The sequence below is a fragment of the Musa acuminata genome, chromosome BXJ2-1 (genome assembly GCF_036884655.1).
Source record: "Musa acuminata AAA Group cultivar baxijiao chromosome BXJ2-1, Cavendish_Baxijiao_AAA, whole genome shotgun sequence".
Lineage (NCBI taxonomy): Eukaryota > Viridiplantae > Streptophyta > Magnoliopsida > Zingiberales > Musaceae > Musa > Musa acuminata.
In genome coordinates, this window is record NC_088338.1 from 7,805,010 (window position 1) to 8,019,907 (window position 214,898).

Below are 214,898 nucleotides of genomic sequence, written 5' to 3' on the forward strand. Positions count from 1 at the left end.
GTATTTATAGGGAATATAAGATCAATTAACAATCAATGATATTCTCTTATCTATTAATTTATTTATTTCCTAATAAGGGACATGATTTTTAGGATGTAAATAGTTTATATTTTATTTTTGTGTATGAACCATAAGAAATGAATATTATATTTTTATGTGTGAATGTAAAATAAAAATAAATTAAAATTAAAAATAAATTATTACTGACCATCTCATCCTTTCTTATATAAAAGGGGCTCCTCCTCCCTCCTAATCAACTTTGATTCATGTTTTGAAATCTTTGATATTATGATTGTTATAATTTTATGATGCATAATAATATTTTAATTTTAAAATTTTATTATTAATAAATAATTATAATTGATTTGTGATGTTAGAATGATTATTTAACTTATAATGATCTCGCTTCAGTGAATCTCATGATTGATTTAATTATTAAAATTCTTATTTTTGAATTATCATAAAAGTTTTAATTTATTTAATTAGATATATCTATATTTCAAGAATTATGTATGAATTTTTATGATTTAATTAATTTTAAATTTAAGATCATGTATTTAAATTCTTTAATTCATATATTTTAATTACTCTTTAATAATTTAAAATATTAAAATTTAATTTGATATGATTAGTCTAATTGGGGTCTAACTTGAGATATTATATATATATATATATATATATATATATATATATATATATATATATATATATATATATATATATATATATATATATATATATATATATATATATATATATATATTATACAATGGTAGTGAGACGGTTGTACAAAACTTTCTACTGTTCTTTCGATTTGACATTTTCGCTGCAACTAAAAATCTGAACTCTATCTTAACAGAAGAAAGAGAGTTTGAATTCGTGCATTTGTTGCATAAATGTAGCCAAGTGAGTTTTTGTAAGGATAAAAGAGTTTTCAATTCTTTATGTTAGGAGAAAAGTTGCATGCATAGCTGAAGAATCTGCACATATAAGAAAATTAGAGTTAATATCCGTCGATGACATTGAAGGTCAAATTGATGTTCGTAGCGCCTCTAAATAATTGGTGGAAGTAACAGAGAAAATTTGTATTCTTTTTCTTTTCAGGTTCTTAAGTAAGTATGATTAGTATTTAGTAGCATTAACTTAGGATTATTACAAGGATATTAATGTGAGTTATATATATATATATATATATATATATATATATATATATATATATATATATATATATATATATATATATATATATATATATATATATATATATATATATATATATATATATATATCATTGACATCGAGACCCTTGTGTGTAGAAATGTTTGATATGTGTTTGAGATTAAAATATCATGCTCTCGATGTAAAAATACGGTGCTTCTAAGATTGAAATGTTACTTCTAAGGTGTCACCTACGTAAAGACCGAGAGAGATTTTTCGATTCGATCCCTCCAATATTTAAATTAGTAATTTGAGATCTCCAAATGTAGGTTTGAATAGTTTAAAAGAAATCTCTTATATTGGGTTTAAGTTTTTTATACCTTCCTAAAGAAAGGGAGTTTGTGATTGCTTTCTTCATCATAATAGATTAGAAAGAAGCTTATGATTGTCTTTCGGATGAGAAAAAAGCTTATGGTTTCTTTTTTTTATAATAATAGATGAGAAAGAACCTAGTAATTGTCTTCCTTATTATAGTGGACAAGAAAGATGATTTTGTTTCCTTGCTTTGAATGTGAGTGGAGGGTCACTTAGATCTCAAGTGACAACCACTTGTCAGCTGATAATAGATTTCCTATCATTTGTTCTTTCCAAAAACATACTTCGGGGCACTTGCAAGAGAGGCTCGAAACGCGTCGTTTAGTTCATCCGATACAAGAGCGTTCGAAATCTCATCTTGCGAGTTAGGTTTCTGCTGAACGCTCCATGTTTGTAGGTCGGACGCATCAACTTGGATGCACACATCGATAATGTCTTTGATTGAAGCACCATCTTATAGGGGTATATTAGGAAGGATATTATTTAGATAAATAAATTATGATCCTCTCTGTTAATAATATATTATAATAATTCTAAATCATAACATTTATGATAGCATATTATTATAATTGGACTATGATCTCATATCCTATATTACAAAATGATTTAAATAAATATTATATATATTATTAATTTTTTTTAAAAAAATATAATTACTATTTTATAATTTTTCATTGTGTATATTAATTTATATACACTTTTAATAAAAATGCAAGTTAATCATTTTTTTTAAAACAATGACAGGGTTTAGACCCACACGTTCTTGGTCACCGATACCTTCGTCCAACGAAGACGATAGAGATATTGCCGTTTGATTTTGCGATCAGGTGTTCGAACAGGAACGCCTTAACATTAGTCTGTCACTTCCATCGCTCGGTTTTAATTACTTGTCTGTCCCCAATTCGACCTGCTGAAATCAAAATATTAATGACGACGAGTCTACATAGAGAGAGAATAAAAATTGATCCAGTGTTGCCGAAGCGAAGCTACGAACCTTAAACGAGAAGTAGAGACGCCAGATGAGCTCAATCAATTTGGCACGGGCAACACAGCTAAAAGTATATGGCATATGATGAACTAGTTGATATGACAGTCATTGTGTATACAATACTAGTAATTGACATTCTTTTGTACAAAGCAATACGTACTTGAGATAGACGATGAACGGCGATGGAAGTGTATGGGCACACAGATTTAGACGGTGGAGGTGCAGACTGCGGGAGTAAGCATGGCGAGTAGTAGGATGATGCATTAGCAGAGAAGACACGAGTAGAGTATCATTTTGTAATGAAATATTAATGTGTGAGAGATGAAGATTAAAATAGGAATATATTATATCTTTATATTGATAGAAATTGAAAGAGTTGAATTCACCCACAACAATCTAAAAACATCAAACGTTTTGATCGAATTGACACTGTCGAGTCTAACTCAGTTTAAAGGGTTTGCTCGTCGGTGAGATCGATGTTGCCTCATGTTCCGTTGAAGGCCAGCATTCATCTGTTCTGTTTAATGCGAACCATTCCGATCACAGTATGCAGTGATTTCGGATTGGTTGGCTCGTGGGGTCGAGTCAAAATCAGGAAGGACTCGTGAGAGTTTAACACCGATTTCCCATCGTTGACTCCGTCGTAGCATCACATTGCTATTTTGCACATGTGGTCTCGCAGAGCCGCTTGCAAATGAAGCCGTCCTTTGGTTTAGTTCAGTCGACACACTGAGAGCATCATCTCGGTCCAACCCAAATAATCTTATCTGTTCGATCCAACATCTGGATCACAAGGGGTGGTGGCGCAGTTGGTTAGCGCGTAGGTCTCATAGCTTATTTGAGGAATCCTGAGGTCGAGAGTTCGAGCCTCTCTCACCCCAAATCTTTTTTTAATGCCAAGCTGTTATGACTTAATTTTCAAATTGGAAAACATTTGTGACAAATTATTTAGGATTATTCTTTGGAAGTCGATACAATTACGTAAGGCTATATGGCCAAAGTTTTAGGCCTTATCTCGATGCCCTCGACGATGAGACCCTTCTTCCAATGCCCTCCTTTCACTTCCATCCAACTCATCACCACCTCCTCGTCCTCCCCGTCCTCATTGTAGAACTCGCCCATCTCCGCCTCCATCCACCCGTCCTCCCTTGCCCGCCCACCGAGTTCCTCCTCTTCCGCTTCGGGAGCTCCTCCTGGAAAGTTCACCATCCTCAAAGCGTGCCTATCCGTGCCACGGGGCTGCAAGCGGATCGCTCTGGTGGATGATTGCGCTCCAACCGTGACGGATGTTTCGTGGGGTGGATGGCCGAGACCACGCGACGAATCAGCTAGTTTGAAGATAAGATAGGCAGCGTAAGTTGTTCTCGGGGAGAGCATTTTACTCTGGATCCTCCCACGAATCTCCAACCAGCATACGGCCAGCAGTTGGGCGACCTCTGAGAACCTTGCACACAGGAAATCAAAAACACAACCACAAGAGCCAGTTCTTTAAGGTTGTATAGTTTGGAACGCGCTAAAACACAATTCAAAGCATGTAATAGTATCGCATATGCTTCATTTCTCAACACAATCACTGTATATTCATGAGGAGGAGGAGGAAGGAGGAGAAGTAGATACCTGGAATCGGGCAGGGAAACCCACTTCCAGTATTGGGGGGTGTCTCCCCATATGATGGACAGCGCAGAGGCGGAGAGCATGTAGCACTTGACCCCACTGGACCTCTCCAACCAGAAACTCTGCAAAACCAACATAAACATCAACGATCATCGACTACATACGGAATCCCTAAATGCGGTCTACTCGACGGAGGATGATCGGTTCGGTGACGCGAAATCTGCAAGATCACGGTTGTCCTTTCATCTTGGATAAATTCCACACAGAGATCCGAATTCATCAATTAAGGAAGAAAACAGGGGTAAAACCATTAATCGCACAAATACAACCCTAAAGAGAAACAACATATAATCGAGATAGAGAAGTGGAAATAGATCGGTCGATTCGAGGGGGAAGGAGGGTGGTACCATCTTGCCGCCATCGATGAGGACGGAATCGCAGAGGAGGAAGAAGAGGTCGCGCTTGGAGGAGTACTCCACGGGGTGGACGGCGCGGGAGAGGATGGAGTGGCAATCGGAGGGCAGGAATCGTTCCCAGACGGTGTCGGAGGCGGCGGCGGAGCGAAAGGCAGAGGAGACGCCGGAGGAGCGGCAGGCGTCCCGGGGGGCCGTGAGGGAGATGGCTTGGGCGATGCATCCCTCGGGAAGCCTCTCGATACCCGAGTCTGCCATCCGAGATAGATCGGTCGATCGCGATGAATCTGGCATTCCTCTCTGCATGATGCGTAAAAAGTGAGTTAAAAGGAAAGAGAACCGGTTCCGTCTATATATATATGTTTCCAAACGCAAGACGGAAGACGGTGGGCTAAGTTGCTTAGCATCGAAGAATAAAAAGAAAGCGTGGGGGCACGGAGACAATATGAACGCGTCAACAGGTAATTCAGACAAGAAAGACACGTTGAGGCAACAACTAAAACAAAAGGTATACTCTCACGGAAAGCCAAAAGAAAAACAATATATCAACGTTGACCTATTATAAAAAAATACTAAAGTGATAAATACCTCTTTTTCTTATTTAGAAAAGTCATCATAACACGAGAAAGCCATCCAAGATTGGACTATTAACCTTTGGGCTTTCTGCTTCCTTTAGCGAGGTAGAACGGTGGTCAACTCTCTAGGCAGGCTCAACTCTTTGTAGAACTTAAAGCAGTATAGGAAGAAACCAGAATCATACAACTGAATCAGAGTCTGGTAACATAAACTGCACTCAAGCAACTGAGATCTCTTGTAATGGATACGCACGACCAACATAAGAAAATGTACCATCAAATTCACATCTATGTAGGCACAGAAGGTAATATGATGACCAACAACGAGTGAAATGACAGACCACAATCTCACAATATCGGCATCCGGTGTAATTGCTTGGACACAGCACCTCATTGGTGTTTAACCCACAGCAACTCAGATAAAATACCAATGACCTCAAACCTTCAACATAGAGTTCTTCACCATTCAGTACATAGATATCTTTCAGTTAAGTGGCAAAAATTTACCTTGGTTTAAAGTTTTATGATATAAAGCACATACATAGAATCGCATCATCGTCTACATCCAAAGTACCAGCTGCAACTTGGATTTGGCTCGGTCCAGGCTCCCCATCAACACCTTGCTTCCTCCACGCCTCTCCGAAAACCTGCATAAATGTTGGACAGAGAAATGTATAAGACAGTACATTCTTCTTCTCCATCCTATCAAAGACTCTTCGTGCATAGTATGTCACCTGACTTGGCATACATGTCAACGAGAGTTGTTTCTATGACTACAGAATTGTGACCATCTTGAATTCCTGTCCTCAGAGCTTGAGCATGGATCTGCTTGCCAGTGAAAAACGCTGAACCAATCCATCTTCACGGTACAAACTAGCCAGCAAACTCAACCCCTCTTGCGGCAATTCTTGCTGGACATAGTCGGTCATGCCATCGAAGAACCAACGAACTTCTTCTAGTCCATTACAAATGTACCCAATGATCATCGAGTTACAGCAAGCAACATGCCTTTCACGTAAAACCGTCAAGCACAGACCGAGCTTCCATGACAGCTCCAAAGAACAGCATTATCACCGGTACATAAAGAGCCATACTCACCGGTGCCCAGTGCAACGATATGACCATGGACCTGCTTCCCAACTCTGTGCAACCCGAGATGAGCAGACACAGTTAAAATGGAAACCAGGACACTGCTGTCCATAGCAATCATATCCACAAGATCTCCAAGGCACACCGAACAACCAACTCAGGAGCATCAGAATACCTGCCATTGGCAACATAACCTTTAATCATCATGAGTTCAGAACTCAAGCAAGAATTTTCTCTCCCCTCCATAGCTCTCTGCGCGCTCTCAACGTCCCCACACCTAAAGAACATGTTCGCCAAGGCACTCACCACCGCTTGGTCTGTCTCGAATCCTGCCCTCGCAGCATAGCCATGAATCTGAGCACCAGTCCACATATCACTAATCCCCCAGCATGCGGTCAGGCCGCTCGCCACTGTGTACTCAATCAGCGCCCAACTGGAATTCGGAGCATCTCATAAGTCGAAACAGCTCCAGCTCCAGCGCCAAGACGCCCAACCCGGCGTTCGCGTAGCCGGAGATCATAGCATTCCAAGAGACAATGTTTCTGTGAGGCATTGCGTCGAACATCCTACGGGACGAATGCACGTCGCCGCATTTGGCGCAGGAGTCGAGGTTGGCCGCGGCGACGACGACGTGGACGTAGAGACCACAGACAACGGCGACGACGTGGAGGCCGCCGACGAAGTGGTGGTCGTCGGCGGAGGCAGCAGCGCGGGCGGCGGAGGAAAGGGCAAAGGGGCCAACGAGAGGGATTCGGATGCCGCGTCGCGGGGCCGTTGAACGAAGGCCGGCGTACGCCCGGAGAGAGATGGGGTCGGTGGCGGTTAGAGTGCGCCGTTCGAACCTGAGCTTGAGTAGCCGCGTGTAGGAACTCATTCAAGTTTGTCGAGGTTACATGGTCTCCTCTCATTCATGTTCATCCATCGTCCGTTCCTACTTTGGTCCTCTTTTCTTTCTACCGTTACATTTGGACTCCAGACCAAATGGACACGTAGAAAAGGACTTGGCAGGGACGGTTTCTTCGATGCGAAGGTGAGGAAAAGGTTGGGGAACAGAATATGCTGGCCATGATATGAAACCGAATACCGACCGTACAATTCTTGCACTACACTTCCACAAGTAAATATCCAAATATCATTATCGTGAGCCTTAAAAGCACTCACGCCGGCACCCGACACAGAAATATCCCAAAGTCTCACTCACACACTTACTCATCTACCTACTGACTACTAAAAATCTCCATATTTACATACGTTCTAAAGCCCAGAGGGGTCCCAAAAAAAAAAAAAAAAAAAAAAAACCAACTCACCAGCAATAACATTTTCTCGAAAAACAAATATACAGATAAGAAAGAAAAAAAGAAGGGGAAAAGAAGAGAAAGGAATGAACAGAACAAAGAAGAGGAATAGAGACCTATGTTTATTTGTTTTTTCTCCGGAGTCGATCGAGATATCTCTGACGCCTTCGTAGCTCTAACGGCCGCATCGGCGGGATCGAGGGCTCGTGACCGTCTGATACGTCGGTGCGACGCTCGGGTCGTAAACCACCCGCTCCGTTCTATCGTACGCCACCTGCCCCGCTGTTGCTGCTGCGTATGCCTCCAGCCGGGTCATCAGCTTGCCACAGCCTCCCACCAGCTTCGTCGATACCAGACCGGGAGCCGCAGCCTCGCAGAAGGCCTTCGCCGGCACCACTCTTGGCGCTGCAGTGTAGATCGCTGGGTAGCCGGCCGGTGACGCCTGAATTAGGTACACGGTCTGATCGCCGACGGGAGCCGACAAGGCGTACCTTCCGACCGATGCACCTCCGCGCTGCTCCTGCCAGTACACTGCCGTCGAGGGTGGCGGCGCAGCGATGACCTCCGGTGCTCTTACCCTAGGTAGGTTCTCCTCGCTGCTGTTGCACGGGACCACCGGCGGAGGATTATCGGCCATCTTTGGCTTATCAAGATCCGGACTCTGTCGCTGGATCTCCCCCGTAGATACCACGGCGGGAGAAGCGGCGACCGAATCAGCACCTCCCGCGATTGGTTTTCCGCTCTCATCCTTGACCAGATCGGGCTTCGTTGGCGCCTCGAGGGGAAGATTCTCCAGCACCGACGACAGGGACTGAGGATCTGCGGTGACCTTACCCACTGCGGTAGTGAGGTAGTCATAGTCGAGGCCGAAAAGGAAGTCGGGGCTCTGCGAGGCATCCAGCGTGGTGGGCGGCGCAGGCGGCGGGGAGGGTGGGGCTGGCACGGCGTTGAGGGCATCGAGGAACCACTGACGTTCCGAGCGGGCGGCGTCGAGGAGGGCCGCCGAGGGGCGCGGGGGAGGGGGACCGACGGGGAAGAGAAAGAGGCGGAGACGGGGCGAGGGCTTGGTGGAGGAGGTGCGATGGAGGAGGTCGTACTCGGCCATCAAGTGGTCGAGGTCGTCGTCGTCGGTGACGGAGACGAGGGCGTCGAGATCCTCACCGGGGAGCTGGTACTTCAGGCAGAGTGGGCTCACGAAGGCGGTGATGGAGGCAAGTTTGGAGAGAAGGGCAGGGAAGCGGGCGGAGCGGTCAAGGGAGAGGATCTTGGTTTCTCCGCCGACGTAAGAAAGCCTACTGTTGTCGTAGCGACGGGGCTGGATTCGACCACCGTAGCTGACCATGAGCCTGACGCGGCAAGGAGAGGTGGCTTGAGGCGGAGGCGGTGGCGCGTTGTTGAGATGAACGGGGGGCGAGTCCATCCTCTATCTATTCTATTTCTGCGGTTTTCTATTTTGAGCCGCCTCCTTCTCTTTTCTATCGAATCCATCTCTTGGTAAACAGGCTGACGCGAAGGGGAACCGCTTCATGATATTTCAATTTATGTTGGCGCGGTGATGAGACTGAGGAAGAGCGAAATCGTTGCGAACGGAAGATACGAGAGAGAGAGAGAGGCGTGTCGCAGGGTGAGGACCTAATAGGTGTAGTGTCAGTGACGGCGGGAGCGGAGCTCGCCTCTCTCGCGCCTTGTGTGATACAGCTCAGCCAGCGAGCGGGCTTTTTTCTCCCAGTGACACGTGTGCTCCGACCCCACCAACACACAAGGGAAAGGACGTATATGACTCGGTGTTACGCAGATCTCGTCTTCTCGTCGGTGGATTAGATAAATGGTGGGTCCGAAGTATTCTTTTTGCTACGTAGGGCCAGGAGATTTGGCGGGACACAACAAACTCTCTTTCTTATCTTTTGTTCTTCAAATTCTTTTCCTCTAATTATTTATTGTTTTGATTTATTTAAGTTACGATACGGTAAGTGGTGGAAAACTCCTTCTAAATATCAAGAAGTGGGAGTAAATATTAAACTTGGTAAGATGGAAAACATACGTGCGACGTGTTCGTGGGTGGTGAATGCGACAAAAAGCGATAGAGGAGAGGTGTGTTAGTTACCACAGTTAATGCCACCCAGCGGAGTGGTTGAATCAGGTGGTTGGAAAGAGGCACCACGGCATATGTGATACAGTATACCGGCACATGACATGTCCTAACTCTGTACCGGTTGGTCAATTTTCTAATATGGTAATTTCGTTCTTCCCACCGATACGGTGGGTCGCAAGGAAGGACGAGGATGTACTGCCCCCGGGCGTGACTTGGACTGTGTCAGGAAGGACCAAGTAGACCATACGACATGACAAATAAATCGATGTGAAATAGGGAAAAGCTGACGAAGAATCCAAAGAGGGATTCCATGCGTGGCAAAGGCAGCCGACGGACGGAGGAACGGTTTGTTATTTGTTATTGGATTTTGTTAATGAATAATTGTTTTTTACTCGAATCGTTTATTATAACTCAATGGCTATATCGTTTCTAATACTAGTTATTATGATTCGACCTGATGAGATAATTAATTCATTGAACTTAAATTATTTACGCAAAATATTCAACGTAAATTACGGATATAGTATAATCTATATCCGTCAAAATAATTTTATATCCAATTTAACAATGACTAAATGAAAACGTTTGAGAAGGTATGAGATCTCGTACGGTTTGTAATATCATCGGTCCGGTAAGGAATACTAGGCGTCGTCTCCTTCTCCCGTGCTGGTATCATGATGGAGGGATGCCGAACAGCTAAGTCCACACGAGGCAACTGTAATGGCGAACAGCCAGCGAGTCCACATGAGGCAACCGTAAAGGAGCGAGGAACGAGGAGCGAGATGAGCTGCCGGTCGACCCTGGAACGAGCTCCGAAGAAGCAGCTCATACTGCTGACACAGGAAAGCAGAGAGTTGGGAGTCTTCGTCCCACGCAGGAGAGATATGTGGCGGCCTTGAACTTTCTGTGTGGGTGGCGCAATGCTGTGAATTTGGAATCGGATAGAAGTAACGATGTTTACTTCTGTTTCAATGGGTCGGGCCGGCTGCACTTGCTGGATCTGACCTTGAATCCAGGCTCACCCACGTCAACCCACGGTTCAGAGAGAGAGAGAGAGAGTAGCGATTTAAGGTGAAGGACGTTTTGGATCTCCAAATTCTTCGGATAGAGACTTGTCATTTTTATTTCTTTTGGGATACGCCAAAAGAAGAGGAGTACCACTTTGTTATGTTCACCTGGGACCATCAGAACCAATCCAAAGTTGACATGCAAAGTCATACGTGACGATTATACGATACTGAATACGTGGTGGATGACCATTATACGATCAATGACACAAACTTACTTCACCTCGATCCATATTCAATCATTCCAAGGAAAGGTACTGAATCGATCCGATACAAGAATTATTACCAAATCATATAGCCAGAGTCACACTGACAGCTGCTGCCTTCCTTGGATCCCTTCTTCAACAAGACAAGAGAGAGTAACCCAACAGTGGCCAGCTAAAAGTTAAGAGTGCTTATGACACCTCCGATCCGTGGACCTGTTCCCTGGCTCAGAACACTGTCCGAGCAAACATGGAAGATATGGCACTGCAAGCCATACCAGCATCAGGAACCAGCTTTTGTTAGCATTTGCCTCTGCAAGCCATGTTCCTGTGTCCTCGTGACGAGCAGTTAAAAAGGAGTATTTTGATGACTCTACTCGTGAATATTCACGTTGATAATAGGCTACATGGAAACATATGATCACATATTACTGTAAAAGATACCAAGTTGTTTAACAAGAATCTACATATCACAGGAAAAAAGAAAACTTAGTTAGTAATGAATCTTACATAGTTATGTAATATATGCAGAAGAAAACCATAAAAGCTTCGTTGAACATAGCAAGAAAGAAGCTGTGTCGATCATAGATATATACATTTTGCTTGAAGTAAAAAAGTAGAGATCGCTTCATACACACACACACACAAAATCCTCGGTCTTGATCGCCATAATACAAGTGATGGAAAGAGCAACATTGACAATTACAATCATAATAGACAAACGACTGCATTAACGGAGGAGCAAAAGATGCTAACTGTGAAAGTGATGGTGGACGCCGGTGATGGCGATCGCGGAAGCTACCTGTTAGAGACTGGGTTTGGGCCGCTGGGGACTTCGTGCTTGCTTGCTTCGAACTCAGAAGTCGAGTTGTGGCTATTTGGACGTCGCTTCATGGATCGAGACGAGGAAGGTGACAGAAGTCGCCTACTGCTACTGCTGCTGCTGCTACTACTGGTGAACGAGACATTAATGTTGATCTTGAGCTGAATCTGTGGTTGAAGCAAGGAAAGGAGGAGGAGGAGGCAGAAGAGGCAGCAACAGAGGAATGCATTTGATCTGAGACGGCTTTGATCTCTTGCCATGCAGGTTTCAGCGTCAAGACCCGAGCTACACCCCCCAGATTGCCCAAAACAGATCAAAATCCATGTGCCAGTTTAAGTAATAAGAAGGGAGAGGGCTTCTGCAGATGAGAAGATCAAGAAAGAAAAAAAGGCACTTGGAGAAAAGAATCCAGGCGTAGATGAGGTGAAAAGGGCAAAGACTACTTGAAGTTGAATGCAAAATTATATGCTTACCCCTTTCAGGTCACTTTTGCGTGGATTGGATTGTTAAAGAGACACTGAATGAGATGGCATGTGCTCCAATGAGTATGGCAGTGGCGGAGGGCTCGAGTCTAAAGAGCAAACTCTAAAGACCTCTCCTTTCACCACCATGTAATCGACTGAGATCACATTTGCCATCAACCTAAATGATTCCATGTGTAGATTGGTGAAAGATTTGTCTGGTTGCATTGCATAGTCAAGAAATGCAGGAGAGAGTACATAAAGGTAAGATAACAAAGTTAGTACTTGGTAGTTTAAATTTACGTTTTTATTATTGAAATATTAAATCAAATTTTGTGATTAGATAAGATTTTGATTTAGAAGCTTTTTTAGATGACTCATATGATGCTTTAGATATATAACTATGAGAAGAAATAAGGTAGAACCAAAAAAAGACTCGAGTTTTGATAGTTAATATGGGTTTTTAGTTTGGAAGTATCTCCTCCTCTATTGTCACTTCTCTATGAGTTCTTGATGCCTACCATCCATCGTAATGATTTCAAATGAAATAAACATGCACTCAGCACTACCATTGTTAATATGATGATCTTTAATCTTGAAGAGTAAGTTTAGAGAATATGAATACGAGCAACAACGACAAAAGAACCAGATTGGATCCAGCCTACCAAAAGCTGGAATAGCAGCTACAAGTAGCTTGGTGTAATTACTAGATTGAAAACAATCGATGTCACTATTGGGGTGTGCAAAAGGTCACCGACGCAGTAGGGTACTGCTACTGTGCACGGATTGAAACAAGTCTCCATGTTTCGTAAGTGTATCCACATAAACTACAAGAAGCTCAGAAGCAATCGAATTGAATTGCATGTAGTAAATAGACTATGAGGGCATTGTAATGGCATTTCCTTCTGTTTTAGACTCTTTACAAGAGAGAGAGAGAGAGAGAGAGAGAGAGAGAGAGAGAGAGAGAAAATGGTGAGCTAGCTTTTCACAAAGGCACAAGAAAAGCAGGAGGCATCTTATTCTTAAGCGTTGTTCTCTTGCAGCGTGTGGTTGCAGACGCTGTCGTCGAAATGGGATGCATGTGGCCCTAACACCAACCTTGCCTTATTTCCTGTGTAGAAGAAGCAGCAGATCTTAATTACCACACAAGATGGAGCAGTGTCGAGTCAGAGGAGGTTCAGCTATCGCAGCTTTGGCAGAAGAGGAACGGAAAGGAGAAACTAATGGCTCGCGTAGTACCATTTACAGGCTGGTTTGGTGCCCCCAGTATCTATCCCGTGGGACTGCTAAGAAGAAGAAGAATGGTTCGATCAATTTGGTGCTTTGGGCTTTTCTAACTCGATGGATAGCTCGTGTTTGTTTTGCATCATACTGAGGAGAAATTGAGAGGGTAAAAACATGTAACATCTACTCCTTTACTGGAATTGGGAGCATCAAACATAACCCTCAACATCTCTCCAACTTGTCATCCCAACCATGTTGAACTTTTAGTAGCACCAACGCTGTTTAAGGTGGAAACATATACCAATGCTCGATCGATAGCGGAGTCACATCTTCCCCATCCATCCTTCCTTCAAATCCTCCCCATCTAATCCCGTTCTTCGGGCTGCAAGCTTTTACCCTCTAGACAAAGTTATATACGTACATTCCTTTCGGCATTCCCCAAAAACTTATTCGAGATGTTGATACTTCCCAAGTCATATCTTGGAACCTTTAATTTATTCTCTTAGCCCATCGAAAGTGTGATGTGCCCAGAGATCATGGTCAAAGTAGAAGACACGGATCGCAGTAACTTTTCAGAAAAAAAGGTGATGTGGGAGGGATCGTCTCTACGATTAGATTGCAGCTGATAACCAACTTTTGTAGCTTCCTTCGGTCTAGTTTATTACTTACATGCAGCTCGATCGAAGAAGGAATCACGGGTGGGGGAACAAAGCCAAGGGGATTGGGCTCGCCTACACAATACAGGATTCTTGGTGGTGCATCGTAGCAGGTCAAAGCATAAGCAGTGATGCATAACACTGTTGGGAACGCTAGCTGTGGCTTTAATATGTTGCACGATGATGATGAAACACTACGTGCTGCAGTGCTGCCGTCCCCCACGCACTCACGCTTTGATCGTCGAATACGAAAAGACTCTTCTCCTTGATTGATGGGGGGAGGCCACTTTCTCGTTGTTAGGCGAAGGGCATGCATGCGTGCATCGTTTTACTTTACTTCGCCCTCTAATGCTCCATATCTTATGCTATATAGGAGAAGGACGGTCCAAATTTATATCATACAAAGTTGAAAGAGGGCGAATCATTCTTGTTCTATAAACCTTGTTTATTGTAGTGTGTTATGCCTTTCCAATCTCTCTCTCTCTCTCTCTCTCTCTCTCTCAAATTATTTGGAATAGTCTTAATTAGATTTAAATTTTTTTGAAGGATCAATATTATGTTTAGAATTGAAAATTCTATTTGGAAGATAAGTCGTTAATGAAATAAGAATTATACTATCAACTCAAGATTTTTGAAAGAGATATGAAAGAAGACTTTTTCATCACTTGTATTTGGTTTTTTTCCTATAATGAAAAATTTAAACATAGTTAAGGAGTGCCGAGTATATCTTCCGGCGAGTTTTTTTAGATATTATTTGATTATTGATCTATAGAATTTCTTCCTTTGTTTGCTAATATTATTGCTTGGCAGATGATGATGATTATTAAATAAATAAATAATTGTTTTAGTCGATATGTCAACATTGTCACCGAATGAGTTCTATTGTGGGCTGCTGATTTCCCAGTTGGATCTGCCACTCTATATGACAAAACATTAGTACTGTTGCTTGTGTGGCTTTCACCTCTACCGGTTTCTATCAGAGCAAAAGTTGGGCTAATTTCCATAGAGCATTTCTTTGTTTCTTCATGCAAACTTGTGGGGGAGGGGATAAGGGCCGACTACCATTCCTTGAGCTGCTGAACCAGTGGATCTTTTTCCTATGTGTTTAGAGTAGATGGAAGACTACAGCAGATGCCATTTATTTTTCTGGCAACTCAAAATCTAATAGCTTATGATTTGAATGAAATTAAAGGGTTCTCATCTAAACAACAAAGCGTTTTAGAATTGAATTTGAAACAAGACTTGAGTCTGTTGAAAAGTCGAAATATGAAGAGTAGAGTTATACGAAGTTTAAATTTCTATTGAAGGTTTTGTCGATGACTATTGTATCATGGTTGAATGCACTGAGACGATTCGGAAGTACTATGATTTCAATTTCAATGCTAATATAAAATGGGATGTTAATATATGAAATTTTAGCATGGGGGTAGCAAAATGCAAACTTGGACTAAGATCAAGTAGCTTTACCTAACATTATACATATATTATATTCACAGATCAAAGTGGTGTTCTACCCGAACACCATTTTGGATAGTGGCGTTCAATCATACGAACTATTTTTGGCGAATGTTCGATCACTCTTTTGTTAGTGTGGCTTATTAATTTAATGTACTTAGTCTTTGAGCAATATTAATATATATATATATATACTTTTTTTATTTTATGCATGCATGTGCAAAGTTACTTTTTCTTTACTCCACACTTTCTTTTTTCTAATTTTGAAATTATTAATATATTATTATAGTGGATATAATATTACTAACGTATTAGCATCATATATAATATATAGCTGATGTGTCATCATTTTGATGAACGATATAATGTGCTATCCAATAATAATTTTATAATGTATCATTGATTAACATGTGTTAAGGTTAGATTTCTATAAATAGCATAATTAATTGATAAACGATCTAATATTTGTTATGATTAGTTATAACTAATAAGCATAATCATCACTAAGAGATGGTGTAACGACTCCCAAGCTCCACCGTAAAAAGGGCCACCCAAGTATGCTTAGGCATTCTAAAGAAAAACAAACCTATTATATTGGTTTGGCTTGTCTAAAACCAATACCGACTTAGAGAGTTTGAAGAAAATTATCGGGATCACCCCTGACTTAAATTCATAAGGTCAAGAGTCTAGCTTGACAAGTTTTTCTAAAGACCGGTTTGAAAAAAAAATCAAGATAACTTTTAGCTCAAACAACCAAAAATTAACTGTAATAATTTATTACTAAAAAAAAAGTCGATCACTATGTCTCAAGAAAATATCGTAGGATCACCTTGAGCAAACCCCGAAGATCCAAACCGCTCAAACCTCTAATGGAACGACCTTGACAACACCAAATACTCTCGATCCAAATCTCCTACTTTCGATGATCCCTAATCACTGTTAGATATCGGTGTCAGTTAGACAAGTTTGCCTACTTATTCCCGACCCTAACCTTTTCCATCGGAAATAGGACAAATAAAATACATGACAGTCAAGGTGGATTACTTCACTAAATGGGTCGAGGTCAAGCCATTAGCATCGATCACAAAAATGCAAGTCGAAGAGTTTGTCTGAAATAGCATCATCTCCTGGTTTGGAGTATCATGAGTACTAATCACGAACCACATAACATAATTTAATAATATTACGTTTAAAAAGTTCTATGATTCCTTCATAATTTACTTAAGGTTCAATTCAATAGCCCATCATTAGGTTAATGGTCAAGATAAAATAATTAATCAAGCCATATTATATGCCTAAAAAAAGAGAGTCAAGAGCTAAGAGAGCATGTTCTTAAGCATATTATGGGGACATCAAACTATACCAAAGGTTTGCCTCGTAAATCAAAGTAATACTCTTGATAGAGGTGATATTACTGACTATCCGAACCTAGCACTTTACTGAGGAAGAATCAGAGGTTAGGTTTAGAGTAAATTTAGACTTTATTTATGAAGTCAAAGCCTAAGCACATCTAGAAACTCAGCATACAAAAAGACAATTGCTAAAATCTTCAACATCAAAGTTTGTCCTTGTTGGATAAAAGAAGAACTAAAGTTGGCGACCTAGCTCAAGCCATAGTCACGCTTGTATCAACTTGGGAAAGACTACATTAGAATGTTGAGAAAGTTTGACTAGAAACTTACTGAGTCTAGACTCTTGATGAATTAGATATTCCTAAGATTTAATACATTTCAAACCTTGAAAAATATTATCCTTGATGTTGTACTCCATATCATAATTGCAACAGAGTTTGTAACTTTGTACATGATTGTAAAATTTAAAGATGTAATTCTCATAATAAAACTTATTTGAAAATAATTTTTTATTTATAAAAAAACTATTGCACCATAGTTAAGAGTCCTTATATGTCAAAATGGATCTCTTGACATAAAAAAGAGAGAGAGAAATAACAAACAATAAAAATAAAATAAGCGACAATCAACCTAGTCACTTTTCTAGAATCTCTACAATCTTATCAGGGATCGAACTGATGAGAGGAAGATGATTAGTCGACGAGGTAGAAGTACCTTCTCAGCATTTAGAGATGATCCTTCCATAGCTCCTTTTATCATTGAGGCCATCTTCGCCTCATCACCAGCTTCAACTAATCCTCCCTCCATGTAGATTATTATTTCATTTTGATCATCGATACTAGTCGAGCGGAGTCAACTAGAAGATCATTATTATTTCATTATCATGATGATCTTCTCGTTCTTGATACTAGTGGAGTCAACTAGAAGAGGCAAAGGGGGGTGGTTATGCCTAGCTCAAAAGATAGCTAGTTCATAACCATAGGTAAGGGAGCGGTGTCGTAGCCTAGTTAATCCCTTTTTTAATTCTTGAGAGGTTTTGTATTTGACCACCCTGGTCTCCTCCATGCTCTCCAACTGTTAGGATAGCTCCTCATTGCAGCGATGGAGGTTCTTCATCTCCATATTCAAGGTCAACTCTTGAGTCTAAAGCAAGTTAGTGTCAGCTTCAACTTCTAAGGCTCTTTGGTAGGTCTTGTTCCTGTCAATCCTTACCATATTTACCGACTTCTCTAATGAGTTGACCTCCATTAAATTTACCACCACCTCCTCCTTGGCCATCGCCATTGCACCCTCTAGCTCATTGACTCGAGCTCGAAGATGGGCAACCTCCTCTGCTGTTACTATAGCCTAAGTAGACTTGGGTTGGGAGATTATGCTCTTTGTCTATTGTCCTCGACCTCTTTGATAGTTGTATATGAGGATACTCCTTTGAAGATATATAGCATAAGAAAAATCAAGTGTTAGACAATTCATAAGAGTTCTTAAGCAATAACAATTTCAATTTCGTAACCTAAGGAGTTGGGCGCAGGCCTACATTAACGAGTCATTACTCACTCATTTATAGGATGTCGATGGACCTGGATAGGGTTGCAAATGGTCTTTTACTGCCCTACTTCCTTCTTGTGCAATCTCGGAGCAACATTGGAAACCTTCTAGCTAGACCAATTCAAATTGATTGGCCAATCGTATCTTGAAAGAACAAAAGAAAAACTTATCTTCCAAACTTTATAGGAGGTCAAAGCACCCTTAACTTGACAACTAATTTGGGTTGAGAGGAAATATGCTAACTCTCTAAAGTATGGATTATAGTTGGCAAACAAAAGGGTTAACGGGGAGATATGTATTCCTACGCACTCCCCAATAAACGCTATAAGAAAGCATTAGGAATTTGGGGCCATCTAAATGGGTGTAAACTTTTAATAGTTGAAAGCCTCAACAAAAAAAATGGATGAAGAGAGAAGTAAAGTCTCACCTTGAGTGAATCCATGCTAGTGTGTAATATGTGACTACATAAGGTCGGTCACCTAGTCAAGCAAGCACTAACTCAAACTCAACCGAAATGTGATAGACCTCCTAGAGAATATCTAGGTCGGGGGCCTTCATTGTTGAGTATGAGTCAAAGGACTCTGCACCAGGTGGCGAAGCCCCACCACACGATGGATTCGCCTTTGTTTGGGGGGGGGGGAGGGGGGAGAACCTCCATTGGAGTAGCTAACTTGGCTCTTTATAAGGCCAAAGCTTATGTTGCCAACACTGAAGGAGGTGACGGAAATGACATCTTGTCCGAGTCTATGGTGTTGGAGGAGGAAGCTACGGAAGACATCGCAGACCTTTTGGATTGTCGAGATGTTTTGGGAGTTCATTTATAGTCTTTGATTGCAAGTACATGTGAGAAATCCTTGAAGTAACTGATAGGTATTTCTAAGAGGTGAAGATGATGTTCCACCTGGCTAGGCATCCCTTTGACTCCTAAATATAATACAACGACATGGCCTAGGATGTGTGGCACTATTATAAGGCTCTAGAGGTCAAATGAATTGTTATTATGATTTGATCAAATTTGTCATGATTTACATATTGAACACATGTTAACAGGCCATGTTGTCATGACCACTTACTACTATAGATGGGTATAATGGTACAGTTATAACTAGATCCACTTAGATTCTCTCACTCATCAATAGGGTGGTGTGCCTCACACATGCATCGGTTAGACCATCGTACTATCGTACGATAGTAACACTGGTGACACATGCCACAATAGCTGGCCATGTGGCCCCTTCATGCGCCATCGTGCTTAGTCACTTGACCCTATTGTGTCACCACACTCAGCCTTTTGACTCTCTATGCGTTACTATGCCCGGTCACTTAATCTTATCGCACTACCACATCTAATCTTTTGGCTCTTTATGCGCCACTACACCCAACCCCATGGATTGTCGTCCACCCCCACGCTTGTTCACTGGAATCTATCGCATCACTATACCTAGCCTTATGGCCTTTTGTGCACCACTCCACTCGGCCCTGTGGCCCTTTATGCTCATCCAATAATTGTTGAGATTGTGTCATCATAGCTTACTTGATGCACTTCACCATGGCATCACTATTAGTCATACTTGTACACTTCACTACTATCCCCAACGTATTGGATCGACAAAAAACTCCACGAAGGATTGAGTCAGATCGATTGTATTGAGTAGATCAAGTCGAGCAAATTGACTCATACCGACTTTATAAGAATTTCGAGGTCACGTCCCTTATTCTCTTATACCAGCAAACCTTAAATGAACAATACTTCCTGACCCAAATTCACGATGCTCCTCAGCCCACAAAATGGGAGGCATATGTTATAGTGGATATAATGTGGCCAGCACATTAGTATCACATACAACTAACGTGTCACCATTTTGGTCGCCAATATCCTATGCTACCTAACAATAATTTTATCCCCATATGGATGCATCATTGATTGATACGTGAAAAGGTTAGATTTATGTGAATAGTATGATTAACTGTCAAACGATCTAATGTTTGTTATAAATAGTTATAACCAACAGGCGCAACCACCTTGAATATATGGTATAATGATCCCTAGACTCTACTATAAAAGAGGATGCCCAGGTACACTTAGATACACTAAAGAAAAATAGGCCCATAAGATTAGTCCAATATATCTTACTAGTTTGATTTCTCCAAAATCAAAACTAATATGAGCATTGGAGGGGTATTGTTAGGATCGTCCCCCGACTTTGCTTTGTAAGGTCGAGAATATATCATGGTGAGTTTTTCTAGAGATCGATTTGAAAAAAAAAAGGGTTAGACCCGAGTTGACTTCTAGCTGAGACAATCCAAAATAAATAATAATATATTTTGTGCATCTAGATTCGACCATTGCCGCATTGGGTTAAATTATTGAGATCCAGTAGGGCATTTTGTAATAAAATATTTCATCTTTTTTTTTCTCTTTTAATAATTGTAAGCCCATTCTATTGAAATGTACTATATCGTTTATATCTATTTGTTTTGTTTGTCAAACCATCTTTTATATCGATTTGGTAAAGAGAGTTATTAAAAATCAAACAATGACGAGTCTATATATCAGTTAGATGTCGGTTTAAGTTAGAACTTAAAATTTTAGATGGATCAAACCTAATATATATAATCCGACTCTTTCAATCCTTAGTGATATGAGATTGATCTATTTCATCTATTTTTAATCTTACAAATATGAATATTTTTAATATTTTGTTTAATTCATTCAAGTGTACGTTGTTCATCTTTTTATTATTCTTTTAAGACTTTAAATTCAATCAAGGTCTATATCTTTTCTTACTCTTTTGAGTAATTCACCCATCCTCGTCTCCTCGTTAAGGTGCAACTTATATTCATTCAGTCAAACCATAACTTGATGAGCTCAATCTTCGACTTTGATAGCATGCTAGAACTTAAATATTGATGAGTACGAGTCAAATTGATCCTTCAGATATATCATATTAGATACTAATTCAACCCAAAAAACACACTTAAGCTACTAAGTTATATACCAAGCTTAATATATATAATTGAACTTCTGCCAAATATAAGATTATTCTCTCAGTCAATATTTTTCTATGAATAAAGAGAGCTCATGGCTGCTTTGGCGTATCTCTCGGTGTAGCGGAGAAGCGTGAGTTCCCTTCCTTTCCCCATTTACAAATTAGGTCATTATTTTTAGGTATCTCTCAGTGTAGCAGAAGAGTCGCACTTTGCAAAGTGGACCGACTTGTTCCACGTCTCCCATGTACATGCAGCCTTTGAGCTACTCGATGAGACAAAGCCCAACTCGGGTCACGTAGCTTTTGAGCTGTTATCCACTCGATGCCTTAGTTGGCGTATCATCTATTCCGAAGCGCACGAGAGAAGCATGCAAGACAAGCATGCAGAAGACAAACACAGATTTGATCGATCTACAAGAAACGTAGGGTCATGATCATGTGTCATGAATGCCAAATTGTGGCGTCCCTAATATTTCATTTGCCTCATGAACGCCGGTCTTTATCAGATGCTGTTGCTGCGGAGATTGGTCGGTTTCAGAAGAAAGGCGAGAGACTGGTGGAGTCGAGTCCTGCACGTCTACTTCTTAACGCATCCCCACCATGAAATCGCTGCGGTAGTGCGCCTCTATATCTCGAGAACTTTAGGAAGCCACTTGACGGAGCGCTAGTGGTCGTGAATCGTCCTGAGATCGGCGTGTTTCCCACTCGAACAGAAAGAAAGAGGGGAATCAGGTGATGATGTCTTTAATTCCCATGGTGGGAATTCCTTCCAGGCGTTAGGAAAGAATGAAGCCAAGCTGGCTATCAGTTTTGCCCCAAATTGGGGGAAAGAGAAGAGTTCTCTCTGTACTCGAGGAACGAACCAACCATTCCTCCCTCCACACTTTCAAACCTCAGAAGCACGAAGAGCAAACTCGACATGAATGGTACAACAGGAAGCTTCACGATGGGACTGTCGAAGAATGGAAGCGGACAATCATCTCTCTCGTCCACTGAATTATTCTTTTATGGATCAACATTGATGGGAACTAGATAGAATATTAAACCAAGTTTTATGATTTTGATTTAGGAGTCTTAGTTAAGAATTTCTATCATACTTCGAGTCAAAATCTTAAACTTATCATTTATAAGGTAGAGTGAAAAGAAGATAAGAGATTCAAGTTATTATGTTTAATATGAGTTTTTATTTTTATTCTCCTCTATGATTTTTTTGATGTTTTTTAAAGATTTTCCAACATCTGAAGCATGAAAATGATCTCCTAACCATCACACATGAATATTTTTTGTGGTGTGTGTATTTAGCTGACCATATTTTGACTCCGAGGTGATGTGAAATAAGAATTATTCAAGACAATGATGTTCAACCATGGCTACTTTGATGAGCTCGAGTGAGACAGACGGTTTGGCAGGCATGCAGGTTTCTTCCATGTTGCCGATGACAAGTTGACATACGATCGCCAGGAGATGGGTCAGCATCATATGAAATGAACGTCACCTTTCCCATGCAACGTCATCATCTTAGCCAAACACTAGTAGCAAATGGTGGGAATAATTCGAGAGGAAGCCGAGGAGGTCAAACACCCAACAAATGGTCATTTAGCTCTTGTCCATCTCACCTTTCTCACCAACCCAGTCGTGCTGACTTCCGACCACATGCACCTCAGATGCACTCCTCCATTGCTTTCATGAACCATCTGCCATAAAAAGTAAGTCTGTGTATGTACTCAGAAAGAAGCGATAAGGAACACAGAATCGGCAACGGTAGATCTTCTTATTGAAGAGTTCTCTCTCTAATTCGCCAGGAAAAGCTGCATCCACTCTCAGATCGATCTTCGCTAAATTATAGCAGAGCAAGCGATAGATCGCACCATCGTAGCTATGGCGCTCGAAGATAATGTAATCAAATAGGCAAAATGAGCCACAAAACACATTTCTATACGTGTGACAAAAAAAGAAGCTTTATATTTGGTTAGTCGATTTAGATAATGGGAGTCTCGTCGATGTGCATAAACTAGTTTGGCTTTTACCTGATGATTCGTTTCATGATCCATTGTTTGCGACCGCTTGGGCGTGCGAACAACACCAATCACTGAAAGCATTTCAGTCATTTGGACTTACACCAGAGGAGGATGATGAGGTCAGAAACCACAGCCACATTGGATTTGCCTGCTCAGGAAAGAAACGTAAAGAAGTTGAATAGGGAGTTGGTTTAATTCATCTTTTATTTAAATATTGTCACATGATAATATCTATCCGAGGATGAGGAAAAAAGAAAGGTTTAATCATAAAGAAGGATTTAAAAGATATTATGTTCGAATCAATTCAAGAATATTGAGATCATACATTTGATTTATACCATTATAAATTTACATATTTATATTTATATTTTTTGTTCTTCTACTTGAGCATATAAATAGGAATAAGAATCTATGAATTCAGTTCTTTCTGAGCTTGTGTGTGAGTGAGTATACTACGCAACAATTATTTGTCTGGTAGAATGAGTGGAGTTCATTATTGGGCATAGAACGAATCTGATATTTATCCGATTCTTTTTACTATTATCCTTCTTTAATCTCTTTCCATTCTTCTATTTCTGAAAAATTCTCGTGCTACATTTATCTCCTCACATGAAATCATCAACATAATGCTGCATCATTAAGCAATCGGCATCCTGTGGACGACCATCCACTAGTCTGTATTATAATGGCCTCAAAGGAAAAAGAATATGAGGATTCTGTAGTGGAACAATTCATTGACCCATTTGCGAAAAGTAGAGAAATGATGAAGCATTATCAAAAATGCTAAAACCCTACTGTTCTTTAAAGTGGACAGTCATGGGGGGAGCAATATGGGAATTATGGTTGGCGTCACCCGAGATTCAAGAGGAATCGTTGCCCAATGGCTTGCATCTTTGGTGGAATGATCGAAGCAAGCATGATGGACCCGCTACTGCTGTTCTTACTTTGTGTGCGCCCTATGCATATCCTCTAGAAGAAGGTCCCCGGAGCTATCATAGCCAACCGTCAGTAGTTATAAGCTCGCAGATGTCCCCAGCAATCACCACGCCATGGATTCTTTTAAGGAAGGCCCTGTGTAATGGGAGGAGTACAGGACAGCCTGGGAGTGGTGATAGTGGTGGTGCCAAAGCCTTGTTGGCTCCAGCAAAAATACAAACAAAGAAAAGAGAAAACATCAGCAGCAGCAGCTCGATCCCACTAACCCCATTGGTTGTATCGTTGTTATTGCTATCTTTTCTTCTTCTTCTTCTTCCTGTGTGTGCGTATTTTGGTGCCTCATGCTGTGTGTAAATACTGAGGAACAGTGAAGACCGCACTATCTATCTGATGCGGCACAAGAACAAACACGTGAGCAGCCCTATGCATCAACAGGCCCTTTCGGCGTCTCGGGATCCAACCTCTGATGGCAGGGTGGAAAGCTGCGTTTGACAGGAATTAAGAAGTAAGCAGGTGATTAATCCGTGCCGTGCTAAAGTTGTTCGTCGACATGCTTCTGACGAGGCGAGCTAATGCATATCACATATCGGAACGTGCTCGGCTGACTCACAACTCTTATTGTTAGCCATGGAAGCGAGAGAGCAAGACGATACGTTAAGCAATCCGAACTCCAAACCTGTTTGGCCATTAGCAGAAGAGTAATTCGAAGGATGCCTTCCCCCCCACTCATATCCAGATTTGGGTCAAAAGGAGGTGGTAGAAATGACACTGTTTGGGTCACGAAAAGTAGCTGGCTGCTCCAAAAAGAATTCCACAGTCGATGCATTAGCCTCGATGATATGGGGAAAGAGCAGAGTCGAAGAGCATATGCGAGACTTAAGAACGGTCACCACTGATTTAGTTGCCAAGAGATGCCTGATGCTTCCTTTGAGAGGAGAGAGAGAGAGAGAAGGATAATATTTTTATCTGTTGTGCCCATAATGTAGATTTAATTTGATGCAAAAGAGAAAAGTAGATTGAGTTGCGGCATCTATTTCTACAAGCCAATTCAGACGATCATGGGGGGGGCTACAAGTAATGGTGGCCATCGAAAGCACGAAGAAGCTAATAAAGCTTCTACTTTGGGGTTACAAACACATTGCTTATTGTCAAACTTAAGAACACAGGAATATGTCCGTCTTCCATATTCCCAAAGATGAATACTACTGTTATCCACCGGTGAAGGAATTGGTGAGAGATTTGTTCCTCCTGCAGCACCAGAAAGACGAGCTTTCCATTACTGATGCGGGGCCAGATGTGCGGCATTAGAGGGTGAATGCATCAACCATGATGGGAGGAAGGGAGGGAGGGGCATATATTCCCTTTACCTTTTGCATAAGCCTTACCTCACTTGCCAGACAATAGCCTCCATTATCAGTTCTCCAAATAAATTGTATGACAATCCAAATAAATTATATATATATATATATATATATATATATATATTCAAAATTTTAAATTTAAGCATGATAATCGAAGGGAATTTTATTAATTGTGACAGTCATAATTTTTTTTCATTTAACTGTTATAAAAATTATTGAAAGTAGAAGATTTATATGATTTTCTTCTTAAATAATATAAATTTTTGATAAAATATAATATTTTAGTACTAAAAAAGTCATATGGATTTTCCTCTTATAGTTTCAAAAATATAATATTTCTGTTTGGCATAATATTTTAGGACCAGGAAAAACCATATGAATGTTGTTTTGTGAAAAAAATATAATGATAATAAAATTTATTGGAAGTGGAAGAATTCTCATCAAGAACATCCTCATACTGGGCATCTTTCTGGATGTTCATAGGTGAGGAACGTCATCATCCAGTATGATTCTTAAGTTGGGACAAATATTTCTCTGCTGCAATCATATCGTGGTATACTGAAAACCAAATCAATGCAATGCCAACTTTTGAGACAGCCAATCTGGTCAATGGGAATTAAATCTAATTGAATATATGGATGCGATTCAGATTGGATAGTGGCTCACACTGTTCTTCACGCAAATCTATCCTCTACCATTTACATAATCCATCAAATTATCTCTCTCTCTCTCTCTCTCTTTCTTTTGATTACTTTTAAGAGCTCCTATTGCCAAAAGAATGAATTAAGGGGATGCAATTCGATAGTTGGCGAGGAATAGTTTGCTGCTTAAGACTTTTCTCTTTGCTCCACTAAGTGTGAGTGGAAAAGAATGGCATTTCTGCTTCCTTTTTTTGGTAGAGATAAGAATAAATAAAATTGATGATGAAGAAGGTTTGCCTTATTATTACTTTCCCTGTCCGTATCTGTCTATATAATCTCTTCCACTCCTTGCCTCTATTTATACTCCCTCCGTCTCTGGTTATTCCGCGGAGAAGTTACAGAGGAGAAGGGGGGGAGGCGGAAATGGTGAAGTTTTCACGGGAGTTGCAAGCGCAGCTGATCCCCGAATGGAAGGACGCCTTCGTCGACTACCGCCAGCTCAAGAAGCATGTCAAGAAGATCAAGCTCTCCCTCCTCCGTTCTTCCTTCCCTTCTTCTTCCTCCTCAAATGACCACCACAACGGAGGTGGTGGTTTCTCTCTCTTCGACCCGGTTCGCGCATTCGCCGCCCGTTTCTACGCCCCCCGCAGTGATCTTCCTCCGGTAAAGTCTCAAAATCGATCAACACAAGAATTTTGCTGTAGAAGTCGAAATTCTTTACTCTCTTCTCCACTGTCTTTCCCTCGTTTCTTGGTTCCGTTTGCTTTTAAACGAAGGCTCGGATGACAGAAAGGAGGGAGAGAATAGCAAAATTTGGCGCTTTTTTTGCGGTTAAAAGGCGGCAGTCCGTCTGGTCGTCACGCCATCGATCGTTGTGTTCATTTGATGTGTACACTGCAACTTTTCCGAGCCCAAATCTCCCCCTCTGTTCCTCGTGTCGCCTGTAGTGATTTGATCACGGAATCGAATAGATTCATTTTCCTGACGAATGCTCTGCTTCTTTGTTTGTTTGTTCTTAGATTGATGAGGAGAATCTCTTCGAAATGGTTCCCGTCCAATCTAGAGAAGACGAGGTAATTTACTTGTCGCTTTTACGTGTGTGTATATATGCATGCATATTCTGGTTTGATTCTTCTGGGTGAATAACAAAGGGATGGGTGACACTTAAGGTGAAGGAGTTCTTGGAGAAGTTGGAGCAGGAGTTGGAGAAGGTGAATGGTTTCTACACCAACAAAGAGAACGAGTTCTGCGACCGCGGCGAGATCCTCAGCAAGCAGCTCCAGATCCTCGTGGATCTGAAACAGCTCCTCCACGAACACCGCCGCCGCCGCCACCAGCGGAATGCCCCTCCATCCCCTGCTGGCGGCAGCGTGACCTCCCTCCTCAGCAGCGCCTCCTCCTTCTCCGGTGCGTAGGCTCCTGAACCCATCAACCCATCGCTGTAACACACATAATAACAATGGTGGTGACAGTGGAAGGAGAGCCAGAGAGCCCAGCAGCGGGAACAGAGGAGCGGGACAGCCTTAGTGACGAGGTGATAGCGACGCTGGAGAGGAACGGCGTGAGCTTCCTTGGGCTAGGGAAGGCGAAGGCGAAGAAGGCCGGGAAGCTGAGGACGGCCACGTCGCTTAGGATCGACATCCCACCGACGACGCCAGCCCGGGCCATCTCGATGGTCTGGGAGGACCTCGTCAACAGCTCCCGGAAGGAGGGCTCAGTCGGCGGCGATCATGTCAATAGGAAGAAGCTCCTGCGCGCCGAGAAGATGATCAGGGAGGCGTACGTCCAGCTCTACCGAGGGCATGACCTGCTCACAACCTACAGGTGAGTTGGTTTCTGTCCTCCTATGCGCCCATAGCTTAAAGACACCATTCCATGCGGTGAGACGGGCGAGTCTACCTACGTGGGAGGTGGGTGCAATCGCCCATGTACTAACCTGCATGAAAGAGTTGGACGTGGAGACTACTACTATCCTTTTTGGCTATATCAAATGAACTGATGATTAATTTACTTACGTAAGATTGTTCACTTGTGGCAGCTCCTTAAACATGGAAGCCTTCAGGAAAATCCTCAAGAAGTTCCAGAAGGTATTGCACGAATCGATCTGTTCTGTAGATTTCGAACTGAACTGAGATGAGTCGTGCTCCGTTTCTGAAGGTATCGAACCAACGACGAGAATCGGCCACCTTCTTGAAGAAGGTTAAGAGGTCGCACTTTGTCAGCTCGGACAAGGTATTTATTGCATGGGTTGACTTATTATTATTTCCCTTTTCTTGCCATTTTTTTTGGGGTACCTATGGGACGTAATCACATCGATCGTGTCTCTCTACAAGGCTTTATTCGTATCATCTACTTGGCCACATTACATTATATTGTTTATTCCACAAATATACCAAATACGGATTTAGCCTCGCAATGAGGAGAGTTTGGCCATCGGTGGACTCCTGCCTCATCGAAGGAGTGATTGCACCACCTCATCTCGTCACTGTTGAACTAAGATATAGATACCATGATATATCTCTAGAGGGGATTGGTGGACATGTTGTAGTGGCCGGGTGGAGGAACAGCAGTTGGTCTCTTGATCGATTTGATTATGGCAAGTGGATAATAGTAGTAGTATTATTATTATCGCCACTGCCGCAGTCGTCAGTGTTTTCATGGTTTGTTTTGTGTTAAGACCCCTTTCTTCGTCTGCATATATGTGTAGCTAAGCAACACGAGAATAGAGGAATTTTATTTGGGGTGGGTGGGATATATGCAGGTGATAAAGCTGGCGGACGAAGTGGAATCCATATTCACAAAGCACTTTGCCGGCAGCGACAGGAAAAAAGCCATGAAGTTCCTGAGACCTCAGAAGCCCCGGGAATCCCACACCATCACCTTCTTCGTCGGTACGTATCCACCTTCCCTCTCACGCTCTCTCCTCCTGTGGACCAAAGATTAGCATAGAAGTGAGTGTGCATCGAGTCCCGATGCCCACACCTATGGAGCATTTAATGCACTCAGTGTTTGTCATATTGCCATGGCCACGGTAAAGATTTGCACACACGACATCCGTGTACGGTGAAGCTGTAGTCCGACTAAGCTAGCATCTATCGGTGGGGAGAGGATTGTGATAGAGAAGGAAAAAGATGGATAGCTCTGCTGCCATGCGGAGTATCGAAACTAAAAGCTTCCGTTTCGGTCCTCTTAATGCCTCGGTTGTCTTCTTCTTTGTTTGTGTTGCGTGCAGGTCTGTTCACGGGCAGCTTTGTGACTTTGTTCGTTGTGTACGCAATCTTGGCTCATTTGTGTGGCATCTTTTCTTCCTCAAGTAGTGATGAAGCCGGTTATATGGAAACCGTTTACCCCATCTTCAGGTGCTCCTTTCTTTTGCGCCCATCAAACTTTCCACATGACTTCATTCATACACCTCTGTTTCCCACATTCTATATGAAAAGCTTAATTGACATGCATATTTACTTACGAATGGCGAATGCTATAAATTTGCAGAGTGCTTTAGACAGCTACGTGGTCTTTACTATTATTATTATTAATGATTGTGATTCTTCCACTATCATAGATGGCATCATTCATACAGCCACTAGCTGGAAATTTTGCAGAATTTAGCTCCACTTTCCTCGGTGCCCCATCCTCCACTAACCTCATGCACTTCCATTCTATGTCATTTTTCGTACAGTGTCTTCCATTTCCTCCACTTGATCTCTCGTATAGGGAATCAGATCCTTTCTCGAGAGTATTACTGCTTTCTACGAGTAAAAAGATTGTATGTTTTGTGCAAGAATGATTAGGCTACACTTGCTAGTGAACAGCAGTCAATCTACAATATGTGTGCATGCATGTTTTCTGCAGCATGTTTGCGCTCCTTAGCCTGCACATATTCTTGTACGGCTGCAACATATTCGCGTGGAGAGGCACCAGAATAAACCACAACTTCATATTCGAGTTCTCGCCAAACACAGTTCTCAAGCACAGGGATGCCTTCCTCATCAGTGCATCATTGATGACTGCGGTCGTCAGTGCGCTGGTCGTCCACCTCCTGCTTCGATCTGCCGGTGTCTCCCAGCGGCACGTCGATGCCATACCCGGAGCTCTCTTGCTGGTAATTAATCGATTCACTGGCGAGTGCCATGTTCCTCATGGGACAGTTCTATACCATAAAGATATCCCAGCAAATTAAAGCAATTTTCTTGCAGGTATTCACGGCACTACTCCTCTGTCCATTTAACATCTTCTACCGCTCGACACGCTATTGCTTTCTCCGAGTGATGCGCAACATTGCGTTTTCGCCACTGTACAAAGTAAATTAGCACATCGTTTTGTATGTTCTTTCCCTTCTTTTGTATACCGTCCAAGAAAACTACATGGTTGCACGATGCATTGCAGGTGCTGATGGTGGACTTCTTCATGGCTGACCAGCTAACCAGCCAGGTGAGCACACAAATGGTCTACAGAATCTGCATGCAGGATAAGCACATGAGTAATGTCTGATTCATTCTGTACTTTGTCGGCAGATTCCACTGCTAAGGCACATGGAACTCACAACATGTTACTTCATGGCGGCTGGATTCAAAGTGCATCCTTATGAGACATGTACTCGCAGCCACCAGTACAAGATTTTGGCCTACATTATCTCATTTCTTCCCTATTACTGGCGTGCCATGCAGGTAGGATTAACATGTGGTCATATATATGTATGTATGCGAAAAGAATGTCGCTAACATCTGCACCTGCACAATGTATCCAAGTGTGTCAGGCGGTACATCGAGGAGGGGTACGACGTCAACCACCTGGCCAACGCCGGAAAGTATGTATCGGCCATGGTGGCAGCTGCCGCCAAATTGAAGTACGCGGTGGAACCTACGCCCCTGTGGATGGTCATTGTTGTCATCACATCCACAGGAGCTACCATCTATCAGCTCTTCTGGGACTTCGTCAAGGACTGGGGGCTATTGGACCTCAGCTCGAAGAACCTATTTCTGAGAGATGATCTCATTCTGAAGAACAAATGCGTCTACTATGTCTCCATTGTGGGTGTAGCTTCTGTGTTTCTCTTCTTGTGCAACCATGCCCTAAATGTTCAACACTAACAAGATTGAGGTGCGTGCAGGGTTTGAACTTTGTGCTTAGACTGGCATGGATTCAGAGCGTGATGCGGCTTACGATGGGGCAGGCTGAGCACCGGTTGATGGATTTCCTGCTAGCTTCGCTGGAGATTATTCGACGCGGGCATTGGAACTTCTACAGGTCAGTCGTCACTCTCGCAACATGCACCTGCATGCATGCATTGTTAGAATAGCCATCAAGAAGGCTGATGCTGTGACATGGTGCATGTAAAGGTTGGAGAATGAGCACCTGAACAATGTGGGCAAGTTCAGGGCTGTGAAGACGGTGCCGCTACCCTTCTGTGAGTTGGCTTCCGATGATTGAGGAACTGCATGCCTAACAGTTGTACATAGAAGGACGAAGCTGGGGGCTCTTTTGGGAGGATGCTGCAGAGCACATCAGGAGATGGCCTGTGGCGTCAAGCTTGGGACATATATATATATATATATATATATATATATATATATATATATATATATATATATATATATATATATATATATATATATATATATATATATATATATATATATATATATATATAAAACTAACTAACGTGATACTGATTGTTCACGAGGGGAATTCGAGGTTGTCCATTAATAAATCCAAGAGCAGAGGATTGACTTCTCGTCTAAAGCAGTGAGCAGCAGCTCCTCCCATGGAATAAAGCATGATGTAATTGGCGTTCCACAGCTACTACGTAGCTGTGGTGTGAGAAGAATGTCGAACACGCTGACCAATTAAAAGACCAGCTTGGTCTCTAGTACGATGGTGTTAGGTAGAAGAGATAAGGGGGGTACATAAAACTGTCGGCATTTGTTGAGTGCCATGAGAAACTGAACCAGCATAGATGTATGAATCCATTTGAATGCGATATATCTGCATTACATTTTCCACAATTCAATACAAACTCTTATAAGTTAATTTAAATATTTTTATTATAGCCATTAAACCTGTTAGAAAGAGTAAAAAGAAGTTAAAAAAAAATTCAAACTATACCAAAAAAATCGATTCAAAATTAACATGAATCACCACTTTCTACTAATCAGATAACACTAAACTATTTAGATCAATTACAAAATCTTTGAGTTATTCTTACTCAAATACAAATCTATTTATAAACCTCTCACATAAACCCAAGTATCCAAATTATTACTCACATCTTGATCTCCTTTGTCAAAACCTAGAGTTAATATTTATAAAATAACTAAACTCTATTCTTGTCAGTACCAACAAAACTACAAACAACATTTTAATAAATGCCTATGCATTATCATTATAGAAATATCTTTCTATCAACTGGTTTTACTGTATATGATCATATCTAGCTAGATATGATTTTTTTAAATTCTTTTATGGCTTAACAATCGTTTTGTAATGTCGATAACAATAGGCCTACTGAATATTGTCTCACACTGCTATACTGAATAATTAGAAACAAATTTGGATGATCATTTTTTTATATATATATAAAGTGTAAGTAACAAAGATGAGATCAAACCTAGAACCCTACAATAAATTATCAAACTCTCTATTAGCTAAGCTAACGAATATCTTCTGGATAATCATATTTAGCATGATGATGGGTAAACTTTCATTTGTTATCATGGTATATTAAAGAGGTATTGGAAATAAGCAATTAATTAAAAAAATAAAAAAAAAAATTACCATTTGAGAAGCAATTGATTGCAAGCTGTTAGAGCTAGCCTACGTGGTTCGGTCAATTGACTTTGACCTACATCCACGGACGAAAAAGGAGCAAATCACTACTATAAAAAGTGACTATTCAAATGCTTTAGGAAGATGTTCGTAGGTCATAAAACACCCGAAAATACTAAACAAGAAAAAATCTCAACTATAAGCTCAAATTATTTAACTGAGTATGGACTTAAATCCAAAGCAAACACTTAGATTTTTCTTGTGATGCCACTTGTGGTACCTCTTGTGGTGCATCTGACTTCAAAGCCCAGGCCCTTATTTATAGTTTCAATAGGAGATAACAAGCCTGATTTTTTCGATGTGGGACTATGAGACTTGCCAAACTAACACAAGCATATAAGGACATGTTGGGATTTGGGATTAGTATCAGATGTGGTCATTCGAGTTTAGCCCACTTGGTGCACTTATTGACGATCATCATACCACATCACATCTAGATCTCCATAGCAGATATATTACATCTAATGCTCCTGAATATTGGTCATATCATCTTGAGTGCCTTTGCCTGAGATGGATGTCATATATGGGGAGATGTCATGGATCTGAAGACTGCATCAAGTGCGTCGGATGTTTTATCTGATTAAGACACATCAATCGAGAGAGACACCTCGGTTGACAAGATTATGTCACATGCTTTTCTCAATTATGACGTATCGAAGCAAAAGAAAACACTTCGACTACGAAGGTTAGCAATAAATGCATCGCACACTTCTACTCGATTAGGATATACTGAGCATGTGGAGACACTTTCACTGTTAACGTTATATTAGGCATAACAAGCATATCATATGCTTTTGCTTAGTTAAAACACATTAAAGCACAGGCAACTCGAACACAAATCCAAACCTAAGCTCAAAACTTAAGTTCAATCAACTCAAAGTCTCAACTAAAATCAATCTGAATTGGAAAAAAAGTTAAATTTCGATTAAGAGTCTAATCTTCATGAGGAGAATTCTCTTCCATAAAAGAGGGGTGCGGCAAACCTAAATGTAACAAAATAAAAGAAACCAAGAGCCTTAAAAAAAAAAAAGGCAATTGGACCTAAAGAGAAGATGAAAGAGAGAGCTTGAGGCAACAACAAATTAAAACGTCAAAATATCAGAGCATGCATTCGATTTTTGAGAAGTCTAACCTTTATTGCTCTGGAAAGCTTTTCATAATTTCATGTTTAGTACATCTATTTAACAAGAAATCTATATTGAAATCTAAATTATTTTCTTGTGATAATCAAATCCTTCCCCCAAATTTTCAAAAATTCCTAAAAGAAGAATATACGACTGATGTTTGCATAACAACTTATTAACTGGACTAGCTATTGTCTAGAGACATTCAAATAGCCAAAGAGCATAACAACAAAGAAAGAAATCTAAAATCATAGAACTCGGCTCAGGAACTGCATTCAACTATTTACATCAGAAGTTGAGAACAAGATTCTTGCCGAATACAACACTAGATAATACAGAACACTTAGGCTGTACGTGTTTAGACGGGTTCCAGAGCAAATACATTATATCACAATAAATACCTCCAAGAAGCAGGGCGATCTCTTGATATGACGAGAACTCTCGATCCACTATAATCAAAAGTAGGTCGGTATAGATCATCGGGGCCAATAGTTTCCTTCACACCTACTGTGTTCCCCCCATCGAAGCATAAAGCTTGCGATCTTACATCCTGAGAAGCATCGAAGACGAAAAGCCCCATCTCACAAATGCCCATGACGATATCGGTACTTCCCCAGACTTGAGTCAAGCAAGAATGGTGAAAGCGAGTATTAAGTTCCGGCAATTCATATGTTGTGACAAGCTTTCCTTTACGCAAGGAGTAATGTTGCACACGAGATCGTGGACTGCCCTTTATGGGCAATCTTCCTTCAGTGCTTCCAATATATATGGAGTCCCCACGTGAGTAGATGGAGTGCCCGATCCCACCATGCCTTGATATTCTGAGACCAACACCGGCTGGGAGACGGAAGTCAAGAACATTGATGCTTTCTTGCGTGCAGAACGCACCATCATTGCCCTCCACTTCAGATGAGCTCACTCTGCAGATTAACTCAAATATTAGAGGAATTAAACTGAGTAAATATAACAAAAACAAAAAAAAGTTATATGAGTTGATAGTGCATTTTAAATGACATCTTTTGCATTAGTGGTGATACATTGAGTACTGTGGTGACACAACAGGCCGTGATGAAATGATGGCCTTTGTTAAAAGGTATTAGAGATGCATATAATCCCCTGGAAACCAAATTCTTAAGTCAAACAAATGCAAGTTATCTTCCATCTGTTTCCATTCAATTGAAAGATAAAAGTCGAAATTTATATTTAAACTAAAAACTCACCTCTGACGAACACCACCACCCAATTCAGCATCAGTGTTGTTGACATGAAGGGAATAAACCTTCTTACCAGCACAAGCAACAGATAACAAAGGCTGTGGGTTAACAGAATTCACATCCCAAAGGCTAATGGCTTCAGTTCCTACTACAATCACCTTACCCCTACTTCGCCATTGTAAAGGACTTGAGTACTCCATTCCCATCACCGGACTATTGACTTCCCACTTCATTACTAAATCCCCATCACGGATATCATAAGCACTGACAAGTTTTTGTCCATTGCCAGTGCAGATTAACAGTGGTCCACAAGGCTTGTACCACCACTGTTGTTGTCCAACAGTTTGAATTGTGCTCGAAGAACTTCTCAAACCTGTATCGCTTGGGCCGAGAACCATCATGGATGATGACTGTGAAGAAGAACTAGTTGCAGCATCCCCAAGTGAAAAAGCTCTTACATCCCTGGTATAAAAATCCCACGAACAAAAGCCAGATTCTAGAGCATTCCCAGCTGATGCTGCGACAATATATTTTCCAGTGCATCCATCTGTACAGGGTGCACGGATTAACCAGCAGTCACCCCATAAATTACTTGACACTCCTGCTGGTGGCTTGTATTCAGACTTGAACTGTAACAGTAAATGTTACCAGTAAATTAGTAAATGCAAGACAAGTTTTTATTATGTTTCAGTAAGCATCATGTAATTATACAAAACCAATAATCGGTTTATGTTCCCCATTGCCTGCGTAATAGGAATGTCCTACAAAAGAAGTAAATCAGCATCATAGACATATATACTTTTGCATCCATTTCAGAACCTCAAAAATGTTGGCTTCAGGATGCTGTCAACTGAGGGTAGACACAATTGGTGCTGTTGACTGAGGGTATATGGCAGGAAAGTGAACAGAGATGTCTTATGAATGTCTCGCAAACATAGAAATAGTGACTAAGGAAGCACTGGATAGAATAAACCTTAAATTTGGGTAGCTCAATGTAAATGCTCTGTTTCGATCTGTTGCATGCTTAACAAGGCATGTACCTCTTGGTTTCATAGCTCACGTGTATAGCTTAGGCAGTGCCTCTTTCCTCCCAAAAAGAGTAGCATATAAAATTCCAAACGTAGATATGCAAATATGGGCTGCCATATAGCAACGGACTGAAGATAATTATATAATGTTAAGATAAGATGGCAAGAAATAATTCATAAGCGAGCAATATATATATCCATCACTTTCATCAATATCTGGAAGGAGTGCATTCTATCCCACGGGAAAAAGAAAAAGACTTCAAGCAGACTAAAGAGAAATTATTGATGAAAATTTGAAGTTCAATTTTTCACCTCATGATTAGCTATGTCATAGTAGGAACAAGATCCATCATCATGAGCAAGAAGAACAGCTTCTTCTGAAACAAACCATCCACCAGTTGAGGGCTTTTGTCCTATCTCACATAACTGCTTCACGGAGGGGTCTTCATTGTCTACATGCAATATCAGTGCAGGTTTCATCTCCTGGTCATCAAACTCTTCAAGCTTTTCAGTTGCCATGAGTTCGATTTCACCTTTGCAATGCTCATGCACCATCTTCCTTGGAACACATTGTGCAGCTGATGAGCCTCTTTCATCCCTCAACCCTCGTGCTGCCACATGCTCGGATTCCAAAATCGGAGCATGCTTGTTAAGCTCACCTTGTACCAAATCTAGAGAAGCCAAGAATTCCAATGCAATGGGATTTTCATCAACAGGACTCAATGACCCGCCTTCAACATCTGGATTTCCATGAGTATTTGACCTATGTCCTCCAGCCACACTGGATGATCTCCGGTTTCTCAATAACTTATGATGAGGAAAGAACCTTGCTTCTAATTCTTCATGATTCAAACCATTAACTGAATTACCTGGAACACTCGTTTCTTCACACTGACCTGAGATGACAATTTCAGTACCCTGGCAGTCAACTGCAATAATTTTGGATGTATCAAATTGTGATACAGCACCATCAATCGTATGGCCTACAGCTTTCTCAATCCCAGATATCTTACTCTGGATATCAGACAGAATCAGCTTAGAGTCATCTGGGTTATTGCTATCCAACATTTCCTTAGTTCTCTTAATTTCAGAAGCAATTTTTTGGACTTTTCCTTCCAACAATGCCAGCTTCTCATGCAGTTTGCTTGGGTATTTATTAACCACAGGAGCACCATTCAGGTCATCATTTTTGTCAAAGGCTGTAATATATGCAGAGGGCTTCTGTACAGCTTCCACCTTTGGTAGAGAATCAATACAACCTTTGTCACCGGGGCCATTCTTAACGCCGCTGCTGAGTGTTCTTGAGGCCTCAGATTGCAAAACTAAGCAATCTTTCTTCTTGTTTGATGAAACATGAGTCACATCTTTATCGAATCCATCTTGAGTTGTTGAATCAGATGTTGCACAACTTCTGTCCTTCAAATTACTTTGATCGGGAACATGAGATATTGAACTTGAAACGATAAAGAGATTATGTTTATTAGATTCTACAGCTGTGCTTTCAGTCGAACAAATGACTCCTGATTTATCCACCAACAAAAGGGCTTTGTTTTCGTGTTCTGCGGTGCTTCCTTGGTAACCATCAGCATCCTCGGCTAACAATGGCTTTGAGGTAACCGATTCTTTCCGGCTACGTTTCTCAGAGATCGAACTGGTTCCAGTTCTGCCACCAAGTTTCTGTGAGGTGGCATCTGAAATCTTTGCAGCTTTCTTGGCAACTTGCATGGCTATAAATCCGTTAGGCTTAGGGTTCTGCTGCCCTGAAACCCGAGTTCCGGCAGCCAGTCTCTCATCAGTTTTCTTGAGATTCGAGTCTAAAACCTCTTTACCCTGCTGGCACACAGCCGAAGCCCTAATCTCGCCAAAACTCTTCCTCCCAGCGGCCTCTGCTTCTAGATCCCTCCCTAGAGCTCTTCCCGTGCGATCGGACGCGGAAACCCTAGGTAAGCGGCGATCGCTACGGAGATCATTGAAGATCCCCGAAATATCCGAAGGATTGAGAGCCTTACCTCTCGGCAAAGACGAAGTGGACCACCGCACGCCGGCAGCGGCCGCCGGCTTCTCGACGAGCTTGGGCAGCGGGTTAAGACGGGCGCCGGAGACCTTCCTGCCGGAGAGGATTCTGGAATTCTCCTTGCCGGCAGCAATGGGTGTCCTTCTCCGGCCGGCGGCAGGTCCTTTGTCGTTCGGGGTGGAATCGATGGGAAACTTTTGTGGCTTGGACGCCAGAATCTTTACCCCTCCCCCGCCTCTCTCCTTGAGCCGCGATGACATATCTCGTCAGCGAGGAAGGGCTAGCAATAGGGTTTCGCCAAGGATGGGAAGTGACAGGAGACCAACCCAGTTCGAGAAGAAGGAAGAGAAAGAGAACAGATTTTTTTTCCCCCCTTTCTGGGTCTTCTTTTTTTATTTGTTTATGATCGGAAAAGGCAATGTTAAAGAAAGACGAACGCGACGCGGGAACGAGGGTCGATTTGAAATTTAAACGGTTACTGTCGAGCGGGAAGAATCTTCGGAATACAGTGCAGTCATGGAAAATCCAATCGAGTTATGGACTTGGGCTCCAACTCGAATGCCTCTCGATCATAATGGGCTTCTCAGTTCGTTAGAGTTGTTTATCTTAATGACACTATGATCGAACATTTCAGTGCTCATCCAATCTTTAACATTTGTGGACGAATACAAGTGAATGACTCGAGAAGAATCTTAATAGGAAATGGTCTAAGATTTATGCATTATATTTCATAACCCGCATGCATTTATTCTTTAATATATATATATATATATATATATATATATATATATATATATATATATATATATATATATATATATATATATATATAGTTTACCAGTGTGAGTTAACCAAAACTCAGAAAAAAATAGCCGTTACTCCGTGGGGTAGGACGACTTCTCCCTCCCCTCATAACGGCTACATTCCGATCGATTTCGAATCCCCAACAACACCGCTCCCAGCAGCTCTAACAACAACAGCGACGACGAGAGAAAGAACGAGAAGAAGACCAACCTTCCTTCTCTCCAATTCTCGACGCTTCTCACCTCTCGATCAGTTACATTCGTTGCAACCCTTCGGACTCCGATGGCTCCTCCCACACCGTCACCACGAAGCACTCCTACTACTCCTCGTTACCACTCCAAGACCACCAACCTCACCCCTACTCCCCAGCAATCCAAGCACCGCCTCCTTCACTTCCCCAGCCCCAACCCCATCGCGAAGGCCCCCGCTGCAGCCGCTCCCACGCCGCCTCCTCCCCCGGGCGAGCACCCCGTCGAAGTCATCGGCCGGATTCGCAACTACCCCGCCGATCATCGCAAGGACAAGCCGACGTCCTCCGTCCTCGAGATATCTGGCGATGGCCGCTCCCTCCGCGTCCGCACCGACGTCGGCTACCGCGACTTCGCCCTCGACGGCGTCTCCCTATCCGAGCACGAGGACCTCGAGGCCTTCTATCGCCGCTTCGTGGGGTCCAGAGTTGAGGGCGTGCGCCTGGGGGCCAAGTGCACCATCATGATGTACGGTCCCACCGGTTCCGGCAAGAGCCACACCATGTTCGGCTGTCCCAAGCAGCCCGGCATCGTGTACATGGCTCTCAGGGACATCTTGGGAGGAGGAGGAGAAGGCGATGGTCCCGATGGCAGCTCCTCTGACGCAGCCGTCGACGGCGACGATGACGAAGGCGGCGGACTCCTTTCTGGTCTGTTCGTCAAGGTCGCGGTATTGGAGATTTACAACGAAGAGATCTACGATCTTCTCTCGGGGGCTCCCAACGGGGCCGGAGGAGGAGGAGGAGGACCCACCGTCGGTCCTCCCAAAGGCAATAATACGCCCAAGGTTCGATGCGCCTGCTGCTCTACTTTCTCTTTCGTTCTTTGTTTTTTGGCTTATTTTGCCCGATAATTTTCTTGATTCGAATTGTATATATTGCTAATTTTATCTAGGGTTAAAGAAATTGTCTGTTGTGTTCTACCAAAGCCCTAACTGTGGTATCCTCCCGATGATTTCACCTTTGTTCAACCACTTTATTCTTCATTCAGCGTGTCGTCGTTGAACAATGATCCAAAGAAAATTGGAACGATTTGTCTGGCTATGCTAGAAATTGGAAACCAAAATGTTGTTCTTCTTCGTCCGAACTATATTTTGAAGTAGTTGTGTTTCTGCCCTAGTCTTCCTCTTTCGTGTTCTAATTACCCATTGCGCTGGTCCCCTTTGACAGATTCATGGCGATCCTCTGTTATTTGCAAGGATCAGATCATAATTTAAGCTCATAATTATTTTAAATTGTTCGATATCTTTTGCCGCAAGAAACCAGTAGAGGAAAAAAGGAAGAATGAGCTACATATCTCTTTCTAATGCTGCCCTGCTGACTCTGCTGAACAGGTTCGGCTGGAGGTGATGGGTAAAAAGGCTAAAAATGCAAGTTACATATGCGGTAACGAAGCAGGGAAAATTACAAGGGAAGTTGCCAAAGTTGAAAAGCGGCGGATTGTTAAAAGCACTCTCTGCAATGAAAGAAGTTCACGTAGCCACTGCATGGTTTGTTTGTCCTTTTTCCTTCTTCTTTAATGTTTTGTTCTAATGGTTGTTCTTCGGAATCACTACAATCACTTAGTTTTCGAAATTTCTTTTATTTTGTTCTCAACAAACATTCAGATAATTTTAGATGTTCCATCTGTGGGAGGAAGGCTGATGCTGGTTGACATGGCCGGTTCTGAAAACATAGAAGCAGCCGGTCAAATTGGTCTCGAAGCAAAGATGCAGGTATTATATTCCACACAATTTTTCTTGCCTTTTGCGAATCAAGTAACCTTGTCATCCTTTTTGCATTACTTCTTATCTGTTAACAGATAGGTATTTTAGTTATAATTCCATACATGTATGATTTACTGAGATATATTTAATTTTGCTTGTTTTTTATGGTTCCATTGTGTCAAATTGTGAATTATTTTCTTCCCTCTTTTGCATACATTGCTTCTTTACAAATTCGGTTGAATTTTCACTCAGTGGATGTTCGATGATGCTATGTCGATGGATCTATTCAAAAACCATTTATTTTGTTTGCTTTACTGCTCATGTTGACTTGAGTGTTGCCGAACCTTTGGCAGACAGCTAAAATAAACCAAGGGAATGTTGCTCTCAAAAGGGTGGTTGAATCCATTGCAAATGGTGATTCTCATGTTCCGTTCAGGGATAGTAAGCTTACAATGCTTTTACAGGTGATCTCACAGCTTATCATCCTCTTCTTTAACAAATTACTTTTCATGAGCATATGATTCAGAGTGATCGAGAAATTATTGTCCTGCCTGTTCCATTTTTGCAGGATTCCTTTGAAGATGATAGGTCAAAGATTTTGATGATTCTGTGCGCAAGTCCTGATCCCAGGGAAACTCACAAGACTGTTTCTACTCTTGAATATGGAGCTAAAGCAAAATGCATAATCCGTGTTGCTCATATGCCAACTCCAAAGGAGAAGGTGGACGCTGATGAGTCTTCTTTACTCCTAAGGTCAAGAATTGTGGCGATGAACCAGTTCATCTATAAACTACAAATGGAGAATAAGCTTAAAGAGAAAGAGTGCGATGATGCCCACAAAAAGCTATTGCAGAAAGAATCAGAACTTACAGAGCTCAGAGCAAAGGTCCGACTCTTTGAAGAAAGAGAAGCAGAAGTCAAGGAGGAAGAGATCAACTTGAAGGTTGGCCAAAGAACCAAGACTTTACGACTTGAATTGATGAAGATGGAAGATAGAATGTTACAACAGCAAGAGGAGCTTAATATGCTTAGGCAGAGACTTGAGGAAGTGGAACTTGAAAGAGGTAAAATTTCTGGGGATGTGTTGCAGGACATGGATGGAGGAAGTCTTATGAAGCGGCTAGAAACTTTTGCAAGAGAACAAGGAATGGTGAAATCTATGGATTTGGACATGGGAGATCAACAGGATACTTACGAGGTAAAGGAGATAAAGGAGGACTCCAACCAGCTTGAAAGCTACCAGAAACTATCCCAACTTAGTCCTTGTCTTTTGGCTTTCGAAGAGGACACTGGTGCTCATATGCTTAGACTCCCAGACAAGGTGTGCTTGAGCACTGTTTTTGAGGGAGATGAAGAAGGAGAAGACAGAGAAAGCATTGAAGATGAGGTTGACAAGGAAGTAGTAGATGAGAACATGAACCATGCAATTAAGATTAATGGCTTGATTTCTTTGGTAGATTCGGGATTGAACGGAGACAATGATCATGCAGAGTACGGCAGTGATTTAATGCAAAAGCATGTAGGAGCAGAAAGCAACTTTTTTGAGAACACTAGAGATCCTGTCTCTGCTAGAAAAACACGTATCCAGAATATTTTCAGACTTTGCGGCAACTATAGAGAGCTAGCTCAACAGGTAAAAGTTTCCTCTCCTTTGAAGAGTAGACATCAAGATGAAAACAGGCAATCTCCCTTGGCAAATGGCAAGGAGTTTGGATCAAAGTTAGGCTCAAAAGCAGACCAATCACAACTCACACCTAAAAGCAAGTTTCTACCTGAATCACCGGTCATGGAAAGCCCAGATTCTGCAATACTGGTGCCATTTGCATCACTTCAGCTCAGGGATGAGGAAAAATCAACAGATCAGCATTCGAAAAGATGTGTTTCTTCTGAACCATCAAAAGCTTTTAAAGAGAATTACAGCCCTGGACAGGTTGGTACAGACGGATTTGTGGACATATATGTGAAATGGGAGGCCTCCAAGGAATTCTCAGGGAATCTGATCAGGAAGCTTAAGGTGTCCAAGAATTCCAGTCTTGCTGATTTGCGCAAACTTGTCGAGATCAGTCTTGAGGAAGGCAACAATAAATTTACATTTCTCATGCTTGGGGTATGTACAATACTTTATCTTCTGTGTTGCCTGGTTTTGAGTTATTATGATTGGTCCACATTGGAACTATCTCACAGTTTGGTTGGTAATCTGACTTCCACACTTTGAAAAACTATATATGAGCATTTTTGGGGCTGAGAAATCATAATTTAGGAACCAAGTTTTTTGTAAATCTTGAAGCTACTCATCTTGAAGTTCTAAAATTTGCAGTTCTATGTTTTTGAACAGGATCCTTCAGGAGCTCCAGTGGCCAAGGAAAGGGAAGCATGTACTCAAGTCAACAAACTGCCCATTTGCAACAACCAGCTTAATTCTCATCTTGCCTGCTTGCGCCCCATCAAGAAGGGAATCCAAAAGCCAGATCACGTTCCATTTGATTCGATAGAGAATACACTCCCCGTCAAGAAGGGAATCCAAAAGCCAGATCACGTTCCACTTGATTCGATAGAGAATACACTCCCAGTTGGACAAAATTCTCAGTTTTCGGAAGTACTTTCACCCAAGTTCAGTGAGATCAATGCAAACTGTCTCACAGGACTTCAGGTGTAGTCAACGTATGCGATGTAGGCAAGTATATATTATCATCAGATCATTTATACAGCATTCATTATGTGGTTTTAGTGTCTTTTCCACAAGAGACTCAAGGAGATCGTGTTGTTATGTGTATACCTGCCTTGGTACAAATACCTTTCATGCTTTATTGAAAGGCCTATTTCTATTCGCCTAATGAATTTTCTTGGCATATTTGTGTAGGCTTGTAGGTAAACCTATTTCCTGACTGTCAGATGTTGTTCATGATTCTCATTGAGATAGACAGACATTTTGTCATTTTATCTTTAGAAATCATCTTAAAGTATCTTGATTATGTACGGTGTTTATTGGTCCAGTGGTAAAATTCTAATGGATGGACAACTGGAACTCAGTATTTCTCTAGCGAGGAGCAGCCTATATAAGTTCTCCATTTCGTTGTGTGGGTGAGATATGTAGATTTCCTATGATTACGATGAAGTGGTGGATCTACATCAGCTATTTCACGAATTTCACTGCTCATCTCTCGAATTGGCGTAAATAATAAATATAAGCATCTTATATATATATATATATATATATATATATGCGATGCTAACAATTTATTGTTTGTTGAGGATGATAACCTTTGGTGGTCGCTAGTTCAATCGTAAGCAACGACCAACCTGCCTTGGTTGTATATGACTATAGCGATGCATTAGTTGAAAGGATCAGACTAATTGAAAGGATCATAGACATAATTACTAAAAATTATATGAAATAAATAATTGAGATAAATGATCGAAAAAGATATAAAAGACTTAGTTTTATGATAATTATTGATAATATTTAGATTTCATTATAGGCTACAACTAGTGCATTATAATATTTTAAAGATCAATTTAAATTTAATAATAAGTCATCAGTTGAATGAAATAACTAATTGAAATTCTGATATTTGAGGAATTCAATATTATATCTTCGATATGAGTGACAAAACTATAACCTCAAAAACTTTGGTCATAAATATAGTTGAGTCCTTTCTCGTATAATTTGTTCATAATTCTAGTTCTTCTTGATTTGACTCATTTAAGATATAATAAATTAATGATAAATAAAACTAAAATAAGTTAACTAGTATATGTGATTAGAAATAATTAAAATTAAAATATTAAAAACTCAGGGTAGGTAACAATAAAAGAAAGTTGAAACGTAAATCATTTGAATTTATGAATACTATATAAACTCCTAAAAGAAAATTCTTCGTAATAAAATGTTATTTTTGTAACAATAAAAGTTAATGTAAAGATAGACTATAAGGCTTTGTTGGAAAAGAAAAAAAATATAAGTTGGACCTATGTTTCAAATCAAACATTACAAAAGTCTTTTTCTAATATTTAATAGATTGATTAAAACACTTCAACTTATATAACAAGATATTCACTTTAATATAAGAACAAAAAGATTATGAAATATTCATCTTTATAAGGAATCATCTTAAAGTAAAAAAAAAATAATGAATACTTATCGACGCCTAGAAATGATTCATCTAATATATCTTAATAATATTTTTTACATTCTTATAACTTTAGAAATTTGAGTTATTTATCTAGAATTGTTAGGATATTATTTCTCTTTCGGTGATTATAAATTTAATATATTTATGATTTAATAAAAAATAACTTTTAAATTCTACATGATAGTTTATATAGAATTGATGTGAATCTTGAGTTTATAATGATTCTATAATCTAATATCGGTAAGAAATATAATTTCACGAAGTCTTTGAGATTATATATGCTTTAGAGATATTTTATCATATTTATATATTATCTACTAAGATATTACTATCTAAAGTCTTATACTATTGATACTTTTATGATACATAAATAAAGTTAAGAGATAATTAGATAAAAAAGTTAAATATTTTATATCTAACAGGGGTGATAAATTTTATGATAGTATCGATCATAATTATGATTTTTTTATTATATTATTAGAAAAGTAGAATATTTGTGCTCAATATATTTTACAAGATGTGTCAAAATAAGATAAGATTATTGAAAGATAAAATCATATTGTTATAAATATGATTAGTAGCATGATGAATTATTATTTTGTACCCGAATTAATGTGAGGAGAAACTCTAAGGATAATTATATATATCTTAAATATGTTCTCAGTAATTCAATTTCATCAATTTCTTTTGAGTCATGGACTTACAGGAAACCTAATATTTGAGATTATTCTACAAAGAGAAGAATCTTTAAATCATATAAAAAATAATTATATTTAAGAACTATTTCTTGATATTTTATTATTTATCTAAATTTTTTTAAAGAGATATATATTTTATTACTCTGATCATAGCATGAGGATAGTTGAATATGATAATATAATATTTTTAGAAAATAGCGAATCAGTGGGGAGTGAAAATTTTAAAATTTAATCTTGATATCAAGGAGACACAAGTTGATACTTATTTATCATTTTTAAGGAATTGTTGTTCCTCATATCACTGAAAGAATTGATTAAATGAATAATAAAATAAGATTAGTAAACTCGTATATAATATTGATATCGTCGCTAACAATATTATAGAACAAAAATAATTGATAGTTTTGAGAGTATCTCAAATGTAAAGAAAATATCATTTCTTATTATTATGTATTATATCTATAAGAATTAAATCGTGATATAGTATTCAAAAGCATCTCTCATTAATTTCATAAGTTATGAAAAATAATGATTAAAAAAATAATATGATACAATAAAGGAAGAGTTGAAATCAATTTATTAAAATGATGTTTGAGATCTAATTGAATTGTCCAATAATTAAAAAAATATTTGTTATATAAACATGATACACACGGGGTTTCATCCCAACAAGTAGTGTTGTATATATGATCTATCATTATTTAATTTTAAATTTTTAATATTAATTTTTTTTTTATATAATAGTATCATCATGATTTTTATATTTATTGGACTAATATCGAGCGTGTGATCAGATTGATTAAACGCGAAACGCACATAAGGTAGCGAGAGAGGTTGGGATGAACTAAATACTTCATTTTGTGTCCATCACTTCATGTATTTTCTTTTTAACTAACATTGTTAATGAAGTTCGAATATGTAAAAATTATTTAATTTATGTTTTATTAAATTTGGATTTATACGATTTGGTTAGCATGACAACGAAATAGGGAAACTATACGATGGCTGAAGTGTTGGTTAGATATGGCACCACTTAAATATGCATAATCAGCATGATATTCAAAAGGGAATAGGTGTTTTGATGTATATGCTATAGTTTAACCTATTTGAATCAAACTCATTCCTTTCAACTCTTTGGTGAATTAATTATCAAAGAATATATAGTAAATTTTTAAAAAATATTCCAAGTTTCTATTTTTTTTTTCTCCTTCGAGGTCGACACGACAATAGACACTAATATTATAATTGATATAATTAATATAATTAATAATTATGTCTACTAAACACATAACACAATTGATATAATTAATTTTTTTAAAAAAAATATTATATTAAATGACGTTTATAACACATGAACTCTAATAGACAACTATATAATTAACCAATCAGATGTCTCAATAGACATAATTCTTAATGGTCAAGTAATCACCTATGATCATCTTCCCCTTTGAGATTTCAATGCGCACGGGTAGCGAAAACCCATTTGGTATAATGAACCGGCAAAAATTGGACTTGAGCCGAACCCAATCTACCTGCCCATTCCTGCGAGGGCAATCAGGTCAGTCCAAGTCGTATCCCCCCTCCCCATTGACTCGTCCGATTCAGGGGCTGCAACTGCCACCCCTCCATTCCCCAACCGCTCCTTCCCGCCCTTGGCGGTAGGGCCCCCCTCCAAATACTACCACGCGCCACACCCATCCCATGCTTCAGCTAAAATAGCAACCAAAACCGAGCCCCTCCGACCACCGGTTTCTCCCCTCACATCAACCCACGCCTCTCCTCCTCCTCCTCCTCATGCTATTTTCTCTTGTCTTTTCACCCGGCTTGCCTTGCCCGAGAGGACGCAATCCCCATTCACTCTTCCCCCTTCCGACACATGCATGTTCTCCCACCATCGCTTTGGACAAACAACAAGAAAGCAGCAGTAGGTAGAGGCAGACGGAGAGGCGTCGTCCGCCAGGCTTTCTTTTCTTCGGGAGGAGGCGATCAGACGACGACGCAAGGCGTATAAGAACCGATGTAATGCAGGCGGTAGAAGATGCAGGATTCAAGGCAGGAGCGTGATAGATCATAATGCATTTGCTCTGAAAAAGGTAAGCTTAGCAGGATACGATGAACAGGGAGGTACCATTTCATTTGCGGTGGCAGAGCTGTCACTACCACTAATCTTAAAGACGAATTGCAGGGATTGCAGAAAAGAAGCCACTGGTGGTACGTCCCACCCACAAGATATCCATCATCCGCATCCCCCATCCCCCATTCCCCATTCCCCATTCCCATGGGTACCAAAATGAAGGGTCTCCTTAAAGGCCTTCGCTACATCTCCCAAATTTTTGGTGTGCCCACCTTCTCTATCGATCTATCCATCTATTGCTTTATCTCGTTCATCTTTCTCGTTGCTTTTGTTATGTGATGGCGTATGTGCAGACGGCAAGGATCAGGAGATGCAGATCGGACACCCCACCGATGTCAAACACGTGGCGCATGTGGGTTGCGACGGCTCCTCCAATCACTCCCCGAGTTGGGTGAGTATAAATATATATCAATGATGATCTGATCTCCTTGTAACGGACGTCTCTGATGCTCCCCCCCCAACACCAGATGAACGAGTTTCAATCGGAGCCGGGCCCCGAGGATGCGGACGACGCCGATGCTACGGCCGCCGCCCCCCAAGTCAAGCACCACACACCAGGTCGTTCCATCTCTTCACCGTCCCCTTCTTGCTTTTGGATCTCTCGATCAGACGGGCACAGTGGTCTAAACCTGTGTGTGTGTGCAGAACCCCATCAAGGCGGCGGTTCCTCTGCCGAGGCGTCTGCGACGCCGCTGCCCCGTCCCTCGCGGCGCGTAGACACCCTGAATCACGACGACTCTTCCTCCGACCGGCATTCGCGGCGCCACCAGTCGTCCGGCGCCGTCTCCGGCGACAACCCCCGGTTACGGGATACCTCTGAGGAGTCCAAGCACGGGCGGAGGCACCGCAGCTCCGCCGGCATCGTCGGCGCGGAGCAGACGGCTCCCGATCTCCCCACCGTCCCCAAGCAGCCACGCCGCCGCAAGGCAAAGGGCTCATCATCCACCGCCGGTGGCAGTAGCGGGACCACGAAGTCGTCGAGATCAAAGGCGGTGATCCCGTCGGAATCGGGATCCGAAGAGCAGAGATCCGAACCGATCGCCCCGCCAGTCTTAAAGCCAACGATGGAAGAAGAAAAGGAAAACGAAGAGGAAGGGGTAGGGGAAGAAAAGAAGGCCACTGGCGCTCTCCATTCATTCGACGCAGCCTCCATATGAATCCGTCTGTAGAAGAAACAAGAAAGAAACACTAGCTGAAATCTCAAATTTTGTTGCTTGCGTCCGACGCGATGACGTCCACGAACATTTCTCTTCCTTGTGAGGCACACCGTCGTTTTGGTGGCCGCATTGAGTTTGATCACTAAATTAGTTGCTTCGTTTATAAGGAAAAATGAAATGAGAAGGAATTTGTTACTTTGGCCGTTTGCCGTCGATTAAAATATTTAGGGCTTTATAGATCTACGCGTCACGTGCAAGTCACGTGTACCGTCTTTGGCTATAAATTAGCTATAACCGCTCGTCTGGAACTTGGAACCCTAAGTCGGTTGTTCCGTTCCCATCGTCATCGTCATAATATCGCCGCGCGGTACGTCTTTCGCTCTGTGATTGCGAGTTTTCATGATCGATCTTTTGCTTCAATCGTATATGTATTTGGCTGGCCTGGGTGATCTTGGAGCTTTAGATTTTGGCATAAGTTGGTTGGGTTCTTGCTTATGGTGCATGGTTCTCTGTGATGTCTAGGAGTTGCAGGCCACCAAGATGTATCTCCAGTTCTACATCAATGAGAATGGCGACAAGGTCTACACCACGAAGGTACTTGCTTGTTTCGCCTCTCCTCATGTCTGCTATTCGTAGCTTTTGTTTCCGCCATCGTGTAGCAGTAGCAGATATGAAGTTCGTCATTTGGTTCCTTGTAAGAGGAGATGCTGGTGGAGTATCTTAATCTACTAGCTGAGAATAAGAGTTTGGTGGACTATAGCTTATTTCTTTGTTTTTTTAGTGGATATCGAAATTTCAATTTTTTGGGGGGATAGGGAGAGAAGATGGAGATTATACTCCCACAAACATCAATTGAAAATTACATAGAAGGATCGTCCCCAAGAAAAACTTTACCAATTGAGGGAGTCAATATGTAAAATCGGTGTGTTGAACTTATGGAAATATTTTCTACAACTAATAAATAAATGATATGGGATAATGATCTTCATGCAGAAAGAATCACCGCTGGGGATGGCAACACAATCTGCTCATCCAGGTATTTTAGCTATTCATCATACTCTTGTTTCCCTGAACATTTTTTCTTGGTAGTTTGTGAAGCTTCCACAATAGGGTAACAAAGTGCTTTGTTTATGTATTATCGATAACTTGCTCTTGTCGTCACTCTACCCAATCAACAAGATTCGAGCTTAATTGTTTCAGATTTACTATTAACGTAAGCTGATCTTCGAAATATTAGAAATCATGTGATTAGTTGGAAGTTATTGATCACATGAGTACCATGTTGCGTATGGTTACAGAAAATATAACTAGATTCATATGATAAGAACAATGGAGGTACAGAGACAAGTAGGATAGTATGACCTTAAAGAAATGTGAAATGCTTGAAGTAAAAAATGCAAGAAAGTCAGTAACAGTAGGTATCCTGTTCTCTTACTTGGTATTTGAAGAATGTTATGAAGTAATTTGAATAATTTCAATGTATTCAGATTCTTTAAGACACATCTGAGTCGTGGATATGTTTCTGACAAATACACATTTTACACCAACACTGGGGTGAATGTGAGAGTCTAGGTAAGTCTGAGTGTACATTGTGTTAAGGGGTGATAATAGCAATACAAAACCCCACAGGAAGAGAACAGACTTAGTTGACGTCCAAAGTAAAAAAGTTCAATGAATTTTCAAGTTGTGATTCTGTAACTGACATGAGATGGGTATCCAACATTATTAGGTAGAGGTGGATGTGAGTTTCCATGTGGTACTGATATTTTCTTTTCTTCCTTTTGTATAAGTTATCTGAGTTTAAAGCCTAAATATTTGACTTGAATAAGCCAGTGGAAAAATGTTCTGGATCAGTTTCCTCTTCTATCCCTCTCTTCTCTATTAGGCCATCAAACTGTTTCCGAAAAGGATCATTGTGTGTTTTCTACTTGTGCGGATTCGATGATAATGGCTTTGATTCTCAGTTGAACTTTTTTGTACTGGTAAGGTCTTCTAGGAAGCATATGCACATTTGCCATTGAAAACTTAGGATAATCATGACAAATTCTAATTTTTGTGGTAAGGTCTACTAGGTAACCAGCATGATCAGAATTTTAACTACGATGCAAATATATATGCTGGATTTTCTAGCTTGTATGCTAGCAGGCACTCCCAGTCTCCGGTATCTTAGCCTATCCAATTTGGATCAGTCAATTTTAGACATAGATTGCATGCTTTTGGAGCTTGCATGCAGAATTTGATTGTAAAGTTGTTGAATATGAATACTCTGCAGACTTTCATGAATAAATTTGCAACATGCTATAGAACTCTTGATAATTCATGATTGGACATCTTGAAATAAAAATAAAAATTAATTAAATACTAGACCTTCAAATTTACATGCTTGTTCCTACAAAGTACGAGTTCCATATTGATACCTGTAGATTTTGGGCTTTACATAAGATTGGTTCAAGGCATCTAAACATTCCATTTTGAAGCTTAAGGTCAATACCAAGTTTCATAATTGACAATAAATATTACATTCTTTATGTTTGAATAATTTCATATGAAGCAATGGTTGCGGAGTTCCCTGGCAATAGCAGAGCACTACTATCTGGCTTTTTTATATGGAGCATGCTCCCAGATTCCTGATACATCAGAACAAGCACGAGTTTTCAAAGCAATCTGGAAAGTATTTTATGTTTTATGTTCTTTTAGGGAAAAGAATGTGCAGCCCAATTGCTCTCACTTTGCAAATTGCCCTTAGTCTTGGCATCCAATTGATGTCATAATTCTGCCACTAATACAAGTATTTAATTGAAAAATTGCTGTAACACCATTCTGATGGCGGGCCCTACCACATGGTATTCAATGGGAACCCAGTCTTATGTCAACAGAGTAAAAAAAATATACCTATTTTTTCTATCTAGCTTATTTCCCAAGGTTGATTCATTACACTCACTGAAATTTGTTTACATTCTTCATGTTGCAGCTCGTTTCTCTCCAGATGACAAGTATTCTAGACAGCGGGTTCTCTTGAAAAAGCGATTCGGGTTGCTTCCGACCCAGCAACCACCTCCAAAGTACTGAGTTTCTGCGCTTTGCAGTTGCATTATCGCAAAGCAGTATTCGCAGTAAGTGCACATCATACGTTTCAGAATGGTTGTACTTGACAGGATCTTACTTGTTGATGCATAAAACTGTAGATCATGATGGTTATGCACTATTTATTAGTAAACTTCATACATGTCATAAGACTACTAAATCAGCATACTCAGGAGTGCCATATACTTAAAAACATTTTTCTTGAAACTTCTAAGGTAGTGACTTTCTTTCTGCAGTTTGTAATAAACATGAATGTGACTGCGCACAGTCCATTAGGCAAATGAGGTTCTGGCCAGTTTCTGATTCCCTTCAGTTTGCTGTCTTAAGAACTTACTGTTAATTAGCCCCTTAGTTCTACCCAAGGCCTTTCGGTGAACAGATATATTGGATCTGGAAAGCAATATCTTGACCGAACTAAGCCACAGTTTTACGTATGTGTTCTCATTTGAAAGTCTAGTTTATCGAGACGTATAGCAAAGGAAATTATGGATCGGATGAGATATATGGCTAAAATATTGCTGTGTCATCTGTTTGGACATCAATTTGAAAAGGCTGAAGTGTATTCACTCGGCTGGCAGAATCTGCCGACACACACCACTGGTCCTTTTGCTTTAGGAATGAGTTCGTTTGTAGTATCTGGTCCTGTCCCTGTACAATCCTCTTTACTTGCGCGTAGCAAAGCCGCACGGTTCCCGTGCGTCCTCGAGGGAGCACGTGTGGGAAGCAGGTATTGGTCGAACCACAGGTACTAACTCGTGAGAGCTGTTGGATTGAACGCCCAGCCTACGGCCAAAGTACGCTGTCGAACGTTTGGTCATTGGGATGCGAAGATCGACGGCAGCCGCTGCTGTTGCGACAAATTTGACGACAGGTTTCAAACAAAAAACGCAAGACCGGTAGGTTTTCGGTGCATGGTGTGGGTGGAGTGAAAAAAGCCTTGGTTTTTGACACGAGGATAGCAAGTTTCCCCGCTTGTTTATTAAACTGGGAAAACCATCGGTGGAGAATGAACCCTTAAGGAGATAATAAAATTGGATAATTTTGTTTCAATTTTTTTTTCACATAGTATCTTTATTTTTAGTTTATATATTTTATTTTCTAAAAAATAAAATGAGTCTTTATCCTATTAATTGTCGTTCATTATGAGACCCTATTGCCTTACCCATCATCATCATCCTTGTCTAAGGAACAAGAGTGGTATGGGTGGCTCCGAAGATGAGAAAGTTATCATTTAATAAAATGATTAAATGTTGGTATGTTGGGGTGGGAACCCGGGGACGATGATTGATGTGCCATCAATGTTAGACTGGGCGGGAGGTTAGTCTAAGATCGAGAGGTCGGTGTGTCAAATCTTATACTAATGAACATTAAATATCTGGACCCAAGCGATGGGAGATTGCATATGGGTGATTAGCTTCTTCGATGTAGGAGGACGAAGGCACCAACTGTGCAAAAACCAAAAATAATCTCGTTTTTACAATATAATAGATGCTTTGTGAAAAAAAAAAGTGAAAAATATATTTTTGTGTTTTTAGAAGAAATTGCTTTGCCTAATAAAATTTGTGTATAGAGAGTATGCGTGATAGGTGGCGAGTTTATTTCATATGACTGGTTTAAGAGAATAACGTAAATGAAGGGCTGTAGACCCATGTTTTATGGTGGTCTGCACGATATGATCGTCCCGATTATAAAGCATCCGCTTCACTATATCTGAGGCGTTAAGATCCTCTCTGATGGAAAGAGAGATCGTGAAGATATGCGAGCCAAGCAATGTTGTGGCCATCACCGTCGTCCCGTTGCCTCGCATGCGTACTCACTCCTGGGAACAGAAGGGACACTTCCTGTAAGGGTGGGGCCTTTCCGTGGCGGGTGCCAGCCAGCCAGCCAACAGTGAAGTCAAAGAATTGGCACTAGTTGTTAGAAGAAAACAAGTTGTTACGTCCATCACAGTAACAGAACAATAAAGAGCTCCATCTAACTCAATTATGAACCTCCTTGTTGGATTTTTGACGTGGCTTTCGTCTACAATTATTATAATGGGTTCACATTCACAATCACCTTCTCATGTGATGCTTCAAGGTGGGTGGCCACACCAAGCACCTGCTTGTCGACGACAACTCACGAGTCACAATGCTGTCATGCCCCCACACGCACATTCTCCGGCCAAATGTTATGTCTCGGTCTGTACCGTATTGCAAATGGAACGTCGCGTGGTATATAATTAAAAACAAAAATATTAATTTTTAATTAAAAAATAAAAAAACTGGATGTATTTTTGATCAAATTATAATTCATAATTACTTTTTAATATTTTGATTGGTTTAAAACAAAATTCAAACCGCTCATATTCGGTTTGATTCGACTTCAAATCGTCAAATCGCTAAGTCAATTTTGAATCGAGGAACCATCAAATCGACGAACATTTGTCAGTCATTTCTTAATGCTTAGGCCACTAAACCTGCTAATATTTTGATAAATAATAAAGAAATAATAACATGTAAAAGAAAGCATTTGGATGTGATATTTTTGGGCATTAAATTTACGACTCCAATTTTTTATTTTTCAGATTGATATTTTATTTGATTGTAATTGTCCGGATATTGCTAAAATAAAAAAAAAGGATTCTTGGAATGTTCTAGATTTATATATTAACATAAAATCTTGCAGAGACAAACTTCATTTAAATCATATCTTTGCCGTTTAATTATTTATTTTACAGATACCTATATATATATATATATATATATATATATTATAATTTTGTTCGTGTGCAGGGCACAGCCACTTGGAACCCTACATACGAATACGCCAGAATTCGTACTCTCTTATTTATACGTGTCTATCCTCACCGTTCGAGTATAATTACGGTAACGTTTGAACAGGATTAGAAATCGTTCCGTCGCCGTGTCTCCCTCCGCCCACCCACCCAAAGCACACCGAAAAAGCTCTCAGATCTGGTTCTCCTCCACCATCACTCCCGACTATCCCGCTCCCTATCTCCCTCCTCTTTCTCTGTAACAGCAAAAACCCATTTGGATCCGTTCTGCTTTTGGAGATCTCTGTTAGGGCTTGGTTGGGGTGGATTGGCGCCGTCCGATCTCAGATCTCCGGTGAGTGCTCCCGTGACTTGAACGCCTCCACTTGTGGGTTGATTCGGTTTTGTGGTGCGGAAGCGGATATTCTGCTGGGAGCCCGTCGACAAATGCTTGATTTCTTTCGAGGGTCTTTCTGGTTCTCTTTATTGCTTTCCTGCCTCGGTGCTCTGTGTTCTGGGTTTTATTTTGCTCCTTACCGTGTTTTGGATCTCCCTTAGATCTTCTTCGCGGTTGGTGTTTTTGATCCTTTTACCAATTTGAGAACTCAACAGATCTTTCCATATAAAAATTGCCTTGTTCGCTTTTCCATACTTGTCCCGTCGGTGATTTAAGTTCCGGGGAGCTCGGATTCGGGGATCGCTCCCTCTCCGATGCCAATCCCGTTTGCGTGATGTTTTGGATCTCTTACGAACATACCCGAGAATCTTGCCTTGTGCTTGATCTAGAAAATTGTCTCACATTCTGTCCCTTTCTTCGTATCGCCGCTCGCAAACTGTTCGGGAGATCTCGTTAATTCACATGAAGAGCATAAGAATTTCGATTACCTATTTTCTTTTTTTATACTCGACAGAACTTTTTTTTTATGATGAACAACTTAAAATGTTCGATCCGTGCAGGTTTTTCTTTCATCATGATTGAATATTTAAATACAGTATTATCGATATTTTGTCATTTCACTTCAGCTTTTTATTGTTTGGCAGGAAGGAAATGTTCGAGTTGTAGATCACTAAATTCTGAAGGCACTGCACTGCTCGTAGCTTTTTTTTGTGGCGTTTAAATATGATTGATTATGTGGATTGAATGTTGCGGTGATAAGATCTTTTGAGAGTTCCACTAGAACGTCCTCTGCTAGATCTCCATTTCCAAAATGATGAGGGGGAGAGATGGAGGCCAGAAGAAACATTTGGTCCCATCATTGTGTCTCATTGTTCTCTTTCTAGGTTTTATAGTTCTATACTATGGTTCTTTCTTTGGTCCTCGGGGGCAGCATGCAAACTCTGCTTTAGAGTATGGTAGTAGAATCTCAAGATCAATTGGTTGGTCTAATGGTGATAATGGAGAGGTAGGCAAATCAGAAGAGTCCATTTTCGGTCAGGAGGATGGAGAGGACGGTCTCATACCCAAAAGCTTTCCTGTGAGTGCATTTCGAATCACTATTTCTCTTCCAGCTTATCAATGAATATACGAGCTTCTAGTTGATTTGTTCTGCTTTCCTGAAGGTCTGCGATGATCGACATTCGGAGCTCATTCCCTGCCTAGACAGAAATCTTATTTACCAGACAAGACTGAAGCTGGATTTGTCTTTAATGGAGCATTATGAGAGACACTGCCCACAGCCTGAGAGGCGGTACAATTGCTTGATTCCCCCGCCAGCTGGCTACAAGGTTGACAAAGAATTATTGCTAAGGAGGCTCTTAAACATGTATCTTATTGTATTTTCTTAAGCTTCTGACTACTGTTTTGACATACCATCATGCTGCAGGTTCCGATAAAGTGGCCAAAAAGCCGAGATGAAGTTTGGCAAGTAAATATTCCTCACACACACCTTGCACATGAAAAGTCTGATCAGAACTGGATGGTTGTTAAAGGGGACAAGATTGTTTTTCCTGGAGGTGGCACCCATTTCCATTATGGAGCTGATAAATATATTGCACATCTTGCAAATGTAAGTCTGCTTTAAATATGCCGAGAAAAACAAATATGTTATCGATAGATTTAGTTGGCACCTTCATAAAATGGCCAAAGATTTCTGAAATTATCTCTTTCTTTTTCTAATGCACCACTATTTTTGTGCTTTCCTATTATATTTAGTTTGTTGCTTTCAGTAGTTTTGCTTTAATTCAGAAAACTCATCCTTCATTTGAATCAACAGATGCTTAACTTCACGAATAACAATCTAAACAATGAGGGAAGGATCCGGACTGTTTTTGATGTTGGTTGCGGAGTTGCTAGCTTTGGAGGATATCTTTTATCATCTGATATCATAGCAATGTCTTTAGCACCTAATGATGTTCATCAAAATCAGATTCAGTTTGCTCTAGAGAGGGGAATTCCTGCTTACCTTGGTGTTTTAGGAACAAAGAGGCTCCCTTACCCAAGCAGATCTTTTGAATTTGCTCATTGTTCCCGATGTCGAATTGATTGGCTTCAAAGAGATGGGATCCTTCTCCTAGAGTTGGATAGGTTGCTCAGACCCGGAGGCTATTTCGCTTATTCATCCCCTGAAGCATATGCACAAGATGAAGAGGATCTCAAGATATGGAAGGAGATGAGTGCACTAGTTGAGCGGATGTGTTGGAAGATAGCTGCCAAGAAGAACCAAACTGTGATATGGGTCAAACCTTTGACAAATGATTGTTATTTGAATAGAGAGCCAGGAACTCGGCCACCTCTGTGCAGATCTGACAATGATCCAGATGCAGTTTGGGGTGTCCCGATGGAGGCTTGTATTACTCCTTACTCTGAACGTGAGTGCTCTCACTTATTGGGATTATTTCATTTTTTTATCTTCAACATGTTTGGAATTTTTTTTAAAGCTTTCTGTGCTTCATATTAATATAGGTTCTTTTTAGGTGTTTGTTTCTGCTGGACATGCATATAACATGTGCTTCATATTATATGCATGTTGTTCTTTGGTGGCTCTAGCTGATCAAAGTATTCTGCAGGACACTTCTTATCCTACAAACTTGAAAATGCTGATTTAAAAATAATAAGAAACAATGCTTTTGACACCTGGTCTAGAGGATTCAAGTGATCGCATAATGAGATACCAAGCATGGCATGTTCCCTTGGGCCAAAGTTTTAGAAGATATCACTTACTCAGACGGCTTTAGTTCCTTTCTTCTAGAAATGGTTTTAGTTCTTAGACAGATTTGGATAATTGAGGCTTCTGCCTTACGAATTATCTAAGATATGATATGATTTACTCTATACTGTCTGTGAATTTACAATGTGTTACGTTTTTCTCGATTCTAAAACTACTTATAGTGGTGCCCAACAAATTGGTGTGGAAGAGCTGGGAGCTGTAATTGAAAATCTTATTTCTTTTTGCATAATGGATTTAGTATTTGGCATATCGTGGTGCACTTTCAGGATATTGTTAATAATTTACCAAGCGTTTGTAGTGATCATGCTCGCTTTCTGTTCTGTACACTCTTTTAGAATGTTTGAAGTTCATGGAAATCACAAGCCTCATCAAGAATGCAGTATAACATCTACTTGCCACTTTAGACAGTTAATAAGCCAACCTTCTGCTAGTAATAGTATTGCATGGTGCTGTCTCGATGATTAACCAGAATCATACTGAATCAATGAGGCCTTATTATATTGGAAAAGCAATATTGATTTTCTTGAATTTAGATGGTTTAAATCTTCACAGAGACCAGTCGGTTAGCATATACTGAGGGAACAACTTATTAGGAAGTCTATATTATATGGTGGATATCGATACTATTGTGTTTGGCTAGGTTTATCTCTAGTCATATCTCTAAACCTTTGGGCAAAAGCATATGTCGATGCCATCTTTTATCAATGCCAAAGAATATCAAGTGTGGATTTTCTTGAAGTATATTTATGACACAATATTGTCACCACATTGAGCTTGAACAATTTCATGGTGCTTGGTTTGATTTGCCGTGTTTCTTTTTTGAACAAGGTTGTTGGTTTTGTAATTTGTCAACTTTTGGATGTAAACATCCTAGCATTATGAACTGCCCAATCCATCTAATCATTAGTTTGTGTACTGGTAGAGGATTTACCATGAATGGTAAAAGTACAACACACAACTATGTCTCTCACCTTATATGTCATGACCAATCTTGATAGACTAGCTGACTCAATAAGTTGGATACAGCAGGCGTTAAACCCCATGGTTGGATAATGCTAGAATCCAGGATATCTATTGTTTTATCCATCTTGCCCTATGCAGATTGATGTTACATTGTCAGTGCAATGAGAAGTACTTAATTATATTTCAAAATGTGTAATGTAGAAAATGAATTCAGAATCCAAAATTAGAGTTTCACCTATTAGAAGCCCTAAAATTTATAGTACGGAATGGTGAATGCATAAGAAAGCTGATGCTGTCTTCACCCTTGATCTAGCAATTAATTACTTGCTATCCAATAAACATTGGTAGAATAGTTGTACTTGCTGTGGGCATAAATTTCTCTATTGTCATCACTGTTTATTCTTTTTAATGAGATAATGTGTTTAGTATAGCATAGGCAAGATTCTGTGTTGTAGCTATTATTACATAGTCCTGTTACTTTGAAAGTTCCTAATCATTTAGTGATGAGAGTTTTTTCACTTCTGCAGAGAATCAAAGAGACAGGGGTAGTGGGTTGGCTCCTTGGCCGTCTCGCTTAACTACCCCTCCTCCACGCCTTGCTGATTTTGGTATTTCAACGGACATGTTTGAAAAGGACATGGTAAATAATACTGTACATTATCTCACTTGCCATTCTTAATGGTTGTAATTTGATATGATTCTTGTGCAATTTCAATCATTAAATATAGGCATGTAAATGATCCTTTTAGCAATATATTTGTTTTATGATAATACATACAACGCACAGGAAATTTGGCGGCAAAGGGTTGAGAATTATTGGAGCCTTTTGAATGCAAAGATCCGGCCAAATACACTGAGAAACTTGATGGATATGAAGGCAAACATGGGATCATTTGCTGCTGCTCTTAAAGATGAGCCTGTTTGGGTTATGAATGTTGTACCAGAAGATGGACCTAACTTGCTCAAGATAATTTATGACAGAGGCCTAATGGGCACTGTGCATGACTGGTAAGCTTATACTCATTATATGAAACAGGAGATTTGGGCTGTAGGTAGTGCAACTAATTAGTAAAGACCTGCATTCGACTGGTTGCATCATACTTGTGCGCTTGTTTTTGCTAACATTATGATGGTGGTAAAAATGCTTAAAATTTCTACACTTCTTGTTTGCTAGGTTTCTTCTCTTAGTTACTCTGATTATGTTGGGTACATCCTTGACATTATCAAGTTCGTGTATCTGCCGAAACTAGTTTTTAAAACTGATCAGAATATTGCATTTAGATGTTCTTTTGTTATATCCATTCCTCGCTGATGATTATCTAGCAAGCACTGATTCTGGATCATGCAAACCGTCAAATTAATGGATTTGTACTTCTCCCCTCTTAGTACCCATATTTCTGTTACTTTTGAAGACTTGCATTGCCACTTTGTGGAAGCCTTGTGCAGTATCCTTTTTGTAGTTGTCTAGAGTACCATAGTTGTATTACATGTAGATGTTCTGACCAAGGCAGTGAACCACCGATGAAATAGTGTACACCAATTAAGTTGCTTTTTTTGTATAGAAATACTTACATCGTGTTTTATCATCCCTTTTGGGGTTTGTTTCTCACTGAATATCCTCGAATCATGATAGGTGCGAGGCGTTCTCGACATACCCCCGAACTTTTGATCTCCTTCATGCTTGGACTGTCTTCTCTGACATCGAGAAGAAAGGATGCAGTGTGGAGGACTTGCTGATTGAGATGGACCGTATTCTTAGGCCTACCGGTTTCATAATTGTTCGAGACAGGAAGCCAGTGGTGGAGTATATTAAGAAGCACTTGACAGCATTGCACTGGGAATCAGTGGCAACTGTGGATGCTGAACCCAACTCTGATTCAGAAGATGGGGAGTCGATATTCGTGATACAGAAGAAGATGTGGCTCGTAGATGAAAGTGCCAAGGATGTTGCCTAACACGCCGAAGATTTCTGTGTGGAGATAAGCTTAACAAGAGTCACCTTGGCGCACCGGGATCAAATTCTTTAAGGTTTGAGTCACTTAATGACCGACCCTTTTCTTGCTTTCACTGTTGCTAAGTTGTTTGTAGGTTAAAGCAGTTAAAAGTGCTGTTAATTTAGCACGTTCTTGTTTGGTGGTTGGCTTGGCCAAAGACAGGTCCTCGTGGAGAAGAAGCTGCTTCGAACCTTCTTCTTCCTCGGGACCAAATAAAAGACTATCTATTATGTTCGTTCACTCGAATTTTACTAATGTCACTGAAAGTTAAATTTGTGTGGTTGGCTCTCTCGATGTTACTACATGCTTTTTGTTGTGAGTCTCATTTCCTATTTCGGTTTATCCTAATCCTTTAGAGGGATTTCTAATTTGAAATTCTAAATAGATCTTCATTGGATTACCTCATCTGACCGTAGGCACGAGGATGGATGGAGTCGATTAAGTTCTTTTTCTCATTTTGTATCTACATATATGTTATATTTCCCATTTCACATTTGCATATATGCTCTGTTTCCCATTTGGCATCTGCATGTATGTAATGAAGCCAACAAAATAGAAAGAAATGCTGGGGGGTTACTGGGCAATCTTCTCTTTGACGCTCAAATAAGGAGTCTTTTATCAAAACCATCTTCATGGGCTGGGTAGGGAAGGAAAATAGTTTTTAGTAGTTCTCTCTTATGCTACTCTCACCTCTCTAATCTCTATATTATGTTGAAATCGAGAAATATTTTTGAATTTCCCAAATTCGTACCCTAGTAGGATTAGGAGTCGTGAATAATTTGATCATTCTATAAATATCTTATGTATTTTTATATTTTGATGGGGGATAACGAGATTTGATGAGTCCTTTAAGTGTTATTAGGTTTCTATATAGGGTAGTGTCTAGAGTAGATGCTCTATAGAGTAATGTCTAGAAAAAATATGAAAAAATATAAATTCTTCGAGATATTGTGATTATCGAGAATAACTCAAGTTTCTTATAATTGATCTCACATAGTAAAGAATTTGATTTTTTCGTGAACATAGATATAGAGTTGCTTAATTATGTTATATCTCGACTTTTTTGATATAACCTTAACTCTTATTTTTTTTTAGTTTTGAAAGTTTTTTTTACCTCTAAACATGCTTGAGGTATGTTAATGATTAGTGAGAGAGTTACATCCTCCTTGAGGTAAGGAGGATTGTTTCCTAATTAGACACGGATCATCATTTTCATATCATGAGGTGGTATGAGCTATTACTTAACTATCACATTGAGTAGTAATTTTGTTTATTTAATCTTTTACCTTACTCATCCCAAATGATATTATATGACATAGTCAAAGTAATTTATAGGTATCCCAAGTCAAAATGTTAACATAAGATATACATGGGTGTAGGATATATCAAGATATAGAATTAATAGAATTTAGATCTACTGGTGTCATACATATCCACTTATCATTATTTAATTAGAATTAAATATACTTTCCCTTATAAAATTAATTTAAAATTTATTAATAAAAGAAAGATCATTTATATGCTTTTGAATATAATGATCACGACTATTAGAAAATGAATAAGAGGTGATAAAACAACATAGATCAAATAGGGGATCAATTAGTCTGTCTTGGTGCATGGGCGTGCGAGGTATTGTCCGCTTTGGGCGTATGAGTGCCAAAGAGTTTTGTCCTTTCAGAGCCGGAGAGCTCCAAAAAACACCTTTGAGGGTAAGGGAGGCTTGGCTCCCCCACTCCTCAACCGATGAGGGACTAAGTTAGTCCTATCAGACTTCAAATTAAAATATAAAATAAGAAGAAAATGGTCCTAATAAGATTTCTCAACTCATAAACATAATAAAATAAAAAGAGAAAGAAAGCTACCACAACTGCACATGAATTAAGGTGTGGGTCTCAACTATCAAATCATCAATATTTTTTAATAAAAGATAAAGGGTTAAAGTGAGGTTCGAGATCAACACTATATGATATATATATGATATATGGATAAAATCTTTACCAACCTGACTAGCTAGCATTTTCTCAAATCATAATATTGCTATCGAGAAAACAAATAACTCCTGACATGATATTGACTTTTTTAATAATCATGTTAAAGTTATTTAAAAAAGACCTATATATTTATGTAATGAATATGTTGGTTGGGGATGCTAAAAAGACCCTATAGGGGTGGCTACAAATAACAAAGTCTATCTTCGTTTGGAGGTTTCTAAGATCGGAGCACTTATGAAGTTCTATTTTTGGCATCTCTAATGGATCCGAAATAGATTCAATGCAACAAAACCTTTCATTTCATTGAAGAAACTTTAGGGAATATAGAATACAAAATAACTGTTTGTTAATTTCTCAAAGCAGCTTGATGAAGAAGTTGCATCTTCCAATTAATCTCGGATGAGTAGTTTATTGGATGTAGACGATCATATAGTCAAAAGATCCAATTTCCCTTTTTTTTTTAGATAGACAACGTTATAGATTATGGCAGTATGATACGTTTGTGATTCGAAATAGATCCGACATCTAAGATTTGCAAGTACAATAATGAGAGGTATTTGAGGATTTGATACGAAAAATTATAAAAATTAAGTTGACTAGTCGAAGGATTCGAAAAAGTAAAAAGTGTTGTCAACTAAAGTTGCCTCGGAGTAAGATTTAAGGAGTAAAAAGTGTTCAACATGTTAGTAATTCAGAATATATCCGAGTTTGGCATTCAACATTATCGTAAGTCTATTGTTGAGAGAGATCGGAAGGTTTGATTGGAAGTTTAGCAAAAACTATATAAGGCATTGAGAATTAAAATTGCTTAAGAGAGATTTAAAGAGCTCGCTCATGATTCAAAATGCACAAGAGTTTGTTAGTTTGGCAAGTCTCACATCAGGAAAATCAAGCTTGTTATCTCCTATTGCAACTATAAATAAGAGTCTGAGCTTTGAAATCAGAAGCATCGAAAAATTTAATTATTTGCTTTGGGTTTAATTTTTATTAAGTCCATACTTAGTTAAAATAGTTTGAGCTTTTCTTGTTTAGTAGTTTTAGGTGTTTTATGGCTTAGGAATATTTTCCTAAGATATTTGTAATTATCCTTTTTATAGTAGAGTTTTGCTTCTCTTCCGTCCATAAACATAGGTCAATTGATCGAACCATATAAATTTGATGTCATTGTCTCTTTTATTTTTCTATTTTATTATCTTTATTAGGTTGCTAAATTACCTTTTTTAAATTTTATGAGGCCAGCTCTAACAGAATTTGATATTTAAAATTATCATAAGTCTAATATTGAAAGAGATTAAAGAATTTGATAATAAGTTCTATAAAAATTATATCAAAGGCGTGTATATAACATAGACTTCTTTAATGATTAAGTTGGTTAGTTGAAGGATCCGAAAAATAGAAAGTGTTATGAATTAAATTACTTATGACAGATTTAAGGAGCCAAAAAATATCTAATTTCTCTCGGAGAAATTAGTAAAAAGTTATGTGAAAATTATATCATGATGATGTGTGTGATATAGGTTCATCTAATGCTTCAGTTGGTTAATCGAAGGATTTAGAAAGTAGAAATTATCGTAAAGTAAAATTGCTTAAGAGAGATTTATGGAGTGCACCTCCTAATCATTGCAGTTAGTGAGGAGTTAATTTATGACATAATTAAGTAAAATTATCGATCATTATTTAATCATCTCCAACAGTCTGAATATTACAATTACCGTCTGAAACTTATGTCAACGTTAAGAGTTCTTAACTGATGTATAGAATGTTATCGAGTCGACATTAATATGGATAAATCATTTCTTCAACATATCGGGTTGACAATATTATATTAGAAAACGAGGAGTCATTGAATTATGCTTTGCCCTCCTTTGACTGCGCTGCAACACTTGAATGCTCTTGAAATCTTTGCTTGCTTCTCATTCGCGTACATCTGTTTCTTCTCCCGGTGAGTAGGAGTCAGCAAGTCATTATCGCGATGGCTATAACACAGCATCATGGAATTCGAGACTGTGAAACACAGTGGCAGCTGATGCATGCCCGTGCTGTCATCATCAGCAACATGCAACCTACCTCCCTTTCTTCTTCCTCGATTGGTTTCATCTCCGTCTCTCTTGGATTGAATTGGTCCAAATGCTAAATCCCCCCAACATATGTCGGTCTATATGTATGCAAATGTTCCAACGAATCGCTTTTTATCTGTTGTGTTCTTTCTGCCCATTAACTCTTTGGTGATATGATGTGTTCGGGATGGCGGTGGCGTGGTATTGTTTATTTACCTTCTTCCCTCTAATCATTATTGTTGCGGTAGCAAAGCTTCGCATAGCTCTCACGAATCGAGTCGAGTCAGCATCAATCTGCAAAAGCTTGTAGACAACAATTTCCCACCTTCGCAAGCTATCCTCACTCCTCACCGCCAAAACAATACCAATCTTAACTACGACCAAAAGCATCAATTGCAATGGCACAATTGTTGCCACTCCGACCAATCTTTCCGTGTCCAATTCGAAATATATGACAGCATATACATCGATAGTGATAATTTGGTCGGTTGACCATTGGTGTGATCCATAGGCTCACGAGAAATTATCCACTTTAGACGTATCCATACAGTTTTATCTTTTTGGAACATGTGAACTCCAAAAGACATCTCTGGGGGTAAGGAAAGATCTAACGGACTTATGAGATCTTTGTTCCCATATTCTTTGATCACTGTGGGACTAAATGACTTTATCAGATAGATACTAACATTTGGTCTTAACAATTTCTCGCATGATCAGAACTACTACTTGAATTCTAGCAATCATAATATATATCGAATTCAATATCAATTTAACTTGAAAGCTTATGTTCATTAAGTTACGATCGTATCTAATATAAGTAATTTGACTTCTTTAATCTTTAGAGCTACTCTCTTAGTTCTTTTCTTTTTCATGCGACACACAAAAATATTTTTAACATATTATCCATTTACACCCAAAAGATCCAACCACTTCTCCAATCATTTCATGGTCTATTATTGATTCACACGACAAATCTTTATAATCAAAAATAAAAACAGAAGAACAAGAAGATTGGGCATTTTGGCATATAAAAGCTCAGCATTTGTTTTTCAGCTACTTACATTTGGCACTCACGGCCAAATCCCTCACGCTTGACCTCCATGACAGGCCTAACTCATCTGTGATCGAAAGCGATCTTTCTTATTCGTCTCTCACTCAAATATCATCATCGCATTCTTCACAGTTCATGTCCAAATATTGTAGTGATGGAACATATTCTTGCATGCTTCCTTTATTTACTTGCACAGTGGACACATGCATATCCAACAAGATAACGGTGGAAGATTCCCGGCACCTCTACACCCCCGGGGACCGTTTCTTGTTAGATCCTGTGTCCGACAGCCACGTCATTTTCCATGAGGCATTAAATGCTGCATGTTTGCAGTACTGTGACGATAAAGACACGGTTGGCGATAGCTCTTAATTATTATTCCTCAAGTACAGGCTATATAGAATGTGAATTTTCCTCCACCTCAGTACATCGCTGCCGTACCTTATCGATCCATCGGTCGTCGAGCCCGTTCTCCCGACTACAGAGCGAGGAGTTCTACAGTTTGATCGTTGTCAATGACGTATCTTAGCACGGTGATCTAAATGATTATGATTTGGATGGCGAAGCAAACGACAAAATGCAGCAGAGAGGAGATATGTGTCATCATCCACAGATGGGACTACAATTTTTAGTCTGATGAGGAAGGTTGATTGCTAGAAGAAAGAAGAGTGTGGAGGCGTCACTCTTTCCACAAGATCAACCACCTGCAATCTACAAAAGGAGAACCCTAGAATTTCCAATCATAGAGGTGCATTGATTGCCAAAACGTTTTCCCATCCTCATTAACAAATGCACAGTGTGATTTCCAGATTTACTATATGATTCTTGACTTTTAATGGACGTTGATGTGCATGTAGTATCAATTGGCGTCACCGACGAGAAGGACAGCGTCAACTGGTTGCCGTGCTGCGGGATGCATAAGTGCCAGCGATGCTTTGGCAACACCATTGAGATACTTGACATGGCTTTCTGGTGTGGCTTCTCCGTGGCTCACTGTCTGTGTGCTTTAATTCACATCATTATTATTATTATTATTAATCCTCATAAGTTTGAGTTAGGCTCGATATTTAATTTTTATATGACATGAAAAAAAAGAAAAGAATAATTTCACATTGATAAGTTAATCCGATCAATTTGACTCAGAATTATTTTTGGATTGAGAAAATATTTTCTATTTCTGATGCAAATGACACAATAATTTCTTACTATTTGTACTTTTTTTATTTTTGCATGATGACCACGTATGATTCGACAGTGCCACCAAAATAGCACACAGCATGGCTATCTCTCGATCAGGACAACGTTCGCATCTCATTATCCACATATTCCCCTCGTTCTCAAGAAGGGTTTCCATTAATGTGATGGTTTTCCAAGACTGGAAGACAGCAGACTACCTGTCCAGTTGAATTTTAGAGGAGATTAATTCTTAATAATTAATCTTTATTTCCCAAAGTTTCACCTTTTGTTCACTTTTACTACATCCAAAAACAGAAAAGAAATCTGAAGCAAGAAGAACCTTAATGAACCTAAGAACAAAATCGTCAACATCTCGACAAGAACATGACAGAAAGAATAAGAAGAAGAAGAAGAAGAAGAGGTGTGCGATGGTGAGTTGTACCAATAAATTCATGTGAACTACATTCACGTGCATGTCTTCTTCCTACCCTCCGCTATCTTTGGCGGTCAATTCACTGCTTGCTTGTCAGGTCCTCCGAGCTTCCCGAAAACTCTGTTTCGAGTTTTGGATGGACGCACAGGTGGCACAGAAGCTTTCTGTAGAGCATAAGCACAGCCAGCATTGCTCTGCTAGCGACATACACGGCCCATGTTCTTCCTCATTATTTTCCTTGGATCTCCATTTGGATTAATCCTGAGATGACAACCTTAAATTTCCTTATTTACATTACATATGCCAGCTGATCATCGAGTGTTGCTAATGAATCCCACCTCTGTCTTATCCATGGGTTTTCTTGCAGCCGAGGATTTTCTTCTCAAGTTCTCGTTACGCAAGCATCGGGACCTTTGTTCATCCCTGTGGGATCAATCAGGGCAGCGGCGCACGCCATCTCTGTCTCCAGATGATGACGCCGACGGCACTCCCAAACAGTAAAGGCAGTTTGGCGACCTATCCAACTCTATATACATTTTAACTCGTAGCCTCAATTCCCCTCCATTATAAATATGCCTCCGCAGTGTTACAACTGAAAGCATTTAAGCCTTTCCACTCGCTAATTGTTCTCTTTCTCCTTTTTCTGATTCTTGTCTCCCTCGCTGACTCATACGAACGCACAGAGAGAAAGATGGGTCTAAGAGACATCCAATCCACGCTGCCGCCAGGGTTTAGGTTCTGCCCCAGCGACGAGGAGCTGGTTTGCTATTACTTGTACAAGAAAGTGGCTAATGAAAGAGTTTTAGGAGGTACGCTGGTGGAGGTGGATTTGCACACTCGCGAGCCATGGGAACTTCCAGGTGGATGCATGCTTCTTTACCTTTTCGCTCCATTATTTTCTCAGTGCTCTTCTCTCTTTCATCGTTCCCACAGAGCAAACAAGATGAAACTTAGCGTCTCTTAGGAACAAAGTTTGATACAAATACGCACATATACCTTAGTAAGTTATATCTGATGTAGAAAGATCCAAATATGCACATATTAGCCTTTTCTTTGTGTAGAAAGTGGAGAGAACTAAATAGATCGCATTCATAGGCCAGCTTTGCTCCTGCGTGACTTAACATCCTACTATAACCTCACAGAATCACAACTGATTCCAACTGCAGATGAAAATATTCATAAACTATTGCTATAATTTATGGTTGATGTTGTTGTTGTTACAGTATAATCATAATCACTTTGATTCCATTTAGGTTTGGGATAAATACAATGATCCCATGGCATTACTAAACCTTCTAATGGCATTTTAACTCCATTCAGTGCGTGTGTAAATGTAGACAGACAGATATCTTAGCTGGTAAAGACTTTAAGCACAAGTAGATATGAACTGACACTAACTCGAGTTTATTAATAGTTACATTGTGCTTGTAAGGTGTCAACAAGTTTGTCCACTGATCCCTTCGAAAAGAAGTAACATTTTCTTAGTAAATTATGTAGTTTCCTGTTGAGAAAAAGAAAAGCAAACGTAAAGGATGTTACCATCCAGAAAACTGAAAGAACGTTGGTTTGAGTAGAATGACTCCATGAATTTGTCTTGTCTTCTCAATCTAACACAGACCATTCTAGATGTATTTTGCCCACATATTTTGAGGTTTGGTTATGGACACTAATATCCAGCATTGATGTGGTCAGAGGTGGCTAAGCTCAGCACCAACGAATGGTATTTCTTCAGCTTCCGGGACCGGAAATATGCCACTGGTTTACGCATGAATCGAGCAACAAAGTCTGGATATTGGAAGGCCACAGGTAAAGACCGTACTGTCTGTGAACCCACAACCCTCGCCGTCGTAGGGATGAGGAAGACTCTGGTCTTCTACAGCGGAAGAGCTCCAAACGGGGTAAAGAGCAATTGGGTCATGCATGAATTCCGACTGGAAGCACCGTATAGCCCTCCCAAGGTACTGATGGAACTGCTTTCACTAGGCTTCTGTTCTCTTAGACATCACAAACAACTAAGTGCGAATGAAGACGGAGCGAAGAAAAGAAATAGTTCTAGCAATCGATAGGAACCTTCCTCCACATGATGCTGCTTGTAGTTATGTAAGCAGTCCTTTTGATCACTTAACTGTGTGTAATTCTGACAGGAGGACTGGGTATTGTGTCGAGTTTTCCAGAAGAACAAAGGGAAGCCAATGGGCGACAGCTTGGAGAACGAGCATGGATGTTTGGGATCGTCACCTCCTCCTGTGCATGACCACACCATGGGAGATGAGTGCTACGAGACGATGATCACATCGTTTAACATAGTCACACAGGAAAGCCGGGAGGAGGACGACCTTAACTTTGCAGCACCGCGCGGCAACTATGTAGACTTCCCCGGGACGTTGGACAGCAGTATAATGATGGGAGTGGGCAGCGGTTCCAGAGGCGACGAGGAGGATGACTGCGAGTTGCTGCTCGATATGAGCTGCCTACAAGACCACAATCCCGTGGGAGGATGTTTCAGATTTCAAGGTACCAGCACGGATCAGTTCTTCTTCTAGGGATTGATTGAGATAGACGACGACGGACGTGTAAATGGTGGTGTGTTGGTTGTACAAGAAGCTCTACTTGAAGTAGCTAAAACAGTGAGCGATTGCAGTAAAAATACTTTGGCATGCGGAGATCTGTCTTACTGAATGAAAGACAAAAACAAAAAAGTCACTGCAGGAAACATTGATGATGAATACCAAAACAGTTTTCTATCTAATAACCCACGCCAAAGAGGAATCTGCGATAAGGAACGAGCAACGCATCCGTATGACGTGTCCCATCCGAATAATGACGTAATGACTTGCTACTAAAATTGAACAAACGCACGTCCGACTTATCCATAATGTGGATGAGTGGCTGAGAACGTTATATAATATATATATATATATATATATTGTAAAGTATCAAATATTTAATGTTGTTTCGTGGCCCTAATGGATAGGGCATTCTCATTTCTAATTTGAAAGAGAATAATAGGATAAACCTAAAAGAAGCAATGAAATATATGACTAATTACATATTAATTCATATCATGATCCCTATATCATACATTATATATGTATTATCTTTAGTATTTCGATCTTTATATTATATAATAATATATGTATATCGATACAATTAGCGAACGATCCCCATCTCTCATTATCATTTTTTTATTCATAATAATCAAATCTCCAACGATATTATCATCCATATTATCAATTAAAATATTAAAATTTTTATTTTTTATTAATAAAATTAATGATGTTAGAATAAATGGATCTAAATATTTTATTTTTATAATTATAAAAAAAATAATATAATTTTTTTAAATATAGAAAATGGTGTAATTAATCCTGAAATATATGTTATTTTTGATCTGAGAGACAGGATTTAGTGACGGTACTGCTCATTTCGTTCCAGCAGTCTGGAGGCTCGTTGGTTGCAGCTCTCGTTTCGCTGGAGCACTAGTCAAAATAATTGGGTTAACAATCTTGCCCTTTCTTTCTTTCGGTCTGTTAGGGTTGCCCACCCACTCTTCCGCTCTCTCGCCTCAAAATGGAGGTTTCCGTTCGTTTCTTCGGATCGACCGCCGCTCTCCATCGCCAATTCCGGCTGATCACCGTCCCCTCCTTACCTCTCCCCCTCCCAAACTCTAGATTTCCTCCGGTTGGCAGCAGCGGCTGCGGCTCTCCGACGCCGTTCGTCTTCCATCCGTGCTCTCGACTCGCACGACGATCCGCCGCCGGCCTTTGCTCCTCCCCGCCGCGATTGGCCAGTTCCTCCCTCTCTCTCCCACCTCTCCTCTCCCTCTCCCATCTCTTCGCCTCTATGTCTCCCCAAGAGGGAGCCCTCGCCTCCGAATCGGGTCTCAAGGAGGGCTTCGTCAACTGGGGTCGAGATCGGGATGTCCTGGAGGGGGGAGATTTAGGGCTTTACAGCGAGAAGGGAGCGATTTGGAGGGTCGTGATGCTCGGTTGGCTGGGAGCTGAGCCAAAGCATCTCAACAAGTACGCGGGGTTGTATACCTCCAAGGGGATCGAACCGGTGAAGTTCGTCATCCCGGTGAAGGAGCTCTTGGGTTTTGATCTGGGGAGGAGGGTACAGGATAAGATTGCTCGGTTCACTACAGAGCTTGTTTCTTGGTGCTCGCAGACTGAGGAAGATGGCAGAGAGCGTTGTCTGCTCTTTCACACCTTCAGCAATACGGGTTGGCTAACGTAAATAACTGACCTACCTGACCTATTTAATCAAAATTATAGAGATAACTGGAGTAAATTTAGGATCATGAAGTCACGCTATATGCATTGATTCCAGATCATCTTGTGTTGCACCATATAGTTAACGCATGTTATTATCAACATTAAACAAAAAATCTGTAAAAATTACTTTAGTGAGCATATTTCTGTGGAACTCTACAAATTGTAAATAGGCCACATTTCCTGTGAGATGGTAGCAGATTCTTCCTTATTAGCTATTCCTAAATCACTGGGCATCAATGCTGCCTTTCAATAGCCTTGTCGATGTTTTTATCAGAGGAGAAACTATTTGTTGGTTTTGCAGCTATGGAAGCATACTTGAGAACTTGCAAACAAGGCCTGATATAATTGAGAAGATCAAAGGATGTGTTATCGACTCTGGAGCTGACCCTGAGATAAGCCCTCAGGTTTGTGTACCGCTACTCTTGTGGGTTGCATTATATAATCTAATGTGAGCTTATGTTTCTGAATTTATCAAACGAGAGAGGATTGTTTAACTTGCGAGATAAGCATATTTACTTTATTAGACTCGGGTTCCACACCAGCATTCCACATTGTACTCATAACTTATCAACTTCTTTCTTTTGGTGGCACGAATAGTTAATGCTTCATTCTCGAGGTGACGGTATCTGATGATTTCAGAATAAGTTGCAGCATGAATAATATTGCATCTGTGGAAAACAAATACGCATGCAGATTGCATTAGGATTGAATTTTATGGAAGTTATCATAAATTCAAATTTTAAGATATTGCTGATGTCTTGGCATCTTTCCTCAGTCATACTTGTGAGTTTTTTTAAATCAAAATCACTCCAGCATTTCTTGTGATCAGATCTGTTTATTTGTTTTATTGACTATATCTCATGTTTTCTGGTTGCTTACAACTAACATCCCTACTTTCTATCAACTTATTAATTATTTAGAAAATTGGAGCAGTTTATACAATGCAAATTTCCAGGTGTGGGCTGCAGGATTTTCTGCTGCTTTGCTGAAAAAGCGTAGCTCCTTGATAAGCTCTTCTGATGAAAATAATGGAGTAGCCAAACCGGATATGAAAATGAATGGAACGGGCACAAAGGACAATAGTTCCTCTTTTGCTGAAATTTTAACATTATCACTTCTAGAAAAGTTTTTCACATTGGTTCTAATGCTGCCTGACGTAAACCAGTAAGTGCTTCTTTTTCTGCATATTTGTTTTTCTTTTTTCTTTCTATCCTTGATAGGCTTCTATATATGCATTTCCTTTGAGATTGATGCTCTGACAAAAGAATGCTCTCTTTAAATTGATTATATGCTAGAAAAGAATCCTTTTGAAGTTAATTTCAGCAATAGACTAATGCTATTTTTCTATACATAAATCTAGAGATACTGAGACTGACAGAAACGAAGAATGACATCGTTGAACTGGATTGTACTGTGATAAGTTTAATTTTTTTTTCCTGGAACTGTACTATATAACAGTAAGGTATATTCTCACAGGAGGCTGAGGAAGACCATCTCCATACTGTGGAATAAACAGCCGCTCTGTCCTCAGCTCTATCTGTACAGTTCAGCTGACATGGTCATTCCAGTCAACTCAGTAGAAAACTTTATCAAGGAGCAGAAGACCTCAGGAAGAATTGTACATGCTCATGATTTCGGTTCATCCCCACATGTTGACCATCTAAGGAGCTACCCTCATATGTATTCTGCCAAAATTACTGAGTTCATGGAAGAGTGCTGCACTGTGGTAGTCTAAACTAGTGACCCTTTATTATCATTTTTGTTGTGGTTTACTGATGAGGATCTGAAGTAAATAGCAAAATTTATTTTTTTAACAGGTGCCACAGGTGATTTCTTTCCAAAAAAAAGGAAACTTTTATTAAGTTAAATATCTATTACATCCCATACCTTTCCTCCTCAGAGCACAGAATAGAATACAAAAAGTATGGCCAGTTAGATCTCCACACCTGATCAACTTAAAAATCCTTATCTTGTACAGCTAGGGAATGAGAACTCCTGTTACCCTGTCTACAAACATGGTTGATCTTTACAACCCAAAAAATAGTATAAAGAGTTTGTGATCTTTCAGTTACACTTGTTTAGTGTTTTTGGCAGGACACAAGGCTAGAGAGGACACTAAAAGAAAGGAATTGCACATGCTTTGCAGGAGGGCATGGCCAAACTGGAAATTGAAAATGTTCTACAAATCCTCTGGATTCTATCCGTCACTCGAGTTCCTTCCTATTTTTGCTGTCTTTCTGGCCTTTGTGACAATGTTTTACAGATTAGTCATCTGAATTCACTTTCTTTCCTCCAAAAGAAGATAAAAAAGTTTCTTCCTATGGGGAAATTGTGTTCTTCCTTATTTTTCATTTTGTATTCGTTGGCTCTGTTATCTTGTGCATATGACATTACTGTATGCTTATTTGTTAAATATTCTCCCCTTTGGTGGGTTTTTAGCTAGTGTTGCTTCATAAAATGTGAGCTCTGCTCAGCTACTAATAATCGATTTATTTATTTCAGATAACAATGTGAAGAGGAACTGAGGATTGTACCTGAGCACGGTGTAAAATCAACCGGTGCAATTAATTCTACCTGACATTCGAAGTGATCATAGAACTCCTCAGTCTCTCAAACATTATTTGTTTGCGCCGGTTTGGTCATGGCATCATAATAGTCAGATCGCAAGTTCTTTTGACAGCAGTGTAACGACGTGTACGATGAGAAGTTGCATAGAATAATTGGATAAATTATCTAATAGTTAGTTATCTTTAGTATCTCGATCTATACATCTTAAAAAGGTATATTAATATCTCTATAATTATAAAAATAAAATATATAGATTTATTTATCTTAATGGTGTTAATTTTATCGATAAAAATATGAAAATAAAGGGTAAAAAGATAATTTTATGTTCGGTGGTCGTGGATGACAGCATTGTTAGTGTCGACCTGGACATAGTTGCTTGGTCGTTAACGACGACATCGATGAAAATGCAAAGCGACATCGTTCTACATCTGCGTTGGTGTCGACGTAGATGTAGAGCGGCGAAAAGGTTACTCTACGAGTGATGGTATCGAAATTGATGTGATAGCAAGGGTAGCGGTAGCAACTCTAGTGATTCAAGCTTCGAGTCGAGGCTAAATCTGCCCAATGGGTTAACGACGTCATCCATCTCCACGAGGAGCACACCATTGATCTCATTATTGCTTGTCTCGTATCGTTCTAGATCTGTGTCGATACTAACGTAGTTGTCGAACAATAATTATGTCGACATCAACACAGATGATGGTGGTTGTCGCTCGATAATTGCGTTAGCGTCGATGTAGATATAGAGCGATGCAAGGCGGGTGACGATGAAGTCGATGGTGCGCTCTTTGTGGAGGCAAGTGGGGTCATTGACTTGTTGGGTAGATCCCAACCTTGGCTCGAAATTGGGGTCATCGGAGCTCTTGCTGCTCCTTCAACTATCACGTTAGTTTTAGTATCATGTCTCATCGAGCAGTCTTTTCGTCACTCTATATTTGCGTCAGCATCCTAGCAACACCAATGTCTACCAAGCAGTCTTTTCGTCGCTTTATATTTGCGTCAGCATCCTAGCAACACCAATGTCTACCACCATCGACGCTAGCGATGTTATCGACGCTAGCGATGTTATTGACTGCCACCTAACGTTAATTTGTTGTACCTTTTAGTTTTATGTTTTCATTGATAAAACTGATATCATTAGGATAAATTGATCTAGATATTTTATTTTTATAAATATAATAATATTGATATAATTTTTTAAAAATATAAAAATTAAGACGTTAAAGGTATCTAATAACCGGAGACAATATGTAATTGGTTTGTTAATGCTTCCATCCAAACTTACACCGCTAATACAAACCAACACAAACATCATTGATTTTGGAAATAAAAGTCATAAATATTAAACTTCCAACTCTCGCTAGATCATCAGCAAGAAAAGGCAGGAACGCACATCAAATTTGTAGGACTTTCCTCCATGGTCATCTTCATCTCTGTTCAGATACCGGAGGTCACTTGGGAGGAAAGATTTCACAGACTCAAAGGAAACCCCCTGCATCCATTCATGATTCCGGCCCATGATCCGAGGCAGTCGGAGTACCCCATTGGGTGACGTCCACCATCTGGACACCACTGTTCCTGCCAAGCAAGCGCAAGAATTCCGTGTTTGTGTTCCTGTTCTGTCCAAAAGGGTCCTCTATCCTCTGACAAGCCTGCATCAGTACCGCATGGCTTCCATCCATGAACACCTCACGCGTGTTGTCATCTGACGGGAAACCCTGGGTTGCAACCCCGAGACCTATGTCACCCTCGCTCACGAAGACGAAGCTCTGAGAGCTCCCCTGCATGGCTCCGTACTTGGTGCGCATGGGATGAAGACCGCTAGAGAAGCTCCCGAGCTCTGAATCGTACTTGCATTCCGCAAAATTTAGGTTGCCTGGGATCTCAGTCAATGAGGGGAACTGTTGCGGTTGCGCTCCGTTGAAGGAGGATTGTAGATCGGTTGCGCCCGGCAAGGAGAAGGCCGGCTGACGATGTGGTTCGGCTGCCTTCTTGGCTGCCGGGCGCTTGTTCTTTCGGCAGCCGCCGCCGACCGGGACATTGCGGAGAGCTCCGCCTTTAGTCCAATACCTCCTGCACGCCTTGCAGAAGTACCTCGGCTGCGAGAGGCTGTAGTTGTTGTAGTAGCAGAACTTGGTGTGAGTCGAGTCACACCTGGGGCACTTGGCCTGCTCCTGCTGCGGCCTCAACCTTCTGTCACCGACTGGCAGCCTCGAGCATGAAAGCAGCTCCCCGGGTGTCGAGGAGAAGTCCATTCCGCCGTCCTCGCGAACGACGCTCTGCATTAAAGTGCGAGAAAAGAAAGGAAACAGAAGATCGATGAGCACTGACCCGATCGTCATCGTAATGTGTGAGCTGTGGTCCTAAAAACACATTATGCGCACTGGTTTCGGTGCCAGCAGAATAAACAAAGGTTAGAGGTCATGATGTGCACGAAGTCCATCGAGAGCCAAGAGTTACAGGCTCATTTGGTTTAGATGAAGCTCTTTCAGGTCTGACTTGGAAGCATTTGGAAAGACTTCGATGTTCAGGGAATGAGCAGACTTCTCTTATTAGCAGATAACCAAAGAACATCGATAAGATAATATTCATGACTGTAACAAGAAAAGGTGAGGACCGATGAATGCTCAGAGAAGGTTTTGTGCAATTGCTTACACCTTTAGCCAGTCAGATGATTCCATGAAGATCTGCATCGAAGGAGTGGAGATTATAGCCAGCCTCTCGCAAATGAATCAGAGAGGCTAAGATCAAGAACATCCAAGAAAAAGATGAGCTAGTGATGTTGCAGCAGCAGAAGAAGAAGAGGTCTTGAGACTAGGCTGAACGAAGTATTTATATATATAGGAGGGAAGAGAGGGGAGGAAAGGAGACGAGAGATAGTGACAGGAAATGGGAAGGGCAGAGTACCACTTTGGTTGGGTCAGTGAGGTGGGAAGACGAATGTGAATAAGAAGGGGAAAAAGAGTGGCGGAACGGCAACTGAGCTCTCCTTTACTGACTTCCTCGTCGAATCCCCACCTTCACCTTGTCCATCGTGGTGAACAAGCCGAAGCCTACCATCTCACTGACGTCGTCTGGCTTTTATTTGTCTTAGCCCCTCCCTTGTTTGCGTTCTTACTACCCACTCGGCATTAATTAATTCGAAGATCTCACTGATAAAAGTATTTTTATCTTTCATTGAAATAGAAAATATTTTCAGATTTATAGAGAAAGTTTATTTCCTGATGTTGTTAGATTTTTTTTCTCCTTTATATATATATATATATATATATATTCGAATGCTCCTGCCGCCGAGCAAGAATCCAGTCAGCAATGGGCCCGAATTGGGACCCGCCAACTGTCCTTGCGACACGATCTGCCAGCCGTCGGATGGAAGAATCCAGACGTGTCGGCGCCGTCATGTGACGGGTACGTTTGGAATATTTGGGGCTTCGCCAAAGCCGAAAGGCCACTCCACGCGTGGGACCCGTTCCTCTTCGCCACTCTGTAGCAACGGTGTGGTGGAGCCCACCTCGCTCTCTTTTTCTCGTATCTCTTCTTCGTCTCGTATCTTTGGTTTTTCTCTTTCCAGCTTTTTATGTTTCTTCCTAGTTACTTTTCCTCGGTCCTTCGTTCTCCGCCCACAAGCAACGTATCGATTCGCACAGGCCCACGCACATGGGTCCCATAAGGTGACATCGGCGTGACCTCCTGTTCTCCTCTTGGTGGCGGTACATGCAGTGGTAGCGAAGTCGCGGATAGAGGGGTTTTGCCACGTGCAACGTAACTGAGGTGTCGGCAAGACGTTAATGGTCAAATGTAATCTCCCACGCGTGAAGATCTCACGTCGTCGTCGTCGTCGTCCCCATCGCCATTTCCCGTGCTGTCTCTTCCGATCGATCATGTCGCTTTCCAATCGAGATAGCCACTCAGTCAAGAAAGCAAGAACGAAAGATTGTGTCGTGGGGGTTGGTCGTGGTCGGTTGGGACGAGGATAAGTTTGATTCGGTTTACAAAATCTAAAGAACCGAGCTTTCCGCAATCCCAATTTCCCAACCGATTACCAAAGCTGATGCGAATGTGTCGAAGAGAACACTGATTAGGTCCGCAAGCCACAATCACAAACACACCGTTTGGTGTTCTGAAGGGTCATGAAGATGACCACAAGATCATCACGACGTTTGCAAAGCTCCCTTCTCACTATGTTATCCATTCTACACCGCGTTTTTCCTCTCCCATCCATTCAACGTTCATGTTCATCGAATTTGCTTTTATCTTTGTCAAAGTTTATTAAGAAAAAATATCATTTATGTCTTGATCAATCCGATGTAATTTGAACATGTGCATAGAATTATCTGAAATCACTCCGAGATTACTACGATATGCCTCCGAGATAACTCTGAGGTGGCTCCAAGGTAAAAGTGTTGAGCCCTCGAGGTAGATCCTAGACGACTCTAAAGTGAAGGTGTTGAGCTCCCAAGGTGCCACTTGCATGAAGATCAAGGTCGGGGGGATTTCTCGACCCGATCCATCCAATGCTCAAATTAGTAATCCGAAATCCCTAAATATGAGCTCGAGTAGTTTGAGAAATGAAAGAGTCCTCCGTATTTCTCTATTTAGAATGTATTTTTATATCTTGAAGTAGGGAAAGAAAGTTTTTAATGTCGTTTCTTGTTATAAAAAAAGATAAAGGAGTTTAGGATTGTCTTGTAATAAAAGGAGAAAAGAAAGTTTGTGATTGACTTTCTAGCTTGTGTTTATCTACTTTTAATCTTTATACAAATAGGCGAATGGAGGATGACTTGGATGACATATAACAATCACATGTTAACTGACGGTAGATTCTATATCATTACCCCCCTTACACGTCATTTGGTTTTTTTAGCATAGGAGTGTTTGAGATCTCATCCTATAGGTTGGGTTTTTCCAATTTAAGTGTCTGGGGTACGTTAGGCTTATGCCTTCATCGTAACAATTTTTTATTAGTGTCGGTTGAGTTTTCCAACTCAAATGCTTCGGGCACATTTAGCTCATGCCTCTGTTATATTGGATTTATCTCGGCATCGGTCCGGTTTCTCGACTCACACACCTCGGGTACATTTAGCTTGTGCCTCCACCATAGCAGATTTACCTCGACGTCAGTTGGGTTTTCCAACTCACAAGTCTTGGGTACATTTGGTTTGTGCCTCCATCATAGCTGATTTACCTCAACATTAGTCAGGTTTTTCGACTCACACTCCATGGGCGCATTTAGCCTATGCCTTCATCATAGCGGATTTATCTTAGCACGGGTTGGGTTTCCTTGACTTATGTGTATTAAGCGCATTTGGCCTTGTACTTCCATCATAGTGAATTTATCTCAGCGCGGATTTATCTTGGTGTGGGTCGAGTTTTCCTAGCTTATATGTCTTGGATGCATTTGGCCTTATACCTCCATCGAAGTGAATTTATCTTGGCGCATTTCGAGTTTTCCTAACTTATGTGTCTTTGGTGTATTTGGCCTTACGCTTCCATCATAGCTGATTTATCTTGGTGCAAGTTGGGTTTATTTGACTCACGTATCTCGAGCGCATATGGTCTTGTACTTTTGTCATAGCGAATTTATCTTGGTGTGAATCAGGTTTTCTCGACATAGGTGTCTCGAGCGCATTTGACCTTTCTCCTATGTCGTAGCAGATTTATTTTAGCATGGGTGGGTTTTCTTGACTCGCGTCTCGAGCGTATTTTGCCTTATGCTTTTACCATAGCAAATTTAACTTGGCATGGGTCAGGTTTTCTCAACTTATGCATCTTGAGTTCATTTAGCCTTACACCTTCATTATAGCAAATTTATATTGGTGTGGGTCAGGTTTTCTCGACTCATGCGTCTTGAGCGTATTTGACCTTGCTTCTCCACTATAACGGATTTATCTTGGCATAAGTCAAATTTTCTTGACTCACACATCTCGGGTGCATTTGGCCTTGTGCCTTTACCATAGCAAATTTATCTTGGCACAAGTTGGGTTTTTTTTACTCAAGCGTCTCGAGCGAATTTGGCCTTGCGCCTCCATTGTAGTAGATTTCAAATCTATTCTCAATTGTGGCATATCTTGGGTCTTTTTGCTATGGCAAGCTTTAAATCTTCTCTTCGTTATAGTGGATTCATGTCCCTTCTTCGTCGTAGCAGATTTTGGGTCTTCCCGTAATGGAGGGCTTTAAATCTTCTTCCTACTATGATGAATTTCCTATCCCTTCTCTATCTAGCAAATCTTAGGTCTTCCCATCGTGGCGGGCTTCAAATCTTCTTTTTGTTGTGATGAATTTCAAATCCCTTCTTTGTCATAGTGAATATCAAGTCTTCTCGTTATGGCTTGCTTCAAATCTTCCTTCTGCCATGGTAGGTTTTATGTCTCTTCTCTACTATAGTGGATCTCGGGTCTTTCCACGATGGCGGGCTCCAAATATTATTTTTGTCATGGTAGATTTCATGTCCCTTCTCCACTGTAGTGGATCTCAAGTCTTCCCATCATGACATGTTTCAAATCTTCTTTCCACTATGGCGGGTTTCAAATATTCTTTTTGCCGTGATGAGTTTCATGTCCCTTCTCCATCGTAGCGGATCTCGAGTCTTCTCATTGTTGTGGGCTTCAAATCTTCTTTCCATCATGATGGGTTTCATGTCCCTCCTCTACTATAACGAATCTCGGCTCTTCCTGCCATGGCGAGCTTCAAATTTTCTCTCCACTATGGATGATGTCGATTTAGATTGACACATGGCGATGCTCTTCGTTGGAGACGTCACGGTGGATCTCATTGCCTATGATGATCTTGGCAATAGACCGAAGGTCAAGCTGGTCGATGGTTGCTTATACTCGGCTCTTCTTCTTCAAGGCAGACAACGATCACGATAACCAAAACTCCACAGAGAACATGAAGGTCTCTTCCACGGTGAGCATGGGGTATAAGAGGTTGTCATGTATGTCATAAGTGAAGATCAACTCAAGGAGCCAACTCTCAAGTTTCTTGTCATTGAGGATGATGGGACCTGATAAGCTTTCCCACACGATGCGGGTTGCAAGGGCATCGATTAGGGTGGGCTTGCTGGAGCCATTCATCCCTAGCACTGTGAAGATCTCCCCTTCTCCTACCTCATCAAAGATAAAATTCAACAACATCTCGATCTTAGAGATTGCCTTTGGCGGCATAAGGCTAGCGAGGGGGGGGGGCAATGGCAAAGTCATTCTTGGGTAAGAGATAACTTTTGATCCTTCTTCACATTGTATGAGAGATCGATGGAGGCAAGGACAACGGGGACAAAAGCAAAAGGCTAAGTAATCGCCAACGTCACCTCTAGGGCCGAAGTCATGAAGCTTGAGGATGTGGTGCTTCAGGGAGACATAGCCATAGCTCTTAGCGACATCACCATTGTGAGTGTCACTGATGCACTTGAACAGCTTACTATGGGTAGACTTACCGTCATTGTCACCTCTGGAGTCCTAGCTGGTATTAGCTCAAGAGTTGTTGGATGAACAACTAGCGATGGTGATGGACTTGCTGCCACCACCACCTCCAAAGTCCTAGTTGGTATTAGCTTGGGGGTTATGGTAGCCAAGCAGGCCGTCACGATCGATGTCCTTGGCCAGCCACTAAGGTGTATCGTAGATTAAACAAAGATAACTTATCCATGAACCAAGGCATGGTATCGCTTCAGTATCCCTTTCTATCTTGTTGGAGTCTTCTTTTGGGCTACTTGGGGCAAAAGCATAATAACAGTTTGCATCATGCCCATCAGCGTCTGCACCTATAGGGTGAGGTTTAGGAATATCTCAACAGGAACTGTTAGTTTGGCAAGTCCCATAGTCCCAAATCGGAAAAATCAGACTTGTTATCTCCTATTGAATTATAAATAAGGGTCTGAGCTTTGAAGTCAGAGACACCACAAGTGGCACCACAAGAAAAACTTAAGTGTTTGCTTTGGGTTTAAGTCCATACTCAGTTAAATAGTTTGGGCTTATAGTTGAGGTTTTTTCTTGTTTAGTATTTTCGGGTGTTTTATGGCCTAGGAACATCTTCCTAAGGAATTTGTAATAGTCCCTTTTATAGTAGTGATTTGCTCCTCTTTCGTCCGTGAATGTAGGTCAAAGTCAATTGACCGAACCACGTAAATCTGGTGTTCTTGTCGCTTCTTTTATTCTTCTGCTTTATTGTCTTTGTTGGGTTACCAAAATTACCCTTTGGTAAATATCCCGAGGCTAGCTCTAACAAGCTGGTATCAGAGCCTGGTTCTGGGATCTTTTGGCAACAATGACAATAGCAAAGATCATTGTCGAGAAATTCGACAGAAATATCAACTTTGGCATATGGCAACTCAAGATGGAGGCCATTCTGGTTCAAGACAGAGTTGATTTGGCATTATAGGGAGCTGAGAACATTCCAAATGGTACGTCAAAGGAAGATCTTGCAGGAATCTCTCTGACGAGGTTTTACGGGAGGTAGTTACGGAGACTACGGCTAAGAGCATGTGAGACAAGCTTAAACCCTTGTATATAAAGAGGACAGTAGAGAATCGTCTCTACTTAAAGCAGAGTTTGTATATGCTTCGGATGACTGAAGGTACATCTATACTCTCACATCTTGATAAATTTGATTCCTTGGTTATGGATTTGGAGAATATAGATGCAAAAATTGATGATGAGGATAAGACCCTATTACTCTTGTGTTCTCTTCCCCAATCTTTTAATCATTTCCGTGATACTTTGATTTATGGAAAAGAAACAGTTTCGTATCAAGAAATTAAATCTGCACTGAAATCTAAGGAGCAAATAGATAGAGATATCACTGGGGAAAGTAGAGAGAATCAGGCTGAAGGTCTGGTTGTTAGGGATAGAATAGATAAAAGAGAATTTGATAGTGGTAGATCTAAATCTAGATCTAAACCCAGACATAGAAATTTGGAATGCAGATATTGTCATAAAATGGGGCACATTAAGACTGATTGCTTTAAATTGAAAAATAAATTAAAGCAAAAGGGAAAACTTGTTGAGAAAACTACTGAGTCCGCTGAAGCTAGTGTAGCATCTGATGAGAATGTTGAAAATATTTTCTTTGTTACTGATGACAGGACGATGTCTAAAATTGAATGGATTTTAGATTCTAGTTGTTCATATCACATATGTCCCAATAGGGATTTGTTTTCCACATATGAATCTTGTAATGGTAGAATTGTTTTGATGGGCAATAATGTCGCATGTGATGTTGTTGGTAGAGGAACAATCCGAATTAAAATGCATGATGGTATTGTGAGGACGCTCACTAATGTTAGACATGTTCTTGATTTAAAAAAGAATCTCATCTCTTTAGGCACCCTAGAGGCCCTTGGGTGTAAATACACAGCTGAAGGTGGAGTTATGAAAGTTTCTAGAAATGCTTTTATTGTTATGAAAGCTTGTAGGTCTGGTAGCTTGTATATTTTGCAGGGAACTACTATCACAAGCTCAGTTGCAGTCTCGTCATCATCATGGTCTGATTCTTTTCAGTTAAACTCTTCTACTCAAAGAATACCAATAGATGGTCCTGAGTCTACTAACGAAGTTGCTCTAGAGGAAGAGCAATATTCCATAGCCAATGATAGATCATGAAGAGATATTCGACCACCACAAAGATATACAAATTTGGTTGCATATACTTTGTCTGTTGCAGAAGAAACAAGTGAAGTTGGTGAGCCTACTTCCTACTCAGATGCAATTTTTTGTGATAATTCCGCTAAGTGGTTGATCGCGATGAATGAAGAAATTGAATCTCTCCATCGGAAAAGAACTTGGGATCTTGTGAAGCCGCATTCGAGTAAGAAAATTGTTGGATGCAAATGAGATATCATTGCTAAGGGAAAGGTCCTTGTTCAGAAAATTTATACAAAGGACAATCCAACTGATATGCTTACAAAGCCTCTTCCGGTTTACAAGTTCAAGCAGTGCTTGGACTTGGTTGGTGTTCATTATTGGTGATTGCCCGTTGGGGCTTTTATGAAGAAGGTGGAGCAAGTTTTGTTGGGACATGCCAAGGTGGAGATTTGTTAGTTTGGCAACTCCCATAGTCCCATGTCGAGAAAATCAGACTTGTTATCTCCTATTAGAACTATAAATAAGGGTCTGGGCTTTGAAATCAGAGACACCACAAGAAAAACCTAAGTGTTTGCTTTGGGTTTAAGTCCATACTCAGTTAAATAGTTTGGGCTTATAGTTGAGGTTTTTTCTTGTTTAGTATTTTCGGGTGTTTTATGGCCTAGGAACATCTTCCTAATGCATTTGTAATAGTCCCTTTTGTAGTAGTGATTTGCTCCTCTTTCGTCCGTGGATGTAGGTCAAAGTCAATTGACCGAACCACGTAAATCTGGTGTTCTTGTCGCTTCTTTTATTCTTCTGCTTTATTGTCTTTGTTGGGTTACCAAAATTACCCTTTGGTAAATATCTTGAGGCTAGCTCTAACAGGAACGAGTAGGTGGCTTGGGTTGGTCTTGTTTTCTTCGTCAAGGTGACCTTGGAGTTAGAACTAATGGTGGTCGCTCCTACCGTGACCTCTTTCGCATCTTCTCGCACTTGAGATTATTATCTTGACAACTATGTATTGGTTGGCCCTCTAGAGGACCTCAGGTATAGTTATCAACGACCTCTTCACCAATGACCAAAAAAGGAGAGAAGGCCTATGCCCCATCATGAAGGTTTGAATCACGAGTGAGTGATGGATGAGTATCTTGTATGTCTCGAATTTTGTTGGTGAACTAGGCGACGAAATTGGAGAGTGTCTCTTCCTCCCACTGCCTAAATCCGAGCAACATTACTATCGATAACTTCGGGTGTACATTCTCGAGGAAGTAGAATTCAAACTTCTTTAGAAGCTGAACGAATGAGCCGACCAAGAGTGGCTTCAAACGAGAGTGCTACTCTCACGTCAAGGCTCTCAATGTAAGTAAGAACGCATGGCAATCAGAGCGTTCGAGATGCTATAGAGAGACATCTAGATGTGGAAGGCAGCAATGTGTTCAACCGAGTTGATACATCATCAAAGGCTTCCAACAATGAGAGGCAAAAGTTGGTCGAGATTGATTCCTCTTAAATGTTTTGGGTGAATAGAGATTGACTTGAAGTAGGATCGATCGGATTCTCCCACTTGGGATGTTGAAACTCTCATCGCATCTCATCTAGGTATTGGTCAATTTGCCGTAGTTGGACATTTAGGGAGTCATATATTGAATCCATCAATTGGGTCTCAAATTGGGCCAAAGCAGAGTGATGGTGCGGTGGTGCATTAAACTCCATTGTTAGGGAGTGGGGAGTTTCTTTGGCTAGCAATTTCATGGACCTCGAGCGATCCTAAGATGCTAGCATCGCATTGGTTTGGAGATTATGATGGGTGCTAGTGTTAGTGGCAGTTGAGGCATCGTCCATGGCTACAGATGGCGACACCATTTGTTGGGTTAGTTGAGGCAAGAGTAGGGCAACAACTTGCAACATGCTTATAATTGTTTGCACCTGATTGGCAAGGTTCAGGAACATATCGACAAGAATGAGCATGTGGCTCGAGTTTATTCCTAAGGGTGGGGGGTCTAGGTTGTTGAACAAATGCTAGTGCCTCATCGATGTTTGTGCCAAGATGGACATATCGACATATGGGAAGGATGAGTATTGCTCTCTAGAGTAAAAGTGTTATGAGTTAGAGGCGAGGCCTTATCGCTGGAGCATTCGTTGAGAGTGTTGATAGGCAAACATTCCTGCGACATTGACCCTTCTTCTAACGCTAAACTTTAGGAAAAAATGTCACTGATATCTTAGTTAGCTCAATGTGGTCTGGACTCGTATGCGTAGGAACATCCAAAGTGTCTTTGGGTGGGCTTTGAGGTGGAGGTGTCGAGCTCCCAATGTGGCTTTGAGATAGATCCAAGGTGGCTCCAAGGTAGAAGTGTCAAACTCCCAAAATGGATTCAAGATGGAGGTGTCAAGCTGTCGAGGTGGCTCCAAGGTGGAGGTATCAAGTTCCTGAAATGGTTTCGAGGTGGAAGTATTATGCTCCTGAGGTGCCACCTACACAAAGACTAAGGTTAGGACCCGATCCCTCTAACACTTAAGTTAGTAATTCAATATCCCTAAATGTGGGCTAAATAGTTCGAGAAAGAAAAGAGTCCTTCATATTTTCTTATTTAGGATGTATTTTTATATCTTGAAGGAGAGGAAGGAAGTTTGTGATATCCTTTCTTGTTATAAAGGAAGATAAGAGAGTTTAAATTTTTTTTCATTTATCATAAAAGGAGAGAAGTAATTTTGTGATTGCCTTCCTTACCATAATGAAGGAGATGGAAGTTTGTTTTTATGAAGGATGATTTGGATGATATATGACTGTCAGTTGATGATAGATTCCTAAAAGAGAAAATACCAAACACTATCAACTCACCATGACACCCAAGCAATGATGTGGGTAGAAGAACTCCCGCCTTCCCTCTACAATCACTTGCAGGAGAGCGATTCAATGATCCTTGCCCGTCTCGATCCTCGAAAAAGACTAACAAGATCCATTTATTATTTTTTGCCTACTACAAGCAAACTAACACCTCCAGCTTCAACTTTGGGAAGGCCCACACACACGATAACAAAGAGCATTAAAGTCCCGACAATGTGGTTCGACTTCCCCAACTCCTCTTTTTGGACGAATGTCATAGAGGACCATCCTCAACTTATCCCAAACAAGCTCAAAACTCTGATGAACCATGCTACCATGATCGCCCTTCCCTAATGCCACTCATCAGGGGGCATGCTATCAACTACCATCATTAATAAGCCCCCAAGCGACCTAAGGGGCACCCTAACCCATTGCTGGTCTTATGCCACCGGCTACCCAAGTATAAAAGTCATCCCCTGAACTCAGACAAAGGCAAGTGGGCTTCATCTAAACTCTTCAAAGCTCTACTAAACCCTCTTCACTTCTTTACTCACTTAATCATCGAAGGTGTTGAGTCGGGACATCCTCCGACGTTGATCGCTTGTGCAGAGTCCTCCTTGACAAGACCAAGGCGCATCTTGGGACGACACCGAACCCTCTTCAACAAATAAGCCGCACCTCGGGATGACCTTGGACCAGCCACCGTAAACTAGCAACGCCTCGAGAGTCCATATGTCACCTCAGCTTCCCGCTCGGATCATTCCCTTGTGACCCACATGATCTTCTTGGATGGGTCTATGCCTTCAGGATAGAATCAGATTATGCTAACTCTCCGATTAACGATACTCAGGCAATAACAATTCCCTATCGAAGTTAATAACATCGATGAAAGTATGTGACACGTTCAGATTCCCGGATGGGTACCGTGATTGGTTTGTTTTCGGCCCATTAGGCCATGAGATCGTCTCAAAGCCCAATACTTGTTGCGCAGCCCAACGACTTGCACGTGCAAAATCCACTAAGGAAATGTATGCGTTTGTCGTGTAATTTAAGCCCGTTCGCTCTGCTCGTCAACTCCCAAAAACATGGAGCAAATGAGCATTCGCATGCATGATGATGGCTTCAGGCTTTGGTTTATGGTGAAGAGAAGAAGAGAGAGAGGCCCGACCAAGTGTCGGAAATATGAAGGGGAAGAAAGTAACGGTTGCTCAACAATCCGGGTAAAACGCAATGGCTTGCGGGCGACAAAATTCTACAAAATTAGAAAGCCTGGGAGCAATATATAAGAGAAAAATTGGAAGCGTGAATCAATGAGCTCCTGCAACAACAATAGCATCCACAACCTCTTCGTCTCCTGCTAAGTAGCTTGAACAACATACCGAGGGCCAGAATGAGGAAGCCTGACTCCCCAATCCTTCTCTTCCTCCTCCTCCTCGCCTTCCTACTGGCTTCCATCTTTGCTGTTGATGCCCACGACGTCGTCTGCAAGTGCCAGAGAGTTCGCGGCCACCATCGAACCTCCCACTCCGGCCAAAACAGCAAGCAAAAGGGCGGTCAGTCGGACGGCAGAACCAGCAGCGACAATTCCGCTGTCGACTCCCACAACAGTGCTGGAACTGGGAACCAATCCTCCTCTTCTTCCTCATCCTCACAGTCATCGTCGTCCTCATCATCCTCATCCATGTCTCACAACAGTACCGGAGCCGGCAGCCAAACCTCCTCTTCACCGCCGCCATCGTCATCGGCCTCATCATCCTCATCCGATGTCACTGTGTCTCACAACAGTACCGGAGCCGGCAGCCAAACCTCCTCTTCATCGCCGCCGTCGTCATCGTCATCATCCTCATCCGATGTCACTGTATCTCACAACAGTACCGGAGCCGGCAGCCAAACCTCTTCATCGCCGCCGTCGTCGTCGTCCTCGTCATCCTCATCCGATGTCACTGTGTCTCACAACAGTACCGGAGACGGCAGCCAAACCTCCTCTTCATCGCCGCCGTCGTCATCGTCCTCATCCGATGTCACTGTGTCTTACAACAGTACCGGATCCGGCAGCCAAACCTCCTCTTCATCGCCGCCGTCGTCATCATCCTCATCATCCTCATCCGATATCACTGTGTCTAACGACAGTACCGGAGCCGGCAGCCAAACCTCCTCTTCATCGCCGCCGTCGTCATCGTCATCATCCTCATCCGATGTCACTGTGTCTCACAACAGTACCGGAGCCGGCAGCCAAACCTCCTCTTCATCGCCGCCGTCGTCGTCGTCCTCGTCATCCTCATCCGATGTCACTGTGTCTCACAACAGTACCGGAGACGGCAGCCAAACCTCCTCTTCATCGCCGCCGCCGTCATCGTCCTCATCATCCTCATCCGATGTTACTGTGTCTCACAACAGTACCGGAGCCGGCAGCCAAACCTCCTCTTCATCGCTGCCGTCGTCGTCGTCCTCGTCATCCTCATCCGATGTCACTGTGTCTCACAACAGTACCGGAGACGGCAGCCAAACCTCCTCTTCATCGCCGCCGTCGTCATCGTCCTCATCCGATGTCACTGTGTCTTACAACAGTACCGGAGACGGCAGCCAAACCTCCTCTTCATCACCGCCGTCGTCGTCGTCGTCATCATCCTCATCCGATGTCACTGTGTCTAACAACAGTACTGGAGCCAGCAGCCAAACCTCCTCTTCATCGCCGCCGTCGTCATCGTCCTCATCCGATGTCACTGTGTCTCACGACAGTACCGGAGCCGGCAGCCAAACCTCCTCTTCATCACCGCCGTCGTCGTCGTCCTCATCATCCTCATCCGATGTCACTGTGTCCCATGACAGTACCGGAGCCGGCGGCCAAACCTCCTCCTCATCGCCGCCATCATCGTCGGCCTCATCATCCTCATCCGATGTCACTGTGTCACACAACAGTACCGGACCCAGCAGCCAAACCTCCTCTTCATCGCCGCCGTCGTCATCGTCCTCATCATCCCCATCCGATGTAACTGCGTCTCACAACAGTACCGGAGCCGGCAGCCAAACCTCCTCTTCGTCGTCGTCGTCGTCCTCGTCATCCTCATCCGATGTCACTGTGTCTCACAACAGTACCGGAGACGGCAGCCAAACCTCCTCTTCATCGCCGCCGTCGTCATCGTCCTCATCCGATGTCACTGTGTCTCACAACAGTACCGGAGCCGGCAGCGAAACCTCCTCTTCATCGCCGCCGCCGTCGTCGTCCTCATCATCCTCATCCGATGTCACTGTGTCTAACAACAGTACCGGAGACGGCAGCCAAACCTCCTCTTCATCGCCACCGTTGTCATCGTCCTCATCCGATGTCACTGTGTCTCACAACAGTACCGGAGACGGCAGCCAAACCTCCTCTTCATCGCCGCCGCCATCGTCGTCCTCATCATCCTCATCCGATGTCACTGTGTCTCACAACAGTACCGGAGCCGGCAGCCAAACCTCCACTTCATCGTCGCCGTCGTCATCGACCTCATCATCCTCATCCCAATCCCACAACAGTACTGGAGCTGGCAACCAAACCTCCTCCTTGCCATCGCCACCGTCATCGTGGTCGTCCTCATCAAATGTCAGCACGTCCTACAATAGTAGCACATATGGAAACCAGACCTCCTCGTCATCCTCATCGTCGTCGTCCTCCTCCTCCCCCTCCTCCTCCATTGTCGACGGTAGCAGCAATGCGGACCAGCGCTCTTTTGGCGTGAGCTTGGGACATGCCGGCGGCAGTCTCCCCTCCCCCTCCGCCATCGTCCACCTGCTTAAGTCGCATGGCATCTCCAAGGTTCGCCTTTTCGTACCCATCCCCGGTGTCCTCTCGGCTCTGAAGGGCACCGGGATTCAGATCATGGTCGGCGTGCCCAACGAGAAAATCATGCATCTCTCCATGGGTGGTGTTGACGCCGCCCTCGACTGGTTGAAGGCGAACATTCTCAAATTCGTGGACCCCAAGCAGGTGTGCTACCTTGCCGTCGGCAACGAGGTACTCCAAGCGCACCCTTTAATCATCCGGCACCTCGTGCCAGCCATGTACAATCTTCACAAGGCGTTGCAGACGTCGGGACTCGATGCCGCCATCAAGCTATCTTCGCCGTGTGCCTCACACATTCTGGGCGTTCTGATGCCTCCGTCGGCCGGAGCGTTCGCTCCATTCTGCCTCCCCGTGATCCGGCCGATGCTGAAGTTCCTATCAGAGACCGGGGCGCCCTTCATGGTGAACATGTACCCGTTCCTCCGCTTCATCCATGATCCCACGAGCATAGCCTTGAACTTCTGCCTCTTCAGAGGGAACGCGCAGCCGATGCTGGACGGTGGCCGGCACTATACAAACATGTTGGAGGTAATGATCGATGCCCTGGTGACGGCGATGGAGAGGGAGGGGTTCGGGGGGATCCGGGTGATGGTGTCGGGGACAGGATGGCCGACGGCAGGGGACAACGCCGCCACCCCTGCGAACGCAGCAGCTTACGTAGAGGGGCTTATGCAGCGGGCGTCCAATGGAATGACAACGCCGAAGAGGCCGAATCAACCCGTGGAGGTGTTCTTATCTGATATGTTCAAGGAGCACGTACAAGGCGTAAAAGCGTTCCATAGGTTTTTCGGCATCTTCAACATTGATGGCAGCCCGGCTGTCAACATCAGCTCCTTCACGTAGACTCGACATGTGCTCTCTCCGTCGGTCACTGCCTCTCACTATATCCAAGTCTAAACTCACAAGAGACTCACTTGATATGTCTCTTGCACTTTTTTTCTCCCTTTTTTTTTTGTCTTTTGTGTTCTTTTAGAGCCCTTACTCTTTGAGTCCCTCACCGTTCACTCATGGTGACGGAGACTTTAACTTATGATGGTGACAATAAACTGCTATATTAGCAAGCGAATCTTTGGCTTGTATTTTGCACATTACTGCTACCGAGATTGATTTACCCAACAAGACCACTGTCAACTTTCAAGCTTACCATTCAACACCATCAGATACCGTGGTGAACTAGTTAATAATAGTAACAAACAATATCGAGTAGAGAGAACGCACCGTAAGATACGGTGAACTGGAAAATACCATCTATGATGCAGTATTTGCTTGGGATTTATTATGCATGACACCCTAGTACTTGACTTGGAACCACTTCTTGGCATCTTCCTTTGTGACCCAGTGTTGAATCCCAACACGAGACTTGACTTGCAGCGACGCCACTAACCAGCTCGCTCCAACATCACATAGAAGTCCATCCCATATATACCTGTTGAAGGATTATACCTGTCAAAGTCATTGACTGCAAATCATTAGGTGACAAAAGGTTTCAGAATGCAAAATAGCTTCAGGTGGAAGAAGAGTGCACAAAGAATAATACTAGCGCCGGTGAAACCACGAGATTGTCAACACGGTAGGGCTCAACTCATTGCTAAATCTTGTCACAGAAGGGTGCTCAAGAAACCGCTTCTCAAACAAGTGGTATCAGAAGAAAGTTTACTCATCATAGCCCTGCCCACTGCAAACCACTGAAACCGGAGAGCATTCTGATTTACTAAAAAAGGGTTAAAAAGCATTCTGAATTGCACCAAACATAGAATTGATTACACAAGCATCAATCCAACAAGGGTTCAGATATTTGCTACTCTGCTCAAAGAAGGGCCAACTTGAAGTAACCCCTCTCAAACAAGAGGTGTCAGAAAGAAGCAATTCTCATCACAACCCTTGATCACAGTTCTCCAATAATTATGCCTCTGGACAAGGCGCGGCACAAGGATGTATAAGAGCATACAGTTCTTAAGTAAATAGTTGCAACTAACATAATATCTCGAGGAACATGTCCTGATGAAAATATAAAAGTAGGCAACTTAGTGGAAAGAAATAAAATAATAAAATTATTTAACAAAATAAAAATTACTATCTATCGATCCCGAAATGAATATTCAGTGTCATACTTGATTCCAAGATCGATGTGCTCTTGAATTCCAAAGCCAAAGAATCCTGTTTCACTGAAGTTCCTCCTCAATAACTCGTACTCTCACTTTCAAGCCACTCTCTAGGAGTTGCATGGCCTTGTCCCCTCTAACGGTCACATAACAAGCAATCTTTTCATTGCGTCGAATCCCAAAGGACCGAACAGTATACCTGGCTATATAGTACAGAAAATTTTCTCAAGATCTGCAAAGCAACAAGACAACAAAAAATATGAACCTGTTGCAGAATATATATTCAATTGTTCCAACACCTGCTGAGGATACAAAATGATTAGAAAAGAGAGCAGAAGGCAATGAAGAATTGAGCAACACTGAAGAACTATAACAATCGTCATAAGACAATTTTTCCTGCTTGACATAATTAAAATATGAATAACTTTGAACAAGTGTTAATACATTACAGAAAAGATCAATCACATGGAACATGCAACCAACACAACCAAGCAACACTCTCAACCTGATATTTAATCACAGTCCGTTATCGATTTCAACAAACAACATCAGAAAAATCAATAAAAGAAATTATATACCGATCAGTACCGGGCTATATGGTCTGGCACTGGTCCTTTGGTTGGACCACGGGACCAGTACAAACAGGACAGTAAATCGTTCTGGCTGGTACTTGATTCCTTGTAGTCTCGACTGACCATAAGTTCTTATAGTTTAATGGAGCATAAAATGATCAATTTGATGCAGATATTTCCTGCTCCAACTATATATTCATTGTTAAGCTATATTCTGTTTTTGACACCCAAAAAGTATCATGTAACATCATCATTCCAAAAGTTAGATGTTGCAAAAATTAATGGATCAGGCTTCCCACTGAAAAAAAGGCTCAAGAGTCAAAATACCAACATGTCCAAACATGTATGGCTCATCCAAGTTGGACAAAGACTTGCATCAATTGTCATAATAAATAGAAAACCATTATCTTGCAGCTGTAACAAACTCTATAAAATTGGGGGGGAAAATCAAAAGGCACACTAAGCACTTGAACTTAGCAAGACAACTGCATCAGTTGACAGTCATCAAAAGAATTTATAAAAAAGATATAAACAACAGCATAATTCAGCACTAATCCAATGGGCACAAAATAATAAAACTAAAACACCAAACGAGTGCCAGAGATTATGTGATATCAGATGGTGCCTTTTCCCAATAATATGAAATATATCACAAAAATTAACTTAAAATACTAAGCTATAGCCTCTATATTAAGCCGAAAAAGAATATTATCCACAATAACCTCTCTTTTAAGAACTACAAAATGTCAATACAAGTCTAAAGAGATGCAAATCATGCAAAGGTTAACAACTTTGTTCGCAATAAATGAGAGCATTCTTAAAACAAAGAAGAAACTTCTTGCAACACTCTTTATCTGTCAGAAGTAGCAAATACCTTAATCCTACCACAATCAAAGGCAACCAAAGATCCAAGATTCATGCCAGTACCGCATTGATACTACTAATGAATCTCCTAAAAGCAGAAACAAAATCTATGGCCGGAAACTTCCCACAATGGCTTTCTGCGTTCGTTGGATCATATTAACAAATGAATAGTATGAAGGAACTTGTCACCTTCGCCGCACGGGTAAGGCGATCGTCGCTTTCTCCTACAGATATGTTAAGGACCACCTTCTGGACCTTGATCTCCCGCATCGGGTTGGACAATTTCTTCTCCGACGCCTGCAAAGGATGAGAACTGACGATATCAATAAGCAAAGAGAGCAGAAAAGCCAAAAGAATGGAGCGATCAATTCATAGGATGTAACTACCATTGCGCGATCCCTCCCCCGATTTCCCACTTGTGTCACTCCCCAGCGGCGGCGACTAGTGAGGCATAAAACCCTACAAGTCGCCGACCACGACGATATTTATACAAAACCCTACAAGTCACTACCGTTAATTGGCATGAATCAATTAGATTATAGATGAACGGTCGATGATCGAGCCGGAGGCGAAAACGAACCCGATTCAACTCGACTCAGGTCTCAGATCTATAAATGCTCATTTGTGTCCTTCCCCGGTAGACTCGACTGAACTCTGCCGATTGTCGCTGACATCGCTCGATTTGGACGTCAACATGGTGCCCACCGGCGAGCGTCGAGCACCGCCGCCGCCTTGCGGTTGTGATCCTACACGAAGAAGCCCCAGCGGTCCGAGATCAAAAAGAGGAACGACGTTGCCCTGTTGGCCTGGGGTAGTCGCCATTCAACCTAATTAGTAGAATCGACTATTCCTGTGCTTTGTGCTCGGACTATTCGATCGAATGTCCGGCGGATGGGTTGAATTGATGCAGAGATCGCCGTCGATAACTGGAACCATCATGGATCCCTGTGAGAAATCTTGCTCCATTTGCCCTTTTTCTATCGTGATGATGACCTTCTATTTAGTTGTGGTGTTGGGTTTGTTCAATGTTCATGTGCATTTTGTGTGAAATGAAGCTGGCCATTTGAAATGCTCGCAGGCATCAGAGTGCCAGGCTGATCAGGCGAGCGCAACAAGCTAGGAGTGTGCTCTTGCGTGGGATAATTGATTGCTTTTTCCCTAGCATGCTTCGCACTGTGATGCCTTTCGTCGTAAATGGTCTTACCGGGCAATGTTTCATGTCACATTGCTGACAGTAGTAGCAACTTTATAGGGAGATACTGTCGATCGATCATTATCAGATATATATTTTTTCATGTGACGTTCAAGTTAGAAGAGATCAAAGCCATTCCTCACCGGTATGTGCATATGAACACAGATCCCAGATAAATAATTATAGGTTGTCTTCGTCCATATCACTTATGCAAATAAAGGGTCAAAATAAGATTGTTAAAGACTATAAAAATATTTTATAGAATACTTTTAACCTAGAGAAATACGTTTTACTCATCATGCTCATCTTTATAGCATTATTAACTTGAGCAAGAGATTAGGTTTAAAAATATTTTTTGATCTTAATTTTAATATAAGTAGCACCTTAGGAGATTACTATTTTCACCTTGAAGGCATCTTGAACAATCTTATGTATATGAGTCAAATTCATATTAAGCTAATCAGAACGTGAATAACATCTTCCTATAACATTTTTGACGTTAAGCGGATGGTCTGATAATATAGGAATGTCTGCCTATTGATCTCCTCAATGAATGCTCGAATGAAGAGATTTTACCTTCGACCTATAGTACTTTCACTCAAGATACGTAACGACCACCTTTTTTTCGCACATCGGTGCATCTACCTCAGTGCAAACACTGATGACATATTGATACTTATTCAATGACTCGGACTTCTCACTCTTAGGGATGACTCTAAACCACATATTCATCTCCACCGATGTATTTTAAACCTTACTTAGGAAGTGTAGACACTAACAAATATAATATAGGTCATCACTTCGCTTTTGCCCTAGTTGGCTTAATATGTGGTGTCATTAGCTCATATGTAGTCCTCGACTCCATCACCACTAGCACCCATCGAGGTTCCTTGACCCGACTTAATGCCAACATCCCAAGAGTACTTTCAATCCCAGTGTGGAATTCAATGGACCATACCATTCTCAGTCTGCCCTATCTGAATGCGATGAGAACTCCAATAGTCAAAAGGAGAAGCACTAGTCGACCCCATCTCGGGTTGGTGTATATTACAACTTTTCACACTTAAATGTCGCTATATAGTGACTCAGATGTCCTAATATGACATGTCTTCTCAACCACTTTAAGATGCCTATTACGAGAATGATATGCTCGTTGCTTTCCATCTACTCTTTCGCTTAACTAGCCCAAGGCTTGACATCCTTGTCAATGCCCAATATAGCCGAGGGCTCCACGTCGTGACGAGTTGGTCGACTTTGATACTAAATGTCACAACCAATGCCTAATGGGGTAACTGACCTATCAATTTCGTTTGGCCGAAACCAATGACCAAAATATTTAAGCAAATATTTATAGTAATATACTTATTAGACTCTTATATTTCAATCATAGTCCTTCCCACTTCTGATGTAGGTTTAATCAGGGGTGTTACAAACCCTCCTAAAAATAATTAGAACCGAAGTTTTTCTCTAGATAAAAGAGAATGTGCTCTTTTAAAACCCTTACTTAATGTATACCTCATTGACGAAAAGAGACAAGTCCAAGTATTGCTAGCTCCACCAAGATTACAACCATGACATTGAAGATTATCGTGACTTGAAAAAGCATATTGAAGAGCTCATACATCGAGGATATCTTAAGTGGTTCATTTGAAAGCACCAAGAACCCTCACCCTGACCTTAAGATTTGTTAAAAAGATAAATTGATGTCATCATTAGTGGACTTATCTCAAGGGGAGATAACTTGGCTTGTAAGGCTTATGACCGAACTACCACTAAAAGCACCTAAGGATGCAGGATAACCTAAAAATAACTTTCAAGGAGAAAGAAACAAAATACCTCAACCTAAATCATGATGATGCTTTAGTGGTCTCTTTGAGAATGATTAATGCTTGGATGACGAGGATTATAATTGACATAGGTAGCTTTACTGATATCTTTTACTTTGATACTTTTTGAAAACTTAGACTATCAACTAACGGCTTACTCCAATGACTTCTTTACTAATAGGGTTTACCGACAACTTTATCTCTCCTCTTAGGACTATGAATTTATATGTCACAGTCAAAGACAAGTCTTGCTCCAAAATAATTTGACTAAGTTCATGGTAGTGGATATCCCCTCAACATACAACACGATTATAGGTAAAGAGATTGATGGTGGTAGTGTCGACTTAGCACATGATAAAATTCAGGGACACGTCAGAAGGCATGAGGATGTTCGATATACAATGACTACCTCATAAAGTATGAAGAAACCCAACACTACAGGAGGCACAAAGCAAAACATGCTCGTGACATGCAAGTCAGGAAAACCTAACTTACGTAAGAAGAAACCCGCTATAGTGAGAGACATAAGGCAAAATATGCCTTAGATACATGAGATGAAAAAACTTGACTCACGTGATAAGAAACTCACCATGATGAAAGACACAAGATAAAACATGCCTAAGACATATGAATTAGGAAAACTCGACCCTCATGAAAAAAAAACTCATCACAGCGGGAGGTACAATGTAAAATATGCTTGAGGTGCATAAGTCAAGAATTAAAAAACTCATGTGAGAAAAAATCTACGATGATGGGAGGCATAAGACAAAACATGCTCGAGACATATGAGTTGGGAAAACCCAACCCATGTGAGAAAAGACTCATTATGGTGGTAGACACAAGGTAAAATATGCTCGGGGGTGTAAAGACAGAGGTTCCCAAAATATGATAGTTAGAAAAACCTGACCAGTTAAAGAGAGCCCTCAAAGGCATGAGTTAGGTCAAGTCAAAAAAATGGACCCCCTCGAGGCTAACCTGAGGTGGAGAGATTGGGCGTCGACCCCCTCTTTACCTAAGATGGGTAAGGTGGGCATCAACCTTACCCTTTGCTCGAGGTGGAGAGGTCAAGCGTTGGCCACCTCTCTGCTCAAGATGGGTAAGTCGAGCGACCCAACCCCCACATTGCTTGAGGTGAGGAGGGTGAGCTCTTCGACCCTCTTTTTGGCATGCCTAAAATATATTGATCAAGCACTCCTACTCTTAAAAGAGCTTTAGAAGCATACTTTTTAAGGGAACAAATGATAGAGAGAATATCATCGACTAATTATCATTCGATATGTGTCCTTTGCGTAACATCCAAGTTAGAAGGAGACAAAAGCCGTCTCTCATCGGTTTGCCCACGTGGATATGGATCCAAAACAAACAGTTATAGATTTGTTATCTTCACCTTTACATTTATGGATAAAAGACCAAATTGAGATGGTTAAAGATAGTCTCTCCAAGAATATTTCAAAGAATATTTTATCACTTTACAATCAAATATATAATTTTATTTTTAATATAATTACGAGGGATACGTTTTACGGCTCATCGTAATATCTCAAAAGAAGATTATTATTTTCATGTTAGAGGTACATCAGCCAATCCTTTACATACACATTAAAACCATGTTGAATTGAATTGATCGAAATATCAATAACATTTTTTTCATAACAGTGGTACTGTTATTGCATGACAATATTCTTTACTACGTTCTATGTGAAGTTAGTTAATACAATAATATAAGTCTCAATTATTTAAAATATATTAAATAAAGTAAAAAAAAAATAAGAGAAAAAAATTTCTGACTCACCACTAAGGCCAAAAACCATCAACAGTGGAGCAGCCTACTGCCGCCGCCACCGCCGCCGTTAGTTGCCCGAACCACCGAATGGCTCCGGCGCAACTTGGCGAACTCCACGCACTGCCTTACTATCATTAGCACTGTGTAATGTGTCTCGAGGTTGTTCTTGGTAGCCCAAGGGCGTCGGATATTGAGCATGTTACCGGCTGTGTAGTTCTCGATGAGGTATACGCAATCGGTCCGAGCTCTGAAGGCGATCTCCCGCCGTAGCTCCTCCGCTTTCCTCATGCTCTTTATCCGCTTCTTGTGTGTCAATACAACCACAAACTGCAAGCCTGTAAGTGATGAAAACTTGTAGCGTCATTTCTTAAGAATGTTCGCATCTGTCTTGGCTACAGATTCATCAGCAAAACATGAGAGACGGATTCCAAATTGAAGGACCCATTTCAAGTGCGAGGGAATCGGACGACGGAGTGAAGGAAAGGCATTCTACAAGAAGGATACCTCGTTGGCGGATGGCGTTGGTAACGTCAGCCAGTTTTTTTACAGCCGCGTGTCGGTCTTTCGGCGGCCCACCGCAGCGGAGCACCAAGGCCACGCATTCAGGCGGTGGCATCCCGGACAGCGCCTCCTCCACGTCAGCCCTCGTCAGCTGTCCTGGCTCGGGCAGGGCAGGCGCGTCCACCAATGCCACCTCGGCACACGTTGCCTCCTCTTCTTCCTTCTCGTCCTCGCTGCCGCCACCCGCAACCGCCGCCCGGATGACGCAGCGGTCGAAGGTGGCGCTGTGGGTTACCGGCGGGGAGGTCTCCGCCCGGAGGAGCATCGGCCCGGCCTCGGCAGCGAGGGCTCGGCACGCCGTGTTGATGAATGAGCTCTTGCCGTGGGCCCGGAAACCCGTGACGAGGACCGTCGGGGGTTCCCGGAGGAGCAGGACGGCGTCGCGGACGTCTTGGCGAAGCGAAGCAACGGTCTCTTCCCGGCTGAACCGCCGTAGGGCGAGGAAAGCCGCCGCCCCGGTGACGGCGGCGGCCGCAAAACTGAGAAGGAGGGGTACGGTGGAGGGCGACAACATCGGGCCTGGCTGGACCTCTTTAAAGGCGTTAGAATGCAGATAAAAATCAAGGGGACGGGTTGATCGGATCGAATAGTTGTTGTGAGGCCAAAAGAAGAAAAAGTTAATATGGGAATAAAGTTGACACGATATGTTTATAGGGAGAGGGAAGAGAGAAGAGGGAAGCATTGATTCTTTACCTCCCTCGATTGTTTCGAGCGCTGTCATCATCGTGCAAATCTAACATTTTTTGGTTATAAACCACATGATGGAATTTATTACTTTAATATGGGAATATGACTCGTGGAGAATAACCGACCCGTTAGATCTCCACGATCGACACTTATTTGGCTCTCCGACCCCGGTTGGTCGGATTCTATGAGACAGACATTCTCGTGCGAATAGGGAGATAAGTCGACTCCAAGGAGTCGGCCACGTGGCATAAATGGGAAAGTTTGAGTTGATAAGTTATTACTTGGGTTCAATCGATATTAACTACTACGATCTTTATCTAACGGTAACATATCACACTATTAAAAGATCATCATGTACAGTATCATGATTTTCTTGAGTTCTCTTAGACTAATTATTTTATAAGATTAGTACTTTAATCGAATCTCTTGAATCTAAATTGACTTCAAAGAATCAGAAGGATCTTATCGAAAATGCTCCCAACGTAATTCTAGATTGTTCATTCTCTCTATAAAGATGAGACTTAAAAATGGATTAAGTTTAGTTTTGAAACGAGCATGAAGTGATCGAAGTATAAAGCATGAAGTGCCTTACAATGATTATGCAACTGAATTAGTCATGAAGTGTGTAACGACATGCAATGGCATGCAATAGCCACATGGTAATAAATAAGAGATCTAACATGGTGGATAATTTGATGAATGAAACATTATCTCTATAAAGACATGCAATGGCATGATCGAATCAATCGAACATGATTGTTCATGAAGAGCCCAATAATAATGATTGTGACTGAAACGTCTATGAAGTGTTCTATAATAAAAGTATAATTAAATAAATTATGAAACACCTTACGATAACAACATGCTCGGATGGTCACGAGGCAACCAATAAGACATCTAAAATGGTTGACAACATATTCCAAGGGAACATAACACATGGACAATAACTAATAGATTAGCTCCACGTAGCTAATACCTAATTGACATTTCAGATCATCATGTAGGGTTAGAACGATGAGGCAGACAATATAGTGCAAACAAAAAGATTGAGTTGGCTTCAGATTATCAGCCACATTGCATCAATGGGTAGCTGAATTGATAAGTCATTGCTCTATATTCTACGGGTTCGATACTTGACTTCATGATTTTATTTATGGTCAAACAGTATATATAATCATTCTCGATATTAATCATGAACTCAACCCAATAGTCATGTATTACACTATAAAAAGGTTGATGATTACACTATCATAACTCTCTTGAGCTCTCTTAAATAAATTAGATCAAAGTTTCTAAACTTAAACTAACTTAAAAATTAGATAGACATTATTGGTCTGACCTCCATGGAATTATTAAATATTATTAAATATTTTTAAATGGAACCACTAAGCAAATTATTAAATATTTTAAATAAATACTTGATATATGATATATCTTCTCCATATAATTCGATGATCTTATGATACACACACAAAAATAACCAAGATTATTTACTCTCCCAATACTATAACCTAAGATGAATTTTAAAGTGAATCTTAATTGACTCCGAATCTCCCACCACATTGTATAACCAATACATATCTTAATATTATTAAATCCTAGGGAGAAGATATATCGTATATTAATTATATTTTTAATATAATTAATAACTTAGTATGGTATATATCATAACATCATCGAATTCCATGGTGAAGATATATCATATATCAAGTATTTATTTAAAATATTTAATAATTTGCTTAGTGGTTCCATTCGAAAAAAACTGTCCAAAAAGACTCGAAACATCACTGATATTTTTATTTATAGTGACTATTATGTACTTAACAAAGGTTAAATCTCTTTCCAACACACAATGACTTATTTAAGCTTGCCTTTGTGATTTAATTAGTTTTAAATTTAAAATCATAAATTTAAATTCTTTAATTCATGGATTTAAGTTACTTTTTAATAATTTAAAAATAGAATATCCTACTTTTCTTCAAGTATCTTCTTTTTAGAAAATCCTCTCATCAATCCTCCCAATATAGTGAGGAATGAGAGAGGAGATGAGTTCTTCTTGAAAAATAATTAATAATTAATAATTAATAATTAATTTTTATTTTATTTTCACATATAAAAGATAAAAATATAACATTTATGTCTTATGATACACACACAAAAATAGAATATAAACTATTTACTTTTTAAAAATCATATCACTCATTAGAAAATAAATAAATAATTAATTAATTAAATTGATAAATTTTTTTTAACTTATTCATATTATTAAGATAATCAATTTTAACCATTTCCTTACCATACTACACAAATAAAAAAGTCAATAATTAAATAAATAAAAATATATTTTTTTATAATAATTAATTTATGTTAAGAAAAAAATTATGGATGATTACATTAATCATGAACTCAACCCAAGGACCATATATTACACTATAAAAAAGATTGATGATTATACTATCATGACTCTCTCATTTCCTAACGAATTATCTTATAGGCTCGATATTTGATCGAATCTTCTAAATCTAAACTAGCGTAAAGACGCACCTCAACTTGGATTATTTACTCCCCCAGTACCATAACCTAACACAAATTTACTCCTCTCTCATTTGAATAATCAACATGTATCTTATTAATATCATATCCTAAGAAGAAGATATTTTTAATTATAGTGACTATTATGAACTTAACAAGGGTTAAAATCTCTTTCCAACACACAGCGACTCATCGGACCTTACCTTTGTGCTGGGTTGGGTCTGAACCAATGTGCGTGTGAATCCTGGCTGTCTCGACTAATCTCCACAATGGCTTCGAATTCTTGAATTACCAATACTACCCTCATATAAATTATGATTCCTGTAGGTTCACCGCCCTGAGTCCGATAAATCCTGAATCATATCGGGGATAAAAAGGTAATTAGGACAAACCGCCTACGAATTGCGGCGTCGGTTGCCCAATCTTCTTGACCCGAATTGACCATGTCGACATCGCCCAAGTCCACCGACCTAGTCCTCCCTTCTCCTCGCCTCCTGATCCTCCGGCGGAGGCGGCGGGGGGCGCCGTTCCACTGCCGTCCATGAAGGCGATGGGACATACGACGAGGTCCGCGATGCGACGCAGCGAGTGCGGTGGCGGATCGGCAGCGGGATGGCGGCGTTTGCGGCGGCGGCGGTCTCTCCTTGCTGCCCTCTTGACCTCCGCGGCGGCTGCGGTGTTCCTCGCCTTTTCCCGACCCTTCGGCACCTCCATCGGGTTCGCCGACCCTTACGCCGTTCCCTCATCCCGTCGAACGGCCGACCTCTCGCCTTCTCGTCCGCCTCCTTCGCGGGAGGCCTCGCATGCGACGGGATTTGTGTCGAAGCCGAATTCCGCTGCTACTGTTGTTCTGTCTCCACTCGTGGCGCCTTCCCCATCTCCAAATGGGGACTTAGACGATACAGATTCTGATTACAGTAGTCCTGATTTAAAGGCGGCTCCCTTGTGGACGGAGGTGGTATGTCTTCTGTTCAGAATTCTTTAATCTTCTGGTAGTTTCTTGATTTTCTTTTCGCTAATTGCTGTTTTTCTTCTTTGAAGGCAGCAAATTCCACTGATACCGACGTTCCGCCTCTTTTTGTTGAGCCCCTTCCCTCTCCGCTTGGGAATTATGATGCTACCCAAGTGCAATATGTTAGTCCGGAGCCAAAGATGCTTCCTTTACAATCACTGGTATATAGTTTTCTCATTCTTTTTTGGTTTTCCTGATTTAGAGAGAGAAGATTCCTCATAAAGGACCAGGTCTTGATGGTTTTTGAACCCTATAGGTGACTGTTCCTTTGACACTCACCGATCAACAGCTCATGTATGCCAAGGGTGAGATTGATCATGCCCCTTTTGTCTATGATGATCCTGAACTTTATGCTCCTCTGTTCCAGAATGTTTCGGTCTTCAAGAGGTGAGACTCTGAAGTAATTCTTGGTGCCATACTTCTTATTCATTGTGGTTGATCTAGTGTGCATAAGAATTTTGGAATATGAACGAACATCTTGATTCTACTATACTTTTTTCTTTGTAATTCGTGTAGTAGCTTCTTGCAGTGCATAAGATGGTTATTGGAGTGACAGTGTGGTGGATATGCTCATTGTGACCTTGCTTAATTGGATTATGCTTCCTGTGATTTTGGTTAATAGGATTTGAGATTTGTAATTTAGCTTAAGCCCTTTTCTGTAGCATATTAGCTAGCTTCTGAATGAGCCTTGATTCTGATCCAGCACTTAGGAATTTAGTTTCCTTCTAATCTAGAATGGGGAATGGCTATGAGAAGTTCTTAGATAATACAGAACCGGTTATGCATCTTTCAGCGAGATGTGTTATCTCTTGTTTTTGAGATGTTGCGCAATTTTCATTTTGGTGGTTAGCCACTAGTTGGTGGTCCATGAGCTCAGTGCTTGTTACCATGCTCATTTTGCTTCTGATTTAAGACATTTTTGTCTTAAAATTAAAAAGAGTAGTTGGGAAAATGCTTGGAGATCAGTTACTACATTTTGAAAGTTCATGATACCTTAGTATCCTCTGGCTTATCTGAATCTCATATTGGGTCATCAACAATGATCTATTTTTTATCAGACTGATGCTTGTCATACTAATGTTTTGCAAAGCTTTGATCTATCTGTCTGTTTGATCAATGTAATAACTGTTCTTACTGCCGTGACAATGAAATTATCTTTGTAAAGAAATTGAAATCAATTGTGAAATTTTCTTCAGAATCCAGCTTGTGCATTGTGAAGCAAAGGAAAAAAAATTTCAAGATAGTCAGGTGAAATCTGTGTCAAGAAAAAAGAAAGTCAGGCAGGTCATTGATTGTTGACTGACTGAGGTGTTAGTCAAGTAACCATCACCCATGCTGTGTGGCCAACTGCTATTTTAGAGTTCACTTGTCTTGTCTCCCTGCCTAACTGTTTTTTACATGTACATTTTTGTGGAATTAAAAGAGGTATATCTTGATATTACCTCAAGAAGAACCTGTCTGCTGCAGAATTACATGGCACTTGTGCATGTATCTTGTTTCCTAATCTTTAGTGTCATGAATTTTTCATATAAATAGCTTGCTTTTCAGGCCTTGGGATACTTGGACTGAAGTTCAATAAATGTTATTTCTCATCATAGTATTACTCTGATATTTCTTTTCCTTTACTCATATATTTAATCATTAAATATTTCCAGGAGTTATGAACTTATGGAGAGTATCCTTAAGGTTTACATCTACAAGGATGGATCGAGACCCATTTTCCACAGGCCAGAGCTCAAAGGAATATATGCTTCCGAAGGATGGTTTATGAAATTAATGCATGAAAACAAAAATTTTGTTGTGAAGGATCCAAACAAAGCCCATTTGTTTTACCTGCCATACAGTGCACGCAGGCTAGAGCAGGCTCTTTACGTGCTTAACTCACACAATATCCAGCCATTAATGATATTTTTGAGGAATTATGTTAACGAGATTTCTGTCAAGTATCCTTTCTGGAATCGAACAAGAGGAGCAGATCATTTTCTAGTTGCTTGCCATGACTGGGTATGTTCATCATACTCCTGACTGTTCTTTATCTTTCGCTTATTGATGTTGGTCTAGAAGAGATTTTTTTAATGTTAACAGTGTCATTTGTGGGTCTCTAGTTACGAAACAGATGTTCCTGGTATTTCTTATCATTCTCTTTCCTGCAGATGATGAGAATATGGTAAATGATATCTATATGACATTTATTGATTGGTGGGGTCTGGGGAGGGTCAATGTACACAATTTTACTCTTTTTGAGATTCGAACCCTATCTCCTGAATTACAAAGGAGCAATCTTACTATCTTACTAGTGTACTAAGGCCTGTTTTCTTAATAACATTCCTTGGCAAATAGGAATTGTGCATAATGTTGGTTGCAAATAATTTTCTTTTCTTTAGAGCACTTATAACTTCTTCATTCGTTGTAGAGTCTGTAGAAATTAGGTAAAGTGGATTAGAAAAGGAACGAAACTCAATTTTTTAGTCAAGGAGCCATGTCCTTTTTAAAGCTCATATTAGTGTTGCTTCACAATTTCATAGCTGTTCTCTTTCATACGGTTAGCTTAGAGAAGCGTTGTGACTTGATTCTTTTTTTATTTCTGTATTTCAAAGCTCATTTTCAGCCTTGTCAATCTGAAAGCTCCACTCAGTGTTCTCTGTTCTTTCACTAACCCTATTCATGCTTATCCTTTGAACATCAAACGCTCGAGAGTCATCCTAATTTTCAAACCACTGTTTTGCTCATTAATTCTAACCATGCCTTATCAAAAGGTTCAATTGTCTTGAGCGTGTTATTTCTTGATTCTTGCTCTTCACACTCTCCTTGATATTGGAAATGCAGGAATATATTACTCATTAACATCCTAGATAACTTAGAACTTTTTTATCAAAAGGCATCATCATTTTTCTTTCTGATAGAAGTTGTGATATTCAACATGCCTTTCTGATACCAGGATTTCTCAGGTGCAGAGTTGAACAAAATGGCTTTGTGATAAGATCTTATTTAGCATTGAAGGTGCTTACATTACATGAAATAATCAGATTGCCATTCATTATATTATTAAGTCTACATTCTTTCCCTTGAAATCTTTATTTCTTGTCAGCTCTTTGTCAGTAATTCTACTTTTTCACCTGATACCTTTCGTAGTACTTAGCATGTAATAATATCTAGGGGCCTTACACAACAAAATGGCATCAAGAATTGCGCCAGAACACCATCAAAGCTTTATGCAATGCAGATGTTTCTGAAGGTGTATTTATCCGTGGAAAAGATGTCTCTCTTCCAGAGACGAGTATCAGAAATCCCAGAAGGCCGCTGAGAGATATTGGAGGAAAGCCTGCTTCTCAAAGAACTATTCTTGCGTTCTTTGCTGGGCAAATGCATGGTCGTGTCCGACCAATCCTCTTGCAATACTGGAGTGGGAGGGATGAAAACATAAAAATATATGGCCCTCTCCCAAAAGGAGTTGCAAAAAAGATGTCATATGCTGAACACATGAAATCAAGTAAATTCTGTATCTGTCCCATGGGTTATGAAGTAAACAGCCCAAGGATCGTGGAAGCTATCTACTATGAATGTGTTCCGGTTGTAATAGCAGACAATTTTGTTCTGCCATTTGAAGAAGTGCTCGACTGGCATGCCTTTTCAGTTGTTATAGCAGAGAAGGATATAGCTAATTTGAAGGATATACTACTAAGAATTCCACAGAGTGAATATGTCACTATGCAGATGAATGTAAAGAAGTTGCAAAAGCATTTCCTCTGGCATGGAAAACCAGTCAAATATGATATCTTTTACATGATACTTCACTCAATTTGGTTCAATAGACTAAACCAAATCCCGACCGATCAGTAAATATTAGATTTTGCAACTTGTCCTTATAGAGTTTAGCAGATGATCATAACCAGAGTTCCAAATTTTACATCAAAATTTCATCAAATTGGTGTGTAGCATACATCTCTATGGCATTGTCAGATATAGTGAATTGATCTTTCACGACTTCTACTGCATTGCTGATTGATGTTAAGAGCTCTTCTAATGATGGTCAGAGAATATCCTACACAGACGCAAAGTCAAGTTTGTGTTTGTTTTATAGAGGTATGTAATCAACTACTCCAAGGTTCACGTATTGCCTATGATTAAAATTCTTTCCTTTTACTCCATCTTTAATATCTGGATGCTGATAAAAGTCTTACAATGCTTTCCTACTTTTATTTTGCATGATTAACTAACAGTTTTCTTTGAATTAGTGGACAACTTAAAAAGGATAACAGCCTTGCAACTGAGAGAAAATGCTTATATATATGTGCATAGTTATCATATTATAACCTTTGCAACCAGCTGGATTAGTGATTAGAGAAACTTGAGTATGATGTTTAGTGGATTTGTTTAAAAATCATAGGCATTGTTGGAGTTTTAAAAACACTGAAAAATGATAAAAAGAATTATTCATTCTGGTGCCAAGAAAATTAAGTGTGGGAAAGGCTATAACACCAAACTATAACTGCCAAAGATCTTTTTTTTTTCCCCAAAAAAATGCTAAAGCAGATATCTTCATATGATCATTGAATACTTTTGTTCTGAGGGGTATGATTCGTTTATTCAATTATGTAAGACCGATTCTCCTGAACTTGTTCAGATAATATGTTTATCAATCAAGTGCCTGGGTGATGTATGATTCATTTGTGGATCAAACGTGATGCCCTGACTTTGTTTTCGCATAGTTTGTGGCAATTGGCCCCTCCTTAATTCTGCTGAATTAAAATTTCAGGTACCCACGGAAAGCTAAGCAAGGGCAACAGGACATGTTGCTGATATAGCCCGTGAGAGTTCTTGAGATTCACTCCAGCAGAAGAGCCAAGTGGAAGTATCAGCCTTGCTTATGGTCTTGGGGATAGTTAAATTTCGCCTGTAAAAGCTGACTTCCGGTGTTATTTCCTGAATGATAGAGAGAAACGAAAAGAGACATTTCGTTCTTTCCGGTAATTTGCCGTGCGCACTTTCTTCACCCGATCTCAGGTTGACTTCCCCCGTCCGTTTGTGGCTCACTCACCAACCTGACCACCGGTTGCCTTACAAATTTGTGGTAGGTTGCCTTACAAATTTGTGTTGTTGATTATCTATTGTGCTTATACCTTGGTTTTGCTAGTAGTTGACATTCTAATGTTTTCCCAATCAGCCGTCGTCATCCTGACGGAAGCATCCATTGTTACCACCTCCTCTGATGGCCTTTGGTAATCTTAAGATAGCTGTCAGAATGGATCTTGTGAGCCTACTTAAAAAAAGGTCATTTGCGTTTCACGAGTAATAGTTGTCATTTTTTAATGTATTGTGGTTACTATGAGAAATATGTTGAAGAGGGCGCCTTCCCTAAAACGGTTGCACCGACAACATCGAGGTCAACTGTTGCTTCCGTCACTTGTTGTGGTCGCACGCCCCATGTTGTCACCGACACAATAGACGAACAGCTGCCGGTAAAGAATGCATCAGAACGTGGTTACTGTCCGCGTCTCACGGCTTAATTGCCACCGAAGGTAACCCTTTGAGCCAACGCACTGTAGCATGTGGGGGTATGCATCTTCCCCGCGAGTGCATATACCGAACTGTGCGGGATCTGTCGTCTCGCATACACCCACATGCTATTTGAGTTGTACACGTGCCTATCCTTTTCTAACCCCTGCTGAGAGACGTCATAATGTAACGTCGCTGTTGCCAAAACCATGTGACGAGCATGCTCGTTCGTTCGTTCGCCGCCGCTGTCACCAATCCCCCTTCCCTTCTCATCCCTTCGCCATTATTTCTCATTGTTTCTACTATCCAGTTCGATCTTGTCGACCGTCTCTCGACCCACCTGCCGCTCCTGTGCTTTCCATCTCCGGCGTAGGAAGCCAACCCACGTCCACCGCCCATGGCTAATGGGATCCATATCGAGAAGGCGCTGTCCAGCTGGAGCAAGCTGCTTCTCCTCGTTGCCCTCGTGACGTCGGCGGCGGCGCTCTTTGCATCCTTCTCGTCCAACTTCGGCGTCTCCTTCTGGTTCTCGGCCCCTTCCTCCCTCTTAGCCTCCTACAGAGACGTCGTCGCCAATTCCTCCACCGAGGAGCTCGTTCTTCCCTCTCTGCCTCCTCCTCGCGCTTCTTCTCCGCCGCTTGCTCCTCTTCTTCCTCCTGCTTCTTTATCTCAGGACGTGGATACTTTGATAGGATCCCCTGTTCCAACCGCAACCCCTGCTTTCTTTGCTCCTGCTCCTTCTCCGGTCAAAGATGCCGATGACTTTGAGGTATATGCAGGTGAATATGACCCAAAGATGCCGCCTTTAGAGCCTGAGGTAATATAATGTTCGTCACTATTTGCATGGCGGACAGGTTATTGATCTCTTGCTCATACTTTGTAGCCCGCTCTTACTCCAAGCCCCGGTTTTGCCCCTGTTACGACTTCGCTTTCTCCTCCACTGGCACATCCTCCAAGTCCAGTTGTTAATTTCGCCGACACCAAGGTAACTCAGATTTCAGGCTTTTTCTTGGGATCCAACTGAAGTTGGAATGTGTTTAAGATAAGAGTTCGACACTTTGTTTTGATTCTAGCGTCCTCCACCAACTACCAGTGTGCCTTTTCCTTCCCCAATAGAGACTTCTAATGCTGCGGAAGTGAAAGCAAGCAGTGTTTTCTGGAGAGAGGTAAAGTTCCAGCTTGCATCTTCCTTTGCTCTTGATCTGAGAAAAAGATTATTTTTCCCTCTTTTTTTCCTTTAATTTAGTTATTGGAATTGAGCCCCATTTAACTCTCTATGGTTTGCTAATCCAGACGGACCGGCAGCTTATGTACGCTAAGAGGGAGATCGCTAGTGCGCCTACTGGTTTGATCGACCCTGACCTTCACGCTCCGCTGTTCCTGAATGTTTCAATCTTTAAGAGGTGAGAACGGAGAAACTATCTTATTATCTTGTGATGCTCATCACATAATGGAGATTGAACTTTTTTACTAGTTCGTTTTCTTATTACTAGATCAGTTGTAGTCCCTCTCGTTCCTCGGAGTTACGAGCAGTATGCTGGCACGCTAGTTGAATGGCTGTTTACATGTCTAATTCACTTTCTACAGTTCATGATATATGTGTAGAACTTAGAAGAATGAGAGTAGTTCTTGCAACAAAATCCACCTTCCTTTTCCATCATATTAGAAATCTTTGCTCCAGAAGCTGTAACTTTTGGCAAGTTTGTCATGTGCGCTCGTAACCCTGTTGTTTTCAGTCGTCTACCGCGAAAGAGCTGGTTCTACCGGGTGATGACTCGATAAGATGTTTTGGTCCTGCGGTGGACACTATGCTTTAGAAATGTGCTGTATTCATTTTGGCAATTGCATGGCCTTCCGCTCGGTCAGGTTTCGCTAGATAACTACAGAATTCACTTTGTTTTGGACTAAATTGTTTGTTCGGTCGTGAAGTAAGATGCGCGTTGGCTATGGTTCAAACGAGCGAACATTGGTCATTAGGACTTGTTTGGAGAATTGTTCTCTCCAAAAGTTTCTCATAGGTTTACGATACATATTAGTCCTATAACTATACCATTTTTTTTTTTTAATTATGGTTCAACTTGAATGTAATATACTTTCGAAGACAGTGTCGTGATAGGTTTCAGAATCAAATGCTTGCAGGAGCTATGAGATGATGGAAAGAATTTTAAAGGTGTACATCTACAAGGATGGACCGAAACCTCTTTTCCACACACCAGAGCTTGGAGGCATTTATGCTTCCGAAGGATGGTTTATGAGATTAATGGAGCAAAACAAGCAGTTCGTCGTAAAGGATCCAGAAAAGGCTCACTTGTTCTATATGGCTTATAGCTCGAGGCAGCTTAGAGCTCATCTCTATGTTCCTGATTCGCATACTTCAAGACCATTGTCAATATTTCTGAGGGACTACGTGAAGATGATCTCAGCTAAATATCCCTTCTGGAACAGGACAAGAGGAGCAGATCATTTTCTTGTTGGTTGCCATGATTGGGTATGCACTCTGGACTCTGTTATCATTTGATCTCTCTTTTTTGATGGTACAAAAACCGTGCTTCATCGGACGATGAATTCTTGTTATCCGAGATCTTGGCAGGATAGAAATAACTTTGTCTGATGAACTACTTGCAGCCTTTCTAGTCTGTATCTGTTGCTTGGCCTTGATTTACTTCTTTGTGTGTGTAGGCAACTTACACGACCAGGATGCATGATGAACTGCGGAAGAACGCGATCAAAGCTGTATGCAACGCAGATGTTTCCGAAGGCATTTTTATCCGCGGAAAAGATGTGTCTCTTCCGGAGACATACATCAGAGCTCCCAAGAGGCCTCAGAGAGGCATCGGAGGAAAACCTGCTTCGAAGAGGTCTATTCTGGCCTTCTTTGCTGGACACATGCACGGCCGCGTTAGACCCATCCTTCTTCGACACTGGAGAGGGAGAGACCGAGACATGAGGATATACGAAGCCCTGCCTCAGGAGATTGCAAGCAAAATGTCATATGTCGAACATATGAAATCAAGCAAGTTCTGCATCTGCCCCATGGGTTACGAGGTGAACAGCCCGAGGATCGTGGAGGCCATCTATTACGAGTGCGTTCCGGTGGTCATCGCCGACAATTTCGTGCTGCCATTCGAACAAGTGCTCGACTGGAGCGCGTTCTCTGTGGTGGTGGCGGAGAAGGACATACCGAAGTTGAAGGACATTCTACTCGGAATCAGCCTCGGAAAATATACGACGATGCAGATGAATGTAAAGAAGTTGCAGAAGCATTTCCTGTGGAATGTTAAGCCTAGAAAGTACGATCTGTTTCACATGATCTTGCATTCTATTTGGTTTAACAGGCTGAATCAGATTCATGTCCGGTGATAATATTCATTGTAAATCCTTGATTAGATAGATCAAATTTTCTGATGTTGCCAATCAATATATTCGATTGCATGCCACATCAGCTTTGAAAATGGCACAAGAATAAGATTATATAAAGCATCTTTGAAGGTATGTTTTTGTTAGAATCTTACTAATTGAATATTTATGGGTTTTAAACGATATGCTTTCATGATCATTAGAGGGATTTCGTCTTAGACAAGAGATTTTGGATACCAATGGATTTCACATTGAAACAAAAATTAATTCATATACTCAACGATATCTCTCTTCTAAACGTAAACATGATAATAATGCCAACGGGAGAATGATGATTTAAGCTCTCATGAACTATTATCGAATCATGTTACTCTTGTATTGACTTTCTGGTATATTCTTTTATATTCTTTTGACTGTTGATCTTTCCGTATTTTCTTTTTGTCTTAGAATTTTCTTCTCTCTCCCCAATAAAGTGATATTAGAGTCCAAAAAATCCAATGATTAGAGATTCAATAAAGATGCCGTTAGTTGTTTCTACTAGCTTTACAATAGAGAAATTTGATGAAAAACATAGTTTTATCTTATGGTAGAAGAGGATGAAGGATCTTTTGTTCAATAAAACCTACTAAAAATGTTAAAGGGACAGAAAAGCAAACTAGAAAAGATGAGCTACTGAGATTTGGAGGAGCTTAGGTAAAGTGCATAAGTATTATTTGTCTTTGCATTGTGGATAATATTATCAATAATATTATTGATGATGACTCCATCGAAATTATTTGGAATAAGTTAAAAGAAAACTTATTTAGCAAAAATCTTAGCCAACAAATTATATCTAAAGTGAAAATTATAGATGAACGAATGAGAAGACTTTGTTGAGCATCTAAACAAATTCAAAGAAATATTCGATCATCTAAAAAAAGTTAATGTGTAGATTGATAAAGAAGACAAGGCATTGTTGCTTTTTACATCATTCACTCACTCATTATGATAACTCCGTGGAGATGATTACTTACTATAAATAATATAGTAACCTTAGAATAAGTTAAAATATTTTTAATATCTTATGCTAATAAGAAAAAAGATAAATCTGATACGAGTAGATCAATGAGAAGAATATTCTGATAGGAGTAGATCTTAGGTCAATATCAAGAGTTAGGTCTTTGGATGATGTTTAATATTATATATATAAAGAATACAGACATATAAGATAAAATTATCTGAGAAAAAAAAAAGAAAGAAGAGGTCAATGATCTTTATGATGGATGGTGATGAAGATATTCCATAATTTAGATTCTGATTGTGTTGCTTTCAAAAAAAAATTATTTTGAATCATTGAATGATAAGATGACTAGTAAGTTAAGTTTGAACAAGAAAAAAATATTTCTGGTGGTAAGATGGTGAGATGCGAGTCTTTGGGTTTATTAGAATCAGGTGGATGGATCATAAACAAATTCAGTTTATGCTTCATCTTCTAAACGAGGCACAAAGTGAAAAAAATATTCATCAAGAGATTATTGAGGTTAATAAGTATTTTTAAGAGTCATAATTATATTTAAATTAATTGATAAAATCTTAAATAAATCAAAATTCCTTAGTGAATTGAAATTTATTTTTATAAAAATATATTAAGTGTCGAAGTTTTGATTGAAGAAATAGACAAGAAACTGAAATATAAAAAATGAAGAAGGAAAATTATAGTTGAGTGAAAATTTATAATTGATTGAGAATAATTTGATAACCTTATAAATATTAAAAATTTTAATTTTTCATAAAAATAAATAAAAATTTATTAAATCATATTAATTTTATGTCAATTTTTTAATATATCTTTTGATTCACCCTCCCCAACACTTTGGCAAGTTCGAAGAAATTGGACATGCCGATCACCTTGCCGAATCACAGACGGATCACTGGTTCTAAGATAAAACAAAATTGGAGGCTCGCACCCACCACAAATAGAATATATACTATACTGAAAAATCACACGGAACTCATAAGGCCATTGAAGTAGACTTTGTGCGTTACATGATAAAAGCTTGCATTAATGTTGCTTCTAAACTCGTGAGTGGCCTCTCTGTGCTGCGCTCAACACTAGAGGAACACACGGGAGAGTCTGATGAAAAACCACAAAAGGTCCTTTGATTCAGGAGCTAAGAAAAATCGACATCCTAAGTTTATATCCAAAAATAAATAAATAAAAATGTTACTCACGATCAGGTACTCGGTACTCGTTCGACGTTGCAGGACACGACTGGGACGATTATATTTGGAGGAACCTGAGAGACGACCATGTGCACTCCACTCTCAACGTCCCCGAAACTGTCAACACTGCTGCCACCACCAGCGTTCTCACCCCGTACCGGGCGAAGCAGCCCCTGCAGCCGCAGGAGATAACTCTGACCTGCAGGTTGGGATCGCACATACCGAGTGGCTGTTGTCACTTCGCTGGGAGAAGGGCGCTCTGAATCCGCTTGGAGGTTGGAGAGTGCACTCAGGTCAAGGTTGGGAAACACAGAGCACCGGCATCTGGGGCACTTCACATTCAACCGCAACCACTGGTCGATGCACTCGACATGGAAGTTGTGAGCACAAGGCAGGCCTCGGACCTGCATGAATGCAAATTTTCAAACTTTAGGCTAATAAACGAAACTTCCATGCATCCTAGTGATGTTTAATACAAATGCTGCTAAAAAGAACTGTTAACATGGAAACATCGGTGCCCTCATTTCCATTTGTTTTTCAGGTGAAATAAATAATTTGGAGTTTGTCTTTGAGTCATAATCACTAAGGTAAAACAGACATTCGCTTTCAGTTTAATACCATAGACAATGTGATGACAACAATGGTTTCTGTTTTGATCATTTTTACCTCATTTCCAACTCGAAATTCTTCAAGGCAGATAGGACATTCACTGCAGTCAGTTGGGACACCCTTCAACCGAAACTTTGGAAGTTCTTGAATAAGTGCCTCCACTGCTTCTCTCTACAAGAGATTTTGCAGAAGCTTAGAAACACCATGGCAATTAGAAGCACTGTCATAAGTAGCAAAAAAAAAAAACTCCAGAGCACCTGCAGCACATCCAAAATTTTCTTGTTTTTACATCGATATTTGAACAAACATCAGGAATTAAATTATCAATTTGTAGGACCATATCCTTCCACTCTCAATTACTCATTAAAATTACAATTAATAACTATTAATCTTTACCAATTAACAACTCCAATTTCCTATGGTAGACTTCAATAAATTCTACCATAAACATCAAGATAGATACCAGCTATATCTCTCTTTTTTCCTGGAGCATTCTAGTACCTGAATGCTTGCTCTAGTACTTCGTCTAAAAGAGGGCAAGTATACATTATCCAGTTACAGTCTACCATTTGATTCTGGAAAGAGAGATGCCCAATGGGAAGAATGATACTTCTGCAGTATCGAGAGTCCATTATGTTAGATGCAACGCAGTTTTCCAGTCACAAAATAGTATTTAAAAAGTGGTCCATCAACATGGTGAGTCCTTATCTCGACAATTATGAGCTAGAAAGATGACAGTGTTTATGACAATTAAGATGAAAAAGGATATTTCTTTCTTTGCCATTTTGATAAGAGTACCTGGGCTGCTGTCAAATAAAGTCCTGGATGATATGCAGTATCTTGGCCCATTCCTCTCATTTCCTGACCAGCAGCTTCAAATGCCCAATCAGGCACACGTATCATGTCAACCAGAACCTGAACAATTAAAATGTTACAAATGCATGTGTATTTTAGATAAACAGGAAAGAGAAGAAAGACATTAACTTTGAGCAAGTTTGCCACAACATAAGACTCGTTCTTTTAAAACCTACCTTATACTATAAAATATTAGATCCTCCAAATTCTAATGTGAGAGAAAGAGATCTCATAATATCTTCCCCTTAAGACTTGACGTTTTTGTTAAGGCTCAAAACTTGAGATATAGTATGAAATCACATGCCATAATAGATGACATATGAAACTCAATCCAGTCGCAATTCATATCATGATGTTACTAACTTAATTAAGTCTATAATCATACAGAAAAATGCATAAGCTCAAGCCAGTAATGTCGAGTTAGAAGAGTGAGGATGACTATGATTAAAGTCCAAGATACAATTGCTGTGTGATTCTAAGCAAATTCAAAAAGTGTAAGCCAAAATGTGTATTTAATAGATGGTTATATGCAAGAGGGATAAATAAACCCATGTATATTACTAAAACTTTTAATGCAGCAAGAGGTACCTTAGTTTTGATAAACATGTTTCCATAATCATCTATCCATTTACCCTAAGCGCACGCAATCTTTGAGACACCAATGTAAAAAACTTTATTAATAGAGAGTCAGTTGCTAGAGGGATAAATCCATTTATTAAATGATAAAATATAGTCACAGAAATCAACTAAAATGAGATTAATTTACCCTACAATATTACTGACACGTGAAAGTTGCTAATATGGCAATACAATCATTTAATAAAAAAAAGATGTAATGTAGTTTCAAGCGCACAGATTGTTGATATTTGAAGGGGCTGGTCAGAACCAAAAGACTCGTAATCAATAAATAACCTGGCTGACAAAATAACAATACTACATCTGAAGATACTAAAATTGTACACATGTTACTTAAATCACATAATTCACATAACCACATTACGGAAAGCATACTGGATATGACTTGAAAAGGAAACTAGCACCAGAAACTACTTTTCTCATATTTAAATACAGACATCATGGTTTTAAGGGTTCCTAATAATAAATTAATTGTACCTTCTTAAACCACTTATTTCATTTTTAGTGCATAAGGGTTTTACCTCATAGGCTCATGCATCTGTACCAAGTCTTGTTTCACCAGGAAAGTAGTATCATGAAATGGTAAACAGAAGAAACAGAAAGCCCTGAAAAATACCTAAGGTGCTAGGCATGTTACCAGTTATACTTACCCCATATTCTGATATTGGAATTCCTTGTTGTGCACGCAGTAGGTGGGCATGCCTTCGTGTCAGCCACTGCAATAAACATAAAATTTCAGTTATGGATACCGAAGGACCAAACATGAATGCATCAAAACCCATCTTAATCACATCCTGCAGTCAAGACATGAAAAATGAAAGACCAGACAAATGACACAAAAATCAATGCACTATAATCATTCATGAAAACAACATCACATATAAAGGTAATTTATGATTTGGGAAATAGCAGGCATGATCAATCGTAAGAGTAAATTTTTAAAAGGAAACATGAGAAAGGATGTTGCCCAACATAGGAAATTCAAGAGAGAACGTAACAAGTGCTTATCTCCATTCTGTTTGAAGTGATATCATGCTAAAAACAGAAAATAAATACAGGAAATCATCAAGATGTTTTCAAGAGAACAAAACAGATGATTTAAAAAGAACATTACTAGGAATCAAATGTTTCAGAGAGTTAAAATTTGTGTCATGGCTTGCAATGGTATCTGCCTTACGATTATTAATAAGGATACTGTTAGGTGTCATAGCCAAGTTCACCTTTTTCGACAAGCAGATGCCCATCTCCACAGGTTAAAAAAATGAAGCTTATTTGCTGTCAAAGACTAGCCAACTAACAATTAGGCATCAAGCATTTTCTTACCATCAACCTGAAATTGTACCTAAATAAACTAAGAATGACTTCCAAGTAACAATTAATTAAAAAAAACCACACGCATCTGCATACCATTGGTATTTCATCTAACAATAGGTATACTATCAACAGGTAGAACATAATAAAACTATAAACATTGGTCTGATGCACACACAAAAGAAATGAAGTCATCTATTCAGGAAGCCAATTCAGCATGCATAGAAGATCACCAACCTTCCCTGCAGACATACATGCTATGCATACTAGCCCACAATAGCTGAAGAGCAACCAAATAAGAAAGCCCCATTTTTGGCCTTCCTCTGGTAACTGCAGCAATCAGAAAATATAGAGCAGAAATCAGTAGCTGGTGCTCACAATATGTCTTGAACTACCCATATAAGCATTAACATTCAAGGAAAAAACTCACGCAGCTTCTTGAACTAGTGAACCACAATGTGCCAATCACCGTCCAAACCCAGAGAAAAGGATAAAGAAGTAGAATGAGGACTGAAAGGACCACAACCCTCCCACAAAAACGAGCATATCTTTGTTGTGATCCAAGATCTCTGAAAGCACATAATACATGAAGAAGCTATCTGACATAAATATTTTCCAAGCATGAAGATGTTAAATGTATAACCAGTTTCATAATAATTGCATGCTCAGAAGCAACCAGAGTATCTATACTAGACCACATCCTATCATAAATTGAAAATGAACGTCCACTGGGTATTTGAGCCGTATATGAAAAAGTTTCAGTAATTTAGTGTTTTGAACTGCATCCATTGCATATACCCAAGAAAGAGAAACTATGTCTGTCTTGCAGAGAAGTCCTGTTCAATTGAAAGAATAAAGAACATACTATGCTTGGTCATGTGTTTCTACTTGAAGTACCACATACCTACACTTGGAAAGATATAAGTAGTATTATTAAAATCGTTGGCAATCAATAGAAATTGTAGTAATATCATAATTAGGAAACTCAGACGATCATGATGTTCATTCAAAAGAAACAGAAAATATGTTTGACAAACAGTACGGGCTTTGGTGCTTACAAACCCATTCCTGCTGCAAGTCCATTGTCCACAAACATTAGCAGCCGAAATATGAAGACAGTGGTATAGTCAACCTGGAATCAGGCCTCCTTTAAATTCATTTGCAAACGTTACACTGGTCTCTGAAAGATGAAAAATTATAATGTTGTCTAAAACTCACCACAATCCATATGTGCAAGGGATGTGTGCATAGATGGTAGCGCTTCCAGTTGATCGAGACAATTATTCTGACAAAATTCCGTCAAGAAACACAAGTAACTCTACTAATTCAAGAATAAATCACAGCATAAATCGCTCGAACTAGGCACAAGGATACACGCTCGTGGCCAGCATGGACAAGAAGAACCCATCGTACCTGCAGATGATCAAATACGAAGAACAAATCCAATAAAAACAGATGGTACTTCCAGCAAGCAAAAGATCCAACTCACCACTTGAAATCGACCCCCCGCATCGCCATGGCGCGATCGTCTCATCTAAAACCCTAGATCTACTTCAATAAGCGCCTCCATTCCTCCATTGCAAGCCCCAAACGGAAACCAACAAAAATCCTCACGCGTTCCTTCAGAGATCGAGATCCAAAACCCACCAACACTGAAAGAAATCACCAAATCGAAACCAAAACACAAACAAGAGTGATCAAAATTTCGAGATCGAAGTGGAGGGGGGACCGAGAAAGAGAGTGCGGAACCGAAGTGCCTCCGCGCTTTACCTTTCAGAAAAGCAAACCAGGTGGGAGACGTGTGGGAGAATCGATGTGGTCGAGAGGCCAACCCAACATTGTTCCCAAGAGACGCTTTTAAGAGCTCGCCGTGAAGCCAAACCAGCCTATGACATGAGCGCAGCCGTCCCCGAGACGACCACGTGACCACGTCTTACGCTTCACCTCCATTTGGTACGGAGATGAGATGAGCCGGTGACGGTGGGAGTGACAGCAAAATTAGCCATCTATTGCACATTAGACCCACCAAAGTTGGTCTGGAAAGATGGCTGGGACCGAATGGTCCATTCCCTATTGATTGATCCATGTGGGTTCAACGTTGAAGGAGCGCGTGTTCGACCTCCCGCTTGATTGTTCTTCGAGAAGAGGTTATTGATGCGGCGGGGGCATCTGTTTAAGCCGTGGCCTCGGGGCCGTCGCGGCTCGGTTCGAGTGTCCGGATGTCGGGGATCTCGGGCTCCATCCCTCGGTGTCTCCCAAAGGCCAAGCACGGTGGTTCAGGTCGGGAGGTCGGGTCGGGTCGACAGGAAGGTCCGTCGCAGCGCCTGGAAGAGTCGACCCCCTCTGGCACCTGCACAAAGGTCGGGCCGAGCGCCTCCGACGGCCAAGTTAGCGATGTGGAGAGGGTTTTGGAGGAAGAGATGCCTCCATACAAGTGTTGTGTGTGAGTTCGTCCCCCCCTCCCCTTTAGCGTGCGAGGGTATTTATAGGGAAGCTTACTGTGCCTGATGTGCCCCCTTGCAGGGGCAGGTAGCGTCTGACACTGGCGTTAGCGTGACGAGGGAGACCGAGCCTGGGCAGAATGTTTAATGTGCCTCGGTCGATGACCAGGTGCTGAGGCGTGATGCGTCATCTGGGATAGGTGACGTCAGCCTCAGTCTTGTCGCCATTATTTTCCTCATCAGTTATGTCGCCATTATTTCCCTCATCAGTTATGACTGAGCCAGGTTTCGTGGGGGTACGGCTTTCAATCTGGAGTCAATGTTCTTCAGGAAGGATCACTTTCAATCTCTAATCTGTAGGAATACATACATACTGTTTCTTTAATCTCAAGCAACGCGTACAAAATATCCATCATCTTTCGCGAAGAACGAATATTCCAGCACCCGTGTACGACGAACACAGGAAGATCGGAGAACCATCCTCGTTCCGTTGACGGACTGCGACCAAATAATATGCTTGAGAATTAAGCATACAAATATAAGATTAAAAATGAAAATTATGTCACGTCGTGACTAAGAATCCTGTAATAAACAAGCACATCGCATATTGGAGGAAGACAAAACGACCCTCGTCGTGTGAGTGCAGAATTTAAAGAATAGAACAGACAGAGACTTGGTATGCTCGTTCAAATCCTTCTAGGCGTTCAAAATTTAGCCTCCAAGGCTCACCACCGTCAATCTGGATCCTCCCCGTACTGGATCACCGTCCATCAACTCTGCAGGTGTCTGATGGAGTTCGATCTCATATCCGTGGAAGAGAATGATGGTACACTAGAATCAACGGTTTAAACATGTTCTTCTATGGAACCGACGGTGTGGATCAACTAATAGCGGTCTCCGCGTGAACGAGTCGGACGTGATCGATGGGGGAAGCGGACCGCCCCGGTCCGGTCTCCGGTCGCTGGAAATTTCGTGCCACGACGGTTCCTGGTGCGTGAGCCGTGTCTCACGGTCTTGAGTGGCAATTCCGTGAATCCAAGCTCTCGCCTGTGGCGTTTGATGAAGTTTCCTGTTGATAAAGAGAGGGGGACGTTAAAATTGCTCCCCTTCTCTCTCCCCGAAGCCCCCCGTCTCTCTCTTTCACTCGCTTACAAGAAAGCAGAGCTCCGCGCTTGGATTCGTTTCCCTCTCTCTTTTCTTCATCTGGATCTCTAGGGTCTAAAGATCCGATTATTGGTGTGCTTTCCCCGATTCGATCTCGTTGTATGCTTGATTAGAGGTTCTTGTACTTCTCTGATTCGGGCCCAACGCTGGGAGAGGCGTTTCGGGAATTCTGACGCATGAGAGCCTACGGTTTGGACCCTCGGAGGGACGCCTCCGGCGGCCGACGCGACCAGCTGCCGCCGACTCCATGGTTACCTCCCATGGAGAGCGGCGGCGGAGGCGCGGGTGGGGTTGGGAACCTGACGGACCGGTTTTTTAGGTTGGGCTTGGGTGCCGTTCCCAATGGGAACCTGCATCAAGTCATGATGGCGGTGGAAGGCGCGGAGAACACCATCAAGAAACAGGTCTGTTGGCCGTGCTTTCTGATTCCACAAGAATTATTCTATAAATCATGGTTTAATCATACGGTTGAGCGCCTTGGATATTTGTGCTTGTCGAATTCTTAAAATTCTCCATTTTTTTATCCCATAGCATGGAGTATGACAATAGTTTATTTCTGATGTGGGTTTGTCGTTGAGATTATTAAATTAGTCGATATATCGTATGTTATAATCCTCTTGAAGGCTTACTTGAGCAAGCGTGGTAGTCATGTTGAAGTCGTGTGTGGATAGAGTTTATCTGCTTGAAATGGATTTTGTTGAGGTGAAACAAGTTTCATACTGAGATGCTGATGATGCAAGAAGATGATGACCTGCATGAAAATTGTAACGTTTAGAATTTGTTTATGAAAATCAGGATGACGATGTCATGGATTAGAGTAGAGAAGATTCTAATACTGTCCGTTAATCTTATACTGGATATGCTATGTGATGCAGAAATTGTAGTTCATCACCCATATCTCTAAGAATAACAGGCTTAATATTTTTGTGTCGGGGGCAAGACCTATGTAGTATTGAACTCAATTTTGTGTTCGCAATGCCTCATTTTCTGTTAGGCCATTTATTTTAAGTTGTGAAACATTTTGATAATTTTGGTTCTAAGGAACATGAACCATAATCTTTAATGATGTAGGACAACTAGAGGATGACATAAAAGCAATAATCAATATTTCAAACATGTAATTGGGGTTTAAAAGGAAGCAATAACTTCGAAACATCTTGAAAAGGATGCCAAGTGCGGATTATCGGCCTCTAAATGAATGCCTTGCACAACTGGTATGTTTATAGACAGTTGACAGGATTCAAGATATTTTAGGTCAGCCTAAAATCAGGATGACAGAGACAAATGAGGTAATAACTGGCACTTGCTTGCTTGCCTTCTTACCTATAATTGAGGAAGCCTTGTGGAAGTCACCTTGACTTTTGTGCTGTGAAATTATGTAAGTCCCTTCTGAGATCTTAAACCCTTTCCTTGTTTTAGCATTTTTGTTTTTTCATCACTGTTGATGATGCTTTTCTTTGAGATCTTGTTGGACAGTGGCCAAAATCAAATAACTAAGCCTTGAAAAACTAATGATAGAAAACAATGATGAATATTTTTGAGATCAGGCATTTGATAATGGTCGTCAACTCTTCAATTATCGACTGTAAGATCTTCAATTGCATTCCGACGAGTGTAGCAATACAGTGATAAATGGAGCTTTGTACAAGCAGACTTGCGTCATGATTTTTTAATTCAACTTGATCTTGTCCTTGCAAGGATTGAAGGACTGGATCAGTTTCAGCATTAGATTGGATTGATCATACATGCAATTTAAATTGGATTTAATTACTGGATTGGGTTACTGAAATGGAGTTCTAGATAAATACATAAATATCTATCCAAAATCTGGAAAAAAGTAAAAGAAAAAACAAAACAGGAAAACTAAGAAATGTAAGCACGAGTCAAAATTGCATGAGGTTTCTATCTGGCTGATAACACTTTTGTGGTACATGATTTTGTCCAAAACATGATAGTAGAATACAAAATAAATGTACTTGTTAATTGGAAAATCTCAATTCCAAAGCTCATGCTTGTAGTTTCTTATACTTTGGAGATGCTTGATGACTACAAAAATCTACCAACAACAACAAGCCATAATATCTCATCTATTTGGGGTTGACTACATGGATCATTTGTTGCCACTGAGCTTATGACAAAACATTATCTTGACTACAAAAATTTAAGGGGAGTTTATCATTACCCATTTTGGCTGCTAAGGGGAAAATTGCTTGCAGTATGATAGGATGACATTTTGTGCCCTTATCTTGCTTTCCCCAAGATGGATTGGGGTGATCCAGACCAATGTTTGGACCTGATGATTTGTTTAATTGTACTTTGATTAGTCCAGGATCAGTTGAACCAGATTAAGATCAATCAAGCATTTTTAACCTATTTCTTGGTTGTTGATATTAAAGGTTGTCTTTTCATAACCCATCCTGATAGTTGACAAATTTGTGACAACTCTTTGGGATATTCTTACCTAGCTAGTCTCACTGGATCTGGAGGGGTTGTAGACATGATATTCGAGTGTCAGCAAAACTCGAAATTGTTGCAGATACCAGTAACTGAAATATAAGCATAATTCCTTTTCATTGCCACCCAATAAAAATTGGACTAATGTCAGATTTCTACAGAGACGTGACATTTCAAAAGGAGCCAATTAGACACTTTGAATCTTTCTGCAAGGCATATATGTTTTTGCTAACAACTTCATCTTACTTATTTATCAATTGCTTATGATTTTATTCTCATGTGTGCATGTGTGTGTGTGTGTATATTGAAAATATTCCAGAATAATGCTAGGAGTTCATGTTTGAACTCAGCGTTCTTTTATTTTCCTCTTGACACCTATTAGAGAATTTAGCTCTTATTAGATTTTTACTAAAATAACTGCTTATCTCTTGATTATGAGATTCATTTTCAGCAATGCATGCAATCAGAAACTTCATTTTTTTAAGTGGTGCTGTTGTTTTGCAGTTGGAAGAAAACAACCAATTAAAGAATGAGCTCCTACGAAAAACACGAGAATTAGAGAGAGATGTAGGAACTCTGATCCACATTTCTTTTCAGGTTTATCATCCCAAGAGTTTGCTTGTATGTGTGGTCTTTTGAATAAGTTACACATCCCTAGTACCATTTTGTTATGAATTCATGTGTTGACTGCAAAAATTTTAATTCTCAAGGATAGAGTTGGACTCAAATCTGAGATTGGCTACACCAAGCATGGACTTCTTTGCATGAGATTCTGACTTTAAACCATCAATAGTCAATCATAGTAGGTATCAATAAGTTCTTAGATAACCTTTGTGGGTGCTTAACCTTCTTAAAGTGATTTGCTGAAAAGGAACCAGTCTAGCCTTTTCAATGAAAGTTTAGGTTAGTATATGACAAGCATGATATGCTTACGAGGTTGCAAAAAAACCTTTGACCATTTGATATTGCTAGGACTGCAAATATTGACTTTTTTACTAAACCATTTTCAGTATAATAAATTAATAATACTAAATATCTAATATTACTTAGACTTTTTTGTTAATCTTTGCTTGCCACTTTATGATTTATAGTTACTACTTACTAGAGCCACATATGGTCAGAAAAAGAACTTTTATTATTAGCAACAAAATGATAAATGCTCAATGGCAGGTGCACAATATTCATTTCTCATTGTTTTCTTTATCTTAATTGACACAGTATTAAAGCATAATATTTGTTGGTCACAAGGTCCAACATGCAACCATGAATTTCACTAATGGTGACAACTAGTAACCAACGAACTACCTAAATAATAATCTTAATGTTCTGAAGAAGTTCTAATCATAACCACACTGGTTTGCTTGAAGGTTGTCATAGAAACAAGAGTAGGCAGCTCTGGCTGTTGCAGCAAGATGCATATTACTAAGGTTCATTGTATGCTGTTCTCATGTCTATGAACCATTTCTTGTTTAACTGTGTTATCCCTCTTGAGGATTCTGTATAACAGTATAGGAACATATGATATCTGCTTTTAATTCTGTTTGTGCTTATTGTAAGAAACTTCCATAGATTGCATTTTTTTTTAATACAGTCCCATGTCCTATCCAGTGATTTAACATGTTGCTAATATTATCATTCTTGGATATTATTCTTATATGTTGCTTTAGTATACGTGTGAGTCTATCATATGCTTATCAAGTGGATAATTTAAATCTATATGGACATATATGCTGTTACTTTGATTTAGTAGTAAGAAGTTATATGTGATCTATTGTTCATCTAATTGGAATACATGGCCTGGAAAAACCATCAACACTTGATGATTTTATGCCATCTTTCATTCGTCTCTTCCATTAATTGTTGGAAAAGTGATTAAGAAAACACATTCATGCTTGATGCCCTTTGTAGACCTGATTTGTGTAGATATGACCTTTTTTCCTTTTTTGTCAGAGATTGAATGCTACGTCATTAAAGCCTTCTGAGGTTTCAACAAATGATCATGTGGAAGGCTATGAACCCCATCATTCTAATTCTTCATCTGGAAATGAAGCAGAAAGGAACAAATGGATGGATAATCATTCATTGAATTCTCAAGGTATCCTTCTGATCCATCAGAATGGATTTTCTGGGAGGGAGGAACGTTTTGTAGAAACTAGCACAAATAATCAGCAACTTGGGAGCAACAAGGTTAATGGTGATCTTAAAAAAATCCCTCTAGTACGGTTTGGTGTAGAAGGTGCTGGTCCATCTCAGGACTCTACACCATCATCTAGATCCATTTCTCCAAGCAAGTAAGTTTATGTACATCATGTAATTTTATGACATCGGTTATACATGTTGAATCCTTGCACTTAATCTTGAACAAATATATAATGTAAGGTGTAATTTTAACACCCTTGATAGGAATCAAAAAGATGGAGAACATGAAAAAAGGTTCAATTCTTCTGGAAATGGACTATTGCCAGTGTCTGATACCAGCCCAAATATTCTCTGGAAACAGGTACTATCATTTACTCTCAACTCTCAAGTGCAAATATTTATGTGATTCCAAGTACTTATTTATAAACATAAGACCTACTTTTTTAAAGGAACTCATTGTCAAGGTTAGAAAGCATGAGGAAGAGATTGCTCAGTTAAGGAAGCATCTCACTGATTATTTGGTTAAGGTCAGGAAAGCATGTCACAGTAATTGCAATCCTTTCTCTCGGTGGCTGTCTTATCGTTAACCAATATTTTGGTGCACTTTTAATAGGAAACACATATATGCAATGACAAATATGTTCTGGATAAACACATTGCTTATATGCGTACGGTAAGCAAGCTTTTCAATTTCCTACATTTGATAAATAATATTTTTTTAACTTATCATGACTAAAAGTCTAAATATGTCATAATAAATGTTGCAGGCATTTGATCAGCAACAGCAGGACTTGGTTAATGCCGCATCAAAAGCTATTTCTTATAGACAAGATATTATAGAGGAGAATATCCTACTATCCCATGCATTACAAGTATTGTTTCTCACTTCTTTTTGGTTTGTGAAGTTTCTTCACCCATGCGGCACTGGGGACATTTCTTCTCTCCAGTACCAATAAATTACAGTTATTGCTAGAGATATAGGATGGGTTTTTTTTTCCTTATTCTTCTAAATCTTGAATATAATTGGATAGCTGATATCAAGTTGAATGGTCCAATTGAGTTTAATTCCATTTGGAATTTGGCTGAACCTGCTTGAGCTTTGGTTGGAATTGATTGTGATTGACCATTTCATCGACATTTTTCACAATTACTATCTACTCCTTTTGTTTTCCAAATTCTCAAGTCCTAAAAGAAATATATTGTTTACACTTCATGCTCTTGTCCTATATATATTGTATCAAAGCATTTGATTTTGTCAGCATGTCCTATCATTAAAGCTGATTTGTAACTCGAGGCAAGGTTCTATGCAGTGAAAGCATATGATGCTCATTTTATTTTATTCTGTTTTGAATAAGTTTTATTAGTTTATGAGGGTCTTTGCAAATATTATAGATCTTCTATGTATCTGCTTAATTACTTTTAGAGAAGAAAACAAAAGTCAAAACAGAAAAATGCAGATAAATATCAGTCTTAATTATACGGAAAGAAGTTTGGTACTTATCCTTCCATGGTGCACTACCATTGATTGTACATGAGGCACGTGTGCTACGAGGCCTGGATCCCTATATGTGATGCCTAAGAATTGGAGTGAGTTTGGCTTTATCCTACCCTTCTCTTAAAGCTCTTTTATTTTTCATGATCATCGTTCACCATTACTATCTTATCCTTCCTCTCTTTTCTTTTCCACATCTTCAAATCCTAGGGATTGGTTTTTTGTGCTCAGTGCTCTTGTCCTATGTCATTTTGATATCAGAGCATTTGTCTAACATTAAGAAGCTACTAAAATTGGTTAGGATCACTTTGTTTGTTAAATCGTGTCTAACATTCTTTACTACGATATGTTGCCCTTTGTTTAGCTTCTATAACAATTTAAAACTCATGTTTGTCAATTTGAGTGTTGCTTTTATATAGGATGTATCGACTGATTTGCCTTAGTGTAATTTTCAACATTGATTATCAATAGTGAAATTTTGTGTTCATTTCTGTTCTCTATATAGGCAGCACATGCAGAGAGGTCAACTTTTGTATCTTCTTTAGTACCCCTTCTTTCAGAACATGGCCTCCAGCCTTCTATTATTGATGCTCAGTCAATTGTCAGTAATCTTAAGGTTAGTATATTTGGGCTTCTATACATTCATGGTCAGTATTTTTAGCAATAATCTCTGACTACCATTAAGGTTGTATGTTATGTAAAAGATTTTCACTCATTTGTTTACTTAGATTGCAAGTGCTTCTACATGATTTACTTGCTAGAGCTGTTAGGATCTTTCTTTTTAATGATGTAGACTGTGTGTGTTCTTCAGAGTTATGCTTGTTCGCCTTCTGGTTTTCTGTTAAATAATGACACTGTGGTAAAACTTGTGGGTGCTGTTTGTTGTTAGGCATGCACAAACATAGGTATGCATTTTATAACTTTAGACTGAGAAAACATAAATGGTTTTACCCAGTGTAAGATACTTTGGCTTATATGTTGGATGGACTTCTAAATATTCTCAGTCTGGTTTGTCAGTCATTCCAATTTGAGAGGACTAGAGAGATGTTCTGTTATGTTTCTTCTAACTTTTGAGTATATATTGCATTATTATTGATGTAATGGTGGTATGCTTTTGGTCTTATTTGTTCCTGCTGAGTATAAATCTTCTAGGTTCTGCGAGTCCCTTTTTTAATCTAAATCTGCCCTTTTGGAGAACTTGAGGAATATCTCAGAGTCTGTTAGAATCAATCCATATCTTTTTCGGACTTTGAGGAATAGCTTTGTTGTACATTCCAGGTCGTCCTTCCATTGATATTGAATTATTTACAAAGAAATAATTTAAATTATTATATTATTTGTTAAACAACTTAGATTTTAAGATTCAAATGAATCAAGTAATTGATCGATGGATATACCTAGTTCTATCATCAAAAAGAACGATAAGACTCCATGAAGAGTGGATCGGGGTCCTCGATCCTATGTATCTGTATATCAATTTGATATGTTTGTCAGACCCAATCCTAAAATTGATCCCATGACACAGTATACTGAGGCATCATATGTCATTGATATATCAATGTGGTGATGGTCATAGTCTGATCGTCGTGAACCACACGTGTCCGAGGTGGCTCTTGAGGTAAGTATGATTGTGGCATATATGGGTGAGAAGGTTAGAGAACGTCGAAACTTCTACTTTCGCCACTGATCTGATGCTCCATATCATAAGATCGATCACTATACTACTGCTCAAAGAAGAATGAGCAACTATCACCGTATTACTGTTGGTCATATAATTCTCTCCATAATACGATAGTTGTAAATATAACAAGTTCCACTCCATGTTTATGTCGTGTAGACTCTGTCGCATATACTCAAAATTATCAACCATCTTCCCTTTCCCCTTTCGTATATTAACTTGATCAGTATCTCATCAAGCTCCATGATCTGAATCTTGGGTAGCATGCATAAAATACTATTTCTTGGTCCTATTATACCATCACAAACATGTAAATACATGTAAATCACTTTAATATGCATGAAATACAAACATTTGACCTACTAAGTGTTTAATTTTAAAAAAATCAACATTAAACATACTAATCACAACATTAAAGGCATTAATGACTCCCTAATTAATACTATTGTACCATCATAAAGACCTCAAACAACATATTAGACACTGAGAATATAGAATAGGCTTAATCATTTTATAAATCATCAAAAATCGAGAAAAAAATACATACCTTTGATTAGAAAGTTCTTCTTCTAACTTAGGTGTTAATCCTTCCTAATTAGCCTCCCAAGCTTGATCCAATTCATAAGTCGCAGCTTTGTGGATTTTAAGAAAGTGTAGATGAAAGAATGAGAGATATATGTGGGTGAGAAAGTGATTGAGAGAGTAGATGAGCTAGAGAGAGTGAAAGGAGAGAGAATGATGGGGTAGAAAGGGTTTAAAAACCCTTTCCACTGGTTCAAACATTCAAATGGGCAGTTTTAATTAAATCAATCGTAGCCCGCGATTGGTATCTGTCAAAATCCGACCTTTACCGACTGGTACAGGTTGGGAACAAATCGGATTTCGACTGTTCCGATTGGTACAGACCCTGTATAGGGCAAAACGTGGTCATATAACATAGACCACCTAGTACAAGGTGGTCCATGTATCGGTCCCCTGTCGGACCAGTACGTATCACCGTACCGAGCGGTATATCGCAGCACGAGAGACCTTGGGTCAAATAAGCTTCTAAATTAACCCAGTAGTTAAGCTTTTAATTAAACTCTTTTAATCCTTAGTGATATGGGACTATCATAGCCATCCTCTTTTATCTCACATATATGAATACTTCTGGTATCTTCTCCTATTTGTGTGGATTGATTGTCTTCACCTTATTTTGAAAGGTTCAAACTCAGTCAAACCATAGCATGACTTTGGTCACCAGACGCATCTTGACTCAATTCTTTCTTTTTAATTTTTCTCTAATTCAGCTGGCTCTGATACCATGGCAGATATAAAATAATGATGAGTCCAAGTTAAATTGGTCAATGTTAACATACATCAGATTTCACAGTGATTTAATCCAAGAACTTAAGCTTCTAACTTGTTGGTTTGCCAGTAACCAATCTTTTTCAATCCTTAATTATATTGGACTATCCTCTTGGTCCATGTCCTTTCATCTCATATACATAAATATTATTTTCATGCAAGTCTATTTTGTATACTAGCATCATATGTTAAACATACTGTGTTCCTTGACCAACATTGGTGTGGTTTGGTATATATGTAAAACATTGAGTAACATGGTTTGGGTTGGATTTTCTACTTACTGTGTCTACTTCCGGGATTTGCTACTTTCTAATGTCAAATTAAATGATGGTAATAAAAAACAATTTTTCCTATCCTTACACTTCAAGACTTTTTTAGATATGGAAGTCCAAACTATTATACTAATTTTCAATGTGTTACCATGATATCATTAGATAATTTCATGACACTATTTATATAATGACTTTTTCTTATTCTATTTTTTATTCTTGTAGGTTTTGTTCGGACACATGCATGAGAAACTAATCATTTCTAAGGTACCTTCTTTCTATTTATCAAATTATGTAGTCTCTTAGGTAGATGTTAATTGTTGTTGGCCTGAGAAGTTCAGTATTGTGTCTGACATCATTTAAGTGCATCCAGCTTGTTATAGTAGAACGAACATCTTTTGGATGAAATTTTCTTGCACGTCTGAGGTTGCCTGACAGACAAATTTGTTCTCTCTAGGAAAAACTAAAAGAGTCTCAATACCAAATAGCTCCATGGTATGCAGAATCATCACATAATGCAGGCTTTCCTACACAATCACCTTCCCGTCCACTCAGTTCACAAGTTGCTGTTTCTGTATGTCATTTATATGTTTTCCTTTTAGTTTCCTTTTCTGTCTCTAGTATAACAATGTCCTAACTTGTTCTTTTTGTGTCAGAACAAGAATAACTTGGAAATTGTGCCACAGCCAGCAAATCCACATGCTCAAACTCCAATTTCTTCTTCCAATTTCCAAACAAGACTTTATTGGGAGGCAGTTGGAGACCAAAATCAGCAATTTAATCAAAGTAGTGTTCCGACAAAGAGTCTGGACCAGGATACTGCAGAAATATACACTCCTGTGAGGAGGTCAGGATTGATAATTTGACACCACACCTGAGATTCTCTTATCAAACCATGTTTCTGTTTGGCTGATCAAATTAAAGTTTTGCTTTGTTTTTTTGAATTATTCTTCACTGCTCGTATTTTTTCATCACCTGTTTTTTTTAGATTCTAAATTGTCTGAAAAATCATATTTACAACCTTTGCTTCAGTTTATTGTAACAAATCATGATTCCCATCCATTCAGTCAAGAAATACCCTCTAGTGACTAAATTTTCTTATGTTTTTCAAGTCAACTTCCTTTTTTGTGAGACATTGTTCTACCAGATTAACTGTTGTTCCTAACAGGATTTATATAATGCTTAATCCTGTGTCAGTGAGTTCTCTTTCATTAATCTTATGAATTTAGCTTACTGTGCTTCTTCTGATGTGCTTATGCCTTTCATCCATCTATCCTTATCACCTGCAATATTATTTTTTATCATTTAATTGCTTTCTAAATGATCTTATTTTATAAACTCAAATCAACTGACTAGAGTGACGATTATTCTTGTAGCAGAGATCCATGTATCTGTGTTGTTTCTAATTTTTTGACATTATCTTGATCTATTGTCAAATTCCTTTTGGTATATTTTCCTGATTTTCTACATGGAGTTGCATATATCATGAAGATCAAGAAAGTGATAAGTAGCATCATGCTTTATTTTTGAGGGAATGGAATGTTACAATTTAAGGCAGATATAGCTTCCTTTTCTTGTGCAATTTGAAATCTTACTGGATTTTCTTTCTGAAATTCTTCTCAGGATCTGAATTCAACATTTACAAAATGCATTCAGGCCCAATTTGAAGAATTTAAAAAAAAATCCTTGTTGCATTCAACTTCATGGTAGAAACATTTATTGTCTTGTTTGTTTGCTAGTTGTCACTTTCTATGCCTAATAAAAAATTTTCATTATCACACATAAACACATAAATGGTACTTTTATCTTCCTTCAATTATTGTTATGATGACTCTTCTAAAGAAGATTTGTTTAAATACCCATGATAATTGAAGCAATTCAGATGCCATTAAATACACACATTGAGGCACTTAATTCACTACCTTGTTATATAGTCTGGTGGTGTTTGTTTTTTCAGGGACCCAGTTGACCTCAGATGCCATTGAATACACACAATGAGGCACTTAATTCACTACCTTGTTATATAGTCTGGTGGTGTTTTTTTTTTCAGGGACCCAGTTCACAATGATGCTTCAGCTCAAACAAATTTAGATGTCACTCATGTTGCACTTCTTGAGTCTAAAAGTCAAAGACCATCTTTTAAGCACCTTGTTAAAAGTGGCAAGACTGATGATCCTGAGATGGTTGCTCTTCAGCATGGAAAAGAACATTCTGTACACTGGGCTCCTGGAAACTCCTATTTACCATCTGGACAGGATGTACAGAACTCTTATTCTTTCCTTCCAACAGTCTATGAGGAGCCTAGTTCTTCATTCTCAGAAGGTATGAGACTTTTAATAAGTTTGTATCTATTTTTCAGTTCAGGTTCTCTTTGATGCTTTATTTCAGAATCCACATTGATGATCCATGGATTTTTTTTTTTTGATAACTATGCAAATATGCAGCAGATGATGATCCCTTGCCAGCAATAGATAGCCTTCGAATTTCTGGTGAAGCTTATCCTGGAAGAGAACTTCAAGCAAGTGGGTACTCAATAAATGGAACTACAAGTTGTAATTTTGAGGTACATATTCTAAATCCTATGTTCATTGTCTTAATGAACATTGCATCATTTCTATTTTCGGTTGAAGTAACAATTTAGTGTTTTCAATTTTAATCATAACAGCAGTTCTTTTTTCTACAGTGGGTACGGTATTTAGAAGATGGATCTGTGAACTATATTGATGGTACAATGTTTCCTAACTTCTTTAATTGTGATTTTTATTTATTTATCCTTCTTCCAGGAAATTTGGAACTCTTACAATCTCTTTCTATCCTCTCTTGGTAGGTGCGAGACAACCCACTTATCTGGTTACAGCTGATGATGTGGACTCATACCTTGCCATTGAAGTCCATCCCCTTGATGATAGGAAGCGGAAGGTATATTTCTATGGGGTTTTTGTTTTGCAAATTTAGTTTGGTTCCATATTATAACTTTACAGAAACTAAGTCATACTCATGATATTATAGCCTGCATGAGTAGAAAGGAGTTTAAGGAATTAATACTAACTGATGACATTTATTGCTTGGTAATTGCAAAACGCATGGGCCCAAATGGGGAAATCTACAGAGTGCAAACTTGGTTTCCTCTGATTGCTGTTTGAATTCGATCTGTGGTCTGTGGTTAAGAGCTGTACAGACATCTTTGGATCATTTGGAATGAAATGTGTTTATCAAGGACATGGACCATATCTTTACATATAGACATATATTATACATCTTTACATACATATATACGTGTATATATATCATATATGTACATTGTTGTGCGTGTATATACATATAAATGGGGATGCAAGATTAATTTATATAGATGACCAACCCAAAGCTAAATACTAGCCATCTAATGAACTGATGTATGTTTTTTCCTTATTCCATTTAGGCTTTCTAGGACATGATTTTTATGTTTCAGATTGTAAATGTTTTATCATTTGGATCGTGTGATCAAAACTTGAATCATTTCCCTTAGTGATCTCTAGTAACTTGGGATCAAAACATCAATTATTCTGCATGACAGTGCATGTAAACTCAGAGGCTAAAGACGTTCATGATAACTCTCAAGCTTTGTGTTACAAAACTAATGTCATTTGCCCAAGTACATCAGGATGATATAGCAAATAAGCTTTGTGTTTATCAAAATATTTGTGTCCTATATGTGTTATATACTAGTCATGGTGATTTTCTGTAATCTAAAAGTAAGTCATTTTGTCTTACTGTAGGGTGAACTTGTAAAGGTTTTTGCCAATGAGCAAAGAAAGATAATTTGCGGTGAGCCACATTTTCCTATTGAGTTGGATATTTCTTCATAATTTTCTTATTAGAAGCCAATGCTTTATAACATATTTTTTACCACATCTTTTTTGTTCCCTACAAGTAGATAACTTAGCATAAGAAGCATACATTTGCTTCCAAATTATTTCACTTTATGAAACATTTATTTTTTGTTTTTGAGTTGAGATTTCTTTGACATTGCATAAGCCGGCTGACCAGGTGTGTCTCTATATGGCTGTAGAACAATGTTACCTATAATATATTTGTTGTCTAGAAATTGATAAATAGTCTCGAAACTATCGACATTTAGTTAAAGGTGATACATGGGGTTCCTAGAAGTCATGGGGCTCAAATTCTCCTGCAGTTTATTGTATCACACATTGTTATTCTTTGTTACCACATTGTGAAATTTCTTCTTCTCTGATAACGTCTGCATTTAAAGGTTTAACATTATTGATTCTTGCCTGTTTCTCTGACCTTCTGCTTTGTCTCATGTAAGTGGATTGGAAACATATGTTACTTGCATACTACTTTAACAGTTAATTCATTTATTTCCTCTGTTTTAGTTAAATATTATTGTGCCCCTGCAGTTTAGTTTGCCTTACTATTGTAATCTGCTACCTAAATGTTTGTGTGTCTCTTCAAAATGACACAATGTTCTATCTTTATGGCCATGCTAAGAATATAAATTCATGCTTCACTATTTTATCACAGATCCTGAAATGCAAGAGCAAATTAAGAGAACTCTTTCTGTTGGACTTGCATCATATGAAATTTCATTGTCGGTACGTTTGTGCTATCATGTTTTTCATCTTTTATGTTTGTTAGTGAAAAAACAACTGGATTAGCAAAGCTTCATATCTGAAGTGTTTCATTCATTAATTGCTAGGCTAAATTTCTTGATATATGGGAGCCTGCTGTTTTGGCAATAAAGAGAGAAGGTTACAGCATAAAATGTAAGGGGCCACGTGGCGGCGTTGTCATGGAGAAGTTTCAGCCAAATACTACTGTATGATTCTTCACATGTCTTGAGTTTGATTATTGAATGGGATATACAAATACTTTAGTACATGAATTGAATGATGCTTTATGTCCTCCATAAAACCCATGCTAAAGTGCAATGATAAAAAATGATATTCAAATTTAAGAAGAATATTCTTACTGATATAAATTTTTTTGCAGTGACTACAGAAAACTTTCCCTGCTGCATATCCTATCTGAAATATTGTCATGTTTATACCGTGTACAAAATGAACTCTTTTTTCCCTTTGATATGTGACATGAAACTAAATTATTCCAACAAGATATGTACACTGCAAATAATCAACTATTGCAGTACTGTGACCACAAAAAACTGTGAAAACATACACATGCATATATAGATTTCCTTTGATTTGTAATGATTTGGGATGTAATAGACATTAGCATTGCTGTTTTATTAAACTTAGTTGCATAACAGTAAGATCACCAGAAAAAAAATCAAATGAATCAAAATTTGATGCATATACTACAGAATAATTACTAGCAATATTATACAGAATTGTGTCTTTGTTGAGACATCCGAATTGGTTAGTGCATTGGTACACAATTAACAAGTCTCATATTCAAGTTCACGTGTAAGCATCATGTACACCTATAACAATTTTTTTAAAAAAATATATTATACAGAATTGTGTATGATGTTAATTGGGTTGATTTTATCTTGCAATTTCAAATGTCAAGCAGTGAAAGCATTACATAACATGATGACCAAAGTAATGATGGCAATTGTGAGATGGTTGTTAGAAATTTTGGATGGATATGCTGAATTATAACTTGGAGTCCTATCAGATAAAGAAAATAGAGAATCATTTCAAGGATAGATTAAAGTTACGATGGAGTCTTGTTTTCAACTTAAGGATGATAAATATTAGATGTTATGTACATTTGGATGCTGAGTTATGTAGAGGCATCTGAGGAGGCTTTAATAATTTAAATGAGATGGTGCACACAACGATTTTGTAGTTGAGGAGTTCCTTACATTGTTTGTCATATTTATCTCTATGTTATCTAAGTTATAATACTTCCATCAGCATGACTTTTCATCTTAAATATATGATACTTCTTGGATTGTCTATGTATACAAATACCTGTGGTCTAGCTAAATTATTTTGTACTTATGCAGATTTTAATTCCATATGGACATCCTACTGAGTTTTTAATTCAGGATGCTAGCGGTGATTCTTTATTGAAGACAGAAGCTAGCAGCGTGTAAGCTTCAAAAATATGTACCATTTAGCAGTTACTTCTTGTTAAATAATTTGACGTTTCTGCCATAAGCTGCTTCACTGGATGTTATCTAAGAAACACTGTTTGGCATTTTGTTATTACTATTTACTGTTGATGTTGGATTTTTCAGGGTGCGAGATACAATTGTTCTTACAATGAGATTGTTTAAAGCAATGGTACATACCTTTATCCCAATATTTATATGTATTTTTGAATGAATCTAGCATATCCCGATCCCCAAAGGATGCTTTTTTTTCCTTATCTTTGCTTTCAACATATCCATTACTTTTTTCTGGTTTATTGCTGTTTTTCTCATTATGCTTGGACAAAGATGCTCTAAGTTCATTTATAATTAACACATTGACAGCATCACTTCATGTTGCCTGGTTGCTAATTAAGATAATATGAATAATTTGGGCTTTGGAACAAATGAATATTTTTGGTGGATGGAGAAAAGCATGTCAGGGAATATCATAAAAATGAGATAAAAGCCTCTAATCATATTGTTCAGCTAGGTTCTTCCTTTGTTGACAAAAGAAATTGTCACAATCCTGTAAGGTATACATGGAAGGAATCGGCCCCAAAACGTTGACCCCATCCTCACCATCCTTGTCTTTGTCTATTTTAAATTGATCTGTTAGCCAATTAATCACTCGATGTGCTTGGCTATACATTTTTCAAATGCACAATTCTCGAGAGTACTAAATAGCTCCTTAATTTCTTTTAGATACATCTGTGCATTGTCTTAAATATCATGGATTTTGTTGATAATTGTCTTAACTCTTAACTAGTGTGAGGCAATATTCTTCTATCAGGACCCTGAATTCCTCTTTGTATTTGGTGTGGAAAAATGTAGACATATTATAACTTGTGACTCATCTTAGAGATTATTAGCTTTTTTTGGGCCAGTTATCATGTGCAAATAGCAACTTTTTATCATTGATTAACTATCCTAGACTACCCTGCCTAGCAAAGTTTTAGATATAAGCATTTCATTTTCAACACAAAATTAGCCTCTCTTTTAGTTTTGTGCCTCTGCAGCCAATCAATCATCAATTTAGTTGGCGAAGCAAACATGTGCAAAGGATGACCATTTTGATCATTGATTACTCCAGGGACTAAAGTTTTATAATTGAAAGGAAATTTTTGTCCTTGTTAGACTACTACAGGTAATTCCTAGCCAACATGTGTCATGTCATGCTGCTGACATGGTTCACCTAGATTTCTATTCAGGCAGTCGTAAACTACCTTGAATTGAGCTATCTTCCATTTTGTGTTGACAAACATTCACTCATAGAGTAGTGTTATTTTCTACTGCAAAGCATATGTTATATTTTGGCTAGCAAAAGTTGTTTTTACCAAAGTAAATGTCATTGTTATGAATGATGAATCATAGTAGTTGAGAATGATCTTTGGTATTCTTCTTAGGGTGAATCCTAGAATTTAAGCTTTTTCATTTCTGACTCCAAATATCAAGCAAAATTTGCTTTTTTTTTCTAAAATCTAAATTCTGAATGACATATTCTCATTGGGTTGTATATACTTGCATGAATTTTTTAGCACAATATCACATCTTTCATCTGAAATTTTACCTGTGCATAAAGTATGAACCGGTTTTATCTTGTCTTTTTCTTTCCCTTTGTCATTTTTCTGTGTACCTAAATGTGGCACGCTGGCAATGCTCTTCACTTAATTTATCATCTTCACTTAATGCTTCATTATTTTCATGTGAAATATATAGTGTTTAGTAATTAACAATCACAAAATCACTTGTAGTTCTGTGATAACATAAAGAACTCCCAACAGTAGATGGAACATAATCTTTGCCATGTTGATACAAGTAATGAAATACTCTATGCTTCCAAGCAGACCCTATACGTTTTCTCTAATTAGCTGCAAAATTATGCCATGGAACTCTGACATTTTCCTGGTCACTATTACTTGATCTTGTTTATATATGCATGTTTCTACACTCTCTATGAGATGTACGCTTTGATTTTGTTCAGAAAGTGGTAATCATTTCTGGTGAAGTAGAATGTTGATATCTTATGCAATGCGATTTCCCCTCTCGTTGCAGGCTGGTGAGAAGAAGAAAGGGAGGAAAAGGGGACTCTTTTTCAAATAGATATATTTACAAAACAAAGGTATATGTTTTTGCCCTGTACGTGTGAATTTTCACAAGTTTGTCATCCTGGTATAACTATTTGTTGCAATTGCTCCCTATTTTTTAGTGAGATGCTTTTCAACTTAGTGTTTTATAGTAAATCTGCTTAAACTCGTGGTAGCAGTTTTATTCTTAAAATTATACTATGCACCTCGGAAATTCATTTACCCCTCCAGCATACTTTCGTCAGGTGAGCAAAAACCGGATCTTACTGTGCTGTCGTATCAACTTATCGTTAAGACTTACGAGAGGAGGTTGCAGTAGTTAACTGTAATTAAAATTTAGGAAGTCAATTGTCACAACTTAAACTTGAGATGTCTCGTTTGAAATTTGACCCATAATCCAATAGCTATGTTTAAGTTTCTCGAAATCAAATTATGACCTTAGCAATGCTATTAAAATCTCTTGTGTCTATCCCATGTGATCTGTAATGCTGTCACACTCTTTCACATGGATTGTGATTGCACCAAGCGACCCGTATCGAGTATTATTTTTCTACTAGGAGATAGCATTCGTTCAAGTTTTATTCTACTGCAGTCCCAAGCTGTCTGGGTTTGTGAATACTTGCACATCTACTATCCATTAGTTAATCATTCTTCCTATGGAACTGCATTGCAAGTTTGAAATATTTTGCTTAGAAGTCAACGGCAAATTGAAGCATCATAATGTTAGGATTGTCAATTGCCTCAACCATTTGAAGAAAGTTCATTGAAAAAAAAGGGGAAAAAATTATCATCCATAAAGATTGACGACAGTACTACATATTCATTCTTTTGGTTCGGTAAACACAAGAGGGCTATCTTTTATTTTTGTTCATGTAACCTTTTTTTTTACATAGGATAAATTTCGATAGATTATTAAAGTCTTTACCATTTACGTTAACCATTTGAGTGTTATAGCAATCTTGTTTCTATCTTAAATGGAAGAATTGATCCCATTGTATGCCAGAATACCTTATTAGCAAACATCTAATCTAGATTAGTGGATTACGGGATAATAATTAGAGGATATCTCGCAGGTGTCTTTTTAAAAATATATTAGAAAAATACTTTCTAATAATCATTCTTCTACAAACAATTCATTTATCGGTAAGACTATGTTCAAATAATAAAGGTATCTGTGATATCAATTCAATGCAAAAACTTATTATATATATATATATGGCATTTAATACATCATATCATTGGCTGTACGTCCGGATTATTAATGTTTGCTTAAGTTGCAGGCCAAGAGATGCTGCCTGCGTTGAACTTGCACGCCCTATTCATATTCTTCTGCGAGGCTCGGAGATCTTAATTTATTGAAACAGCCATCCTAATCTTAAGGGCTTCTTCCATGTCTCGAGTGTCACAAGATCGATCCCTTTAATTCTGTAATGACCTTTCTACATATACATTGTCCTCAGCAAAACATAGCACATCCTGTGGCTTTCCATAAGATTCATCATTTGCAAGATCAGCCACTGCAGGTAAACTTAAATATAATGTTACGCATAAATAACCCACATTTGCAGTGATCTGGTCATGGGTGCTTGCTACCTGCAATCGATGGACCACGTTTATAATTGAATTCGAAGAATGACCACACGATAGTTGCACGTGATGTGTTATTATTGTTTTTGATTCTTATAAAAGAAAATGAAATAAAAGAAGAAAGAACAGAAGTGAAAGTTCAGAACAATTCCTCAAAAAAAGAATTAAGAGTTGCTCGAAGATTTCAAGTCTTGGAATTTTCACCCCTTGAATTTAATGAATTCACCAAAGAAGAACATCATCCTTCGATCATCTAGTAAAAGCTACTTCCTTTTGACATTTTTTCCTCTCTAATACCCTCCTGATCCCATTTGAAGATAAACTTAAAAGGCCCATAATGCTACTACCAGTCTTCTAAAACATAACATGGTGCTACCTACCTATTACAAGAACAGAAAACTCAAGTCATCTTTCAATAGTTTTGCCAGCTTCAATTCCAGTTCTTCTCCAATAGGAGGAGCAACAGCTGAATTTGGGTAAATAAAAGAGAAAAAAAATATTTTGATACCAGTTGTGTACATTAGATGTATACATTGAAAAAAAATGCTTATTCTTAAATCAATGAACCCAAAAATTGATATTTACAACTTATATGGATTTTCTTTTCCCTTGGATCTCAAGGAATTAGTTATAAAAGAACAGTAAGTTGCTTCTCAACCGCACTACTTCGGACAACGTAATCCATCCTTGCAAGCTGCTCTCACCTGGAGTCTGCATTTGGTTCGGGGATGGGTGTCGTGGAACCACTTCGACATGATTTTTGTCATGGCTGTACAATGAGTATCGACTCAGTCGGGCTAAAGCTGCTACTGTGAGTGAACTTCATGGTGGACTTTCCTTGTTAACTGACTAACCTTCACATCAAGACGAGCAGACACCCCGACGGTTGTTGGCCTCACTGATCTCTGGCGTATGGCTTGGCAGTACTCAGGATCATCTGCCCACCCCTCATATCTTATCCACTGAATCATGTTGTGGTACATCGGGAAGAATCGCATCTGAACTGCAGAATAAGTGAAGTAGGGGATGAGGGCGGCAACGACGACAAAAAGCGTCACGATCCAGTAAGAAGGGGCTGGCACCAATCCCTCGATGAATACCATGAAAGCAGTGGTCGTTATGGTGGGGGTGATGGCTCCATAGACCAGGAGAAAGAGGTACCAAACAGCGATGCTACCCCAGATGAGGATGTGTTGTATCAGAGTGAAATACGTGATGTATAGAGCCATTTGGCAGTTGACAACCCAAACTACACATGTGTACATTGTGGCCCCAAGAATTCCAAGGTCGATGACTTCACCGCTTTCCCGGAAGGCCTGGTGCTGGAGCGCACTCGTGCAGAAGAAAAAGATGATGCTGGCACTGCAAATGCCATTGAACATCCAACCAAAGATCCGGAGCCAGCTGAAGATGACATTTTGCACACCTTCTTGGTAAAGCATGGGGAACTGTGTGAAAAAATAGGTACAGTTTTAGAATTCATCTGTTACTATATCAGAAGAGGAACTTTTGGGAGTTGCACAACCTGAAAGGAAAGGTTCTCTGAAGTAGAAATTATAAATGAGTGCAATTTTACGATAAAGGATACACACTTGATGATTCTTAAGCAGTTATTTGTATTCCACTAATGCATAATGTTCAAAAACAATGAAGGAGAAATGAGAAGTTCGGAAAGAAGAGTTAATGATTTCAGCTATGACAAGATCAAAGAGACTTAGTAATGTTTGCGTAGATATTGACGAAATTTATCAAAGCACAAAACTAGAAAAGTGAAGAATGAGTTCACTCGATTAAGGTCAAATCTTCAGGAAATATTTTAAATCTTTGCCCATGAAGTCATCACCACAACTAAAGATTCAAGGCTGTAAATTTATAATTGTTTGGAAATTTTTGTCAGCCGGCTCATATAAGACAATTATACAAGTGCTGCCAACATAATTAAGCAACTTATAAACCTAATCCTTTGTCAGTACTTCCCAGGTTGCCAGCAGGAGATGGTTTTTAACAATTTCCCATGCATACACCAGCATGAGAAGCTCTATGTGGAAACAATATGGTTAGGGCAAAACATTATAACAGATCATCTGATACAAAATGTGGGTAACATTACTACTAAATGGCCACTTAGAGCGGTAAAGTAGCTAGTGGAATAATTGATCAACAGATAAGTTGGTTGGATTTCAAAAAGAAAAAGAAAAGATAATTATTTGTCATGTAATTGTGAACCTTTCATGGTGGAAATATACCTTTAGACAAAATCGAGCTGAAACATCTTGATCCAAGACACCTAGAGCAATCACTGGAAGAGATGTGAAGATAACGTTATATAATGACAAAACCCAATCATTGTACGCAGGTTCACCAGAGAATGATGCATATGCCTCAAACAAGAAGAGTGTGACACCAAATGTGATGTTCTTGTAGAAGAAGTAACATATCTGCAAAGTGGAGGAACATGTCAACACACATTTTGCAAAAAGGGCATGGTTCAACTTTATAGGAAAGAGACTAGACCATTGATGATATCCTCCTGTAACACCAATGCCCGTGCACCAGTAGCAAGCGCTCCAAAAAGCGAAACTGAGCAATTGCAACATCACTCGACATAACAGCCTGGAAAGTCATAGCATTCAAGAAGATTTATTTAAAACAGGTTTTCAGAAAGAATTGAAGAAGCAACATTCCAACCCAACACAAACTAGAGACATTCTAATATCACATTCTCAGACTTATTTTTATTTTCATAATGAACAGGCAGGTTGTATTACAGTTTATTACTAACCTGCATTCCTTCAGCGCCACTGATACCGACACCTATATCTGCTTCTTGAAGCATTCCAACATCATTGGCCCCATCACCAATTGCTAATGTCACTTTACGAGTTCCGGCTTTAACAAGCCGTGTGACCTGGACAGTTTCATGGATTTCTTTATTATATTAGACCCATAATAATTAACCAAACTATGGATCAGTTACATTTTTATATTTAACGACATGAGTCAAGACTCACAAGGGCTTTTTGCTTGGGAGAAGAACGGCAGCATATAACTGATCCACAACCAATTGCCAGCTGTAAGAACATGTCTTTAACATCATCCTCCAAAGCATATCCAAGTGACTTCCCGTCTATGATCAAAGCAAATGATTCAGTACTTGATGAACTCAGAAGTTTCTTCCCTTCATTTATCTGATGGATAATGCTGTCCTTCAATGCCTGAAATGTCAAAAACAAAGTGTAAATATGTTGCCAAGTGAAGCTAGACAGTAAAATATATCCAAACTATTTCAGGAATAAACAAGGTGTTATTGAATTTAATATAGTACAACTGATCCATTAGTTTCATAGAACAATATGGTATATATTGAAAGATGAATTCAATTAGCTGTTAGACTTATAAAAGGAAAAAAATACCAAAGAACCTAAGGACTTCTAATTCTATCCATTAATTTGAATAGGATGTTGTGAGTCCGCCGAATATAGATGAGTTGTAGGATGAAGACAGGGACAAAGAAGCACAAACTAAACCATAAGTAGGGTACTTCTTAAGTTGTAACTTTATTCTTATACAACAGAAACACATTGGCATCAAGTTCTGCTTTGGCAAAAATATATAAGGTTCTTTGTTTCTTAAACACATTTTCTTGATAATGGCATGTAACTCTTTGGACTCAACATTTGAAGGATGGACTCAACTAGGTTGTCATCTGGCGTTCGTCCAGGACAATGAAGTAGCAGGATAAGTGTCAGGTATGACAGACGGCACATAATGAGGCTTGCAACTGCTTAAACTCTGTCAGAAGACTCAGAACCTTCACTTTATTTCTAAAAAAAATTCATATTTTCCATGTCCAATTTTATCTCGAGTTTTCCTATCTGCTATATAATTGGATTATCAATTCAAATTCAACAACCACTCGTATACACCTTTTTGATAGTTATTAGCCACAAAATTACCATTTACAGAGTACAATAAGTTAGAAGTGTACCTTAACAATGGCTTCTTTGTTCCCATCTTTCTCCAATCGAACTATTTCTGGAGTTTCCAAAGTGATTATTATCTGCTTCATTCCTTGTCTTAGAAGACTACAAGCGAAGCTGCAAGAGATCACAAAACAAAAATTACATATAGATACAAACCCAATGCACATGCCAGTTAGTCTAAGCACAGATTACATACCCAATATTGATGGCTGTCTCCATCTTGTCACCTGTCAGTACCCATATTTTTATTCCAGCTTGAGCTAGTTTGTCAATGCATTCAGGTACCTGTGGACCAGTTACAAATTACCAAAGAGTGAATAAATTATGAAATGATAATAGAAGCTGTTAATAACTCGAGAACCTTATACCCACTCCATTTTGCAGTTTGTCTTCAACAGCCGTGGCACCAAGAAGAATCAAGTTCCTTTCAATCAAATCTGCAGCTTCCTCGATCCTTTCATCTCGATCTGCACTGACTAAATTCTTGGCTGCCGTGACCTTCTTGTTGAAATTTGTGTATTCCTCTTCATCAATCTCACGATATGCAAGAACCAAGGTCCTTAAACCTGCATCAGCATATTCATTGATTTGCTCCTTGGTCCTTTCCTCAAACTCTCTCCCATCTTTTGCAAGCCTCTCAAACATTACACTGAACATGTAAACAGTATAATTACTAAATATTCTACATTCTACACACAGGTTTCCACAAAAATGGATGGGATAAGAAATGGAAAAAAATTTTGGCAACCTACAGACCTGTCAGCGCCTTTGCTAAATAGAAGCAACTTTCCTTCTTCATCTTGAACTATAACTGACATGCGCTTCCTGGAGCTACTAAACTCTAAGATATTTAGTAGTCTATATGTCCTGACAGAAAGAACATTCTGCTATAAGCTTATATTAATTAGAATGTTGATGATACAGAGTATATTGTGCAAGACTTCAAAATATTCTCTTACCTATCAATTTGTTTGCCTGACAATGGATCCATTTCATGCAGATAGATGCTTGTCTGTGTCCTGCGGTAAAACTCGAAGCCTATTTCCCTTGCGGCAACAACAAAGGCAGCTTCATCAGGTGACTCAGCTTCATATGAAATTTTGCCTGTTTCCTCATCCACGTCAGGTATGACGGTATGGCAGATGGCCAATAGTTGAAAAAATTTCTGTATGATGTCAGACTGAGGCTCACTAATCCAACTGCCATTCATGATACGTTCATCACTAAAATTGAAACCCTTTATGGCCGGTTTTGTATCCACATGATTTTCCTCATCATGTTGTGCAGCATCTAGCCTACTAATCATTGGTGAGCCTTTTCTTCTAGCCATTGCTCTCTCAACCTCTGTCGCCCCATGCCCATAAGCAGTTCCAGCTATTGAGCACTTAATGAACTCCATTGAGTTACAAGTAAGCGTTCCCGTCTTATCCGAGAGGATTGTATCTACTTGACCTAGCTCCTCATTCAAGTTCGATGTTCGAGCACGAGCAGGCTTGTCTGATTCCTCATGGTACATTTTAATATCTTGGTTCATAAAAATGCTCTGCAAGATCTTGACTATCTCTATCGAAACATATAAAGAAATAGGAATGAAATAACCATACAACATCATGGCTGTCAAAAAGTGCAACACTGCTGCAGTAGGTGCTTTCTTAGCATCAAAGTAGATAACAGAATCATCCGGTCTAAGATACCATCTTTTCATCTCTCCATCTAAATCATTATTCGTTGATATGCCAAAGAAGATTGAACCAATTAATGAGATAAGCACCAGGGAGGACAGTAGAAGGTATATAATCTTGTCCAACTTCCTCTCAATTTTGCTTCTTTTAGATGGGGGGCTTGTGGCATTCTGCATAACCTTTGTGTCATGACCTGTGAAAACAACAGCTCCATATATGTAGTCAGTGTTTCGCAACTTTGAATCCCTAAGAAGAAGTTGTTGAGGTGTGAGAGGGTATTGTTGGTCTTCATAGTCCATGCTTCCAACAAAAGAGTAGAGGTTTGCATTTGGATCTTCACATTTGATTATCGCTTTGTAATTGTGAAAATCAGAGTCTGCTTGTAAATCTGAAGTTACCTCCAACGATTGTTTCAGTTTCAAGTTTGTTTCGCCATCAAGGTTTGTGGTCTCAACATAACATATTGCATCATCATAACTGGAGGAAAGCAAAATGAGGTCCGCAGGGAAGAACTCATCCTTCTCCACCTTCACAATGTCACCAACTCTAAGACTCTTCCATTCTGTGTAATCAAAATTGCCATTTCCGTGATGTATTTTCACCTTTCTATTGTTCACCTCGATGTCCTGTACAGAAGGAATTGTTAAGCATCAGTTAGTTGAAATGATGGTATCTTAGACCAAATAATCCACAATGTAAAAAGGCCTGGAACAAACTTGACCATATGGCAAATCTCCTTTCCTTTCTTTTTATTAGGACGGCAATAGTTACATCCGAAGAACTAATGTTAAACCTCTCTCCTTGTATTCTTTTAAACCAAACCGAGTTTTTAGTCACAACAAAAGAGGTCCTTTCGGTGATAAAAGCTAGGTCACAAAATCTACCTAATTCAAGATCATGATTGATGAACGATAGTGGTTATTTTTACATCCAAATGCCTAAAAAGAAATGATTTTCACTATTTTTTTTGGAAATAATATAACTATCCACACAAATTTGTGGAACCTTCAGCACATGACCGTTCAATATGAAGCCTGAATAACCATCTACCTTTCACGAGAGTACCTCCTTTATGATATTATAGTTATCCAATTTCGGTAATTATTTGAAGCATTTGAGGATGTTGTCTACTTTGTTGAATCGGAAACATGTATGTAAAAGAACAGTGCTCTCTGGATCATGTAGCAGATTGGATTGCGGCCGATGCAGTCTTTAATTTTTCATGACTACTAATTAGGTAGCCAGCATAATTGCATAGACCCATGATGGCTCAACATAACATTTGCAATTATAATACAAGTCATAGTTATTTTCCTGAAACAAAGAAGAGAGTTAGAAAACCAACCTGCTGGTATCGCTTCCAGTCCTCGATGCCCTCCTTCAACATGGTCGCCCCGATCACCAGAACCAGAGGGGCAACCGCACTCAGGGGGGTGTATGGAGCCAATGGAGTAAACGAAAGGCATCCTGAAACTAGAAAATACATGTTGGCAACTCTCCTGAACTGCTCAAACAAGGACTTGGGCAAGAAGGTAGCCAAGGTATACTTGGTGGTGGAAACATAGTTGGATCCGTAATTTAAGTTGGTAGCCTCGAAGCAATCAGGGTCATTGGCAAAGACCACACGGGAGAATCCCGGGCTTCCGATCTGAGCATGATCTTCGTTGAACCTCAACCTACCGCAAGTTGCAAAGCTGTATAATTTACTGAGGTGAAGCTTCCTTCTTCTTCTTCTTCTTCTTCCAGTCATTTCCTCTTGTATTGCGAAATCGCCAAAGTCCAAATAAAGAAGCTACGCCAAATACAACCACCAAGGAATGTCCAGCTCGGGACAAATCAAATCCCCCCGCTACCAAAAATCTCAAGATCAAGGGAGGAGGAAGTCCCAAAGTGGAGGCTTCCTAAAGAAACGAGCGGCAAAGAAAAGAAGAAGAAGAAAGGAAAAACGATACCTGCTTTCAATTCACTGACACAAATTTAAACCCCGGTTCCCGGGAACAAAAACCTCCTAGAGAAGACCATCCTTTGATGAACTTTTCGAGCTGTCGCAACCCACGTGCCGGGCTGCAAGCAGCTGGAAAAGAAGGGAGAGCCCAGAACGCAGGGGGGGAGATATCGGAAGAACAAGGCCAAAAAAACTTGATAAAAATCCCACCTTTCTTGCACCTTCGCACCTAAAATTCCACAAACAGCTGGAATGATTGCTCCTCTTTGATCCAGCAGCGAAACAAACCCCAGGGATCAGGGCTTATCTGCTACGTGAGACATTTGGCTTTGGATGCTCAAGGACACGAGTGGTTTTCTTGGACATCAACGTTACAGTAGAGGACGCCAGCGTTTTGACTTGGGACCGAACTGGGAATCGCTTCGCCGAGAGGGACACGAGGAGACGATGGATTAAGCCACACGAAAATCACAAACCCCGCAGGAGTCCGACACCGAATCGCAATGAACACCCGAGCTTTGGAAGCTGCATCCGATACGGCCTTCTAGAAGGACAATGGGCCCACGTCTAGAGCGATCACAGGCGTGAATCCAACGAGAAATCGGAATCCTTCACCGACGCCTCCCCCATTCCGAAGCTCTGTTTCTTATTCTACTCTCTCTCTCTCTCTCTCTCTCTCTCTCTCTCTCGCCCGCCACGCCCAGGGGAGACGGAGAAGGATGGCGAAGCGAAATGAACCGCATTTCTGCTTCGTACAAAGAATAGGGCGCACGTAAAAGCTTCAACTTGCTAAGAGTCGACTGACTCGAAAGGAAAGGAGGATTGTTTTCAGATTTAGTGGGAAGAGGAAACTTTGAGTCTGGACAGAGAGGCTAAGTAGATTCACTGTTTTCATGTTGTGTGCAGATTTGTGGCAGGTAAATGGACCTTTCCAGCTTTTCTTTAAACTTCTATTCCGTTCATATTCTTTTGCTGTCTTTCTTGCCGAAGACTTTTCATCAAAGGTCTCATAACAGGAAAGAACAAGAAATATATATATATATATATATATATATGCTTATAGGAACATGTAGAAATTAATGTTGGTGCCATTTTGTTGCAGCGTTGGACAACATGGAATCTACTTTCATATCTCCAGTTGATATGATGGCTTCCTTGTTTTTTCTTAAAAAAGAGACATTAAATTAGAGGTATTTTTTTTTCATACTTTCCAAACAATATTTTTATTTTTTGTCATAATCTCTAAAACATCCTTCCTTAAGTTTATTCAAAAATATTATGATCATTCAAAACTCAATGTTAGCTTATATAAAAAAAAAAGATTATTATTCTTATTTACTTAGGAACAAAAAAAATCAATTAGAAGATATGAAGGGCATATTTAAGGATACAGTTCACATTCTATGGATCAATCCATCCATTAAAAATGACAAGACTGATTGTTATAGTTATGTCTTATTACAGATATTTTAGAAAATATGACAAAAATGGGTAGATTAAGAAGATATATTAAAATGATACCTATTGGGAAATAAAAATAAAAAATAACTTTTTTCTCAAAAATTCATCCCTTAAATTAAAACAGTTTATGGTAATGTCCTCTCTCTAAACTCGTCATGGTTGAGGTCGAAACAAGTTTCATCGAGAGTATCTACCATAGGTGCAATTTCCTACTCCTTAGTACCAAGGAGTACAAATGAACACGAAAACATTGAATGCACCCTTTTATGATAATTAAATCATTCACACGTATCAAGAGCATCTTCCCCACCAAGAGAAGCTTCCAACTCCGGGAATGAGTTTATAGATTCATTATAATGGCTAGATCTCGCTGTACGACTAATAAAACGGAGTCGTCTACAATCCTGCTTAAACTAAAGAGATTGGAAACTTGGAGCCCAAGCAGATGGGGCGGAGGTCAAACAAGACGACCATTTCGCCAATCATCGTGGCATTCGATCGCTTGATCCACCGATTTCTAGGTCCCACTGTTCTTGTTGATCCAACTTTGACTTATGCGAGCCCGAGGGATCTCCCCGACCCTCCACCTCCTGCCTCAGCCTTCCCCTCTCGGCGACCGCAATCTGAGAGAGCCAAATGGGCGAACTGGCCGTTCTGCGTTGCTTCGGGTGACAGGTGGGGGGAGAAGTGGTTCTTCGATGTGAAGTCAGCTTGGACGTAACGAAGTGGAAATCTTGAACATCACAAGTTTTGAACATCTAAATCGAGTGAAGAGTTGACTTTACGCTAATTTCCTCTGTTCCTTTTTCTTCCCCCGTTCGTGAGAGTACTTCTCCTGTTTCTTCATGTGCTTGGATCCCAATCTAAGGGAATCCGGAGCGTGGTGAACGTGAGAGGAACGACTCAGAAGCATTTATGCAGTGTTATATTGATTGCGTTGAATGTGGATGCACATGCAATCCAAAATAATATACAGTGCTTGGGGAATTCTGAACAAGCCGCCACTCTGCCGCTGTGATAATTCTCGCTTTTATTATAAACCAATCATGCCTTGTAAGATTTAGTACTTCAAAAAGTCAACTCCATGGGTGAAAGGGAGGAAATCTATCTCTTAATCGTCCATCCTGACCACTAACTATATCGAAACAGGGGAATTGTTGGGTGTAGCAGGTAACGCGTAGCCATCGACGTATGCTCCGAAGTCACGAACGAGGACAAGGACAACAATGTCTGATGATGGAGCTGCGTGAGGTGGGAAAAAGACTTTGGAATAAGTCATTACCTTCATGAGTGGCAACATCATTCGGACTGCGGGTTGGAGGAGGAATCGTTGTGGAGGCAAGACTACTCAAGGAACACTCCAATTCCAAACGACAAGGAAACATGCAGAGGGGCTAAGGGATATCATCCCTCGAGCGACAGACAGGTATATCCTTCTTCTCCCATCACCACACCAACCCACCCACAAGAAAAGAGAGGAGGGTGTGAGAAAGGGAAATGAGATCGATGGAAGGGGGCTACCATTCCATTCCTAAGTTACACTACCATGTTTATCCTTATCATTATTCGATTTGAATTAGAATTGAATCGACTCGATTATTCATCGATTCTAAATCGAACAACAAGTAATTATTAATGATTCTTAAATCAAAAAATGATGATTCAAACCGGAAAATTTTAATTTTAATAAATTAAAATCATAGATTTGGGAACCAAAACCACCGTTGTAGAAATGGCAACAGGTCTTCTTCGTCGTCTATGATAGGATCGATCCGTTCCAAGTCCACGCTTAATGCTCTTAAAATTCCACTCGGTAGCGTCTCCTGAGAAGAAAGTGTTTACTCCTCTCCTCTCTCAGACTTGTCTCTCGGAACATAGCTTACGAGCTCGTGGAAGGGACGGTCAACCCACAGGCAGGCACATGCCGCCATGAGGAACGAAGGTTACTGGACGAAGCAGGACAGCTCATTGCGCCGGGTGGGTGGTTTCCTCTGTTTTGGTGCGTGGAATGCGATCCAATAAGGTTGCTTCACCGCAAACGTCTCTTGGATATGCTTTCCTTCAACACTGCCGTCCCATAATTTATCCTCTAGTAAAAGAACTGCAGGATCTTTCATCATTCAGATAAATGTAAACTGCTGGGCCATGCACCTGTTATGTCTAAGAAAAAGCTGACGCTTCTCCTGAGATTAGGTTCGCTATCGAGGAAGCATAAACAAATGAGCAGCCAATCTCAAGAAACCTTTTCAGTGTTTGATGTCAATTGGATGCTACATCTCTCGACATTAATGGCTTGGTCGAGGGCCCTGTCTTTGGTTACAAGTTCCAGATTGTGATTTCATAGCCGAACAAGATGACAAGAATGGCGTAGTACTTGCTACCTCATTAACTTAGCCAAACAAAGATTCAAACGGGAAAACCAACTCCACCATCATACAAAGGCCAAATACCACAGACAAAATTGACTGCATCTTGGAAAATGGCTGTGGTTAGCTGTCCACCATATACAATTGATAGTTGTTGCAGACTTTTCTTTCTTTCATTTTTTTCTTCTCTTCGATGTTGCAGGTGAAACGACAGCCTTTCTTTTAAATGGCTTAACTCATTCTCCAGAAATCTTCGTTGACCAATTAAACAGGACAACTCATTCTTGTACTGAACGCTTTCATTTACCTGGATCATCGAGTTTTGCCCTGAACACGATCCATATAAAGTCCAAATTTCCAGGGACTTTGGGGCAAAAGAAATGTAGAACGTGATCAGTGATGCTTGTGGTCATATATATAGCTTTTGAGAATGAATCATATAGAATACAAGTATGTATACTTTCAGACATAACTGGGTACATCAACTCCTGACCCAACAAATTGCAGATCATCGAGTTAGTAGGCTGTCCCATAATCTTTGGGCGCATCATGACAATGGCTGCTCCATTGCGGGCCAGCTAGTCCTGATCGTCCACTTCATGGAAAGGCAGTGGAACTGTTTTAACAGCCCTGAATTTTCCAGCGTTATTAAGATGCTCATTTTCCAACCTGAAACATCGACAGATCTCACGTTTAGGCTGATGCTATGCTTGATCTGCTCATAGAGGAATTGGAACATTGACAGCCTTTCTGGAGCTTGCAGCTTCGCTAAGTAGTATAATTATCTGTATTTTTACGAACAAAAAGAGCAGTGCCAGTGCTGTGAGAGTCATTTACCTGTAGAAGTTCCAATGCCCTCGTCGAATCACCTCGAGGGCTGCCAAGAAGAACGAAGTCACTCTGTAGTCCAAACTCCCAAAATTGTAATGAAGAACCGTCTGTAACCAAGCAAGGCGAAGCACAAGGTTCAAACCCTGCAAAACAGATCATCCAAGTTCATTTGCTTGATGAGAAAGGACTAAACTGAGGAAATGAGATATCTGATGCTCGACATGTTGTCAGCAGTATATCGATGGAGCTGACATACCATCGATAAGTAGTACACAAACTTCCGGCGAAGGATCAATTCATTCCTAAGCCATGGGTTGTTGGAATTAAATTGGAGCAGTCCCCAATCCTTAACAAAGTCCCAGTACAGTTGGTACACAGTAGCACCGCTCGACACAACCACAACAAGTGAAAGCCACCCCATCGTCTTCTCCTTCTCGTACGCCACTTTGGCACCAGCGGCAAGCATGGCAGAGACATACTTCCCCAGGTTGACCAGGTGGCTTGTCTCACCTTCGTCGAACCATCTTCTAGCACACTGCAAATCCAAAGCAGCGCATCTGTAACGTTTCCGGAACGGAAGTGCAACATCATGCAGATGAATACAAAGAGAAGAGTGAGAAATACCTGCATGGCTCGCCAGTAGTACGGGAGAAAGGAGACAGCATAAGCCAAGTCTGCGTAGTGCTTGGATCTCATGCAGAGCCCATAATCTTGTGTTCTATAGCTGCCCGTTATGTAGTAACAAGCCACATACTCCATGCTTCTAAGCATCGGGACCTAGTTTTCAGCAACACAAATACTATACTTACTAGAAATATAAAGATTAACAGGTATCAAGATTTAGCTTGATCAATGAAAATGTTCTTCGCATTGCCAAGGAATAATTCTTTTTCATCAACTTTGGGATTAAAGAATCATTTTATTTTTTGTTTAATGTCTTTGCGGCAGTGTAATATGGTCACACACATCCAAATAATTCTGAGGAAAAAGTACCTGGCTGCAAAGCTGATCAGCCATGAAGAAGTCTACCATGACTACCTGCAAACATATCGATGTAAAAAAACAAGATTAGATTAGACAGCGTAAGGAAGATCTAATTAGAGTCCATAATGGTCATCGGTAGAAAGGTACCTTGTATAAGGGGGACAAGATTATATTTCTGATGACTCTCAGGAAGTGGTAGCGGCTCGACTTGTAGATGATGTTGAAGGGGCAAACGAGCAATACCAAGAACATCTGTGTGACACAAGAATGCATCTTTTATATTCTAATATTCTTGCGTGGTGGAAAGAATATAACATAAATGATGATGTCAAAATATTCTAGCAACTAATGGCAGTGGTTCGAGTGAAGATGGAGAGAATCCACTGGACCAACCAACACTTGGTGATGCTCGAGCAGCAGTATGAGATTACCAGGAACAGGAGTCCAGGGATTGCTTGGACTTGGGTAGAAGAGTGGCCCCTTGCAACAAGGGTCAAGTGTGCAAACATGACTCCCACCACTAGAGTCATCGATGTGGTGCAGATCAGGAAAACATCCCTGTACTTGAGCTCTTTGGTTGGGGCAAATTCGAATATGAAGGCGTAATTGATGCGTGTCTTTCTCCACATGAAGATATTGCACCCGTAGAGGAACAAGTGTAGGAACAAGAGGCTAAACATGCTGCAATTGGTAGATCGCTGCGATGTTAGTGCCATGTTGCATGAGAAGATCACCCTAAACTTTGATTGCAATACTTACCTTAGGACGGGGTACACGGTTTCCATGTAGATAGTGTCAGATTGCCCTGTGTACATACCAGCTATGTGTGCCATTATGCAATATCCAATGAACAAAGCAATGAAAGTTCCAGTAAAGAGACCTGATCCAGAATATTATAGATCCATTATCGATGATGGCATGAAACAGTTGAATCCAGAAGAGGGTTAAGGATTAGATTAATCACCAATGAAGAAGGTGACGGCATGGGACTCTACACGCTGGTGAGGCTTGAGGTACTTCATGGCCTTCCGCTTATCATCATCAGCGAAGTGTTCGATGAAGAGTTCTTCGACTTCATCCATCAACTTCATTGCCTGTTGTTGTTATGGAGCATTTTGAACTAAGATACTTTTTCTGCATATTGTATATGAAGAATTTGATTGTGGAAGAGAGAGAGAGACAGAGACAGAGACAGAGAGAGACAGAGAGGGATGATACCATGTCTGAACTATTGAAGTAGGAGCTCTCAACCACTTTGAGGTATATTGTCAGGATTTGCTTTCCCGTCACCTGAAAGAGAATTATATCCATACGGCCCTCAGAGTTTAGCTTTACCAAATGCTTAGCAAAGAGATAAAAATAGCTTCAGCGATCAATACCTTGTCGAACTTCTTTAGAATCTTCACAAACGCCAACATGTTTAGATTTCTGAAATAAGAGATCAGGGCAGACGGAAGCATAAGAATCTGCACGGTTTAGCTACATGTAACTGTAATAATACTTCCAATCACACAATTTGAAGCCTGTTCACAGAAGAAGTAGAGCGAAAACACTCACCGGTAGGTTTGGAGGTAACCCAACCCTTTGTAGAGCTCGACGAAGGCTCCCCTGATCATTTTCTCCGCATGGTGTAGCTTGGTCTTGTTGATGTTGAGCTTGCCGCCCTGTGTTCCGCATTTCCTGGACTGGCTACCCAAGTCCTCACGGAATAAGTCTGTGAGGGCAGAGAGAGTCCTGGAAGGTGTAGTCAGAGGTATCTTGATCTTGAGGTTCTTGCCCTGGCAGCTAAATACTCTGCCAGAGAGACTCCTCAGTTTCCCGTCCCCGGATGGGGCCTTCACCAGCTTCCCCGAGTCATCTTGTCCCTGAGGACAGTCAGAAAATTGGAACTCGCTCCTTTCGAGTTCAGTGGTTAGGATCTCTTGGGACTGGTCTCGTTCCTCTGGGTCTACAGTACCCTTGGTAGAATCTTCTTCTGTGGACAAACGAGGAGGAGATCCGTAAGAACTCTGAGATATCGTCGTTAATAAATCGCTAAACAGAGAAATCACCCAGGCTTTTTACTGCACACCATTACCAACTCTAGAAATGCAGCAATGGTGGATGCTACGCTAGATCACAGGAGCATTACACCTCCATCGGGGGTTTTACTCTTCGTAGATCTTTTTTGTCAGGTTACCGAAAAATGAAATCTTAGATATATCATGTCGACTCCCGAGCTAGTATTGGCATTATTTTTAGTTAGCAAAGGACAAATGGAGTACTTCCTACACTATCTTAAGGAAATGTTCTTGTCACTACGTCGGTATAACCTTCTCTAGTCTTAAGCTGGTTTATACGGAGGACTCAGGATTCACTGAAATTTGTGTAGTCCTCCCCTGATATTGGAATCAGTGGATTGTTTATGCATCCGAACGAGTAGTTTCCTTTTCAACGACCAAATTCCTTGCAAGAGAAAAATGGAGTTCGTACCGCATGTGATCGAACAAGATAAGGAAGGGTCATCCTTGGCGTCGTTGGTTGACGAGGCCCACCCTCGCTGCTTCTTGAGTGCAGCCTTAAGCTCGAGCAGGATCTCCATCTGCTTCTTCAGAGACCCTCCTCTCTCCAGAAACTCCTTCTCCTTGCCCTTGTAGAACTGATTCACTTTGTTGAGCTGAAGGTCAAGTCTCGCAAAGAACTCCTTGGCTGCATCAGTGTCAGCAAATTGCTCTAACAACTCAGTCTCGTACAACACTCCCCTGCTACCTGAGCTGGTGAGCTTCTTGTGAACCTGAAATATTCGAAGGAACAAAATATCAAAACCAATGAAACGTATCACCCAATCCCTCGTTTTTATTTTCTTAGGAGTGTGGAAGAAGGTCATCGTCGATGCTCATAGTGCGATTGTCGCTAATGATGGTTAGCATATATACTTCAGATATATCTGCCAAATAACTGAAACAGAGGACAACAACAAGCAGAGGGTTGCCAGTGCCTCGTGTTCATGAAACATGATCCTAAACACCCTTAAATTTCCGTGGCTTGATGGGACAAAGTGAGTGCTAGTGGAGCTGCGCATAATGTCATGCATGGCAGATCGCGCACTTAGCGAAGGGAGAATAAATGCAAGAAAGAGAGAAGTGCCTGTATGATTTCACGCTCCTTGTGTCCAATGGAATCAAAGAGTGGGAACCTTCTCAAGGAGGATAGGAGTCTTCGGCCCAAAGGAGGTTGTAGTGTCATGTTCTTAGGGACTTGGTTGTTACTAAGGACTTGCATTCTCTTAAGGTCCTTCTTCAGCTGCCAGTAATCAACGAAGGCCTCCTTCCATTCCGGAACGAGCTGGCCTTCGAATTGCTTTGAGAATTTCACCATGTCTGCTTCTACTCGGTTCCTCCTCTCAGGATGGTGGAGTAGAGCGTCTCCGGATGGGTGTTGGAAGTGAGACCGGCGATGGATATATATATTTGAAGGGAGGGGACAAGGCATCACTTGCTGGCGTTGGAGACAGCACATTCTAAGATATCCTACGTATACGGCTCGTGTTAATGTACCGAGCACCTCGTTCCACTTGGGGTCATAATGGTGGCAGGGATTCTCCAGGGTGAAGAAGAAGAAGAGAGGGAGGAGAGATGGAGTAGTACGGAGGAGAGACAGGTGGGTGCGAAAAACAGTGGGAGGATTTAGGAAGTGGGCGAGGGGTCCTACAACAGGGGCGAGGTGGGACCAGCATTGGTTTGGTGCTGGAGTGTCACCTCAACTTGGTGCCCTCGAGGTGTGGTTCACTTTGCCACCTTTGCAGTTATGGGGAATTAAGGTGACTTTTTGCGCTTTAAATGGCCATATAGCTTACTGGTATATATGCTCGAGTTTTTCCCTTGTATCCACATTGTGTACGCCAAGTTAGTAATGCAAGGAAACTCCATCTTGATCGCTCTTGCTCAGCCACAGAAGTCGTCTGCATCAATCATCACAGGAGGAGGATCAGCTAAAACCTAACCAAACTTTTACCACTCGAAAGACATTATTAATGGCTGTCAAACGTTTGTCGATGCATGCCACCTCCTCCTGCTTTTACGACTCTCAGGCAAACCGACACTGGTGGCGGTGATCGTAGAGATTCTGCCGCAAGGTTTTCTTTTGTTAGGTGTCTAATAATACTCCAGTTTCGGTCAGATGCAAGAACGGTGTAATTAAGGGTTCAACTCGTCTCCAGTAAGAAGGAAAATTAGTCAGCCTTGACATCTGATGTACGGATTGTTCAGTAAAAGAGATTTTATATATTTACGAGCAAGATGCTAGAAATGACTGTTACCTAACTCTACTCTTGACAGTGTCATACCGATCATTTTTAGGGGTAAACAAAGAAAAGAAGAAGAAGAAGATGCTTCTTATTTCACTAAAAAGGATGCAGAAGGTGCCATGGTCAACAAAGGAAATGCTGGGGTTTTGCTTTTACTGTAACAAAAGGGATGCAGATGCATGAAAAATCAAATGTGTTCAGGAGGTAGGCTTTTCATTAGATCGGCTGAGTGGGCATCGTCACAAGGATAAAGAGAACCTTCAAACAATTATTGGATTTAGTGGAAAAGCGAGAACTCTTATTTCCTTGGTTACGTGGATCATCTAAATCCCAAGTATATGTCTCGATGCCATTGTCCATCTACGCACCTTTCAACGAAGCACCTAATCCAGTTATCCATTTGTGCTTGGATATTTATATATACATACCTTTTTTATCGGACTTTGTCTACCAAAAGGACGCAAGCCGATGCTACTACTATCTTCGATTTAGAATTGGAAAAATGGTATATATCCAAAGGTAGAATCATGTTAGACTCATGCCCGGGATAAGAATTCAGTGAGGAAGAGAAAGGGAAAGTTGACATTGTGCATGCTGACTTTACGCTTGCCGATTCAGGTCATTCAGCATGGAAAGACTAGCCATGAAAAATAAGATATCGCGAGCAATGCAATTTTTCGTACGCCCATTGTCTAGAGAGAAAGCAAGTGTAATGGCTGTCCTTCTGCTTTGCTATCTTCTGAGACCATAATGTTGTAGTTGAACACTGGCTGTGCTTTCTCTCGCTTTCTTTTAACTTTATCTTAAAAGATCTTGGTAGATATCTTCGGCTTTTCTTGTGGTCATAAAAATAGCAGACACTCAATCCATGCTATGGCCAACTACATCGACTGCACTGAGTTAATTTGGCACCTATGAAAGGACCTTTTACTCTTGGGAAACTTCAGATCACTGTTTCTCCTACCTTGGCTATACATCTCTCACATCTAAGAGATTTTGTTTAGCTGCACATTGCTTGGTGAGCCACATCTTAATTATTCTGGCTGTATCCTGTAGAACTTTTCCGTAGCTCCTTTAAAAAGGAGCATCATAATATATTGTAAGGACCAACGGGAGAAACCAGCCTGATTGGGTAGTCCCTTGTGTTTCCAGAACCAATGACAAGCAGTGCAAATGGTGGCCTGAGTTGGACTGCAATACCCATCACTCTTTACTTTTCCTTCTCATCATCTCCGTATCAGCTTGGTAGATAGTTCTTCTTTTTCAATTTCCTACTTAAGAATTTCCTATTTTCCATTTGGAACTCTGGCCGAGGAGTCACATATTGGAATTGACATCTTGGAAGCCCATTGCTAATGGTTGCAGTCTAATGGACGCAAAAAGACATCGACTTCCCTGAAGTCCAGAGTGAGGAGAGAGAGAGAGAGAGAGAGAGAAGACATGGCTTTGACAGGCAAGCTTATGTGCTCCTTTTGTGTGTTGTCAGAAGCCTTTTGCTCGGACAAGATTATAATCTGTGGCTTTGCGTGTCCTTATTTCAGGGTTTTAAGCTACGGCTTAATGTTTGTGTTTGACACACCCATCGTGTTCCCCAAGTGCGGGCACATTAATAATGTGATGTACGTAACTATCACCCGCGTTCTGCAACACCAACTCCGTCGTGCTTCTTCTTCCATGGAATTATGAAGCAGTGACACCAAAGAACAGCTGTTTGACATGCCACCTGGAAATCCAAAACCCCAGTTGATCATTTATTTGTCTTGCCCATCGGCATGCCTGCACACATCCATATGTCCTCTTGCTAAAGCTACAAAAAAATTCTTCTTTCCCTCAACCCAACCCAATCAGTATATACTTTGGAACTCCGGAGGTAAGGGATGCAAGTTGGGGTGGGTATATGATTCGCCAAGCGATAGGGATTCCCAACAGTGCCCTTTACAAACTGAAGGAACCATGCCAGAAGCTAAAGGAAATCCAACATGAGCGTCCTCAGACATAAAGTAGGTCCTAATCCTAATCCACCATACCTATAGCTTCTCTTTCTGCAGCGCATCCTAATCTCTGCATCTCTAGCAATCAAATAATAGCAAAGCATATACTCCGAAGTGCCAATGTTTTGATATCACGTTGCATTCTTGAGGTACTTACGTTCTCTTTACACCGGTATCAAGCTTGCAGGCACCCTACTTTTTTGCCCAGTGTTCCTCCTCCGCATCTTTCAGGTGCGTCTGTGGCCATCACTGAAGCACTCAGGCACACATGAGTACGCTTTGATCAGTGATTCCGATGCCTGGAATCGACGGGTGACCTCAAATGTGCTAGAAAGATTAGGCCCGAAGAATTCTACACACAGATTGACGCCCCGAATTGCTTGTTCAAGAAGTTCTTCTCGATGCATTATTTATTAGATAGCCATTCGTTCCACCGGGAGCCATTTTCCACTGCCAATATCTCCTTTTGCTAGGTCTTGTGCCACAAAATATTCAGGTTCTTATACTTATGTTTATTCCTCTATAGAAGAGTGGTGTTTAGGTACAGTGGATGATTGGATATACCAATGGATAAACTCGTTCCTACCCGTCAATGTAGATAGTGGACATAAACATATATGTATATATGTCAGTCGAACAAAGACGATCGAGTAATGGTCAGCGCCTGCTGTTCTTGAATACATGAAACACGTGCCATATCTCTTGGCATTTTTACTCTGCTAGATCGCATGCATCTGCCTATAAATCTATCCAAAGCCTTTTGATCGCATGAGAACTTTGAGCATCCCATGTGATGTTCGATTAAGATAGCATGCATCTCCAATACGTCATCTCCACGAAGCTTCCGATTATTCATACCGAGATGCAAGCAATTATCATGCATGCTCACGTACGTGAGAAAGGGACCGATGCTCAGATTTCTAAGTTGATCCCGACTGAGATATCTCATCTAATTAGATAAAATATATTATATTTTAATTATTTTTTGATTATAATTATTAATTAATAAAAAAATATTATATATTTTTTTGAGATGATATTGATAGGAGAGACTTATCTAATTACATATACTAGATCGTCTACTCTTGACTATAAATAAATATAACATTCTATGGACTCAATACATGTGTAATAACATAATAATATATGAGATTATAAATTTATTTTCATATTTCTTTAGTTTTTATTACATCGTTCATAGAGGTTATGCGAAGGATATAAAGAAAAAAAAGAGAACTTAATTCATTTTGCAAATATGTACTATTGCTACTTGTGAATCAGATTATGAAGCATGTTCTCATATCAAAAGAAATTTTATTATTAGCCCAATTTGAAATGCTCAATTAAATAAGATTGATTGGCCCATTTAGATTATTTATAAAATTAAAAAACATAAGTTATAATTTCCTTTTTAGTTTTCTTATATGACATATTAATATTTTTTTTACTTATGGTACTTAAATTCAATTATAGTTATTGGATATTTATATAGTTATTCATATATATATGTGTGTGTGTTTAAAATTATGAAATAATATTTATTTTTCACACAAAGACTTGATTTATATCATATCATGATTACAATCATTATATAAGTTTTCTTTATGCTGATTAATATTCAATAATTATTATAGTTATTATTTTATTATTTTATTATTTTATATATAAATTAAATTAATAAACATTTAATGAATATTATTTATAATTTATATCATTAAGTTTTATCTGACTAAAAGTTGTCAAACTGGCCTAGAATGATAGAGTTATGGAATATAAATTATAATAAATATTTTATCATTTATAGAATATCTTAAACTATATTATATATTATTACATTGGTTTAATAGCTATCAAAGTATCTTAGACTAATAATTATTAAAATTATATTAAAATAATATGCCTAAATTACATTGAAAAAAATAATATTTACAATGATACATATAATTATAAGAGCTAGATGATCCGAAAAGAGTATCTATTTCAAATATTCATGTGATGAGATAAGATGATACTTAAATTTAATTATTATTTTTGGATATTTATATTTAAAATTATAAAATAATTTTATTTTTATATAGAGACGTGATTATATCTTATCATGATTATAGTCATTATATTAGTTTTATTTTTATTATTAAATTATTTTATATAAATTAAATTAATAAAAATTTAGTGAATATTATTTGTAACTTATATCCTTGAGTTTTATCTGAAGATATTTTATGACATCACAATAGTTTTCTTCTCTTATAATAGCAAGTACTCTAGTAATTCTATATATTATGATATAAAGTATTTAATGGTTAGAGAACTTTAAAAAAAAAAAAAATATTAATTAAAAACTTAACTTTCGTTGTATTGACTATTAATCCATTTACTAAAGCCTTATAAGTAAAAGTATTTAAAAGAATATTTTCTTATGATTGAGCTTGTGATCAACCCATAAAAGATATACTGTTGCATATTTGAGTGGATATTATAATTGATATTTTTATTTATGTAATTAAAATTATTTATTTTTACTATCTTATTCATATTTATGTATATTGATTGAATATGATAACTATATTATCTTAATAAGATAAATTATAATGATCATTTTGGACTATATTAAGAAGGGCTAATAATATTGAGATATATGAAAGGAAGTATGACATTGATGACATATAACCGTTAAGACTCGTATTGATAATTAAACTTAATATAATATTATGCTTATTAGATTTATTGATCTAATTTATAATACGTAAAATATACTTTTATAAATTTTATAAATCTAATTAAATAAAATTATTTTTAAAATAATATTTTAGTTTATTCATTTTTATTTTACTTTTTTATATCTTAGTAATTAATGGGTCAAGTGGGAGAATATTAGATTATATGATGCTATCTAATTAAATAAAATATGTTATAGATATAATTAGATTCTGATCATAATTATAGACTAATAGAAAGGACATCCAATTATAGTAAGAATCCTTGGACTAAGGTAACTTTGATGGAAGGGACTTTCCTAATTATTTATCCCAAATCTTTTACTCTCGCCTATAAAAAGATATGGTCTATGAACAAAATAACTAATTATTGAGAGATTATAGATCTTTTCTCATCTTCTCTTAATCCTGTGAAAAATAGAAAGAGAGGAGAAAACGAGTATAGCTTTCATTGTAAATCGATATTATTGTAGTTTCGACGACGGTGCACTTACAAATCAAATAAAGATTTTTCTAAATAGCATTGAAAGGTATGCATCATAAACTTGATATGTTGTTATTTGATTTGATTTTATTTTTTGGTATTAAAATTTATAATAGTTCTATAATCATAATTTTTATACTTATATTGAGACCACAAATCAAATTTTATGGCTACAAAATTTTATCTCAAAGACTTGGGTAGTCAACTTAATTGTCAAACTACTAAAGATATTTTATGATAACAATTCATAAGTTTTCTTCTCTAAGAATAACAAATACTTTATTAGTTCTAAATATATCAAGATAAGACATTAGGTGATTATATAAAGAGTCCAAAAATAATAAGTATCAATCGAGAACATTAGCATAACTTTGATGATTGTTGATCAATTTATTAAATTTTTATACTAAAATATTTTAAATAATGTATTTTTAAAATTAGGTTTTTTGAGTATGTTTAAGTGAATATTATTATTAATGTTTTACTTATTTAATTAAAAATATTTATTTTTACTATCATATTTACATGATAATAGATTACATTAATAAAATAAATTATCGGTTGAATATGATAATAAGACTATCTTAATAAAATAAATTACATGAGTCATTATAAACTACACTGGGAAAGACCAACAAGATTATGATACTTAAAAGAAAGTATACATTGATGATATGGCTCGTATTAGTAGTCGGACTTAATGAACTATTTTTATATCTTATAAATTGATAGGCCACTTGAGAGAATCTTATGTTATGTTACCATATTTAATCGAGTAAGATATATTATATATCTAATTAGATTTTAATTATGATTATCAGTCAATAAAAAAAATTTCAGTCGTTATAGGATTCCTTAATATATTGAAAGAAACTTTCATAAGTATTTATCATAAATTTTTTAGTCTCCCTTATAAATAGACAGGATTTTGTAATAACTCAGTGTGATAACACAATACAACATGAGATTACAAATATATTCTTATCTCACTTTGTCTCTATTTTATTGTTCATAGTGATTCTATAAAATATAAAAAGAGAAGAAAAAAGAAAATGTGGTTCATGTATTTTTATTACTTGCGAATTAGATTATGCAGTGTGTTTTAAGATTCAAAAAATGATATTAAAAGATACATATATCTACGCTATATTTGATTTTAAATTTTGATCTTAAATTGAAGAAGAGGAACATAGTACAATGGGTTGGTATAGAATGAAATGCGAACGAATAGATCATGCGGTAGCGACAAGCATAATCTTAGGATGATTAAACAGCAACCTGAAATGTTTACGCATCAATATGATATCGGATACAACTGTGTTGTAAGTATGGCTATGATTAGGGATGTTTGACATCTCTTTTTCTATCATGACATGTTGATTAGATAAGAAAATTCAAAAAAGAATAAACAATGACCAAATTTGAGGTATTTGCCTTTGTAGCTTTCTCTAGAAAAATGAAATTATGTCATAGAGGACTTTTGGAGTGTAAGTTCAATAGATAATGGTTGAATATAAAAACAATCTAAATCCTTAAATGATTAAAAACTCCCATAAATAATGAACGCAAATCCTATGGAAGGGTCCCTTCACAATCTTTCATCCGCTCCTCTTCGAAATAGATATCATATAATTAATTTAAAAATTCATAGTTGAAATCTGGAATCAAATTTCGGATCCTTGGGTTATAAAATCTTATATATATATATATATATATATATATATATATATATATATATATATATATATATATATATATATATATATATCCATTGTTGAATTTACCATTGTCTTTATGAATCATTGCGGGTAGACAATTATGTGTCCCACCCTCGTTATATAAGTGCCCATTAAAGGAGATATAGATAATCAATAATATATTGTTCTTATTATCATTACTCGTAACACAAGCGATCAACGATAAAGGTGGCTAGGGGCTTACCTAAGAAAAAATAGACCGACCATAAAAACACAAGTGCCTAAAGCTCAACTAGCAACAAAGATACAAACATGAGCAACGAGGGATAAAATCATCATTTATAAAATTTTTTTATCAAAATTTCTAAATATTGAGGTGCTTTTTAGAAATTTCTCAAAATTATTTTTTTCAAAGAATTTACCTATATATATAATATATACAAAAAACACATAAGTATCAATTAATAAGGAATTATTGAGATGAAAATTGATTTAAAAAAGAACTCTTCACAAGAAAATAGATCCCAAAGAATTAAATGATTACAAATTCCCTTTTTGATATATTCCATAATCCATTCATGATTCTACAATTTATGAAATTAAAAACGTAATCTAAACCTATTCTTTAATCGAACAACCACGCAATATTTATGATATAATGATCATATCATGCGTCTTGACATCCGAGCGATCGGCCGTTCTCCGAGAAAATGATCTGTAATAACATATAACAAAGCCAAAATCCTGCAATAATTATAGCATTGACAAAGGTCACAAACCATGTCGACTTTGTATCTCTGCTGCAACGCAGCGATGTCGACGGGTGGGCCCCGGCGGCCCTTTATTCTTAATCGGGCCCGCTATCGGAAACAGCCTGTCCTACGGCCCCACGTCATGGCCCGTGACGTGATTCCGGTAACTGTACTGAGGTGACCAGACCTCAACACCACCGTCTCCCTCACCCGTCTCTCGCGCTCTGCGGTGCTTTCCCTTCTGCTTTGGTTTGTCCTCCGAAGCTTGCAAATCTCTGCTCCTGTAAGTTGTATATTTTGCCCACCGATCTTGCGCAAATTTTTTCGTTGTTTTGTAGGAATTATAGGTGTTCTCGTGTAGGAATCGTAATCTTTTGTGCTTTATGATATCATATTCCTGGCTTGTGTTGCGGTCTGCGATTCTTCTGCAATTTTTTCCTGTGCCCTTCTGGCTTTCTGATTCATGTGTCTTAAAGATCGCTTTTTTGTTCGAGTAATTCAAGAAAAAGACATCCTTGACGAACCCGTTCTTGTTCCGCTTCTTTATTTTGTTCTCTTTTCTTGACTACTTGTTTAGGATCATTTGCCAAGGGAAAGAAGTTCTCATTCCATAATAGAATAGAATTCCAGAGAATTTAAACTCTAAATAAACGAAGGTATTGTTTTAATATATGAATATCGGTGTCATCAATAATAGTTCATTCATTTGAAACAACTGATCTGTACCCAAGGAGAGAAATCTCAAGGTTATTTCCTTTGTTTGGAGCCACGAGCTATCACTTCTTCGATTGCGGATCAAAGAAGTTGGGTTTGGTGATGGAGGAACATATAATGATTTTCTGAGAGTATTAGGAATATTAATAGTCTCATAGCAATTAGAAGAGACATTTCTAGTTTTAATAAGGCTGGAGAACATGAGTAATTATTTGGTCCCTTAAGTTAAAAGTTGAGCTGTGAAAATGTATGTGTGTACTCACTCATGTCGAGTTCCAATAAAGATGAAGTTGGTAAAATATGGATTTTGCTACATCTGGCCATAGATGGGATTTTCTGCTTTAGCTACTAATATAAATTATCTTCATAATTATTATCTCACTGAACATTCTAAGTTATTGATATTTTTCTTGACTGTCAAATTGTATGCTCATGGCAGCATTTAGATGTTCATCTAAAAATTGTGTCACAGGGAATTTGACTCCGATGCTGGACTTCAATTCCTTCATGTCAAGATGGAAACCTGTTACATTTGAAGAATCTCTAACCTTTGTGAAGAAAGTAAAGGTGAGCCTTTAAGAAAAGAATTTCTTATTCTGTCTTCTGGATTGAGAGGTTTCAGAAGCTCATTGCAGTAGTCATTTTCTTAGTACACCATCATCACAAAATGTGCCATTTATGAATTTAATGCACTAAAAGAAGTCCTTCTATGGAGTACTGTGATTCAAGGATACCTTTGCTGGCACTGGTTCAGCATTACTACAGCTTAAGCTTGCAACAGGTCAAAATTGCTAATTCATAAAAAGATTTGGATTAGTCTTAAACCCATGGCATAAATATCATCATCATCATCTTATCACAGGAATCTTATTTTGTTGATTAATAAGTTAGCAGGCGTATTAGGTGCATATTGTTACTTGATTTGTTTATTTTAACATTTACGAGGTCTATAATCATGATGGAAATTTTGAAGTACGTGACAAACTAGATTTTATTCTTCGAGGGGAAAAGATGGGTAATTATTTCCCACCAAATATTAGATGTTTTGATCACGTATCATGATTTTGGTTGGGTTGGTAAATTTTAGTCATAATGGGAACTTACAATTCAGAACAAAGATCAACCAGGTAATTCTGCACATTAGTTGTCATCCACACCTCTGGAAGATTTCATGCTCCATATGTATCTATTTGTACATGATTCTGATGGTTCAACATAGAATCCCGTCGTACCTAAGATATCAACAGCTTGTATTCTTAGCCAACAAGAAAGATTTTTGCAAAATATCCAAGGTAAGTTCTTTCTCAGTGAGTTTGAGTGGAGAATGGGAGTGGTAGACTTCATCTCTCGCCCTGGTAACTGAGATATCCTGTTTTCCCTTGATAGCGAGATGACATTTTCAGTTACTGGTGGATTGCTCAAGCATCTCCATTCCTCCGACAGAGATGTAAAATTGTTGACCAAGTGAATCAGCAGTTTGTAAATTAACAATCCATGGCTTTGAATATAAAACTTAATTACCAGCGTTGGCTGGAATGCTGATTTTTATGTAGTTTAGAAATACTTAAGGGATCTAGAAGATCCTTCTTGAATGGTTCAGCAAGGCACCACTTCATCTCATCATTTTAATAATGAAAGCATCTAGAAGTAAAGCTATTCTTCAAATGGTTCAGCGGCACGCAACTTCAATTCATCATTTCATCATTCACTTATGACCAGTGTTTGCTTTTTCAGGCTCGCGATTACCAATTATACTTGTCATTGTTCGACATCGTCAGCCGGAACGAACAGATGACCCCAGATATCTACGATGATGTAAGATTGCTGTGATATTCCTCCCCTTGCTGATTACTTGTTTTGCCTCGCCGTAAGGCCTAATAGCATTTATTTTTTCATGGCTTCCAAGCTACTATTGCTCTTCGAGAGTCACAATGATCTGCAGAAGGAGCTAATGCGTTTCAAACCTCTCGTCGTAGAAAGAATGATTGACAACGACGTTTTATCAGGAATGGCTCTTCTCCTTGTGCTAATATTATTCTTGAGCTTGTTCATTTTGTTTGAACAACCTCTGAAATATGCTTTTCAACAAGTGTTTGGAACCTAACTGAAAGGGGGCATTATGGTGCATGTATGATCGATGTTTCCTCTTGGCAATAAGATCATTATCCTCATGCCCACCCAGTTTCTTGGAAATCCAGTATTAACTTGTTTCGTGAGAACTTATTTGCAGATATTACCTTAATCATCTTGAGAACTACCATGGTGTTACATGCAATGAACAGCATGGTTGCTACATTTAGTGACAGAAATGTGTGAACGACTTGGGCCCCACCAAAATTAAACGCATGATATGCGGGTTGTAAGCCCACCAACTTTAAGGTAGAAACAAGCTTCGACAGGTTCTGATCTCATCTTGTGACACAAGTCTCTCCTCCGCCAGCCAACTTAACATGGGCTTCAACACTTGACTTGGTAAATGCAACGTCTCTTAGAAGCTCCATAAAATAACCCACCTGCTTGGCACATTGTCATTATGTTGTTCTCGATCAACAGATAGATAACACACAGATAATTATTTCTATTTTCTCTCGCTTAGCATATCCATATCCACCTCACAGATAAATCCTAATGACCATTTGTTCCGAGCTACACTATTGGATTATGTTCTTCCCTTTATGATCCTAAATTATATGATGGCCAAGCCTCCGTAATCGTAAGACGCCTTCTTTTACTGCTGAAAGCTAAAATCTAAGAATCAAATGGGTAAAATAAGAAGAATAACACATGACATGCGTGCAATCTTCAACGACCACGAGCAAATCCAACATGCCGGTCCGGATTGCCACGGAGTTGAAGCCCATCCTATTGTCAAGTCCTCGTTCATCATACAATTGGTCTAGACCTAACAAGCCACCAACTTGAGGTGAGGTAACCTCACCGCACCCAGAAATTTTAACAAAACCGGCACGGTTTAGGTGACTGCAACCTGCCCACCCTAGAATCGAGCGCATCCCACCGTCCAATATCGAGCGAGCAGCCGATCGTACGGACGAAATTTCGTTCAACATTGACCGTTGGATGGGCCTGCTGATGGATGCCTGATCAGCAGGCGTCACCCGCCAATCGGACGGTTGGGAAGGATGGACTACGAGCGGAGGCGGTTTCCGTAACTTCCTTGGTACATGTAAGAGAGCTCTCACCTCTCTCTCTCTCTTTCTTTCTTTCTTTTATTTTGGTTTTAAGCCTCCTCGTCTCGTCTCCCCCGCTTGCTTCCTCCTCTTCTCCATAGATAGAGGCAGACAAGAGCTCATTCCCCTTTCCCCCTCTCTCCGGTCGCGCGCGTCGCCTTCGCTTTGGGCTTCTACCGCGAGCTTTTGACACCTCGATCCCCGCCGGTTCACGCTCTCAGATTGGTTCGATCGGGATTCGAGCCGACGGAGGAGGCGCAGAGTGGAGAAAGATCGAGGATTTGGCTCGATTCAGGGTTCGATCCGCGTTTTGTCGGTGGAGATAGGGGGGAAAAGGGCTCGTGATCACTGCAGTTGTCCCCCCACCCCCCTCGGAGGTTTGATGGGTCGATGAAAGGGGCGAGGGAGGAGGCTTTGATGGGTTCTCAGCTCAAACGGCCCAACGTTCCTCGAGCGGATCCGTGAGTTTCTCCGTCTCCTTCTTCGTATCATTTCGTTCGTATATCTCGATTCGCTTTCTGTGATCTTTTTTTTTTTCTCGTAGAGGCCGACTCCTACCCGTGGGTTATTTGGTTGGTTCGTCGGCCGGTATCATTTTGAATAAATGACGAAAATTTCCTTGTTATTTTGATGTTTTAGGAGGTTTGGATTTTACGAGAGAGAGAGAGAGAGAGAGAGAGAGAGAGAGAGAGGTTATATGAAAAAATTATAAATTTTATTTTATATTTTATCAAATTCATCGTTGATATGGGATTTTTCCCCTCTGGAAGCTACCTTCAAGTGACCATCTATTTAGGATCTTTTTCCCCGGCTCTGGTCATTCAGTGATATTAATTTGTTGGCTGGGATCATTATTTCTTGTAAGAAAATTTTGAAGGAGATAAAAAAAGAGAAAAATCATACCCTTTATTTCTTTCCTTTTTTGGTCCTCATCTTTTACTTGGAAAGATACGGTGGACGCTTGGATCTGTCGTCGTTCAATGGATTTTGGTCGTTTTTGTACAGGTCCGGGCAAACCCATATGGCTCCAGCACCGGCAACTGGTAGTACACCCAAACTCACAACTAATGATGCTCTAGCTTATCTGAAGGCTGTGAAAGATATATTTCAAGACAAAAGGGAAAAATATGATGAATTTCTTGAAGTCATGAAAGATTTCAAGAGCCAGAGGTTCACCTTGATCTCCTCTCTCTATCACATATCATTTCGAAGTTGTTTTTTTTCCCTTCTCTGATTGACGTGTTTGTTGCTTCTTTGTTTGGAACACCTTGCAGGATTGACACAAATGGGGTTATCATGAGGGTGAAGGAATTATTTAAGGGGCATCGGGATCTGATCTTGGGCTTTAACACCTTCTTGCCAAAGGGATATGAGATTAAGTTACCAGAAGAAAAGAAACCAGTCGAATTTGAGGAAGCAATCAATTTCGTTAACAAAATTAAGGTATATATGCAGTAACTAGTTGTTTAATCCTAGAATTGTTTTCTGCTAGGGCCACTGTTGGCACTGACTTGTTGCATTTTATGTGCTGCAGAATCGTTTCCAGAATGATGATCATGTTTACAAGTCATTCTTAGATATCCTGAATATGTATCGAAGGGAGAATAAGTCAATTCATGAGGTCTACCAAGAGGTATTTCACCTTCAATTAGTGTTGTGGGCCTTGTGGCAACAAATATGAACAACTGAAACAATCGTGGCTGTGTATGTTTCTAGGTGGCAGCCCTCTTTCAGAATCATCAAGATTTGCTCGAGGAATTCACACACTTTTTGCCTGATGCTTCAGCAACATTTGCTCCACATTATCCATATTCTGGTCGGCCCTTTGTGCGTCGAGATGACAGGAGCTCTATTATGCCTACAGCAAGGCATGTTCATGGGGATAAGGTACACATGCACACTTCAGTGGTCACAACTAAATGACAATGGTCTCCTGAACAGAGTATGATGATGTATTACTGATGTAATACTGATGTTAAAAAATGAGTTCACTTTTGGTGTATTGAAGATAGATGTCATATGCTACTCGTTTATAACTTTGTAGGCTCATAATTCAGTTCAGATTTGTGTTCTGCTATTTTTTGTGCATATGGTTCTATAATCCTCATGTTATGAACTGAAATGAATGTTTCCTTGGGTTTATAGAGGGATAGAGCTTATACATCACATGCCGATCGCGATTTTAGTGTCGATCGTCCTGATACAGAACATGATAGGCAGAGAAGACTTGCAGAGAAAGAAAAAGATAGGAAGGAAGATAGGGACAAAAGAGACCGAGAATGGGATGAGAAGGACATGGATCATGACAGCGGAGATTTAGGTAACACACATCCTAGGCGTAAACACTCATCTAAAAGGGTGGATGACTCTGTTGCCGAGCCAATGCAGCAAGGAGGTGATGGCGCTGATGGCATTTATAGCATTTCAGCTTCATCTTTTGATGATAAGAATGCTTTGAAGAGTAAGTCTTCTATGATTCTGTCATCTGTTGTTCGATTTATATGTTTCATATGAGTGCGGCTCTTCTTGTGGCATCAATATCATAATATATTGTTCTCATATGCAATCTTTCCGACCAATCATATGCATCATGGAATTTCCAACTTTACTATTTACAGATGCTGCATTATAATGAACCCTGATGCTTTATTTATTCTTCACAGAGTCAAATTTGAATGTGTTTGTTGATTGTCACTACAGGTTCTGAATTGTCATCGCAATTTTTAACACTTTTCTTTTGATTCTGAGCAAGGCTCAATATTGCTATTTGTATGAATCTTGAGATGAAGTTTAATTAGTTGTAGTAAACACCTTATATTTGATTTCTGGTTTCCTGTTAGTAAATCTCTAGGAATGTCCATTAGTTTCCAATTGGATCATCGTGTCAGGATCATTTCAATCAGCCAAAGTGAGATCTACCTAGTTAGTACTTCTCTTACAGAACTGAGTCTTTTAAGCTTTAGCATGAGCGTTGAATTCATGTGGGGATCGATTCTAGTAACAGATGTCTACAACTGGAGAGGCTTCAGTAAAGATTGTCTAGTGATATGAAGAGTGGTTCATCCAGTTGGTTTACTGTTAGAATTGAAGTTTATTCCTGGTATTCAATGGTTTTATGATGCACGTGCTATAATGTTGTGATACCTTATCTTTTGTTCAATTTTAATGCGGCAGGTGTATATACCCGAGAATTTAACTTTTGCGAGAAAGTCAAGGAAAAGTTGCACCCTGACACATACCAGGAGTTTTTGAAATGCCTTCACATATACAGCAAAGAAATAATAAATAGAACAGAATTAAAGAATCTGGTAAGATTTTGATTCTTGAAGCATCCATATCCACAGTGACTGTGCTGATCTTATAACTTCTTTATTTAGATGTTCAACAATTGTTATCTAAATTTGCTCTTCTGTTGAAGTTTCTTATGTTATCATAGAAGATAGAGGAGCCCTCTTTACCAGTATGTATAAATAGACCATTTGTATTTGTCTGGAAATGGTATCCAGTTTTTTTGAGGGTAACTTGATTGACTCTAGACAATAAGTTTAAATGGCCACTACTTATTACTTAAGTTTGACATAATGGCTCATACAGAAATTTGATAGCTAAAAGAACCATACTGGAGAGATAACCATGTATCAATGTGATACCTTCCTCTTATTTGAGCAGTTGAAAAAGGAACTACCCTAGATTGTTTTTTTTTCTCAGTGTTTTATTTAATTACTTGTTGGATAAACAGAATATACCTGTTAATGCAACAACTTGCATTTTCCTTCCCTTAAGGCCAACAAATTCCATATCTTGATTAATGCAGTAAATCTTGTATGTGGAATCAAATGTTTAATTTAACTCACCTGGTATATGATAGCCCAATATTCTTAGGCCACTTGTCTGCTTGTTCCTAGAAGCAAGCACTATAACTCAATGTCTGCAATCTCCTGTTACTATTTTTCGTACATTCTAATTGGTGTTTTCTCGTCATTGATGGTGTTCTCCCAAGTCATTTTGTTCTGGATAAAATTAGCAATATAGTATTGTTGGCACTGGTATTATTGTGTGAACATTGCCCAGAAAGTTTCTGAAAATCTTTGCACATTTTATTGAACCTTCTTAATTACTACTGCCCATGTATGCACCACTTATTTCAACTGCTAGCCTTCCCATTTTTCATCGAATACTTTTGTGACAAGTGGTAGCTCTTTGATGTTGAGGAAAGTGCTTAAAATATGCTTAATTATCATAGAAATGGCATTTAAGATGCAAAATAAGCAATGTGAAAAGATTATTGAAGTCTTATAAGCAACAATTCAACTGAATCTCTACTGATAAGGCTGGTGTCTGCACTTTCCTAGTGCTGTTTTTTTCATTTTCAAGTTGCAATAAACAATCTGGTTGCAACTGCATTAGGATTTTCTGCAGTGACAAATTGCACGTTGAGTCCATAATTATTGAAAATATCAAAAATAAAAATACTCCATATATAGAGAAAGAAAACAGTCTTCTGAATGGTGGGGATATATTAAACCAGGAAAAGGTAGACAATGCAGTACTGCTGTGCTGAACAGGAACATATACTGATGCAGCATAAGCAGGAGTAAATATTGATTAGCTGAGATACTTTAAGTTGTGTTATGTCAAAAATATCAAGAACAACAATTGGTCTGCTTTTGGAACAAACTAGTGTATGAGTTTGATGGAAACTTTAATGTATCTTATCAACATTTGACATGAAGAAGATAGTAGTGAAGGTTGTAAGAAGCCTGATTTTCTAGAGGTGAAAGTTAGTAGAAACTAGGCCATGATACAAAAGGTGTGTTGATAAGGTTAAGTCAAAATGTTTAAGCTGAAGTTGATAGTAGTATACTCATCAGACCCTTATAAGCCAATCCTAGTCTTGTCCATTTCTGATATGAGACTAATTCCCCACTCAAGGGTTTGACACCCTCGTCAAGGCCCAATATATCTTAGATCAAACTCTACCATGGCGCATGTGAGGCGTAGCCCCCTCTCACAATGCCCAAATACTAGATCGACTCTGATATCAAATGCCATGACCCGAGCCTAATGGGTTAACTGGCCCATCAACTTCATTTGATTTGATAGTAGGACACTCATATGACCTTTATAAGCCAATCTTAGTCTTGCTCACTTCTAATATGGGACTAATCGGAGTATTACAAGCCTTGTGCACTCGGCTAACCTCTTTTAGCAGCCTTAGTCACGGAAGGTTTTCTAACTAAAAGATTTGCTGTGATGACTTGGTATTTGTGTCGTTTCGATACCCTTGGCTCATTTAGGTGCAATTTTTGTACTAACGAATGTCATTTTGGCCTACCTTTTGTGTTTATAATAAATAGCATGTCTGTGGAGATCCCTTTGAGTTTGTAGATAAGCTTTTGGCAATTATTTCTATTTTCATTGATTTTGTCTCTGGCCAATAATATGGGACCACCAAGCATTTTTTTTCCTTTAGCTGCAATCTGGTTCTGCATGCAACACACCTTGTTGATTATATCCTTACATTAAAATTAATTGCTTACATTATGTGTTATACTGGACAATTTATGGGATATTGGTGGCATTGTTGGTTAATTCACAAAAGAAGAGATATATATATATAAATAATATAATATAATATAATATACTATTTGGTTTCTCTTCTCTGAAGAAAATAAAATGTCATATTCAATTTCTTTCATAGTCTTCTTGACTTGGTGCTGCATTTGATAGTTGATTTATTTTAGGTGAGAGACTTGATAATAATTGCTTATTGCTTTAACAAGTTATGCTCATATTATGCTCTGTGTGTTATCTTCTCTATCAGAGACCCTTAGCACCTGGAATGATATAGTTTCTTCATTGTTGTTATAGGTAAGTGATATCCTTGGAAAGTATCCAGATCTCATGGACGGCTTCAATGAATTTTTGGCACATTGTGAAAATATAGGTGAGCTTATACATCTTCCCTTTGACGTGAATATGCCTTTTCTACAAACCTATTAAGATGTTAATCATATAGGCCTTCACAGTTTTCTAAATGAAGGCTATTTTGCAGATGGATTTCTCGAAGGAGTATTCAACAAAAGTATGTCTCCGAGATTCCTTCCCAGTGTTTGTAGTTGAAATCAGTTAACCTTTTTTTTCTGGACTAGACATGTCTCTTTTTCTGACTCAAGAAATTTGGAAATTTTAAATATATGATTTTGGTTTAATTCATTAAGTAGTATACTAAAAGAATCATTGTTTTATGAAGGACACATTGCTAGGCCAGTTAAGTTAGAGGATGGAGACAGAGAAAGAGAGCGTGAAATGGATAAGAGGGAGAAAGATCGTGAAAGGGAAAGAGTTGACAAAGGTGCTCTTTACAATTCTAAAGAGGGTGCCTCTCACAAGGCTACTTTGTTCACAAACAAAGAAAAGTATAATTTATGGAAACCTATTTCAGAGCTTGACCTCTCAAATTGTCAACGTTGTACCCCAAGTTACCGTCTTCTACCAAAAAATGTAATTATTACCCAAAGTTGTGTGTTTTTTTTTTTTTCAATTTATGTATCTATCTTGTCTTTGCTCTTCATGTTTGTTATTTATGTCTTTTTTGTCAGTATCCGATTCCTCCTGCTAGCCACAGGACTGAACTTGGAGTGTCAGTATTAAATGATGTATGGGTATCAGTGACTTCTGGAAGTGAGGATTACTCTTTCAAGCACATGCGCAAAAACCAATATGAAGAAAGCTTATTTAGATGTGAAGATGATAGGTACTGGCTTTGATACTTTCTAATTTATTTTTCTCCCTATTCAATAGCCTTATATATATACATGTATGTGTGTGTGTGTGCGTGTATATATATATATATATATATATATATATATATATATATATATATATATATATATACCAAGTTATATAGTTCATGATGAGAACTCTTTACTGAACTTAGAATTTGCTTTTTTCTTGTGCCGTCTCTTGTTCTTTTGTATTTCATGTGATCTTACTGACTGTACTAGTTTTTTCTCAAATAAAAATCATACTAGTAATTAGATGGCAATCACACTTTGGCTTTATGATCTGTTATTGACTTTTTCTCGACAAAATGTTTTCAGATTTGAGCTGGATATGTTATTGGAATCGGTGAATATCACAACCAAACGAGTGGAAGAATTAATAGAAATGATGCAAGACCCTGTCAAATCAGAAAATCCAACTCGCATGGAAGACCACCTTAACTGTTAGTATGCATGATTATTTAATGGATGCCCTATATCATATTTATCGTACATGCTTTCAGCTTCCCATTGTATTGTTCCATTTTTCTGCTTTTCAGCACATTTTGTTGACTTCTCTTTTGATTTTTTTTTTCTCAAGCTTTAAATTTGAGGTGCATTGAACGGTTATATGGTGACCATGGCCTTGATGTCATGGATGTACTTCGCAAGAATGCCAGTCTTGCTTTGCCAGTCATATTAACCCGCCTGAAACAGAAGCAAGAGGAATGGTCTAGGTGTCGTTCAGATTTTAATAAAGTTTGGGCTGAAATATATGCCAAGAACTATCATAAATCACTTGATCATCGCAGTTTTTATTTTAAGCAACAGGATACAAAGAGCTTGAGCACAAAAGGTATGTAATATTTTGATTCTTTACAAGCTTTTAGTATCACGATGAAAAAAGTTGCCTTTTTCATTTAAACATAGATTCTATTTGCTTGTAACATATGATAGGTTGTAAATCTAGGTCTTGTTTGCTGTACCTCGGTCTTATATGCTCTTATGCTTTCTGAACAGCTTTGCTGGCTGAGATTAAAGAAATTAATGACAAGATGAAGAAGGAGGATGACATTCTTGTCACCATTGCTGCCAGAAATAGGCAGCCTATTGTTCCCAATATGGCATTTGAGTATGTTGATGTAAGTATCCATGAGGATTTGTATCAGATCATTAAATATTCATGTGGAGAAGTTTGCACATCTTCTGATCAATTGGACAAAGTCATGAAGATATGGACTACTTTTTTAGAGCCCCTATTGGGTGTTCCATCTCGAAACCAACTTGCAGAAGATGCTGAAGATGTGAAACCTAAGAGTCGTGTTGTCAAAGCCAATTTGTCAGTTGTGGGTGAAAGCAATGGGAGCCCCGGTGCTGATTATGCTGGTGCTTCCAAGCAAAGCAATGGTGATGAGAACATTCCATCTGAACAAACAGCTCTGTGCAGGACTAGGTCAGCCAATGGAGATACAACAGTTACTGAAAATGGTTTTCATGATGTTGATCAAACCACTCGCCATGGAGAAAATCTTTGTAACAATTTGCTGCAAGGGAGAGTGCAGGGTAGTGCTCCTATGGCTGATGAAGTGTCTGGAATAACTGGAACAAATGTGTCTGCAGAGCGTATGCCAGATACCACTTCTGTTGCTGGTAGAGCTGAACAATGTCACAATAGAACAAACCGGGAGATTGTAACAGGTTGGAGGCCTAAATTTTTTTATATTTTATTTTCCTATTCATTCTAAAGTAACTTTAGCTTACTTTTTCTGTTCTCTTTGTAAGGGGCTAGTGGTGCATCTAGAGCTGCCAATTTTGGAAACGAGACACTAGTTGAACCTCGAGCTACCAATGAAAATTTACCTGCTTCAGAGGTATAAATCTGTGTTTTTTCTTTCCCTTTTTTTTTGAGTTTTTATGCTCGAGTACATGGTTTATGATTGATGTTTGATAATTAGTTTTCAAGGTTTTTGTGTTATTTGAGTTGCTATTAGATGTCATTTTTATCAGTAAATTGTATGATTTGTGCTGGTCCATGCCAGATATATCATATTGCACCAAAACAGTCTTTACCATGATATCTGGTCATTATTTTCTCATGGATGAACTCTTTATTTGACTCAGTCTCTAATCTGTCTGCTCACATGAAATTCTTGCAGCAGTTACCAATGGTGTGTATTACAAAGGAACCTGTAGGAAGGTTGTTATGCCCCACTAGTAAAATCTAACTCACTCTAATTTTTCATGGAAATAAAGAAAAGCCTTTGCAAATAAATGCTTGTGTTTTTGGCCTATATATATATACACGCACACACACACGAACCCAAAATGCTGTTTGCTATAATAAGAATATTTTCCTGTTCTATCTTAAAATTGGTAATCTCGTCTAAATCTTGATATGGCTATTTGTAATGCACTAGGGTGTACAAACTGGAAGGCCTATCCTAGCGGCTAATGGTGGTAACACCACTGAAGGCAACAAAGGTCACAGACCTAGTGAAGGTTCTGCTTCCTTGAATAACCTTAAGGTTGAAAGAGAAGAAGGTGAATTGTCACCGAATGGAGACTTTGAGGAGGATAATTTTGTGACATTTGAGGATGTTGCTGTAAATGTAACTCCTAAAGGGAAAGACGGTTCTTCTAGCAGACAGTATCAAGTCAGACCTGGAGAAGTAGAGGCTTCCTGTGGTGAGGTTGCAGGGGAGAATGAAGCGGATGCTGATGATGAGGGTGAGGAAAGTGCTCAACGGTCTACAGAGGTCAGTGGAAATGCATCAGAGGCTGGTGAGGATGTCTCCGGCAGTGAATCTGGTGATGGTGAGGAGTGCTCGCATGAAGATCATGAAGAGGAAGAGGATGATGCCGGGAATGACGACCAGGATGCAAAGGCTGAAAGTGAGGGTGAAGCTGAAGGAGAAATTACATCACTACCATTTTCTGAACGAATTCTGCACACAGTTAAACCTCTTGCAAGACATGTGCCTACAGCATTACATGATAAGGAAGATAAATCTTCACGAATTTTTTATGGAAATGATTCATTTTATGTGCTGTTTCGGCTTCATCAGGTCAGACCTGTTCCATTTAGATACTTTTTAACCCATATTTGCGATAGTAGTTTATAGCTATGTTGTTTCATTTTTAGACTTTGTATGAAAGGATACTCTCGGCCAAGACAAACTCATTAGCTGCTGAAAAGAAATGGAGAAGTTCTAAAGATACAAGCCCTCCTGATTTATATGCCAAGTATTATACATCAACAACCATCTTTCTCTCTCTCTCTCTCTCTCTCTCTCTCTCTCTTTTATATTTTTGAATTACTATGCATGAAAATCCCTAATATGATTTTTTGCAGATTTATGAGTGCTCTTTACCACCTTCTTGATGGTTCTGCTGACAATACCAAGTTCGAAGATGATTGTCGTGCTATCATTGGAACTCAGTCGTATGTACTTTTCACATTGGACAAGCTAATCTATAAAGTTGCTAAACAGGTATTTATGTACATATAGATTACTACATGGTTCTTGGAGAATTGTATCGTTTCATTTCTTTAGAATCCAATTATCCTTACTCTCTTTTTTTTCAGCTTCAAGCAATAGCTTCAGATGAGATGGATAATAAGCTTCTCCAACTATACTTGTATGAAAAATCAAGGCGATCGGGCAGATCTTCTGATCTAGTCTATCATGAGAATGCTCGTGTGCTTCTTCATGATGAAAACATATACAGATTTGAATGTGTGAGTTATTTATCTCATTTTCTCCCAAGTCTTTAGGGAAATAAATTTCCACATGTCGCTTTATTCATGTTCTTTTCCATGCATAGTTACTTTGGCAACTATATCCTCTAAAAACTAATACTATAAGATGTTCTTTGTAGTATTCATTATTGATCTTGCATCTGTAATTATAATAAGTCTTATGTGATGATCGGATACATTTGAGATTAAAAGAAAAATTTTATAAGATAGTTGTGAGACTAACAATGCTTTATGGATCTGAGTGTTGGACTGTTAAGACATGTATTAAAAAGTTTGTGTTGTCAAGATGAATATGTAAAGTTATTAGGAAAGATAAAAAAAGAAATATTTTTATTTATGAACAATTATGTATTGCTTCGATAGAAGATGAGGAAAGATCATTTAAGATAGTGTGGGCATATGCTTAGGAGACCTTCGGATGCAGTAGTTAGAAGAAATAAAATAATTAATATTAGTGGTACACGGAAAGGTAAAGAAAGATTTAAAAAGATTTTAATAGAAACTATAAATAAAGATTTAAGTACTCTGTACTTAACTAAATATTTAACTTTTTACAGATCCTAAATGCGACAAAAGATCTATGTAACTGACCTCAAATAGTTGGGATTTGCGGCTTTTTTTGTTGTTGTTAATCTGTAATTATAATAGTAGAATATGGCAATCATGTTCCAAATATTTGATCATAGGAAAAAATCTAAATATTTGAAACAGTTTATCAGTTCTTACGTATTCTGCTTTTTTTTTTTTTCAGTGTTCACAATCTTCAAGCATGACCTGCCAATCCATTCAGCTCATGGAATATGGACATGAGAAGCCTGAAGTCACCGCTGTCACAATAGATCCCAGCTTTTCAGCTTATCTATGCAGTGATTTTCTGTCAAGTGTTCCGGATAAGATAGGAGCAGAGGGTGTCTTCCTGGGAAGGTAAGCACGATTGTGTGTTATCATGTGTTTTCATGGAACTAATGTTTTAACTGCCTTTCATTCATCAGGAATAAACGCAAATATGTGGGAGATGATGAAAACACTTCTACTTGCAAGACCATGGTTGGGTTTCAAGTAATCAATGGCTTGGAATGCAAGATATCTTGCAGTTCTTCAAAGGTACTTGTTTGATAGTTTTACTAGAAGCTCTAGTCTAGATATTTGGACCTGTTTAACTGTGGGAATGTCTATATTTGTTGCTTTGATTCCCAGGTGTCTTATGTGCTAGACACAGAAGATTTCTTGTTCCGAGTGAGAAAGAAAAGGAGATATTCATGTGGGGGGTCTATATTTCATGACCAAGCACAGCCATCACAAGTACATGACACAAAAGTACAGCTGTTTCACCAATTCCTGATCAGTTTCCTGTCTAGATCCTGATGCATCTTGCCACAAGATAAACGGTAAGTTTTTCCTTGCAAAAAAAAACATTTATTTATATTGACACTTCTTTACCTGTTCATTTGTTTGCAATGTTTCAGATCATTATTATTCATGTTTCAACAATGATCACCCCTTTTTGAAAATTTGGAGTTTATCTTTGCTCGAGTAGGATTTTGCTAAACTAAGTACTTCCACTAGTCACTTGATCTCCAAACTTAATCGAGCAAGTGTACAATTCTGTCTGAATGAGTTTGAACAATTTCAAGCAGCTTGTTGGGTTGATTTTGTCTTTATTGTTTCCACGAGTAAGTTCTCACTACTAAACTGGCGCTGACTTTGTTTTGCAGTGGCTGATTGTTATTAGTCAACAACCCACCCTAGAGCCCTCTCCTCGGCAGCAGAACTGAAAATTTCTCGCCCGCGGGCAGTCACTTTCACACTACGCCCATCTTGTTGTCTTCAAAACAGTAGCTAAATGGATTTGTGGTACATACGTTGAACATTATAAGTTGATTGTAGTGGCTTTCGGCATCACATATCTGTATATATGTATGACCTCGGACCTTCTGGCCCCTTGCACGGATACTATGTTTTGTTTTATTCTTTTTCTTGTTCCAGCTTTTGGCTCATATTGGTAGTCCACCAGAACACAGTGTAACATTCAGATGTAAACTGCTTACTCCTGTAACAAGTGTAGGTAACCGCTGCATGTACTTTGTCTGTCATCGTTAAGAATATACGTGATTGGCATCTTGTTGGGAGTTCAGATGAGGCACATCCTCGTGTTTGCTTCATTTGGCTTTCAACCCACTTTCTTCCTCGGTCGGAGATTTCCTCTGACCCAGTGTTGCTCAAGTACTACTCTGAGAACAGGTTTCTCTTTCTGATTTCCCTCTATTGTTTGTTTGGTGCTGCATGCTGATCATGTTATTGTTCTCGTCACTCTTTAATAACAATGGTTGATGCTATACTTCCCCCTGAATTTTATGGCATGACTGAGAGATGAATGGGGTAGAGAGCTAAATTGTTTGATGTGTCTTTTGTGGTTTGACGTGAACCAGCGGTGATTCGCGGGAATCGCGGTGAGCTTACCTGGACATTGAACTGGCTTCAAAAATTAGATCGGCCGAAATGGATCGAACTCTCGGTGTCCTTTTTCTCACGCGTGGGGATCATAAGAACCTAATCGCGGTGTGAGCCACCAGGTGCGAGGGTCCCAAGTTCGCCCCGGTTATCTTACCACACGTCAGCTAGATGACAAAAGGCCCGAAAAATTATTTTTATGGCCCCAAAATGCTCGTTTTGAGGTGTCGCATTCTCACAGGCGGTGACCACAACCTACTCGCCAGGTTATTTGCTTTAATTGATGGAAGGGAGAGTGGAAACCGCGCTCGGCCGTTTCATGTTTCAGGGATAAAAACTACTGCGCTTATCTTACCGCCCATCGATCGGATGACTAAAGGCCTCCAAAAAATTTTCTTCGGCGTGAAATGGCTCTTTTCCTGTTTCCCTATTCTCAACGGCGGTGACCATAACCTGCAAACAGATCTTCAAATGGTCAGCTGCCCCAACGGCCAATACGTTCTCGCTGTTTGCGGGAAATGATGGATGAAGACCTGATGAAATGCATCCCAGCCCTTCATCGATAGGGAATGTAAACTAACGCTCGGTCAGCGTACCACCCATTCGTCAGTTGACATAAGGTCTTAGAAAAAAGTGTTTTCACACGAAACCGTTCATTTTCTCCGGCCCTATTCTCACATGGCGGTGAGCAGAACGGTTATTCGTCGTGCTACGCGCGCCGGTTGACGGATGAAGCGGTGGAAAAGCATCCCGGCCGTTCATCTTTCAGGATAAGAACCAACAGACGTCAATGGTTTCAGTTAACTTAACAATGATCCGGATCCTGACCGAGGAGTGTGGATCATAAATATGTAGTGGAAACCCGACACCCGACCCGCTAACACCTACGCTTGCACGCACGTATTTGGTAGGCCTCGATGTGACGACAAAAATGAACTCCGGATTGCCCCAGTTTCACCGCCTGGTCTCGACTTCGACTTGATCTCTCCGCCGCAGTAACCCTTGTTTCTATAATCGATCCCATATTGCTTGGATCGTCGTCCTCGCGATTCTTCGCTTTTCCCCGGTTTCTTCCCTCTCCGACCGTTTTCGACCACCCGGAGCGAAGAGGAATTGAAATCGATCCTTTTAGGGTTTGATCGGAAGATGGAACCGATGGACATCGTCGGGAAGTCGAAAGAGGACGTATCGCTCCCGAAATGTGAGTTCTTTGCCCTAATGGATGATACTCCGGTGTTTGATTGTCGTCGGGAATTGATCGAGTGTTTCTTTCTCGATTGTCTGACTTTTAAGTTGGGTAGAATGTTTCCTGCATTAAGGTTGGTTAAGTATTATAATATGTTCTTGGATTTGGATCGTATGACATGGAGAAAAAAAGGTGCATAAGTTAATTAGTGGCGTCCTTCATCCTGGTGGGAAGTTTGGATCCTTCAAGAGTTCAGCAAGCTGGGCCGTTTCATCCATTCAGGTAGTGATACTAGGTTTGGGGTAGCCTGTTACAAGGAGCTAAATTTTACCTTGTGTGAAAATTATGCAAAACAAATGTGAGATTAGAAGACACATTGAACATAGTTTCATGGTACACTATATATATATTCTATCCTTAGTGCAAATCTTTGAGTTAGGACTCAAAGTAGTGAAAGCACGAAATTATCCATCTCATAGATAAGCCCCTTACAACAAGACAGTAATCTTCCCGCATTGAATTCTGTTGATGTTATGTTCTTATAGGAACAATATTCTCAGCACTATTTTATTAGGAAATACAAATATTCCATCATTGGGTTCTTATTTTCTAATAGGCTTCTTGGCAAAATAATGGAAGTTTCCTAAGAAATTTAATGGTTTTGTGGTTTCCATTATGGTAATAGGCTTCTTGACAAAATAAAATTTGTGGTTTTCTGAGAAATTCAGTGCCAAGGTCGAGCTCATTGCTTATATATATACATAAAAACTTTTGCTGGTTTCCTAAGCAAGACCTACAAATAGCAAAAGGTGACCGTGACAAAACTCTAGCTTTGTCATGATCTATATGTGTTATTCATGTTCAAGAAAATTTAACCATCTCTTGTCAGTTCTGTGTTGATGTATGTCGTCACCTTAGTAAAGAGAATATCAAGTAACTCAATGAGGATTTAATGCTTTGTACTTTCCTACAGGAATTTTGTGGCTTATAGTTCAGAATAGTTTGTGATTGATACATGTGCTTTTAATTCCATTTTTTCTACTCTTATTTTAGCTCATGATGACCTGTATGTCTAAATGAAGACATCCTGAAGGGCCTGAATATCACTCATTTAAAATATAAAGCACATCACCCATTTCAAGAAAAAGTGCTGATGTGAGATTTTAGAAAAATATCTGTCTGTAACAAGATAACAATTAGGAAGGGTTGTAATTAATAGCACTCTGTCAATGTTTGAACATGTTTAAATTCAGTCTTGTTTGATATCTTTTCACATCAAATAAATTTCATTTATAGATTTTGAGTTATATCCTAATCTAGTATGATGGTTACTTTTCAGCAACAATGTTCAAGATTATAAAGGAGATGCTACCACCTGATGTTCGTGTAGCTAGAGATACTCAAGATCTTCTCGTGGAATGTTGCGTAGGCAAGTGGAATTTATAAGCCATTAGATGGATTTTTTAGCATATTTGTCTGCTGCTAGTCTTGGTTTTTGTTTTCCCTATGAACGATAATATTTTGAAATGATGGTAGACATTAACAGGAAAATTTGTAACTCTTCTCGCAATATGTTCTTCATAAGGAAGCAAATATTACAGGGACAGATATTGTTTGGATTCACTCAGTGACATGAATCATCCATGTCAATCTCTACAATTCTTTGTTTGAATTTTAAGAAAATTAAAATTAATTTTTGAGCAACCTGCACTTGGATGTCTCCCATGTGTAGGGAGTTGCATTAACTTCTATGTAGGAGACGTATATATTGTTCGGAACATAGTGTCCTATACGATGGATGTATCATGTTTGTGTCATACTCTTTCTTATGAGCAACAATGTGGCACCCTAGTTTAGTCCCATTTCAGAAGGAGAGGAGTATTCGGTTGGTTTGGTTAAATGAGTCTACCATCGTTAACATGGACTTGAACATTTTGGGCTATATGGTTGTAGGCCTATCAAATTAATGGGTCTTTCATCCATTTGTCATGACAATTGACATCATAGTGAATCTTGCACTAGAGACGGTGAAGGATTCAAGTAGGAGAAAATTACCCATGATTAAGATTGGAGATACATCATGACATGGAGCTAGAATTAAACTGGGCTTCACATACCACCGGCTAAGCTTGATAGTGAAATATGATCAAAGACATGAGTTGCATGAGGACATCAATCCCCACAATGGTATTGGGAGGAGGTCATGTGGTTTTAGGTGTATCATGTTAATGGATCAGTTTGTCCATTGAGCCAAGTTGAGACAAAGAAAGCAAACAAGAATAAGTACCTTTAACTCTTTAAGAGTATGCAACTAATAAGAAAACTGTTAGTTTCCTGTTTGATTTGTTTCTGCTCTTGTATTTTACCATTACATTGTCATCTAATGCCAGAAATACTTATTATCTTTTCTCAAACGATGACATGTCTTCTAGTATTGGTGGTTAACTTCACAAGTTGCCATTCTTGTGTTATTTTGGTTCTACAGATTAAGCTTTTAATTTTTATCATAATTGGCAGAATTTATCAATCTTCTATCTTCGGAGTCCAATGAAGTATGTAATCGAGAGGACAAAAAGACAATTGCACCAGAGCATGTGCTCAAGGCTTTGGAGGTTGAGTCATTCTACAATCTCTCTCTCTCTCTCTCTCTCTCTCTCTCTCTCTCTTGAAGTTGTAGTTATGTCCGTTTCTTTGTTATTGTAAAGTTTTTATGGTCTTGTGGTATATTCATCTCGACCAGGATTTTTAGGATTTTAACAAATGGGATAAGGATTTTCTTACTGCCGTAGTCATACTCTAGCTTTGTTGAGTAGTCATAGCTGATTCTAGAATAGCTAAGGACTTGCTAGTGTTTAATTCTCTTTTAGATTGTGTTCTCTTTCTGATTTCAGTAGAGATAAGATAATCTGATATTGTTACAGAGCTTTTCTTTAAATAGATATTTCAGTGAGGTTGAATATACTCCTGACATGATGTCCATTTGACATAGCTATTTTTATGAAATAGAAATGTTCCTTGAAATAACAAACTGAGGTTGTACCCTTTTTATTTCCTACAATCCCTAAGGTGCTTCAAAGAAAGGATTTAACTGTAGAACAACAAACTCACATTGTGTAGAAGAAATTATATTGTATGTTGAGGGGTGCATCCATAGTGTTGATAGATTTATGGGAAGAGGAGAATGGTTAGCTTGGACTGTTGGAATTCTGCAGATAGAGGAATCAAATTAGAAAAGTTAGTATTACAACAAGATAGGGCCGTGAACTATGCTCCTGGTTTCTTCAATCTCTGTAAGATAAAATTCAAAGAAAAATAGTGTTATAGCATTTACAGGAAGATTTGCTTAACTATTCGACATGTAAACATGTACAGTCTTGTCTTTTGAAGTCATATCAGCTTACTTGATGCAGATCCACTGTTGTTGTACTGACTGTTTGATAAGTTTTCTAGAAGCAAGATAAAAGTAATAGATGGAAAACACCAGTGTGTCGTGGCATCATGGGATCAGCAAATGAATTTGAAGTAGTCTTCCATATGCTGAGAAACACATCTTACCATTAATACTTTAAGATTCTAAGTTGAATAGTCCAAGAAGACATCAAACAAATGAAAAAGAAAAGCATCCCTCTCCACTTCTTTTCTGCCTATACCAAGTAGCAGTATGAATCAACTAGTTTCCTCATATTTTTTCAAAAATGTTGTTGTTTCTGAATGACCCTATCAGATTGTTTTTGAATCTCAGTTTTTCAGTCTTCAAGTCACTTATGGTTTTCTGCATTCCAGAGCTGCTAGGAACGTGTCCATGGTCATGCAGACCATAAGTATCTCCAAAGTTCGTTCAAAAGGATTTTGATGATAAACAAGCATCAAAGTTAACAAGTTTCATTAAGCTTTGCACTTAGGGAGGGACAAGGAATTAAAAGCAGCTCTTTAAAAAAGTGTGTATAATAGGTAAAAATATGCAGCCTACATGTTATATCAGTCACCAGTCCAATGAGCAAATGTGGGATTAAATTTTGTTAGGAGAAAGAATCTAGTTTCTTTACAGCAAAATGTGTCTTGACATAGATTCCTGTCCTTTGGCACTGCATATATCTTATCCTGCATCTTGAGATTTATACTTAAGAATCAAAAAGAAAAATTAGGTGAAGAAATAGCAGCTCCGTGGTAAGGGACACAAATTGTTGACCAATACAAATCCTTATTTTGGATTCACCAATTTGTGGCCTGGCCATGCTGTTATAAGGCTATTTTTCACTTTAATCTTCCTTCTGAGCTTGCATACCAGAATCGTCAGTACTATCTTTCTAGAAACAAGCATGAAAGGACTCACAATGTGGTGATCATCTTTGTAAAAGAATATGATTACATTATGAGATATAGGATTGGAGCTTATGTTACTAGTATTATGAGGTGCAACCTTTTCCAGTAATTGTCATCTGATGTCCGGTGAGGCTGATAAGTACACCTAACACTCTCTTTTGGACCTAGATATCATCCTGCTGTTTTCATTTTTTTTCCAGTATATTTTGATGTGGTTATTTGTGGTACCAGGTTCTTGGCTTTGGTGAATACATTGAGGAGGTTTATGCTGCATACGAACAACATAAGCTTGACACCCTTGTAGGTTCATAATTGAATTTCTGTTGTTCTTACCATGTGTTCCTTCTAAAACATTTGTACATATATCTTCTATCCATTCTTGTGCAGGACTCACCTAAAGGTGGTAAATTTAGCGGTATCGAGATGACAGAGGAAGAAGCATTGGCAGAGCAACAGAGGATGTTTGCGGAGGCGCGTGCTAGAATGAATAACGGAGTTAGCATTCAAAAGCAGCCAGAGGCTGACAACAATCTGGAAAGCTGATGATGGATCCTGATATTTTATGATTGTGCCAAACATCCTCTAGAGTTGCACAATCGAAACGATGACATTCTAATGAATGGCATGTTGTAGATGGAGCTATTAACTATGACAGCAATGCCTGATAATGTAGCCGTACAGTTTATGGAAAAGCAGAATGCTATAGTGTTTTTTCATGGAGATATAGAAGCTACATTTGCCAACTACGGTCATCCAAGTTCAAGCAGGTCTGTCATGCATTAATATTCTGGCCAACTTGGGTTGCTTTGGAAAACATTTGGTCTGATACTTCAAACCAAACCTCAGGATGGTGAACTAAAAGTATCTGATCTCAGACTACAAGAATAATAAATCAAGAAGCCACACAGCATCCGTGACTCATCTTTTGCCTTAATTTTCACAGATCCGGTCTTAAGTCGAGAATATAATTGAAGGGTTTGGTATTCCGTGACCATGCAGGTATCTTTCTTGTGCCATTTGATGTTAAACCCGCGACTCTGATACGTCTTACTTGTGCCATTTTAAGTTGGAAGCTATCGCCACCTTGCACGGGTATCACTGTTTCAGGCGACAACCACATCTACTGTATTGAGTCGAGTCATCACATCAAGGGTACATCTTCGACAAAAAAAGGACATGCAACAGCAACGAGAACAGCCCATATATTTATTTGCGTCCGTCAACCGTGAGTGGAAAGCTAACCTCAAGAATTATCAGAAACAACAGAGGGAACCAAATATGACACTGCCGAAGTCTGGTGATGAAACATAAATATATCAAGAACAAGTCCTTCTGGAATATCCGAACATGGATTTACTGCATTAAAAAAAAAACTCACAAAGCATTCAAAATTGAACCTCCGGGAACTTTATTTTCAGTAAGTCTCTGAAAGATAATAATACCAAGCATGTAGAAGCTAAATGTGTGTGTATATATCAACCGGTGTTTCTCATCCCTGCAGCAATGCCATTAATTGTGATGAGCAGAGCATCACGAAGCTTATGGTTCTCAACATCGCATCTTAACCTCTGCAGTATCTCCACCTGCAAGAGATTAAGTGGATTGAGATATGGCAGCCTGCCTTCAATCAGCCTCCTCAATATCCTGTTGTTGGACGACAGTTTCTTGTGCCCACTGACAACTAGAACACACTTCTCTGTTGTCAGTAATTCCAACCTCAGTTCAGAACCTAGGGCCCTTCTGCTCTCAGAGACGAGCGTTTCTTCGTAGTGCTTGGTAATGGGAATGTCAGCCTTCGCAATCACCATTTCGATCAGATCGATGGTGGACTGAAAGAAAGGCCATTCATTGTACATAGCCTTCAGGTCATCTTGGTAGCCTTTGTCGCATGCATTCTTGAGGCCAGTGCCCACACCGAGCCATGCAGGGAGCACAAACCTTGTTTGAGTCCAAGCAAACACCCATGGAATGGCTCGCAGATGCCCAATACCAGTGGAGGCCTTCCTCCTTGTAGGCCTACTTCCTATGTTCAGAAAGCCAAGCTCGGCCTGAGGAGTGGCCTCCTGGAAGTAGCCTAGGAATTCAGGGTTGTCATACACAGTGCTGCGGTAGTGGTTGCAGCTCGTCTTGGAGATCTCCTCCATCACATGACGCCACTTCTCTTCTCTTGGGGGGAGTGGAGGATGCATTGTTGCAAGAAGTACAGCTGTTGTGTAGATCTCAAGTTGCCTTACGGCTGTCTGTGGAAGACCAAACTTGGCCTGGACCATTTCACCTTGTTCAGTTGATCGTAGGGATCCCTGACCACAACAAATGTTCAAGTAATTGCAACTGTGCCTATAAATAGTAATACAACTTGAATTACGAAAACTACATGCGATAAAATTAAATGCATGTTTACAAAAAAAAAAGGGAAAAAAAAAGAATATTTACCAAGTTCAGTGTATTTAAATGATAAATAAATGCAGCTTAACTATCCCAAAAATGAGCAATAAATGTCCATCAGAAATGGTACCTGGAGGATAACTAATGTGGCTGGGTTCAGTATAGGCATAATTTTTGGTCAAAGTTTCGGCCAACCTTTAGTTTTATATGTATAGATTTCTTATATTCAGAGTTTTTTCAAGAAATTGCTCACACATTTACACTACTAAGATGTACAAGATATTTCTCAATCAGCCATTCTGAGATCCTTGTGACATAAATATAATGTATGAAGAACCATCATTAATTTCATTAAATGATTTCATGATCTCTTAGCATGTCAGGGAGATAGATGAATGTCATATATGGATATCTAAGACATTTACAGGTGGAAATTAGGTTCAAGTCAATGATTTTTATGAAATATACTAGTTCCTGAGTGCATATTTCAGTAATATATGGAACATAAATCAATATCAATAGCAAAAAGGAAGATGGTTAACGTCTACTCAGATTTTACTGGGTCTGCTAAATTGCTGCATCATGAAGACATAAATTACAATACTGACTCCAATGTGAGTCTCAGTGGAGCTTATTGTTTATTAAAAGCGAAGAATGAAATTAATTAATATAGATTTGGCCTTAATGCAACTCTATCAGCATAATAAAAGTCAACTTACCATTACAGAACCAGGAGGTTGTGACTGTATGGCAAGATATGTTGGCCCACCACCACGACCAATACTACCACCCCGCCCGTGAAAAAGTGTGACTTTGATACCATACTCATTACAGGCAGCAACAACGCCCTCTTGAGCCTTGTACAGTTCCCACGCTGCAGTAAAGCGCCCAGCATCTTTACCGGAATCAGAGTAGCCAACCATGACCTGACCATTATTTGCTGGTCTCAGAAATGAGAACTACTTAGCGAATAGTAAAACTGAAAGGAAAAACTATTACCTCTTGATGCCCATTATGATTCTTTATAATGTGCTCCCTGTACCAGTCAATTGACAACAGCTTCCTAATCACAGAGCCAGCTCGTCTAAGATCATTCACGGTTTCAAACAATGGAACAACTCTAAGCCTGTATCAACCAAAAGTAATCAGTTCCAATATCAATAGAAATATTCTATTATTTAGTCACATTATTGTTCCCTTTTTTTTTGTGATGAACATACGCTATAATATATCCAGCAGCATCTTTGCTTCTAAAATTTAATCTGCACTAACTTATCCTATTCTCTGAAATTTGAAAAAACAATGATTTGAGATTGTTAAACTATTCAAACATTTCAGCTAGAATGTTAGGAAATTCAATCATGATGAACTTCAAAACTTGAAAATTAATCATCTTACGTTCCACCCGGACATGGTCTTCCTAGTTCCCCACTCACAGAAAGTCTTGCATCTTTCTGCAACAGCTCTACAGCAAGAACATCACTTGCCTGCCAAATATATGTTCAGATTAGAAACTGTGTTAAATTGTTGCATTTAAGTTGTAAAACATTGTTGAGATGTAAATACATTTGAAGCCATTGAAATCACATATGCTCCAAGAGAATCACTTCCTAGCTCAGCAGCAACTCGAAAAGTGTCAAGAACCTCTTTTACGTCAGTGGCCACCTAAAACACCAATTGGCAAAATGGTTTCAGATGGAAAAAGAAACATGCTAATCTTGATCTTAATTCTTAGCACACACAGTTAGTGGCATCAGTACAAAGCATATATGAAACCATACAAACTGCTGTTCAATTTCCCAGTATTCTCATTATCATTGCTATATTAATAGGTTACTTGGTGCTTAATAAATCTTAGTGTCTTAGCAGCTCCCTAAATAATTTAAAAATTAAGTTTAGATAGCTCAAACTTATAGCTGCCAGATATTTCCAACAGTGAAGCAATAAATTAATGCAAACAGCAAGGTCTGGAATCCTAGACAAAGTTTATTCCCCAATTAATGTAAGAAATAGGTTTCCGTTCCACAATCCTTTTGCCACCTTGTAGCTTGGATAATGCTTCTTAGTTTACCTTAGAAGGACAGGTTTCATTCACCAAAGTTTAAAAACATTCTCTAAAATAATGCTTATTAATAGGATGAAGATTCTAACAGTGAGTTGGTCAAATAACAGAAGATTCCGGTATCAATTCATGAAGCTGATAGCAACCCCTGTCAGATTAATAAACCTGGCTTAGCCCAGAGTCTTAAATTACACACAAAAAGTTGACTTTCATCAATTCAAATCCAATGGATTCGGCGATCTTTCAGTTTAAACACCAGATTTATCATGTACAGAAAACAGGAGAATACCTAAATGTGTAGATAGAACTGATTAATTTATATGAACTTCAAACAGCAAAAGAGAAGGATAATGGGATCTGCCACTTTACCCTTAAAATCCTCTGATGCTTAGTGAAAATCTTGTCTATTATATACCATGAGAAAAGTTGGATATATACCATGCGAAAGTACCAAGGATAATACAGAGAGGGAAAGGAAGAATAATAGAAGAAAGAGGAAAATATACCAAGATTTCCTCTTCCTTACCACTCACCTTGTCAAACCCACTTACCCTTTCCACACAGCCAGTTCAAGCAGTTGCTCCGATCAATGCTCACATACTATCACGTGGTATATGTGGGCTTGGGTCCAGTCCCCGCTTGGACTAGTATATACAGTTTCAAACTCTGAACGCAGGTCATATACCACAATGCTCTACTCCATGCTTTTGTTATCCAACATCAAGTGGCTAATCATCCAACCAACAGAAAAGCCCAATGAAGTGTTGTCTTAATCCTCACTAGCAATTTGTGGGATACTACAATTAATAAAATGTTGCTTCAACATGCCATTTAGCAAGCAAAAAAGGCTAACTTTATTTATCCAAATATATGTGTATATTCATGCTTTTCCAAAATGATCCTAGCTTTATTATCTCAATTGTCAATAAGCATCATGAACTAATTCAGGAACATAGGTTACTTAGTTCATTATTTCGCTGCCCTATCAAATTACTCCAAATATATGTGTATATTCATGCTTTTCCAAAGTGATCCTAGCTTTATTATCTCAATTATCAATAAGCATCATGAACTAATTCAATCATTCATTACTTAAGAATAGTATTCAGTCATTCATTAATGAATTGTTTCTCACCAATTCTAGATTATTCCAAAATGGAACTAATTATATGGTTTTATAAGATATTTAATTAATACAATCCATCCTTCAAGTTTTGGATTTACTTCGAAAAGTAATAGTTAATTATTATGTAAAACTAGGGTCAAAGCAATAAGAAGGAATATCACAAAAAAATTTAAAATTCTAATAACTTTTAAGAAGAGTATATATAAACTTATAAAGAACTTAATGAACACTTAAAAGATAGTGAACATTTAGAGAAGAGAACAGACTTCTATAGTTGGTGGTACTAGAGGCCGCTTTCCTTTCAGCTCTCTAGTCAGGAATTCCAATTTTTTCTCTTCATCCCATTCGCTGTATAATCCCAAGTCTAAGTATCTTGTAACAGCATCTAACGCTTCAGAATGCCGGTTAGATTCCTGTAAAAGATTAGCATATAACTAAGTTAAGTATATGCAGCACGACATCCAAAATGAAACTGGTAAAAGCAGTAATTAGTACCTGACGTAAATCAAGCTTCATTAGTACCACACCAAAGGTGGCTACCCTTCGTATCAGATCTGCTAACCGCCCATCAGCAAGGATGCCAGATCCACATGATTGCTTCAAAGAAGCAATTAGAAAAGTTTATCATCAACATCTAAATAGCATAAACAGAATGAAACTACAAATGCCTTTTTTATTTTTCAAAATGGGTACAAAAGATTTAATAAAAAAAGAAAGAACTAGAGATTCAGAGAAGGCTCTTACCAAGGATTCATAGCAAAGAATTAGTGGTTCAAGAAGTTGATCTGAAGTTTCATAGTATTCTGCAGGATCATGTTCACACGGGAGATCCTCAAGTTGAAGTTCCAGGCGCCTTCGAGTCTTCATTAGCTGATGCATAAGTTAAAGAATGAATTTTATAATTAATACATTTGTTTGAATAAACTATCTGATAAATAAATTAGTTTCTTTAAAAATAGGAAAAAACTAGCTAAGTTCTGGTCTAGAAGTTTTGCTGTTGACGTACCTTGTCTTTGACATTGCCAAGAACGACTCTATATGGAGTGATCCCAGGACGTTGATGCAGGCTAGGTTCTAAAAGTTTCCGGAAGCTTGACCTGCCTATTTGAGATTCTGCAAATAACTTTCTTTGTGCAAGAAGTTGACTAGAGCTTGACCTAGGTATCTTTGATGACCCTGCTAAAGATGACTGGCTAGTGGGACTAGGTAAAGAACCATCTGTAGAAATTCTTGTTTCTCCAAATTTTGTCAAGGAATCCTGAGATGAACTCAGAAATGACCGAACTGGAGAACTTTTGCCATTCTGTAATGAGCAAATTATGTTAGTCAAGGATTTAAATCTGTCCGATTTAAGTTTCAGTAATCTACTCAACCAAAACAATACCATAAACAGGGTGGTATACCACCCTGTAATGCTCCGTATCAACCAAAAACAATAAAATAAAATAATACCGACCAGCGCCAGACCATATGGTCCAAAACTGGTCCTTGGTCATCAGTAAATGTACCAACCAGTATTTGAATCCATGAAGTCAGCTGAATATAATACATATCTTTCAAATGATAAAATAATGGTACAGAAAAAGGCAAGAGAATAATGATCTCAAGATATAAAGAACAGGAATGAACCTAAAAAAGTGCCCTAAGACTTACCTGACGATTTATGTTGCCAGGAAATTCTACTACAGGATATTCAGATCCACCATCATTGCATTCTACATGAGAAACCAACCACATAAATGCTGATTATCCATGACAAAAATCTAATCAGACACTAGATATGCTACATGTTATTCATGTTAGTCAGCATTGTCAGTGTACGTGTTTGTTAAGGAAAACAAGATGGCAACTTCTTGAAACTTATTTCTTTTAAGTTGCGGAACCCTTATTCTTTAGGCCTTTACATGTTTGACATGGGAAAAATTCTTGCAAACAAAGAACAAGCACCAGTAATCATGTCAATGCATTGATCAAGTTGTCATGCACTTATAGATGCTTTCAATTTATTGTAGAAACTTGGATCAGAAGCACCATGAAGGCTCGAGATCAATAAATTCCAAACTTTTTTACCTAATAAAAGATTGACATCAATACTGTGATCCAAGTGGTACTCACTAAAAGCATTTCAAATAAAATCAAGAGTAGCATATCCTCAGATAGCCAATTCATGCAGTTTAAAGTGCTATATTGGTAATCCACATCATTTATTGCTAAAATGTATTATTTGCAATAACCCAAGAAAACAGTATTTTCTTTCATTAGACGTATTAAAGGCTCTGTCTAATTAAATTCTACTATAAATTACCGAATGCAGATATATCAAATTAGCAAATAAAGGATGTCAAAGCCAAAAAGAAGCATGAACAAGTTTTTGAAAAATTAAAAGTCTTAGTCAATCATACAAAGGAGAGTGAGTGAAAAAAACAAGTCTAAAGTAATCACATTTGAAAGACACTGAAGTTGAAGGTCTTTAAAGCTCCACCAAACATTTTGCTTATGAAAAATAAAACTATGGTATACACTACACAGCATATAACAGTAATCCAATAATAAAACATAAAACAGAAATCCACTAGTGAAAAGATTGATGTTTTTTGTTACCCGTGCAAGCTGGAAGATATGCACCAGCAGGAAGTTGTGCTGGCAAAGCAGATATATGCGGATTGTGATGCTTTGCATGGTTTCGGTTTGGGCTTGGATTCCAGCTTTCAGAATGTTGGTTCTCAGATTCTGATTCTGCAGAAGCAAATTGTTAAACAAATTTATTTAAGAAATAGAAGTCATAGGTTGGAAATCTATGTGCCATTACCGAAACTCCAAAAGAATGTAAAATAACTAAATTTCTAACACGAATCATGATAATATTTAGCAAGGTTTGCAGGTACTTAAGATGGGAGGCTTAACATAAGTTATGAAGAACAAGAATCTAGTTGCCGACACAGATATCATTTTACTTCACTATAAAATTACTACAAATATGCTGGCCAAAAGATGCCTGAAAATATGGTTTTTAACAGAAAAACATGGTGGAGCAACATGGCCAAATAATGATCCATTTAAGTAACCAGATATAGCTAAAAATGAAGCATATTACCACAAAAAGAAAAGTATTACTGATGCCGGCCGAAAGGAAATTATAAACTTCAGTTATCAGAAATGTATAAACATCTCCGTGCATCTTCATATAACACAAGCCAAACATACATCTATCTGTTAAGGATACAAACAGTATTACTATAGGAGACATACTAGTAATTCATGCTTGCAGTAAAATTTACAATTTCTAGGACTGTCCATCCCAGTTAATTTTAAAAAAGTTTTTCAAATGGGTTTTAACTGATGTCCTTCAGCAAAATATAAATCCTATTTTGTGATCTGTTTTGCTCTTTTCAATTGTTACTTCTTATATTTTTCTTCCATGTTATGCACATCACAATCTACTATGTTCTGTAAGAGATTGGTCATCTTCCTGGGATGGACCATAAACTATAAGGCTTCACTAAAGATTGAGAAGACTGAAATTTGAGAACATAGAGTGACCAGTATTCAATCTTATATCAGTCATTAAGTTGTTACCAAAAGATAAGTGAAATTTAGGAAAAGGATATACTTGTTTAAGAAAAGAAAGTTTATATACAAACTCGTTATTGGTTCTAGTTATGTTTAGGCAACCAGAGATAATTATTTTTGAGGTTCCTCTATAGTGAAAAAAGAACAGAGAAAATAAGGATTTGACAAGAGCTCAGAAATTCAAATTCTTTACCATTTTTTTATTTCATTTACTAGACATGAAACTGAATGTGCAAAGGATCGACACAAAATCAACATGAAACTGAATGTCTATGTGCGCTGAAAGTATTTCTAGTATATTATTCTAATACTTGTATGTAAAAATCTGATATTTCAAATCAGCAATCATAAATACATAAATCAAAGCAAGGAAAATATGGCAGCTGATAATTTTTATACTCTATGAAGTATAGCATTTTCGTGTAATCTTGGAGTCCTGAACTATGGGGTGGCTCAATTTTGAATTGCTAAACAGCTTTATGAAGGTCAAATCATCCAAAATGTAGTACAAGATCAAGTCTTTAAATATTAAAATAGATCCCTTACTAAAAGATAATCCATGGAATTAGAGAATCATTTATCTTGAGATTGCTGTGCATACTATACCAACTAAGTTGACTTTCCATCACTTCATGGTCTCCTAAATCTAGCAGAAGCATGAAAGCAAAAGTACATTGATGATCTTAAATAAACAAACCTTTGAGTAAGATTTCATGTGCCAATCTTGCCAACTTATCACTGCATCTAATCATAGACAACTCAAATCTAAGATTATCAACCTCTCGAATGTAGAGATCAAATGCCATCCACCGTGATAACAAAGAAACATCTCTGGTAACCTGTGGCAAGCATATTAGAGCCCTTTAGCTATATGTAAAAAGAAAGTATCTTTGATAAACAACAATTATAAACTTGGTAGGACAAAGAAAATTTTTGTCATGGTAAAGAACAAAAGAATGGAAGAATTCAGAACAATTAAGTTCTCAGAAAATTTCAATTCTACACCATTGACCATTTCTTTTGAGATGCCCATATCTATTTAACTCAGCATCAGTAATGTTTCCCATTGTAGTCACCTAGAAACTCCAAATTAAAATCTAATATCATTGAGTAAAATGTAACAAAAAGACTTTTCCAGTGACCTAACTAAATGCTAATCTTAAGTTTATAAACAATTGTTAAATTAAAAAATTATGCAGTATAATTAGTTCCAGAAAACTAATTTCAAAGCATTCCAGAAAAGCAATTCTCTTATAGAATTGATAGCAATAGTAAGCCACTTAAGTAAGCAGTAATACAAACATCAGAGCAATAAAGTCTCAAGTGGTTGAGGAAAGGAACAGTAATAAACCCTATAGGCGTATCTTACCAAGGACAAAAGGGAACAACATGGAGGTTATAAAGGTAAAGAAAAGCATTTGTTTGATTAAGATTTGGCTTAAACACCATAATCATTTGAATGGTTCAAAACAATACACCCACATCTTTTCGAACACAAGGATACTTATAGACAAGGACTGCTGTACTGCCCGAAACGATATGGTACGGGCGGTATATACCGGTTCGGGCATGGGTCGATATGCGGACAACACCCATTTCGGGCAGTCTGGTTAAAATAATAAATAAATCAAAAAGGTGGACACTTGTCCAACTCAGCATTAAAAAAGAAAAACACAATTAGGGCTTGCGAACGTGAGCTCTCTTCTCGCATATGATGCCCTTGCCCTCACCGCTGTCACTTCCACTTTGCCACTGCTTCTTCTCCTCCTCTTCTGTCTTCTTATTCTTTCTACTTCTTCTTCCTCCTCTATCACTTCCTCTTCTTTCTTCTTCCTCCTTCCTCCTTTGTTCCTCCACTGGCCCTTCCTCTTCACCCTCTTTTTCTTCCTTGTCAAAACATCGGTACGCACCAACATACCTTGTTTTGGTACACTGGTACTAGCTAGTACGTACCAATCCGACAGATTGTCAAGACGGGTCTGGTACCCAAAATGGGCGAACCATGCTTCTAAATTCTAGAATTATAGCAATAGATAGATGAGAAAAATCTCCATTAGACACTGGATTAACAAATAAAAATTTATATGATTGATAAAAGATATGCAAAATGTATTACAAAAAAGTACTTGTATAAGTATAACAATATACGAGCAAAAAGACTATTCTGACCCAAATGATTGTCACCTTGGTTGTAAAGGAGCAATCTTACTTTACATTGACCCACTTTTTCTATAAATATGACTGGTAATAGAATAAATTATAATACTATTATCATATTTCAGAGTCAACCACTAGCATGTGTGTATTTATCCTAGTTATTTTATAACAAAACTTGTCAATTATGGTCCTTTCAAGCAAGGTTAGTGTTTTGTAGCACCACCTCATTATACCTTTATAGAACAACATAGCATCATTATGTTGTGCTAGCCTTTTAGGGACCCTCAGTCAGATGAATTAATGGTTTACAAATATAAATGATACCAAACAAACATGTAAAAATATGTACAAATCTTGTGTAGTTTAGGTCACATGGGCTATTTTGTCGAATCCACTCCATAGGATAGAAACTGACATGGGACTGACAAATTCAAAATGATGAAAATTCCATCATGTCAACACCTTGGAACTCCCAAGGTGGCACAAGGGGCCATTCCTCCGAGTAGTACCTAGGAGGTGAGAATTAAGGGTTAAGTGGACCATTTTGCTCCCGAACAATATTTTTATATTATTTTTTCCTTTTCCTATCCATAAGACCCTTGTGATACCACGGTCAGTGGTGGCATCCATTTACCGCAATGTAGTCTCTCATTTATTTCAAATTATATGCATCTCCAATAATGACCAAGTCAATTTACTCTTTTGCAAATTCAATCAACCTGATTTCTTTTGTCAGGTGTAAATGAAGAAAAGTGCTGCATGGACTAGCAAGGCAAAGCTGACCCCACACAGATTAGCAAGGCAAATCTACTCCATGAGAATCCTATGCAAGCCAAAAGCTAGCTTAATCATGTGTTAGTACTGCTAGGCATGGCATAACACAGCACATCCATAACATGATTTTTCTATAAACCCATTGTTGGTGATGTGAAAGACCAATAAAAAACCTTTTATTGGTGCTCTGCAAAGAGTGCAAACAACCTTTTATTGCAGCCAATCCAAAATCTAGAGTGAACATCAGTTGTACAGTGGAAATAAAAAACCCACTGAACTGCTGACATCAATCTCAGTAGCAATAAAAACAAATAAATGTCAGATTGTTCGAGTTAAAACTTCATATGATTAAATGCAAACTGATCATAAAAAAAACTTACTTTTGCTGTAACATTTGGATTTCCATCTCGATCACCGCCCATCCAAGAGCCAAATTTTATTGGTGTGCAGGTTAGTGGAAGTGGCCTACCAGTATGCTACAAATAGAAAATAAAAATGTCGGAACATGAACCAGATTTTCATATCTTTTTTTAATCTAATCAGGAAATATAACAGAAAGAAATGGGACCTTTTTCAGAGCAGTGCTGACACGACGTAAATAATGAGGTATGGCTTTCCAAAGTGATTGCTCAACAATGTGAAGACCTACAGGATGAGCAAGTAAACTATTAAACAACGTAATGAGGAATTACACCTCTATATAAGCATAGAACTATACCAGCTCTAGCTTCATCAACTGGAGTAGGTTTATGGCGCCTCAATTCATCTGTCTGCCATAATGAGGTGATCTCGCGAACCTAAAGGGACAAGAGTTTAGATGACAATATGAACACAATGAAGTTACCAATTTAAAAGACTGAACGAAAAAGTACCAGGTCTTCTATCAGTAGTTCTTTATCTTCAAGGCTAAGATCAGGTCTGTCATTAAACTCCAGAAGGTGCTGCAACATTGGTCAAATTCTGTTTAGAACATCACAAACGAGTTGATGCTACAAATGGAAAGAAATAACTATTGCACCAAAAAAACACTAGCAACTTCCATACATATACTACAAACGAAAACCTGACTCCCCGAAAGAGCATGAACTCGTAGTACTAACATGAAAAAGTTATGTTATCCCCATGTTATATTTGTTGTATTATATATTTATTTATTGTCCATGTGTTGCATCCATAAAGCACATCTTAGGACCAAAGCCAACTTTTGCTTGAAATTTAGCTTATTCATTATGTTTCATGAGCCAACAAGCACAAACTTGATAAAATGCATTTACCATCAATTCTTAAATTTATACAGAAATAGTTATCTTTCACAAGCTTGATGATACAGTGTTTGGAACTTCGTGTTGCAATTTTTTCCAATGACCTAATTGGTGGTTTCAAATTTTCAATTGCATTCTTGTTGCAATGATGCTAACATACACTAACATATCACAAGCCAACAAAGCATGACTGGGTAGCAAATTCAATGAAAGAACAAAAGAACATGTACTGGACGTAGAAACCAAGAGGCATGACTTTGGCATCCTAGAAACAGTATTCATGTTACCTTTTTGACACATGAAATACACTAATCCACCTTAATTACCTGAATGCATGATCACATCTAGGAGTGTACTGGAGAAAAAAAATTATTAAAGTGGTACATAGAAAAATTGTATCCCGATTGAAATTCAGTGATCCTTGCCTAAAACATTGTCTAGTCAGAACTTCATTTAAACATCCCCAATATACATTTATCTAGAACAACCACATCCTCTATCATTAAACTAAGGGTTAACAAAGTGAGTAGTAAGGACAATTTATTAGAACATAGAACTTCACGAGCAAGGCATGGGTGCAACTGCTTAGGTGCCACCTAATCAGGTTCATGGTACATGAGGGTAAGGATAAGCTTGGCTTTTCTGGATTGTGGTACACAATGAACCACCTATTTAGGCTCCTAAATATAATTGACAATATGTGTTTGTCTTACTAATTGGATCGAAGCACTGTAGCAAAAGATCTATAACTCATGAACTCTTTGGTTTTCCTTCTTCCTTTAATGAACAGTGCTTTGTTCTTTGACCTTTTCTTGAAGAATTTTGAAGTAGAAATTACTACAGATGTTATTTGTCTTTGGTTGGTTTATATCTATGAGATTGAATGGCACCGATGAGATTAGAACCCCACTGGGGGTTTCTATATTGCATACACAATAATCTGGATGCATAGTCATCGTGATTTAGGTAGAGGGAACCAGTAACTATGGTTGAGAGACATGAAATTTGTATCTCACAGAAAGGACAAATGAAGTGACGTTGAGATGCCAATAACATATCCCTGTAGTCTCTGTCGAGACATCGTAGTTGTTAGTCAATTGTTGCACTTGTACGCTATTTAATGCACTAGAAGTTTTAAAAAACATATGCCTATAATTATTTGGTGAATGCAATTAAAAAAGTAATTTAAAGCAGAATATCTAAATTCCTAGGCAGTTAGTAAATCTACACAGAATTTAACGTAATAATGGATGTAAAGCACATTTACAATTTACACAGACAGTCAAATTGTTGAGAAATATAATGTACTTCAAGCATATATGGAAATTGCTGGTGCAAATAAAAGTACTACAACAAACATTAAAGATATTTATTGCAACAGCTAGATCACAAAAATTATCCTTACCAGGTAAATCCCCCGTCAGTGACTAAAGATTGTAATACATCTACTTAATGCGAGACAAAGGAGGGAGACTGATGCTTTCTTTTCTTTTATTATTTTTTCCATGAATTGAATTGACCTTATTGTTCTCTGCCAGCTAGCTGACACATCATGTAAGAGTGAAGAACACAAAGAGAAGTATGGAGTGTACAACCATTATAAAGTATCAAACATAACCTTTTTTGTGGGCTGAGATCATCCTACATCTTTGAAAACTAAAACTTTAGGAAAACAAATATAAGGCCCAAATATTGTAAATGTGAAAAATGAAAGGTCATCAAAATAGTGACTCCTCACAAAAAGAAAATGAATACAAATAGTTAACAACTTTTGCTTAGCACTAAACCAACTGATATCAACCTTAAGGAGACTGAGTTAGAAAATATAGAAAAATACAGTGAAAAAAAAAAAAAGGAGAAGTCCCTTGGCAGGAGAGATCACCAGATGTGCTTCGGGTAACATGGTACCAGATATTACTATGTATATGCTAAACCCTATATGCAACTCCCTCTTATCATGCTTCAATTGTAGAACCCAGTGAAATGCTCTAAAGAAAAATATGAGACCTTATTTTTCCTAACACCTTGTGAAAGATTTGTAGTTTGCTAGGAAATCATAATATCTAGTTAGGATGAATATTGAAACAACACATTCATAAGTCCATAAAAAGCACAGAAACTGAAAGTAAGATAACTAGTTGATCATTCAGAAGTGGAATAAAATATTCACAATGGAGATTGGAGAGCTCACCGCTATTCTGATATGTTTGTATTGCAGAGTACGCCTGTTTATTTGGGTGGGATGTGCAGTCAATACTATTTCAACCTCCTGAAGCAACAAGCACATTTAAATACTGACTAAGACAACACCAGCAGTATCATAAGAGTACAAACCTGCTTGCAGAAAGTGTCATATAGTTCTTCTGGGGAAATACCACTCTGTATCAACTTAGTGAATGTGTCATCACATGATTTTGATAAATGCGCAACAGTGCGTGCCTTGCGAACCCTACATGAGAAATTGGATCATTTTGACATGTTGAAGTATAACATAAGTTAGTCATGATTCACATTCACCGATTTGGTGTCTCACTTTGAACGAAAAGAGACCATCTTCATATATGTTTATAGGGAATAGAATCTAGTAGATTGCCAGCAAAGAATTATAGACAACTACAAAGCTGCTCTATCATAATAACAACATCAAAGTAGATTATATAAAAACGGCATGTATTACATGCTTAATAAGATGTATACAAAAGATAAAATCATTAAGACCACATAATATATGCCAACAATTATCTTTTGTAGAACATAAGAAAGAAGTAACAAAAACAATGTTTCTGCTTTAGCAGTTGTAGTTCCCCTGAAACGAAATAGAAGAAGCGACATTTTCAATCCTTTGACTGAAAGGAATAAACGGTGATATAGTTCCAAGAGGCCAACTCATCCATTAATAGATTTTCCCATGAAAGTCTACAAACAGCGACAATGATCTCAGTAGCACATTAATGGTTGCCGACAGATAATTGCCAGTGAAGCCAAATGACATAGGGACAAATAAAAAGAAAAAAATATACTGATGACTAAATAATTCGAGGAGCAGCATCATATAGAGAGGGAATCATGTAAAGATAATAGGTCGAAGAGGTGTTGGAAGGAAGCACCTGTGATGGGTTTCTGCGATACCCATGAGGTTGAGGTAATGGCTAAAAGCGCGGGCAAGCGACAACGCGTCCTCGAGGGTCATATTCGAGATGTCGGTCGCGAGTTGCTTCTCGAGCAACTCCGCCATCCCCTCCATCCCCGCCGACCTCATATTAACTGCAGACTATCCCAACCAACGAGACAGTCAAAAATAAATAACGAAACCGATAAAAAGAAGAGAACCAATCGAGAAAACCTTGTCAAATGTCTTTTGTTGTTGTTTTTGTTGCTGCTTTCGTAGTTCAAGAATATCTTAAACCAATCGTTGAGTGTTCACAAGAACATCTCATCTAAACAAACGAAGTTTGTTTGTAGAGTTGAGTATATAATTTTGAAAATGAAAACAAGAAAAAAGAAAAGATCGGTAAAGAAAATCAAGAAAACCAAGAAGAAAAGAATCAAGAATCGCTCGGGAAGGTCAACGAAAGTAAGATCCGAGACCAACCACCACGCATTCCCAACGACAAAAGGAGACCCGCATCAAGATCGGATCGAAAGAGAGGAGGAAATGCGAAGCGGACGAGGGCTTATTGAAGACAGACCTGGGCGAGGACCCGCTTCCGCTCGATGTTCTCCATGAAGCGGGGGCCGACCTCCCGGTGGAGGACGTCGTGGAGGAGGTTGTCGAGGAGGCGGCAATCGTCCTCGAAGGCCTGGAAACAGATCTCCTCCGCAATGTCGTCGGTTGTGTCCGTCATCCTCTCTTCCTCGACCAAAGGCAAGACGCTTTATCTGCAAAAGACCGACACCACCGCCAAGAAAGAAACAGATACCCACCGCCACCACTAGTAGTCCAAAACAGAGAACCCCAAGAAACAGAGCATCAAAGAAGAGAAGAAAGAAAGAGGAAAAACCCGTGAGCAAGTGGAACAACGAACAGAATGATTAAGAAAGAAACAGGGGGTGCGTGCGCGTGTGTGTGTGTGTGTGTGTGTGACAGAGAGAGAGAGAGAGAGAGAGAGAGAAGAGAGAGAGAGAGAGAAGCGGTGGTTTGGAGTTTTTACCGCGTCTTCGGGCGAGAGAGGAGGTGCCACACGTCCGATGATGGGAGGTCTCGGTCAGGTAGCGTCGCCTCGATATCAGGAAAGTCGATGCTCTCCTCCTCCCGCGGGGCTTCCAACTCCCCGCCGGGGAGAGCTCCCGTCGAGGCGCCACTTCATGGTCGGAGCATGTAGCCTGGCGATATCTTTTCCTGCCACTTGGCATGTGGAGTGGACGCCATTTACGGGCCTTTCTCAGCCCACTGACGGCCTGTGTGTTCCTTTTCATCCCATCACATATTTAGTCTTCATCTCCACCGTCCACCTGTCTCCACTGAGTGCCATCTACCATCAGATCAAGGCGATCGTCCTCGTCCCGCGACTTGGGCCGCGAGGCACGAGTTCCTCACATGCCGTCGAAAGTTTCTTATATATTTTTATTATATTTCAAAGTCTTCTTATATATTTTTAATATATAATTAACAATAATTATTTTATATTTTTAAATATTTTAATAAAAAATAATTTTGTTTCATGTTCATCAGTGCTAAGTATACAGGATAGGAATAAAGACATTGAGAATTCCACACCCTGCATTCTCTCGTAAGGTAATAATATATAATGAACAGCCTCTTTTCTTAGAATCTTTAAATTATCAGATTCTACCTGCAAATAAGTGTTTTTTTCTTGTATAGTCATTTGTAGTCCATATTTAATTATCAGAGCCTCAATCTACTCGGCATCCATCTCAATGGTAGGTTTACAACCTGCAAGAATGCAATATTCATTACTATTGCTCAGTAGAAAGTCAATTCCATCATTACCTGTAGAAAGTCAGATTTCATTCGTACTAAGTTTCATATATATTTTATTTAATAATAAATAATTTGAAAATCAATTCTGGCTAATCAATGTCTAAAAAATGTTGACGTCAAAGAAAATGACTCAATCATCCTCTCGTTATAGATGACGTGGAGATGGTTATAGCGTATTGACTTTTATGAATAATAATGCACGAGAGATCATTTAGGTTTATCCATTCTTTTTCACTCCTATGAATAAAATATGAAGGAGAAGATGTTGAGATCATTACAGAAGCCCCCTCTACCCTAGTCGATCAAGTATAAAAATCGATCTTTGACGTTGACCCAAGAGTTGGATCTTCTCAAAAGGATATCACACCCTCCATTGAGACATCAGAACTAATTTAAGCATAAGAGGGATCGGGTTAAAAAACTCCTCATAATATTAGTCTTTATGCATGATCCCTTAAATAATCAGACCTTAGCTCAGAGTTATTTTAAGATCACCTCGGACGCCTCGAGACCATACGAAGATCATATCGGAACTACTTCAGTCATCTTACAGTTATCTAGAGGGGATATTGGATGTCGCCTTTGGGTTGAGAACAAACTAGATTGACTCAACCATCAATGGTACGTTTCCTCAACAAACTTAATATAACCTACTAAACAATTCTTTTAAATTCATCATGTACAAAATTATTTTATACGCAATAGATATTATGATAATTTTATTATGTTATAATGGAAATCATTATAACATTTGACTATAATTCCTTTGAGTATCAAAGCATTAAAAAAAATGGATAGATCCTATTGATATTTATTTTTTGAGTAAGAAATTGCTAAATCTTATTAGAGAAGTCATAGTTACAAATATATGATTAACATCATCATTATGAGATCCACGAAGACAACAAAATTGAACATTAAATTAAAAAAGATTATCAATCATAGTAGTCGTAGGTAGTTTTAGATGTAATAATTTCAAACAAAATAAGAAAACTTTATGAATGACATAAACGAACAATAGTCTAATCTTTTTTTTCTTTTTACCATACTAGAGAGGAATTGATTGTTGACTTAGTTGATGAGATCTCTCAATATCAGATTTTTTTTAATAATTATTTATTAAAACATATATTCCAAGTATTATCGATCATAAGATGAGACACACGAGCATTATTCAAATCGAAGTTCATATTCATATAAATCGGCATCAAACAAATAGGTAAATAAAAAAATGCAATTATTCTTAGTTATATGTGGTTGAGATCCGTCACCAATAATAGAAATAAAGTGTCTTGTAGATATTTAGTAGCATTCAAGAAAAGTCTTCTCCTAAATAGCATAATAAAATAAAAACACTCATTTATTTTATCTCATTTTATTTTACACATAAATATTTTAAAAACCATGTACATCACAACACTATGCGACATTTAACGTCATAATGTTAGATGCTCTCTGTGGGGCCCTTTGTTAGCTGTCCCACGTGGACGTAGAAATCATGATAGCTCTCTGTGAGGCCCGAAATCGTGATTACATCGAACCAAAGCTCTCAGAGTTTTGATTGCTCAACAATAACGACGAAGAGCAATTGAGAGATAAGAGGCATGATAGAATTAAGCAGAAAATTAATGATTCAGTAAAAGCTAGGACATCAAGAGAATAAGTAGAGAAAATATCGATAAATATATATACATAAAGTATTTGATATAATATTTGTATATGTTAGTAGCTTTAGACTTTATTTGCACAGTATATAAAGAACTGAATTTATAGTAGGTTTTATAGTCTCATCTTTTGGTTGACTTATATTCATTTTAGTCATCCAAATAATAATTTGAGAGGTTTTCAAGTTCTATAGAGTGATGTGAAGTATTAGCTACTATAATACCTTAAAGCTATCTAGATGACATATAGTTGGATGAATTTTTTTTGGGTATTATCTATGACTGATTCGTTGTTTTATTTCGTAATAATGTCATATGGACTTTTGTTGAGACTTTTGATTATGGTAGATCATATAAATCTTTTATAGTACGATCGTCTAAAATTTATATTTATAATTTATATTGTCTATCAAATATTATTAAAAAATTCTTAAATTTATAAATTTTAGGAAGGTGAGTGTTTTCTCTAATATTTCTTCTATTTTACTATTAAGGATTATAAAAAATTTCAAAAAGATCAATCCACTATTAACACAAAAGAATATCTTACAACTTCACAATATTAATAATATTAACTAAGATCAATATTAACAATATTAACTAAGAATATCAGCCTCCACCCTCACTTATTATTTTCTCTCACCTTCCCATCTGCACTCTAGCATTGAGCTTCTCTCTCAAACTGTCATTTCCTAGGGACAATCTCTATCTAATCAATTTAATTGGATCATATATCTTTTCGGTCACCATCTTTCATAAAATATAATGGCTTTCTTGTGAGGCATGATTTGTGAACAAACAAATACATAATATTACATAACTCTCTTAATCTTTAGAACCAAATGGTTTTCATAAAATATAATGTATTATGTTGTGGAGAGAGAGAGAGAGAGAGAGAGAGAGAGAACTCGATTCTCAATTTATAAAAGCACAAATGACATCTTCGATCAACACATCTACTAAGGTCAAACCACGTAATTGAAAGATGCGCAATTCAAAGACCATAGACCTTCATGCGTGTTGTGCATACTTAGACAGTTGCATTGCCCGAGAAGTGCTCGATCAAGCGTGTGACATTAGACTGAGATGAACCCCGCCCTTCGTTCATGGCGGCGTTAGCCTTCTCTCCCAGTCGCTCGGCCCTCTGCCTCCTTTCTTCGCCTTCCTTCCCTTCATCCATTAGACTCCGCACGGACCTCTCCACATCGTTCCTCGAGACCATTGTTTCACTCCTCTGCATTCCTATGAAATTTGGTTCTTTTACCCCGACAGGCACTCCAACCTTCAACACATCCACGATCATTCTTTCGTTCAGGAATTGGTCGGTGAAGTGTGGCCATGTGATCATGGGAATGCCTGCCGAGATGGCCTCCAAGATGGAGTTCCAGCCGCAGTGCGTCAAGAATCCTCCGATCGCTGGGTGGGAGAGGATCATGAGTTGCGGTGCCCACCCCTTGATTATGAGCGCCCTGGAACCGACCCTCTCTTCAAATCCTCCGGCCAGCCATTGCTCGATCTTCTCTGCAGACTCTTCGCTGTACCTCATCACCCAAATAAACGGGTGATCAGATGCCGCCAGCCCCAATCCAATGTCCATCAGTTGGGAAGGGTCTGTTCGTGTGAGGCTTCCAAAACCCACATAAAGAACCGACCTCGGCTTCATGGTGCCCAGCCAACTCAGGCAGTGATCGACGTCGATTGATGCCTTTCTTCCCCTTGTAGCCATGTCGGCGACGCTCCTGCTGCGGAGGAACAATGGCCCCGTGGTCCATACTATCTTCCCCATGGCCTCCTGGTACCCCTCGATGAATGCATGTTCTAAGTCTTGAAAGCTGTTCACCACTATCCCGTCCGCTGCGAACTCAGCTTCTCGCACGTCTTTTGCTATGTTTTCGAAGATTGGTCCGGGAAAGAACTCTGACGCTTGAGCCCGTGTCACCTCGATCTGCTCCCTCAAGCCTGGCACCGTGAAAGGCTGATGCTCTTCGGTTATCCCATCATAGACCTTGTAGCGCCAGATATTGAAGGTGCACAAGAGGGCGAAGCAGGACATGCTGGAGAACGCGATGCGCGGAATTCGAAGATTCCGAGCGACCTTCAGCGTCCAAGGGAGACAAAAGTCAGAAATGATCGCGCTCGGGTACGGCTGCTGCTGACCCTGCAGATACAGTTCAAGCGGCTGCTGAAGAAGATAAGTCGCCCTGAAGAAATTTACGTAGAGCTCTGCCCTTGGCAAGTCATCGATGTTCTCCCATCCCTCCGCTAAGCCTTCTTCTGCGCCGGGGAACGGGAGCTCAACGAACCGGATGGGAAGGCCGGAGTCCCGAGCCCGGTGAATGGTGTCCTTGATGCGTGCTGCGTTGCAAGGCGTCGTGATGAAGCTGACGAGCACACCACGGTCAGCGAGGAGCAGCGCCAGATCAGTCATGGGAATCATGTGGCCTTGTGTCATCAGCGGAACCAGAACAAAATGAGGCATCCCTTCACGGTGACCATCCATGATCGATGATTTGGTTCCCCTTCCTCGAGGTGATAAGGTTTTTCCGGATGCTTGCTTGGTGGATTGGAAGGGAGACGATATCAGCTACTGGCAGCTCACCAAACGTCTTCTACAGTCATCTTTTTGTCGATTCTGCGTACTTTTGCTCATTGGGCAGCCTTAACTGCATCCAGTCTCGTGACTGCGTATATATATATATATATATATATATATATATATATATATATATATATATATATATATATATATATATATATATATATATATATATATATATATGTATATATATATATATATGTATATATATATATATATGTATATATATATATATATATACATATATATATATATGTATATATATATGTATATGTATATATATATGTATATATATATGTATATATATATATGTATGTATATATATGTATATATATGTATATATATATATATACATATATATATATATATGTATACATATATATATGTATACATATACATATGTATATATATACATATATATATATATGTATATATATATATATATGTATATATATGTATGTATATATATACATACATATATATACATACATACATACATATACATACATACATATATATGTATATATGTAATATATATTCTTATTTTCAAACCAATAAGAATATCGTAATTTCGTTTGTATTTTGAGTCAGCTCCTCAGTTATAATATTTTATATATGCAGCAACAATTTTTTATAAATATTTTTATTCTTAAATCAATAATAGTAACCACTTGAAACCCCACAGAAGACGATAAATTTATTTGTGGTGTATTTTAAGTGTTTATTCCTCAGTTATTATATTTTATAAATGTTTATAATGTTCTTTGAGAGATATCAAAAGTATTATAATTCTATTAAAAAAATACACAACATTAAAAATTCTTAAAAAGTGTATACCTAGAATCATAAAGTGATATGGAAAGGTTTTTTCCAACAACATGAGATACATGCAATGTAAAGGATGTTTCCGATCATCAAATGTTTTTTAGACCAATTATATGTATAGAAAAAAGACTAATTATATATTATCTTCTATAGTTAATTATCTTTAACATCTGGAGCTATAATTTTTAAAAGTTATATTAGGATCTCTATATTTATAAGAATAAAATATTTAATCATGTTTCTCCTCGCATTGTTCACTTTACTAATAGAAATACAATACATGTTGTCATGTGCAAAAAAACAATGATGCTAAAATAGGGTTTAAATGATAATTTTATAGTGCTATTCTCTAATTTCTCCTTCTATAACTTCTGTGAAAGTATTTTTGACGAATGAGGAGGAGATAAATCACAAGAGAGACAGAAAGATCCTTTTGGCCTCATATCATTTCTCGATAAAATCTCATAAGACAAAGAAAAAAGGTTGAATAGTTATCCTCATATGTATTAAAGCCTAAAATTTCTAATGATCAAGAGTTCAACAATGATGAGTGATAAAGATTAGAATGAGCACAAAGTAAAAATATTTTCTTGAGATAAAAGTGAACATAATAATACCCACCAAAGTGAAAGATTATTATAATTAATAAATATTTTAGAATTATTGGAGCTAGTGTCCTAAAATGTTAAGAAATCTTAGTAGGAACAAGAGTCTTTGTGAAGGAAAAAAACCTTGATGATTAGAGTTTAATTTTTTTATAAATATCTTACTTATCTTTTGATTTTAATGAGTTGAGGGAAAGTAAGATATAAAGAATATTTTGGGTATTTCTAGGTTCTTTGGAAAGTGTGAGAAAACAAATATAAATTCTTCAAGTCTATGTGAGAGATGTGAGAGAGTGTAAAAAGAGATTTATACTTGAATGAGGATTACTCAAGAGTTTTAAAATATAAAATATACTTAAACAAGGATTTATGTAATGGTTTTAAAGTTTTGTAGCTCTTTGTCTTTAATTCTTTTCGTATCTGGATTTGTTATGTAAAAGTTTATGTTTGCATTGTATTGTTTCATATAGACATATATACATTTTCATTCTTTCATATATGCTTTCGATACATACTAAATTTTTTGCTCATAATATCCTTTTATATTTTGGTGTTTGTGGGATAATATGAAACTCTTGTCGATCTCACGTAACTTCATTCAAACATAGTGGATGAAGCTCCCAAACATGAAAGACTTACGTTAATTATCATATAGAAATGGATAGATTATATTATGTTATGATCTTACTTCAATCTTTATTTTTTTTATCTAAAGTATTACTTATGTGTGGCGCTTTGAATAAAAATGAAATTAATACAACATCAAAATTGACACATGAGCTTAAGTTTCTCGTTTGTTTTCTTGATATACTCTTAAATGTTCATTACACCATTGATATACTCATTAATATTTTTACACCCTTCATATGCTTCTAAATATTTTTACGCTATTGATATGCACCTAAATACTTCATACGCCATTGATATATGCACATAAATGTTTCATACGTCATTAATATATTTTAAAATACTTTTTACGCCATTGATATGCTCCTAACTACTCTTTACTTCATTATTATAAATAAAGTATATTTTTAATAAAATAACATTTATGATTTTATATCTAATGAAATAATATCTATGAATTCATGTATCTGTGCCTTGCACCTTGATATTAAAATCATATGAACTGTCATCTCTAACCATTGATATGTTAGTCACTTACTGAGATTTGTAACTCACATTATTATTATATAAATTTTTTAAGTTAGTTTATCACTTATTGAAATGCTTGAATTGGGTTGAGATAGTACAAAGCTAGAAGATTTTGGGTAAATATTTATAGGTTGATATATTGTTATTGTATAAATACATTTTACATGTAATGAAATATTAACGATAAATCTGAATTGATATATTTTCTAAAAATTTAGAAGACCTCTCATGTTTAGAGTTTTAGAATATTAAGTTTAGTTTTATGACGATATGAACTTGTGATAAATAGTTGGTCTTGTGATTATATAAATTAAATTTTTAAGTGGTGGTTGATGATTTTTTTTTAGTATATGTGAATAATGTTAGAATGTTCTTTTTAGATTCTGTATTTGAATTGTTGATGAATTATAATATTTTTAATTTAAAATAAACTTATACCTCTTGAATACACTAATTGGGGAGTGTGAGATCTCTCCCCTTCTTTCCAATCACTCACCTTTTCTAATCCTCCTTCTTCTCCTCTCTCCTTTTTCACTATCGTTTGCCCTTTCTTTCCATGATAGGTGGATAATGGGTAATGACAAATGTAACGATGGCGACGATGAAAGAGGAGGATGATAGTTTGAGGTTTTTACGAATTAAAAATATTATTTAAGAAAAATAAAAAATAAGGATCTTGTACCCTCCATTCGTTGGATTTGCGAGGCCCTCCTTCATT

At 39.0% G+C, this 214,898-nt stretch overlaps 22 protein-coding genes, 1 long non-coding RNA gene and 3 other non-coding genes across 59 annotated transcripts; 13 read left to right on the forward strand and 13 right to left on the reverse strand.

Annotated features, from left to right (window-relative positions):
- The first annotated feature begins 3,315 nt into the window (after positions 1-3,315).
- On the forward strand, positions 3,316-3,402 carry TRNAM-CAU (transfer RNA methionine (anticodon CAU)). The gene is given in 2 exon segments: positions 3,316-3,353; positions 3,367-3,402. It is a non-coding gene; the product is annotated as a tRNA-Met (tRNA).
- A 52-nt stretch (positions 3,403-3,454) lies between these two features.
- LOC135598728 (putative F-box protein PP2-B12) lies at positions 3,455-4,922 on the reverse strand. The gene is made up of 3 exons (XM_065092990.1): positions 4,543-4,922; positions 4,139-4,257; positions 3,455-3,965 (listed from the first exon to the last, which is right to left on the reverse strand). Exons 1-3 carry the CDS (start codon positions 4,852-4,854, stop codon positions 3,509-3,511), a joined length of 888 nt encoding a protein of 295 aa, XP_064949062.1. The 5' UTR covers positions 4,855-4,922; the 3' UTR covers positions 3,455-3,508.
- A 122-nt stretch (positions 4,923-5,044) lies between these two features.
- LOC135598727 (uncharacterized) lies at positions 5,045-9,161 on the reverse strand. 2 transcript variants are annotated; one of them, XM_065092989.1, is made up of 3 exons: positions 6,519-9,161; positions 5,858-6,387; positions 5,045-5,770 (listed from the first exon to the last, which is right to left on the reverse strand). In XM_065092989.1, the coding sequence occupies exon 1, from the start codon at positions 8,925-8,927 to the stop codon at positions 7,683-7,685; it is 1,245 nt and encodes a 414-aa protein (XP_064949061.1). In that variant the 5' UTR covers positions 8,928-9,161; the 3' UTR covers positions 5,045-5,770; positions 5,858-6,387; positions 6,519-7,682. The 2 variants fall into 2 exon arrangements, with proteins under 2 accessions (XP_064949061.1, XP_064949060.1); XM_065092988.1 differs by having other exon boundaries at positions 5,858-9,161.
- Positions 9,162-26,708: 17,547 nt separating this feature from the next.
- LOC135598729 (phosphate transporter PHO1-2-like) lies at positions 26,709-31,892 on the forward strand. The gene is made up of 15 exons (XM_065092993.1): positions 26,709-26,994; positions 27,351-27,404; positions 27,501-27,738; positions 27,804-28,155; positions 28,370-28,418; positions 28,489-28,563; positions 29,093-29,222; positions 29,564-29,690; positions 30,184-30,433; positions 30,528-30,632; positions 30,718-30,762; positions 30,846-30,998; positions 31,080-31,361; positions 31,442-31,578; positions 31,671-31,892. Exons 1-15 carry the CDS (start codon positions 26,755-26,757, stop codon positions 31,759-31,761), a joined length of 2,328 nt encoding a protein of 775 aa, XP_064949065.1. The 5' UTR covers positions 26,709-26,754; the 3' UTR covers positions 31,762-31,892.
- Positions 31,893-34,542: 2,650 nt separating this feature from the next.
- LOC135598730 (KIN14B-interacting protein At4g14310-like) lies at positions 34,543-38,910 on the reverse strand. Its single transcript, XM_065092994.1, has 3 exons — positions 36,835-38,910; positions 35,501-36,123; positions 34,543-35,200 (listed from the first exon to the last, which is right to left on the reverse strand). Exons 1-3 carry the CDS (start codon positions 38,794-38,796, stop codon positions 34,669-34,671), a joined length of 3,117 nt encoding a protein of 1,038 aa, XP_064949066.1. The 5' UTR covers positions 38,797-38,910; the 3' UTR covers positions 34,543-34,668.
- A 584-nt stretch (positions 38,911-39,494) lies between these two features.
- On the forward strand, positions 39,495-44,144 carry LOC135598731 (kinesin-like protein KIN-10A). Its single transcript, XM_065092995.1, has 6 exons — positions 39,495-40,375; positions 40,922-41,077; positions 41,195-41,302; positions 41,647-41,757; positions 41,862-43,400; positions 43,629-44,144. The coding sequence occupies exons 1-6, from the start codon at positions 39,623-39,625 to the stop codon at positions 43,947-43,949; spliced, it is 2,988 nt and encodes a 995-aa protein (XP_064949067.1). The 5' UTR covers positions 39,495-39,622; the 3' UTR covers positions 43,950-44,144.
- A 4,412-nt stretch (positions 44,145-48,556) lies between these two features.
- On the forward strand, positions 48,557-52,641 carry LOC135598732 (H/ACA ribonucleoprotein complex subunit 3-like protein). Of its 4 annotated transcripts, none has more exons than XR_010481680.1 (4): positions 48,557-48,649; positions 48,726-48,816; positions 48,904-49,782; positions 49,938-50,009. XR_010481680.1 is itself a non-coding variant. In XM_065092996.1 (4 exons), the coding sequence occupies exons 2-4, from the start codon at positions 49,956-49,958 to the stop codon at positions 52,482-52,484; spliced, it is 195 nt and encodes a 64-aa protein (XP_064949068.1). In that variant the 5' UTR covers positions 49,642-49,782; positions 49,938-49,955; the 3' UTR covers positions 52,485-52,641. The 4 variants fall into 4 exon arrangements, 2 of the variants coding, with proteins under 2 accessions (XP_064949068.1, XP_064949069.1); XR_010481681.1 differs by having other exon boundaries at positions 49,947-50,009; XM_065092996.1 differs by lacking the exons at positions 48,557-48,649; positions 48,726-48,816 and adding exons at positions 50,409-50,451; positions 52,387-52,641 and having other exon boundaries at positions 49,642-49,782.
- Positions 52,642-55,377: 2,736 nt separating this feature from the next.
- LOC103992594 (probable methyltransferase PMT3) lies at positions 55,378-61,654 on the forward strand. The gene is made up of 8 exons (XM_009412371.3): positions 55,378-55,609; positions 56,296-56,729; positions 56,815-56,979; positions 57,078-57,260; positions 57,468-58,062; positions 59,912-60,024; positions 60,172-60,392; positions 61,018-61,654. Exons 2-8 carry the CDS (start codon positions 56,463-56,465, stop codon positions 61,337-61,339), a joined length of 1,866 nt encoding a protein of 621 aa, XP_009410646.1. The 5' UTR covers positions 55,378-55,609; positions 56,296-56,462; the 3' UTR covers positions 61,340-61,654.
- A 7,081-nt stretch (positions 61,655-68,735) lies between these two features.
- On the forward strand, positions 68,736-70,629 carry LOC103995195 (NAC domain-containing protein 100-like). Its single transcript, XM_009415734.3, has 3 exons — positions 68,736-68,946; positions 69,779-70,044; positions 70,231-70,629. The coding sequence occupies exons 1-3, from the start codon at positions 68,778-68,780 to the stop codon at positions 70,627-70,629; spliced, it is 834 nt and encodes a 277-aa protein (XP_009414009.2). The 5' UTR covers positions 68,736-68,777.
- Positions 70,630-71,518: 889 nt separating this feature from the next.
- On the forward strand, positions 71,519-75,109 carry LOC135586698 (uncharacterized). 6 transcript variants are annotated; one of them, XM_065093002.1, is made up of 5 exons: positions 71,519-72,318; positions 72,662-72,764; positions 73,316-73,524; positions 73,837-74,086; positions 74,863-75,109. In XM_065093002.1, exons 1-5 carry the CDS (start codon positions 71,657-71,659, stop codon positions 74,872-74,874), a joined length of 1,236 nt encoding a protein of 411 aa, XP_064949074.1. In that variant the 5' UTR covers positions 71,519-71,656; the 3' UTR covers positions 74,875-75,109. The 6 variants fall into 6 exon arrangements, with proteins under 6 accessions (XP_064949074.1, XP_064949075.1, XP_064949070.1 ...); XM_065093003.1 differs by having other exon boundaries at positions 73,837-74,083; XM_065092998.1 differs by lacking the exon at positions 74,863-75,109 and adding an exon at positions 74,443-74,802.
- Positions 75,110-76,223: 1,114 nt separating this feature from the next.
- Positions 76,224-77,744, reverse strand: LOC135598057 (dof zinc finger protein DOF1.7-like). The gene is made up of 2 exons (XM_065091580.1): positions 77,586-77,744; positions 76,224-77,207 (listed from the first exon to the last, which is right to left on the reverse strand). The coding sequence occupies exons 1-2, from the start codon at positions 77,619-77,621 to the stop codon at positions 76,431-76,433; spliced, it is 813 nt and encodes a 270-aa protein (XP_064947652.1). The 5' UTR covers positions 77,622-77,744; the 3' UTR covers positions 76,224-76,430.
- Positions 77,745-92,278: 14,534 nt separating this feature from the next.
- Positions 92,279-95,204, reverse strand: LOC135598733 (uncharacterized). Of its 8 annotated transcripts, none has more exons than XR_010481689.1 (4): positions 95,063-95,204; positions 94,866-94,973; positions 93,250-93,472; positions 92,279-93,048 (listed from the first exon to the last, which is right to left on the reverse strand). It is a non-coding gene; the product is annotated as an uncharacterized LOC135598733 (long non-coding RNA). The 8 variants fall into 8 exon arrangements; XR_010481688.1 differs by having other exon boundaries at positions 92,279-93,136; XR_010481687.1 differs by having other exon boundaries at positions 92,279-92,581; positions 92,676-93,472.
- On the reverse strand, positions 92,713-92,806 carry LOC135599597 (small nucleolar RNA snoR1). The gene has a single exon (XR_010481946.1). It is a non-coding gene; the product is annotated as a small nucleolar RNA snoR1 (small nucleolar RNA).
- LOC135599596 (small nucleolar RNA snoR1) lies at positions 92,923-93,018 on the reverse strand. The gene has a single exon (XR_010481945.1). It is a non-coding gene; the product is annotated as a small nucleolar RNA snoR1 (small nucleolar RNA).
- A 4,162-nt stretch (positions 95,205-99,366) lies between the features above and the next one.
- Positions 99,367-100,565, reverse strand: LOC103995176 (uncharacterized). The gene is made up of 2 exons (XM_018825253.2): positions 99,982-100,565; positions 99,367-99,812 (listed from the first exon to the last, which is right to left on the reverse strand). The coding sequence occupies exons 1-2, from the start codon at positions 100,550-100,552 to the stop codon at positions 99,505-99,507; spliced, it is 879 nt and encodes a 292-aa protein (XP_018680798.2). The 5' UTR covers positions 100,553-100,565; the 3' UTR covers positions 99,367-99,504.
- Positions 100,566-103,694: 3,129 nt separating this feature from the next.
- LOC103992539 (probable glycosyltransferase At5g03795) lies at positions 103,695-109,240 on the forward strand. Of its 2 annotated transcripts, none has more exons than XM_009412281.3 (6): positions 103,695-104,215; positions 104,299-104,430; positions 104,526-104,656; positions 105,925-106,273; positions 107,426-108,352; positions 109,026-109,240. In XM_009412281.3, exons 1-5 carry the CDS (start codon positions 103,799-103,801, stop codon positions 108,107-108,109), a joined length of 1,713 nt encoding a protein of 570 aa, XP_009410556.2. In that variant the 5' UTR covers positions 103,695-103,798; the 3' UTR covers positions 108,110-108,352; positions 109,026-109,240. The 2 variants fall into 2 exon arrangements, with proteins under 2 accessions (XP_009410556.2, XP_018680707.2); XM_018825162.2 differs by having other exon boundaries at positions 103,695-104,212.
- A 96-nt stretch (positions 109,241-109,336) lies between these two features.
- On the forward strand, positions 109,337-113,257 carry LOC135584656 (probable glycosyltransferase At5g25310). 2 transcript variants are annotated; one of them, XM_065093004.1, is made up of 6 exons: positions 109,337-110,582; positions 110,649-110,750; positions 110,839-110,931; positions 111,059-111,168; positions 111,905-112,253; positions 112,445-113,257. In XM_065093004.1, the coding sequence occupies exons 1-6, from the start codon at positions 110,163-110,165 to the stop codon at positions 113,123-113,125; spliced, it is 1,755 nt and encodes a 584-aa protein (XP_064949076.1). In that variant the 5' UTR covers positions 109,337-110,162; the 3' UTR covers positions 113,126-113,257. The 2 variants fall into 2 exon arrangements, with proteins under 2 accessions (XP_064949076.1, XP_064949077.1); XM_065093005.1 differs by having other exon boundaries at positions 109,563-110,534.
- A 1,838-nt stretch (positions 113,258-115,095) lies between these two features.
- On the reverse strand, positions 115,096-120,645 carry LOC103992511 (E3 ubiquitin-protein ligase SIS3). Of its 2 annotated transcripts, none has more exons than XM_009412238.3 (11): positions 120,506-120,645; positions 120,225-120,387; positions 120,110-120,148; positions 119,954-120,020; positions 119,794-119,867; positions 119,166-119,304; positions 118,973-119,065; positions 118,075-118,140; positions 116,732-116,848; positions 115,991-116,104; positions 115,096-115,728 (listed from the first exon to the last, which is right to left on the reverse strand). In XM_009412238.3, exons 2-11 carry the CDS (start codon positions 120,251-120,253, stop codon positions 115,336-115,338), a joined length of 1,131 nt encoding a protein of 376 aa, XP_009410513.1. In that variant the 5' UTR covers positions 120,254-120,387; positions 120,506-120,645; the 3' UTR covers positions 115,096-115,335. The 2 variants fall into 2 exon arrangements, with proteins under 2 accessions (XP_009410513.1, XP_064949078.1); XM_065093006.1 differs by lacking the exon at positions 120,506-120,645 and having other exon boundaries at positions 115,096-115,235; positions 115,334-115,728; positions 120,225-120,385.
- Positions 120,646-122,274: 1,629 nt separating this feature from the next.
- On the forward strand, positions 122,275-142,246 carry LOC135584663 (uncharacterized). Of its 10 annotated transcripts, none has more exons than XR_010481690.1 (23): positions 122,275-122,744; positions 125,299-125,415; positions 126,745-127,085; positions 127,198-127,294; positions 127,383-127,460; positions 127,547-127,606; positions 127,701-127,805; positions 128,931-129,041; positions 131,945-131,986; positions 132,177-132,293; positions 132,376-132,566; positions 133,770-134,041; positions 134,164-134,282; positions 134,403-134,445; positions 134,547-134,638; positions 135,478-135,526; positions 136,244-136,314; positions 136,419-136,538; positions 137,694-137,779; positions 137,928-137,973; positions 138,839-138,966; positions 139,875-139,941; positions 141,187-141,485. XR_010481690.1 is itself a non-coding variant. In XM_065093014.1 (22 exons), the coding sequence occupies exons 1-21, from the start codon at positions 122,517-122,519 to the stop codon at positions 139,920-139,922; spliced, it is 2,433 nt and encodes an 810-aa protein (XP_064949086.1). In that variant the 5' UTR covers positions 122,275-122,516; the 3' UTR covers positions 139,923-139,941; positions 142,115-142,246. The 10 variants fall into 10 exon arrangements, 5 of the variants coding, with proteins under 5 accessions (XP_064949086.1, XP_064949083.1, XP_064949085.1 ...); XR_010481692.1 differs by having other exon boundaries at positions 134,167-134,282; XR_010481693.1 differs by having other exon boundaries at positions 125,299-125,391.
- On the reverse strand, positions 141,894-150,010 carry LOC135598734 (putative phospholipid-transporting ATPase 9). Of its 3 annotated transcripts, none has more exons than XM_065093009.1 (12): positions 148,504-150,010; positions 146,436-147,784; positions 146,233-146,343; positions 145,849-146,125; positions 145,673-145,761; positions 145,482-145,590; positions 144,505-144,708; positions 144,276-144,401; positions 144,008-144,106; positions 143,740-143,931; positions 142,348-142,941; positions 141,894-142,262 (listed from the first exon to the last, which is right to left on the reverse strand). In XM_065093009.1, the coding sequence occupies exons 1-12, from the start codon at positions 148,906-148,908 to the stop codon at positions 142,257-142,259; spliced, it is 3,561 nt and encodes a 1,186-aa protein (XP_064949081.1). In that variant the 5' UTR covers positions 148,909-150,010; the 3' UTR covers positions 141,894-142,256. The 3 variants fall into 3 exon arrangements, with proteins under 3 accessions (XP_064949081.1, XP_064949080.1, XP_064949079.1); XM_065093008.1 differs by lacking the exon at positions 141,894-142,262 and having other exon boundaries at positions 142,300-142,941; positions 148,504-148,950; positions 149,111-150,008; XM_065093007.1 differs by lacking the exon at positions 141,894-142,262 and having other exon boundaries at positions 142,300-142,941; positions 148,504-150,008.
- A 3,301-nt stretch (positions 150,011-153,311) lies between these two features.
- On the reverse strand, positions 153,312-158,175 carry LOC135598736 (phosphate transporter PHO1 homolog 1-like). Its single transcript, XM_065093016.1, has 14 exons — positions 157,872-158,175; positions 157,218-157,518; positions 156,303-156,720; positions 156,125-156,173; positions 155,964-156,035; positions 155,710-155,839; positions 155,505-155,625; positions 155,177-155,426; positions 154,893-154,997; positions 154,755-154,799; positions 154,386-154,538; positions 154,018-154,296; positions 153,768-153,904; positions 153,312-153,599 (listed from the first exon to the last, which is right to left on the reverse strand). Exons 1-14 carry the CDS (start codon positions 158,100-158,102, stop codon positions 153,509-153,511), a joined length of 2,382 nt encoding a protein of 793 aa, XP_064949088.1. The 5' UTR covers positions 158,103-158,175; the 3' UTR covers positions 153,312-153,508.
- An 8,649-nt stretch (positions 158,176-166,824) lies between these two features.
- On the forward strand, positions 166,825-169,566 carry LOC135598058 (paired amphipathic helix protein Sin3-like 4). Its single transcript, XM_065091581.1, has 4 exons — positions 166,825-166,954; positions 167,858-167,952; positions 169,120-169,200; positions 169,292-169,566. The coding sequence occupies exons 2-4, from the start codon at positions 167,872-167,874 to the stop codon at positions 169,487-169,489; spliced, it is 360 nt and encodes a 119-aa protein (XP_064947653.1). The 5' UTR covers positions 166,825-166,954; positions 167,858-167,871; the 3' UTR covers positions 169,490-169,566.
- A 1,011-nt stretch (positions 169,567-170,577) lies between these two features.
- Positions 170,578-183,231, forward strand: LOC103992425 (paired amphipathic helix protein Sin3-like 4). 2 transcript variants are annotated; one of them, XM_009412117.3, is made up of 23 exons: positions 170,578-171,034; positions 171,579-171,743; positions 171,848-172,016; positions 172,108-172,206; positions 172,290-172,460; positions 172,719-173,034; positions 173,748-173,881; positions 176,445-176,520; positions 176,629-176,658; positions 176,827-177,077; positions 177,176-177,330; positions 177,677-177,801; positions 177,939-178,193; positions 178,358-179,035; positions 179,120-179,208; positions 179,755-180,402; positions 180,480-180,580; positions 180,690-180,828; positions 180,924-181,076; positions 181,849-182,021; positions 182,090-182,201; positions 182,295-182,485; positions 182,813-183,231. In XM_009412117.3, exons 1-22 carry the CDS (start codon positions 170,964-170,966, stop codon positions 182,460-182,462), a joined length of 4,278 nt encoding a protein of 1,425 aa, XP_009410392.2. In that variant the 5' UTR covers positions 170,578-170,963; the 3' UTR covers positions 182,463-182,485; positions 182,813-183,231. The 2 variants fall into 2 exon arrangements, with proteins under 2 accessions (XP_009410392.2, XP_064949089.1); XM_065093017.1 differs by having other exon boundaries at positions 170,686-171,034; positions 176,593-176,658; positions 182,813-183,042.
- A 1,225-nt stretch (positions 183,232-184,456) lies between these two features.
- LOC135598738 (protein Dr1 homolog) lies at positions 184,457-189,800 on the forward strand. The gene is made up of 5 exons (XM_065093021.1): positions 184,457-184,749; positions 186,074-186,163; positions 187,252-187,346; positions 189,289-189,357; positions 189,445-189,800. The coding sequence occupies exons 1-5, from the start codon at positions 184,695-184,697 to the stop codon at positions 189,598-189,600; spliced, it is 465 nt and encodes a 154-aa protein (XP_064949093.1). The 5' UTR covers positions 184,457-184,694; the 3' UTR covers positions 189,601-189,800.
- A 521-nt stretch (positions 189,801-190,321) lies between these two features.
- LOC135598737 (phosphoenolpyruvate carboxylase 4-like) lies at positions 190,322-206,760 on the reverse strand. 3 transcript variants are annotated; one of them, XM_065093018.1, is made up of 21 exons: positions 206,545-206,760; positions 206,083-206,325; positions 205,501-205,657; positions 204,728-204,842; positions 204,585-204,662; positions 202,004-202,072; positions 201,850-201,928; positions 201,700-201,776; positions 201,512-201,607; positions 198,898-199,039; positions 197,232-197,366; positions 196,284-196,345; positions 195,637-195,933; positions 195,375-195,500; positions 195,126-195,227; positions 194,897-195,043; positions 193,009-193,107; positions 192,841-192,929; positions 192,442-192,568; positions 192,162-192,368; positions 190,322-191,357 (listed from the first exon to the last, which is right to left on the reverse strand). In XM_065093018.1, the coding sequence occupies exons 1-21, from the start codon at positions 206,744-206,746 to the stop codon at positions 190,533-190,535; spliced, it is 3,474 nt and encodes a 1,157-aa protein (XP_064949090.1). In that variant the 5' UTR covers positions 206,747-206,760; the 3' UTR covers positions 190,322-190,532. The 3 variants fall into 3 exon arrangements, with proteins under 3 accessions (XP_064949090.1, XP_064949092.1, XP_064949091.1); XM_065093020.1 differs by having other exon boundaries at positions 205,501-205,664; positions 206,083-206,272; positions 206,545-206,685; XM_065093019.1 differs by having other exon boundaries at positions 205,501-205,664; positions 206,545-206,683.
- Positions 206,761-209,897: 3,137 nt separating this feature from the next.
- LOC135598739 (UDP-glycosyltransferase 73C5-like) lies at positions 209,898-211,657 on the reverse strand. The gene has a single exon (XM_065093022.1). The coding sequence runs from the start codon at positions 211,497-211,499 to the stop codon at positions 210,030-210,032; it is 1,470 nt and encodes a 489-aa protein (XP_064949094.1). The 5' UTR covers positions 211,500-211,657; the 3' UTR covers positions 209,898-210,029.
- Positions 211,658-214,898: the final 3,241 nt, after the last annotated feature.

Excerpts from the sequence above, each read along its gene's own strand:
- LOC135598731 (XM_065092995.1), top strand. The coding sequence starts at position 39,623 with ATGGCTCCTCCCACACCGTCACCACGAAGCACTCCTACTACTCCTCGT. Across the intron at positions 41,303-41,646 it reads GTCTCGAAGCAAAGATGCAG|ACAGCTAAAATAAACCAAGG; the intron begins GTATTATATTCC and ends AACCTTTGGCAG. Across the intron at positions 41,758-41,861 it reads AGCTTACAATGCTTTTACAG|GATTCCTTTGAAGATGATAG; the intron begins GTGATCTCACAG and ends CCATTTTTGCAG.
- LOC135598729 (XM_065092993.1), top strand. The coding sequence starts at position 26,755 with ATGGTGAAGTTTTCACGGGAGTTGCAAGCGCAGCTGATCCCCGAATGG. Across the intron at positions 28,564-29,092 it reads ACTTTGTCAGCTCGGACAAG|GTGATAAAGCTGGCGGACGA; the intron begins GTATTTATTGCA and ends GGATATATGCAG. Across the intron at positions 29,223-29,563 it reads CACCATCACCTTCTTCGTCG|GTCTGTTCACGGGCAGCTTT; the intron begins GTACGTATCCAC and ends TGTTGCGTGCAG.
- LOC135598058 (XM_065091581.1), top strand. The coding sequence starts at position 167,872 with ATGCTGGACTTCAATTCCTTCATGTCAAGATGGAAACCTGTTACATTT. Across the intron at positions 167,953-169,119 it reads CCTTTGTGAAGAAAGTAAAG|GCTCGCGATTACCAATTATA; the intron begins GTGAGCCTTTAA and ends TTGCTTTTTCAG. Across the intron at positions 169,201-169,291 it reads CCCCAGATATCTACGATGAT|CTACTATTGCTCTTCGAGAG; the intron begins GTAAGATTGCTG and ends ATGGCTTCCAAG.
- LOC103995195 (XM_009415734.3), top strand. The coding sequence starts at position 68,778 with ATGGGTCTAAGAGACATCCAATCCACGCTGCCGCCAGGGTTTAGGTTC. Across the intron at positions 68,947-69,778 it reads CGAGCCATGGGAACTTCCAG|AGGTGGCTAAGCTCAGCACC; the intron begins GTGGATGCATGC and ends TGATGTGGTCAG. Across the intron at positions 70,045-70,230 it reads CACCGTATAGCCCTCCCAAG|GAGGACTGGGTATTGTGTCG; the intron begins GTACTGATGGAA and ends TAATTCTGACAG.
- LOC135598727 (XM_065092989.1), bottom strand. The coding sequence starts at position 8,927 with ATGGACTCGCCCCCCGTTCATCTCAACAACGCGCCACCGCCTCCGCCT.
- LOC135598734 (XM_065093008.1), bottom strand. The coding sequence starts at position 148,908 with ATGACTGGAAGAAGAAGAAGAAGAAGAAGGAAGCTTCACCTCAGTAAA. Across the intron at positions 147,785-148,503 it reads ACTGGAAGCGATACCAGCAG|GACATCGAGGTGAACAATAG; the intron begins GTTGGTTTTCTA and ends CCTTCTGTACAG. Across the intron at positions 144,709-145,481 it reads ACAAAGAAGCCATTGTTAAG|GCATTGAAGGACAGCATTAT; the intron begins GTACACTTCTAA and ends TTGACATTTCAG.
- LOC103992594 (XM_009412371.3), top strand. The coding sequence starts at position 56,463 with ATGATGAGGGGGAGAGATGGAGGCCAGAAGAAACATTTGGTCCCATCA. Across the intron at positions 58,063-59,911 it reads TATTACTCCTTACTCTGAAC|AGAATCAAAGAGACAGGGGT; the intron begins GTGAGTGCTCTC and ends TCACTTCTGCAG. Across the intron at positions 60,025-60,171 it reads ACATGTTTGAAAAGGACATG|GAAATTTGGCGGCAAAGGGT; the intron begins GTAAATAATACT and ends TACAACGCACAG.
- LOC135598736 (XM_065093016.1), bottom strand. The coding sequence starts at position 158,102 with ATGGTGAAATTCTCAAAGCAATTCGAAGGCCAGCTCGTTCCGGAATGG. Across the intron at positions 153,905-154,017 it reads TTGTGTACTACTTATCGATG|GGTTTGAACCTTGTGCTTCG; the intron begins GTATGTCAGCTC and ends TCTGTTTTGCAG. Across the intron at positions 153,600-153,767 it reads GGGCATTGGAACTTCTACAG|GTTGGAAAATGAGCATCTTA; the intron begins GTAAATGACTCT and ends TCGATGTTTCAG.
- LOC103992511 (XM_009412238.3), bottom strand. The coding sequence starts at position 120,253 with ATGGCGATGCGGGGGGTCGATTTCAAGTG. Across the intron at positions 120,021-120,109 it reads TCCATGCTGGCCACGAGCGT|AATAATTGTCTCGATCAACT; the intron begins GTATCCTTGTGC and ends GAATTTTGTCAG. Across the intron at positions 116,105-116,731 it reads TTTATTTGACAGCAGCCCAG|AGAGAAGCAGTGGAGGCACT; the intron begins GTACTCTTATCA and ends AATCTCTTGTAG.
- LOC135586698 (XM_065092998.1), top strand. The coding sequence starts at position 71,657 with ATGGAGGTTTCCGTTCGTTTCTTCGGATCGACCGCCGCTCTCCATCGC. Across the intron at positions 72,319-72,661 it reads AGCAATACGGGTTGGCTAAC|CTATGGAAGCATACTTGAGA; the intron begins GTAAATAACTGA and ends TTGGTTTTGCAG. Across the intron at positions 73,525-73,836 it reads ATGCTGCCTGACGTAAACCA|GAGGCTGAGGAAGACCATCT; the intron begins GTAAGTGCTTCT and ends ATATTCTCACAG.
- LOC103995176 (XM_018825253.2), bottom strand. The coding sequence starts at position 100,552 with ATGTTGTCGCCCTCCACCGTACCCCTCCTTCTCAGTTTTGCGGCCGCC. Across the intron at positions 99,813-99,981 it reads CAACGCCATCCGCCAACGAG|GCTTGCAGTTTGTGGTTGTA; the intron begins GTATCCTTCTTG and ends CATCACTTACAG.
- LOC103992539 (XM_009412281.3), top strand. The coding sequence starts at position 103,799 with ATGAAGGCGATGGGACATACGACGAGGTCCGCGATGCGACGCAGCGAG. Across the intron at positions 104,216-104,298 it reads CTCCCTTGTGGACGGAGGTG|GCAGCAAATTCCACTGATAC; the intron begins GTATGTCTTCTG and ends TCTTCTTTGAAG. Across the intron at positions 106,274-107,425 it reads TAGTTGCTTGCCATGACTGG|GGGCCTTACACAACAAAATG; the intron begins GTATGTTCATCA and ends AATAATATCTAG.
- LOC135598738 (XM_065093021.1), top strand. The coding sequence starts at position 184,695 with ATGGAACCGATGGACATCGTCGGGAAGTCGAAAGAGGACGTATCGCTC. Across the intron at positions 187,347-189,288 it reads ATGTGCTCAAGGCTTTGGAG|GTTCTTGGCTTTGGTGAATA; the intron begins GTTGAGTCATTC and ends TTGTGGTACCAG. Across the intron at positions 189,358-189,444 it reads AACATAAGCTTGACACCCTT|GACTCACCTAAAGGTGGTAA; the intron begins GTAGGTTCATAA and ends ATTCTTGTGCAG.
- LOC135598739 (XM_065093022.1), bottom strand. The coding sequence starts at position 211,499 with ATGGATGGTCACCGTGAAGGGATGCCTCATTTTGTTCTGGTTCCGCTG.
- LOC135598737 (XM_065093018.1), bottom strand. The coding sequence starts at position 206,746 with ATGCCAAGTGGCAGGAAAAGATATCGCCAGGCTACATGCTCCGACCAT. Across the intron at positions 204,843-205,500 it reads ATCGCAGAAACCCATCACAG|GGTTCGCAAGGCACGCACTG; the intron begins GTGCTTCCTTCC and ends TTTCTCATGTAG. Across the intron at positions 195,501-195,636 it reads TTGGCAATGTCAAAGACAAG|CTAATGAAGACTCGAAGGCG; the intron begins GTACGTCAACAG and ends CTTATGCATCAG.
- LOC135598732 (XM_065092996.1), top strand. The coding sequence starts at position 49,956 with ATGTATCTCCAGTTCTACATCAATGAGAATGGCGACAAGGTCTACACC. Across the intron at positions 50,010-50,408 it reads ACAAGGTCTACACCACGAAG|AAAGAATCACCGCTGGGGAT; the intron begins GTACTTGCTTGT and ends ATCTTCATGCAG. Across the intron at positions 50,452-52,386 it reads AACACAATCTGCTCATCCAG|CTCGTTTCTCTCCAGATGAC; the intron begins GTATTTTAGCTA and ends TTCATGTTGCAG.
- LOC135598057 (XM_065091580.1), bottom strand. The coding sequence starts at position 77,621 with ATGCAGATCTTCATGGAATCATCTGACTGGCTAAAG. Across the intron at positions 77,208-77,585 it reads AATCATCTGACTGGCTAAAG|AGCGTCGTTCGCGAGGACGG; the intron begins GTGTAAGCAATT and ends ACTTTAATGCAG.
- LOC135598728 (XM_065092990.1), bottom strand. The coding sequence starts at position 4,854 with ATGCAGAGAGGAATGCCAGATTCATCGCGATCGACCGATCTATCTCGG. Across the intron at positions 4,258-4,542 it reads TCATCGATGGCGGCAAGATG|AGTTTCTGGTTGGAGAGGTC; the intron begins GTACCACCCTCC and ends TTGGTTTTGCAG. Across the intron at positions 3,966-4,138 it reads GTTTCCCTGCCCGATTCCAG|GTTCTCAGAGGTCGCCCAAC; the intron begins GTATCTACTTCT and ends CCTGTGTGCAAG.
- LOC135584656 (XM_065093004.1), top strand. The coding sequence starts at position 110,163 with ATGGCTAATGGGATCCATATCGAGAAGGCGCTGTCCAGCTGGAGCAAG. Across the intron at positions 110,932-111,058 it reads GCAGTGTTTTCTGGAGAGAG|ACGGACCGGCAGCTTATGTA; the intron begins GTAAAGTTCCAG and ends TTGCTAATCCAG. Across the intron at positions 111,169-111,904 it reads AATGTTTCAATCTTTAAGAG|GAGCTATGAGATGATGGAAA; the intron begins GTGAGAACGGAG and ends AAATGCTTGCAG.
- LOC103992425 (XM_065093017.1), top strand. The coding sequence starts at position 170,964 with ATGAAAGGGGCGAGGGAGGAGGCTTTGATGGGTTCTCAGCTCAAACGG. Across the intron at positions 176,521-176,592 it reads GGCACATTGTGAAAATATAG|GCCTTCACAGTTTTCTAAAT; the intron begins GTGAGCTTATAC and ends TTAATCATATAG. Across the intron at positions 176,659-176,826 it reads CGAAGGAGTATTCAACAAAA|GACACATTGCTAGGCCAGTT; the intron begins GTATGTCTCCGA and ends TGTTTTATGAAG.
- LOC135598730 (XM_065092994.1), bottom strand. The coding sequence starts at position 38,796 with ATGTCATCGCGGCTCAAGGAGAGAGGCGGGGGAGGGGTAAAGATTCTG. Across the intron at positions 36,124-36,834 it reads ATGACATAGCTAATCATGAG|TTCAAGTCTGAATACAAGCC; the intron begins GTGAAAAATTGA and ends TTACTGTTACAG. Across the intron at positions 35,201-35,500 it reads GGTGGTGGTGTTCGTCAGAG|AGTGAGCTCATCTGAAGTGG; the intron begins GTGAGTTTTTAG and ends GTTAATCTGCAG.
- LOC135584663 (XM_065093010.1), top strand. The coding sequence starts at position 122,517 with ATGAGAGCCTACGGTTTGGACCCTCGGAGGGACGCCTCCGGCGGCCGA. Across the intron at positions 125,416-126,744 it reads ATCATCCCAAGAGTTTGCTT|AGATTGAATGCTACGTCATT; the intron begins GTATGTGTGGTC and ends CTTTTTTGTCAG. Across the intron at positions 132,567-133,769 it reads ATATACACTCCTGTGAGGAG|GGACCCAGTTCACAATGATG; the intron begins GTCAGGATTGAT and ends TTTTTTTTTCAG.